Source organism: Cyprinus carpio, chromosome A14 (genome assembly GCF_018340385.1).
Source record: "Cyprinus carpio isolate SPL01 chromosome A14, ASM1834038v1, whole genome shotgun sequence".
NCBI classification, from domain to species: Eukaryota; Metazoa; Chordata; class Actinopteri; order Cypriniformes; family Cyprinidae; genus Cyprinus; species Cyprinus carpio.
The window spans coordinates 2020475-2308832 of NC_056585.1; the positions used below are offsets into that span (position 1 = coordinate 2020475).

General features: G+C 36.9%; 13 protein-coding genes across 18 annotated transcripts in view; 6 read left to right on the forward strand and 7 right to left on the reverse strand.

Moving 5' to 3' along the window:
- The window catches only part of LOC109102530 (MICOS complex subunit MIC60-like), an 11864-nt gene extending 217 nt beyond the window's left edge, over positions 1-11647 (reverse strand). The window contains exons 1-14 of the mRNA XM_042769694.1: positions 11451-11647; positions 10346-10419; positions 9971-10163; positions 9682-9829; positions 7633-7737; positions 6886-6993; positions 6619-6752; positions 5711-5814; positions 5036-5171; positions 4732-4861; positions 2997-3220; positions 1894-2019; positions 953-1082; positions 1-835 (exon numbers count right to left, since the gene is read on the reverse strand). The exon at positions 1-835 is cut by the window's left edge and continues 217 nt beyond it. Of these exons, the coding sequence (XP_042625628.1) occupies positions 228-835; positions 953-1082; positions 1894-2019; positions 2997-3220; positions 4732-4861; positions 5036-5171; positions 5711-5814; positions 6619-6752; positions 6886-6993; positions 7633-7737; positions 9682-9829; positions 9971-10163; positions 10346-10419; positions 11451-11492 (2262 nt within the window). The 5' untranslated portion in view covers positions 11493-11647 and the 3' untranslated portion in view covers positions 1-227. The remainder of the gene's footprint in view (positions 836-952; positions 1083-1893; positions 2020-2996; positions 3221-4731; positions 4862-5035; positions 5172-5710; positions 5815-6618; positions 6753-6885; positions 6994-7632; positions 7738-9681; positions 9830-9970; positions 10164-10345; positions 10420-11450) is intronic.
- Positions 11648-12332: 685 nt separating this feature from the next.
- LOC109102529 (E3 ubiquitin-protein ligase RNF103-like) lies at positions 12333-16004 on the reverse strand. The gene is made up of 4 exons (XM_042769696.1): positions 15378-16004; positions 15145-15287; positions 14742-14857; positions 12333-14602 (listed from the first exon to the last, which is right to left on the reverse strand). The coding sequence occupies exons 1-4, from the start codon at positions 15601-15603 to the stop codon at positions 13117-13119; spliced, it is 1971 nt and encodes a 656-aa protein (XP_042625630.1). The 5' UTR covers positions 15604-16004; the 3' UTR covers positions 12333-13116.
- Positions 16005-21182: 5178 nt separating this feature from the next.
- Positions 21183-27409, forward strand: LOC109102528 (max dimerization protein 3-like). Its single transcript, XM_042769697.1, has 6 exons — positions 21183-21413; positions 22085-22187; positions 23062-23091; positions 23451-23565; positions 24638-24803; positions 25995-27409. The coding sequence occupies exons 1-6, from the start codon at positions 21344-21346 to the stop codon at positions 26108-26110; spliced, it is 600 nt and encodes a 199-aa protein (XP_042625631.1). The 5' UTR covers positions 21183-21343; the 3' UTR covers positions 26111-27409.
- Positions 27410-27559: 150 nt separating this feature from the next.
- LOC109102527 (PRELI domain-containing protein 1, mitochondrial-like) lies at positions 27560-30921 on the reverse strand. Of its 2 annotated transcripts, XM_019115902.2 has the most exons (7): positions 30763-30886; positions 30607-30691; positions 29944-30065; positions 29597-29822; positions 28720-28833; positions 28399-28477; positions 27560-28296 (listed from the first exon to the last, which is right to left on the reverse strand). In XM_019115902.2, the coding sequence occupies exons 3-7, from the start codon at positions 30033-30035 to the stop codon at positions 28175-28177; spliced, it is 633 nt and encodes a 210-aa protein (XP_018971447.1). In that variant the 5' UTR covers positions 30036-30065; positions 30607-30691; positions 30763-30886; the 3' UTR covers positions 27560-28174. The 2 variants fall into 2 exon arrangements, with proteins under 2 accessions (XP_018971447.1, XP_018971445.1); XM_019115900.2 differs by lacking the exon at positions 30607-30691 and having other exon boundaries at positions 30763-30921.
- A 2212-nt stretch (positions 30922-33133) lies between these two features.
- LOC109103003 (neuropeptide Y receptor type 2-like) lies at positions 33134-41039 on the reverse strand. The gene is made up of 2 exons (XM_042770690.1): positions 40883-41039; positions 33134-36942 (listed from the first exon to the last, which is right to left on the reverse strand). The coding sequence occupies exons 1-2, from the start codon at positions 40950-40952 to the stop codon at positions 35801-35803; spliced, it is 1212 nt and encodes a 403-aa protein (XP_042626624.1). The 5' UTR covers positions 40953-41039; the 3' UTR covers positions 33134-35800.
- Positions 41040-43305: 2266 nt separating this feature from the next.
- Positions 43306-49217, forward strand: LOC109102526 (nuclear factor 7, ovary-like). 3 transcript variants are annotated; one of them, XM_019115899.2, is made up of 8 exons: positions 43306-43465; positions 43784-43849; positions 44276-44583; positions 46050-46145; positions 46231-46464; positions 46772-46791; positions 47070-47176; positions 48192-49217. In XM_019115899.2, the coding sequence occupies exons 3-8, from the start codon at positions 44311-44313 to the stop codon at positions 48752-48754; spliced, it is 1293 nt and encodes a 430-aa protein (XP_018971444.1). In that variant the 5' UTR covers positions 43306-43465; positions 43784-43849; positions 44276-44310; the 3' UTR covers positions 48755-49217. The 3 variants fall into 3 exon arrangements, with proteins under 3 accessions (XP_018971444.1, XP_018971443.1, XP_018971442.1); XM_019115898.2 differs by having other exon boundaries at positions 43307-43465; positions 43789-43849; XM_019115897.2 differs by lacking the exon at positions 43784-43849 and having other exon boundaries at positions 43309-43465.
- Positions 49218-57752: 8535 nt separating this feature from the next.
- Positions 57753-111605, forward strand: LOC109102888 (vascular endothelial growth factor receptor 3-like). 2 transcript variants are annotated; one of them, XM_042769698.1, is made up of 30 exons: positions 57753-58100; positions 73797-73893; positions 74959-75233; positions 80177-80304; positions 81113-81287; positions 84398-84540; positions 86153-86324; positions 86441-86558; positions 86881-87056; positions 87678-87843; positions 90159-90285; positions 90903-91011; positions 97275-97616; positions 98071-98217; positions 100445-100576; positions 102067-102173; positions 104144-104279; positions 105325-105429; positions 105566-105679; positions 106298-106386; positions 106495-106612; positions 107309-107409; positions 107723-107845; positions 108569-108680; positions 108888-108987; positions 109117-109222; positions 109408-109520; positions 110708-110828; positions 110920-111005; positions 111129-111605. In XM_042769698.1, exons 1-30 carry the CDS (start codon positions 58043-58045, stop codon positions 111349-111351), a joined length of 4119 nt encoding a protein of 1372 aa, XP_042625632.1. In that variant the 5' UTR covers positions 57753-58042; the 3' UTR covers positions 111352-111605. The 2 variants fall into 2 exon arrangements, with proteins under 2 accessions (XP_042625632.1, XP_042625633.1); XM_042769699.1 differs by lacking the exon at positions 100445-100576.
- Positions 111606-111928: 323 nt separating this feature from the next.
- LOC109102886 (endoplasmic reticulum-Golgi intermediate compartment protein 1-like) lies at positions 111929-130113 on the reverse strand. The gene is made up of 10 exons (XM_042769700.1): positions 129946-130113; positions 123320-123381; positions 121417-121489; positions 120672-120766; positions 118013-118137; positions 117690-117794; positions 117549-117609; positions 116177-116277; positions 113983-114105; positions 111929-113774 (listed from the first exon to the last, which is right to left on the reverse strand). Exons 1-10 carry the CDS (start codon positions 129963-129965, stop codon positions 113667-113669), a joined length of 873 nt encoding a protein of 290 aa, XP_042625634.1. The 5' UTR covers positions 129966-130113; the 3' UTR covers positions 111929-113666.
- Positions 130114-132810: 2697 nt separating this feature from the next.
- Positions 132811-136113, forward strand: LOC122147390 (dual specificity protein phosphatase 1-like). Its single transcript, XM_042769701.1, has 4 exons — positions 132811-133597; positions 133798-133946; positions 134051-134270; positions 134886-136113. Exons 1-4 carry the CDS (start codon positions 133201-133203, stop codon positions 135227-135229), a joined length of 1110 nt encoding a protein of 369 aa, XP_042625635.1. The 5' UTR covers positions 132811-133200; the 3' UTR covers positions 135230-136113.
- Positions 136114-145295: 9182 nt separating this feature from the next.
- On the forward strand, positions 145296-183929 carry LOC109075005 (E3 ubiquitin-protein ligase NEURL1B-like). Of its 2 annotated transcripts, none has more exons than XM_042769703.1 (5): positions 145296-145653; positions 172420-172986; positions 179887-180612; positions 181819-181941; positions 182515-183929. In XM_042769703.1, the coding sequence occupies exons 1-5, from the start codon at positions 145566-145568 to the stop codon at positions 182760-182762; spliced, it is 1752 nt and encodes a 583-aa protein (XP_042625637.1). In that variant the 5' UTR covers positions 145296-145565; the 3' UTR covers positions 182763-183929. The 2 variants fall into 2 exon arrangements, with proteins under 2 accessions (XP_042625637.1, XP_018946534.2); XM_019090989.2 differs by lacking the exon at positions 145296-145653 and adding an exon at positions 164168-164719.
- A 14418-nt stretch (positions 183930-198347) lies between these two features.
- On the reverse strand, positions 198348-199233 carry LOC122147391 (trypsin inhibitor ClTI-1-like). The gene is made up of 4 exons (XM_042769705.1): positions 199088-199233; positions 198850-198890; positions 198654-198763; positions 198348-198557 (listed from the first exon to the last, which is right to left on the reverse strand). The coding sequence occupies exons 1-4, from the start codon at positions 199122-199124 to the stop codon at positions 198512-198514; spliced, it is 234 nt and encodes a 77-aa protein (XP_042625639.1). The 5' UTR covers positions 199125-199233; the 3' UTR covers positions 198348-198511.
- A 220-nt stretch (positions 199234-199453) lies between these two features.
- On the forward strand, positions 199454-229469 carry uvssa (UV-stimulated scaffold protein A). Its single transcript, XM_042769704.1, has 14 exons — positions 199454-199796; positions 200020-200142; positions 200703-201033; positions 201656-201776; positions 203244-203570; positions 203658-203767; positions 205518-205646; positions 214402-214507; positions 218555-218756; positions 219321-219473; positions 220332-220515; positions 221337-221448; positions 228777-228966; positions 229146-229469. The coding sequence occupies exons 2-14, from the start codon at positions 200024-200026 to the stop codon at positions 229237-229239; spliced, it is 2178 nt and encodes a 725-aa protein (XP_042625638.1). The 5' UTR covers positions 199454-199796; positions 200020-200023; the 3' UTR covers positions 229240-229469.
- Positions 229470-229889: 420 nt separating this feature from the next.
- Positions 229890-235543, reverse strand: LOC109062817 (NK1 transcription factor-related protein 1-like). The gene is made up of 2 exons (XM_019079892.2): positions 234707-235543; positions 229890-232654 (listed from the first exon to the last, which is right to left on the reverse strand). The coding sequence occupies exons 1-2, from the start codon at positions 235113-235115 to the stop codon at positions 231939-231941; spliced, it is 1125 nt and encodes a 374-aa protein (XP_018935437.1). The 5' UTR covers positions 235116-235543; the 3' UTR covers positions 229890-231938.
- Positions 235544-288358: the final 52815 nt, after the last annotated feature.

Consider the following 288358-nt stretch of genomic DNA (forward strand, 5'->3'; position numbering starts at 1 on the left):
ATACACCGAGGAGTGCCACTGCCGAGTGTTTACTGCATACGAACTGGATGGTAGGCCACTTAAGAATTGTTTTAAGGGGAAAGACTTCCTGGAAAAGTGCTTTGGACAATTAAGAAATTTTTTTTGGCTAGCATACAACCTATTTATAAATTAAAGCAGAAGGTTCTGTTAATACCGGGCAAGCAACACTCCTCGTAATTTACATAATCTTGACAGAGTGGGTGTGGCTAAGGGGCCTGTGTGGTGCCCAACCCTACGGCATTAGCATATGCCGATAGCAGGCTAATCACCTGCTTTGTTTCTAAGGTGAGTCGGGCTTCTTTAATCCAGTCCTGTGCCACACGCTGTGACTCGCCACGAAGTTGGTTGACAAACTTAGCGGCTAGTTCCAGGTCGCCGCGCTCAATGCTGTAAGTGGCGTAGGCGAGCAGCTTGAACGTGTCGAGATCTTCAGGTGCTAGTTTAGCAGGAGGCGGTACTTGCTCACTTTCAAACAAAAGGATGGACTGCAGGTAGGACAGGAAGTACTGGTACAGGCTGTTGCGCGTCTCGTCAATAAGTGCCACGCGTCGTGCGAGCCGACGGATGTCGTAGAAACGTGCACGAAGGGACGCTTCGCTGTAGATTCCTCGGCTGAGAGACTCTTCGGGAATGGCGGTGGCCAACGCCTGAGCGAACTCGTTTTCTGCACAGCTCTCTTTAATGACACCCACAGCGCCCTCTAGAGGCTCAGTGGGGGAATCGGCACCTGCGGACTTGAGCGTGTAGTTCAGAGCCTCTACAGAAAGCCACAACTGGTGAGCCTTACGGGCCTCCTCCTCAGCAATCACGTGACCTTGGAGACAAGGCAAACATTTCATATTGAACAATCAAAGGTCAAATGGAAGATTCGAGCATGCCTCTGTTGAATGTGGTATCACTACTGGCAGAGTTTAAGTAGACTGAGACTTACTGTCTATGGCCTCTTCGATGCCCTTGAGACGGGCGTAAGCTGCGTTCATGTCCAAAGTGAAGGTGTCCAGCTGTTCTTGAGTTAGTCTGCGGTAATGAGTTTCTTGCTCCATCACCCTACTGTTTAGAATCTACAGAATTTCATCCATTTAGAAAGATTTTATCATTTCTTTTCGATCTTGACTACTTTAGTCGAAACAGACGGCACTAGTTAGGCAAGAAAGAGTGATAACACCAAAATTAATTATTTACACAGACACCAAAACCAAAATGAAAGTTAATTTAGCCAAAACTGAAAATGAAGTTCAATAATGAATTATCAAATGTAATAATCATACACTTAAAGTTCTTCATAAACATTTATCTTGCACCTAAGGCAGTTTTTATTATCAGCTTTTAATAATTGTTTGTTGTTGTAATCCAATTTGTTGTTGAAAAATAAATATTTAAATGGTGGCTGTAATACACTTGTTTCAATGACAGATTTATTCAATACATAAATTATTAATTAATTAAAAAGACAACAGGTTAAGTGAAAATAATATAAATAAAAGTAAATAATATGTAAAATAGTGCATATATTTAGCAAAATGTTAAGAAGCACTAAATGAAGTTTCGGTCAGTCAATAATTTCGGTCCTCCAAAACAGTTTTAGCTAAAACAGAAAAGATATTTCTGTTTCTAAAGATTTCAGTGCATTTTTTTAAAGATGCCACATGTTGTTTCTGTACCACAACCAGCACCAAACGAAACAAGTACTGTATACACAACATAAATATAAGGACTGTTTCAAATAAAGGCTCCCAACACCACCCTGACTGCCACTGATCAGTCAAACAGGTAAACCCCTCCCATTTTTGGAGTGAACGTGTCCTCTACTTGTTAAATTCTATCATAAATGCTATGTAGTGGTTAGTCGATGTAAACAGACAGTGTTGGTACCTCCTGGGCCTCCTCACGCAGCTCCTGTTCCTGGACCTTCAGCACGTCTCTCAGGTGATCTGTGTGTGCAGCAGCCTGACGACGCAGCTGTGTCCTCATCTCAGCCTCCATCACAAACAGCACATCCTTAATCAAACACACACACACACACACACACACAGATTATCAAAGACTAGCCCTGCCAACGTTTTCACTGATCCCAAAATAAATCCTAAAATTTTTAGGAAATGTATCCTTATATTTATTTATTTTTAGGATTACATTTATAAATATGTTGTCTTTAGAAAGCTAACAAAGTGATATTCTATTTAACTTATTATACAGAAAAAAAAAAATTATAGTAACTCCAAGAGCTTTAAATCTACAGTCACCGAACTCACACCAGACATTAAGACTGTTTTGTCTTTGGCTGCTAAATCTTTTCTAATTGATTAGAATTATGTTTTTTCTAACCCAGATGATCAAAACTTTGGGGGAAAAAAATCCCATATAATTACATTGAGAGAATTGTCAAATGACCCAAGAAAGACATGTAATCTATCTTTTACTCAAACAACTGCCAAGAAACCATCCTGAGGACCCTAGTAACACCATAGCAACTGGATTGCAACCTAACAACTGCTCCACTGTTTGGTTGATGGACTGTGTGATCTTAAAACCTTCAGGCTTTTAAACTTTATTTTAATTTTGAATTAATTAAAGTAGTACTAATCAAACTTTTAGGCTAGTCTTTCTCAGGCCAACATCAAAGTTTTTTTTTTTATCTACTGGTAAATTAAAATGTATAATTTATATTTATTTACATTTATAATTTTAAATGTCTAATTTTAAAATGATAATTTTATAAATGTCTTAATATACTTTTTTTTTTTTTACATACTCTTTCAAATATAATTTTAAGTGTTCTTCACCAATAAAATCTGCAATAATAGATGGAAATGATATGGTTATATAATTATACCTCCAAGGCGTAATTCATAATCACTATAAAATGATGGCATACAAAGACTAGAACTAAGTCATTCGTAAAATTGCATGAAAGTACAAATGCATGGTCTAAAAAAAAATTAAGCTTCAATAGGTCAAGTGAGTGAATCACACACCTTCTTCTCCTGCTCGAGTCTCATGTCCTCTCGGCTGTGCGCCAAGGCAGAAACCACGGCTCTCTCCAGCGCTTTCTGATCCTCCAGCTTCTGCTGCTCCAGAGCCACCTCAATGTGGAGCTGCTCCCTCACCCGCTGCTCCGCCAGCTCACGGTTCAGCTGGTCGATGCGCCGGTGGGCGTGAGCGATCAGAGAGTTCAGATCATCTGCGCTCAGCTTTCCCGCTGAGAAAGAGCACAGAGCAGCATTACAGAAAGAATGACAGGAGTAGAGACATCACTGTGATGCATGTAATGACTGCAGCAGTTAATTATTATTTCAATATATTTCAATAGATAGGACAAGTTGGTGGAACACCTGAATGACCTGGTCTTGAGAAAGTCCTATATAATTAGGTTTGTCTGACCCCGATATGCTTCTATTTTGTTTTTGCATTCAAAAATAGATTGATGGAGTACAACAAAATGAAATGGACGGGGGTGTTCAGAAGAATTTTTAACTTCACATGCCGGTATGACTTTTTTTTTTTTTAATAGATTTTGAAATTTGCTAGAAGTGTATTTATGCTATCTGCTATTTTTCATTTCACATAATATTTCATTATCTAATGCAATGGCATTTTATGTGTGATAAAATGACTTTAAGGTGTTCAAATTCTTCTTCAAGGCCACTGCTTTGATATAGTAAAACACATGGTTTATACAAAAGCGAACAGAAATGCAAATCTAAGGGAAAACAAGGTTGAAAAACACATCTTAACTCTGAAGAATAAATGGCCTTCTAGTTTTTTTGTACTACATTGAAATAAATTTGTAACCTAAATTAAGGGATGTCGATAAAAATTCTTCAGCACAATTAATTTCATAATTTTTTGTTGGTAATTAACACATTGATGTGTGCAGCATATTTTACTGAGGACTGTTTCCTGAACCTGGGAGAGTAGCCTACAATGCCGTCTGTGCACAAAGGCTGTTTCAATAAAGTGAGGCAGTTCCAACTTTGCAAGGACAGTCTGGCGCTTCTGACTCACAGCCTGTAAGTACGTTTTCATATTTAAAGAATTTGCAAGTTATGAAGCAAACACGAGTTTTAAGCAGTGTAGAGTAGCGCTTGTTGTTTGTCTTTTCTCTGATCACAAACGCAGACATGGTTTTATGTTTAATGTTTAATGGTTTTATGTTGCGATACGCAACGCTACATGTAAAAAGACAATATAAGTCATTTTAATCAGTAATTATCCCCACTGGATGCAACAAATGCCTCGTTTGTAATGGGTTTTATTGGTTTTGTCTCGTCACGCCCGGACATGGCTCCACAGTATGGGAGGGGCGTAACATTTCCGTCACATGCTTGAGGCATTCGGCCAATCACAACGCACTGGATAGCTGGCCAATCAAAAAAAACCTTTCTTATCACAACAAAAACATATTTAAAAACAAAAAATATTCAGAAAGGCAGGGCATAGAGGTGCAACAATAATGTACAGTATGTTGAAAATAATGTGTTTTTTGACTGCATAAACAGATTTCATTACACCAAATAAACAAAATAATGTTCTTTTTAGCAATGTCATATGACCCCTTTAACTATTCGTGTACATTAACTTTGACAGTGCTACTAAAAATAAGATTTTAACCAGTTCAATCTGACAAACACTCAAGGAGGAAAAAAAAACATGCAGTCTTGATACATGAGATCAATGATACATGAGTGACATGAGTGTGTGAGATCTTACAGAGCCCCTTCCAGTTGGCCTGGATCTCAGGCGTGATGTTGGCGAGCTCCTGCTGGAACTGAGCTTTGGCTTCATTCACCAGCTCACTGTACTGAGACACGATCTTCGCCTCTGTCTGTGCCGTCTGCACCTGCAGAAGAGACAGACAATACTCAGGTGTGACTTATAAACTCCAGATGGGACACGGTGATATGTTACCAAAGTCTCTGGGAGTATAAAGCTAAATGGATTACAGGCTCAATTCTCATTTATATGTACTGGGTTCCTCCAAAGAACATTAACATAGTCAGATTAAGATACTTGCCTTGGTTACTACTTTGTCCAGATCCACAATCATGCTGTGCAAGTTCTCCTCAGCGGCCAGGATTTGGGGTCTCGCTGTGTCAATCTTGGATTGTTTTGCACTGTTGATCACTTCACGCAGTTTTTCGAGCTCTCCTCTAAAACACGAACACACACAAAAAAATTAATATATTAAACATTTTTACAATCAGCATAATGAAGCACCTCTGTGTAGGGCTGAGTGTTTCAACAGTATATTCAATTTAACAGTAAAAATGGACAGTTAAAAAATGGGGGAAAAAATAAAGAAAAAACAGAAAACAGTTTGGAGTCAGTAAGATTTTTGTAAAAATTAAATTCATACTCTCAGTCAGCAAGCATGCATTAAATGGATCACATGTGACAGTGAAAACATTTATAATGTTACGAAAGATTTTTATCTCAAATAAATGATCTTAAATTGAATAAAAAATATGTATCATGGTTTACACAAAAATATACAGCAACAAAAATTGTTTTTAAAGTTGATTATATGAAGGAATGTTTCCTAGGCACCAATTCAGCACATTAAAATGACTTCTAAAGGAACATGTGACGAAGACTGGAGTAATGATGCTAAAAACTCAGCTTGCCTTACATTTTAAAATGTATTCAATTAGAAAACTGTTATTTAAGATCTGTCTGAAGCAGGTCTCACTTGGCTTTGAGCAGGGCTTCTTCAGCCTCTTCCATGGCTCTGGTCCTCTCACTCAAAGCCTCATTCAGTGCTTTCCACTGAGCGGACTTCTCATCTGGAGGAGTCTGAACACAAACACATGACAATGGCACTAGTAGCAGAAAATCTGCATACTTAAAGCTGTAATCTCAATTCAGTCATTTGCTATATAATGTTCAGGCACATGCTATTTTCCCAAATATCAGCATGATTGCAGATTGACTGCTTTTGCTCTTATTCACCAACTTAATAGCTCCAAACAAAGTGTGTGTGATGTATTCTATCACTTCAATATCAAAACATAACACAAACAATACAATATTCATATAATCAAAAATTTATATACTCAAAAAATTACATATGCTTTTTCACAGCATTTCATATTTCTATATTCAAAATTTTATATTCTCAAAAAATGACTTATGCGATTGTAATTGCAGTGGAAACTGATTTTGACAAATGTCAGGATGGATTTCATTGAGACTGATTTCATTTGACTGGTAACAGCCCTATAGTCTACCATGTTAAGTACTAAGTAAGATTTTCAACAGTATGTAACTATTTTTTATAAGTAATTACGAGAGAGGGTGCATTTTTTTTTCTTGAGCACTTGCCCCCCAAAGTGTCTGTGCATTGCCCTGATAATGTCAATATTAATGCAATATTTTTACAACAAAGGAAAATGTCAGAGGTCACCACGCCAATGCTAGAGTGTTCTTGGTGGTTGCCAGGTCATTGCTATGCCGTTGCTAAGGTGTTTTGAAAGCAGTACATTGCTACAGCAGTGCATCCCAAACCTGGAGCACATTTTGGATGCCTCACTTATCTAATAGACCTGATTTAACTAATCAGCATAGTGGGTGTTCAAGTGGTTATGTGTGTGTGTTCACCTGTGAGTCCATGGCATCCTTGAGTTTGTTTGTATGTGCAGCGATGGCTGTCAGCGCAGCCTCCTGAGCTCCGATGGCCTGTAGGGTGGTCTTAGCTGTGCTGCCCAGACTTTCCTCCAGTCCAGCAGTCAGAGCTGAGACACACACAAACACTCACTAAATATACATGTCTCTGACAGTGAGAGCCTAATTAGGATGAGGCAACCTGCAAACCTGTAGAGTAGTTCTATATTAACTGGTTCATGTGCAGATTGTGTGGTCACCCACCTGCCAAAGCATCCTGCTCAGCTTTATCCTGTTGAGCCAGTCGAGCGGTCACTTCCTCCACTGGCCTCTCCTTCAGCACAGGCTCATGATGATCCTTACATTCTTCACCTACATGTACACAAAACACACTGAGCTATTACAGCGCCACAGGAAATAATGTAATATTTTACACAAGTGGTGAGTTTGCACTCTGGACCAAAATAAACACCAGGTGATGTGAAACAACAGAAGACAATAAAAGGGGGCTTTGTAGTGCGCTGCCTTCGCTAGCTGCATGCACAATTTAAACAACATCATCTGTGAACAAACGATCAACTGATCAGGTCCTTCTTTTAATGAATCAGTTAAAAAATAAAAAAATGTAGTGTTTGACAGGCCAAACTGATTCACAGCCTGATATATTTGTTCATTTTCAGACGATGGTTCTAGACTAGCAATCTAGCATATTTGGCACAGATCATTACAAATGAGGATACACATTTGTTAGTTACTGGGAAAGAATAATGATTAGCAACACTGTTTTAGTAAAGAACTCAACAAACACACAACGAACAGAACATATTAGCATGGGTCACATGATAGAACTGTGCAGAAGGATGGAAAGGGATCCAGAAGTTGTGAAGTTTGAGAGCATGCAGAGAGGAGGAGACACTGATGCCAGCTGCACAACAACTGATGCAATCAAGACAAACAGGTTCTGGATCAGTTGTTAGAAGCAGAAGGCTGTGTGAATGATCCAGTGCTGACCTGCCGCCATATGGCCAGGTGGGCTTTCGTCACTTGTACCCGGCGCAGGCACAGATGGCACCTCGCCGAGAGCCGAAATAATATGAGCTGCCTCTGCTGAGGCTTCTGCAACAACAGTAGGACTCCATGAGAAATATAGATCACAGATCAGCAACGGTGCACGACTATATCAGCGATCGAATGTGACATCATTTACAGGACATTTACTAGTTTTGATCCTTTGATCATTTGCATATGTAGGTTGAGGATATGATTAGACAGTCAGCTGATGGGTGTGTATCTGCTTCAACAGTGAAATGGTGCATTCCGTGTCTGAATATTCCCTATTAAAAATTCCCTACTATATAGTGGGCGAAAAATGAATCAGCTGGTATGGGAACTGAGCAGTATGTCCGAATTAACAGTAAGTATAAAGTACCCAATGTCCTACTACTTAAAGCAAGATTTTGAAGTGTGCATCCAATGGACACTTGATCATCCCATCAGGCCACAGGGAGGAGTCATGAATGGCAGTGAATCAACATCACTGATGCTGGTAAGTCATATGACAATAACAGCTTGGCGGATGTACTGTAGTAAGTCCAGGTTTCATTCATATTACACAAATTCAAAATACACAGATGTACATATTTTTAAACTGTCTCACAGTTCATTCCGCTTGAAATGTAGTACCTGAAATGGATTAAGGAGGTAGCTCAGTTTTTCTTTGTGAAAATTTTTTCTTTGTTTTCTTTTATGAAAATGAGATTAACATTTAATACTATACAGATTAGAGCCGTCCAAAAAAAAAAAAAAAAAAAAAAAAAAAAAAATAGCATTTCGAATATTTATCGAATTTAAAATAAAAATCCACATTCGAATGCAATGTTCATTCAAAATATTGCAGAAAAAAAAAAAGAGAACAATCAATGAGGGGAAGATGTTGTTTACATCAAAACCGAAACCAAGCCGTTCACACAGAACGCATATTTATCACATTTTCTAGAGGCACATTTATCACCGTGGCACTCACGTGTTTAGAAAGCTATGTAAAATTAATGTAAGTTCAGCTTTTAAAAAACATGTCTCTAGACTTTATGATGGTTTTTCCCCATCCCACTGCATCTCAAGCTTTTTAAATGAAGAAAGTACTCTTTGTGATTGGTTTTCGGTCCTTTGTATTAAACTATACAAACATGCGTGATGCTGTTTTGTTTCTAATTGTTTAAAGAAAACTTTATTAATTATATAAGGTTTATAAACATTATTTGAAACATTATGCTCTTTTTTTCAAAGAAAGTCGTGTTATTTTATTATGCTTTGAAGAAACATGCACAATATTTTGCTTGATGCGCCCTATGAAATTATGCCTTTTAAATTTGAATATTGATGATATTTAAGTAAAAAAAATCGAATTTAGTTTTTCAGTCATTTTGACAGCCCCAATACAGATACAAAAACATTTTATTACAACATCTGAACCATTACTGCTAATAGTTCACCTCTATTATTGACATAATGCTACAATTTATTATAATCCTATATAACACTGTAACTATATCAGTGCATTAAAGAGAGTAAAATGTGCATTCTTAAGTTCCTGAGTGTGTTTTGTTTCATTCTGGTGTGAACAGGCCTTAATTCATGTAAAGTGGCCACACTACTTCCATGAAGGTCAACCAACTAAAACTTTCAGTTCCAATACACTGGCATCCGGACAAGTTTGGGATCATGTGTGTTCTTGGAAAAATGATAATTCTTGATTAAATGTCTCTGTCTTTGTGATAACACCAGTCTCTTAAACTGTTACCAACTCAATTTCTAGGAAGGTCTGTTGTCCATGTCCATTGTTTTTTTTATTTTAATGATCATGTATTTTATTCAGATCCGTAAAGGGGTTGAGGTGCGGTCACAATTTCTGTTGCTCTGCAAAATTTATTGCACTGACTTCTGTGTAATATTGACAACAGACAATTGATCTTTTTTTTTGCACATAAAATTTCGCTAATGTGTCCGAAACTGTGAAGCACATCTGAAAGCTGCTAGTGTCTGCATGCCAGTCTCACTCACCCTCGAGCGTCTGTGGTGCTGGTGCTTCCTCTACAGCAGGTGGAGCTTCCATAGGTGCTGGATCAGACTTCTTGGCTTTAGCCTTAGGCTGCTTGGACTCCTTAGATGCTTCAGACAATGAAGAGATTTGCAGGGGTTCGATCTTTCCCTATAAAAACAAAATCTTAAATTATTTGACATCACTGAAGACATAAATCAAAACAACAGAAGCACAGACAGCAGCATAGATGCATCTGGTCTAAGAATCAAAGGCAGACAAAGCAAAAGTGAAAGTGATTGTAACTCTTACTGGTTTCTTCTGTAAAGGGACGAGTGGAGGAGGGGGCGGCCCAAGCGCCATCTCAAACAGTTGATCTGAGTACGGAACGCTCTTCTCTACATTTGCCCGAAACTTCGGGTCCCATTTGGCATAAAGGATTGTACCGCCAAGACCACCACCAACTGTTAAAAGACTAGCAGCCACTATTTTCCCAGCAGTAGATCTGCAGTACAAAAAGATCTCATTTAAATTGCAGTCAAGTGTGATTTGACAATTGTCTCAAACATGTGTAATGCACAATGTGTTAAAATAATATAAAAACACCAAACTTTTTAAAATGAATACGTATGCAATATTACTGTAGCCCTGTGTGTTTAAGGTTAAATTCACAGTTTGATGTCGTACCCAGAGTCTCCAGCCGTGGTGTATTTGCGGCAGTGCTGCAATGAGTGGGCCTTCACTTTACCACACACACACTGCTGCAGAGAAACAAACAAATCATCATCTCACGTGCACTACAGCAAAATACATTGCATCATAAGCTACCTATTAAAAGCAATAGCTTTCGTTCACACTGACCACAACCACTGTCACATTAATTAATAACAAACAGCCATTCATTCCAGATGTAGATGCTGTTCGGTAAAAACAGGTTTACATTGTTGGTCTTTTTCTGACTTAAAAAAAAAGGTGTATTCTCAAAATAAGATTACTATCATTGTGGATCAAGCATACAGTAAAACACAGTAAACAACTATGAATTAATTAATGAATGGGTGCAACATTAGTTTATTTTTCTTTATCGACTATAATGAGAGGGTTTAAAGTTCAGCAGCTGTTATACATAGCATCGATTATTAATTAGACTAATTTGCACAGAAGACCACAGCAGACGTGTATTAGCAGCGGAAACTTTCTGAACTTTTCACCGGCAAGGTCACGTCCTTCCATTGGACAAAACCAATAAACAGTTTACGGTGTTTACAGGCTGTAGCTCTTTGAACAAAATGTGTCACGGGAACAAGAGTAAAATACTATTACATATGAATAAAGGTGAATACATGTAAAATGAAACGTTTTCAGACAGCTGATAGCTATGTTGGTTATCCGGGTAACAGAAAGTATGAATCATACACAGGCAGCCCGCCCATATTTACGCAGGTCTACAGACTGTATTTTTATTGGTGGAGGGAGGCGTCACTCCCTTAACCGTGAGATATCATTGGTTCGAAGGACCTGCCAATCACACTGTGACCGCCTCTTTCGACCCCACGTTACGTCGTTGAAGTACAGTAGCATTCTATCCTGGTGTACCACTTGAACTGCAAATTAACAAACCTCAACTTATGAAACTATCAGCTCATTAAGAAGATTAGTTTAACACGATCACCAGTTAACTTAACAAACACCACAGAGTCTATCATAATCCGTAATTGTACGATATGCGTAAGAAACACCGGGCCTCGCGCTGTGGGTCACTGAATGACCGTTCTAGCAGAATAAAACTCACCCGCGCTGCTGCATGTGCCCCTTTCCAACAAACGCGCAGCATGCTTGCCTCTTTTGATTATGAGTGTTGGATGTAAGATTACAAATATGCCACCGGTTTCAGCAAAACATTATGAAAGTGGTGAACCTCGCCAGCAGTTTCTCCCCAGCACACTGTAGATTAGCTCCAGCGCTGGTGCACGCACGCAGCAACGCACGCGCGGTAGGCACGCCCAACGTGACATACGTCACGAGTTCATAGAAAAGAAATATTCAGTTTTAAAATGATTTCATTCATTGATTTGGTCCTTCTACACTCTTATGCAATGATCCTTATTTTTCTATAAATAGTTTTTTTCTTTCAAATTACAGAATTGGCTCATTCATTGCTCAGGAACATACTAGTTACACAACTGAGCAAGCGATCTCTTTCAAAGAGTGTAAATTATTTTTATTTTGATGATAGTGGCAAATGTCACGTGAGATCGCTTTTCTCCCAATCACCCCAAAAATCAAAAGTAAAAATATATTTTGCATATATAAACATTTTTTTTTTCATCCCAAATAATCACATCTCTCCCAAATTATGCAAAATACTGTAGCCACATTCTCATTAATGTAATGTGAAAAAAATATATATGAAAAGCAAACCTCGTTTATACCTGAAATATGATATGGTCAATTATTATAAGATACATTAGGTGAAGGTGCAAGGAAGACTAGTTTGTTTTTTAGGCTAACTCATGTTTAAAACTTACCATTTTAGTTTAAAATGGTAGTAATTGGACAAAACTGAGGGGATCCAAGTGTGCCACTGGTGGAAAAAAAATGGACTTTATTGAATTGAATGCAATTACAGGTTTAAATTCCCAAATCACTTTTAAACTCTGACAAACAGCAAAAGTCAAGGGGGTAAATTCTTTATTAGTTTCAGTGGCAAAATGTTGTTCAAAAATAACCAAACTAACATACTCCAACAAGACAATACCCTAATCGCAGATGGAGCCATAAAGAATTGCATGTCAATGCCTAAGCCATTTTCAATTGTGCACAGGGCAGTTTTATTCAAGTTATGTAAAGCTATTCTTCTTTTCAAAGAAAATAAAAAATTATATATATATATATATTATATATATATATATATATATATATATATATATAAATAATGAAATGCCCAGATGGTCAATTCTTTATATAAATACATCTCCTCAAGTCTTTAATTCCCCAATGACTTAGTAGGGTAGCTCAATTTTAGAAAGATTATTCACATTTGGAGACAAACTGAAAACAAGATGTAATTCTCAAGTACAGGAACATATGGATTTCTCTTCTGTCTGATTGAAATGTATGATGAGTGCTACAACAGAAACTTTTCAACCATATGCATTGAATTTACCATTCAAAATTTTATAATTTGCATAATTTAGCTTTTAAAATATATTCTTTTTTATCTACGTACAAGGTATATGATTCAAATCAAGTTTTTTCCCTCAAAAAAAAAAAAAAGATTGAAAAAATATCGGGAAGTATGAATTTAATAATAACTGTGCAAGTTAAAACCACCAACAAAAACCCAGGAGCCGATGTTATGAATCTAAAGACTAAAGATGAACACATTAAGTCATTTGATTTTTTTTCTTTTTTTTAAATAAGTGCAGGAAGCAAGACATTAAGTAATCGCACCAGGACTATTCTGGTTCAGGCTGTTCAGTTGCATGTTGTCTTGTGGGTTTTTTCTTGTACGATGGCCACCGGCACACAGGGCAACAGTGCCGCCCACCAGCTAGCCAGACCACGATGCACTGCTGGTGAAAAACATGGCCACACGGTAAACCCATGACAACGCAATCAGTTTCAAAGTTCTCGAGACATACAACACACTCAGTGCAGTGGAGCATGCCACAAGGCCACTGCGACCAGTCAGTGTCCTGTTCCTCTCCACCAGACCACGACTCTTCTGACTTCGTTGCAGCCGAACACCTGTCATTATTGTGAAGAACTTCAGAACTGTAGTGATGCACTTCCTGGTCCCCGCTGGAGCCGCCATTTGGGTTCGTCATGTTTTTTTGTAGGTTGTCACGTTCCACTGGGTTGGGCCTCTCAGACTGTACAAGTCTGAACTTCCAGGTGGGCAGGTTCTTGATGTAGTCTATTGGAACAAGCGGGCGAAGCCAGAGGTCTGGGAATGCCAATCTTTGCAAAAGGAAATTGGGATCATCATCCCAGTCGGAATCAAAGTTCTGGAACGAGGCAATGGGATGTACTAAGTAGCTGGTGTACCAATCCCAGAGACTTGACAACCACTCTAGGTTGTTTGCGTTTTGGTCTTCGTTGCTACATCTTCTTTTCTTCTCAAAGTAGTCAATGAGAAGGCCATGGGCTAGATAAGTGCTGAGGAAGAGAGCTGGATGAGAAGAATAGAAGGTCCAGTCGGCCCGGACCCATGAGGCAATAGTAGTGGTGTCTGCATAACGCAGCAGTTTCAGGCTGTACTCATAAAAGTTATCCAGGTATGGAAGCTGAAGAAAGCCAAGGATGGGCAGCCAGGAAATGATGAGTAAGGAGTTATAAGTCCCTAGTGTACTGATTAAAACCACAAAGCGTTTTATGGTGGCTCCCTGCGTAATGAAAAGGTCCATCCAAGCCATTAGATTGACCATAACCAAGCTCAAAATGAACAAGTCATTGACTTCTGGTTGTACGGATCGAAGAAATGCATCCATGGCATGCAAAGAGATGAATTCCCCGGTGCTATTGCCGTATCTGTAGATGCCTTCTGGTGTTTTGAGGATGTATGAGGGCATTTGCTGCACCCCAATCTCCTCCAGACAGGTGGTGTTGTCCCAGTTGCGCACATCGATGAAGATAAACTCGATGCGCCCTGTGAATTTGATGCTGAGAGCTGAGAAAAACGCCGGGGGCTGAAGCAGTCTAGCAAACAAGAACATCTTTACCGGTTGCTTTTCCATCTGATACCAGTCATCCATTAATTGTTCAGAGAAACGTATGGTTTTGATGCGAGAGGCGACGTGCGCAGTCATCCACTTAAAAATGTGCTCTGTTTCGATGCGTCTGCCATTGTACTCCTTCAACATGACCTTCCCTTTGGATGCATTGGTCTGTGGGACAGACATGATGAGAGTGGACTTCATCCAGCCCCGTTTATGGCAATACCTGACAAGGGGGAATGAAAACAACATTTTTTTTTTTTCAGACAATGGAACATCTTCTATGATAAATACTATGCATTTATGTATTTAAATTCGTTTTCATATTTCTTTTGTGGCTTAAAATAAAAGAAAAAATGTCTTGCCTTGAGTCACTTGAACAGTTGAAAATGCCTGTTCGAATGCCAAACTGAGAAACTTTCTGTACCATTTTGCCCCAGTTGGCAGTGCTCAACAGTGGATTTCTATCTTGGGCTATTACCTAAGAAGAAGAAAATGTTTTTTTATAAACAATATACATTACATTCACTGAAATGAGTAGGTTGAGTAGGCTGTGATTTCAGTTTCTGTACCACCTCACAAACACTCATCTTAAAACGAAACTTCTGTAACTATTGTCACGCGACGATGTCATTCAAACAGCAACAATAAAATCATAGCAGCAATATTAAAGCTGCATGAACATTTAGAATTCAATTTCTTAACTGAACAGAATGTTGGTTTTGGATGATATGCGAGCAAATAAATAGATATAGGATTAACACTAACCTGAACTAACCAGATACCATCTTTAGTGTCTTCCACTAATTCATAAAAGTGCATTTCTCCACTGAAAGTGGTGCTGGAGTCAGATCCCACTTGCTCCTCCTCATTCTTGAGAGCAGAGTAGAGCTCCCCTTGCATCAGCTCACCCAAAAGCAAACATTGCATGATCATGATCAAATTGTTACACCAGTGTATACGTGTCAGTGAAGGTAAACAGCTTGGTTGGAGACAATTACCCGAGTTTTGCACCAGTTCCCTCACATCCCTCTTCTCTGCCAGGCCGGAGTATCCCAATCCACGACACTCCAGAATGGTTTTGAGTTTCCTGAAACTCAGTGTCACCGGGTCCACCAGCTGGGTGGCGAAAATTCCCGTTTCATACCAGACGATGGCTTCAAAAAAACGAGCCAGGATTAATAACATGGAAAAATACAGGAGCAAAAAGAAGAGTTTCCACCACATTTTCTCGCAGACGGAAGAGTTTTCCTTGTGATCTAGCCGATTTGCATTGAAAGTACAGTATTATGAGGCACTGGCGTTGTTTTTTACACGTCTCCAGCGAAACCGTCCAAGAAACTACTTCCTAAGCAGGTAAGAATCGTTTCCATCGTATTATATAATTATGTGGAGGCAGAGCGTCAAAGCAAGACCTTCAGCAGGCCAGTGTTTCGTCCCTCAATGCTGCGCTCAACAGCTGCTCCCGCGACCGAGCGAGCCGCTCTCTTCATTCAAAAACGTTTACCTCCAAATACTACAAACCCGGTATCTTCTTCGAGATTCTGGAGAATGGTAATGTCTCTGTGCGTGCGAGCAGTGTTTTCGGTAGGCTCTGACTGATGATCAGCTGGTGCACATAACAAACTGACGTCACACTGGAACTTCCGGTGCAAAAATGTGTAATAAAATAAAAAAGGCGCGTGTATAGGCCTCGTAAACTCTTTCACGTAAGATGTTTTCCGTGTTAATAGTAATATTATATATTTTATTAATATGTTAACTCAGATATTGTTTTAAATATTTGACTATTGTTATTGTCCATTTTGTAGCCTATTTAGTTTAGTTTAGTTTAAAGCTAAATATAGCTTTTATACATTCTACCTGCTTTATTTTGCTTTTACATGTTTTTAATTCGCATACTTTTGATTGCATTACTTTGGTATTGATATTTATTATTTTTATTTAACTGTGTATTTTGAACTATAAGTCATGAGAGACTTGAATATGTTACCTAAACTCAAGTGCACATGATAATCATATTATTATTATCATGGTGGATTTATTATTATTTGTCAACTGTTGTATTATTTTTTAATTGTTAATGAATCTGTATTTTAACAATTGAAGACTTAAATGCAGTACATCTGTTTTGTAAAGTTGTCGACCATCAAATTTATCACATCAGATTAATTAATTTTAATTCCACTATGAATTAAAAAAATCTGTAATCTGTATTCAATAAATTGTTATACTTATTAAAATACAATTGTTTCAAATATGTTTACATTCTGTACGTTTTATGCCCTTTTTTTTTTTTTTTTTTTTTTTTTTTTTTGTAATGTTTGAAAAAAAAAAAAAGTCACAAAATATAAGAACAAATATAATATGAAAAAATTTACCCATAAATAATAAAGCAATCATATATAAAAATAAAAAAAAAAAAAAAAGCGAAAACAAAAAATAAAAAAAACGCAAGTAAAAATATATTGCACAAATTTTTTTTATTAAAAGCAAACAATGGTCACGGATCAAAAAATAAGAAGCATAAATAAAAAATGTAATAATGCAATAAAAAAAAAAAAGCATTGCAAAGTCACTGTTATATGTGCCTGGCTGGCCTATACCTGATTGAAAAGTCTTGTCATGGTTATTACTGTTAGGAGAGGATAATATGAGTAAGAGTAATATATGCCATAATTGTTTAGTTCACTGTATTTTGCTCATAATTGTTAATTGTCTGTATCTTACTTTTTTGTCATGCATTGTTTTTTTAAACAGATTTGCAGCTTTGTCTTTTATGTACAGTATGTCATTGATAAGCTTGTTGATTTTGTAAGATTTATCACATTTTATGTTACTCTGAGATTATAAAATGAAAGAGTTAAGCAATTTCACATGAGCAAGAGTGTCGTTTTCCCGAATATCAGCACCATTGCAAATATTTATTGAACTGTAGTATAAAATCAATATAACAAGAAGTAAATTTTGAGTGAGTTTTAAACACAGTAATGTAACTATTTTCTCATTTTGCTCAATATCTACGAAGAGTCCAAACAAAGCCGCAGCAGAACAGTGTCCTCTATGAGCAACACACAGCAGCCTTTCCCACTGAATGAACTGGTTTCGATTTGAACAGATCATCAGTGAATCAGCCGTTTTAATAAATGATGTAATGACTCACTCACTCACTAACATTAATATGGTGGTGGCCGGGAGAGCTCAACGCACTGCAGATGAAAAAACACATGCAAATAGAAAAAACTCCTGAAAATTAAGAAAACATCTTCATCAATTCTCACAATACAACCAAATACAGAAACGTGCTTCAAATTTTCACAAACATACTCCACAGAGAGGTATACATTTTAATCCTAGGTCGCAAGAGCCCCCCAAATTTGCCCCATAGACATACTATGGTGAGGGCGGACCATGAAACGGCATCTAAGCTCACATCTATTTTTTTCCTACTATGGTAATTTACATAGGTATTTTGCATTGAACATAACTGTGCATCACAGTGTCATAGAGATATGGAGTTGGGCTCATTTTACTCAGCCAACCAATCATACTCTCAGGAACATTATGAACTGTCAGGCCATGCCCTAGCAACCATTCAGACCACCCTAGCAACTGATCCCACAGACTGCCATTATAAAAGCCCAGATGGATATCTTTAGATCACAGTGTCATAGATACATGGTGGTGGGCTCATTTGACTGCCATAAACAGCCAATCATGAATCACCATAGACACTTCCTAGCCATAACCTAGCAACCACTGTCAAGCACCCTAGCAACCCAAACCCACACAGACATATCTTCAAATCTGAATGTCATAGAGACATGGGGCTGGGCTCATTATAGTCAGGTAACCAATTAGACTATCAGGATCACCCATGCCCTAGCAACCATAAATAGAACACAAGCAAATCAACCCATAAAATACCAACATAAACACCCAGATGGATATCTTTACTCCACTCAATAAAAAACAATCACTAATTGGCTCATTTGACTCGGGGCAGCAGAAAGCCAATCATGAATCACTATAGACACTTCCTAGCCACACCCTAGCAACCACTGTCCATCACCCAGCAACCCAAACCCACACTGACATATCTTCAAATCTGAATGTCACAGAGACTTGGGGGTTGTTTTTTGTTACACCCATACTGGCAAACAGCCTTTAGAGTATCATCAATGGCAGCTGTCAAGACACTCCCTAGCAACCAAACACAGTAACCTAGCAACCATTTAGTAAGTCTTATATTTTTGCATCAGAAAATGGTATAGACATGGGAGTTGGTTCTTTTCACCCATGCTAGCAAACAGGAATTCCAACATGCTAGTCATGCTAGCAGTGAATAGCTACATGCTAACAGTGATTAGCTAAGTGCTAAATCAGGCTAAGAACTCTAAAACTACGCAGTAACGATCTGTGACAACTAGCAGCTGCATTGTAAACACCTCAGGTACCCTGGCAACCACCCTAGCAACCACCCCAAGTATCCTAGCAACATCATAGCAACACCCTAGCAATTATATATGCACCCTTATGTGCATCCTACCACCCCAATTATATATGCAGGGGTGCACATAAGTGGTCGGCGGGTCTGAGCGCGACCAAAATAAAAAATGCGCTATATAAATAAATTCTGACAGCGCATTTGTATACCAACATGGTTGACAGCTGTTAATAAACAATTACTATTTTAGATCGACAAACTGTACTATATAAGATTTATTTTCAAACTGAAAGCAAAAATCTAGGCTATCCCATGCATGGCATTTTCAAAGCACAATGCAAAACTGTAACATTCATTCACTGATGCTCTTTAATCAGCAGCAGCGCTAAATCCGGAAGCGCGTATACTTGCTTGCCGGCAACCTGCCAAAATAAAAGCCTGCTGATTTTTAAGTTTGAAAATAATGAAAACTCTTTTATTTATTTATGTTTAGATGCTTTTATCTAAAGCGACTAACAATTGGGCAATGCATAAACCGATTCTTCTTAAAGACCCAAACAAAGAAAGTAGTAGGACATATTAGCATTTTATTTTTAAATTTACTATAAAATAATTGTATTTGTATTTAATACTAGGCCTACCTTTTATTTTTAATAATATAATGACACATTATTATTTAGTTTATTATTTTATTAAAAAAACTAAATAAATAAAGTGCAATAATATTATAACTATTATTAATATTTTTTTTATAGTTATATTTAATGGATCACGCTATATGCAGTGTGAAGACCAAACCAAATATCCAGGTTCTCGTCGACTGATTGGTTAGAGGAGCTGTCAATCTAGAACTAGTGGACCAATGATGATGCTTAAAAGTGCTATATATATGATTGATGCCTTGAGGGTGAGTAAATCATGGGATCATTTTCTTTTTTGGGTGAACTATCCCTTTAACAACCAGGTACCAAGAAACAGTGTACATGCGAGTACTGTTTGAATGTTGAATTTACTTAAAGGTGCTGTATGTAGGATTGACACAGAGTGGCTGAACTAAGTATTGCAGTCCAAATTCAAAATATTGGAGAGGGTTTTTTTTTCACCCAGCCCTTCCTCCTCAGACTTGACACACACGTAGGTTGCCAGATTGATGACACAAACAGGAACGAGTGCACTTGACGATGAATGCAATGAAATACGTGGTGTTTTCCGCCAACTGGCAACCCGGAGTGCCGAAATACAATTGGGTAAACTGGCAGTGGGCGTGTTTCACAAACCAAAACAAACACCGACATTCCAGCCCAGAACGCACATTTTCAAAGAATAAATGACTGTAGCATTGTTTTTCAGATAAACAAGTATGTTATCTTAGCATGTTTCTTAATTATCTGCAAATATATCATGGTATTTTTATGCTTTAGTAGAGTCAAAATCTTACATACAGCACCTTTAAAATATACCAAGTAGCCAGGATACATCAGCTAACTAGCTAATTATTTAGCTGTCAAGGAGAAAATTAGCCAACTCAGCATTCGTTTTGAAACCTTTAACCTTTTTTAAGCCGTCTCCATCTCTCAAACGCATCTCCAATATTTATACATCTTTTATTATACCGTTGATCATGTTCTTTTTTGGATGGATGCCGAGATGGGTAGAGTGTTCGATCTCTGACTTCGTCTCTGACCCCTTTCATTTGGCAGATTCCATGACTAAAATGAAATAAGCTGTGTTATCCGCCAACTGGCAACCTGGGTGCTGAAATACAATTGGGTAAACTGGCAGTGGGCGGAGTTACACAGACCAAAACAAAAACAGACATTCAGGCCCAGAACACACATTTTCAAAGGAGAATAACTGACTGCAGCATTGTTTTTTTTAGATAAACAAGTATGTTAACTTAGCATGTTTCTTAAATATCTGCAAACATATTATGGTGTTTTTATGTATGCTTTAGTAGAGTAAGAACTTACATAGTGCACCTTTAAGCCCACCCTGATTTACTTACTTATTTTTAGGTTTTAATGCGTTATAAAATTTATGATTTAGGCTTATTATAATTTTTTTGTCCGTGACAATTGTTTCCTATTCTGAAAACTTTGCTTTCATTTTGAAATTTTGTGCAATATATTTTTACTTGCGTTTTTAAATTTTGGTTTCACGCTAATCATTTTTTTTTATCCGTGACTGCAATAACTCAATAAAAAAACATACACAAAACAAATTTCGTCCAGGGACAATCAATTTCAATAATTTGAATTCAATTTAGGGGATGGAAAAAAAACCCCTCAAATACTGTAAATTGTCCTCGTCTTTAATTTAAGCTCCCACCAATAGGTAAGCGCAAATACTAGTATAATGTGAGTTGTTTTGTGTCTGTTGAAGGGAGCGGTCGCGTGAGCGTGGAGGAGGGCGTGAGGCGTCTGACGCGTATGACGTGGCGAGCTGGATCAGCCGAAGTCTCTATACTTCAATAGATCAGTGTCGCTTTTGGCGCTTTCAAAATAACATTGTTTGTCAGAAATGGAGGTAAACACATGCAACATTCAAGTGCTTTTGCAGGCAGCTGAATATTTGGAGCGAAGGGAAAGAGGTATTAGACGCGTTATTTCTTTCACATTGTTTGCATTGAAACCGAAGCCGTTTCGGACAGTCTGCTGTTTGCGTGTATTTTGTACGCATTCATTAATGTTTGCACTAATTATTTTTTCATGTGGGGACTGGGTGTGTTTTCCGTTTTGCAGAGGTTTGTTTGTGTGTTTGTAGAGTGGTAAACATCGCTTTTATTGTTGATATTCTCGTGTTTGGCTTGGTGACCTACATTTCAGTTCTGTATTATACACAAAGGCGCGAAATCGTCACAGATTTGAAAATGTAGCAGCGCTGCCCGTTATTCTGCTACAGTTACAGCAGTTCAACAAAGACGTCACGTAATTACTGGATACATAGTTACAGTGGAAAGCAGTGCTTTCAAAATTGTCAAATCTTTCGATGGCGCCAAAACCAGAAAGCCGTCTCACATACAGCTGATTTGATGAGACGCTGCTGACATGTAGCAAATATTTTCTTGTATCTCATGGTAGAACCTTATTTAACTTTTTTTTTTTTTTAAGATTTATAATCAGGTACCAGTCAAATGTCCGAAGTTTCTGTAGATGTACAAAATAAACAACTAATATTTAGTCTGTTTAAACGATCGTACATGAAAGGAAGTAGGCTAGGCCGGGCTATTAATCACTCATCTGATGTATTATACATTTTCAGAGGCCGAGCACGGTTATGCCTCAGTGCTTCCATTCTACAGTAAAGGAGTTACAGATAAGAGAAAAAAGCAGAAATCAAAGAGTCCGTCGCCTGGGAGCAGCAGGTGAGTGCAAGGTGCACAGACAAATATGACGTCGTCGTCTTCTTTTGTCCATTAGTTTGTTATTGTACAACTCCGTTCATCTTTTAAAACAGTGATTAACAGATTCTTGATAATCAGAAAATATTTAATTTTATTCTACGATCCTTCGATTCTGCTGTTTTTTTATGCAAATGAAAGAAAGGCAGTTCGCTTCCATTTAGACTGCTTGAAGTGTTACTTCACCCCAAAATCATGATTTACTCACCCTCATGTTGTTCCCAACCCGTTTGAATTTATTTCTTCTCTGAAACACAAAAGGAGATATTTTGAAAATATAAGTCCAATTTTTTTTTTTTTTTGGAGCTCAACAATCTTTAAAATATTGTTTAAACAAGTTTAGAATGATACAGTTGGTAATAAATCATGGTAGAAATGTCAAAGCATTACAAATTTACAGTATTAAACAGGAAAATGTTTCAGTGATGCAAACAAAATTCAGTTCTGCTAAAAAAAAAAATGCACAATAGTAAACTGTAAATTTTTCAGTCAGTTAATTGTTGATTCAGTTCACTTTAATAACTCTAACATTCATCAATTATGGAATGAGTTCAGTTTTTTTTCTCTATAAAGCAGCTCTGGAGAAAACAGTGACGTCATCATCCAGCTCAGTTCAGTTCTCATCAGTAGTGTCTGTGCAGTCAAGTTGATAATATTGCCAAATATTAAGTGCTGAGTTGATTATATTAAGCACTTTTAACTGAAGGACAATCTAATCAGATGGTATTGCCTACAAAATGTGTGTCCACACAGATCAAATGCAAATAAATGACTAATATATTTAATATGAACAAATTAAATGTTATGGCTAAATAAAGCCATTTGTTCTTTGTTTCAGGTCTGTTCACAATGAGTTGGAGAAACACAGGTAACCAAGTCTTATTTTGCATTCTGTCCTTCAATTTAGCAATATTGCAATTGTGCTGTTGTTCTAAATAATAGTATGAACAGTTGCTATTGAGTAACTTCAATTTCAGACAGATTTTGCCAAATTAAAAAGCATCAAACTTTAAAATGCTATGCTCACATACTCTGGTCTGTAATGCATGAACACTGACAACATACAAATAGTGAAAAGACCCAGTGCAATTGGAATGCTGTTTAGCCAATCAAATTTGGGTTGTATAATACATTATATTACAAATTTAAGCTGAGGTGAATGAAATATGTCTTTGTGGTTTTGCATTTGTTTAAATGTAATGTGGCTGCATGTGTTTGTGGTTGTAGGAGAGCTCAGTTAAAACATTGTTTGGAGCAGCTGAAGCAGCAGGTTCCTCTTTCCTCAGATTCAGCTAGAAACACAACCCTCAGTCTGCTCAGACAAGCACAGCTGCACATCAAGGTGAGTCACCTTGAGCATACTACCAAAATATTAACAGTGATGATATACAGAAGTAAAAATAAAGAAATAGAGAGAAACCAAGCTGTAGAATAAAGACAACTATTTCAACATCTATCCAACAACTATATATTGTCTGGAAAGTATCAAAATAAATAAATAAACCATGAAAACATGACATTAGAGTCCATGTTCCATGCACATCTCATCAAGGCTCTTAGGTTTTGTCACCCTAAAAATGTTTAAACACATTTATTGCATAATTTGCATATTTTGCCCTTTGAATTTCTATGCATTTAGGCAAAAAAAAAGAAAGTTGAGAGATCAAACTTAATTTCCACATTTTAGTACGTAAATGATGATTGATAGTGAAATAAATGATAAATGTTAATATAATTTAGGGACTTTTAGTGGATCCGATTAAAAAGTGCATACAGTGGCCATTCGGGTGGAACATGAACGGCAGCTTTATGAAAATAATGATGAGCATAGGCAACAGACATAGTTAAATTAAACTCTTGTATTCACAACATGCATTCAATGCTCTTTTATTTTATTATTGTAAGTTAAAGTTACGTCTTTGGGATTTTGTTGGATTTGATTTACTCACTGAGTTACTCAGTGAGTTTGCTTCTATTTCTTAGCATCAAGCTTAAACCACATATAAAACATTATCTGTCTCATTTGTGGATGAATGGCTGTTAGATTTAATGTTTATTAAAAAGCAAAGAAAGTCGCTGTACTTATGAGTACTGTTGTTTCCCTTCATACACAGTGCTATAATTGCAGCCTTGCATGCAGTTCTTGAAGCACCCACAAGATGCCACCATTTATTTGTGGATCGCTATTCCAAGGCTGATGTCCAATTTTAGAAAAATTCTTAAATATTAACTAAATGACACAAATGTTGGAGTTATACCATGCAACAGAACATTTACTGTAAATGGTTTAGGGTTTTGGTCTGCCAGCAAAGAAAGGCGCTAACCTAATTAATCAATCAGAGAGATGTGAAGCAAGTCGTTCTGATCCTGGTGATTCAGAAGGTTTGAAGGTGGGTCTTCATGTGCGCTTGTAGAAGCTGCAGAAACAGGACGAGCGTGCAGAGCTGCTGAAGGATCGTCTGCGCTGGGAGCAGAGAGAACTGCGCACACGGCTGGAAAAACTGCAGGGCGGTTCAGAGAGGATGCGTAACGACAGCCTTGGCTCAGCTGTGTCCTCTGAGAGATCCGACTCTGAGAGAGGTGATCATCAGACAGCCAAGATGATAATATTCTTAACTAGCGTTAGAGTTTCTGTGAGCTTAGTATGAGCTTTCAAAGTAAAAATATATATATATATTTATATTATGGTATGGTATATAATTAGTTATTATGATCGGTAACTAACTTAGCAAAAATGTGCATCCTGAGATGCTTGTAAAATTTACTAAAAGAGTTCACATCACATGTATGGTGGACACTTGTTGCTGCTTTTCTTCTACTCCAACTCACCTATTTCTTTGATTTAATTAAATATTGAATTTACTTTAGAAATCTAAACGATAAATATTCAGATACCTGTTTTATGTCTGAGGTTTAATCAAGCCAAATCATTTTACCTTTATATTGATAGTAATGCATAATTTACTCAAAGTTATTAATTTGAAAACAGCAAATGGGCTTTATTTATTGAGAAGGATTTCTGTAGATTTAAAAAACAACCAAAAAAAAAAAAAAACAGTGGAGAACTCAACTAATATGGCTTGTTAAAGACCAATGCCAATTTTCAATGAGACTTTGAGGTTTAATCCTATAAAATTTCAAAAGCCTCTAAATTAACAATGTGATTAAAACATTGTTGAAAAACCTGTGGTACACAATCTATTACATGCCTTCTTTAATCTGATTGATCGGATTGAAATCTTGCTGATTTTCATAAAGTAAATGTAAGAATAATGTTTTATACAATTAGTAATATTTCAAGATGAACACTTACTGGACTGAAGTAATTTAAGTTTACATAATTATCCATATGACATTTTTCAGAAACTCGTGTTAAAATGAAAACGAGTATCAAATATAATATATCAGGCTATTGAGGAATGATTATTGTACATCTCTCAATCATCACTGTATAGCATTATATGCAAAAACTACAGAGCTTTGATCATAAAACTTAGCATTTAAATATCATCTCACTAAGACGGGAAATACAGAGTGACAACTGATATTTATATAAATCTTATTTACTTTTTTTTGGCCTTCTAAAGATAAGCAACTACACTAGGTTTACTGAAGATTCAATGGATTTTTTTTTTTTTTTTTTAATATTATGACTATCATTTGTCAGGCTTTATAGGGTTAATACAGAGTTTTTGTTCTCCAGCCTATTGTAATGGGTGGAAGAGTAAATAGTCATGTGAGTTGTTGATCATATTTGCTTGAAAATTGCAGAGGATGTTGAAATTGATGTGGAGAGCATGGTGTGGACTCTGGAGTCAGATGGACTGGGCTCATCACATGCTGGGGTGGACCATAGCTACTCTACCTCTGATTACAACTGGTCATGACCGTCCCAGATCTACAAACGACACAGAATGGTATTAAGTGGATGAGGGACTGAGGAAAAAATGTTTGATGGGCTTTACCATCGTCACCACAGAACGGCCTTATGTTGCTGCCATTCTGAAAACATCAGCTGCAAACAACGTCTAAGCATGACTGGAATTTATTTTGTGTAGTGTATTCTTTACACTAATGGCATTACGGTGCTCTAGTATGCTATACACTCGTGAGATTCAAGTGTAACAAGTTTGGTGATGCTTTATGTCCACAGAATGATTTAATTTTTTTTTTTGGTCTGGATTAGTTCCTGCATTGTACCTGCTAGTTGTTTTCTATCCAGCTAATGAGCTTAACTTTAGGGTCTGCCTGCAGTACACATTGGCTTGCACTTAAATGTTTAATATCCAGCTTATTTTGTTTCTGTTTTAAAAGTCGAGTTTTGATACATTGCACAAAGCATACGCATGAGCACTTGTGATGTCTCTTTAGATGTGTGGTATTCCTTTTAGGTTTGCTAATATGTGAAACTGCAGATCATGTCAATGCATCTTTTTTTCACGTTAAATATATATTTTTTTCTAATTGAAAAAACAAATCCTGGGGAGGCTAATTCAAAGGTTGTGATGCAATTCATAAGGAAAGATTTCTTTCCTTTACAGCCATGCATTTATTATTTGCTATTGGGTAAAGGTACAGTTGGGTTTGAAATGATTATCTGTATCATCTTGATGTTTTATTTACTTTCTACTGTTTTGATTTGGTCCTGTGCTTTGGTTCACTCCAGAGAAACAAAGCTGGTGCTATTCAAACACCCAACAACAAGCTATTATGTTGAGCCCTAAGAAGCCTGAAAAAAAAATATATATATATATATTTTTTTAGAGGATTTTCAGCAGTTTAATCCATCATCCCCTAAGAAGTGTTAGTCTGCTCATGTGAAATTTTTTTTTTTTTTATGCATACCTTTAAACTGCAATTCAGTATGTTTGTAGTAGTAACAAAATACATGGGCTGTATTTGCAAACTGTGCAGTATCTGCTTATATCAATCATTTATGCAAACTATTATGAACATGCCTTTGTTTTCCGCTGTTTGTACAGTAATTGTTAATGTATACAGCAAAATGTACATTGTATATACAGTTCTGAACACCAAATGCCTTATGAAATATTTGTATGTCATTGGACCAGGAACACCTTTGTATTTATGTCTCTCCTTGTATTCATATGTAGCATTTTATTATTTTTTACCAACACAAGCCTTTTGTACAAATAAATATTTTATGTATTTAATTTGACTTGTCACTATGATTTTATATACTGTATATTATTCATTTGAAATTGGGAACTTGATTGTCTATTACATTAGTCTGCAGTTCCACCTACAGGTACATATCAGACTCTGATATACCATTAAATCATAAACAGTGATTTAAGAAAATTAAATAAAAGAACTAGATAGTAAATATTTATTGGTAATACCTACTGATCACAAACAATTAAGAGCTATAAAACATTATGCAAGCTATCTTATCGTTTCATTAAACAAATGCGTTTCTTCTCAGACACTCAACATCTGACATGTTTTGACAACTTTCACACTTGTAATCAGACATTACCGTCCATCCGGTGCAATACTTCCTAGCATATGCTCTCACGCTGGCAATGACTGCTGGAACTGTGGACCCATCAATGCAAATAGAACTTCAATTTGAAGCAACTAATCACATTGCTAAACAAGGCAGATTACAGACCTCAGCAAGTGTGAATATGAAGATTCAGAGTTTGAAATACATCAGCAAAATCAGATAAATTAAATTAATTTAGCAATCAAAAAAATGCAAACATCTCATGTATAATCAGGAGCAGGTGGAGGATGTTGCTGTATTAAATTAAGTTGTCAGTCGAAGTGCACATGGGCTTTACTGACAGGCACGATCTGATCATCTCAGTTCCTGGCTTAATGCATCTCACATCCACATGTGTGCCCAGTGTGATGGAATGGCACGGCCCTTTTCAGAAGTGCTGGGAGAGTCCGGATACCGCGTCACCTCCAGGCGTGTGCGCTCATCATACATACTGCTTCTTTTGAGCTTGAGAGGCTAAATCTTTAGCCTTCTCTTTGGCAGCGAATGCGGTTTCACGTGCCTTCACAGTTGCGGTTTCTGCCAGCGTTCGTGTGGGCAGTTCACCTGTGCGGTAATGAGATCCAGCTTAGCCAACCATGCTTACAATCAAAATGAATTAAACCATTAAACTGCTACTGCATGCTTGAACTCTAGCTGGGATCTTACCTTGCATCTTGGCCAGGACATACTCAAAACCTTTCATGGTCTTTGTAACGTTGCTCTTAAACCGGGCAAGACCAAATTCCTGAAAATGGGATGGAAAGAGAAATTGAAAAACACAAGTGTTGTGGAAGTTCCAGTGAGGTAATTAAACTGCAGACTAAACAACTGTTAGCTATAAACACCATGCACCATGTCTTCTGCATCAAACCGAAGATCCAGGCTGTAGAATGTAACTCAAATGTATTTAAACAGTATTACTGTAATAAAACTTTCTTTGAGATCAACATAACCACATGTTGCTTAGACTTCCTTTCACCCGCTGACCTGAATAGCTCTAGAGAGGCCGTACAGGTTGGAGGAAATCCAGGCCTCTCTCTTGATCTCAGTCCAACTGTTGTTGTCGGGGTTCACTCTGTACACACAATGTTCTTCAAAACTCTACAGACAGAGAACACATAGTTAACCTCTTGTAGTTCATGTCTAGTCAGGCCAGTTGATAATTAATCATAGTCCAGGAAATCATACTAAATAAATATATTATGGAAGTAAAATGTGTTTTGTCATGCTGAATTGCAATAATTGGGGAAAAAAAAAAGAAAAAAAAAAGAAAAATTGAAATATTCACAGCTAAAATATACAACCATGTTGAATTTCAGACCCTAAAAATGCAAGCCCTGAAAATACAATGCATTCAAATGCAAGCACCGTTAATGCAATGCATTTTTGGTTTCAATTAGTGCAATCCACATGCTTTTTTTGCTTCAAATACATTTGTCATTTTACTTCCATACAATATTCACTGAGGTCCCAGCAGGTGAAATATTATTCATCTTTCATCTGCGATTTTCAGCATGCTGTGCTTTAGTTAAGAGGAAGAGAAGCATCTTTAAATTCATCCCATTTAAAGCACCTCTTTGGCCACTGTCACACTTCTTCTGATTTTGAGCATATCACCAAAAGCTATTTGCATCTTTAATTAAATAATCCATTCATTTTTTAATTATCCGTTAATTTTTTTTTTTTTAATCCACAACTTTCGGAGGACAAATTAAGTGCTTTTTGTCATTAAAATACTGTCAGATGAACGGTCCTAAATATATATAAATATATATATACTTCTTTTCTATTGATTTTGGGTTGTAATATCACTCAGACATGTTCTTGTCAGCTCTGTAAGACAGGAAGAGGGATGGCGGCCCACCATCACACGAGCGTGGCTGATGTTCCAGGTGAAAGTGGTCATGGTCCTGCCCTGAGGATCCACTACAGAGTCCTCAATGATGTAAGCCTTCTGTGCCATGTGAGCAGGCAGAAACTTCTCCGCCCAGCGAGGAGCTCTGCTTGTTTTGGTCAGGAGACGTCTGGACATCAGACAGTTGTCTGGAGTGACTTCCCGAAATATGATGTCTTCAGTTAAAACATGATTACTGAGGAATAATAATACAGAAATGATAAGAAATCAAATATACAGTGGTTATAAAACTAAAAATATAAGACAACAATAGGAAATCTCACGAAAAAAAAAATAGATATGTATGTTTGTAGTACCTGTAGGGGTTGGGGTATCTCTGCCAGAATGCCAAAAACACTTGGTCCCATGAGCTCTTCAGAAAGCCTGCACAGCTGAAATACTTCACCATTGTTCCCTCTCAACCTGACTGTGCTAAAAACTGCAACAAAGCACAAACACAGCAACTAGTTGATAACTGAAGAATACTAGCTAAACTAAATAATACCATTAAGACAGACATGAGGAAAGCCTTAATTATGATAAGATTTGAGATCAAGAGTTGTTTGAAATGAGTACGTGCCACTTTGGCCATGCAATGACAGACCAGACGCACGAGCTGCATTCCTACACGTGTCAGCTGACTTGGAATATTCTAGTGGTGCCCAAAATCTTTTGCTGGTTATTTTATACTTTGTACTTTATAGTCAGAAATGCTGTCTATGCAGGCAGCTCGTTTGATTTCCAGACTAGATTGTTAACAAAAGCCGTTTAGAAACCAGCTGAGTTGGTTTCGCGAAGATTCAGATAAGGATATCACTCAGTTGATACCATAACGACGGACAGATGGTGCCTAAAAATTCCAGACGGCCATAGAATTACAAGTTTTACGGCTAAAGTTACCTAAAAGATTATTAGAACATTTTATTATTAATATTAGAAGTAGTAGTGGTCACAAGTATTAAAGAAATGTAACCCCGCACCTTTACTTCAGCTGTGCACCGCTGGAGTAACGTTAGATGAGATGAAGCGCTGCTAGCTAGCGGCTAACGCATGACTTCTCTCTCTCTGAATGAATAAAACAATGAATGAATGAATGAACGGATTCTACATGAACATGAATGCGAATGAGGACTTACCAACGTAAACAGAAGATGGGGCGCTTAACGAAGTGATTTTTTCTCTACTCCTACATCTCGCGATCATCCGTCTGTCTAGTCTACATGATTGTACATGACTAAAAAAAGGAAGGTCATGGTCACTTACGACACTTCCGGAAGACCACGCGCTTAGACGGGGAGGTTTTGTAGTTTTGTCAAAACGTTACATATCTGTGGATTGGTCAATGTGACTTTAATTGTGGTAGGCAATAATTCGATTGGATTGACTACAATTTTCTTTTAAATGACGATAGTTCCATTTTTTGTTTTAAATATATTATTATAAAGCATTCGATACTGTAGGCCACATTTTTTTTTATTTGAAGTTCTTGATTTCTTTGGTTTTGGCAACAACTTTATCCGTGCAGTTCGAACATGATCTAATAATTGCAATAGCTCTGTTAAATTATCCTTTGGGACCACTCTTACCAATTGTTGGTACCCTTGGTAAATATGATCGAAAAGGCTGTGAAAATAAATTTGCAATTGTTAATACTATTGATCTTTTATTTTTAAAATGTACAAAAATCTAACCTTTTACTGAAGAATAAGAATTTAAAATAAGGGGAAATCTCATTATGAAATAAATGTTTTTCTCTAATGCACGTTGGCCATAATTAATGGTACCCTTTTATTCAATATTTTTTGCATCATCCTTTTGCTAAGATAACAGAGTCTTCACCTGTAAAACCTGATGAGATTGGAGAACACCTGACAAGAGATAAGAGACCATTTCTTCATCCAGAATGCCTCCAGACCCTTCAGATTTCCAGCTCCATGTTGGTGCTTCTTCTCTTCACTTCACCACACTCATTTCTGTTGGGTCAGATCAAGGGACTGGGACGGCCATGGCAGAAGCTTCATTTTGTGTATATTCAGAGTGTATATTCAGTGATCAAAATTAGAGAACAATTTATAATTTTTTTTTTCTGAAATATTGTTAATCCTCATCACTCAAAATTTAAAGGAACATCAGTTGTAGGTATACCAGTGTAGTGTTTTCATGTTTCATTTTCCCTGCTTATCCATTTATTTCTGTTCCATCTTCTGTCAGGGTGATTCATAAGGAGAATGTATGTATTTTTTTTTTCTTTCTTTTTTTGTTCAGTTAATGGTTTATTCTCTTGTTTAGCCTAAAGTTGTATTTACTTTTCCTAAAAAGATGTAATTTGTTATTTCATTTAGTATAGCTCATGCTGTTAGATACGAAATATTTTCTGCATAAAATAAATTCTAAATTCCTGAATTGGAAATTTTGCTTTGAAATACATAAAATAATATTACATACAAGAGAGAAAAACTTACTTAATGTTTGTGCTTTGTTTGTAAAATTATTATGCAATTTAACCTATGTTTTGTTACTTTGTTTAGATGATTACTTCAGATTCATTCTGGGAAAAAAAACAACCTTCTGCCCAATAGAGGGCAGAAATTGATTAGATTTGTTCCAAGCCTGACACAGGAATAGTTCCAATCCAATCCAATCCACTTTATTTATATAGCACAATTTAAACAAACAGCAAGGTTACCAAAGTGCTTTACAGAGATAAAAATATAAAACAAGAAACAAACAACATAAATAAAATAGCATCAACAGTAACAGCGACAACGAAGACCACAACAGCTCTTATGGTGAGTCAAAGGCCAGGCAATAAAAATATGTTTTTAAACTAGATTTAAAAGTGTGGAGGGTGGGCGCAACTTTAATATGCAGTGGTAAATCATTCCACAATTTGGGAGCAACTGCTGAAAAAGAGCGGTTGCCTCTGGTCTTCAGCCTGGTCCTGGGCACATTCAGCCGCAGCTGATCACCAGACCTCAGTGACCTTGACGGGGTGTAAATGTGCTGGAGCTCTGAAATGTACTGAGGTGCCAACCCATTTAGCGACTTAAAAACAAACATTAAAATATTAAAATGTATTCTAAAATATACAGGGAGCCAGTGGAGCGAGGCCAAAATAGGAGTAATGTGTTCATGTTTCCGGGTTCCTGTTAACAGACAAGCAGCTGCATTTTGGACTAGCTGTAGGCGTGAAAGGGAAATTTGGTTCACGCCAATGTAAAGTGCATTACAGTAATCCAAACGGGTCAAAATAAAAGCATGAATCACTTACTCAATAGTTCATTGCTGTTTTAAGAACAAATTTAGTCATTTAATTTACTCTTTGCTCTTCTGACGAAATAGCTTTTTAAACGCCCATCTTTCCAAGAAAACACTCAATCATTAAAAAAAAAAAGACTCCAGACAAGACTAAGACTAAGAACTGTTGTCTGGTGTCTGTTTTGTTCATCTTTGTGCAGATCATCATCTTTTGGCTTACTGAATGTAGAACAAGTGGTTTGTTCCACAGCTTATTATATTCTCTGAGGCTTCTTACCCCTTTTGCTCCTTGTGCAACACACAGTATAAAAAAGTGATTACAGCATGAAAAACACGGAGATGTACTGGAGATGAGTAATGCAGCAGCTGCAATGTGGATATATTGTTTTGTTTTCATAATCATTTCAGCAGACCATTTGAAATATTTTTTGTCATATCTTGTGTTGGTTTTGACTTCCACTAAAGATTTTAAGACTTGATAAGGCAATATAAACATATAAAATATATGTATATTATATATAAATATATAAAAACAATATGCAGATGTATAGTTTTATTTTCCTTTCGACCCCCTCCCTCCACTGCATTTTAATTTTCTCACACATCCTATCTTTTTTTTGTTCCTCTTACTGCCACCACAGCATAGATATGTAATATTCCAATAAATTAAACAGGAACATGATTCCATAGATTTTTAATTCTTTGCATAAAAAGTACATTATAACCTTCACACCTTATAGTATAAATACAACCAGTAGCATAAAGCAATTTATTTACTTGATGTATTGGCCCCATGCAAATTTACACAAAACAACACATGCCAGACATTTTCATTTTTGACAAATCACAAAATCAAATTCATCCAAGTCATACTTAATATTTAATATTTAAACTCGCAACCAAACTGTTAATATAACTGAATAACAAAGAGTTTAATGTTCAGATGGATAGTTCATTGATTGCATATCAATGCTTGGAGTGTTTTTCAAAAGGTTATATTCAAAATGCTATTATGCTAGTCATGCCATTTATGCAGTATATTAGTATGGGTGCATCTCAGTCAGCTCTCTAGTTCACTAGTTAAGGCACTGATCAGCGAGTCAGCCATTTAAAGTGTTGCCTCAATCGGGAAATCCTTCCAGTGCACTGACACGTTTGTTCCCTAAAAAGTTCCACGATGCACCATTAAAACCAGGGAGCATCAATGCTCACTATGCCCCCTTACCAGAAATGACATTACATTTCTGAAGTACGAAACAAAATGCACAAGCCAACTCAATATATATATAATGACACTCCACAGAACATTTGAAAAAGACTAAATCTTTGGTTATTGTTGTTGTTGTTGTATATTTCAGCATAAACACACATCACTAGACACATAGTGAACACATCTAGTTAACATTTATAATTAATAATTGCCTGAAATATTTTAAGGACATGAATGTTGTCCATTGACATTGAACATAGTCATGTCAAAACGAGTAATCATTGTCCCACTGTGTAATCTTCGGTGTAATCGGTGCCTGGATTCATATACACAGTATACTGATTCATGAGCTCAGGAGCTTGGGAACTGATTGAGACACACCCTATGCATCTTATGCAAATTTTCTGTATGATAGTGCATTAACACCCAGAACTACATCTGCCAAAATGTGCAAAATACAACAGAGCACACTGTGTGGATACTGTATCCCACAATGCAATGTATGAACATATTTTAAACCTTGATCAAGGTTGAGCTGGTTAGCTTTGGCACCAGATTTCTACAAAGCAATGGCAATTTAACATTTGCTGTGTACTCTGACAAAACCAACATATACATCGCTGATATATCACTAATATAACCAGTGCAAGATTCTCTTCTAAAGTGCTTTTAAACAGACTTTATGTAACAGCTCAAAATAGTCACTAGTGAAGGGTATGGGATTGTATGTGCACTTGTGGCATTATCCGGCAATCAAAGTTGTCATGAGATAATTTCATATGGCTCCAGAGTGATTAGTCACATGACATGGCAGATATTAAATCATGTACTGACAGTGGGTCCTCCGCCAAATGCCATAAAGATGTATGGGAATCCTAAACATAGCTCTCTCCAAATCCTAATAGTAATATAGATTGATAATCACATGCCATTTACAGCTTAGATAACTGGCTCAAAATTGTTTCCAGAGCTGAAAGCCTATCAGCAGCATCCAGGCTGTATCCTGACATTATCAATAAGAGTTTTGCACAAGCTTGGATGATGATAAATGGACACCCTTTTGCAGCATTACAAGTCATTACAACAATGTAGCCTACTACTGTTTGAATTTTTCATTGTTGCATAAAGCAAAATGACTACAACTAGTTGAACATTTATGGAGCAACCCATTTTGAGGGAAAATAAATAATGAAATTATTTTTGTTTAAACATCATACACACTTGGGGGGGTAAAAGGCTCACCAGCATGGGGCAAAAGACATCCAGTACTGATACAAATACTACTAATAATAATTTTGCATTTAACTAAGTTCATGCTTGTTCAAAACAATCATTTCAGAAAAGTTAGTAGTAATTTCTGTTTGTTTTGATGAATAAAATCTATTTTTGCTCAATAAATGTACTGTCAGTTTAATATATTCATTTTAAAAATATTTAAAAAAGGAAAGATTCTTGAAGGAGATCCTTAATATGGCTTTACAGCAGTATCAATAAATATTATAGTTTATTATATAATTGTTTCATTATAAACATGGTGATTACCCACCCATGTCAACAAAAGGAACAGTCAACCATCTATTTATTATCTTACCCAGATTATTATATTATTATTTCACACCAATGCGCCTTTAGCTTCATTGTCCCTTAACGTATGTACTGTGCATTAAGCAGGATCCTCCAGACAGAGGAAGACTCCATTTTCATGATTAGACAGCAGTTGCAGGCTGACCATCATTGTATCCATTCACAATCGTACCTCTCAAAGATCGAGTCCTTAAGGACCCATCAGGATAGATGGTGTCTGGTTTGTGTTCACAGCGGAAGAACATGAGAAAGCCATTCCTGTAATTCTGGTTCATCCAGCCATAGAGCAATGGGTTGACAAAAGTCGAGCACATCGCCACGATGTGAAACAAGGTGTAAATGAGTTTATATTCTTTGAACTTGAGAATCAAGTCGAGATCACTAGCCAGCTGAAACATGTGGAAGGGAAGCCAGCATACAGCGAAGATCACGACCACCAGCGCCAGCATCTTCGTGGTCTTCTTCCGGCGGCCGATGCCATCACTGCGGTTGGAAGGGCTGACGTGGTTCTTCAGTTTGATCCAGATGCACACGTAAGCATAGCTGATGATCGCCAGAGGGACCACATACTGCAGGAGAAGCATTGACAAACTGTAGATGATGGCGTCCCGATTGGTGCCATTGGGCCATTTCTCGGAGCAAACTGCGATCCGCAAGTCAATGTATGAGATTTCCTCGTGGCGATACTCTCGGAAAATAGCCAGCGGGCCAGCCAGTATGGCGGCGAACGCCCAGGTCAGGCTGATGATGATGAAGCTGGTGCACCTATTGAGGCGCTGGCCAAGATGGAAGACGATACATCTGTAGCGCTCTAGAGCAATGACCGTTAGGGTGAGAATGGACACGTGGACGCTGAGAGCTTGGCCGTAAGGCACCATATGACACATCACTGCTCCAAATTTCCATTCGTCCAGCAAAGTGTAAACCAGCGTGAAAGGCAAACACACTGTGTCCATCATCAGGTCAGCCAAGGCCAGGTTTGCAATGAAGTAGTTGGTGACCGTGCGCATGTTTCTGTACAGAATGATCATGTAAATGACCAGGGTGTTACCCACAAGTCCTAGCAGGATTATGAATGAATACGCTAAGATGAGAGATATTTGGACACTCAGGTGCTTGGTGATGTCATCCACAAAAGCTGGTTTGTAAGTGTTCATGCTGTTGTTTCCCAGGCTGGTCTCTTGACTTCCATCATAGAACATGTCCTCCGTTCCATTGGCTAGATCTGATTGGCCCATATTAACCAAGGACATACAACATGAACCTGTCAAATAAATGAGAACATTATTGTTTCTTACAGTACAAACAGTAGCTACCGCTAATTTATTCAAAAATATTCAAAAGATGCATGTCATGTATCCAATGATTTGAATGTACCTCTTCTATGAAGAACATGTTTTTGATTTCTGAATGACAATTGTAATATAATTACAATACCACAAATAAATGCATTAAATTTGGCTGAAGCCATGTGAAAATCATAGTAATTTCCATGCGCTAAGTGTAAATGATGTTAGAGTGCAAATAGTGTAAGATACTTATTATAAAACAGCAAGCAATAACAACATATTATTTAGTATATATTTAATACCACATCCAAATTTAATGCCTATTAAGGCATGTTAGTCATGCTATTTCCACTATTTTCTATATATAATAGAAAAAGAGAGAAGAATGGGATTGGAAATTCAAACTCCTGTTGCGTCAAAAGCTAAGTCAAGTATCCACAGCACTGCTCCTGTTGCCATATGTGTCTATATATATATATATATATATATATATATATATATATATATATATTATATATGTATATATATATATATATATATATATATATATATATATATTTTTTTTTTTTTTTTTTTTTATATATCTGGCTCAATCAGACAATGATGGGCAGCATTAGTCTAAATAACTTTTGCCAACATGGAGGACTAATTGCACTTAGTGTACACACTCTGATAAAATGTATGGATTTTGTAATAGCCATTCTTAAGCAACCTGTGTGAAGGTGATTTTTAGTCAATATATGAATAGAATATATCTTTTTTGTACCATTATATCTTATATTATTATATTTTGGTACATATATCCCAGCTGCTATTCTACTAATTTGAATTGAAAGAAAACTTAATGGAATTGAAACAAACAAACAAACAAATACACCAGTTCTTCTTGACATGTTCAGTGGTTCACATTTCATTGCACAAGTTGAATTATAAATGTACGCCAGAGATCTCATTCTCAGCATGGAAGCTTTTTAGATGACATCTGAATGATGTCTGCTTTTCTGTTTTGTATGCTCAGTTGGAGTAGAAGTGAGCGATGCATATGCTCTTGATGAGACATGCACACCTGATGAAATATGTTGCATCTACTGAAGAAGTTAAGTCATAATATATCATTACAGCACTGCAAGGCATATAACTGAGAGATAGATAATGACATCATTCGACTGAAAAATGGAATTGTATTTGTAATTTCAGCTGAGGTACACACATTTTACACCCTTTACACAAACACAGCCACCTTTGTTATTTTTTGTATGATGTTCAATTAAAAGTATTGAAAAACGACTAATATTATATTCATTTAATGCTTGGCTATCATTGTGATTTTGCTACCAGAATACTGAACCATATTTTATTACTAAAAGGATAACAAGGCCCTTTGTTGCTTATAAGAGATGGATAGAGATTAATTAAAATCCAATTTACAGGCTGCTCACAGCAAGAAAATGCAGAGCTTTATTTCTAAGAATGATTTGAGCTCATGAGCACATTTAGAAGTGCCTATATTGTCATTTAAGCTGATTATATGACAAACTGTATGGACAGCTTTTTGCTCAAGGGAAAAGGAAAATTGTCAATAAAGACTTTGGCATCTTAGGTTATTTAGAGATTGAAAACAAAAACACTGTTCTAATGTGGTCTTCCTTTCACCAGAGATGACACAGTTTTTGCAAGGTACTCAATCTTTCAGAGTGCATTGAATTAAAAAAAGCAAACTAGGTTGTAACATTGTTTATAGCTGATGGGTATATTTCTATTGTTCCTTACAAAAAGTATTGCCTCCATTTTTTACTGAGCCATCTAAAAGCAGCTAAGAGCTTTGAAGGTGTGCAAAAAAGGGTTTTAGCCATAAACATAAATGTCTTCTTCTTCTCGGCTTTATAATATAACCAATTTGGTACCAGGTTTTAACACTTAATCTAAACCTAAAAAGGCATTCACATCCTATTTTACAAAAACCAAAGTTGGGACTTTATCAATCATTAATTGACAGAATCATGAAAAGTGGGTGTTCCATATCTGAACTGAAACAACTGCAAAAATAAAGCCTAAACAGTTATTTGGCTATTGATTAATATTACAAAACATGCGCTGTGAACATGTAATAATCAATTTTTGATGAAAAAAAATTCTGATTTCATGTTGACTCCACGTGTGTCAAAAGACGACATTGTTAATTTACAGTAGGATGTGCTTTAGCATTTCTGTTCACGTCCTGCAGTACAATCTGCAGATATTATGAGTTTGTCCTCCAGAGACACATGCAAGACTCTGTTCATCAAAAGGTCATATCCCTTAAGACACAGGACCTTTCCTTTCAATGTTCATTCATTTGGACAAGTCATTGCAGAAATGACAGTCCATTCACTTGTTTCTCCTAGATCAAGACAAGAGATAGAAATGTTGTTATCTCTCTGTATTTATATAAACTATTTCCAGATGGCATTCTGTGTTTCATATTATACAAAGTGTAACATTAATGAATATCAAGCTGGAAAACTGCATTCTGAGATAAAAACGAATGGAAAAAACACTTCATGCCAGAATTGCCACTGCTTTTTTTTCACTGCTCTCTCGCTGCCTGTCTATGTGTGTATGTGTAAAGAGGAATCAACACAAATAAAAGGCTACATGGTCTGTTGATAGTCTCCCTCAAACGTCCCCCATGATTCAGCTGTACTGTCATTATGATGTTCTGCTGGGGATGCTTCTCCTCTACATCAAGAGCTCTTTGAAGCCCCATTAATGACGTGCTTACTCATCATGAGGACTGGTCTTAGTGTACCAGATACTCGTCCAACTGATGTAATCAAATGCTGTATGATTTTCTCTACATTATCTACATTACTACATGCAACTATAAAACAGCATTGGATGAACTGTACATAATGTAAATAATAAAAAATACACATAACAGTAATGCATAAGAAAGATACTCTGGGGTTTTGCAAACACATAATATCTCAATCAAGGCTTACAAAATTCAGAATTTAAAAACTGGCTCCCTTTCAGTTGAGTTGGAGTTTGAATTGAATTGGCCTCGTCCCACAGGATGTTGAATTTAAAATGACAGGAGATGGAATTCACTGAAGTGCAATGCAAAGAAATTCAACAATCACATACGGGAATTTCATTAAAGCTTTGGGACAAAACTAAGTAATCACTTCGTGCATTTTTAAGGAACGACGCCTATTCCCTGATATGTCAAAATACATACTGTGTTTCTCTAAACTACTGAAGCTGAGTATTGTCAAAACAGTTAACACGGCCATCAAAAACAAACAAACAAACAAACAAAAAAACAATAATGTCATGCTGCATCGCAATGTATATTTTATTTTTATTAGAAATAAATTTAATACAAAATGTTAAGTTAATATGAATATTTCACATGTTAAATATGTGAAATAAAACAATGTTTCATTAAATATGTAAAATGTGTAATATTTTATAAAAACTGACATCAGAATGTGAATTTATTTACATATACTGATGGATATATTTTGATCACCTATACGGTAAGTCTGAGAAATGAAATGTTGCTTAAATTGTATGTTAATTTTAATTTATTACACATAATAAAACATATAGAAGCTAATAGCCTATGTGGTTTTTATGCGGCAATTCATGCCTGGATATTAATAGCATAATATTGCTTGAAATATCACATATGTCGATGGTAATTCACACTGAACAATGGAATGTATTATTAAAAACTACACTTACAGCTGTTATATGATTTTCTTTTAATTTAATTTAATTTTCATTCTTAAAAGCAAATTCGAATTAATATTCTGATGTGAACAACCCTGATACAGACACCTGCCACGTGCCATATTTAATTGAAAATACACATTTCTCCATTCTGTTGAATAATACGGAACACTTAAAAACAGTGAACAATCCACTCACCGTATATGTCAGATATCACCCCTATAATAAACGGGATGATAGCGCAGCACGCGCTGGAAAGTTCGCGCATCCTTCACGCTTTTGTCCCTTCAGGATCAGCTTCATCCTCGGAAACAACACTGAAAACTAGCATACTAAGTGCATATCCAGACGTAGGCAAGTGAACTTTGTGTGCATGAGTGCTTCTGCATGAACGCATGCAGGCTGTAGGAGGAACTGCTCTAGTGGAGGGATCTGTCAGTGCAATGTGACGCTCTTCTGTAGCTTACTGATCAGATCAAATGATATATATTGTGATGTCTCAAATAAGATAGGCTATGCATTGAGACCTATGGTACATTGCTTGACAGTTGGATTGGATGTAATGCATGACTCTATTTCAGAAGTGAATGTCACCCAGTGAGCTTCTAATTAGGCTATAATGTCCTCCTGGCACTTTTAGAGACAAAGTGTTATATCATTCTGACTCGTGAATAACTGAAATCGTCAAACTGACAGCATATATTGCAGTAAGCCATGGCTTTGATTTACAGAATTTGGAACGTCACCAAAGCGTACACTCTTTGTTTCTAAGGGGAAAATCATGTGTAAAAGGCAAAAGCACTGTTTGTGAGTCTGTGTGGGTTCTGACCTGTGTACAGAGATCTCAGTCACACCTGAGATACCGAAAAAAAAAAAAAACATTGCACCCAGATGTGTTACAGCTGTTACAGTCATGTGCATTTACTGATGTGAAATGACATGGAAAGCCCAATAGCACAATGAGAAATGTTCTTTTATCAAACCTGCATCTGCTTTCTTAAAGGGATGTCTCTCCATATCTGTGTATGCTCTTCTGTGTCATCCACGCCACAAGGATACGCTGTTTTATTTCAAATCAAAGCTAAGTACATGTAGACACAGTGCATCCTTGTGGCGCAGATGATACAGAAGAGCATACACAGCATAGGGTGATATGGACAGACACAGAGGAGACCAATGACAAAGGAATTATTGAATAAAGTCGTTATTTTTGTTTTCTTCGCTTACAAAATGTGTTCCTGTTGCTTCATATAACCCAGATTGCACGTCTGATGGCAGATGGAATATTCTGAAGAAGACTTTAATACCTTTTATGGACCTTGACACTGCTATTTACTTGGCAGTCTATGGGACAGTCACAGGCCTCCAGGCTTTCATCCAAAATATCTTAAATTGTGTTCCGAAGACGAACAGAGCTTTTACGGGTTTGGAACGACATGGGGTAAGTGATTAATGACAAAATTTTCTTTTTGGGGTGGAGTATCCCTTTAAATGCATGTAACATGTAATCTTTTGCTACATCTTCAATTTATTCTTTATTCTATATATTATTCCAATGTATGAGAGAAGGTCTAGTTGTCACACTTTTTACATTAGTAAAAACAAAATCATGGTAAATACACTTATTTTTGAAAGTCACAGACCTTTCTAAAAATAATAAAATAATACTAAAAAAAATATAAGAAAACAGAACAAAGAACGAAAGAAAAAGATGTAACAACTAATGACAAAAATGTGAGAACTTGCCCCAATCTGATATTCATGAAAAATAATAATCCTGAGAACAAAGGTCAACTTTCAAATAAAGTAGCCTAGTCAGTGTGCCTATATTGTGTTCTTTTTTATGCAACAGCTTTTAGAAAAATATGGCAATTTTGAAATTTTAGGATACATGCATTGTTTTGTTTCGGAAGCACCGAATAGAACAACAACAACAACAAAGAATCACAATAACAACTTTATATTTTCTGCCTAAATACGTCAGTTACTACAGTAAAACTGTTGACTGTCGTCAAACAATAACCATGGGTTATTGAACATGGCTTCGTTTTCAAATGTGTGTCATGAATACAACTTGCCTTAGTACGATGCTTTGGAGTCTTAAAAGTACAATATGACATAGTATATGAATATGATAGAACCATATGAGTTCAGAAACATGATTCTGGTTTAGGGTTTTAGAAATAGATATTTGAAACCAAAAACAACTGCTTGAAAACAAGCTTTGGTGGACTTTTGACTCAAAACCCAGCTAGTTATTGACAGATCTTGTGACTTCTTCATGAGGCATCAGTCCATCTGGTCTCCTTGCTTGTCTATAAAAGTCTACATTGTGAAAATAATGTGATCTACAAAAAAATAAAAAAGAAAAAGAAAAAAGAAAAAAAAATTCTACATTTCATGCAAGGTATTAATACTTGAGTTGGCTATTATCTGTTCAAGACATAAGGGATTTCAGAATAAAGTTATTACTATTCTAAATTATTAGTATTATTACTATTAGGTGAATTAATGCACAAAACATGCAACTTTTTCCCCAACAGATGATATACTTTTCAGTGTTTGTATTTGTTTATCATGCTTTCTGTTTATTACTTGTTCCTGTTCCATCATGTGTTTAGAAGGAACGCATTGTGCTGATTCAGTCAAAATGAAAGTTTAAGTCAAGCAAACCGTTGTTCTTCACACACTGAAGAACTTAGTGTAACCTGGCAGGAATACAGAGTGAAAGAATTCCCCAGTCTCCGGCACTCGTAGGAAATCCAAACCGAAACAGAAAGGGTAAGTTATAGTGTGTATTTATTAAATAACAGGACATATGTTTAATCGATGCTTTTTTATTATTTTGTGCGTCACTCGTGTTGTTGTGTTTAGCCGTGTAGCTAACTCACAGCAGGCTAATGTTTACACTGCTCTTCGCGAGCGTAGCTACAAATTCTGACACTTTAACAGTAACATAGTGGTATATTTGTGCATTTGCTTTAATAAAATAGATAGATCTTATACAATGAAAAAGTTTACGTTTAGAGTAAATGTGGTTGTGAAAGGAGGCTAAAATTAGACGATTTGGCTAATAAATGCATTGTTTTGTTTCGGAAGCACAGAATAGAACAACAACAACAACAAAGAATCACAATAACAACTTTATATTTCCTGCCTAAATACGTAAGTTACTACAGTAAAACTGTTGACTGTCGTCAAACAATAACCATTTGCTATTGGACATGGCTTCGTTTTCAGATGTGTGTCATGAATAAGACTTGCCTTAGTACGATGCTTTGGTGTCTTAAAAGTACAATATGACATAGTTTATGAATATGATAGAACCATGGTGTATATATCAGAATTCACATGCTATTTAGGATCTGAACCCATCACTTTACCATATAGATCCCATTAGCAAAAATAAGAAATGAACTATGTTGACAAATTATGGTTACCATTGTACTTTTTAGTAATAGGCACCAGCATCTTATTTTTTTTATATGCAAACCGGTCTTAACTTTAGGCCACTTAAGATCATAGTACTGACTAGTATAAACGAGAGCAGGTGATCAATTTTCATTTTCGTTATTTCATGAACTGTGCCAGAAGTGGAAGTGAAACAGACAGTAAATCTGCTACATATGGCGACCAGCAAGAGCAAGATGAATCTCAGAGAAGATCTGACATGTGCCATCTGCTTTGAGCTCTTCAAAGACCCTGTGATGCTGGGCTGCATGCATCACTTCTGCAGGAGATGCATCGTGTCATACTGGAAGACGATTAGGGGTCCTGTTACCTGCCCTCAGTGCAGACAAGAGTTTCCCAACAAATGCTTCCAGACCAACTACTTAGTAGCTGGTCTTGTGGAGAAGGTCAGGGCCAGCTCCACATCCGCATCTGTCAAGTATCTGGAGGTGAGTTGTCTTTTAACAGTCAGGAAAAGGCAAATCTGTAGCTTAGCATCTTGTTTTAAACCAAGTATCTCACGAGCAGCAAGAGTCTTTCAGTTCCAAGTTGTTTATCTTGCCCTGCATCAGGAGAAGTAAAGAAGAGAACATATACGAGCAGTGTCAGCATTAAATGACAAGTTCTGTTTTTCATTAAATGTTTCTTGAAAATATCCTTCCTCCTTTTTCCCGTTATAAAGGTCTGTAAAGCCTCATGATTTTTCGTTTCAAAAATCACAAGCCTTAGTCATGTGACTAAAGAATTTCCAAAACACCATAAATGGATTTTGTATATTCTGAGACTGGTCCTCGTTTTATTTTCAAAGCCTTACTATAATTGTGTTTATTTGTAATATGCCATTTCATAATAAAGCATTTCAGACATTTTAAACTGAATGTTTTACACAGAAAATAGTGGAAATTTGACCTTTCTGTCCGGTCAAGATTCGATTAGTTCTTAGCGATTAGCTCTTTAGTGTAGAATATACTAATCGTTACAGTGATTATTAGGCTGTATATCAGTCATGTGCTAACTAACAATAAAGAAAAAAACATATTTTGAAAATGACGCTCACTGAGTTACAGGGAAAAAACATTCATACTCAGATATACTTTATAATACTTAAATATTAGGAAATAAGGGGAATTGTTATATCACAGCATCTTAAAAATAACCCTTGAATTAAAAGAAAACTACAGCTTTGCAACAAACACTTATTATTAAATACAAAAAAAAAACATTAATGTACAAGAAAACAAAACAACAAAAATATTCCTAAAGTGGTTTTTATGAAAAGTAAAATTCAGTTAAAAATATGATAGGTTGACCTGCTCATGTTTTGTTCACTTGATTTTGCTCCAACTTTATCTCACATAAACAAGTCTTGGTATCACTTATTACCTCATAATATTATACATGTATGATATGATTCAGTACTTCACAATGAATCATAATTGGATTATAATTGAAGTTGCAAAAAACAAACAGAAAAGACCAGGCATTTTAAACGGTTCACTTCAATGAACCATATAGAAGTGTTTCTGATTATTAGTTTTTGTTTTTCAGGCTACCCACTTATTTTTTAATTATACTTACTGCTCTACAGATAAAAGGTAAATTCTTGAACATTCAATTTTTAGATGCTCTAACAAGTTTTCCTCCTGTGGAAGGGCAGCCCCACCTCAACACCTTTTTATTCTGTTTTATTTAAAAAAAAAAAAAAAGTTTTTATTGTTGACACTGTTAATACTGGCTCTTGGAATTTGCATGAATCCAGTTAAAAAAAATTAAAGAAAAAGAAAAATGTGGTTTTGGAAATTACTGCCTATTTGTCAGAAAATGGACTGTGCTGATTAAAACTGAGTCAATCATGAAAATACTGTTTTGATTTTCTTTAATACTTTGTCTGTGTTTACCATTTGCTCTTTTCTAGAAGCAAATAAAGGACTGTCTAGAATCGCAGGTCTCCATGAAAGAGGCCTATGTCACTATGATCCGGGAAGACAAAGACAAGATGGAGAAAATCAAAGTGGGTCTGCCTTTAAAAGAGAAAGATCACAATGTGACACTTCCTGCAAAACAGAATCACACAACTCTCCCTTTCCTATCCTCAGAAAATGGGGGCTGAGCTGCAGGGGCGAGTGCACAGCGACTTCCAAGCTCTGCATCACTTCCTGCGGGTGGAGGAGGAAGCCATGTTGGAGCAGTTGAAGAGGGAGCAAGAGGAAATGCTGCAGAGGCTGGAGCGACATCTGGAGGCCCTACAGGTGGCCATCAGAGACATGGAGCAGAACATCAACATGCTACGACAGACTGCCAGCAGCACAGACCAATCTGTGCTCGTAGAGGTGATTATAATGACTGTTTGTATTGCTTCTGCTGCATATCCATTTGTCATATAACTAATATTTGGAATATTAATGTCATATTTACACAAGAACCTAAAGTGCTGGTTGTCAGAATGAGTTATTAGTGAAGTGTAGCTACAGCCAGAGCCTCATATATATTTCACACAACAGCAGACCTGAAGAAAAATCAATTCTAGAGTGATTTGAGCATGTGATGTTAATTATCAGTTTGCTTTTGCTGTGTCTCCTAGCTTCTGTGGTTGAGTCAGTGAAATAACCTGTTCTATTCCATTTCCTTCCTCCACAGCTTCCAGAATTGAATTCCAAGTGAGTAGCAATTAAAAAGCTATTCTTATTATTATTATTTACCACTCTAATAATGTTCCTTGTACGACTCTTTAACTGTAGTCTGTACCAGTAAAATTTCACAGTTCTTGGTACCAGTTTCGGTACCATAGTACAGACTACTGGAACTATTTAACTATTTTATTCCACTATTTGATAATAAAAAATGCTAAACTAAGTGTGTTAGTTATATATGATAAAAATGATAATTTGTACTTAATATCTTTATTATTAAAACCTTAACGTCTCCATGATTCCAGATCGCCTCTGCAAGAGCTGAATATCAACATGAATACTCTCAGAAGCAAACACATTGCTCCTCTTCAATACACTATGTGGCGAAAAATGTTTCAACATTTGAATCCCGGTAATTTGGCCGTTACACTTTGCCTTGATACTTCATCCACTACACACCATATATTTTATTAGGGGTCACTATATGATATTTAATATTTGTATTTGTAATATTTGTTTTAAAAAAAACCCAATATAGTCACTAAATAAAGTCAATATAGGAGGTATTGAAGTAGAGAAATAGCTCAAGGTATTCATTTTCCACTGTAACAGATGGTGTTATTGGCTATAGTGACAGTTCTCTGCCTGTATGTATAGCCCTCCTTGGGGCAGCAAAGGATTCGGTGATTTGTCGAATGGCACAGTGGGCTCATGTTAGACCATGATGCGGATGTCAGTTTTAGCAGACAAATTTTCGTTTACATAAAAATGTAGCGTTACACCCTTATCAGGAAATGGTGAAAAACTGCAGTCTTCTGTTCTACTGATTCATTGTATTTCACTTCCATGTGACCCTGTCCGTCAGAGTTTTAAAACTTCCACATCAGTATAAAAACACTGTAACTGTTGTGTTTCATACCGTCTAGAACATATCTTCACAACACACATATCTGTATACCAGTTCCACTGGTACATTTCATTAAAGTTGGATTTGAGGCTTTTAGTCAATATCTGTTAGCTTTAAAGACATATCACAAAAATGAAAGGTTATTGGCTATTAAAAAAGACATTCCATCTTCAGTTATTTCGTGCATAAAAACGTTGGAGTTCATCAAGTTGGGCATGATAACTTGTGACTTGTGGTTCAATGAAAAGGTGAAGAACCCCTACAGTCAATTCAATGAGTGAGTGGTCAGACAGATTTAAAACACAATAAATCAGTTCAAGACTGATTTGTGAGTTCTTTTGACCAGTTCATTAAAAAGATTGGGCTCTAAACTAAACTAAATTGCTGTCACACATTGATTTCTCACACAAACAGAATAATGTAGGCAGTCAAGAGCCATTGACAGATCTGACTATCATGGAAACAGCCTTCCATCGATTCTAGTCAATGTAGTTTGTGATAGTTTGTCTTTTATTCCCAGGCCCAGCACCACTGATATTTGATGAAGACACAGCTCATCCCAGTCTACAACTTTCCAGGAACAAAACCCAAGTCATTGAGAGTGACAAAATGACCAAGTACACGTGTGATGCCAAACGCTTCCTTCAGTGTGTCAACATTCTTGCAACAGAAGGCTTCCAGTCAGGCAGGCATTACTGGGAGGTGGATGTAAGTAACAATCCTAAATGGGACCTGGGTGTTGCTCTGGAATCAGTGAATCGTCAGGTCAGAGTCAAGCTGTGCCCTGAGAATGGGTACTGGACCCTCCGGCTGCGCAATGGCAGCCAGTACTCGGCCGGCACGCAGCCCTGGATACCACTGACTGTGATGACCCCACCTAGCAGGATTGGGGTTTTCCTGGATTTTGAGGAAAGGAAAGTGTCTTTCTATAATGCAGATAACATGGTGTTGCTGTGTTCCTTCTCCAATGGGCCAAGAGGAAAAGCGTTCCCCTTTTTCAGCACGTGCCTCAGTGAACGCGGTCAGAAAGCCCAAGCAATCCGCATCCTCCACTTCCCCTTTGAGTGTCCATCAGAGATGTAAAACAAAGCCTGTTGAGACTCTAGGAACTTGAACTATGTTCAAGAGTGTGCAGGCTATAATGAGCCCATGATTTTTAGAGGTTTTTGATATTTAACATTTGCCATCACTTTTGATGCATTAGAGCTGTGCAGCTCTCATGACGCTAATCAATTATGAGGTGAATTTATTTTGTTTATTTTTCATCAAACAGACCAAAGGGACCACATAAAATGTTTAATAGATTTTTGTACCAGATGTGATCACAGAGATCTGATTTTACAAGGATAATCAATGTTAATTTAGGACAGTAACGACATTGCCATGTTACCCTCAGCTAAACTTTTTTTAATGTGATTTTGAAAAAATTACAACAGCATTCTTTGTTATGTATATTGCACAATATTCTTATCTTCATTGCCTTTATAGATATGTAAAGTAATTGTAGATTTCACTTGGAAATTAATTAAAATACTTCTTTTCAGTGGGTTGTCTAGTTGTTTTCACATTCATCATTGAAAAACTGAGCTTGCCTCTAATTCCTGCAACATCAGTAGTCAGTGTTTTGTTTTCTCTGTAGTCAATAAATGTGATCGTGCATTGGTTCATTCTGTCCATCATTGTGTCAGGTCAGGAAGATGTTTAGTTTTGATTTATGTCTAGCTCTTCCTTCCTCTTAAATGGACAAAAACAAGCACCCTGTTCTGTTATATGTGTGATAATGTACTTTAAGATGAATGCATATGACTTACACAGCATATAAAATGTTTATAGCACAACACAGCATATGATTAATTACATCTCATATTTAAATTTAAAGGGTAAACAAAATGCTGTTTATAAAGTCCGACTTTCCAGGGGGAGTCCACCTGGCGTGGCATCCCGGATACTGAAGACAGCAAGGATGGGGCTGCCATTATCTGTCGGACCAGGCAAGTGAATCAACATCCTCTTTCCTCCTGTCTCCTGCAAGGGGTCACACAAACAGAATAAGAGTCCGGGTGCCCTCAAACTACATTATTGCCACCTTGGGACTGGGGTTTGGAAGTGTTTTGGCTGTTGGAAATAGGAGTCGATGCTCAGCCCTCCTCCACAGGGTCAGGTTGCCTTTAAACACACAGAACAGCCATGATTTAAACAGCCTATTAACATTCCAGTGTGTTTGACACAGGGCTGCCACTTCAGCCTTCATTTCTAAAGTTGGACATGTTTGTCCTAATGTTTTCATTGACATGCTGAAAATATGAGTGTATAATAAAAATAGCAAGTTAAATCTTTTCAACCAGGATAAATGTTGCAATATTTAACATACTAATGGCTTAGGTTCAAATACAGCCTCTATTTTCATAACATTATTATGGGTTACTGAAAGTTTAATTTTCATTGGTCCAGAAATGGTGTCTCACAAAAGAAGAAAAGTGCAAGGAAAACATTTGGCATTAAAATAATTAGTTTGAATTGAAGCTCTACAGTTCATCCAACTTGTTTTCTAAAACACTACGTCTGAACATAGAGCTCATAATTGTTGCAAAGTTTGCAAATGTACGCAAGCCATTAATTTTGTTGTATCTTGTTCTTGGCAGTGTTGTTAATTCCTGGTGGTGAGTGACATGGTCTCCTTTCCTTTTGATGAGCGGGAGAGCGGAGTAATGTGTTTCCTGACCCCAGGATGTGGAAGAAGAAATCATGGCATTTCAAGGTCTAATCCTTGAGCTGGACTCTAGAGAACACGGCAAAAGGAAGTGCTGGGCCTTTCATGCTGTGTACCGGAAAAGGTCAATAATAATAATAATAATAATAATAATAATAATAATAATAATAATAACAATATGACAGTATTTTTTATAATTCAGTTTGCAACTTTAAACTGTACAAACTACTACTAGTATACAATAATAATGGTGAGGCTTTCAGTTATTGCACTGCTACTGTTATTATATATAATGAATGTTTATTTATTTATTACAGTCTCAGGGTCACATACTTCCAAATGAACAGTCTTCCCTATTTATATAAACAGATAAAGATAGATAAAGTCAGTGGTTCAGTCAACTGGTTGTGCTTCAGCATACAGATTTTCATTGGACATCAAGTACCAATCCAACACTATACCAAACTTGTAACCTATATTTAATTTAGTCTGCATCATTATTTCATGTACTTTATATACGTCTTGTTCATTGTTTTTAAGCAGCCTGCTCAACATTAGCGTTTGTCTTATTTGTCTAGCTTCTACGCAGTGACAGATGGATTCATGCCAAAACACTGTAGAGTTTAATTGGACACCCAGATTTCAATGTCAATAACAAAGAGTTGAAAAGCATGTTGTTTTTGCTAACTTACTTCTTCCCTGCTGCCACTGAGACAATCATAACAGACCTGCCATCTATTTTTGGATTGCAACCCGCCAGCTAACAACCGCTGTTAAAACCAATGAGTCATAACTACTAATTGCAACACAATTCCAGTACAAATTAAGTCTTATTAATGTGCTATTTCACATTTTTTCCAATCTAAAGCATTTTACAACACTTAAACTGCAAGAACCATCCCTCTAGAGTCATGCATGGATGAATGTTCTGCTGATGGGATTATCAATAATGGAATACAACAGTTATAATATGACATTTTTCATATAAGTATAATTACTGGCATTAGACTTGACCAATTCAGCAAATCAAGACACCTAGCTGCCAGACATGAATGCTTTCATTTGATTATTTATTTTATGGCAAAAAATTTTTATGGTTAAAACTTCAGTCAGTTCATTAGCAAGTGGCGTAGTGTTTGTACACGTGCCAGGTAACAATATGACTTGAGAATCCCCCACCCCTTCATAACATTCATACTAATGAATGCTTCAAGAGCCAAATCAAACATGAAGCATGCCTGGGAAAACACACATGCACACAATGGCAAGCCATTTTAACATTTAATCTTTGCAACATACTAGTACCTATTTTTTAGATAGTAGAATCTATTCCATTAAGTACTAGTACTCATTCATTAGCTGATATTGCTTAATCTTTCCAGTGCCTTGACTTCTATGAGGATCTGTAATTCAGATATCAGCTGTTCAGTTTTCACAAGTATGTATTATTTCAGTTGTGATCAGTACGTATTTTTATATATTAGTAGTTATTCACTAGGACACTAGTACTTATTTTAGATACTAGTACCTATTATTAGATAGGTGTACCTATTGGACACACGTATCTATTAAATAGATACTAGTACTTATTAATTAGCTACTAATACTAATCTAATAAACACTAGTACACATTTATTAGGTACTAGAACTTATTCCAAATGTTACTAGTATGATTTGTTTTATATTATATTTTATATTTTATTTTAATTAAACTTTACAGTGGCCATTCTGACGAGTCATAATGATTAAAAAGACAAGTAAAAAGGGGGGGATCAGGTGTGACCTGTGCACTGCTAACAATTACAATAACAAAACAATTACAATGTTTAATAAATAATTTTGGTCACACTTTAGTCATTATTGCAGTAATTACCAGTCAGAAATTAATAGACAGAATCGAAAACAGAATAATTATTCATTCGGAGATATCTTCAACATCCTAAGGAACTAGTGAGAATGTATTTGGAGATATCTTCTTTCAAACAGATCATTACATAAACATCAGTTACTTTCAACTGTCCAAGATTCATGATTCAAGATTCAAGATTTTTACTTGTCACATACATGGTTATATGGAGAGCATATGACCAGCAGTGAAACATAAGTCAGGTCCTCTCCATGGACAGTGCAATTATTAAAGAATACAAACGCAAGAAAATTATATATAAATATGATATGGAAAAAATAGGATAAAATAAATAAAATAAAATAAAATGCTTATAAAATAAAATGTGCAGCACAGTATACTATAGACTTAATAATATATTAAGATGAGCAGGAATGTACAAGAGAAGAATGTGCAAACAGGTTGTACAGGGTATTTACATAGCAGCAATAGAGGTAGTAAAAAAAGTAAATAAATATAAAAAAATTATAGAAAATGCTGTGTGCTAGCGACAATGTCAGTATATTAAGTATCTTACTGATAATTAAGTGAAGTCATGTAGAAGTTAAGAGACTGAGTTTGAGTTTAGGAGCCTGACAGCCTGGGGGAAGAAGCTCCTCCTAAATCTCTCAGTTTTTCCCGTCAGGCTACGGAAGCGCTTACCAGATGGCAGTAAAATGAAAAGACATTTACCAGGGTGGTTAGAGTCCTTAATGATTTTAACAGCTCTGCTTTTGCAGCGTTTGAGGTAGATGTCCTGCAGCGAGGGGAGAACAGACCCTGAGATACGCTCAAATAAGCGCACAACTCTCTGCAGGGCTTTGCAGTCCTGACTGGAGCTGTTCCCATACCACACTGAGATACACTGAGTCAATACACTTTCTATGGCCCCTGAATAGAAAGTTTTCAGGATTGCTGGTGAGACCCTGAATTTCCTCAGCTGTCGCAGATGGTACAGTCTTTCCCTGGCTTTATTAACCTGAGTTTGGATGTGTGAAATCCAAGTCAGGTCCCCGGAGATGTTTACACCAAGGTACTTGAAGCTGCTCATCCTCTCCACAGGGGTTCCGCTGATCATAAGAGGAGTATAGGGCCACTGCTGTCTCTTCCTAAAGTCCAATCAGCTCTTTAGTTTCACTCACATTCATAGAGAGACAATTGTCCTGGCACCATGATGTGAGTTTCTCTACCTCATCCAAGTATGCGGCTTCATTATTGTTGGAAATGAGGCCCAGAACCACAGTATCATCAGCAAATTTGATAATAGATGTGGAGCTGTGGGAAGACACACAGTCATGTGTGTAGAGAGAGTAGAGCAGGGGAATCAGGACACAGCCCTCTGGGGCTCTTACGTTCAGGGTGATGGAGTTGGAGGTGAACTGGCCTACTTTCACCACTTGAGGTCTGCCAGTGAGGAAATCAAGAATCCAGTTGCAGAGTGAAGAATTCAGGCCGAGGTCCATGAGTTTGGAAGCTAGCTTGATGGGGACTATAGTATTGAAAGCTGGGCTATAGTCGATGAATAGCAGCCTTACATAGTTCCCATTGCTGCTGTCAATGTGCTTTAGGAAAGAGTGCAGGACGTGAGAGATGGCATGTTCAGTAGATCTGTTGGGGCAAACTGAAGAGGGTCCAAAGTATCAGGAGCAAATGTTGTTTTTATAAGTTTCTCAAAGACCTTCATGACTGTTGACGTGAGGGCAACTGGACGATAGTCATTCAGGCAAGAGGGGTTATTGTTCTTAGGCAAAGGGATGATGACAGATTTTTTAAAGGAGGTGGGAACCACCAAGGTAGCAAAGGACTCATTAAAAATAGAGGTAAACAAACCAGCGAGCTGATCAGCCCAGGACCTCAGAACATGGCCAGAAATCCCATCAGGACCTGCTGCTTTCCTGACGTTCACTCGCTTTAGAACCCTCCGAACCTCGTCCTCTGACACGACGATCACATGATTATCGCTGCTCTGACTGCTGCTTCCTGATGCGCTGATCGGCAGACTCGTCAGCCAGCGATGGGTCTGCTCTCACTTTGGATTTGTTTCCAAAGGCACAGATGGTTCTTAGTCCTTGCCACATGCGTCGGGAGTCATTTAGCTGGAAATGCGACTCTACGCGTTCCCTCTATCGGTGTTTGGCGGCTTTTACTGCCCATCGGAGATCATAGCACAATGTTTTGTACTCGCTCATGTTCCCAGACAAGAGACCAGCATTGTACGCAGCAGTGCGTTTGTTTACTGCAGCAGTGCATTTGTTTACTGCAGCACGGATTGTTCTGTCCACCCAAGGTTTCTGATTTGAGAAGGTCCTTATAGTTATTGTATCCGTGGCTTGTTCGGTTAGCGTGTTTGCAAAGCTTAATGCTACACCTGTGAACTCGCTGAAGTCAGATGAACTTGCCCGAAACATGTCCCAGTCTACATCATCAAGACTCACCTGTAGCATGGCTTCAGAGTGGGCGGACCAGCGCGTCACCACCCTTTACACCGGGGTTTCTTGAACGAGCCTTTGTTTATATTCCGGTGTGAGGAAAATGGCGGCATGGTCCGATTTGCCAGAAGCCGGTAGTGAGCAAGCTTTGTAGGCATTCTTAAACTGAGAGTAGCAATGATCCAGTGTATTCAGTCCTATGGTTGGACAGTATACATGTTGATAAAAGTTAGGCATAACCTGCCTGAGGTTGGCTTTGTTAAAATCCCCTGCTCTTTTAGAAGCAGCATCAGGATGTTTGTTAATGTAACTGCTGAGCACACCGTGAAGCTTAGACAAAGCCAAGCTTGTGTCTGCCTGTGGTGGAATGTAGACAGCAGTAACGATGATCGATGAAATCTCCCGGGGCAGATGGCAAATAATGGATAAATGTTCCAGATGTGGCGAGCAGGAGCACGACAGAGTGGAGATATTCCTGGGGTCACACCATTTCTTGTTGATCATGAAACACACTCCACCACCTTTGGATTTATCGGCCTCTACTGTCCTGTCCATCCGTAAAACAGAGAAGTTATCAGACGGCGTTACAGCAGTGTCTGGGACCGAGGTCATGAGCCGTGTTTCAGACAAACAAAGGATGTTACAGTCCCTAATGTCCCGTTGGAAACTTATCCTGGCTCTAAGATTGTCCATCTTATTCTCCAGAGATTGGACATTGGCAAGCAGAATGCTTGGCAGAGGAGGGCTGTGTGCTCTTTTTTCTTAGTCTATTGTGAATCCCAACATGTTTCCCACTGTGTTTCTTGATCCGTCGCCACAGTGGGTTATTCAAGTGGCCATTGTTCATCTTGGCGTTCCGGAGAATCTCAGATGGCCACAAAGGGTTGGAGGATAAAGTGTCCTGAAACAGGTTAAGGAAAGCGGTGTCTAATATCTAAAAGTGTTCCTTTGTCATAAGTGATTAGTGCAGACGATATGTGTGTAAAAAGAGAGAGAAAAAGAAAGTACAAAAATAAATAAAAATACAATCGAAGAGGAGCGACATGGACGACATCCAAACTCGTGGTGCCTTCTTGGATCCGAGTTCACATGGTACAATATATTGACAGTTTGTAAGTAACTGTATTTGTATGTTAGTTTATCTTGCTAGTTGGATAGCATGGAAACACAAGGAAAGATACATGGTTAATATGGTATTTATTTATGTTTATTTATTTATTAATTATTGTTATGTTTTTTTTGGACATGTCCTGTTTGATTATCGGCAGTTAAGTGGATCCAGAAACCAGTTCATGCACACCAGCCAAACAACCATAATAGCTATGACATCCACCACAGGAGACTGTCTTTTTGGAGGGTATTTGTAATTCCTTACAAAAAAAAAAAAAAAAATATATATATATATATATAAACAAACACAGAATCACAGAGTATATATATATATTTTTTTTTTTTTTTTTTTTTTTTTTTGCATCTGAGAATGCGAGGCATGTCAAAATAAAAGTCCTTCTCTCCATGACATAGCCCTACTCATAATATCTTTCAGCTATTACTCAATGTATTATTACAAAGTACTAGTACCTTAAGTTCAGGATATCTTTGGTCTAAAAAGTTACTAATAATTAAAAAATAAGTACTTGTTCAAATATTTCTTAAAGTGATACTCTACCCCAAAATGAAAATTTTGTCATTAATCACTTACCCCCATGTTGTTTCAAACCCATAAGAGCTTCGTTCATCTTCGGAACACAATTTAAGATATTTTGGATGAAAACCGGGAGGCCTGTGACTGTCCCATAGCCTGCCAAGTAAATAACAGTGTCAAGGTCCATAAAAGGTATGAAAGTCATCGTCAGAATGCTCCATCTGCCATCAGATGTGCAATCTGGGTTATATGAAGTGACGGGAACAATTTTTGTAAGCAGAGAAAACAAAAATAACAACTTTAAACAACAATTCCTTTGTCAACAGTCTCCTCTGTGTCTCTTCATATCACCGTATGCTGCATATGACAGTCACAGGCCACCCGATTTTCATTCCAAATACCTAATTTGTGTTCTGAAGACGAACGAAGCTCTTACGGGTTTGGAACGACATGGGGGTAAATGATTCATGACAAAATTTTCATTTTGGGGTCGAGTATCCCTTTTTACAAGTGAAGTAAAATTATATACTAGTCATTATTGAAATAATTACCATTATCTAATGAGTACTAGAATCTTTATTAAAAAAGTACTAGTTGGCCTACCTAAAGAATAAGCACAAGTAGCACATGAATAAGGACTATAGATACTAGTATCTAAAAATAGACTGTAGTGTCTAAAAATAAGCACTAGTGGTATGAAAATAGTACATTTTACAGATTAAATGTTAAAATGACTTGCCATATGCATACACAAATACTGACTGCATTTCTCACTTTCTGGAATTTTAGTCCATGCTGTAGGTCTGATTGCTGCCCGTCCCTGGTTATGTTTAACCACATGCCTGCTGCTTCATTTAGTAATTGTTTCAGATGGTACCTTACATTTCAAAAAAGCTGTAATGTTTTAAAAAGTCATTTAAAACAATCCAGGCGATGCATAATGACACTGTGTGATGCCTTGGGGAAAAGTGGAAATTATCTGAGTAGGTTTAAATAGTCAGATAGGATGTGAAGTCATGTTGGACAATGTCTCATTAATCATGATAATAACAGCTTTGTCATCATGGTCTGGATGTCTGACAAAGGTCTTTATATCACAACTGAGCATATAGGAGCAATTCACATTTGAGATGTTACCTATTCAGATCACTGCAGATATACTCATTAGACCAACCATTTATATTTAGACACCCTCAATAAATTGGTGTCACAAAAAACAAACAAACAAACAAAAACAACAACTGTATTTTAAGACTTAGCAGTGGCATTTATGCTGTCAGTGATATTAACACAAAACATATGTCTACTATAGAGACATATGTATGGATATATGTGCTGTGTGCAAATGCATTGTGCGTTTAAACTTTAAAGCACAGGCTCCAGACACTTTATGTGACACTTCAGACTGGGGGAGTAATAGTATTATCACTGAGAAGGACACGGGCGTTTGTGAACGAAAAGCAGCAGATGAGTGAGTCAGAGGAAAAGGAAATGATTGTAAATCCATTCAGAACTTCAGGATTCTCATTTCAACAGGAAAAGAGCGTTTCATTCCCGTCGTCCTGTGGCACATCCTCTTTCAGAGACGCTTCTTTGGGTTTCACCTGAATCTGAGGTGCTTCTGCTCGCTTTATTAAATTACACCAGAAAACACGCGGGTTTGCTAGAATATCTAAAACCCCGGAGGACTGGAAATCTGGAAATGAAGAGAGATTTTACGTTTTTCTGTCGGATTTGGATTGGGATTCCCTTCTTCTCAGGTGAGGACGCATTTTCGTAAACACTTCGAGCACTTTGAAATCTGTCGTTCTAATAGAACGCGGAAAAATTTGAACGCTCGCATTTATAAAAACACAGTGAATGAAGAACGTTCACATTATGATTAACGAAGCTGTCAAAACTGATAGCGCGCGAAAAGTTCCTTATAAAGTGACCGTTTAAATTTTGTCGCGTTCTAATCGGTGCAAACTGTCTGAAAGTTTTCAAACAAGTTTGTCTAGGTAGCTACTTCTTGTTAACGTATGTGCTCTTTCCTGATTATAGTTAAGTATCTTTATATTAATTTTGTACAAAACTCTTATTAATGACTATTATAAGCAAATAAAAATGTACACAATAATTTGCAAAAATCATGCATTGACGATTCATTCAATCAAATAGCCTGTGATTTTTTTATGGTTATGATATTTTCGTTGCTTTAGTGCAATCACATTGTTTCTTTCTGAATTGACCATAATTTGTAATTAGGCTTTGCATATTTCATTGCAATTTGAATGCAGTGCTTCACATAGCCTATTCACATGGACAATCGTTGCAATGTTTGCAGTTTTGATCAAATTTTTAATTGTCGAAAGTGTATGATGTATATCACTAGAGGGAGCCTTGTCTTTATTCTTGCCTGTTCAGTGGAGGTTGTTAATTGGTCTTGATGATATCCAGTTGCAATTCCAGTTTAAAGCTACACAGGCTGCAGTGTTGGTGGAAGACAACTTTAAAGGACCTTTAAAGGAGCCCTCAAATATGTTTTTTGAACTATTATTTTTGAGCAATGATTGCTTTCTTTCTTTTGTGCCTTTTTGCAGATACAAGATCATGTTTTTATTTTGACTTTAATCTTCATTGGCATTTCCTGGTTATCGATATCCTGCATATTATTATTTTTGCTGTGGTATTTCTTATGTACACAGTTTTATTCCAACAGAACACCTCTGAAACCAGACCCTGCAGTCAGGGGGTAAGGTATCAGCCAATCATAATAGTGAGCTGTTTGAGACAAAAAAAAAACTCGCTATTCTCTGCACAGGTCCCAAAAATCTTATTTCATGGTGGTGGTACAAAGAGAAGTTCACTTTGCTGTGAATCCCCAATAAAGGGATAAGCTGCCTCAGTGAGTGTAGGTGTCATATAGTGAGATCAGAAAGATGGTGAAACTATCAAATAGCAGCACCTCGGTTGAAGACTTTAGCAGAAGGATGAGCTTTCTCTACAGCTATAAGAACCTCACATTTAGATGTCTGCATTATCATTGCACAAATGAAAACCATACGGCAGTTTGGTGACCCTGTGTTTGACTGCTTTGTCATAACAAGAGCTGTGTCTGTGCTAAAATCCATACTGCTAAAATCTTTTTAAGCAGCATAGCTTTCAATGTAACCTGCATTTTCCTTTTTGTTGACTTCAAGAGCAAAACTGATGTAGCCTATTATCAATCTGCTACGTTTGAAGATTTGTCATTTGAATCAGGATGTATTTGTCACATGCAGGTTATGTAACAGCATGAGAAATTTGTTGGCCGCAACACTGACTTCAGGACAGTATCTGTAGTGTTTCATATAATGGAAACTAATTACTTGAGTCTAGAGATTCCACTTATTAAACTCCAAACATCTGTCAGCTCTCCAGAATGTTCATAATATGAAATGTGACTGAACAGCTCTTTAAATCTGTAATTGTAAAACCATATTTTAAAACTCTGAAGAGGATTTATTTTTAAACATTTTTATGTCAAGACTTTTAGCAATGTGTTTCACATTAGCTGTGCTAATTGCTAATTTTCTTTGTTTGTCAATAATCCATGTTTTCAAAATATTCAGATCTTCCTGGCTACAGGAGCAGTGAAATAAAAAAATATCACTTTTTAATCACTTTTGCTATTATTTAAAATATGTATTTTTCCTGTTTAGGAGCTGCAGAGATTATTTTCTCTTTTTCATTACTTTTTTTCATGCAGTCACTTCTGTTATATATCTGATAGACTTTCAGTCTGTTTCTTGGTTTGTGTTTAAAGGGCTTGTCATCAGGTTATATACTGTTTTCACTTTATATTGAGACCCTTCTTGAGGGGCCTCATTGGAGGAAAATCTGAAGCTTATTGGTTTAAGCACTGAGCTACCATATTTGGTGTGAGCTTCATGGCCTATGGCACTATTTCATGGTGCACTATGAGGTGTAACAAGTGTTAGGTTTCTCTGGTCAGCGATATGGCATGGTCTGCCATTGGAGGTCAGTGAGGGTTCATGGGAAAGAGGACTTCCAGCATTTCCTTGGCCTCCACTGACCGATTCCATATTCACATGCTTAATCTCTGATACCCATTTCTATGTCTGCCTCACTGCAACAGCAGATTTATAAATGTTGCAATTAGCTAATGGTCTGGCCCACATGGAATCTGTGACAACTCTAAAGATCTTGGCTCATTTTATTACCTCCGTAAAGCTGGCCCCCCACCCAACGCAAAACATCAGCAAAATAATCTCAATCATTTGTGCTCAGTTTGTGCTGATTTGTGCTGTTAAAATTTCCGTTTGTGCCGCTTTGGTTTTTTAGATATTAAAATAATTTTTATAGGTCATTCTGAGGTCACTCAGCCCCCCCACATACTCCAAATTCACCCCAAATAGACTTGTTTGTTTGTGCTGGATTGTGCCAGTAATATTTTCGTTTGTGCTGATTCAGTTTAAAAAAAATTAGACATTGAATTATAGGTGATGACGTCACTCAGCCTCCCACATACTCCAAACTCACCCCAAATAGACTCGTTTGTTTGTGCTTCGTTTGTGCTGGTTTGTGCCAGTAATATTTTCGTTTGTGCTGCTTTGGTTTTTAAAAAAATTAGACATTGAATTATAGGTGATGACGTCACTCAGCCCCCCACATACTCCAAATTCACCCGAAACAGGTTCAATCGTTTGTGCTTTGTTTGTGCTGGTTTGTGCCGGTAATATTTTTGTATGTGCTGCCTTGGATTTTTAGATATTAAAATAATATTTATAGGTCATTCTGAGGTCACTCAGCCCCCCACATGCTCCAAATTCACCCCAAATAGACTTGTTTGTTTGTGCTTCGTTTGTGCTGGTTTGTGCCAGTAATATTTTCATTTGTGCTGCTTCGGCTTTTAAAATATTAGGCATTGAATTATAGGTGATGACGTCACTCAGCCCCATGCTCCAAATTCACAAAAGTGGTCTTGTTTGTTTGTGCTGGTATGTGCCGCGTAAAAACATTTGTTTGTGCTGCACAAACAAATGTTTTTATGTGGCACAAATCAGCACAAACGAAGCACCTGTTTTGAACGAACGATTGAACCTGTTTGAACCTGTTTTGGGTGAATTTGGAAAATGTGGGGGACTGAGTGACGTCATCACCTATAATTCAATAGGCCTATCTAATATTTTAAAAACCCGAAGCAGCACAAACGAAAATATTACTGGCACAAACCAGCACAAACGAAGCACAAACAAACAAGACTTTATGGGGTGAATTTGAAGTATGTGGGGGGCTGAGTAACGTCATCACCTATAATTCAATGTCTAATATTTTAAAAACCGAAGCAACACAAACGAAGCACAAATGATTGAACCTGTTTTTGGTGAATTTGGAGTATGTGGGGGGCTGAGTGACGCCATCACCTATAATTCAATGTCTAATATTTTAAAAACCGAAGCACCACAAATGAAACTTTTACCGGCACAAACCAGCACAAACGAAGCACAAACAACCGAGTCTATTTGGGGTAAATTTGGAGTATGGGGGGGGGGGGGGGGGGGGGCTGAGTAACCTCAGAATGATCTATAAATATTATTTTAATATCTAAAAAACCAAAGCAGCACAAACAAATTTTTTTACAGCACAAATGGAGCACAAACGATTGAGACTATTTTGCTGACGTTTTGCGTGGGGTGGGGGGGCAACTTCACGGATGTCATTTACCTGTACTTTCAGCTGAGCTTTGATTCATTCCAAGGACTCCTACTGTTTAGGTATTGGTAGAAACAGCTCTTCTCATAGATCTAAATGGGGAAAATCATTTCTAAATGATAGCGATGACAGAAAACACGACGATGCAGTGGAAAGAAGACAGTGTCCTGTTGGCAGCCTCCATAGGTACAGGAAATACTAGTAAGGGATGAGAAAGCGACATGTAGGAAACCCACACAGATGTCTCCCCTCCCACAACATCCTGACCTCACCCCAAATCCCAGCCAGGAAATAGGAAGGCCACAAGTAGGCAGATAGACATGCATGAAAGGACATTGTCACATTTTAGGATCTCATCCTCTCCCGACGGGTGACAGTGGAATCAAAGCGTGTCCCTGGCCTTGGCTCTAGAGGACAGAGGAACTGCATCCAGCCTTTTCTCCTTTACTCATGTTTTAATGTGCATGCACATCCCCTCCAGGGTCTTGACCGACGTCCTCTATGGGGGGCAATGGGATGCTGACTCCTCAGTCCAGGGAGGAGGTCTGTTCCGTGGCCTAGCTGCCCTCCAGTTGTAGGCCGGACATATGGCTATTTCAGGTCCTCTGCCCCACTGTCTGACTGGGATGATGTGATCTGACCCCATTGAAAATAGATAGATAGATAGATAGATAGATAGATAGATAGATAGATAGATAGATAGATAGATAGATAGATAGATAGAAAAAAAATTATATTTCACTGTTATGTTTCACTAAAGGAAATTGTGAAATGAAAAGCCGAGCAGGAAAACAGGAAATTTACTGGATAGGACAAAAAATGCATTTGCCTATCAAAGGCTCCATGTTTCCGTCCTCAGAAAAAAGGGAAAATTCTTTTGCCACGAGTCCACCTTTGGAGGCTTTATTTCTCAATGTTATATGTCCCACAGTGAATAACATTCCAGCATGAATGCTCCAATGTGCCAAAATTACTGTTCTTTGCTCCTAAATGCATGGTTTATCTGTTTTCAACAGGCATACTAGCTCACATTCAGAGTTGCTTAACTGTCACTAATGGATGCACTGAGGTCTTACTTTACTTAGGAAACAGATTCTGCAAACCACATATCTATATCTAGAGTACAATTGTGCTTTTCAGTTGACAACAGTGAAATAGAAAAACAAAACCTATGTAATCTTGCATGTGACTCCATTAGATTTTCTGTGCTCAGATCTTCTCAGATGTAACAGCACTATTAGTGTAATTTCTATAATTATTTTTTTACATTTTCCTTTTGGCTTTGACATTCCAGTTAATCTTTATAACTGTAACATTTTTTTCTCTTATTATAAAACTGAATAAATTATGACAGAATTACAATTTTTTGGATGAACTATTAAATCTGATCAACCAACTAGTCAGTTTTAAGGAAGCCCTGTGCAATTACCAACATAGGCTCATTAGAAAAACAATAAACCACCAAACTTTTATTCCTTTTCACAAAAATTATGATTACAGGGGCAGATTATTGATTAAAGGTGGGGTATGTTTTTTTTTAAAAACGCTTTAGAAAATCGAGTCAGGCCGAGTACCAAAACAAACTTGTAGCCAATCCGCAGTAAGGGACGTGTTACTCATGATGGGGACGAGAGAGTGCTCAGTGCACAGGATGGACATTATCTGAGCCGAGAGACAACAGAAAGATGGAGATGGTGGATAAAAACAAAACAGGAAAACATCTGCGGAAAAAAAGATGTGTTACGGTAAGGCAAGAAGGAGGACCCGTGTAAATATCGGATAAGCTTTCCAGCGCTGGAGAGAACTCAAGGAGTGGGAAAGCCTGTGATCAGATGCCAAGGTTGTTTTGTTTCTTCTCGATGGTTGAGTAACTTTGGTTTTGCTTTGTTTCACAGAACTAATATATGCTGGCTTTTGCTTGAATATGCTTGTGTGTTATGTTCGCTTGTTTGTTCATCTGCAATCATATTGTTGCTCCCTTCAGCTATGATAAAGACACATTCATTTCCACACCCTATAAGCCTGAAGCGTCTAAACCTCCACTGTCTGACTTGAACAACCTACAACAGGTAAAGCTGTCAGCTGTGTGGATAGTGGCAGCATCATTAACAATTCTCGTTTATAATCATTACTAATATGGCTTCTTCTTAACAAGATCTTAGTCTATGCTGTGTTGTTAATGCATGATCTTTATTATATAAGAAGCACACTTGCCGTCCAGTAATCACAAAAAGCTTGGGGACTCGGGACCCCCAGTTGCCAATTACCTCATGGTTGGAGGACCCCCTGTCACCACCTCCAGCCTTCGAGACCCAGACTTCACCTCGGACCCGTCATCTCCTCCTTGGCTCATGGCTCCCTCATCTCCACCGTGGCCCATCATCCCACCAGCTCCTCTGGGCTCCCTCATCCCTCCGGCTCACCCTTGGTCAGTCGTCCACCTGCTCCTCCCTCCCTCCGGATCCACGTGGTCCTCTGTCGCTCTGGCTCCACCGCTCTCTTTTGGATCCCCATCTTTGCCTCGGCCCTGTGAGCCGTCTGCTTCACCTTGGCCCTCTGGAACTTTGGTGTCACCCTGGCTGTGCGCTCTCCATCTCAATCCTAGGCTCCTCTTCCACCGTCTCTGTCTCTGTCTGTCAGCCCCCTGGTATTGCCACGGCTACTGGCCACATAAGTAAATAATTATTCACAAAATATTGATTTGAGTTAAAATATTTGAATACAAAGCTTCCGTGAAGACAGCAGTTGCTAGCAAGCGGCAAGTTCAAACTAGATGGACATTTAAGGGATGCGGTGCAGTCATACCACTAATAACACAACATTTCACCACATAAATGATAAAGGCGACAAAAGATATTGATTTAAGACAAAAAGTATACAAAACAGTCATCACAAAATTGGCAGTAGCTGCATTTGTATGAAACGTGAGAGCAAGTCCGCGATACCAGGACGACATAATTAAATAATTGTACACATTATATATATTGAACTGAGTTTTAATATTTTATTAGTTAACCAAACGCAAAGTTTCCACCAAGAAAAACTGTTCCTAGAAAGAGTATATGCTGACTTCAGTTACCTGGATGAGCCTGTGTTATCAGCTTTTACCGGTTGTTATCGAGGGATAACATACCTTGGAACTGACCAGTCAGAAAAAAATGTATTCCATAGAGCCATGTAATAAGCTGGTTTTAACCAGTTTTTCAGTTAATAAATATTAATAAAAAAAATACATAGTTAGCTGCATTAATCAGTTTGACCACCCTGCTCATCCCAATCATCCCCATTAGCTCAGGGAATATCATAACTCTTAAGTTATATTAATACTAATACTATGCTCTCTTTTGGGGAAGTCGTGGCCTAGTGCCCAAAAACAATAATGTTGTTTCTACTCACTCTCTGGCCAACAACAACACTAATGATGTGCCCTTGAGCAAGGCACCGAACCCCCAACTGCTCCCCGGGCGCCGCAGCATAAATGGTACCCACTGCTCCAGGTGTGTGTTCACGGTGCCACACCATGTGTGTGTGTGTCACTGTGTCGTGTGTGCACTTTGGATAGGTTAAATGCAGAGCACGAATTCTGAGTATGGGTCACCATACTTGGCTGTATGTCATGTCACTTTCACTTTTTGTCACTTTTCAACTAGCTCAGAAAATAAGAACTATTACATCCTGATTTCCATGGTCCAAAATTCCATCTTGGTTGATATGATCAGGCCACTGTGAAGAATTTTGTGCAATTTTAATACAGGAATTTATTTTGCCTCTAGTTGTGTTTTTTACCCAACACCAAAAAAGAGCAATAAGAAGCTGTCTAAACACTGCACACATCCAGTATCTATTGCGGCATGCTTTAAATTACAAACAAGCAATACAGTATGTGCTCTCATCTGTCTCTGCCTCTGACTCTGCTTATGTATTACTCTAGTCATATATCATGCTGACAGATTAACAGTCAGTGCCCGAGACAACTGTTACAAACAGCATCCTTGTGAAAGAAATATATATCCATATGGAAAAGATCTGGCACACAGAACTCCCATCACCGTATCATGCCAATTTAGTAATGAATCTTTGGGTTATGCTGGATAATTTCAAAATGTTCCCCTAATATCTCTAAGCCCTAAGTAAGTCAGCTATCAGATACCTTCCAAGTGTCTCTGATTAGGCTCCTTCCTTGGTGCCATCCAGCTGTGTCTATGGGCTGTGTTTTGGCAGAAAATACACTTGCACAAGTCAAACATCCTTCAAATGTTTTTGCTAGAGTTAAACCCAAGGTCCACAGTACTGCTAGTTTGGATCTTTTTTTTTCTTCTTGTGTCATCATCACATCTGGGGAGAGTAAATGAGAAACGCTGTGGATGAGAAGTGACCACTCACACTGTGAGCTGCTTAATGTTTGTCATAAATCTTTTCAAGTCAGTGTGTAGGCAACTCAGTCTTTCTAGTTCAAAGTAAGTAGACCATGTGGCAATAGATCATATTTAAATCACAAGTAAGACAGAACTTGACATGTTTAACAAAATGCTTGCTTTTTCTGCATCATTTAGCTTTAATTCCTTTTATCAGTGAGGTTTAATAGGTGCATGCCAAGAAACATGATATAAATATATACTGGTCTATACAGTGGTGTGAAAAAGTGTTGGCCCCCTTCCTGATTTCTATTTTTTTGCATGTTTGTCACACTTTAATGTTTCAGATCTTCAAACAAATTAAAATATTAGTAAAAGATAACACACATGAACACAACATGCAGTTTTTAAATGAAGGTTTTTATTATTAAGGGAAAACAAAATCCAAAACTACATGGCCCTGTGTGAAAAAGTGTTTGCCCCCTAAACCTAATAACTGGTTAGGCCACCCTCAACAGAAACAACTGCAATCAAGCATTTGCGATAACTTGCAATGAGTCTGTTACAGCGCTGTGGAGGAATTTTGGTCCACTCATCTATGCAGAATTGTTGTAATTCAGCCACACTGGAGGGTTTTCGAGCATGAACTGCCTTTTTAAGGTCATGCCACAGCATCTCAATAGGATTCAGGTCAGGACTTTGACTAGGCCACTCCAAAGACTTCATTTTGTTTTTCTTCAGCCATTCAGAGGTGGACTTGCTGGTATGTTTTGAATCATTGTCCTGCTGCAGAACCCAAGTTCGCTTTTCAATAAGATATTGTTATAAGACTTTCTTTAAGGGGGTCATATAATGTTGCTAAAAAGAACATTATTTTGTGTATTTGGTGTAATTAAATGTGTTTATACAGTTTAAAGGATTAGTTCACTTTCAAATTAAAATTTCCTGATAATTTACTCACCCCCATGTCGTCCAAGAAATACAAGTTTATGTATTTCTTTCTTCAGTCAAAAGTTCTTGACAGTTCAGGTCTGGTGAGTTTGCTGGCCAGTCAAGCACACCAACACCATGGTCATTTAAGAACAAGTGGAAAATGTGCTGAATGTTTCATTTCATCCAAGTGAAGTAAGCAAGCAGTTAGACTGAATTTACAATCGTTTTAAATGCGGCATGCGTCGAGCCTCATCCATACTGCCAGATGCACTTGTGGAGATTTGCGGTGCAGGGCCGCGCGTGAATATAACCGAGCATTACGAAACAGGCTGAGTGAATGCGGCAAGTGTGAACGGCTCGTCTGTGACGCAGGATTCGCACTGCGTGGGGAAGAGAGGAGCGAGTGTGAGAAGCATTCAGAGACATAGGCTGTGTGTGCGGTCTTCTGAATTGTGAATAGCGAACATACAATAAGGGATGCTCTTGATGCATTGTGACAAATCACCTTCAAATTACATTTTCTGTCCATTTTAAGCCTAATCTAAACAAAATTTACATTAAGTTTAACTTTACTAACTATTGAGTTTTTTTTAATGGTGGGCATTTAGCAGTTGGCTAGAACAGTGCTGATTGGGGAGAACGGAGGTATGCTCACTCTATTGGTTAGTAAGACTGCCGCTCAAGGCTGGCAGTCATGCATATGCTCTGGAACAGTAATATTGCGTCCACATCGCAGGCTTTTGCGATTAGCAAATCGCAACGTCTCAAATTGCGATTTCGATTGGATTTCGATTAATCGCACAGCCCTACCAACACCTACGTCTGAAGCATCGACCTCCACAATGAAGGGTTTATCTGGGTTTGGGAGAATAAGAATAGGTGCAAAGGTAAAATGACTTTTGAGTTTGTTGAAGGCCAACTCTGCTTCAGGTCCCCAATAAAAGCTGGTTGTCTGCACAGTACTGAAATTCAGGATAAGAGCCGCCACAGTACTGAAGTTTTGCTAAAAATTAGCAAAGCCAAGGAAACGCTGTACCTCTTTTACCAACGAGGGGGAGGGCCAATCCACAACAGCTTGAACCTTTTGAGGGTCCATTTGTATCTGGCCAGGCTTGATGATGAACACATGAAACTCACATTTCTCAGGTTTAACAAAGATGGTTATCAAGAAGGCGTCTGAGAACTTCTGGGCAAAGCATGTAGTCTGACAGGTGGGACCCCATCTGAGGAATGCTCCACTGGACCAGTCAAAGTGTGGGTTATGCTGGAGGAGCAAGGGGTGACTGAGGATAACAGGGAACTCTGGAGACTGTATAAGGTGAAAGCACATTCTCTCCTGGTACTGATAAGTGAAGAGACAAAGGAGAGAGGTAAGGTGGGTTATTTTCCCTGGAGTTAATGGTCTTCCATCCAAGACAGTCACAATTAAGGGGCAGGAAGGGAATTAGCAGGGATCTGGAGACTTTTGGCAAGAGAAATATCCATGAAATTCCCGGCAGCGCCAGAATCAATCAGTGCCTGGAGTTGGTATTTTTGGTCACCCCAAATAAGTGTGATGAGAAGAAACAACCCAGAGTTGGAAGGTAAAGCTGTGCAACTCCAATAACAGGCCTTCCTTCCCGCAACAGTCTTGTTCTGATGGAGAAAGCCTAGTCCTACCCAATTGCTTGGGTTCCGAAGAATCTTGGTCACTGGTAGCATTTGAGCAAGAGCAGGACCGGCAGACAATGTGTAAACAGATTTGCAGTTCAGGCTCTCTCCCTCAGGTGATTATCCAGCCGGATTGCTTGATCCATAAGAGTCTTGAGATCACGAGTAGGTTCTCTGGTAGCCAGATCATCCTTTATTGCCTTTGACAGACCATTCAGGACATCAACATACCATGAGACCTTTGTCGTTCCAGCTGGTCCCTGCTGCTACTATTCAAAACTGTATGGCATATTCAGCCACACTGCCATTACTTTGTCGTAGGGTGAGAAGTCTCTTAGATGCTTGCCGGCCACTGAGAGGGTGGTCAAAGACTTGCTTGAACTCCTTTTCACACGTAGAATAACTTGAACAGAAGGGTGCCTTTGCCTTCCAGACCGCCGTTGCCCAAGAAAGAGCCTTTCCAGAAAGTAGGGTGATAACATATGCGATCCTGGCCCGATCAGAAGGGAAGGAAGATGGTTTTAATTCAAATGTGAGAGAGCATTGAGTCAGGAATCTATCACATGCACTGGGATCACCCAAGAAATGTTGCGGTGGAGATACGTGAGGTTCAGTCAGAGGAGAGAACACTTGAGAAACTTGAAGGGATACAGAGGCAGCAGTAGCTGAAGTAGAGGGCAGAAGTCATGAGATCAGACAACACCTGTGAGTGTTTAGCCATCAAAGTCTCCTGTTGAACTAGTGCTGTCTCATGGCGTTGGACTGTGGACTTATGCTGAGCAACTGTGGCAAGGAGTTCTTGAGAATTAGGTGTCTCTGGGTTTATAATGTGGCTTGGTTATTCTGTCAGAGCCTGGATTCGAACTTGGGTCTCTGGTGCAAGAGTCTTTATTTCCACCCCTGAGCCACAGAAGGTAGTTGAACCCGATATTCAGACGTGTTCTTAAACGGATAGTTTAAAAATGAAAATTTGATGTTTATCTGCTTACCCCTAGGTAACTTTGTTCCTTCAGTAGAACACAAAGAAAGATTTTTAACTCAAGCCGTTGCAGTCTGTCAGTCGTATAATGTAAGTGGATGGGAATAACGGCTTTGAGAGTAAAAAAAAAACACACAAACAAAACCAAATTAAACCCTGCGGCTCGTGACGATACATTGATGTGTAGAGACACAAAACGATTGGTCTGTGCAAGAAACTGAACAGTATTTATATAGTTTTTTTTACCTCTGATTCCAGTTCATCTTATCCAATTTTTGTTTAATTTGATTTCCTACCGTACTGGAGAGAAATGAAGAGGCACGTTGATCTGCCAGTCGCGGGTCTATCATGCCGAGATCTCTGCTCATGTGTTTGCATAATGATGCATTTAAAACAAGGGTGTCAAACTCAGTTTCTGGAGGGCCACAGCTCTGCACAGTTTAGATATAACCCTAATTAAACACATCTGATCCAGCTCATCTAATCTTTTAGGATAATTTGAAAACTGCATAGTATGTGTGTTGGAGCAGGGTTGGAACTAAACTCTGCAGGGCTGCGGCCCTCCAGAAAATGAGTTTGACACCCCTGATTTAAAAGTTAATGACCAAACATATCATTATAAAAGTTTGAAGTGTTGCTGCAGATAAAATATAATGTGGATTACATTAAATTAATATTTTTCATCAGGTTAATGGCCTCTCCACACTGAGCGCGAAAAAGCGAAACGAATATCGGATGCGTTGACGCGCTGGAATAAAACAATAAATTTCTATGGATGCTTCCACATAGGCCGCAAACATTTGTGCACAGAAAACGCAAATGTTTTTTTTTTTTTTTTTTTTTCACACCAGTCTGAACATCAAAACATTTGCTACTTCAGATACATTGAAGGAGAGAACTGACTTCTCACTCTTCCTTTCAAAACTAACCACAGTGGTTTGATAATATTCAAGTCAGGTGGTTGAGTTGCCAGGGCAGGTTCATCTTGGTGACTCAACTGTCCAGGTTTTATGATCATGAATTCTTCTTTTTCACATTTTAGCACTGGTGTCTGTGATTAAAGTTTTAGCATTTACAGCTCTTTCGTGGATGTTGGATTTGTGAATTTCTTTGTGGTCGGTTTTTGAGAAAACAAGGTCTTCAAGGTGAATATTGAGGTTTGCTGTTAATTTTTGCTGCAGTAGCCTAGTTCTGTGTTGTTTGGACACAATCCTTCTTGCTAACCGAGGGTCCCTTTCATTCACTTCAGTTTTTGCCCACAATACTTGTTTGCAGATTAAGTCTTGTCATGCTTTGTCTGAGCAGTCATAATTGTAAAAGCTGTTATTTTTAAAACACCAAACAACTGGGCTGTTAAGGTAACAGATGGTTCTGCTAAACAGGGTCCCATGATTTGTGCTTTTTGGATGAAAAATCTGTAAATGTTAGGAGAGTGTTGGTTCTAAAATGTACTAATTACTATTACTAAATTACTATTATGCCTGGGCAGGGCATAATACACATTATCTGTTTTCAAATAGTTCTCTCTACGTCAACTACAATATTAAAAAATCCTATTGGTCATGTAGTTAGAAGCCTCTAATTAAAGCTTGCAAAATAGCCAATGTTTTTTTTTTTCCTTCTGGCTGTTAGTCTGTCTTATTGCACTGGTAATTAAGACCAAAGCAGGTATAATGTGCACAAGTTTTCAGTTTTTTAGTAAAAAAAAAAAAAAAAAAACAGTAATAAATGTGAGCCCTCATATTTCACATTTAGCCGTAGACTGGTGATATCCAACAGTAAATCCTTAGAGCTAAATACTGCTGTAAAAAAACCACCAGGATGTTCATGTTCAACTGTAAACAGGTCATTGACTCGCCATCAAATATTTACAAAATTCTATTGTGGGCTTTTAAGGCAGGATGTGTCTGAAAAAGATGGATTGTTAATTTGTGCACATGAAATGCACTGCTCCAGAAATATTCCTGTTGTGATTGACATGTGTCCTTATGGACAGGCATGAAAAGCATTTTGCTCTGCTAAATGTCTGAAGAGAGAGAGAGGAGATGCCCCTTGAACTGCTCCTCTTTTACTATATGGGAATCTCTATTAATAAAGCTTCTCATGGGATGCTTTAGCTTATTTTCAGACCATCAGAAAAGTTGTTGGGTAAAAAGTATGTTGAATTCATTTAGTTTATTAAACTAAAATATTGCCCCCATTTATTATATGGAGAATATTAAACAATATGCAAAAACAAATAATGAAAATAATTAATATACAGTGTCATATATTGGTCTGATTGCATTGTTCTCATTTGTAAGTCGCTATGGATAAAAGCGTCTGCTAAATGATTAAGAGCTAAATAAATGAAATATATCAATATCTTGTTACAGTATTGTTTTAGGGAACTGTGGTAATTCAGCCTGTCTAAAATCTTGTCAGTAATTTAAAAATATCCTGCTTACTCAGAATGATATCACACACAGGAAAATAAATTAGAAACACAAAGTTCAACTCTGTATTCAGTTGTATAAATGGTTGTATTTTTCTCTGACAGGATATTGTGTACTCATTTCCACTGTATTTTCCTTCTATAAACTTGTCATATAAAGTAACACTTGTTGATGTGATTTGGAGTCATTTGGTGTTAATTAGATCCAGGTGCATCACATAACTCCTCTTGGCATATTCATAAGCCTTTGTCCTCTGAGAGCAACAGCAGACATTTATACCATCAGCACTCATAGACCAATTAACGTGTCCACAATGACCTTTCTGCCCCACTGTCAGCGAAACACAAACCAGATTAAGGGTCTTTTAATGTGCTCAAGGAACTTGTTAAAAAGTCCTGTAATAAATGAGGAAGCACATCTGTTGATGGTTGCCTGGGAAATCCAGTGAAACACATAATGATGTGAAAGTCAATCCCAGGTAATCAATCATACAAGCGGACTTAGGAAATTTTTGGACAGGGAGGCAGGGGAGGCAATGCCTCCTCAAAAACATTCAGATGAGAAAATAAGTAATAGTACAAAACAAAGCAAAAAAATTTCTTGATGTAAAATTAAAATTTCACTGACTATTTTTTAAGTATTGCTGCCTAAAGGTGTGGTCATACTTACTGCTGTGTTCAGTGATTTTACATGGGCAAAACCCAGCCATTTCAATAGCAATCCACATGATCAGGAATTCTTTATGAAGGTGAATGATTTCTCCACGCAAACTTTGCACCAGTTTCAAGTTGGTCAATGCAAATTCATCACACTGAAAGATGCTTGGTTTGAAAGATATTTCTGTGTGAGCTGTGTTCTTTACTCCTGACAATGGACCCCTTTTCCCTACAAAATTTTGTTAATGTTTGCCTTGAGTTCTCCCTGTGCTCATGAAATGTGGCATGAATTCCATATGCCTTCAAAGGAGTAGTTCACTTTCAAATGAAAATTTACTAACCCCCATGTCCTCCAAAATGTTCATGTCTTTTTTTCGTCAGTCGAAAAAAAATTAAGGTTTTTGACGAAAACATCCCAGGATTTTTGTCCATATAGTGGACTTCAACACTTAACAAACGGTTGAAGCTCCAAATTGCAGTTTCAGTGCAGCTTCAGAGGGCTTCAAAGTGAACAACTCCTTAAATAGAAAAATTGTGTAAACTTTAAATGGAACTGCACTGTAATTTATAATGGACTAAAAACCCTAAGAACAGACATGACCTCACTTCCTCCACATGGTGAAACAACATCCAGGGATCTGTCTGGAGTGATTAAAAGTGCCTGGAAGATAAAGGGAATTTGATTGTTTCTTGTGAATGTACTTATGGTAAATTATCTCGTGATGATGATGATGCTTTTCTCTTCCTGTAGGTCTGGTGACTGGGTTTTCTATGAGTCCACCCACCCTTGACAACACTAAGGACCAGCTTGTGATTAACGCTAACGACACATTGACCATTACATGCAGGTACTGTTAAATGATCTGTCAATGGGTATTTTAAATATTAAACTCTTTCTTGAATGTTTTAACATTTTCTGTCTTAAGCTACTTGAAACAGCATTTTTTTAATTATTATGCTTGCAGCTTATATTAAATATGTTGATAAAGATGTTCATTTTTTTTCTGGGGACACATTAAACACTGACTACCACTACCCTAATGCATCTAAGTTAAATTACTTTTTGGTGCCAAATGGAATAAGACACAGATTTGCTCATTATTGATTGAATAATCAGATAAGCTTGTCAGCTATTACAAAAACAAGGAAAATTGTGAATTTGGAAGTGATTGGATGGTTAAGTTTAAAAATACATGTGATATGAACATGTGGGGCGATCCAACATATTTAGCTCTAATCCCTTCAAAATTGGCAGGCATTTCTTGCCAAGAATTCCCAAAATAAATTGTTTTTCATTTCCGTTACAAACATATACCTTTGAGAGGAAAGCGTATTTTTGGGCCGCCGCACAGTGTGATCGATGACATTTAGAAATCACTGTAATTCATAACATTAATAAATAACACAACATCATAAACTTAATTACCAACACATCAGCCATAAAAATAATTTCCTTCAAACATTCAAACAAAAACTTTTTTGCAAACAGTTAAAGAAAACATTACTATTATTTTTTCTCAAACCCTAGAATTGAGGATTTAAACAACCACCTTCCTCTAACCTCCTCTAAGTATTACATTATGGCGTGCAAGCCATCCTGCTCCATTTGTGCTACAAACCTTAATGTCATATTGACAGAGGTGTGCTGTTACTTTTCTAAATATTTAGACTTATGAAAAATCTAGCTTTACACTGAAGGGGGGGCCTAGAAGAGGAGACTTAAACTATAATCAGTGATAGTCAGTCTTGTCTATAAGGTGAATTGTTGGGGTATAAACCACTTTTTTTCACTCAGAAATTACACCCTCAAGCTGTGGTTGTGTATTATGTGGTTGTGTACCATGGGGCAAAGTTTTGGTGAAAAATTTGGAATGACACTGACTTTAATGTGATTATCTGACCCAATTCACCAGGGGACAGCGTATTCTGGACTGGAGCTGGCCTGAAGTGTCTTTGAGTAAAGAGAAGTTTACTGATCACAAGGATCAGCAGTCACCCATTGACACCCTGGGACACAGAGCAGTCAGGGTGAAGGAGTGTCAAGGGGAGCCTGGGAAACCCTACTGCAAGACCTTAATACTGACCAACACCCAGGCCAATGACTCAGGATACTACCGCTGCTTCTACCAGGACATCAAAGCCATCTTCGATGGGACCACGGCAGTCAGCATGTTTGTCTTTGTGCGAGGTGAGGACTGTAAACAAACTAACTTCTTACTAGAATTAAAAATGAGCGTTCTTATTAAAATGCATTCTGGTTGTATCATTTAGTTTTGGTGAGCTGTGATATATATATATACAGGGATGCACAGGATGCAAATGGTGCACTGGTGTGCATGTGTGACCAAAATAAAAATTGTACTGGGTAAATAAGTTCAGACCGCTCATTTGCATACCGACACGGTTGACAACTGCTAATGCAAAATCACCATTTTAGATTGACTTACTGTAATACTGTGTAAGATTTCCATTTAAACTGAAAACATAAATCTAGGTTATGTGCTGCTGGTTTCAGAGCAGAATGTGAAATATTTGTGACATTTCATTCACTGATGAGCCTTACTTGGCAGCACTAAAATCGGCAGCACAGATACTTACTTGCCGGCAACTTGCCTAAACAAAAGCTTGCTGATTTTAGGTTCGAAAATGTTGAAAATTCATATAAAAATAAAAATGTAAAAATCTTTTAAATAAACAGCAGAAAATTTAAATATTATCATTTAATTTTTAAGTGCACCATAAAATAATTGTATTTTTAATACTAACTTTTTATTTCAAAACGTAATAGTATTATCACACTTTATTTATTATTTTGTTTATTATTTTAATAAAAAGTGCAATAATACTATTATTACTATTATTAATTGTTTTTTTAATAGTAATATTTAATGGGTCACACTATGTGCAGTGTGAGCACCAAACCAAATCTACAGGTGCTCTCATGAAAACCAGACTGAAAAACTTATGTGCATCCCTGTATATATAGCTGTAATATATAAAATCCTGCTTTGTATCAAATGAATGGGTTGTACTGTATTTTGATAGTCCACTTTAGACATTCTACTAACTACTAATAAAGTGTTTCCTCAGATTTTATAAGGTTTAAATTCAGTGTATAATTAATAAGGTCAATCCTCAAAATTAATACATCCCTTAAAATAATTTATAACACTCATTGTCATTAACAACATTAAAATTAAATATAGCCCAATCTTTAAAATAATATAAGTTAAAGGTCCCCTGAAATGCTTTGAAACACGCATTGTTATTATATGTGTTGACGTCATTTTAACTGAAACAGCAAGACAGGGTGGGACATATCAAGAAGCCCCGCCCCTTTTTTTTAAAAATAACCAATAGGGTTCGTTTACACCACAGCTTGGCCCAACCGTACAGAGCCGTTGAGCTCTGTAAAGCCGCATTTGATAGGGTATAACAGCCACAATCACATCCATATTGCTATAAAATATAGCATTCTGTGTAGAATTCAAATAAGTCTGATACATTTTGTTGTCTGCGCCAATGCACGCATGTGATCCGCTCCGTGCTATCATGCCTCTGGACCAGAGCAGAGTGTGTTTTCCTCAATGGAAAGCATATTTACACTGCCTGAACCCTATATAGTGCACTACGTGGCATTCACCATACCGAAAATACTAATTCTGTAAGCAAGTGAACGATTACAGCCGTGGCTTCAGCATCTATTTATAGTGTATGGGGCAGGCGTTTCGGATTCTAGAGAGCATTTGATTGGACAGAAGATTTGATGAGAAGATGAAGTGCGATGTGATGTCATGAAAATCCATGATCCATTTTAGCGGAAGTGAGAGACTGTAAGTTTTGAATGCTTGTATCTCCTAAATGCGAATTTTGTCATTGTTTTGGAACACATCAGCTTATTCATAACCTTAAGGCTAACATATTAATACTAAAAGCTAAAAAACTTAAATTTTGATTTCGTAGGGACTTTAAGTAAGTAATGCCAGTAGGAAGCTATGGAGACTCAAATGGTGCTTAAATGCTGTAGTTAGAATGAGCCTGCAGTTAATGTTAAAGTTAATGTTAATGTTAAAGACAAATGGACTGCAGTTCCTCCCTGTTCTTAAGCGTATTTGGGTCAATACATACTTGAGCTTTGAAAGTAGTTCAGTTTAGTTGAATATTAGTGTCTGGTCCCTTTTGTGGCATTTTCCTGAGGCAAACCAAATCACAAATCCCATTTTTATTTGACTCCCTTCAAAGAATGCTGTGCCAGGCTATCTTTGTCTAAAGTTTCTGTTTTCTTTGGGTAACAGACAAAGACATAAACATCTCATTCAAAACATCAGCCATCTTCAGAAGATCAGAGAAGATTATACATGACCATGCTTAGAACATGTTTGGTTTACCCTGAGACGGCCTGGGATTAGGAAAGGGCTTTTATACAGAATAAACTAAAGATAAGAATGCAATTAAGAAATTTACACAATGCCAAATCTGCTGATATCACCACTACAGAAAAAAAAGTACATTCACTGTTACCCTGCCAGTGTCCTCCTTAAATAAGAAAAAATATTTATTTTGAGTTTAATAGCTTGAGCACTTTATCACCTCAGTAATGTGGACACGAGTTTAGATTTAGTTTAATGTACTTTACATTCGGATGTCAAGCCTGGATTCATAAATAAATTGACCTTTTCAGCAAAAATATTTTATTCAACAGTCATGTCACATTTATCTGAGAAAGGGTTTTTGAATCCAGGCCTACAAACTTTATAAAACTGCCCATATTTTTAATCTAAATACTTAAGTGGACAGCACTGAAGCGCGGAAAAGAATAATTCAGCCACAATGGCAGGTTATGGTGAACAAAAGGACAAAAACAGGACATAAAAGTAGTCCCTACAATCCAGCGAATTTCACATTTATCCTGTGTTCAAATGCCAAAATAGTCTGCTGACACATCTGGACTGGCTGGAAAAGCGTGGTGATTGCTTTGTTTTGGATTAGTTGGGCATCAATGCCAAAACAGCATTGGTTCTCCTATAATAATCATTGAAGAACAAATGTTTGACTGTGCATCACAAAAGACTAGTGTATGGCTTCAGAAGACTTGGGACCTGATTTACTATCAGCTTGCGCCAGGTCAGCTACTGTCAGGACTTACTAAAGATGCATAGTGAAAAAAAATCACTGAAATGCGAAAGTTATTTTTCCTGCTGACCTTATTGCATATTTTCTATTTTTACTACTGTTTACTATTGTCCTCTTTTTAGAGCTGCTTTACAGCAGAATTGAATTTTGTTTGCATCGTTGACAGTATATTCCTGTTTAACACCGTAAGGCTGCTTTGACACAATCTGTATTGTATCTCACTATACAAATAAAGGTGACTTGACTTGACATATGCATTTGTAGGAGTTTCCCTTTCAGATGCTAAATTTATGGGCAGAGAGTATTTAAATGAATCACACAACATGATTTACTAAGGTTTGTTTGCACTACTCATTTTACTGGTATTTGTGCCATTATTTACCAGCCAAAAAAGCATGTCTTAACTCATTTGCGCCTGTGTTGTTAGTAGATGACACGCACCTTATTATCATCGGCTCTGCTTTTTTGTGCTGCTCTTAGTGGATTGCGATGTATTTGTAACCAATTTTTTTTGACCAGTTGGTCAAAGAGTCAGCTGACTCACTCACTCGTGTGAAATGCTGGGTGATTTCTCCTGACAAGATGCCAAAACAGTTTCCACAGATCTTACCAGGGGGTTGATCAGAGCCAGCTGAAATCACAGCTATAAATTACCAGTGAGCATAAAGCAGAATGGCAATTGGCTGCATATGGCTTCAGTTAAATACTTATAGTTCCCACTGCCTCTCAGATTTATTAGAGTTATAGCTACATGTCATGCCCTCCAGTGCCTCCCAGTCTCTTCGGAAAGCACCCTCAAAAAAGCAGTTCACCTCCTGAAGATGATTTATGGTGACACACTATAACTGTGAGGATTTGTATATTTTTCTTATTATGTCTGTGTATGCAGACCACCGAAGGGCAGAAACATAAACCTCAAGATACAAACCATTCGTTTGGACTCCGACAGCTTGGAGTGATTGCTTTAAGCCATGTGAGGAAAAATCACACTCTTTAGAATAATGGTGACTCTAGAGATGCAGGCATCACCAGGTGATGTTCAAATAAAGGCTTAGAAACAACGCTGTGACCTCCCACTGAAGTGAAAGCTGGAGAGGTTTGTTTTAGCTTCCAACACAAATAGATGCTGACCAAGACAAAAGACTGTTATTAAGTGGTTTAAAGAATGGTGCTACTGAGAAACTACTGATTCTTTATTAAAATCTGCACTTTTAGATATTTCAGGTGGTCCACAGACTAAATCTGGCTAAAACTGTGTATATTCAGGCAAAGAACTTGAGATGGAATGTTAACTCTTGGCTTTAAAGGAGTATTATGAGTTAAATACCTATTTTGAAAAATGTGTGTACAGTATAGGCTATATGTACAGTGGAAGTCTAGGAGGCAAGTGTAAAGTGTCACAAACAAATGTTTAATATATGCACAATATTTTGACAGTATGACCTTGATTTAGGATAATTTGGAGTATTACCATCTCCTCTATGCAAGTGTGTAAATGGAAACACCTCTAGCTTCACAAGCGCAGCTGGTGTCAGACCGCAATTCATAATGTGTTGCAACCTAAATAATGTAACACATGGTTTAATGGTACAAACATTTAAGGGAATCTCTGTCGGCCCCTTGAGTATGGACGTTTATCTTGTATTCGCATGCTTGTGTATGTATGACATGTGTTAGAATGTAGACCATAATTGGCCACTGAAATTATGATCTACCAATGTTACAGCTCAGATATCAAACATTTTTCCTAAATGATTCATTTAAATGCATTAAACACAAGATTCACATTTCTGCTTTTAAAATTTGTGTTAAATCTGTTGGAAGTGTCTTCTGTTATCTTTAAGGTATTATATCATCGTATCATCCAAAGGGACCTATTTGCAATAAGTTGTACTTCCTGTAATGTTGTTGGGCTTGGTTTAAGGTAACAAAGGGACAGGTTTTACTTAAGAAAAATGTAGACAACTAAATTAATGTCAGTTTCCTTCGAACACACAGACCCACAACATCCATTCATCAAGAGAAATGAGAACAACATGGAGGTAATCTTCGTAACGGGTTCTCAAACACACATTGAAGTGCCATGCCTGGTTTCAGATCCTGACCTGAAAGTCACTCTCTTCACGGTAGGTCCTCCAACACACTTCCAACAGCAGCTCACCTGATCTCTCTGTTTCTGCAAAATGGATTAGGGGACTTATTTGTTTTTGTATTATTTTAGAGATCAAACCCAGGATAATTAGTGTTACTGTTTATGCAGCATAAGTGTAACTTTAGCCCTTAGCTGACTCAAGTGACAAAGCTTCCCAAGCTCAAGGAAATGAAAACCGTAATTTAAATAAACACAGATTTTTTTCCCAGAATTTCAGCAACTTGGTTGTTTTCCAGTTAATCATAATTAATGCGCTGAGTTCACTGGGCAAAGTCTGTAGTGTTGAAATGGGGCAGAAAGATCAGATTTATACTTTGTTAAAATGAACTTACTGAGAGGTCTTTAAATGTGCTGTAACTGATTTCAGCCTTGTGCTAACTTCCACCATTTTGTTGGCATCAACCATACACCCTCTCCCTAACCAAAAATTCCGCACCCTAATCCTGCTCATTTATCCCTAAGGACAAGTAGTTAAATATGAAAAAATATTGACTGTTACCGTCTGGTCTCAAATATACATATACAATGCCCTGTTTCAATTTGCAGCTGGTATTATGTAAATAGTTAGCTATTTGAATAACACCACCTCCAGGCCATATATGCAGAGTCCTAGTCAGCAAGAGATGGGTGAGATGAGCAGTAACTCATTATCATTTAAAGAGACATGCACGACCATTGAGGAATTTTAACCAAAGTATACAGTTACAGACATTTCATGAAGACCCTAAAGAACTTCAGACTTTCAGATGATGTTTGAAATTAATGTATTGTTGTTCATACAGTTAGAGGAGCCTCCATTGCTTCTAGAAGGCAATGAGATCACCTGGAATAATAAAAGGGGCTGGTCAGTTCCCAGGCACATCTTTGAGAACATTTCCATCCTCTTCGGCTTCTTCTGCTCCACCTCAGTCCACAACAACGAGCACAGATCATCTGTATATTTAGTGCAGAACATAGGTAAGTATTCATTTGAATTGCTGCCCTTCATATCATAACTGTCTAACATTACGTTAGCATGAAATCAGAATTCTTTTTTCTTGACACACATTCCTGTTTTTGAGAATCATTCCTAAAAAGTTGTTTTAGTTGTTGTAATGCATTCTTTCTAAATCCTTGGGAATTTTTAACACAGTAATTTAATAGTTAACATGTTTAATGGTTATGGCTATGATAGCAAATAAAATGTCAGATGTTGTTAAGTTTTTTGCAAAATACATTGAAAAAAATGGGTAATATTGCCAAGAGGGATCATTTATATTTTAGATTTAAACCATTTGGCAGATACTTATGTGCAGAACGACATGAACAACAAACATCCATCCATCAAACAATCACATTCTATTTTCCATCTTTTGATTTTAAGGTTGTGGTTAGGGGCGGGAACAGCTTTCTCAACCAGCCTTGCCCGTTGCAGTAGGTTTGAGGCTGATTGGTTAATAGGAATGTTGTTCCAGGACCAGCAAAGTTTGTTTATCTAGAAACATGTTTTCCTTGGTTAAATGTCTCGTAGGTTATTGTGAAAATCGCTAAATTGATTGAAGTATAGTTTGATGATTTAATGAGTAAAATTATCTATGATGTAGACTTTACATTTCATATCATACTGAAAGCAAGATTTGTCCAGATTTTCTTTCCATATGCTGGTTCTGGAGTTGGCTGTGATCTTCTCCCATCCTGTTGAGGAAACTCGCAGAAATGCTTTATCATTGCACTGCTAAATGAGGTCATCATCCTTCTTTTTTAATCTAAAGTGAAGGTCATACAAAATCATTCGCCAAGATCAATAGCCTTTCTACTCAAGAGGGCAAAACGAAAACTTTGCTTCACTTGCAGTCGAGGCCAAAAATATTGGCCCCCTTGGTAAATATGATCAAAAAAAGCTGTGAAAATTCATCTGCATTGTTAATCCTTTTGGTCTTTTATTTAAAAAATTCACAAAAATGTATCCTTTCATTGGATAATAAGAATTTAAAATGGAGGGGAAATATCATTATGAAATGAATGTTTTTCTCAAAAACTCGTTGGTCACAATTATTGGCACCCCTATAAATTCTTATGAGTAAAATGTCTCTGAAGTATATTCCCATTCATATTCACAATTTTGAGCACTCCAGCATGATTATAAACATGAAATCATCCAGCTCTGGCTTCCTGTTTCACAGAAATATAAAGAGGAGGGAAAACAAAGCCCAAATTCCCATAATCATCCATCACAATGAGAAAAACCAAAGAATATATTTCTGATGTCCAGAAAAAGATAACTGAGCTTCACAAATTGGTGAAGCGGCTTTAAGAAAAGAGCTAGAGCAGTGAAAAATCCCATTTCCACCATCAGAGCAATAATTAAGAATTTCCAACCAACAGAAAATGTTACAAAACTGCCTGGAAGAGGACGTGTGTCTATATTGTCCTAATGTGCAGTGAGAAGGGGAGTTTGAGTAGCTAAAGACTCTCCAAGGGTCACAGCTGGAGAATTGAAGAAAATAGTTGAGTCTCTGGTTCAGAAAACCTTTAAAAAAATTGTCAAACAGAACCTATATCAACACATGTTGTTTGGGAGGGTTACGAGAAAAATTCTCCAAGCTCATTCAAAAACAAACTTAAGCATATTCAGTTATCAGCCATGACTGGAACTTCAAATGGGAATGGCTTCTATGATCAGATGAAACTAAAAAATGAGCTTTTTAGCAGCAAACACTCAAGATGGGTTTGGTGAACACAGAGAAAAAAAGTACCCAATGTGTACAATAAAATATACTGCTGTATTTTTGATGTTGTGGGCCTATATATCTGAACCCTACGGAAAATGAGAGGAGTGAACTGAAGAGGAGAAGCACCAACATGGAGCTGGGAATCTAAAGGGTCTGGAGTGATTCTGGATGAAGGAATGGTCTCTGATCTCTTGTCAGGTGTTCTCTAACCTCATCAGGCATTATGGGAGAAAATTTAGACATGTTAAAGTGGCAAATAAAGTCTTCAAAAAGTATTGAATAAAAGGGGGCTATTAATTGTGGCCAATGTGTATTAGAGAAAAACATTTATTTCATAATATTTCCCCCCATTTTAAATTCTTATTATCCAATGAAAGGATACATTTGTGTGAATTTTTTTTAAATGAAAGACCAAAAGGATTAAAAGTGTAGATGAATTTTCACAGACTTTTTTGATCATATTTACCAAGGGGGCCAATATTTTTGGCCTCGACTGTATGTGATGCTGTAGAGCCCACAGAGCATTACCATCCACACCGGCTGACCTCCTGAATAAATATGGCATTAGCATGTCTAATAAAATTCACCTAATGGCTTTGTTTGCTTCACTTGCTCTATTTGGGCCTGTTCAAACGTACAAATTACCAACAACTCACAAAGTCATAGTTGGGTTTATTGAGATTAATGAGGTTATTACTACTTACGCTGATCACACACACACACACACACACACACACACACACACACACACACACACACACACACACACACACACACACACAAACAGAAAGGGCCACAGTAAAGAATACCTTTTATTGAAACACGTCATTCAATGCCAGATCCTGTAATTTTACAATATTTTAACATTTGCTGAGAACACTTGTAAACTCAACACATAACACGGTCCGCATTGTTTGTGGTTCATACCTCAAATAATGTGGGTCAAATAATTTTTTAAAACAGTAAGACTGGCATTTTCACACAGAAGATTATAAAACTGGCCAAAATCAGTAACACTTTATTTCACAGTGTTCTCGTTACTACAGTAATAACAGTAAAGTACAATGCATAATTACAAGCAACTAACCCTGAACCAAACCCTGCTGTTAATTAATATTACTCAGTATTTATTTGTGTAATTACACTTCAACAAGGACATTGCTTACTCACTTAAGCGGTACTGTATATCAGTACATTAAAAAAAGCCCAGTGCATCTAACAACCACATAACAGCGCCCTGGCAACCACTCACAACACCCTAGTATCATTGAGGAGACAGCAATGCTACACATACTACATCCATGGATCCAATAACTTGAAAAGTGCTGACAAGTCCATGTTTGCAACACCCAACAGGACAGAAGTTTTATGAGTTCAAGCTGTTTCCTGAGGACTCGCCTGTGGAGCTGATGCAGGGGGAGGCTCTGGAGCTGAACTGCACAGCGCTGGTCGAGTTCAATACTGGTGTGGAATTCCAATGGGACTACCCAGGCCAGAAGGTAATTACCAGGCCACACTGCATATTTACAGTTATCAGAATAATCAACTCTTTCTGACTGAACTACAAAAAAGAACATGACTTGTCCAATTCAGAATAAATGGCCTTTATCTAATTAATTTGTGATGGTATTGGGCTGTGAACAAAAATGCAGCAGCTTTGGTGTGTTTGCTTTCTAAAGTAAAAAATCTCTGCTAATATAAGCAAACTGTCATATTCATCATTCTCCCACACTCATGTGCTTGTCTGTGGCCACTCATACATCTATCCAGTTATTATTTCCACTGTCTCAGTAGTCCAGGATTTCATTTCTGCATCAGCCTTAGATATGCATCTCTTGTGTACTGGAGTCATGCAATTCATGTTCAGGTCACATTTTGCCTAAAAAGTGTATTTTGCATAAAGAAATAAAGCGTATTTTTATTTTATTTTATGTATTTGTTTATTTATTTTTTTTTTTTGCATTATGTACAAGTACTTCTTTAGAACTGTATAAATCATGCATTTTTATGCATTAAAAATAAAATGTTAAATTGGCATAAATATTGGCACATTGCAAAAAATCTCAATGTTAGAAAAAATGGGCCTCTATTTCTTATATTTTATATATTCATATCTTATATTACATATATTTATAATATATTTCCGTAACACTATTAACTAATATTAACTAAGAGTTTTCCCTGAACAAACTCCTAATTTGCTGCTTATTAATAGTTAGTACAGTAGTTGTTAAGTTTAAGTATGGAGTGGATTCATGGGATAGTTCACCAAAAAAAGAAAATGTGATGTTTATCTGCTTTCCCCCAGGGCATCCAAGATGACTTTGTTTCTTCAGTAGAACACAAACCAAGATTTTTAGCTCAAACTGTTGCAGTCTATCAGTCTTATAATGTAAGTGGATGGGAATCATGGTTAAAAAATACAATAAAAAAATAAAATAAAATACATACACAAAACCAAATTAAACCCTGCAGCTCATGACGATACATTGATGTGTAAAGACACAAAACAATCGGTCTGTGCAAGAAACTGAACAGTATTTATATCATTTTTTTTTTTTTTTAACTCTGATTCATGCAGTGTCCGAACTGTTAGAAATCTTACTGTTAAAACTCATTAAACAGGGTGTAATTTAGTTTTGTTTGTGTATGTTTTTTTTTTTTCGTTTTATTGTATGTTTTAGCTGTGATTCCCATCCACTTACATTATATGACTGACAGACTGCAACTGTTTGAGCTAAAAATCTTGGTTTGTGTTCTACTTAAGAAACAAAGTCACCTACATCTTGGATGCCCTGGGGGTAAGCAGATAAACATCACATTTTCATTTTTGGGTGAACTAATAAGCAGCTAGTTAATAGTGAGAATTGGTCCTTAAAATAAAGTGCTATATTTCTTATATTTCGTTTAGACTTCACTGTGCCAGTATAACTCACAGTGATCTATAACTGTGGTATAGTCATTCTAGTGACCTTTCAAAATGAGGGAAAAGCTAGTTATAGGTGGTAGTATGTAGCATCTTAATTGGTGATGTCTCAAATACCAAGTGTACACAATAAGTACACAAAAGGCAGACCACTAATCAGATATTTTATGGCACTGTGCGGACAGGAGAACAGGCTGGCGAGTTTTCAATCTGTGCGTAACAGCCTGGACAAAGCCGCGGAAGCCTCTAGCATCCTCACAATCCGAAACGTTCATGTGGATGATAGCGGTTATTACACCTGCTCTGCCAGAAGTGTGGAGGCGAAACGAGAGCTTATTACTGTAGTCTTAGTTCATGGTAGGTAACAAAATAACTACACCTGTACTACTATAAATGGAAATATTATAATATATAGTTAAACACAAACCATAAATTACTGCTAATGTAACAGTTCTTCTTCCATAATTCCACAGAGAAACCTTTCATCAGGTTGGACTTCAGGAATGGATCAGTTATAGAGGCAAAAGAAGGACAGAAATCTGTCTGGCTGCCTGTGGAAGTGTCAGCGTACCCCTTACCAGAAACACAATGGTAAAAAGTCAAGCTACATGTCCAACATACATGAGCAACTTGTGAACCCTTTGTTTGCCATATAATCTGAATGTATTTTTTATATCAATGTAATCGGTCATCAAATTACATCATCTTGCTCCACTTCTGAAACAGCTTTGGCTGACCACCAGGCCCTCAAATAGAGACGTTTACCATCCAATAAATCCTTAAAGAATAAAATTTTTCTTCTTGATGAATGTCACATTATGGAAACAAAATGTCATGGACACGTTTCATCTTTAAAAATAGTTATGAATGTGCATATACTTATCCAAACACTATAACATCTATATGTGTGCAGGTATAAGAATGGCAAACTGATCACCAGACGGCCAGAGTTCAGCCGGTTTAGGGTCCAGCAGCATGGTCTGGAGATCAGGGAGGTGTGTAAGCAGGATGCTGGAGAATACACTGTGGTCCTGAAAAACACACGTGCAGCCCTGGAGAAAAGACTAAACTTTACTCTCATAGTCAATGGTAACTTTTTCAATGATGTTTATATGAAATATCTGCAGTTTTGTATTAGGTTGACCCATTATTAAATAGAAATCAGGGTTACTGTACCTTGGTGGTTAAAAATCTAAGCTGGAAACAGAAAGATTGTAGGTGCAGTATAATGATGATTCTTCAAGTGAATGAAGATGAAAATTAATGCATGAAAAACCTTCTTGTATATGCATTTTTCTTTTCCTGCACTATGGTGGAAGGTGGAAGCTAAAAAGCATGGACTAAAATTTTAAGACATCATGGCTGAGGTCGCTAAGTAGATACAGTACCGGTCAATGGTTTGGAATCATTAACATGATTCCACAGGTTTTAGAAAGAAGTCTCGTTGATACAAAATACAGTAAAAACTGTGATAATGCTAATTAATATTGCAATTTAAAATAACTTTTTTGTTCTGGTAGTTAGTAGTTGGTTCATGTTAGCTCAGGTTAGCTCAGGTAAATTTTGAAATTAACGTGAACTATGATTAATTAGTACGTTTTTATTGCTGGTTCATATTAACTAATTTAATTCACTAATGGTGACAAATGGAAACTTATTCTAAAGTCTTATAGTGATATTTGTCTTACATTTCTTGATTTGCATGGTTAGTTCCTCCTCAGATCCATGAGAAGGAGGCAGCAACACCTACTAACCCCTACAGGAGGAGCAGTCGCCAGACACTTACCTGCACCGCCACCGGGACCCCTCCAGCCACCATCACCTGGCAGTGGAGGCCGTGGAGCCCCTGCGGTCTCAACAGCACCCGCAGAACCCTGTAAGAAACCACTGGATCGACACGCCACATCTGACACATTTTCTGAATCATGCTAAAAACCAAGAATTCATGTCGTAGGGCTGAGAATTGTATTTATGCATTTAGCAGATGCTTTCATCCAAAGTGAATGTTGAGAGGTTAAGAGGTACTCCAAACATCTCAGGTCTCAGGATGTTGCCGCTCTGAAGGGATTTCGCTCCCAGTGTCAACACTGGATCAATGGGAGTATTAGTTGATCTGGCGAAGCTGTCGAAATCACTAGCGAATGTTAAACACCAGTGCTTGGGGTTCATGTTGAGTTCAGAGTGGATAGTCTTTGTCCCTTTTGGCAATGTGCCCACAGTCTCTTACTGGAGACGCTCTTTCCCGTGTTTTCAGGAGCCTTGTTTATTTTTCCTGCAGTAAAGTCGGAGTGTGCGGCGTGGTGGCAGCTTTTCTTCCTTGTTGACTGGAGATAAGGCAGCTGGGGAAGCTGGGGAGGTTAGGAGGGCATTAGGGATATTTATAGTGTTCAGCTTGGAGAGAGCACAGTGTGAAGGACAGAGGCCTGTCGTCTAAACAACAGGAAACACAGAGACAGATTCATTCAAGCATCCTCTGGCCCTGAAAGAGGACGCCTTGGATCTTCTCTGTGGTTTGAGTCGCTTCTAGAGTCTGGGGCAGAGGGATTGCACTATGGGCAACAACTGAATAATTCAGACAGGTCCAGAGAGAGCCGGAGGCGAACAGCAATTCCCATCTCACAGCTGAGGCCTAGAGTCCTTGATCACACTCTGACCAGCATTCAGAGTGCATTATATATTTATCAGCAGTTATTATTTCTTGATATCAGGCTGTGCGTTGTACTCTGAGGGTGTAGATATTAGCAACATTCCAAAACCAAGTGAGCCGCCTACCTAGACAGTTTTTAAAGCATTATATGGGTAATTCACAGCTGGCATGATGGGATTTTAATAAAAATTGGCTATGCAGTTGGCTATGCAATCTATGTCCTAAGCAGTTATTTATTTATTTTTTTTTTTTGGTGCTGCATGACTCATGCCAACTTTGCGTGTGTGGAAAGTTATCATGCTTGGTGTTAAATGTAGTTTCTCAAATTTACAGTACGTGCAAGTAACCATTCTAATTCTATGAAAATAGCAAAGTCCACATCACAACTATAACCTTAATGACACTAAGGAACTATATTGTTGGAATTGCTTACAAAATGATTTTCAAACATTAACAGGCAATTAAAATCAAAATATTGAACATTTAAGGCAGCAGAAGACAAAACTTCAGTGTGCACTTATAATGAATAGAACTTCTATCATCTATTGGTGTGAACAGTAATATAGATACAATATATTTTATCACTTATATAGTTAGCAGTGTATGTCCATAATGCATTGCTACTAGCTGAATGAATACAATCATAGAAGATTGCGAAGGGGTCAGGAGATATTATGAATATGCTGCTTTTTAAGATACCTTCTTAAGACAGCACTGTGAGTATCCTTGGCAGAAAAGGCAATCGAAGAATGCACTGCAACAAGCTCAGTGAAAAAAAATTTCCAAGATGGCAAGACAAGTCAAAAGATATGTTTTAAATATTGTAAACATGCTATATTTATTTTATTAAATTCCAATATATGTACCTTGGATACATATTTTTTGACTAAGTTCAGTACAGTGTATTCTGCAATTGCCTTCTTTTCAAAGGAGCACACGCAAATTGGGTAAAAATAATAATTTTTAATTAGATTAAATGTTTTTTTTTATATATATATTATACTTTATAAACAATATATTTATGACATCTCTTGCCAGTTTGGAAGTTTATTTTATTATTTCACTGCCTTATACTGTGTGTAAGGTTGGGAAAGGAGGGGAGGATGGATGATTCTAAGGGCCCTGGTCAGATTGGGAGCCCCCTGGAATGTGATTTCATTCAATACCATACCATGCTGTATGATGCCTTAAAATGCTTTCTAGGTAGACTGCTAACTATGTTTTGCAACAGACCCATTGTGTTAATTCTTTTAAATGGTTTTAAAGGCTAACGCTTGTGTGTGGCCTTCATTTGTCGTTCCTTACTTAGCTCTCATCACACACAGGAAGACAGACGCATCTAAAAGCTCTTCCTGGTGTGGGAACTGTCAATGTGTGCATCCTGCATCTGATATTCCCGCTCTCCCTCCCTTTTTCTCATTCCCACACAAACGTTAGAGAGTAATATTCTTAGAGTTTATAAATGCAATGACACTGATGTTTTGTCCACAGATATTTTGTAAACATGTTCAGTGGTATTCATAGTTGTGTTTATATTTTCACAGGGGTCGAAGGGGTCAACGAGACAAGATCCCCGTCTGTCAAAACTGGATAGGTTTGGATCCTGAAGACGCTGTCAATCCTATCGAGAGTATTGAAATTTTGACTGAGATGGTGGATGGGAAAGAAAAGGTTCGCTTCCTGTTTGAATTATTCTTATTTCCTGAAGGTTTCCCATGAATGTCCGAACCAAATTTATGTGCCCGCAACCTGAACCCTGAGTGTTTTATGTGCCACCAGATATCCGAAACTTGACATCTAGGGTGAGGGAGGTGGTGGTGGGGGGGGGTGGCAATGTGTTACAATTTCCACTTTCGAAATATTTAAACCCATCATCCAGTTCTTGCTTCCTGGATGGAGAGGGAATAAACACACATTAACACAGCACTCTCTTCCTGTTTTCTGTCACACCTGTGAGGTTATTTCCTGTGTGTGACCCTGGGAATAGGAGTGGCAGGGGAAAGAGAGACTAATACAGTATATAGCTTAAAGGGATAGTTCACCAAAAAGTAAAAATTCCGTCATTATTTATTTATTCTTACTGTATTTCATTCTGAACTTCTTTCTTCTGTTGAGCACAAAAAGAGATTGAACCCCACTGGATTATTTTTCAAAACATCTTCTTTTGTGTTCCACAGAAGGCAGTCTATACAGGTTTGTAACATCAGCGTAAAGAAATAACGACAGAATTACCTGTGATCCAAATGAAAACAAGTCAGTCTTTGAAATTATTTCTGTTGTTTCCACAGACTGTCAGCCATTTGGTTATTCAGAGCGCCAATGTGTCAGCTATGTACAAGTGCTCAGCAGAAAACAAAGTGGGAAGAGATGAACGATTGATCTATTTCTACGTGACCAGTGAGTTTCACCAACATTTTTGTGCCAAACAAAGATATGTGTATCTTCACTACACACAGCTTCCTGATGGACAAAATTAAATCCTGCCCTGCATTTTTTCTTGTTTAAGAAGCCGTCTCACTCGGATATATTTCACAATAGGGAAGAAAAGATGATCACAACTTCTGTTTCATGAAAATTTTAACCTTGAGTATTAACCATAAACTATAAAAAAAGGCTGTGTTATTTACAGTCAAAAAACAGCAGCTGTGGTTGGCAGAACTTTACTGTAAAGAAAATTTGGAAGCAATATTTTAACTTTTATAGGTTAATAAATAACAGTAAACAGTAATATATATATATATATATAATATATATATATATATATATATATATATATATATATATATATAATCTTATTATGAAATTAATGTTCTTTAGACTGTTTTTCTAATACACGCTGGCCACAATTAATGGCACCCTAAATCTGAGTCTTCTCCTATGATGCCTGGTGAGTTTGGAGAACACCTGACAAGAGATCAGAGACCACTCCTCAATACAGAATCTCCTCTTAAGTTTTCCATAGAGTTCAGGTCAGGGGAATAGAATTGCCATGGCAGAACATTTTGTTGAACCCATTTTTTGTTGATGTTTATTTTAGATCATTGTCTTAATGGTAGATCCAACCTTGGCCCATTATAGGATTTCCAGGATTTCTCAGGTTTAGATTTTTTATCTGTTGACTATTTTCTCCAATTCTCCAGTTGGAAATGGGAATTTTCATACAGCCACATTCTATTTTGTGAAGCTCAACAATCTTTTGCTACACATTAACAACTATATTCTTTGGTTTTACTTAGGGATGCAACAATACCAATACTGGTATCGGTATCGGGCCCGATACTGAGCTCCTGTACTCGTACTCATACTCATTTATGTTCAACCTAGGCATACACGACTTTCTGGCAAAGTGAATCTAGCAGCCTGGATGAAATGCGCTCGGCTGTACTACTTGTCTCTCTCATTCTGCACCAGTATAAATACATGCACGTGCTGCGCGTTTTGCTTGCTTGAGATTCTTTAAAATATCACAGCACTTTTCAGATAAAAAAAAGCACGTCTCAACTTAAAAAAAAAAAAACGACACTTCTATTTGTGAAAATATCACAGTTAGGAGATTTATAATGAGTGGTTCCCTGCATTGTTACAGCAAAGCGCGTGATTACAGCACTAAGCAGCTCTAATGCTATTAAATTAAAGATGATGAACCATAGAGCCAAAAAAAAAATGAACAAAGAAAGTAACAAAAACTTGTAAAATACATTTTATTTGGCATAATTAAGTGTGAAAATAAACGAAGGATGTAAAGTCAAACCAAAAAGACCAGATATAATTTCTGATCATTAAGGCTAAGGGTTGCCCGACTAAGTGTTGATAGTTGTTTAAATACTGTCATACTAATAGCTGTCTGAAATTTTTTTGTTTGATTGTAATCCATTACATTACCTTTCTATCAAAGTTATCTAACATTAACAAGCTAAATTTGTTCTGACACAGTTTAACTCTGAGTTCTTGTCATATTTTATTACCATCTTCTAAACTATAGAGAATAAACTGTGATAATGTGAGAAAGGATGAAGGTGTCTGAATAAATTTAGGTTTGACTGTATCTGTTTATTAAATGAAGTTAACCAGCTAACATTATGCATACTCTTTTGGTTTCTGTACCCCATATTTAAAAAAAATGTACAAATGCAATAAAAATATCGGTATCAGTGCTCGGTATCGACAAGTACCAAAAATAAAAGTATTAGTATCGGGCGAGTACTGGAAAAAGTGCTATCGATGCCTCCCTAGTTTTACTTACTGATGTATGATTAAGAGAATTTGGCCTTTGTGTTCCCTAGTATTTATAGTCCTATGAAACAGGAAGCCAAGGCTGGAGAATTTCATGTTCTTAAGCATGCTAAAAATTGTAAATCTGGATGAGTATATACTTCAGTATATTTTACTCATAATAATTTCTAGGGGTACCAATATTTGTGGCCAACGTGTCACATTTATTTCATTCCTTGTGACCACTAAAGCAAACCAACAATTGGCTGGATTTATGCCATTGGTTACAACGGTGCATGTAAATATTAAGGGTCCAGGCTGGGTGTAATAAATTAAGCCTTTCTTGCTTCTGTGACTCAAATGGTGGAGGGATGAAATCTTGACGTGTAACCAACTGGGTGATAGAGGAAGGCACATTCCGAGTATAGTCTAGTCGAAGGTGCAAGAAAACCAGTCCAGGGATAAACTCTACGTAGGAAGAGGCAACTGAAAGGGCCTGCAAATCATTTCCTCTCTTAAGCAATGTTAACACCAGTAACAGAACCATTTTCAGAGTCTGTACCAACACATGGTAGCCCTTCAGGTCTGGATATGTACTTTAAACCTAGAAGTTTAGCCCTCATCTCCAGGCAATTTATTGTAACATACATTTTTGTAAAAAAAAAAAAAAAAAAAAAAAAATTAAGCTCAGGAAGAATCTAAAAAGTTATTTTCCCCTAAACTCAATTTTTCTTCTTTTTTTTCACATTGTGGTTCTGGGCTTCCATACTTCTTTAACTGAGTATGCGATCTAATTCATCAGAGATGACAAATAAGAAACAGCATGGCAGGTGTTGATTCAAAAGTAGTGATGTTGCCACACACACACAGAGTTTAAAACTTTTACACGTTAGTTTTATTTTAAACACAATGCCGTAATCGAGATCTGGCAGCATTTTTCTACTTGGCCAAACAGTTGTCGGACAGCTTTTCTTGTGCATTAAAATCACCCATATGCCAACAAACCGATGAGACCAAAGAACAATAATCATAATACGTAGCGATACGTAGATGCATAGTGCCAAAGCTGCTGTGCATCCACTTAACAAGTTTTAACTGTAGCATTTTACAGTTATTTACAGTTAAAATTACCTAAAAAAAATCATTTTTACAGTCATGTCAAGTCAAGTCACCTTTATTTATATAGCACTTTAAACAAAACTGATTGTGTCAAAGTAACTGAACAACATTAATTAGGAAAACAGTGTGTCAGTAATGCAAGATGACAGTTAAAGGCTGTTCATCATTGAATTCAGTGATGTCATCATGCAGCTCAGTCCAGTTTAAATGGTATCTTTGCAATCATTTGCAATCAAGTCAGTGGTATCGCTGTAAATGATGTGTCCCCAACTAAGCAAGCCAGAGGTGATAGCGGCAAGGATTCAAAAATCCATCGGTGACAGAATGGAGAAAAAAACCTTGGGAGAAAACAGGCTCAGTCAGTGGGCCAGTTCTCCTCTGGCCAGATGAAAACAGCAGCTCAATTCCAGGCTGCAGCAAAGTCAGATTGTGCAGAGGACACAACAGGTTCCTGTGGTCTTGTCCCGGTGGTCGTCTGAGGGCTCATCTAGTTGTCCTGGTCTCCGCTGTCTTTCAGGGCTGTAGAGGTCCTTTCTAGGTGCTGATCCACCATCTGGGCTGGATACGTTCTGGATCCGGGTGACTGCAGTGACCATCTGACCTTGATACAGACTGGATCTGGTGGCTACGGTGACCTCGGAATAAGAGAGAAACAGACTAATATTAGTGTAGATGCCATTCTTATAACGATGTAGCAAGTACATCGGGTGTTATGGGAAGTGTTTCCGGTTTACCTAATTGATGCAGAAAAAAAATCAAATAAAAAGGATTTGGATATTAGAAGCGTATTAGTGTGTTGCGTGTAAACCAGGTTAAAGAGATGGGTCTTTAATCTAGATTTCAACTGCAAGAGTGTGTCTGCCTCACGAACAGTGTTAGGTAGGTTATTCCAGAGTTTAGGCGCTAAATAGAAGAAGGATCTGCGGCCCGCAGTTGATTTTGATATTCTAGGTATTATCAAGTTGCCAGAGATTTGAGAACGCAGCAGACATGGAGGAATATAATGTAACAAGAGCTCGTTCAAATACTGAGGTGCTAAACCATTCAGGGCTTTATAAGTAATAAGCAAGATTTTAAAATCACGGCAATGTTTAATAGGGAGCCAGTGCAGTGTTGACAGAACCGGGCTAATATGATCATACTTCCTGGTTCTAGTAAGAACTCTAGCTGCTGCATTTTGGACTAACTGGAGTTTGTTTACTGCAGCGTGCAGAACAACCACCCCATAAAGCATTACAATAATCTAACCTTGAGGTCATAAACGCATGGATTAACATTTCTGCATTTGACATTGAGAGCATAGGCCGTAATTTAGATATATTTTTGAGATGGAAAAATGCAGTTTTACAAATGCTAGAAACGAGAAATTTCTAATGAAAGATTGCTATCAAATAGCACACCTAGGTTCCTAACTGATGACGAAGAATTGACAGAGCAGCCATCGAGTCTTAGTCAGCGTTCTAGGTTTTTACATGCTGAGTTTTTAGGTCCTATAATTAACACCTCTGTTTTTTTCAGAATTTAGTAGTAAGAAATTACTCATCATCATGTTTTTTATATCGACTATGCATTCCGCTAGTTTTTCAAATAGGTATGTTTCGCCGGGCCGAAATATCCTAATGACAATGATGAATTAATAATAGTCAGAAGAGGATCTATGACTTCTGGAAGCACTTCTTTTAGGAGCTTAGATGATATAGGGTCTAACATACATGTTGTTGGTTTAGATGATTTAACAAGTTTATACAATTCTTCCTCTCCTATAGTAGAGAATGAGTGGAACTGTTCCTCAGGGGATCTATAGTGCACTGTCTGATGTGATACTATAGCCGGCGGCTGCATGGTTACAGTTTATCTCTAATAGTATCGATCTTAGAAGTAAAGTAGTTCATAAAGTCAGTTTAAAGACCGAGACATGAATACCTTAAAGGGGTCATATGATGTTGTATTTGGTGTAATGAAATGTGTTTATGCGGTTTAAGGTTAAAAAAAAAAACATTATTTTCCACATACTACAAATCACATCTCCCCCACTATGCCTCCCCTATCTGAAATGCGTTGATTTTTACAAAGCTCATCGTTCTGAAAAGTGAGGTGTGCTCTGATTTGCCAGCTATGCAGAGGCCGAATGCCTTAAGCGTGTGATGGAAATGTTACGCCCCTTACCATACTGTCATCCCGTGTCCCGGTCAGAACACCGGCATAACAAGACAAAAACATTAAAACCCATTATTAACAAGACATTTGTTGCATCCAGTGGGGATATAATTACGGATTATAATGACTTATACTGTCTTTTTACTCGTTGTGTTGCTGCGTAAACATAAAACCATGTCTGCATTTGTGATTGGAGAAACGGCAAACAACAAGTGCTTCTCTACACTGCTCAAAACTCGCGTTTGAATCATCAGTGGCAAATCCTTTAAATATGTAAACATACTTACAGACTGTGAGTCAGAACAGCCAGCACTGTAGTCTACTCTCCCAGGATCAGGAAACAGTCCTCTATAAAATGTGCTGCACACATCTGAATATTTGGGTTGAACTGTTCTGAAACAGTGTTGTAAGTACAACCTAACCACTGATTTCTAGTCGTGTCCTCTTTTGGAATACCAAACAAAGTATTTTCGCTTTCGCAACAAACACACAGTGTCTTCACAACATGGCAGCTGCGGAAGCAGCAACAATAAAGTTACGCCTTCTTTCTTTGCGTGAACATTTGTGCGGTGTTGAGCAAATCTTCCCACATTGTGACAGACATGTGGGGGCATGTTTGAACGAGACGTTTTAGGAGGGCGTGGACGAGTCTTAACTTTTATAAAGGATATCTCTTTGGGTTTGAGACTTTAGTCTTAGCAACTTTAGGGATCTTATCTATTCATGAATAGCTTGTTACACCCCAAAGAGAAAGGAAAACTTGAAATGGCATCATGTGGGCCAGCTGTGGCCTAATGGTTAGAGAATTGGACTTGTAACCAGAAGGTCGCAGGTTCAAGTCTCGGTGCTTGCAGGAGTTGTAGGTGGGTGGAGAGTGAATGAACAGTGCTCTCTTGCACCCTCAGTACTCATGGCTGAAGTGCCCTTGAGCAAGGCTCTCCGGGTGCTGGATATAGCTGCCCACTTGTCCGGGTGTGTTCACTTCTCACTACTGTGTGTGTGCACTTGGATGGGTTAAATGCAGAGCACCAATTCCGAGTAATGGGTTACCATACTTGGCAAATGTCACGACTTTCACTTTTTTCACTTTCATATGACCCCTCTAAGTTGTGTGGTTTATCTACGAGATGTGTGCCTTTTTTTCTTATTATTCATGTTCATTTTCTATTCAGCTATTCCTGAAGGTTTCGGGATAGAGATGGAGCCCTCGGAAGATCCGCTTGAGCACGACCTGGTACGGTTGAAGTGTAATGCAGATAATTACACCTATGAGAACCTGCGGTGGTACCGTTTGGACCCGCAAGCTGTTCCTCCAGAGCTGGACTGCAAGAGTCTGCACCAGTACGCCGGGTCTCTCGGTGGGGAGCTATCGTTTCAGACCGCCAGCAACAACTGGGTGCTGGAGCTCACCTTTACCAACATCCAGCTACAGGACGAGGGAAACTACGTGTGTGAGGTGCAGAACCGGCGCAGTGGAGAGAAACATTGCCACCGCAAGTACATCCCAGTCAAAGGTGAAGGTCATTCAGTGATCAATTTTCTAGACTGGCATTTTCTGTAAGTTAAGGGACCTACTTTCAAAACCTAGTCAGCGGTTTTGCTGTCAGCATGCTGTTTGCGACTTATATAAAAAGCTAACTTCTGAGGTAGCATCCTTAGAAGTAAGGATAGAAATAAGTATATTTACAATTTATGAAACAAGATATCTTTGGGATTCCTTAAAAAATATGGTCTCATTAGGTTTTGGAACAGAGGTTGAATCTGGATTTTGTATATTTTTAACTTTTCATTGTCCACTGATAAGCATGTCCGTACATTTTGAACCAGATACACCTCTCATGCAGGACTGTCAAAAATGGCCAGTATTTTTATAACGTGTCTATATGTCACAGTCACTACAAATGATTTAGCAATGAAGATCTAACCAAAACTAAAGGCCTCTTCTCTCTCTCCCTGTGTCCGTTCCAGCATTGGAGGCACCACGGTACCGTAACAACCCCACCAATCAGACGGTGAATGTGAGCGAGTCGCTGCAGATGGAGTGTGATGTCGAGGGCACACCCTCTCCTCAGCTATCCTGGTTTAAAGATAACCAACCCCTCCATCAGATATCAGGTTAGTCGTTCATGGCTGTCCTTCTCTACAGTTATTAGGGGTGCTGGACCCTTCGTCTTTAACTACTATGTCCTAAAATTTAAATCAATCATTTGATACAGTGTACTTACTGTGTACATACATGTTTTTACATTGGTCTATATTTAAAAAAAAAAAAAAAAAAAAACCTGCATGGATGTCTGTGATTAATATCTGTAATTACATCTATAATCACAGTGTTACGCTACCACTGCCACGTAACCTACTGATAAACCTATCCATATACCAGCCAGCAGCACATATACTATTGCTTATACATAACAATGAAATAGCAAAAAATTAATTCTCAAAGACTTTGAATTCATTTGTAAAGGCCAAAAAAACATAGACACATATATTGTGTTCTCTTTAAAATTGCCACAAGAAAAAACACAAAAAAAAAATATTAAAACAAAAAAATTCACACACATACAAACTAACTTATTTACACAAGTTTTTATTAAAAAATAGCATTTAACATCACCGAATCAAACTAAATATAATACATACCAACAGGCTCCTTTCATTAAATCAGGTATAAATAGCTGTTTCAGGTAATGATTTCAGCTTACCACTTTCTGCAGCGTAGAAAACATTTAGCATCACCCTACTATCCCAAACATGTTACAGCTGCATAGCGATGCACTAAACATTCAGAATTCCCTAGTTACCGCATATCAATGACCTGGCAACCATCCAGGACACCACTGCGGCAATGAGTTTAGTAATGGCAAACTCTCATATTTTCTAGAGAAAATATAAAAATCTAGTTTAATTTGAGGGAATTCCTACTTTTGAATTCGACTGGATATGTGAAGCAATAGGTATAGATTTAGGCATGAAGATATAGCATTGTCTGCTTTAAATTTACATTTAATTTTTCAGTTTGATTTCCTTTCCATTTATTTCCTCTCCATTTCTCTGCATGCTGTTTAGCCATCTTCAAATTAACATTTGAAACTTCTCCAAAACAATTCCATTACAGATTACATTACACTCACCACAGCAATTCCCTGTAGCTTAGCACATTTGAATAGGAACACCCTTGCTCATGGGCACATACTAACACACACGAAACTGAATTCTGGTACTCTTAAAAGCACTCCATTTATGCTAATGTATTGGAGATCTGTTGGATTGGAAGTTAGATGGGCCACTGGACTGCAGTATAATAGTATATTGTGAATAGCTGAAACAAAACAAAATAAACACCACAGCTCTGGGAATGTATGTGGGTTGCTAGTGGGCTGTAAGTGAATTCACATGCAGTGCATGTAGAGTGCTGTTTGTTGATAGGTGTCATGAAGGGGGATATTATATTGGAGTTCAAGAGCTATTAGCAGAAAGTCAATGTGTGACTGGACAATGTGTTAAATGTTTTTCTTATTTTTTTAATTTTTTGCTCAGCCATTTCAATTCATAGCAAAACCACAGACATTTTATAGATTTGTGAAATCCAATACAGTTCTGATTAAACTTTCAGCACTGTAGCTGCAGCAAGTATCTGATTATTATGTTATAGAAGGGAGGACAGGCTGCTTTTTCCTGCTAATTGCAGTTAGCGTGTCATAGAATGGAAACCTCCGGTTTCCTATAAATCCTTGCTTTAGGCCATACATCAGATACATTTCAGTTCCACATTCCAGTTTTTCTGCTGTTTTCAACTTTAGATTAGGGAACACATTCGCTGTTAGCTAAGTGTTTACCCTGAACAAACTCCTAATTGGCTGCTTATTAATAATTAGTAAGGTATTTGTTAAGTTTAGGTAGGTGTAGGATTAAGGGATCTAAAATATGGTCTTGCAGAATAAGGCAGCAATATGTGCTTTATAAGTACTAATAAACAGCCGATATGCTAGAAATATGCATGCTTATAAGCAACTAGTTAATAGTGAGAATTTTTCCTTAAAATAAAGTGTTACCAAAGTTTTTTATGGCATCAATGAAAAAAATAATAATAATAATAAAAAAAAAAAATATATATATATAGCTCACAGGGCTCAAAATTCACATTCTTTCTTATTTTCTGAAAATATTGATGAATGAAGAGTATCACTGGCTATATACCATGATGGATTCTTTTTCTTACAGTGCAGAAAACAGGAAAACATAAGTCAATAAAGCCATAACAAAAGAGGATGCTGTGCCATAAAGCCATGGCTGGCTGGCTGGCAGATTGTGTGTTTGACAGTTTTGTGGATGTGTTCAGGGATCCTCCTTCAGGACTCCAATCGGACTCTCAGCATTCAGCGAGTGCGAGAGGAAGACGCCGGTCTGTACACCTGCAGGGCCTGCAACCAGAGGGGCTGTGTTCAGTCCTCTGCCACTGTGTCAGTCATCGGTGAGAGCCTCTTGTTTGCGTCAGGTGGTGCTGTAGTGTTTAGTTCACTCTCCTTACTCCAGGATTGTGCTTTGCCCCTCGATTCATATTATTTAGTGGAACATATACAGTAGGTTCAAGCTTATACATACACAGACTAACACACACCATACACATTCACACACATTAGTTTTATATCATAGTGAGGGCTTCACCCACTGATGTCTATTCTTAAATATTCTTAATCTAATTTTAATTACTACACCCTTACTCCACCCTAACTAAAACTAAAAGTTTTGATTTGTGATTAAACTTATTTAGTTCCTTTATGAAGATGTGTTTGTTGCGAGGACCCCAAACCCTAACAGACATAGCTCCTTTCTAACCTTCATGCATCTGTTCTTTATCATTGTATACAAAATAAAATGTTATATGACAGCAAATATGTACATTTCCTTTAATAGTAGTATTTATATATATATATATATATATATATATATATATATATATATATATATATATATATATATATATAAAAATTTAAAGGGATACTCCACCCCAAGATTATTTTTTTTTCATTAATCACTTACCCCCATGTCGTTCTAAACCCTTAAAAGCTTTGTTCGTCTTCGGAACACAATTTAAGATATTTTGGATGAAAACTGGGAGGCTTGAGACTATCCCATAGACTGCCAAGTAAATAACAGTGTCAAGGTCCATAAAAGGTATGAAAGACATCGTCAGAATACTCGCCATCAGACATGCAATCTGGGTTAAATGAAGCGACGGGAACACTTTTTGTAAGCAAAGTAAACAAAAATAACGACGTTATTCAACAATTCCTTTGTCAACAGTCTCCTCTGTGTCTCTCCATATCACCCTATGCTGTGTATGCTCTTCTGTGTCATCCGCGCCACAAGGATGTGCTGTTTTCTTTTAAATCAAAGCTAAATACTCATAGAAACAGCGCATCCTTGTGGCGCGGATGATACAGAAGAACATACTCAGCATAGGGTGATATGGAGAGACACAGAGGAGACTGTTGACAAAGGAATTGTTGAAAAAAGTCATTATTTTTGTTTTCTTCGTGTACAAAAAGTATTCTCATTGCTTCATAACGTTACGGTGGAATCCCTGATGGCAGATGGACTATTCTGACGATGTCTTTCATACTTTCCCTGGACCTTGACACTGTTATTTACTATGGGACAGTCTATGGGACAGTCTCAAGCATACCAGTTTTCATCCAAAATATCTTAAATTGTGTTCCGAAGATGAACGAAGCCTTTACGGGTTTGGAACGACATGGGGGTAAGTGATTAATGACAAAATTTTAATTTTGCAGTGGAGTGACCTTTTAAGTACATGTAAGTACAAGTAATAAAATGTTGATTTTGCAAAACAGCCAAATTTACTACATGTTATTAGAATTAAATAAATTAAGAAGATGTGGACTTTCATACTCAGTTATAAAAATAAGCTTTAATAGAAAAATGTGTTTTGTCTGCCAGGTTCTGATGACAAGACCAATGTAGAAATAGTGATTCTCATCGGGACGGGAGTCATCGCCATCTTTTTCTGGGTCCTTCTCCTTGTTATCTTCTGCAACGTCAAGCGAGTCAGTACAATGTGTTTCACTTTACATACAATAATAACAGTTCAATACAATTCTATTCATGAACATAGTGATTCAAGGAACATTATTTAAATCTTCCCATGATGTTGGCATGGCTTGATATTACAATGACAATGACAATGACAATTTATTTATATAGCACAATTAATTACGTCGACCAATGTGCTTTCCATTAGGTCATTAAAAACAGAAAAACACACAACAAACAAACAGAAAAATTATAAAATCATACAAATATCCCATCAGCCATACACTGTATGCTTTTGAAAATAAAAATGTCTTTATATTAAGAGAAGAGGCTTGTCTGATGGACAGTGGCAAGGCATTCCAAAGCCTGGGGGCAGCAATACAGAAAGCACGATCTCCCCTGCACTTAAGCCTCGACTTAGGGGTAAACAATAGATCCTGGTTGGGAGACCGAAGGGATCTAGTGGGTTGATACTCAGTCAGTAACTCACTGAGATAAGGGGGGGCCAAACCATTCAGAGATTTATAAACGAGGAGCAAAATTTTAAAATCCACTCTAAAACAAACAGGCAACCAATGTAGTGAGCATAAAATAGGAGTAATATGCTCCCTCTTTTTGACCCCACACAAGAGTCGAGCCGCAACATTTTGAACAAGCTGCAAGCGGGATAAAGCTGTCTGGCTAATCCCGAAATAAAGTGAGTTACAGTAGTTCAGCCTAGATGAAATAAAAATGTGAATTACTTTTTCAAAATCAAAAAAAAAGAAAGGGCTTAGCTTTAGAAAGCAGACACAGCTGAAAACAGCAAGCTTTGACAACTGAATTTATTTGTCGGCCAAACTTTAAGCCATCATCAGAAATGAAACCAAGGTTTTTTACCCATGATTTCAAACACAGAGACATCCCTCCCAAATCCAGTTTTGGGGGAATTTGAAAATTCAGATGGACTAAAAACTATAATTTCAGTTTTCTTTTCATTGAAGATTAAAAAATTTAAGCAAAGCCAAGCCTTTACATCTGCCAAACATGTCATAAGAGACTCAAGACCCACAGAATTTCATTTGACAGGCAAATAAACCTGAGTGTCATCCACATAACAGTGAAATGACAAACTGTGTTTTCTAAAAATCGAGCCAAGAGGGAGCATATAGAGAGAAGAAAGCAAAGGAGTCAAAATAGAACCCTGAGGAACCCCAGAGGGCAAAAAAGCATTACTCGAGTAATATTCACCTCTCTTGACTGAAAAACTCCTATTTGCAAAATATGATTTAAATCAATCTAGAGCGACACCTCTTAAACCAACACAATGTTCTAAACACTCATTGAGAACAGCATGATCGACTGTTTCGAAAGCAGTCGTCAAATCTAAGAGCACAAGGACTGCAAAATCACCCGAATCACATGATATCAAAATATCATTAAGAACCTTCAAAAGTGCAGTCTTAGAAAGGCAGATTAGAAATGGGCCTAAAGTTTGTTAAAACTGATGAGTCCAGATTCTGTTTTTTAAGCAGTGGATAAACCACTGCATGCTTTAAACAGTCAGGCATAATGCCAGATTCTAAACTGTGATTAATGATGAACAAAAGATACGGAGCAGCGTCAATAAAAACTTGCTTAAATAAAAAAGGAGGAAGATTATCCAAAGACGAGCCCGAGGGCTTAAGATGCTCAACTATTTCCAGCAAATCTGGAAGTGAGACTAGTTTAAACTGACTAAAAAAAGTATTGGCGATGGAGGGATTAGATGGATTAAAAATATGTACTTACATCAACCGTGCCTTGCCTTCCAAACCATACTGGCACTTCAGTGTTGAACATGAGTAGTGGAGTCAGCAATTCTACAACATAATATTAGATTAGATTAGATTAGATTCAACTTTATTGTCATTATGTGGAGCACAGCCGCCTCTGCCTCGCTGTTTCTGCTTTCCTATAGGCTGCGGTGTCATCCATTAGTTATTGTTATGATGTTGTCCTGCAGGTGAACCAAGCAGATATCAAGACAGGCTATCTGTCAATCATCATGGACCCGGGGGAAGTGCCGCTCGAGGAACAGTGTGAATACCTACCCTACGACTCCAGCCAGTGGGAGATATCTCGAGACAGACTGCGCCTCGGTATTTTCACAGATTGTCCATTTTAAAAACTCTGATATAGGATTTAAATTAGTCCAAATGAAGAACATTCATGGCTTGGATCCCAGAAGTAAAGCATATTTCTGGTCTAGAGATTTTCAGTGGAATTTTAATTCAGCATTAGGCTTGACCTGTACTCAGGAATCTTTGTATGATGTGATAAAGGATGGTTCGTGAGGAAACTGCAGGGGGAGTAGATGAAAAGCTGATATTTGTTTAAAACAAATGTAAATTTAAAATATAGAACTGGGGCTGCTGAATTATTCAAAAACAAAACTGAAACAGCAATATATCTTATCAAGTCATGATTATCAAATCAGGCTATTAAGTAAAGATGTATATAGTCTGTGTCACTGTGCTTCAGAGCGGCTCAGTTCACAGTAAATGCTGCTTCTCATGAAATGCCATCTCTGCTGTGAGTTTAACATGCATTTGGGAATGCATTTTACATTTACATTTGCATAATTTCCAGCATTTTGGTGGACAGAAGTTTACAGCATTTCACCAAAATAAAAAGGTCAAGGATTTGAATGTTTGAAAGAATTTAAGACAAATATTTGAATTATCATTTTTAGTGTGTGTTGGCTCTTGTGAAGAGTGAACTCTGAATATCCTTGAAAGTAGCTATTTTTATTAGCAGCAGAGTCTTTTTTGTTTGTGTCTCGATGTCTCATCATGAGCAATACGTGACATTCAAGTAAATATTTCATGTTTAAGGGGTTCGGCTGACAAAAAAGTTTGGGAACCCCTGGACTAATACATCAGCTTTAGCACATGGATGTTATGCATAGCAGGAATATCACTGCATTTTCACTGTGTACAGTTGTTAACCAAGACATCACTTGTATATTATATTGCTTTCATTGGTTCAGTTACTTAGAAGTGGTCAGATTTATTCAGTCCTGTTTAATAATAATTTTGAAATGGCACACTATTCAAGTGTACTTTTTGGGACACATTCTAATCTTGCATGAAGGATAGTAAAACATTAGTTTTACTAACATTTATTCTTTGTTTATGTTTGCAGGAAAGGTGCTTGGGCATGGAGCTTTCGGGAAGGTGATCGAAGCTTCAATCTTTGAGCATGACAAAAAAACCTGTTCAAACACGGTGGCTGTCAAGATGTTGAAAGGTTCAGTCTTACCCATAAACTACAGTGAATACAGAAATGTCCATTTATATACATACTGTAGATCCATATACTTAACGGTGTGTGTGTGTGTGTGTGTGTTTGTGTGTGTGTGTTTGTGTGTGTGTGTGTATAACAGAGGGAGCCACAGCCAACGAACACAAAGCTCTGATGTCAGAACTGAAGATCCTCATTCATATTGGAAACCATCTCAATGTCGTCAATCTTCTTGGAGCATGTACCAAACCCAACGGTATGGATGTACCATTGTAAAACAGATACCTTTGTTTCTGGATGCTGATTGGTCAATACAGTGATCCAGTTTTGATAAAATACTAATTATAGAAATATTGCATCTTCAGCTACTGTGTATATCACTGCAGCATGCAGAGTTTACCTGTCAGGGACCATCTCCCAGTAGAATGATACTGCTTACAAAATGTACTTACTTTTTTATGTTGACTTGGCTAATATGGCAGTATTTTATGAAAAAAGCCATAGCCTTGCAAAATTACAGTTTAAGTGAGCGTGTGCCCAAGTATGGTGTCCCATACTCAGAATTTGTACTCTGCATTTAACCCATCCAAGTGCACACACACACAGAGCAGTTGGGGGTTCGGTGCCTTGCTCAAAGGTCTCACCTCAGTCGTGGTATTGAAGGTGGAGAGAGCACTGGATATTCACTCCCCCTCCCTACAAGCTTGGGACCTGAGACTCAAACCTGCGACCTTCGGGTTACAAGTCTGACTCTCTATCCATTAGGCCACATTTGATTGTATCCTTGTAACTCAGTATTGACATAAATCGGTTTGTCTGATGCATTCTTCTTACTTCTTTCTAAACATCTCTGTTTAACATCTCTGATTGTCAGGTCCTCTCATGGTTATAGTGGAATATTGTAAATATGGAAATCTCTCCAACTTTCTGCGTGCCAAAAGAGAGTTCTTCTTACCGTACAGGGTGAGAGAGACGAATAACATGATATACATAATTCCACCCTTTCACAACAGCACTACAACCAATAATAACTGATATGTAATCTGGTGTAACATGCACTTGTGTTTGCAGGATCGTTCTCCTAAAACCCAGAGTCAGGTGCGACGAATGATAGAAGCAGGTCAGGTCAGCCAGAATGAATGTCAGCCGTCCACCACTTCCAGCATCAACCCTCCGATGCAGTCTCGTGGTAAGAGCACTCAGAAGGTCAGAGAGCAGAATATATAAAGATCTGTAAAGATTATATATTAAATATAAACTGATACCTGATACACTTTTACCTGGTGGATACTAAAGCTGCCTTCATGTGCTATCAAAATTACTGTGAATAACATTTCAGGAAGCATTCATGTGCAAATACTGAGTAGGAAACTCATAATTATGAATGGGAAAGGATTATTTTGATACCCGAGTTTCTGAGTTGGAAGGAGCCATTCGTTTTCAACATGGCAGAAAAGAGTAGGCTAGTAAACTGTAGTTTATATTCTTTTTTGTTTCTTTTTTGTTTCAACAAAGCACTTGAACATAGTGAAATAAAGCTTTTCAAAACTTTAAATCAAAGGAGCCAACTGCTTCACAAAATGATGCACTGTTTGAAAGCACTTGAAATGCCACACAATGGTGACACCTGCTGGTGCAATGAAAACGCAGCCCAAACATGCACACAACATGCTATTACAAACCAGCTGCAAATGTTTTGTTGAAAGTTTAGTTTATTAAATGTAAATAATAAATCATCAAATACCATTAAATATGGAGTAACACCCAAGCAATTATCCACAACAAACATTTTTACTGAATGTTCTTCCTGACAATTTTCTGATTTAAATTCTTATATAATGCATTTAAGCTTTTCGGATATTTTGTTTTGTTTTTCTCTCCTAAGCTGCAGTGGATGATCTTTGGAAGACTCCACTCACAATAGAGGATTTGATATGCTACAGCTTTCAGGTTGCTCGAGGAATGGAGTTTCTGGGATCTCGTAAGGTACATTTCAAACATGTATTTAAGCTCATCTTCTCTGATGGATCACTAGTCACATTTAGCAGGTTGTAGAATATTAATAGTAGAACTTTAGATCTCTTCTAGAATAGTCCATGCTCATTAAATGGGGGACAGTTTTGCTAGATACAGATTTTTTCAAATTAGAACAAATGCCTAGAACATATGAAAAATAAAATCTTATAATAAATCAAAAATATAACTGATGACGAGAAAGTAGCAAATATTTTAGATCTGCTGATCTATTGTGAAATAAGGTATAGATATGGATATAGTAATCTTGATTGTGGTCTGACAGTGCATTCATCGCGACCTAGCGGCCCGCAACATCCTCCTGTCCGAGAACAACGTGGTGAAGATCTGTGACTTTGGTTTAGCACGGGACATCTACAAAGACCCTGACTACGTGCGCAAAGGCAATGTAAGAGAAACCCTTCAAATAAAAGCATGATCCAGACAGATCTCTAGTGTAGCAGTATAAATCTCATGAAAACTGTGAAGACAAAGTCCAGGTCAGGGTCATGAGTGTTTGATTTTTCACTGAAAAATTGTCTTGGTACTTGAAAAATACTTGAAAAAAGGATTTAAAAAAATAATGTGTTATTTAATTGTAAAGCATTTATATGTAATGGTAGTATTTGTAGTACAGCATTTAATGTAAAAAAATAAATTGATCATTTGGGGGGAAAGTTGCTTAATTGACATTAAAATAACTCTTTTATTATTATTTTGATCTTTACACAAAATATTACCTGGACATGCAAAATGTGACCCCACATGAGATTCAATATGAATGCATTTCAGTAAAGGCCATTGGTCAAAAATTACTTGTCTGGCCTTTGCGTCATGATATATACAAATATCAGCAATCAATGAAAATTGACAGAAATGGTGAGGCAACTTTGATTACATACTGAATATCATTTGAAAAAATACAGAAGCAAAAGATGAACATGTAACAATACTAGTAGTGTTACTGCATGACATAAACATAATGAAGCAGAAAGGGTAAATTTATGAGATTACTCTTGAGAGGCATTGATAAATGGTTGACCCACTTCAAATCATATCAGCTCCAGGATCATGATTAGAGTGTATTCTCTCACAGGCACTATTATAGGTCAGATGTTATCTGTCTTTGCAGGCTAGACTGCCGCTGAAGTGGATGGCTCCAGAGAGCATCTTTGATAAGGTTTACACCAGTCAGAGTGATGTATGGTCATTTGGAGTGCTGCTCTGGGAGATTTTCTCACTAGGTAAGAGTCTACCTGATACATGAGCACTAGCAACTCCTCAAACCCAACCTTTTCTGTTCTTTTCCGCTCATTATGATTGTTATTATTATTGGTCCTTATAATAAAGTGTTACCCTACAAATTAATTCTGTTCTGTTTAAATTTTCTTAAACTTGTATAGAGTCTTTGATCACAGACTTACAGGCTTGATTGTATCATGTCCCATTAGGAGCGTCTCCATACCCGGGACTCCAGATTGATGAAGACTTCTGCAAACGACTTAAAGACGGTACCAGGATGAGGGCACCAGACAACGCGTCCCCTGAAATGTGAGCATTTCAGCACAGCCTGATGACGGTGTCTGTGTGTGTTTGATCTACTTAAGGCTGCTATTCAGACTGATGACATCATACAGCGATGAAACTGAGCGCTCTGATGTGTGATACGTGTTCTGGTAGATATGGCATCATGCTGGCCTGCTGGCAGGGCGAGCCCAGGGAGAGACCCACATTTCCAGCTCTGGTGGAGATACTTGGAGATCTACTTCAGGAAAACAGTCTACCCGTGAGAAAAAAAAAAAAAAAAAACACCAACTTATTATGAGATTCTGTACATTCAGTAATAACATCTGCATGTTACACACTACCTTCTTTATATTTCAAGTCAGCTGGTTATAAAACTGATAAAATGGCTAATGTTGTATATTTTAATGATTATGTGAAATATATTGTTTTTTTTTTTTTTTTTAGGAAATCCCATTCAATGTGTCTCAGAGCTCAGAGGATGATGGCTTCTCACAGTCTTCCTCTAGACAACCATCACAAGAGGAGATCAGACTCGCCTGCAACACAATGTCCACTCGGTACATACACATTTTATATCAGTGTTGGGGGCCTTATATTGACTTAACCCTGTTCTTAACCCTGTAAAGCCTGACATATGAAATAAGTCAGAAAAATACCTCACACTCGAGGAAAAAAACCATCAATTTTATTTAGACATCCAAAAAACTAAAAATGTGCAATTTGGGGCACTTGTTGATATTCATGAAATTCTTGCTGATATTTATGAAATTCTGATTCTGAAAGCTTGTAATGTAAATCAATGATATCTTTATAGCTCTATAGCAGACTTCTACATAAAATGCATATAAATATCAGTTGTCACTCTTTATCTCCTATCTCCAAATAATATGTCTCAGTAAGATATTAAACACTCAGGTTAATTATCAAAGCACTGTAGTTTTTATTGTGGGGGAAAAAATCGCATTACTTTTTGTGTATCATTAACAGTGTTCATGAAAACTAAAAAAAAATGTTTACAACTTATACAAGCTAATCTGTTATTACTCAAGCATAAAAATGATATGTTGCATGCATAAAAGTGAGCTACCAACAACAGTTTAACATAAACAGTGAATTATCCAAAAGTGTATGCTGGATGATTTTTGTCATTTATGACTAGTCCCACAATGTTCTGGAATGTTGCAGAAAGCACTAGAATATTACAGAATGTTACAGAGACTTCTAGAATGTTCCCATCCTTGCAAAAGCAAAATATCTTAAAAAAGATGGGGAAAAAAACATGCAAATTTAGTACAAACTTGTCTGTACTATACCAAATCTATAATTTACCTGACCTAAATATTTACCAAAATATTGATGCCACGTGAAAATAAATAGTACAATAATAATAAGCACCACAATTATAAACACCAGAATTACAGAAGAACCGTAAAAAATTGAAGTGAAACAAATTTTTGTGACATTGCGTAATTAAGTCCAGTAAGTGTTTTTACTTGCTCAGTACAACCTATCAACGACAGAAGGCATGTAGTAGATTGTGTACAACAGATTTTTCAAGCAAAGTTTTGATCATGTTAATTAAGAGGCCTTAGAAGTTCATGTACATCAAATATGATGCGGTAGGTTTAATAGGGTTAAATAAATATTTGTAGTGTTTGCTAATGCTTGTAGTGTGTTGGATTAGGGATTTGAATCAGCCTATAACCCTTAGTATGAAAAATATCTTATGCTTCTCTCTGCCCAGATATTACAACTGTGTGCCTTTCACTGGGTGCATCATGGTCGGACCCTCTAACACGTGTCACTCACGAGTGAAGACATTTGAGGAACTTCCTCTGGAAATGACATCATACAAGACACATCATGTACGACTATGACCTCCAGTATATGTATAGTCTTTGTAAGCTAAAGGATGTTAACATGTATATTGTTTCATGCATTTTTGTGCCCCTATAGGACAGCCAGACAGACAGTGGGATGGTTCTGGCATCAGATGAGCTCGAGAGGTTTGAACACAAGCACAGAGGGGGCATGTTGAAAAGGTAGGTGAAACTGAAGATTATGCACACCATTTATCATTATAAAAATGACTATGGCTCACTTCATTTATAATTGATCAGCTTTCATACCCTGGAGTTGCATTAAGCATTGTGTAAACTCTGTAGTCCATCAGCGGGCCGCAGCACAGAACGCCTCATCAGTTCTCCGTCCATGAGCAGCGATGGCAGCAGCAACACATTGCGCCCAACCTTCTTCAGCCAACTCTCAGGCCAAACCTTCTACAACAACGAGTATGGCCAGCTGTCGGAGGAGGGCGTCAGCGACTTCTTCTCCTCGTCGGAGCAGGCTGTATATGAGGGAGCCTGCCTGGCAACCTCCAACCTGTAACAGCACTGATTGGCCAATCGTAACCAGGCCCCGCACCCTCACAACTAACTGAATTGAAGTCTAGCTTTGTAAAGTTCTCTTAGCAGCCACTGGGTGGCACCATTATGTCCATTTCAAACAACAACAACAAAAAAAGTATTTTATCGCCTTAGTTACATGTATCTTTATATAAAGAGTAAACTTCTTTTTATTTGTAAAAAAAAGGGAAAAGAACCAAGATGGAGAAAAAAAAATAAAGGACTATATCATCTTTTGACAGTTATTTTTTTTTGTGGCATTTTATGTTAAATATTTTTAAAACTGACAAATTTTACAATACTGCATAATATAATATTATTCAACTATATTGTTATATTTTAATAATAATTTTATGGAAACGTACTATATATTTTTATCAGTAGAAATTATTCTTAAAGACAATAAACTCAAAGTACTCATTTAACAACCTAATTAAGATCAAGTCTTGTGTTAAATGGCTCCATAATGTTTCTTTTGATTCTTTTTTAACATTATGGTACACCTTAAAAAAAAAAACAAATCTGAATTTGAGAAGACATACAAACACAAACAAACCACCGGCTGTTGCTGTGGTTTATTCTAAACATGGTAAACAAAGACAGAAAAAAGTGGCGTAGCCCAGAAGATGACATCCATGTGACCACATGATCGAGTAGGGCTAAATGAAAACTTCTGAAATGAGCACGGAAACTCAACCATCATGGTTTGTCTGATTAACGTTTGACAAAAAAACAATTAACTTTAAAGGTTCTAAAAGACCATGACATTTCCAAGTAGCTTGTGCAGCGAAGCTGAAATGTAGGTTGTGGTTTCTGTTCTCATTAAATGTAGTGAAAATACACTTCTGTTGTCATGTCAACTAGTGGCAACGACACATCACACATTTGACGCATAGCCTGTTTTCATGTGGAACAGTCCTGTGTAACCAGTACAACCAGATTTTTAGAACATGGTCAAAACACTGAAAGGAAATTATTCAGCCTCTTTACAGCAGTGTTGAGAGGTAACACTTGACAAGACGTAAATAACACGTTTCCAGCCTAATCTTCAAAACAATAAAAGGTCAACCAATAAACATTATGGACTGAGGAAATAAAAGTATCATTAAACCATAGAGAGTACCTTTACAGACATGGATATAAACAAAAAGCATTCCTTCGACAGTCTTTCAGGTAAAAAAGACGACATTCATAATTTCCCTTCAATCAAACAAACAAAGTAAAATACAGGTCTACAATCAGAATGCCACCGGAGTGCAAGATAACTAAAATATACCATGAAAAGACAATATGGGAATCCACATGACTTAATTAAACCTAAATAAAACCAGCATGCACTTCTTTAAAAACCTACAGGTTCATCGCATGAAATACATACAGGTGACAGCTCACCCCCAAATCAAAGAAATAAGAAAATCAATCCAATTTTAGGAACATTAAAATAATTTGGATTGTGACATTTTCATGATAATTAAATACATTTAACCACAAATTCTCATTACCATAATGCATTTGTACATTATTCTGACAATGATAATTCCCAGTAGTGTAATACAATACTGTAAAAATGCAGTAAAATAATTTAAATCTGCACATATTAAAAGCTACATGATATAATCCAATATACTAATACCAATATATAATTATTTGTATAGTGTAATGAGAATTGGGGGAAATGGGTTTAATTGTCATGCAAATAAATCACAATGTAAAAATTTTTTTCAAATCATTTTTTTTATTTATTAATTAAAAAAATTATAATAATTCATTGAATTTTGAGGTGCAATATGACCCCAGAACTCCAATAAGATATGCTCTTTGACAGGTTTCATGAGATAAACCCAAGCAGGACTTGGTAAACAGTTCAATTCCTATGAAGGTACATACTGAATTCAGTTATTATTTCTCTTGTGGAATTCTATTTAAACCAATCAAAGGGACACAATGCCTGGTATGTAACACTTACACATCTCAGTAACGTCTATTTGAATGAGGAAACACTGGCGTCCTACCAATGAGTGAGACAGGTTCCTTCCACATCAGTTCCACTATTAAAGTTTTGGGTGAATTAATATGGCATTGAAGTCAGAAACCACCTACATCCTCCAAATGAAATCCCTGTAATTCATTGTATTAAATGTTTAGAGATAAAAACCAGTCTATCCAAATGAGCACACCAAGAAATGAACTGGAGTGACAATGTTTTCCAGTTGTGGCTAGTGTGGGTCAGGTTGTACTGACAGGTGTGCAGAGGTTTAGCTGGCATAAATAAAAGACATGGTACGTAGATATGAATACTCATGACATTTTCCCAATCTGGATTTTCTTCCAGGCTTCAGAGGCTGTGAATATGCAGGAGTCAATGATGCCGGCCACTGTGAATGTCCCGCCGATGATAGCGCAAATCTGACAGAGACAAACTCAAAAAAAAAAAATATATATACAAATATATAAACACACATATATAAATAAACACACAAACACAAACAAACATAAATAAAAATAAAAATAAATATATACATATATATATATACATATATATATATATATATATATATATATATATTATTAGAGAGTTGGAGAGAGAGTGAGCTATAAACAGAGAGTGACTCACAGTAGTGATGAAGCGGTAGAAGGGCTGTCTCCTCTCTGTGTATTTCACTGTGATTGGACTCAGGTCATAGCGAAACCATATCGCTGGGATGATGCGTCCAGTATGGCTGTACGCCACATACTCCTATGGAAAAAAATGTAATATATAACTTTTGGTCACACTTTAGTTCGAGGACCAATTCTCACTATTAATTAACTGTTAATTAATATGAATAAACTCCTAATTTGCTGCTTATTAATATTTAGTAAGGTAGCTGTTAAGTTTAGGTATTGGGTAGGATTAATGGATCTAGAATATGGTCATGCAGAATAAGGCATTAATATGTGCTTTATAAGTACTAATAAACAGCCAGCATGCTAGTAATTGGCATGCTTATAAGCAACTAGATAACAGTGAGAACTGGTCCCTGAACTAAAGTGTTAAACTTTTTCCATTGTCATGTGTAGTCAAAGATAAACTCTTTGATGTTACAATAATATATATCATTGAATTAGTAAATCACACAGTAATTCACAACTGCACAGTACTGTGCATTAGTACACTGGACTGTCAGTGCTCTACACTCCAGTACTCTTTGAACTGAATACATGTGTTCTTCATATTCAAGAGGGGGCAATTCAGTTTCTTTATAGGGGAAATTATTTTTAACAATATGTAAAAAGGCCCTCAGGGTCACTCCCGTTCAGAGTGTAGGCGACAGTGTGACACACTGAAAAACTACATTTCCCATGATTCTACAGCAAAATCTCCACCAATCAGAGAACTCAAATGAGCAAACCACACCAAAAGAGCTTCACCCACTCCCATGAAGCACTGTAAATGATGTCTCCCTACGCTCTCAAACTATCTAAATATTTAAATATGCATATTTTGCAATAGATTGGTTTGATTATGCCTTGTTGCAGTGTATCAGGCTGAAGATCTTTCCCTCGCTAAAGTACACTATAATCTTGTGCCTTTTGTATTTTTGACCAATTTTCAAATATTTTTTTGCTTCAAATTAAAGATGGTAAAATTGTGATTCACCTTGTAGCTGGCTGGTTTGGTTTCATGGCTTATAACTATAAGATAGGCTTTTAAAAAATCCCTATAGAAAAAAAAATGAATGGGAAGAATACTTAGGTGACCAAGTCCTCTCAAAATGTAAGTACTGTTGCACTACGCAAAAACTGAAACCACTCCAATCATACACATTTTAGATTATGTATTTATATTTATATTTTCTTTTGTAGGCCTATTGTATAATGTAAGTAGCAGCACTGAAAAACATTAAAAGGTTCTAAAAAACAATTACACATCCAAAGGGCGAAATTGTGTATTATGAGGCTTTTGCTTGGACAATATAAATGCATGAAGGCCTGGGTTGGTTTTACTTCATATTACAATATAATTATTATCTAAAAATTTTTTTTTTTTTTTTTTTATTAAAAATAAGACATTATTATATTACTAACTGTAATTTATTATCTTTCTGCTATTCAACCATTTCATTATTTAAAGTATTATAACCTAATAAAAATACAAAAACGATAAAATGGATGTAAAACCCACACTAAACAATAAAAATTAGAAGTAGCCTAATTGAGTGAGGATAAAACACTGATATGTCTAGTCAAATCTCCAGTTCATAACAACCAATGAAAGCCATTTAAATGTAAAATGTAATTGGCCACAATTATGGCCTCATTGCAAAACAGTCTTTGGCCTAAAAGAAATACATATAATAAGAATAAATTTGACATGAATTTGAACACTGTTGACAATTACTCAAACAATTATAAGTATATGAATATCAAGTCAGTTACTGCTGAACATTCTTTTAGGTAATGACTTTGTTTTACATCTGATGTTTCCAAGAGCCTCGCAGGGTCAAAGGTTTGACACGAGACTCTTACTTTAAGTACTTTTTACACCCTCTGAATAAGAAAACCCTGACTACACATTAACTCACAGCACATGGCTCTCTGGTCACATACACACATAATGCCGCCAGCTGTCACTGCAAATGTCCCCTGAGGTGTCTTTAGAGTTGATAAATGGTGTATGGTACTTAATAATAGAGTGACATAATTCATTCAGCATCTGTGGTAAACACAGGCTGATTTAGAAGCCATCAGCAAATAGCATTCTTAAATTTAGACTTGCAATTTCAGACGAGCTTCTCAGTAACATGGATATGTGTGGCTCAGATTACCTTGTTTGCCACAGTGTACTGGTAGGAAAATCTCTGCTTCCCTCCCAGGTCCTCATAAACTGTAGGGACGATCTTCAGAATGTAATCGTGAGATGCTAAAGCTGAAGAAAAAGAAACACATGGCTTCATTTCTCCAGAAATTATATACAGATTCAGAGGAACAGACAGGATGGTAGCTTATTTCATTTGAGTGACTTTGTTCTTTCTCTTGTTACTGTGATCTATTTATGTGTAATACAATCTGTGACACGTGTTCAGTTGGACACTCATAAGCATTGCACTTTGAGTCGACAAATAGACAAGCGCAAGCAGTGTGTGCAGCAGTAATGCAGAAATCACAGTCTTGCTCATACTTAAAGGTTTGAACAAACTCCTACAGAAACTCAAAGTATTACATTTTGTTACATGTTACTTCTTTCGTACTAAGGACATGTACAGTATGTTTTGGTATTACAGTTAAGGTCTGTTCACACCAAGGATGGACTTCAACTATAAAGTTATAATCATGGTTCTAATTCTATGAAAATAGTAAAGTCAACACAGAGGAACAATACAGTTGGAATGACTTTCAGAGCAATTTTTTTCCAGCTGATGGATAATAAAAACATTACTAGCCAATTAGAATCCACTTGAGGTTGAGCATTCAGAGTCTCTCGACTCTAACCTTGCCTTGCCAGATTTATTGCCATTTATACAAAGTCATGAGGGTCTGCAGGGGTCCTCTATTTGATATAATTTCCTTTATGTTTCTTCTGCAAATTGATTGCACCTCATGACTTTCTTGGTTGCACCACATGACTTTTATTTGGTAGACAAAAATATTTCAAATATCACCAAGCAGAGAAGCAGTTCTTTTACAGTATTTTTCATAAACAATAATAATAAACAAGTATGGTAACACTTTACAACACTTTTTTATTTGTTAACATTAGTTAACTACATTAGTTAACAAAAACTAACAATGGAAATACTTCTAAAGCATTTCATATTATTAGGAAATGTCAAATCTCAACCTTTAAAATATCTGTATCTATTAATATTATTTAATGGACCTGGCCTAACATGAACTAACAATGAACAGCTGTATTTTTAGCCTTATATATTGCATATTTAATGTTACCAATTATTAATAAGTACTTTAATGAATGTATTGTGAGATGTTGTTGTGTGAATGTAATGCATTCTTAGTTATTGTTAATAAATGCATTAACTAACATAATTAAACAATGGGACCTTATTATAAAGTGTTACCATGATAACGAGGCTTCCTCGTTAGGATACCAGGGCAGTTGCATCACCCTGACATTTGCTTTGCTTATGTATGTTATATTTCTATAGAGTAAGCATCTAGAAAGCTCACAAAAAGACATACCATTGGACTGAAGTCTGTTGGCTCCACCTAATGCATTAAAAGCCCCCTGGACATGCTGCACCTGCAATTGAGTGATATGATTTCTACATGTTGCTTTTACATTGTCTATAATTCTTATTCACTGCATGTGGATGACTCAACCTGAAGCTTCTCCCCAAAGGCAAGTTTGTGGATGATGTGGGTCATATCAGGGCTCTGAGGCTGAGCAGTCGCACTATGTGTTGACACATGAAAGTTTCCTGGAACCTACAGAAAACAAACCAAGTCAACACCATTATCATACAGGCAAACACATCAGATGGTACATTTTCCATTCACTTGAGAGAAGGCCTTTCATTTGAAGACAATAATGGTTAGCCCTTCAGGTAACACATTAATGACACTCCTTATAGCTTCTGTTCCACAAGAAACATTTAGCACCAAACAAGTAGAAAAGAATGCAACTGACGTCAAGCATCTCTTACTTTATTAATACTGAACTCCCCTTCAAAGCGGCACCCGTGACCGTTGTTTAGAGGCACTTTCATTGAATTCTCTATGTGGCCCACTTCATGCCGCCCCATCTCATCCTGGATGTCCAAACCCACCACTATGTATATACAAATATATACACACAATAGAAAACAGAAAAATACAGAGTCAGAGCTTGAAAGACTTTCATTTACATTGTACAAAAGGACATAACAAAAAAAAAAAAAAAAAAAATTCATAAACCAGTAACAACTGGCCAAGTCATTTTTTGGTGAACTTTACAAATATCTTCATACATATGCAGCAAGTTCATGAGTTCAGTAGAATCATTGTGCACAACTGTTTATTTGACCTTTCACAGCTAAGAAATAAAAAACCTCAGTAACAGATCTTCTGACAGCCGTGTATGCTAACAGCATGTTGTCCTGTTGCCCAATGCTATTTTAAGACAACACTGACTCTTTACCCCCGGGATGACTATAATTACTATTCATGATCTCAAAACTACAAAAATAAAGGCTAGCCAGAAAATGAAAGGAAGAAGGATTCCATTAAATGCTTTCCAGTGTGTTTGACTATTTCCACTGAGCTAAACTACTGACGTTGCTCTGGTCTCTCATTACTGATTGGACAATTAAAGCCTTAAACCACATCATCATCTTTTTTTTTTTTTTTTGGAGATTAGATTCCAGTAAACTTTTAATAAACAAAATCTCCACTTATTAAAGAGCAAATGTGTGAATGGACACATTTAATGGCCTTTTTAAGTGCAATCTGATGTGTGCCCAGAATACTAAATGTCTTGCAACATTTTCTTAGCGCAAAAAGGAAAAAGCATCCACATTTTCCACAACGTGTCAAAAAGCCACGTTGCTTCTTCAAGGGAACAATGTGTATGCCTCCAAAAATTAAAATGAATTTAGCATGGTAAGAGTAACAACATGGAAAGAAAAAAAAAAAGGAAAAAAAAAAGGAAAAAAATAAAAAAAAAAAATAATAATAATAATAAAAATCATTTTCCGAGAATAACATGATATAACATGATATGACATGTTAAATGCCATGTATCAATTATCAGTTATTATGGACCAAATTTAAGTCTTATGATCCATTCATAACATGTGCTATTATTGCTTTTATCATTCTAGACATTTCATCTGGTATACAATAAAATAAGCAACAACAAAAAAATTGTTTTTTTTTTTTTTAATTTTAAAAAAGCCCATTGACTTGCATTGAAGTAATGACTCAAGTCATATTTGGAGGCCAGAACTTCAGATAGGCTTACTTCTGACTTCAGAAGGCCAGCATTAACCACCTAGCAACCAACCACAACACCTTAGAAACCACTCAAGAATACATTACGTGCATATAAATCCCCTTACAACCAGCCTAAACACCTTAGCATCATGGAGGCAACTTCTTATGGGAAATAGGCCTTTTCTTCAGAAAAGGTAAAACGACGTCTACTTGTACTTCCAATAGCTGTTTGAAAACAGTACATTAAATGAGGTCATAATTGAGATCACAGTGAGGCTTGTCTCCATGACTCATAACAAAATCAGAAAAACTTGGGTTTCAGTCAGAAGTGCCTCATTTAAAAGAAAATGCGTGTTCCATAATAGGCATAACCTCTATTTCTCACCCGTTAGAACTGCCCAAGATGTTGCTCTGAACATAGTTTGGGCTCTGTGTAATGTGTGTAAAACAGCCAGATGCACATGTCTTTGCAAACATTTGAGGATCTGCCCGAAAATGACATCAAGGTGACCACAATTCCTCTGAGGGTACTGACATTTATAAACACAATCTTTAAGACACTTTCCAAACAACATGATTTTTTTAATTTGGTCAAAAAACAGCAAAGGACATTGGTTATGCTTGGTAAAACTCATCACTGGACCTGACGTTCTATGAACCTAATAAGTGCTTGGTGATACATCTAAAAATCTAAAAAGAAAAAAAAATATATATGATTTTTTCCCCCCCAATTTATTGAGACAAAACAGTCTAATTCAACATATTTAATAGCTATTTACCTATTTATCTACCTAAAATACAGTAAAAATCTGCATATAATCAAACACTCTTCACTAAATAAACATGAGGAAGAATATTTAACCATTTTCAGTTAAATGTTTCCTCATTTTATCTCACTAGCAGAGTTATTTGACACATTGCCCAGTGCCACATCTAAATAACTAGTGATCAACTATTGTCAAAATATTCCAATTGTAACTTAACAGTTGATCACTAGTTAAATAGGGCATGTGACAATCATTTCCGCAAACATGACATATCAGGTATTATTTGGCAAATTGTTATGTAGAGCATTACCAAATATGAAACAGTATTTCCCCATATGCTTGCTCTCGTATGACTATTCATTTCCCGTTCTATTGACGGATAGATCTATCCTAATCCTTCTGTGAGAAAGCCCACACAATATCAGAGACTTTCAGTGATGGTAAACTATGTGGGAGGTCACCACTGTGCATTGGTTCTTATCACAATGTACATCAGGAGCACTGCTAAATGAATTAAGATCCCATACTAACAGTAATGTCACTACTAACACACATAGCATGCCAACAAAGGATGATGTGATACACAAGTGGTAAGAGTGTTTATGTATTTTATGTATATACTCACAATCACAGTGTAAGTTTGGCAAACTGATGTTTACACTCACATCTATCTTCCCCCCACTGTCCTTATCGGGGTCATCCACATACAGTTCATTTACTCTGTAAACACACACATACATTAAATATAGTACTGACAAGCATTAGCCATCTGTAAAGGTTATTATGCAAGCATGACCGTAAATAACAAAATTGCAGTGAGTGCAATTTTTGTTTCCTCACTTCCCCTGGTGAACATTTGAAAGCAGTTGACAAACAGGCACCAATGTCTAGGTCCTGTGTGAAACACCATCCACCAAAAAAACAACAACATTATTACATCATTCTCATAAAAAAATTAATCATCATTACTGATAAAAAAAGTACCTCAAATTACCATTTTCAACAAAACCGAAGCATTTTTACTAACTCTAAAAATGTCATATGGTCTAACCATTGCACTAAAATCAATGAACACTAATATAATTTTGGATTTAAAAACATTCTGACCTGAGGTTGAATTTATGATAACATCGTCAGATTTTAAACGAGTCTTTTTTGATAATAAACCCCACCAAAAAAATAAAAAATAAAAATAAATGTAAAAAAAAAAAAAAAAAATATATATATTTTTAATTCAGAAATTTTAAAAACATTCATCATAACATACTTGTATGCAAGTCTGTGTAAATTGTATTTATATATCTGGATCAAAAAAAAAATTCATTGAAATTTTTGACTGATGTCTTTATGGGAACAACATTCATACATACATTTCTGTAGCGATGAATCCCGTCAGTTCTGAGAGAAAGAGGAACAACATGAAGAAGCAGCAACATATTGAAACTGAGGGGATAAGAAAAGGTCAAGAAAACAATAGTGAGCTGTTTGTATAACAAAACTAGTTTTATTATGTGAAGATATTTTCAAAGTAACATTTTAAGTCAGTGTTTGCTGAAAGTAACTCATTTTCAGAAATGTTCTTAGTTGTTAGCAGTGATGTCATTTCTCAAAATTATGTCTGACCATAATAATAATTACAACATGTCAAGTACATATATAAGAGTCAAAGGGGCATTATACATAAGGGTGTTCAACAGGCAAATAAGTGTGCGTGGCTTTATTGCTCTGGTTAGTGTAATCGTTACTATGTTCAACATGTGACCAAATGAGTCAACTAGAAAGCTGGCTGCAGAAGCTAGTGCATATTTACATAGAGACAATCTCCAGTGATCCGTGGTCACGTGACTTTGTGGCTGACACGTCATACTCTGACTCTGGTTAGTTCCAGTTTACTCAAGCTAATGTTTAGCTAAAACACAAACAATAAGACTTGTCGCTATGACACATAGCTCACAGATTCAGGTTCAGGTCCCACTTTAATGAAGATAACACTGGGAAAGAATTATTAACACTTTGATGATATTATTATTACTTGAGTTGATTCAGTCAGACAGATGATGTTATCTTCTTTAAAAAAAGGATGGATTAAATCATACAAATGATGCTGTCTTCACTGATTTAGCTTATTGTCTTTTCCCCTTCCCTTTTATAAATATATCTTTTTGTCAACTCTATAGAAAGGCAGAAAAGTTGATTAAACGAAATGTTTCATTAACAGTACACAAAAGCTTTTAAAACACAGTCAATGAAAACCAGACAGATGCAGTTTATCATAGTATTTGCATTGATTTTTTCTTTCCAGTTTCTATATTGTTAACTACAAGGAAAAGCATCAAAAGTCCATAAAATCAAACAAATCCTGTAATCTTAGTAGATTTTCATTTTGAAAAGATCTTAAAGGATAGTTTACCTAAAAATGAAAGTTCTGTCATCATTTATTCACCCTCATGTTGTTCCAAACCTGTATGAGTTTCTTTCTTACTCTGAAAACAAAAAAGGATATTTGAAAGAATGTGGGTAACCAATCAAACATTCTTCAAAAAATAATATACAGTATACATAACAATAAATAAACTCATACCAATGGCTACTGTCAACTGTTTGGTTACCAACATTCTTCAAAATATATTCTTTTGAGTTCAAGAGAAGAAAGAAACTCATACAGGTTTGGAACAACTTGAGGGTGAGTAATTGATGACTGAATTTTCATTTTTGGGTGAACTATTCCTTTAACACAACTACCTTTCCTACAAAAAGCCACCAAACAAACTATAGATATTTACATTGGGTACTTGAGAACTTCATCACAGAACCGGTTAAGGAGCAAAATATTTAGGTTAAGTTTAGGGTTGGTCTACACAGGTTTCAGCAAACATGACTAAATGTTAAGTAATTCACTTGAGGCTAAAACAACAATGGACAGAGCCACAGGAATGAGTGTAGAAAGACATAGTCCTATGTATCATATCATCATGAGTCAAATGGCAGCACTTAGTGTTACAAACAGCCATCCTTCCGAATCACGAGGATACGATGAGCCATACTCAGTTAGGCAACTAAACTGACTCCGCAAATTGGTTGGGAAAAAAATACAATTGTGCATCCAGGGAGGAATGTTGATGTAAGCACGCAAAAAATGAAGCACACAAATAAAGCGGCAGAGTAGCAACAGGCTGAAAAAGCCAGTGCCAGATGAAGCAAGCTATTGGTTTACTGGATTGGATGAGGGTCTATGATGGCAAATTAATTAACTTTATAAACATTGGCACTCACTGAAAGCTCCAGTATACGTGGGCTGGGTAAGATCTTTGGGCACTTTCCTGTAGATATCGAACCTGGAAGGAAAAGAGAGAAGAATAAGGGAGAAAAAAGAAAGGTAAACATTGCAGATTCCTGGGAAGAGTTAATGTGAGAGCACATTGTGTTCCCAGCGTAGTGTAAGGCATTACAGAGGACTTTAGGAATGTCCATGAAACACCAGCCCAGACGCAACAGTCTAAAGCGACCCCCGCTTCTTGAGTTACACCTCTTCCTCTGCATTCCTGCTTTACAATCACAACCTTCTTAACCAACACATTTCTTCACACAGCAGTGTGGCTGGGGTCAGAGCAAAGGCTGTCAGCACTGCATAAACACACATCAATCACTGTGACCAGAGTGAATGTCAGGAAAGTCAAACAATAAACATTTCAAAACTACATACCTAAAAACTATTGGTTTAAAAAAGGCCCTTCAGGGTACACTATATGTCAAGATAGATAGACATTTTTTAAATCAGATACATTTACTTGCAGTGTGCCGTTTTGTTTTTCACTGTATTACTGCCACTTGACCCCCCCAACTTAAATTTAGTGAGGTTTAGCCTGAAACAAGTTTCTATCATTCTAATATGCTGATTTATTATTAGAATTATAAATGTTGGCAACAGTTGTGCTGCCAAATATTTTTTTGGAAACTGCAATACTTTTTGCAGGATTCTTTGATGAATAAAAAGTTAAAAAGCATAAAGAGCAGCATTTATTCAAAATATAAATCTGTTCTAACAATATAAATCTTTGCTATCACTTCTTAACAATTTAACACATCCTTGCTGAATAAAAGTTTGAATTTCTTTTTCTTTTACCGACCCCAAACTTTTGACCAGTAGTGTACAAACCAAACAAGTCAAAATAATTACAAAACATCTTATTTGTTTGTAAATAAGTAATAAATAAATAAATAAAATCAGACAATTATGTTAATTTTGGGGTGGGTGGTGACATTATTTTCATGTTAATTATACAACTTAACCAAAAAATATTTCATATTCCATATTTTTCTGTATTGAGGTAATGACTGACATTTGTTATTTTTATGAATATACTGATAACAACAAATATAACAAAGCATTTTAATAGTCATGAAATATGCATTTTTTATTATTTTTATTTGAGTGAAATACAGATTTATAATTCACCCAGATACTAGTCAAAAATAGGATTTTTTGCAGTTAAGCAAATTAAATGCACTTTATTGTGTGCAACTGCACAATACTTAATTCTTCAGGTAATATGCATTTCCCCTGTACTGCACTGAAAAACATCTGCATTTGCCGTCAAAAGTAGACCAAGCTCTTAGAATGCCTTAAAAACTAATGGCCCTCCTTTGAATAAAACACAGTAGAGAACAAGAACAATGAAGCAATACATGGTATATGCAATTCTATTAAATAACAAAGACAGTTACTGCACAACAAACTGTCAAAGTTATGTTTATTTATTAACAGAAAATAAACTACAATCCTCAGTTCGTTTAATGGGATAGTTCGGGAGAACTAAAAGAAGATATTTTGAAGATTGCTGGTAATCGAACAGGTGGTGGTTGCCATTGACTTCCATAGTATTTTTTTTCCTACTATGGAAGTCAGTGGCAACCACCAACTGTTTGATTACCAGCAATCTTCAAAATATCTTCTTTTATGTTTAACATAAGAAAGCAACGACATGAGGATGAGTAAATGATGACAGAATTTTCATTTTTGGGTGAACTATCCCTTTAAGACGACACCAAGAAAGAAGTAAATTCTCCACAAAGTTCATGCCTAATATTACACCCTTTAGGATTGTGTCCAATCCTTGACTTTTAAGGAGCAAAACTATCCAGCTCAGAGTCTTGTGCCCTTTTTCGGCTTTAAAACCTTCATGACTACATCAGCACTCTGGTCCAACCCTTTACGCCGCCTGCCCTCAAAAACACTTAAATCTGTGAACATTTCTTGCAGTGAAATGTCCCAAGCTGATGCAATGCTGGAGGGGGAGTAAGGCTGGCGTTTCTCTGCTATACCCCCTCCTCCAATGACAGGAACCACATAGTTCACCGTGTTCTGACAGAAGAGCTCACAGGATGTAGAAGGGAACCCCATTGTGTGAAAGAGGACATGCTGTTCCTAAACCACTGACATCTCTAGTTGATGTCTTCATTTACTGTGTAAGACCCGATTTGGTAAGTGAGACTGAAGAATATACAGTGGCCCCAAAGTTGATTTGATATTTTAGTGCCTAATGAAAAAAAAAAAAAAAAAAAAAAAAAAAAAAAAAAAACATGAAAAAAAATAAAATAAAAACGGTACTCGTATTCAGTGTTAAAATGCTTTATGGAGCCAACCATAATCATATAACTTTGTTATCAAACTGAAGAGCACTTTCATTAAAGGGGTCATGATATGACGTTGCTAAAAAGAACATATTTTTTGGAATTTCACTTTATAGAAACAGACACCGGCAACTGTAGGCTAATCTCACAGGAAACAGTCCTTGTCCTCTGAAAAATGTGCTGCACACATCTGAATATTTGGGTTGAACTGTTCCGGAACAGTGTGGTAAATACAACTTAACCACTGATTTCTAGTTGTGTCCTCTTTTGAAAGGCCAAACAAAGTATTTTCACTTTCACAACAAAACACATAGCGTCTCCACGACGTGGCGCCGGTGGCAACAGCGAGAATGAAGTTACGCCTTCTTTCTTTGCATGAGAATTTGGGCGGTGTTAAGCAAATCTTCCCACATGGTGCCGTAGACATGGGGGGGGCATGTTTAAATGAGGCGTTTTAGGTAGGCGTGGTTGACTCTTAACTTTTATAAAAGTTAACCAAGAGCTATTAACACTCCAAAGAGAAAGAAAAAATTTAAATCGCATCATATGACCCCTTTAACTGTAGTTTAATATAAATATGTCCGTATTCACTCATTCATTTAAAGGTGCTGTATAAGATTTTAACTCTACTAAAGCATAAAAATATCATAATATGTTTGCAGATATTTATGAAACCTGCTTAGTTAACATTCTTGTTTATCTGAAAAACAATGCTACAGTCATTTATTCTTTGAAATAGGGCTGGGCGATATATCTAACGATATAATCATGCGCATCTAGTCAGTAAAGCCGGTTCCCTGATTAGCGCTAAATCGCCATCACCTGCTTTCAAATGGAGCGGCATTTAATAGACAGAGCCGTAGATCACTGACAAGGTACCGCAATATCACGTTCATTATCGAAGGCGATACATCTGCGATAAGAACCCCGATATTGCGTAGCTTGTCAGTGATCTACGGCTCTGTCTATTAAATGCCGCTCCATTTGAAAGCAGGTGATGGCGATTTAGCGCTAATCAGGGAACCGGCTTTACTGACTAGATGCGCATGATTATATCGTTAGATATATCGCCCAGCCCTACTTTGAAAATGTGCGTTCCGGGCCGGAATGTTGGTATTTGTTTTGCTTTGTGAAACACGCCCACTGCCAGTTTAACCAATTGTATTTCGGCACCCCAGATTGCCAGTTGTAGGAAAACACAGCGTATTTTATTTCATTCATCGTCAAGTGCGCTCATTCCTGTTTGTGTCATCAATCTGGCAACCTGTGTGTGTGTCAAGTCTGAAGAGGGGGGGCCAGGTGAAAAAAACCCTCTCTAATATTTTGAATTTGAACTACAATACCTAGTTCAACCACTCGGTGTCAATCCTACATACAGCACCTTTAAAGGCACAATATTTAAGATTTTTTTTTTATTAAAATATCCAAAAACCACTAGAACAGTGTTATATATTTTGCTGACTTGTGTACTAACATTATCCAAAATGTTTTGAAGAATGTTTAAAAACCTGAGCAATAAGCAATTTTAACTAGTGACACGGACTGTGTCCAGAGTGTCATTGTGTCGCCTGCCAATGATCGCCTGGTTTTGTTTTGTAGAAAACATGGAAACACCAAAGACGTTTTAATATGTTATGCGTTTTATTAGACAGGTGACGACCGCACAGAGTAGTATTATAGCAGAACTCTCAAACGTATCTAGTATGATAAAACAGCGCTGCCTTTTTTTTTCCTTTTTCCCCACATACGCATGACTGGAAGCAGCGGAAGTGGTCGACTGTGGCATAATAAAAGCTCTATTGCTTTCGAGCCGTGTGTCGTGCTCGTTCAGCCGCCTCGTTTCGCTTCGACAGCTTTCAGCATCACCCTGCTTCATACTAGAATGTTAATACATCATTAGCTCATCCATGAACATGATTTCTGCCCGAGTCCTGTCAGATTCTATCGACTGTGGGAATGAAGACGACAACTCCCATGATTCCACACTCAGTCACGGCATCATCAAACTACGCCATTGTTTTTAATACACGCCCTCTAGTGGCAAAAACTTACATATTGTGCCTTTAAGCCTAATGAACAAATAACAATTCAAATACCATGCACTATCATGAACATAATTTCATGAATTTATACAAATTTACCACCGCAGAAAAAGAGTTACATTTTCTCATGAGATCAGGTTGGACTATTATGTTAATAGTCCCTTTACTGTCACTGTGCTCACAAAAATCCAAGTACTTGTTACGTGCAGAATTATAAAATTTGCAACATGTATTTTAGAATTATTGCAATTCTGTTCTATTGTGGTCAGTTTGTTCTACATGCACACACCAACGCTCGTTCACTGATCTCTGTGAGGTTCACACATGCACTCGCAGATATAATTATGTAATTATCAAATTTGTTGTTGTTTATCGATTATTATACATTTTATTGATTAGTTGTTGCATTTATACAAGCCAGTTGTATAACTGTAAAATCGGTTGACTGGAATGAACTGTGATATAATAGTGTGTTCTCAGGCAAACAGCACCATTCTCTGTGTGTTTTTAAAGAGGAAGTGATGTCTGGTATATAAAGAGCTAATGGTTTTATTTCAGGCCTCTTTGGCACTTTCATTGGGGAATCAGATTAGTCTACAGATGAGCTAAAAGGAAGCTTGATTGGAAACAAGGAAACAAGGTTGTGTTGTCGCCTTAGCAACCAACAATTAAGCATTATGACGCAAAAGCACAATGCCTGCAGCCCTATATTTGCACATTCTGTGTGTGACTTTCACTGTTTTACACAGTTAAAGCAAGTCAAAGACAAAAATGCTGGACGTTAAACACCTAAACAGATGGGGAGACATTTTTTAAACATTACCCTGACCAGAACAGCCTCAGAACTTTAAGTGCAAACAAAGACAGGAAATTTCCTGGCGCCTGTTACTACCGATATTTACAATAAAACATGAAAAATGCATCACCACTGATAATAGCAGCACAGATAAAAATAGGAAATGTTTGTTGATTAGAAAATCAGCATATTAGAATCATGTGACACTGAAGACTGAAGTAATGAATGATGCTGAAAATTCAGCTTTGATCACAGCAATAAATTACATTTTAATATGTTCATATAGAAAACAGTTCTTTTAAACTGTAATATTATTTCACAAAATTACTGTTTTTGAGCATAAGAATTTCTTTCAAAAAACCTATTCAACAAACTTTTAAAAAAGAAATCAATCTTCGGCAAATTAATCAATCATTGTTTGTCTTGATTTGTCCTCCATAATTGGCTATGCATTCCACATTGCATAACACAAAGTTTTTGTCATGGATAATAAAAATTAAATTAAAAATATAAGGAAAAGTCATAGTAAGCATTGTGTGAATTCTGATCTACAGACATGTTTTTCTGGATTCAGTGTGGATAATACCAGTCAGTGCCTAATGTGTCTCTGAAAATGTACAACTGTATTAAAATTATACAAGCATCCAACCTATTCAGTTTCAGATTCAATGTAAATTACTATTCTTTCAATGTCTATTCTTTCATAGACAATTCTTTGGTTTCCATATAGCAGCAGAACTCAATGTGTGATGCATATGATTGTCATTTGCACATGTTGTGGGTCCTATTTTGTATTTGCATAACCATGCGGTGTGACCAGTATGAGCAGGAATTTAGCACACAAAAGCAACTGTTCAAACATGTAGACGACTATGCAACATCAGTATTAAATGTTATGTCTTGTGCAAAACTGACATAATTCTTGACATAATAAACATCTTTTGATGTGTCTTTCGATCACTAATTTAGTATGCTACTAAATAAGGAGACATGCACCTAAATCAAGTGATAAATGCTGCATGCAGTTGCCAAAAGTCTACTGACAGCATCCTGCTCAGTTTTTCATATATATATATATATATATATATATATATATATATATATATATATAACTATATATATTTTGTAACTATATATATATTTAACAGAACATACATAGAATAAAAATGGTTGTAAAAGTGTTTTCACAATAAAAGGTGGGCATTCTATTGTAGTTTACGGAACTCCTAGTTGTTTTCAAACCTGGTGAGCTGCTTAGACAGCAGTTTAGTGCATGACAGACTTGTTCCGTACGTTCGTTAAAAATACTAGGTAGGCAGCTCACTAGGTTTTGAAACACTAATATTGTAACTATGATTAGTGGTGGACGTGTTTGATTCATGCACTAAAGAAAAAACCCCAGGACCAACTCGCTTCAAACTTCTACTCACCTCCGCACATCGAAAGTCATTGTGTCAGCACGAATAAACTCAAATCAAGCGTGTTTAAAGATAAACGACACAACTAGGGGAATACTCCAGATTTTTCCTTCAATCCTGCCGGCTGTTCAGACCGGATGTGACATCCGCTTAGGACGCTTTGCACAATCCTATTGGTCGGAGGGGAGCGAGAAGCGTGATTCTGTTTCCGGTTAATAAATAGGATGTGGCGTGCAAACTTAACGCGTTGCCTGTGGTGAGTCAGGTCCAAGTTCATTTAGCTGCTTTTGCTTCCGTTTATGTGGTGCAACAGTTTAAAGCTGTTTCTACAACAACTAAAACGTCAATGCTATGTTGTTCTTCCTGTATCATAATGAGAACCTATTGGAATTGTGCTTAACTTGAAATATTATCTTCATTTAATAATAATAGGTTTAGCCTTAGATAATTAGTCAGTTTACATTGCCATGTCAACATAAAACAAGTTATATTTATAATTGATGTCTAAAGTATATGAACCTACAGCATTGTTCTGTTACAACAGACTGTCTGTGAGCTGAAACTCAACATAAGTTGTGCCATACAATATGACAGTAATTCTAGAATCAACAGCAATGGCTCAAAAAGAAGAAATTACATATTTCAAAATTGGAACAGAGTAGCCTAACGACCACAGTCAGTATCAAGTAATGTAGGGTTATCCCAAAATTACACATGAAAGTGTTTCATTTAAGTAAAAGTAAATAGAATAAACACAAAAACACACAACAGGGTTCTCACATAATAAATATTTTTTCTAAATAAATAATATAAATAAATCAATAAATAATAAATAAACAAACAAAAAAAAAACACACAAAAAAAACACACAAGATATAACAAGATCCTTAGATATAACAGTTACTATGATAAAGTATATCTTTCTATTTTGTTAGACATTGTACATATTTACCCAACTATATAGTAGTTGCGGCTGAATGATGTGGTGCATGATGCAGTGTGTATCACTATGTCATATCTGGGTGCATTCTAGAAATTTCAGCTGTCACACAACAATACAGAATCTGCAGAAATTACTATAAATGATTTACAGAAAAGAGGCAAAGGGACATGCAAAGTATTTTCCCAGGCCTAACAAATGTTGCCCAGAAACATCTCTGTCCGTAAATGGTCTGTGATTACATTGGTATATTCTACTTGCTACACCAAGGAAATGCCTCATTTGTCATACTATTTCACTTCCCTTTCTAACAAACAGAACATGCAAGTGTGAGTAATCCCTTGAATATCTGTTTTAAATGATTATACATGGCTCACCTTAAGCCTGTTATTGAGATTTGATTTACAGAATTTGAAGTGCTCTATTTTTTTCCTCTTGTCTTTTTGTAGCAGAGAGCAGGCTGATTTTAAATGTCAATGTAAATTCTTTGAATGTGCTTTTATAATTTTTAGAGAGTAGATATAAATGTTTTACAAACAACTCTTTTTGTAAAGCATATATCAGAGAACATTTCCATATTTAAATGTTAGCATGAAGAATGCTGTGCCATTCTCATGCATGCAAACTAGTTTGTAACTCATGGATGCTGTACACAATGTTCTTCCTGGGGTATTACAGTCTCAACTTGTGGCTTGCACTTCTCTGCTGACTCATCTGTGTTTTTAATTGTAAAACTGTTTGCTTTTTCTGTCTGACAAATAATTTGTACAGAAATCCTCCACAAGTCCTCACTCAATAATCAGAAATGCACTGATGTCATGACTTATATGTAATTTTTCTTCTTGTAAAGTATTGTGGCTGTCACATTAAAACATTTTATGGAATTTTTTTGTGGAATATTATTTATGGAAAATGTCTAAACTGATCCACTGAACAAACACTGCACTTCAATTCCATAGCAGCACATTTTCCCCTCATTGTTTTTAGAGATTTGGTATATGGTAGCAGTTTAACCAGAACAAAAAGTCCCATTACAGAAGAAAAAAAAAAACTTTGCCAATTACATGTAATGGATGTACCTTGTAAAATATTCAATCTCTGAAAAACTAGTTGCCAAGTACACTGACTTTTTGGTCAAAACATGTTGATTATCTTAAAAATATAGATCTCCTAAACCATGGCCTCATATACCTGCTTGGTTTGTGTTTCAAGCTTATGGAAATTTACTAGACCTCAAGTTTCTATACAGTGATTAACTTTTATGGTTTCCCTTTGCTCTCCAGGCATTGCACATTATGTACTCCTGTACAATAAAAACAAAGTATAAACTTTTATGAGTACAATGACAGGTTCACTAATTATCCTGTTATTTATCTGAAGAGGAAAGTTTCTAAGAAATCACTTAAAATAATAATATAATGGGAATAATATATACGTTCATTCATGTTTGACATTTTGTATTTTAAAATTCCATTATTATATCTTAAACCATTTGGAACATATTTTAAAACTATTTTATATTTACATAAAAGATCCGAAAGTGTCAAACTTTATGCTCTGTTTGGAACTGACATGAGAGGGAACTACCAAATGTGTTAATCTGTCAAAATAGCAACATTATTGGCCAATGCTGACAATCTCTAAATGGCCAAACAACGACCTGGATGATAAAAGGGTCTAGATCAGGGGTGCCCAACCCTGCTCCTGGCGATCGACTGTCCTGCAAAGTTCAGCTCCAACCCTAATCAAACACACCTGAAGCAACTAATTAAGGTCTTCAGGCTCACTTAAAAAAATTAAGGCAGGTGTGTTTGATTAGGGTTGAAGCTAAACAATCCAGGACAGTCAATCAACACCACCAAACCAACCCACCCCTGGTCTAGATCGAAGATCAACTTCTGAGGAAACTTTGTCACTCAAGACCCCTAAACCAACAACAACAATACTAACACTCAAATTTAGTGACACCACTCGGACCAGATTATTATTATCTTGGTCTAGAGGTCGACTGGTTTAGGCAGGATCAGATAACACTGACGTACGTGCGAACTCACGCGGGCCGCGGGCCAAGAAAGGCGGAGCATTTGACGCCGTGCCTCTCAGTCTCAACGAAAGCAGGGGAGTTCAGATATATAACCGTCGCTTAGCGCCTTTCAGATCAGAACAAGAACGAGAAGAAACAAAGTAACTTAGCGAGTTTCCAATTTGAAACAAAATAATTCCAATTTCAGCACCGCTCAACGGACTATCTTTGAATCGAACTCTCGAACAAAGGACTTCAGAGAGAACTTTTCAAGCGCGCGGACTCGTATCGTTTATCTCGCTGTATGTATTTAGATCTGCCACTCTCTACTATGGTCATCATGGAAGTGCCCACCATCGACTCGGCCACGCTTCGTGATCTGCTGGAGGGAGATGAACCGGACTGTCTGGTTCTGGACTGTCGCTCGTTTTTCTCCTTCAGCTCGTCTCATATATCGGGCTCCTGTAATGTGCGCTTCAGTACTATAGTACGCCGGCGGGCCAGAGGGGGGCTGGGGCTGGAGCACATTGTACCCAACGAGGACACGAGGAACAGGCTTCTGTCCGGGGAATACCAGAGTGTTGTGTTCCTGGATGACCGCAGTCTGGAGATGGGAGAAGTGAAGAAAGACGGGACTTTAATGCTCGCCGTGAACGCTCTGTGTCGCAATCCATGTGAAGCAAGTGTATTCCTTCTTAAAGGTACGAAAATATTCTTCTTGAACTATATTTTGGCTATTTTATTATAATACCATTCCATATATAAGGTGTGAACTCGTGTACTGTGAATGTTTGTGTACTTAAAACAAAGTGCGACCAAATGTTTTCTTAAGCTGTTGTGGCAATTAGACGCTTGTAAATTACAATTTTGTTAAAAATAATATCTGTTTTACTGTTTTAAGGTGGATTCGAGACGTTTTCCTCTGAGTTTCCTGAAATGTGTAAAAAGCCAGTTCCCCCACAAGTCTTGAGTTTACCTCTGAGCTCTAGCAGCCATTCAGACCCTGCGGATTCCTCCTGTCACTCATGTACAACCCCTCTGCATGATCAGGTAACCTATACATTTTCTTTAAAAAAGCAGCTGTGCTGTAAATAAGACTAGTTTTGGATCATTACGAGTGAACTTGTCCACTAATTTTCTGTTTTATTCTTTAGGGTGTCCCTGTAGAAATCTTGCCGTTCCTATATTTAGGCAGTGCTTATCACGCCTCCAGAAAAGACATGCTGGACATGTTGGGAATAACAGCCCTCATTAACGTCTCTTCCAACTGCCCCAACCACTTTGAAGACCACTATCAGTACAAGAGTATTCCTGTTGAGGACAACCACAAAGCCAACATCAGTTCCTGGTTCAATGAAGCCATCGAATTTATCGGTGAGTATCATTTTTAGCTGATATTATTCAAACCCCTGTTACGAAATAGGGAACAGATGTCACCATATGAGGAGCTTTGGCAGCCAGGCAGACTCACAGCCCAACCCCCATTCATTTGAAGTCTGAATTCAATTTTTCAAAAGTTCCCTTCATTTCAACCAGCTGTACGGCCCAGACCTGACAGCCACTAAGGCTTACATCATCCTCTCATCCTGTTTAAAGAGGTGCCCCTTTTTCAAATAACACCAGGCTTTGACCTGATCTTTTCATGGGGCAACTGGCTCTGTCTGAATGCTTTGCATCCTTTGTTTAGCCTGAACAAAAGGTAGTGTCTCTAGTTCCCCGTTGCCCTCCTATCAGATCAGTGCACTTAGCAGGGATGCTGCAACCCCCCTGTTGTGTATTCAGGCCTGTCAGGGGGTGTTCCCCCTCTTACTCGAACCCCTGCCTAGTTTAACTTTTTCTTTAATGAGATGGCTTCCTTGATTAGCAAACCTGCAGAGTATAATTTGCAATTAAATGTGTGATTAAAGAAATTGTTGAAATTGCTTTTGGGTTCCTGATAAGGTTGTGCTGGTTAGTTGAGTTTTAACCAAAACACTCCTTTTTCCACAGATTCTGTACGGAATAAAGGTGGACGTGTCTTCGTTCACTGCCAAGCGGGTATTTCACGCTCTGCTACCATCTGTTTGGCTTATCTGATGCGCACCAACCGCGTCAAGCTTGAAGAGGCCTTTGAGTTTGTCAAACAGCGCCGCAGCATCATCTCACCCAACTTCAGCTTCATGGGGCAGCTTCTGCAATTCGAATCCCAAGTGCTTGCCTCCTCTACGTGTTCCTCAGAGGCAGGAAGCCCCGCCATTAGCAAAAGCAGCACAGTTTTCAATTTCCCCATCCACACAGTGGCCAGCCCTCTTTCCTTCCTGCAGAGTCCCATCACTACCTCGCCCTCCTGCTGAGACAGACTCTTTAAAGTGGTCCGATTTGTTGTCTCACCTCTTGACTGGGGCAAGTTTTATTTATATGAGGACTATGATCCCTGAGGTGATCTTACCAGTATTAAGGCTCAGGAACTTTTAGTTCCTGTTTTGCCACCAATATTCCATGATTGCTCATTATTTTGTGTGTAAGGGGATGGCTGATGAAGCCTAGCTCCCCCAGACGGTTTTAGCATTTTAACACTGTGGTCCATACTTGACTTAAAACCTTTGAAATTTGATGTGACAAACCAATTTGAAACACTCCATTTCACCTCCATGAGAAACTCTCCTTTTTTTTAATTGACTTTTTTTGCTTTTTTAATTTTTTGATGAGTCTATTGACTATTGATAATCAGGTTTTTGGTTATATCTTATCCCCATCTCTTAAAGGTTGCTCAGGGATTGTTTTCATTTTTTATGTTTATGGTGTTACTATTATTATGTTTTTGTTTTTTTTTTATCAGGAGAGTAGTCCTGGGAGATGGGCGTTGTTAGATGTGAAGGTGCTAATCGTAATGTGTACTGATACTTTTTTTTTTTTTTTTGAACAGTGAATGTAGTTCTGTGTAGGCTCTGCCTTAAGACAGTGGAAGTTCAAACAATGAGCCTGTCATGCCTTTTTAGAATGCAATCTGATCCATCAAGATGTTTGTTTGTCCGTAAACAAACACAGAATACCTCATGTGTCTGTGCTGTTGTCAGTCTGGTAAGAGTCCTCCAAAAAGCACTACTAACAGGAATGACTCTTGCAAGGCTGTTTTGATATATGTGACTATTTATTGATTAAATTAATATATTTCTTATGCTATATTTTTTCATATATTTGTGATACTTGTTGCTGACAAACTTTTTTCATACATGCAGTCTTATGTGCAGTAATTCTGTGGCAGTATTGTAAATTTAAGTTATATTACAGATATATAGATGTTTAATCTGCAATAATACTCAAGGCAGTAGTAACACTTCACAATAATGCTTCCAAGTGGGATGGTCCAAACATTTCAGTATTTAATAGCATATCATTGACATTTGAGGATCATCAATATCAATTTCAATACCACAGCAAATTTATTTCAAAAGTTAATTATTATAAAAAAAAAAAAAAAAAAAAAAAAACATTTTCCTGGAGCATGTGTGTTCTAGGTCATTTCAGTTTATATGAGCAAACCAAAAAACTCATGCACATACATATAGCACATACGTTCAGGCTTTCATAATATTTTTAAGTGACAAAGTTAAAAACCCTTGTTTTGGACTCCATTTACGTTTATACTTAGTGCTGTCCACTGATCATGCCAACCTGAGACAATGTTAAAATGACATAAAAACGTTGCTTTGCCATTGATATTTTAGAACAGATCCGATTGAGAAATAATTTAGACTTGAACATAAGATTTTGGTTTACACAGAATTACAAAAAAGTGTAATTGTAAAAGTTCATATTGATCATACAAACCATAATATACAGATGCATATGTAGTTTGTGAAACAATGCAGTGATATTCAAACAGTGACTGAAGTGTCCAAATACTTTTTTGGAGTCACTGCATGTTTCAATATGTAGACAGATGAGCACCTTCTGTTCTTAAAGAGGGGTCACTGGGCAAACAAATGCAGCAGACTTAATTATTTGAACTTGAATTCAGGCCTGTGTGAACGTTTCAAATATAGCTGGGAAAATATCTGAACAATCCCCTTTTCACCCTGACCATGACATGTTAGGGCATTCTGACCTGTGTTCGCGTGGGTATTGGAATCCTGCACTGGTAATGCTTTGTGGTCACAATGCATAGAATCAGTGTTTGCAATTGTTCCTGCACGGGGGTCTCAATGAGCTCATTTAAGGGCTGTCAGACTGCAGGAGGGGTGGTCAGAGGAGTATGGGCTTGGCTCAAGGCCTTGAGAGACCACAATAGGAGCAGCTGCAAGGCGTTTGGGAAAAGTGTGACGACTAATGCGCACTCAGTGTTCGGCCAAGCACAGGGTGTTCTGTGCCTCATCCTTTGTGTCATGTAAGATGGCAGCGTGGAGTGTTTTCACAAGCCTCAATCATGGTGGCTTTGTAATTAGCACAACATTGGCAGTGATATGGGCCTTGAATAAAAGGCAGTTTGGATTATAACGCGCCAGTGAATTTGGGTAAATAACATGTGCATGAACTTTTCTCAAAGATTTTAAATGAAAAAATATACATTTATAAGAGAAAGTGTATGTTTTAGGTACTAGAAGTGGTTCTTTTGTTTTCCACCATTCTTAATGCTTTTGAATATTTAATAAAATGTAATATTCTATGAGTCTGTTTCATGCTCTTGCATATAGAGTACACACACATATTTACTATAAGGGAAAATACAAAGACCCCAAATATTCAAACCGCTAATGAATAAAAAATATAAAAGCAATAAAGCAATTGCTCATTTTATGCAGTGTCCTAATTAATATAAGGCCATAAGACTGAATATACAAGTTGTTTAAACAGGTTATACAGTTTAGTAGCCTATCATTGATATACTATTATAGTTTTTAATTAATTTAATTAAAATGTATTTTTATATTTTGTTTTAATTTAAATGTGAAAGTTTTAATAATTGTGTCATGCTTTTTAAATAAGCCAGTATAGTTTTTATTATGTTCTTGTTTATTTAGTTTGCTCACACTTTATTTTAAGGTCCAGTTCTCGCTATTAACAAACAATTAACTATGACTTTTGCCTCAATAAACTCCTAATTTGCTTCCTATGATTAGTTAGTAAGGTAGTTGTTAAGTTTAGGTATTAGATAGGATTAGGGATGAAGAATATGGTCATGCAGAATATGTGCTTTATAAGTATTAAAGGGATATTACACCCCAAAATGACAATTTTGTCATTAATCACTTACCCCCATGTCGTTCCAAACCCGTAAAAGCTAGATTCACACTCGAAACACAACCTAAAATACTTATTAAAAAAACTGTAAGGCCTGTGACTGTCCCATAGACTGCACAGTAAATAGCAGTGTTAAGCTCCATAAAAGGAATGAAAGTCGTCGTCAGAATACTCCATCTACCATCAGACGTGCAATCTGGGTTATATGAAGCGACGGGAACACTTTTTGTAAGCGAAGAAAACAAAAATAACCACTTTATTCAACAATTCCTTTGTCAACGGTCTCCTCTGTGTCTTCTGTATCATCTGTGCCACAAGGATGTGCTGTTTCTATGTGTATTTAGCTTTGATTTGAAAGAAAACAGCTCATCCTTGTGGCACGGATGATACAGAAGAGCATACACAGGATACGGTGATATGGAGAGACACAGAGGAGACTGTTGACAAAGGAATTTTTGTATAAAGTCATTATTTTTGTTTTTTTCGCTTACAAAAAGTGTTCCCGTCGCTTCATATAACCCAGATTGCACGTCTGATGGCAGATGGAGTATTCTGACGACGACTTTAATATCTTTTATGCACCTTGACACTGCTATTTACTTGGCAGTCTATGGGACAGTCACAGGCCTCCCGGTTTTCATCCAAAATATCTTAAATTGTGTTCCGAAGACAAACAAAGCTTTTACGGGTTTGGAACGACATGGGGGTAAGTGATTAATGACAAAATTTTCATTTTAATAAACAACCAATATGTTAATAATAGGCAATATGTTAATGATATTAACCCTGCACTGCGGTACACTGCTCGGACTACATGTTTAAAAACAACTAAACAAAAGTCAAGTCACCTTTATTTATATAGAGCTTTATACAATGCAGATTGTGTCAAGGCAGCTTTACAGATACAAACAAATTTCAGTTCTGTCATAAAGCAGCTCTAAAATGAGGACAACAGTAAACAGTCAATTTTCCAGTTAAAGTCAGCTCATTGAGATTCAATGATGCCATCGTCCAGCTCAGTTCTGTTGCTAAATGTTGTTTACCAATGAAATCCAGCCGACTGCATCACAAGTCAGAATGTGGATTGGTATTGTTCAGAATATTCATCCAGCATCTTCTCCTTGATGATTGGGATTCATCATGCCAGCATTTGGTGAGGCTGATACAACAGAACTATAATTATAGTACATCACTTATAATATGGTCATATAGGGGACTGTTGCTAAATGTTGTTTACCAATGAAATCCAGACGATTTCAGTGGCATATGCTCTCTTCAGTGTCCAGACTGATCTTTTGTGCCTGTGAAGAAAGGGAGGCCTGCTTTTGTGGTTGTTCATTAGTCTTTGGGGGAAGGGGTAGAGAAGGCCACTTCCAAGCACCCATCACTGATACGTGGTCAAAATAAATCTTCTCTCATCAGCACAAACAAACAAACAAACAAACAAACAAACAAACAAACAAACAAACAAACACTTTCTGTTTGCTAATTACTCTTGCTCATGATTACTTATGGTTAGCTGGGGATCATAATATCAGAGAGACAATAGCAATAGCAATTGCCTGGCATCCACCCTAGCAGTTATATACTATACCCTAGCACGTATACTGTACCTAATATTTTCTTCAAAAAATGTAAAAAAAAAAAAAAAAAAAAAAAAAAAAAAAAAAAAAACTTAATTTGCAGACATTTTCAAATGAAAGTCTACATTTAAATAAACACATAATTAAATAGTCACTGTCTGTCTCTTTGCATAATGATAAATAGAGGGGTTTGTTGTCACAGTGGGTACAGTGGGTATTTAAACTGAACTAAGCTGGATGATGACATCACTGAATTCAATGATGAACTGCCTTTAACTGAAAAATTAGTGTTTACTATTGTCATTTTGCATTATTAACACACTATTTTCCTAATTAATTTTACACAATCTCTATTACAAAAACCACAATATAAAAAAAACTAAATAAACTAAACTTGACTTTAATAGAATATGATTTTACAGCACTGTCTAATGCTACTGAGTTTTGTGTCTGTTCCTTAAAGGTTGAGTATAAATCACAGATGGAATAAATGACGTGTTGTTTTCATTTTGTTTGTAGGTGATCTTTATCCAGCTCTGTCTAATGCTACTGTTAATCTTTCTCTGTGTGTCATAATAAAGCAGCTTGAGGAGCTGCTCTGATGTCATATCATAGCTCATAGGAGATGTGAGAATTAATTTTGGTATGGTAATACAATCAGTCTAAAATGAGTATATAGTGTGCAAGATCTTAAAACTGATCCTATGAAAAGACTTTAAAGCTTGAAAACAATATTAACAATGAAATTTAAATTCACATTTTAACAACATATATAACAATACAAAAGGTTAGAATTGTGTGCTACGTATGCTTGACAAGGACTGCTTACACAGTCCATGGTTTGAAATGAAATATTCTGACATTTGTGTACTATATTCTCAATGTCTATAGAAAGTAGGGGTCTTATGTTTTATTTGTTCCATATGTTTAGGAACATATTGCTGTAATATATAAAACTGAACAATTATTTTACATGCAGTTACAGTTACATTTACTTACAGTTATATTCTTCATGTCTCCTGAACTGGTTAAAATTAAACATCTGTAGGATACAGTTTTGGCTGAGGTCTATACATTTCTTGACAATCCAGACAGGGCATGACTGTTAAAGATGTATTGTATAAAAGCACCCTAAAGATCCAAAAACGATTCAAGAGCGCCATCTGGCGTTATTAAGTCAACTTACTTATATTTTTGGTTTGACCAAAGTAAAAATAATATAGAACTAAAAAAAAACTTAATTATATTAAAACCTAAAAACATATATTTTCCAGGATTTAACATATAGCCTAACTTCTTCCTTATACATTTTCCTTAGACATAAAATGTTGTTTCTACATCATATGTGGCAATTCATTAAAGGATTTAAACATTTTCTTTTACATAATTGTCAACTATTGTTTTAAAATGTACACTATTTTATTTAAATTTACATCATTTTATGGAAATCCATATAAATTGTCCTTAAAAACACTGTATGATTTAATGAGAACAAGTGGACAAAGTTTCAAACCAGAATTAATATATAACTAGAGTGTGCGAGTTTGCTGATGTCACGTGTGTAACAGAATTTTACCAATGTGAAAATCTAACAAGCTCTCATAGGTCCTCAGAGGAAAGACTGCTGTTGAATGCAAAAGGTCTTATATTTCATTTTCAGAGACATTTGAGACATCAGCCCATTCTTACCAGGGCAGGTCATTTAATCAAAATCATCTCGGGAGACTGCATGATGCAGCAGAAATTCCCCCAAAACCCTCGACAACTATGTAGGTGGTCTCATAAACTACACAGGCTATGTGTATTTTATTAATTGCTCTGTAATTGTTATTTGTTAAATTAGATCAGCTCATGCATTCGGTTTAAAATGAAATGCAAACTATTGTACAGAACCAATCCCTACATTTAAAATACATAATTCATTTAGATGCTTTTATCCAAAAGGACTTACAAATGAGGAATACAACAAGCTATTCACCTTAAAAACACTCACCAATGAATCGAATTTATGCCTGCTGAAAGCAACAACACTGGTGCTGTTTCTTCATTAGGGCGATGCACCACCAAAGTGTGAAAGGGAGGGATTTTTTTTAATCACGTTCAAACACAGTGTTACACTATCTGTCACTATCTGTCACTGTGGGGAAAGTTGTGGCCTAGTGGTTAGAGAGTTTGACTCCTAACCCTAAGGTTGTGGGTTCGAGTCTCGGGCCAGCAAAAACTGAACTGAGGTGCCCTTGAGCAAAGCACCTAACCCCCAACTGCTCCCCAGGCGCCGCAACATAAATGGCTGCCCACTAGTGTGTGTGTTCACTGCTGTGTGTGTGCACTTTGGATGGGTTAAATGCAGAGCATGAATTCTGAGTATGGGTCACCATACTTGGCTGTATGTCACGTCACCTCACCTTCTAGACTTTGTTCTGCCTCTGGATATATAGTCCAATCAGCGTCAAGTCATGTTATGTGGAGTACCGCCCCTTTATGAGCGATTTCACCTGTCCCAAATCATTTCATGTGCACTTGGTTCATAGACTTCCATACAAAGACATTTTTTTTCGAACTGCAATGAGTCCGTTATTATTAAGTGTTCAAATAAACAGACCGTGTATGTGCACTCTCTAATAGCTTTTTGCACGAGCACATTTCAGTATGGTCACATGTCTGACAAGTGTTTTAAAATGGTGACTCGCTAAAGAAGAATGTTTTTATAGGAGTTTGCTGCGGTCAGTGATGTTTATATGATCACTCTGACAGAGGAACTGTTCACTTGTCATGTCGAGCCGCCTTCAGATTGCCACATTCAACAAATTCAGAATGTTTCTATTTGCTTTTTTTAATTTGTGTTTTGGTCTGTTTTATTAATTCTGAATGGAAACTGTATACGGTCAGTTTTAAGTCAATTGGTATAGTGGTCTGTTGGCAGCTCCGTGTGGTTTTGTTTGGTATTGCAGCTTGACTTGTAGTCATAGAAAATGCTCTAAATCAGGGGTGTCAAACTCAAATCCTGGTGGGCGGGGCCCTGCAGAGTTTAGATAATTCATCCCTAATTTAACACACCTGATCCAACTAATCAAGTCCTTCTCAGGCTAATTTGAAAACTACATGGTATTTGTGTTTGAGCAGGGCTGGAACTAAACTCTGCAGGGCTCCGGCCCTCCAGGAATTGAGTAATATACCTCCTCTCTAAAACCAATGTGACTTTTTTTTCCCTCACAGTTTTTGCACTGTATACATACATTGTGACTTTGTGGTTTTAATTTATCTTGAAAAAAAAATCAAACTTAATCTTGAACTTAGTCAAGTCAGCTTCATTTTTTTAGCGCTTTATACAATACTGGTTGTGTCAAAGCAGCTTTACAAGGTCAAACGGGAAACTAGTTTATCAATGATGCAATAAGACAATAACAGAGTCATTTTTTCAGCTAAAGTCAGTTCATTGATGATTCAGTGATGTCATCATCCAGTTCAGCTCTCTTCCAATATTGTCTGTGCAATCAGTCAAGTGTCCCCAACAAAGCAAGCCAAAGGCGACAGTGGCAAGGAACCTAAACTCCATCGATGACAGAAATGGAGAAAAAACCTTGGGAGAAACCAGGCTCAGTTGGGTGGCCAGTTCTTCTCTGGCCAGATGAAACCAGCATGGCGTGGTTTAATGCCAGGCTGCAACACAGGTGCAGAGGGCTCGTCTGGCTCCCAGGGTCTTGTACTGATGGTCATAAATGACACTAAGCCCTCCAAAGGTATCTTCCACTTCCTCGCATCTAGACATGGTCTCCAATGACATTCAGGGCTGAAGAGGTTGTCTATAGGTGCTGATCCACCATCTGGTCTGGATACGGACTGGATCTGGGTGGCTACAGTGACCTCGGAATAAGAATAAAAGAGACTAATATTAGCATAGATTCCATTCTTCTTACAATGTAACAAGTACATTGGATGTTATGGTAAGTGTTCCCGGTTCCGGCTGACCTAATTAATGCAGCCTAACAATCCTTTAACGGATTTGAATTATAGAAATGTGATAGTGTATTATGTGTATGCCAGGTTAAAGAGATGGGTCTTTAATCTAGATATAAACTGACAGAGTCTGCCTCCCGAACAACACTAGGTGTACTGTTTCAGAGATTGGGCGCTAAATAGGAAAAGGATCTGCCACCCACAGTTGATTTTGATATTCTAGGTATTATCAAATGACCAGAGTTTTGAGATTGCAGAGGATGTGAAGGACTATAATGCGATATGAGCTCGCTCAAGTACTGAGGAGCTAAACAATTCAGGGTTTTATAAGTAATAAGCAAGATTTCAAAATGTATTCGTTGTTCAATAGGGAGCCAGTGCAGAGTTGACAGAACCGGGCTAATATGGCCGTACTTCCTGGTTCTAGTAAGAACTCTACCTGATGCATTTTGGACCAGCTAGAGTTTGTTTATTAAGCATGCAGAACAACCACCTAATATAGCATTACAATAATCTAACCTTGAGGTCATGAATGCATGAATTAACGTTTCTGGATTTGACATTGAGAGCACAGGTCGTAATTTAGATATATTTGTAAGATGGAAAAATGCAGTTTTACAAATGCTAGAAACATGGTTTTCAAAGAAAAGGTTGCTATCAAATAGCACACCTAGGTTCCTAACTGATGACGAGGAATTAACAGAGCAGCCATCAAGTGTTAGACAGTGTTTTAGGTTATTACATGCGGAGGATTTTGGTCCAACAATTAACACCTCTGTTTTTTTCAGAATTTAGCATAGGAAATTATTAGTCATCCAGTTTTTTATATAAGCTATGCATTCCGTTAGTTTTGCAAATTTGTATGTTTCATCAGGCCACGAAGAAATATAGAGCTGAGTATCATCAGCATAACAGTGAAAGCTAACACCATGTTTCCTGATGATATCTCCCAAAGTGTGAAAAGCAATGGTCCTAGTACTGAACCTTGTGGCACTCCATACTGTACTTGTGATCGATATGATATCTCGTCATTAACTGCTACAAATTGATGATGGTCAGATAAGTACGATTTGAAACATGACAATGTAGTTCCACTAATGTCAACATAATTTTGTAGTGTACTCAAAAGGATTTTCTGTTCGATAGTGCCAAACACAGCGCTAAGATCCAGTATCATTAATAGAGAAATACAACCACGGTCGGACGATAAGAGCAGGTCATTTGTAACTCTAATTAGAGCATCCACAACAATAATACACACTAAAAACCCACACCAGATACCCAGAGATACAACATCTCTCCAAAAAAAAAAATAACAGATCAGACACACACTTTCCTATCTAATTTTTTTTTTTTTTTTTTTTGACAGAAAAGGGAGATTTGAGATCGGTCTGTAATTAACTTATTCTATGATCATGTTGTGATTTTTATTCATTTTTTTTTTTTTTTTTTTTTTTTAAAATGAGACACTTAATAACATTCAACCACATGTTTTAACATTATAAATCCTAATATTTTCCCCTTTGTTATACTGGGATAAATCATACTGGGATTGGATGTATGCTAAAATTGTTGGATGTGGCGCCTTACCTAGAACATTTTTCACCAGCCGGACATTTCTACACATTCTACTGAAGCGTTGAGGCGCGCCAGCGGGGAGTGGCCGTGTTTGTCAGGAGCGTTGGGGCGTTCACACAAAGAGCCCGACACAGCGATTGGACAGCTCAAGAGAGATACAAACACACACGTGTTATTTGTTTTTAGCTTTCAAACTGAATTTAGGCGGGTTGTTCGGTTTTCCTTCGCAGTATCCAATGCAGAGTCTCGAGATCAGACAACTCTGTGACGGCTTTTTGGAATGATTCGGTTGCATTAGATTCAGTTAGAAGAAATATCACTAAGTGTTCTGATGGGGAATAACGGATCTTCCGCGGTGTTTTCCGCTCAAGGTACAATTCACAAGACAAGAGTTCAGTGGCAAAGCAGCAGTCTGCAAGGTGAGTGTCTGGCTTATTTGTGACTATAATAGTAATATAGTGTATAGGCCTGTAGTTAATGGTAAAGTATTTTAACAGGTAAAAATATCACAGTATTGGATACAAAATATCAAAAGCGAGTGGCATCTCAAATGCCGCTTGAGCTTCTCTGACTCTCGGAAATAACTTTTCTGAGACGTTTTAGTGGATGTATGACGTCAGAAACCAACAACGGTGGCCAACCCTGCTCCTGGCGACCTATAAACATGATCCACTAACGCAGGGGTAGGCAACGTCGGTCCTGCAGAGTTTAGCTCTAACCCTAATCAAACACACCTGAACAAGCCAATCAAGGTCTTCAGGATTGCTAAGGCTACAGACAAGTGAGGTTTTTTTTTTTCAGGGTTGGAGCTAAACTCTGCAGGACATCGGCAATCCAGGACCGACGTTGCCTACCACTGCACTAACGTGTCACAAATTTTAACAATATGGGCTGCATTTGAATATGCCTAATTCCCTCCTACATAGTAGGTGAAAGTGAGTCGTGTGTCCAAACTCACAGTATTCATAAAACAATAGGCAAAAAGTACCCGGACAAACTAAAACCACAACTCATACAATACAGAACTACTTTCATAAAACACAAATCAAAAATACTATAAACAAATATATAAAATCAACATAACAAATTCAAAATTGTTAGTCTGAATATGGGAGCAACAGCACTCTTGCCTGTGATATTACTTATATAATTGTTTATTAAAAATCTACAAAATCAGGGACTGCAAAAGTGGCCTTTGTTTCTACTGAAGAATTGTAACATTATTATTAATCTATAATCTTTTTCAAACTCTTTTAATTTGTAGAGTATAGTTTATAATACTGCCATTCTGTTATAATAGTTTATAATTGTTGAATTGCCATTTATTACATTTTTAGAAAATATCATGAGAAAGGACACTGTTCCAGAAAATTTCAGAGTCAGACAGGAAATGTAACTCCCACGATGAGAGAGGGGTGGCCACTGGTTTCTGAGCTATGCAGAGTTGGCAAGGTTGTGGCTTTCCCAGGACCTTGATGAGAAGAGTAGAGGGGGAACAATTATTTCAAGTACAGAAATGAGGACTCTGAAAAAAACATTTGGTCTGACTAACTAACATTATATAAAAGATACAATTAAATGTGAATTAAATCTTTCAATAAAAAGTTTCAAAAATTAGCCTAAGTATAAATTGTCTAATAAGAATTCGAGGAGCAAACTATTATACACAACCGTTAGAGGGCAGTTTGCACTTATTGGCATAATCTTACCAGCAGATGGCAGCTAATGTCTTACTGAATTATGAACTATTTATTTCTGTGGGATATACTGTAATGAGAACAATAATAACAAAATGTGCTATTTCTTTATATAATAGCAACATTTAACAATTTAAAATAAAACTAGACATTTTGTTCATTTTGAATGCTTATCTTTTTACGTCTTTTTAGTCATCTTCACTTAGTGACAACTAATGCAGTTTTATTGTAGCCTCTATTAAATACGTTCACGTTTTCTTAGTTTTCTCCAACTAGATATCATTTAAAGTGTTTTCCTGCTGACAAATACAGATGCAGGGCTCTACCGTGTGTGTTTTATTGTATGTTTCTCATTTGTTTAACTGAGTAATGACTCTTAGAACATATATACATTGTTAAAGGCTTGAAGTCATATGAGTAGTTTGTCTGCATTCCTTAATCCACTGAATCACAGGCCAGTCAGCTGCAAACTGCCAAAAAATATTGTATTGTAAAATAAAATGTCTAAAGAGTATCAGATTTATTGTATACCTTAGAGGGAGGAGATATATCTTAAGGGAGTATATATATTTGAATTCTTCAAATAAACAGATCAAACAAATCATCCAAGACATAGGCCAGCTATCCTTTAACGGCACTGGTTTGTAGCAGGTATTCTATAATAGTCAGGCAAACAGACAAAAAGTTTAGTGAGGATTAACACATCCTAGAGCAGGGGTCATGAAAGTGTCATACAGTGAGTGATAAGGACCAGACACTGGTTGTAGACAACACAAACATGCACATAAAGAGGAAACAGCGCAGTGACAGCTAGCAGCACATAATAATCTATATTTATAGTCTAAAAAGGTAAAGTTCCAAAGGGAAGTGCCTCTCTGCATGCACTACTTACCTTACAGAGATTTAACCCATTATGCTGGTCTTTTCAGCAGGGCCTGTTGACAGCTTGACAGCCTTTCATCTTTCATCAGTTTTGTTGGAGAAAATTGTGTTGCTGTTTCTCAGTGGGTGGACTCACATTCATACCTGTTGATGTAGTCTCCCTGTTTTACTCGCTGTGTTATTTAATTATCCATATTTTACTTACATGTGCTGTAATACATTGGGCTTGGCAGTATGATAGTACAAATTTATCAACTGGTAGAAATGGTGCTATTCCATTTAACTGCAACTGGAATGGACAGAGTGGAACGGATCAAAACAAGCCAGGATATGGAAGAAAGATATGGAGGATGCACAAGTGTTACAATATATATAAACAACATCTGTGATGGACTGGCCATCTGTCCAGTGTGTGTGTGTGTGTGTGTGTGTATATATATATATATATATATATATATATATAAAATTCATTTCACAGTCATTTCACCAGTTAAAGTTGGTGTTGGTGTTGAAATATCCTTCTGAACATAATATCTACGTGACTAGCATGACTTGGAAGCAAGGTTCTAAAATGTGGAAAACAGAATGCTGTATCTGAATAGATCCTTCCTCTGTCTGTTTTTTTTGTATTTGAAAAAAGTCCCCTTCACAATACTTTTGTGTAAGGGAGGAACACTTTAAGAGGGTGCCAAAATAAGCAGATTTAATCGCAAGAAAACAAGCAAGCTATCTTCAGACTTCCACTGCTGCACATGCTGCAGCTGTTTTAGCAGATCAGGTGATAGTGATGTGCCTTGGAAAATGCCAAAACAGTAACGCTGACATGCACTATCCTATTGTTGGTCACTACAGCTATTGTGTTCCCCTCTCCAGGAGGCTTGTTCCACTAACAGGTCTTATATTTGAATTGTAGTTGTCCTTTTCAAATCAAGTAGCAGGGCTCTAGACTAACTTTTTGCACTGGTTGCACTGGTGCGCCTACATTTTTTTCTTAGGTGCACCAGCACAAAAGTTATTTGCACCCAAATTTTTGACCACATCGTATTTAACACCGCAGTTTTACAAGTTCACTTTTTTTAATCTCTGTCCATATAGGCAATATTGACTTGTAAATGATTAACTAACAATCTGGTCAACATAAAGTTCTTTATTTGAAGCACAATTCTACAAGAAAGATAAGTTACTAAAAAATTGTTGGTGCTTAAAGTGCTTCACTGAGCTGAAATTTAAACTTAAAACATCTCAAGATAAATAATATAAAAAGAAAATCTAAATTAAGTGTTTTAAGGGCTTCAAACTGAACATCTCATGGCTCAATGTCTTATGGACTATCCTCCATTGCAGTCACATGCCCCTCGGATGGCCAGCTCCTGTAGTTTGGCCTTCTTGATCTTTGGCCTTGGCTAAACCAGCTGGCCACACTCCCTCTCACAGTCCCTAAACACTAAAAACTACTGTCTCAGGTATTAAAATAGTTCAGTTTTGTATGTAATAGCAAAGTGATTATATTTAATTTAGTTTTTTTATTAAGTTAATTTAGAAAAATGTTTGAAGCATTTTTTGTTTGGTAAATATAAGATTTAGTTTTGTTTTTTTTAAAGTAATGACCAAGCGGCCAGCGTTAAACAGTGAGCCTATGTTTGATCCATTTAGCCTTCTCAAATCATCACGACTCGCCTAAAATAAAATCTATAGATATAAAACAGTTCAAGCATATAACAATGTTTAAACGTTAGACCCAGATAAATGTGCGCTATATCCAATAGTTTGTGTGGAGACGCTTCAGGACATGGAGATGCCAGCATGATAATTTGCATTTTGTTCAGTAGATACACCGTCATTTTTGCTCATAAAGGTAAGAGTAGTACATCATTTGTAACTGCAAAGCGTCTTTTATTTGTGTGCACACACAATATCAACAAAACATTGAGCTTTTATAAAATAAAGAAAACAAACACAATGCGCTTTCTGCATCTCGTCTTTAACAGGAGTACAAAAATGAACAGAAACTCTGAAAACATGGCCCACAGACATGATAAATATATCTATAGAAAGCTTTAAATGATTACTTAACGAAATAAAACAAATCGAAAACAAAAACTCTTTCATTATAATCATAATCCGTAAAGATGCATTTCTTTCTAAAGGCACGTTTAATGAGATGGCGAGTCAGGATCAGCAACTTCATTCTTGCGACACAGACTCAGAAAACACTTAATTAGTAAATAATTTAAAATATCTCCTTACTATTTCCCCCTGTCACATTTATGGAAATTACTTTTGCCGGTGCTTTGCGGCAAGCTTGAGCCTATTGCGTGTATTTGAATGGAGAACTGTTCAACTGCACTGCTGCGGGACACTAAACACCGCAGTATCGTGTTGTTTCCACCAGCACGGCAATTTTTTTTCACTAATTGATGGAAGTCTAAAATATAAACGTAAGGAGAAGTCTAAAACGGGTGGGAGGCCCGGCCTGCATCTGAACTATGACGTGAAAATTATCTCGAGGGGCGTAAAAAAGTCAGGGCCCATCGGGCTCAGGCTGAAATGCAGGGCTCTAGTGTCTGTTGTTGAACCTCAGGGAGACTTTCATAGTCGCGGAGACTTTTTTTTCCCTCGTGGTCAAACCAAATTGGTCACACACTAAAGCCCTGAGTAGTATTGTGAATGGGCTCTATTTATCTATTTATAAAAATATATCTGCATAATAAAGATCAGATTAAAATAAAATAATCAATGGCATAGATTTCTGACTGATTTAACCAACTAAGGCTCATTGGAAAATCATACCAATGGTGGAATTTCAGCAAAATGGTATTGCGTTGCTTTTTGAATGTTTCGCAACACTTTCAAAATGTCAGTGAGCGGTGCTAAGAGCATGTTTAATTTTATACAAAACAAATAAATGTAAATCTGGCAATGTTTTATTACCAAGGTTGTTAAATGTATTGCGGCAGTTCAGAAATTAAATATCTAATGGGTCCTGAAACGTTATTGCTCCATCACATTTGAAAATAACAGGACTCATACACAAGTGGTCCGCATTGCAAGTTCAATGCTGTACCAGGTGAGCTACCAAGCACGTCAAAAAAGCCATACCTAAGGTGCTGATTATTTGATTCAAATGTCAAAATATATTAATATTAGTATCATGCACTATGGTGAAAGTATTTTGAGGTCATAACATAGCATTGTGCAAGGAACCACACATTTATCCGCACATTTATTAATCGATAATCATGCTCCTGTAATCATAATTTGTGTGAACAGGAATTAAGGTTATTGGTGTTTTGCTGCATCAAGTGTTCATTTCAGTTGGAAACTGGAAAACTGCCATGTTTGCTATAGTAATGAACACCACTTTTATTCACATCTAATGGACAGATAAACCAAAGGTATTCATTGACATTCAACTGAACAGTGGACATCCATTTCAGACATACCCTGAAAAAGCTTGAATGAAGTGCTGCACACATAAACTGTATAACTGTTTAACCTCCACTTAAGCTTGGTCTTGGTAAAGTGTTAATAATATAATGACATGTACATGTGTCTGACCATAAATAAAGCCACAATATGAACTTTGACACAATAATTAAAAAAAATAGTTCTACTGCATAATATATTTTTATTAATCAGAATAATGCAGCATCATGATAAACATAGTCTCACTAATAGCTTTGACTTTTAGCTATTATATACTTTCAAAGGACAAAAACATTAACTTAAAACTAATTGGCTTTACATAATCAAGTCAGCTGTCATTTTATTTTGCTGCAAGGCCCTGTGTGATCACACACTTGGCGCAGCCCTTGCTATATTAAATTCTGTGTAAGAGCTCCAGATTGATCAATATTGTTGCTGGGGGATCTCTTCAGTGACTGTTATATGAACTGAATTGGCCATCAGTAAAATTAGATTTCTCACAACACTTAAATTAATCACAAGATGGCAAGACTACCAGTTATATATCCCTCACGCCTGACACCCAAGGTCAACAAACAACATTCAAATGGGTGCTTTAGCCCAAAAATACCCTGCAGTGTCTCTTTCCCATGGAGAGAGGTGTGGCCCACCTCCCCTAAGGGCCCCTGTGCTCTGGTGACAGCTCCCAGGGTGTTGTTAACCTTGTGCAGGAGAGGTGACATGAGGCCCCACAGGCCAGTTAGGAGTTGCTTTAAAGGGTATTAAAATAGCATTCAAAGGACAGGACAGCTGTCTTATTTAGGGCTTCTGAAATAGATACTGTACGTCTATAACTAATGACATCACTGTGATATGAATGCCCTTGTTTATATAACATTAGATGTTTGTATCCTTGATAAGCTGATAAGCTGTTGTGACATGCATTAATGCAAAGAAATTTTTGAAAATGTCCATCTTTCTGACAGGGATGGTTTCTCTTTTAGCCATGCAGAGACAATTCATCACAACTAGTATTACTCATATCAAAAGTAAGAGATTTGTAAAAACCCCTAGCAGGGCTCCAAACTGCGACTAAAACAGTCGCATTTGCGACCATAAATATTAATTTGCGAGTGACGTTTTTGCTGAGGTCGCCACTGGCGACTACCCGCCGAAAGCTCCTCAGGATTTAACCGCTAAAAAAAGTTTTCTCAGGCGGATGATTTGCTGCATTCTAGCAGCGCCCCGTCTGTGATGAAACGAACTCGGGCCGAAGGTTAATACACACAACTACACCGAGTGTGGACCTGCCGCGTGTACAACAGCTTTCAGCCGAGATCGGCCCATAGAGAAAAAGCCGTCTGTCAGCCAGAAGTGTTTTGTAGAGTCGGCGCGGCTCTGGTCCATTATCTTCTCACCGATGCCGAGACTGAACCGACAGAGACGCATTTCAGCCAGAATCAGCCCGAGTGTTATTGCTATCTGGGTATATATTTACATGTTATGCCTTTTTTCCTAATTGATTTGCGATCAGATCTTTTGTTATGTTCACGTATTAAACAGACGATGCGCATCAAAATTTTAGTGGAAAAAGAGAGTTTCAAACACTCCTCGTCTCTGCCGCACATCAGTGCTGCCGCACACAGTCTGATAAACGCAGCTCCGCTGTGCAGCGAGAGAGAAATGACGGAGACGTAAGAAGGGAGAGTGCAGAAAATACAGCGTCTGTTTCGTGCACAACTTGAACAAACTAGACCAGGTAAAGCTGTCAGCTGTATGAATATTGGCAATATCGTTAACAATTCTCGTTTATAAGAATTACTAATATGGCTTCTTCTAAACAAGATCTTGGTCTGTGTTCTTTTAATGCGTGAACTTCATTATTTGAAGTGCAACTGCCGTCCAGTAATCGCAAAAAGCTCGATGCTTTGTAACTTTTTAATAAAAAGTACCAGCTTTAAAATTATTCCGAATTCATAACGAAATTCAAACAATACAGTTTTGGCGCTCCAGGCGCGGTCGCTTTAGCGCCTCAGTTCAAGGGCAAGTGAACCCATTTAATCTTTATCTTAAATAGTACATACTGTAGTGAACATGAATTAACATCAAAAGATAGGCTATTTTATAAGAGAGCCTACAGTACAACTTACTGAAATGTCTCAGTAGGAGGAGCCCAAGCTACACTCAGTGGCCAAGTGATGCTTATGCTCCATGATACTGGTACAGATTCTGTGTAATGAACAATTCTTTGTGACTGTATATTTCAAGCTGGAAAAAGACATTTAGTTCCCACTTTAAGTGAACCTTAGTTCCCAGGTCATCTACAAGATGGATTAAAATGCTGATAAAGTCAAGAAAAGATGAGACATAAACACATGACAGTATGATTGAAATGTTGAAATGTAAATAAATAAATAATAACAATCTTAAAATAAATAAAACACGTTTATTCTGTGGCACCTAAAAAAATTATTTGGCTCCTAAGTTTTTTTCTTATAGGAGCCAATGGCTCCTTACTCGATTTGTTTTGTTTGGAGCCCTGCCTAGGCATTAAAGTTTGGCACAAAACTGACCCTGCAGAATATTATAGAGATTAGGGGTTGGGACTTGGACCACCAAGGTACAACATAGCACCCTAGAAAACACCTGGCAACCCCTGTGACATGGAGAAGCATCACTCACATTTTTCTTCAGAAATATGGTTCAGTTAAATATTTTCAAGTAGTTTTGGTGATGTGTAATGTTGCTGATATGGTAACAAGTAGGGCTGCACGATGTGTCGTTTAAGCATCGATATCGCGATGTACGAATCCACGATAGTCACATCGCAGGATGTGTGATGTAGGCTGTCGTAGTTGATCCGTGATTCATTAACCGTACGGGCCAGCTGCGCCCCGGCCCTTGACGAATGTGATTCACGGATAAATTGCGCAGCTTAACCATCATAGAGTGAAAGTTTATCATTTGCATGTGTTTTTAAGTCCTGTCAGTTTAACAGGGCGCATATAAGAACGAGCAGAGAGAGAGAGCGAGTGAGAGAGAGAGAGAGAGAGAGAGAGAGAGCGCCCCGGCCGCGCGCGCTCAACTTCACCGTCTTCAAACAACACGAGCGCTGTCTTTCTCTCTCCCTCGCGCATATTAATCAAAACCAATTGACACGATGGTGTCGAAAAAAAATAAATAAAAAAACCTATCCAGTGATGAAATGTTTTCTGTGTTGTCAAATCTTGTGCGATATCCTAAACTGCCGAGATAATAACACAACACGTGGCGTACACGTCTGATTCGCGAACTAATGATTCCTTTGAACCGATTCAATTTAATGAATGGTTTAAACAACTGACCTGTCCAACACTGAACTCACGAGACGTCTGAATTGGTGTATTAAAAAAATCTGTAACACTTTACAATAATGTTCTATTTATTAAACTATTTAACTACATTATTTAACATTTACTATTACTAAACTGCACTTCTACAACATTGTTAATTTCAACATTTAGGCTATAGCCTTCATTGTTGAAATCAAAAGTATTTGTTAACATAATTAATGCACTGTGAAGTGACATTACCAAACAATGAACAGCTGTGTTTTTTAAACTAAGATAAACAAAGATTAATAAATATAGTAACAAAAGTATTGCTCGTGGTAAGTTCATGTTAGTTAATATGTTAACAATTCAAACCATATCCTAAAGTTACAAACAAATAATTTACTCAAATTTAAATAATACTCTGATGCTTAAATCATTTAAAATGAGAATGTAAGTGTGCTCACCCCATTTTTGTTTGTAAGAAAAAATTAGATTAGATTTCATATCGCAATATATATCGCAGAAAAATAAAATATCGCAATGTAATTTTTTCCCAATATCGTGCAGCCCTAGTAACAAGGTTTCCCTTAAACCAGCGGTATTACCTAGAAGATCAAATTCACCTCTCATTAATCTCAAATTCACATGGCTTCCATTAACTCTTACAATATGTAAACCCTATTTAGAACACATGGCTACACTCCATTGGTTTTCAAAAACTGAATTCTCTGGAATAACAGCATTGTGCCATATCAATAGAAGGGGGAATGACCAGTAGTAATTTGTGATCAAGAGGGATTAGACATTTGCTTGTAGTTAGGGGTGCACAATAAATATCGGCCGATAAATATCTCTTCAGTAAAGCTGGTTTTACACACAAATCCACGCTGATAATGAACTTGGATTTGCGCAGCTTGTCAGTTAACAACGGCTCTGTGTAGTAACAGCTGCTCTATGTGAAATCACGCACCTGATGGAATTTACCGCTGATTAGAGAACCAGCTTTACTGAAGAGATGTGCATTAATTATCAGCCGATAATTATCATGCACCCCTACTTGTAGCCCTTTGCATAAGTATAAGAAATGTATTACAACGTTCTAAATATGGAAATTCTTTAAAGAAATGAAAAATTGTTTGACCTCAAGATATCAGATGCACCAGTTTGGGCTTGTTGTTGTTGGTGTTTATGTCTCACTGAGAAAGCAAGTCAAATGGAAACATCCAAGGACATAGACATGCTGTGAAACCTCCTTCTTCATGTCAACAATGTATCCAAAATTTTTGCTTTGTAGGAATTTGATCAACAGAGTTTTTTCAAATTCTTTGTGAAAAGTCACTGCAGTGAAACATTTGTGTCTGGGATCCATATGCGCATACTAACTACCACATGCTGATTACTTGTACTCACGATATTGAAGTCACTGACAGCTGTCTCATGTAGCTCCCCATTAAAACAATACAGAGACCATGCATTACTGTGATTTGTACCACAAATACCCCATAGCCACTGTAAAATCACTGTAGCATATGACCTATTTGTTAATAAAAACTGGAATAAATTATTCCATTAATTATTATAGTTCATTATTTTAATTTAATGCCTGTTTACAGTTGCCAGGCAAAAAAGTAATTAAATGCAGAATTACATTGATGTGCCATCACAGGTGTGTGTGTATTGGCTATTTAGCAACAGCTTTAAATTTTGCTCATCCAGTCAGATTTCAGAGTCTGAAATAACCAGTTTATGTTGTTTATTAGGGATGTAATGATGCACCGAGCCGGTTGAACATCGATGCAAATATGTGACGATTCAAATCTGTTGAGATGTTAAACAAATCACAATACATTTTTGGGGTGGGTTTTTATATGAATGTTTCTCTGAGGGGAATTGACTGTCTTTAGAAAGACTAACTTGCTGCATCCTAATTCACATACTATCCGTCCTAAATAGTATTCTAAATTAGAATTGGTTTGTCCCAAATCGTAGTATGTTGAAATGAGTATGCCGGAGATTTCCGGATGGTTTACTGCTTTCCGGTAGAAATTCGAAGTGCAGATCCGTGCACACTCTAAATGCTCATTTATACTTTCGCCTGGCTCCGTTCCACGAACCTCCACAGACTCCACGCGCACAACCCCAAATTCTGGAGGCATTTATACTTAATGCGTTCGATGTTGTGATATTATTTGAAACGACAGGGGGCGCACAAGCGAAATCGTCACTGGAAGTAGCAGGAAAGAACAGAAAAGTAGAAGTGTGCCGGAATTACGTCAGATCATTCAGAATGCAGTGTTTTACGCCACAACATGTGTGAAATTTTAAATAATATGAAATAATAAGTAAGTCTTATTATTTCATTTTATTTTTGCAAGTCTTCACAAATTTAAATGATGCACTTTTGACGTGTTTGTGAAATAATTTCTCCCCAAGAGTTATTTGCCATCTGGCTGTCTTTTATGATCACGAAGTAGTATGTCCCAAAGCTTGCCCAATATTCTGTTACATACTAAAATGTATGCACTTTTTCTTCACAAAAAGAGTACTTAGGGCATAGTATAATTGGGACGCAGCAACTGTCTTTCATCTTGCCTCTGTATAATGCATATTAAAGCAGCATTTATAAGTGCTGTGCTGCTTTGTTTACAGCGGTAACCAAGGAAACGCTGTATAGCTGCTGTTCCATATAGCTGCTGTTCCATAAGCACCACCTGCTGTCAGAGAGTGAAACTGCGTCTCATTCAGTTTGTCTGCTGTCTTTGTTTCGTGCATTTGTTTTATGTAGTATAGTTTCACAAAACTAAAGTCAGAGTATTATGTTTTTGTTTTAACATAGCAAATTATACAATCTAATTTAGATTAAAAAACTGCTCATGCTGCATGTAAACAGCATCTTTGTTTGGATTGTGATGATGTTCAAATGCAGTGGTTGCCTCTAAATTGCCACAGGCAAAACCTTTATTTATTATGAAGAGTTTTTTTGTCTTATTTATTTGATTAGATTTGGGGTTCTTTTTCAAAATTTCAATTTCATTTTGTTATTTTACATATTTTTGTTTCACAAAAAATGTGCAGCATTTTGTCCAAGCAATAATAAAAGGACATCAACAAGTCTAATTTTGTTTAGAATAAATTGTGAGAGAATCATATCGTAAAATCAGTATCGTGAATAGTATCAAATCGTGAGTTGAGTGAATCGTTAGGCCTACATTCCTATTGGTTATGTAACAACTTAACCATCACCAGGTGGTCTGCTGCACTTAGACTGTTCTACCAGGATTGGGTCAGTTATAAGGTCCTCTACATGGAAAAAGACTACTTTAGGGCAGTCATTAAAATATTCCTTTGGTATTTGACCCCTGTTGACCTTAGGGGTTTGTCAGGCAGGTTGACCTCTGTTGTCAAGGTTCACACTATCTTGTGTCTGTTTATGTGTTACGGCACTTTAGAGAATATGACACTCAGCAACCTCCTACTGTTTGTCAAATGAACCTCTGATACTCTAGAAGCCTGTAAACTGAAATTTAAGTCCTCAAAGACTAAATTTTGGACATATTTGGGACAGTTTTTAACAGACTGAATGTGCAGGGTGGTTCAACAATGGATATCCATTGGATCTAACGTCCATTGCATCATGGTTTTCTGAGGTAAAAAGGTCAGTTGCTTATCTTTCTCAATTTGTACTAGCAATCACCATCCTTTTACTTTCCTCTTTTAAAATTTACATCTCAAATATTTAACAATGTATTGCTAATATTACATTGGTTTCTAAAAAAAAAATCGGCTAATATGAACAATATAATTGTTTGTAATTAAGGCATTACAACAGGCCAAATTTGCAATTAACATCCAGTTGCGTAATCTCATGAAGACCTTACAGTTTCTATCAAGATAATGCAATTTAGTCCTTCTGATTGTTACCAATTATTAACCCATTACCAATTAATTAATTATTTATTCATTCATTTATTTGGAAAACAAAGTGAACTATACGAAAGGGACTAAATGATTGAATGGTCTTGCTGTAGGCCTTTTCATAGCCTCTCTGATCAGTTTCCTCCTGGCTCTTTCATCCAGTTTGGAGCTACGTCCTGATCCAGGGAAGGTCTGTGTTGTACCAAATACCTTCCACTTCTTAATAATAGACTTCACTGTGCATCTAGGCATTGATAAAGCCTTTGAAAAAATTCTGTATCGATTTCCTGACTTGTGCCTGTCCACAACTTTGTACCGGAGATCTTTTGACAGTGCCTTACCACCCACAGTTGATTGGTTTATTAATTAATTAATTAATTTATTTATTTATTTTCTGACATGTTGGTGTTATATCTTTCAGCTGGATGTTATAGTTTGCACTGAGTGAATACAGCTGGATAAAACAAAAAGTCTTCATTTCAGGCTGCAAAGCAACAAAATGTGATTATTTTAAGGGGGTGATTATTTTCTATACCCGCTGTATATATGTGTGTATGTATACATACAATTTTATGAAGAATACTAAAAAAATTTTTTAATTAAAATTAAATAGAAAAATAAAATTCATTACACATTTTCAAAATTTATATAAAGTCTTGGGGCAGTTTTATTATAGGTTGGCATATAGAGTTCAGTGTTTGTATTCCCTTTGCAATTTGATGTACTGTACAATGAGGAATACAGAGTCATAATTGCAATATTTTAATCTTTGTATTGACAAAAGAACTGCAGCATTGCCGCATACAATTAAAATAGTGCAAAATGAAAATAGTACAAAGGATCATTGCATAAATTAAAAAAAAAGTTTCTTTGTCTCTCTTCAGACACGCTGGGTCTCTTTTGGCCAGTTTCTTTGTCTTACTCGCTGACTCTCTGGGTCTTATAAAACAAACCGAAGCAACACTCCATATTATATTGTATATAATACTTTATACAACAGTCCTTTTTGGTTCTCAAATCTGATTGGCTGGATAGCCTTTTCCAGCTGTGTCTTTTTCTAGTGATTGCAGCACTCCAGCCGTTTCACTATTTGTATCTCTCTGCCACAGTAAGCTAAATACAAAGTAGCTAATCTATTTATAAACAGACAAAGCAAATAAAACAGCTCTGTATCTCGTTTCACTCACATTAATTTCTGTATAGTTGGGGATGATTTACCTCAGCAGTTCATGGTTAGGTAATAAGATTGTTGACAATCATTACACACTGATTTAACTCACACTGATCAAACATTCTAAAGCCCTATAAAACCAACTGAACACTTGGGTCCAACACTTCAACTGATTAAACCCTTTCATGTTAAACATTTTTAAATATACTACAATATGTAGAACTTAATAAAAAATATTTTTTAACATTTATCCTGAAAAGGGCACTTTGCCTATAGCAACGTTTAGGTTTCATGGGGAAAACCCAACCCCACATAAAATTATAATTATTTTTATAACAAAAAAAAAAAAATCTTTGCTGTAATAATAACTTCAATCACATTTTGAAGTTTATGAACCAAAGAATGTTAGTGCATTATTAACATCTTTACTGTAGCTGCATAGATTTTAGTAGATTATTATTTCTGCATAGATTCATGTCTCGGTGTGGAGGTGAGTGGTGATTAACAAAAGACTAAGCTACCTGTGCCTCGAATTTACAGCTGATTATCCAAAAGGCAAATATAGTTGTCTTGCTAACATCCATGACTCATGAGCTACCATGTAATAAGTTAGCTAAAGTTTAGCTTAGGCAATATATCATGGGCATACAAGCTAACTTAGAATTGGAGAAATTACATTTAAAGTTGTTTATAATAATAGTATGCATGCTCTGGCAGAAGATGTGTCATAATAGCACAGCCAAGAGAAGAGAAGACAGTGGATGCATGATTTTTTCATAATTTATAAGTCATAGCTGTTGTGTTTCGCATATGCATTCAATGAAAGCATTAGGCCCACTTAGACAGTGGTTATGACTCATTTTGTCATTAGATCTGTGAGTTTGGCTTTGGACAAGATTCCCCTGCTGCTCAGACAACCACATGCAGTCATTCCAGTTGGCCATCTGCTTAGCATTTCAGTGTCTTTGAAACTTGATGGGAATTACAATACAGCTAATGTAACACTTCATAATCCAAGGACTAGTCACTCCGCCACATGGCAGCAATTTTGATGCCATATTACAAGTCTTACCACACAGTGTGACAGCATCTTCTCTCAAAGAACATAATGCTTTTACTCTGACAAAAAAGCTATGTTCTGGTGGTAGCTTTGGAACATGTGCAGTTTTCCTGCACATTTAAACGTATGCCTAATGCTGGTACAAATTTAGTCTTCTGCCAAAAAAAAAAAAAAAAACCTTTCCAGAATTGTCCCGTGGAGATTTTATTTCATGCATATACTTTTTGTCAAGTCACATTTCCCTGATTGCCATCCCTGACCATGCCAGTGGCTGCCAGCATGAAATCAGACTGACAAATTTGTGTTGGCTGTTCCCAGAGGAGAGGGGACACTGATATGAAAAAAAATATATATTATGCTTAAATTGTATTTGCACATCAAGATGTTTTTTCTTCTGCCTTTATATAATGCTGAGATATATATAAAAAAAATGGATCATGCCATGGTGGTTGATCTGGACTTTGGAGTGGTGGATGAGACCATGGACTGTGGAGCACTGGACTAAACCACGGGGAATCTAGTGATAGGATCTAGGGATCTGGTGGTCATGGTGGAGCCAGCTGAAATGGAGACCACCAGGGTAAAGCCACACCTCAGGCAGAGAATGTGGCACTGTGGCAAAGCAGAAGCCCACCAAGGCAGAGTGGGAAGCTGGTGGCACAGAAAGTTTGTGGACAGCCTACCTTGTCCTTTAGAGAAAAAACATTAAAGTTTACCAAGGTGCATAGTTCACAATAATCCTCAAAATATGCCTCCAGGGGACAATTCCTCTAGCATAAATGCAGAAGTGCAACTGCTGGGTTCATGGTCGGTTGTGTATTCTGCAAGGCCAGGCATACACTGTGAGATTTTTGTCAAATTTTGAGCCGAATTCTGAGTCAGGCCGAATTTCAGCTTCGTTGTGCGTCTTTTGACGTGAAGTGTACTGGGGGTAATGAGAGGTGATCACCCCATTGGCCAACTTGTGCTTTTTTTTTACTTTGTATAATTAAAAGGGATGATAAATAGTGATTAATAATAATAATGATTAATAGTCTCTTATTGGCTTGTTTCTGAGCCATCCATAGGGGCAGCTGTGGCCTAATGGTTAGAGAGTTGGACTTAGTTAGAGAGTTGGACTTGTAACCCGAAGGTCACAGGTTCGAGTCTCGGTGCTGGCAGGAGTTGTAGGTAGGGGAGGGAGTTAATGAACAGCGCTCTTTTCCACCCTCAATACCAATGGCTGAAGTGCCCTTGTTGCTCCCCGGGAGTTGGATATAGCTGCCCACTGCTCCGGCTGTGTGTTCACGGTGTGTTCACTTCTCAATGCTCTGTGTGTGCACTTGGATGGGTTAAATGCAGAGCACCAATTCTGAGTATGGGTTACCATACTTGGCAAATGTCACGACTTTCACTTTCATAGAAAAAAAAAAAAAAAAAACAAGCTCTGAAAATTTATAAAAGAAGACATACAGACTCTTAATATTTAACAGTAGATCAAAGGTCTTCAACCCCATTCAACCCTGCTTCTGGGGACCCACTACCTCTGATGATTTGTTTATTGCATTTGATAGATTATACTTTCAATAAAACATTTCCAATAAGTTTGTAAAAGTGGAAATTTTATGTGTTTGGTCTCTGTTTTTCTGCATTTACACCATTCTGACCAGCAAGCGTCACCAGTGTGTAGGTGTTTATTTTCTTCTATCATGAACATGAATGAAATAAAAATCAAAGGAACCACAAGATCATATGAGGGGAACTTCAAAGTAAAAGACCTGAACAAATACTAAAACAGATGTAACAGTATTTTTTAGGGGGGAAAACAGTTATGGTAATGGTAATGACAATCAACACTGAATAATAAGAATAACAAAAATAAATAAATTAGGTAGTGTTTTTCCAACATATTGCAAGAAATGTTAACAATCCTGACAATAATCTTAATTTATTATTTTTAATCTTACTCTTCCTACAAATTTGCAACAGGAGCTGATGGTATGCATCCCAATGCAAGATATCATTATATCCCAAACAAAGAGCTTTTATGCCTTTATTCATGTGATGTTTGTTTACAGTGCAAATAGTCTCCGCCTCAAACATTCTTCCTGTGTTAACCACAGTTATTGCTGCCTTTCCTTCTAGAACCATGACAAACGTTTGAAAAGAATTTCATTGTGCATTGGCCCTGCCTTAGCTTACATATACTGTGCATAACAGGAGGGTCACCATTTCTGTCTGGTACAGAGGAATAAACTGATATAAATGTATTAAACTGCACTTCACTAAAAATCTGCTACAGTTATTACAATATAATGGCTTTAATATGAAAGTATATTGCAAGATTGCTTTGTTATATGGGTAACATCTATAACCTTTTTTTCCTTCTTTCTTGGTAATAGCTGGCATTTCATGCATTAATAATCCCACTAATGTTTTTTGAAATCCACACTTACACTTTTTCTCCAAAATGGACTACGTCATAACAGTCCAGCCCAATCAACCATATAGGTAAAACTTTCTGGGTATTTTGAAATGATTTTATATGCATAAATTTGGAATGACCATGGGCCTCGTTACTGTCTGAATGGTCACACTAGGTGACATACTGTGTATAATACGAACATATTTGCTCCTGAGAAGATCTGGGGCAGATTTAATAGCCGTTGGCCTGTGGCCGGCAATCATGGGCTAGGTCTGTTTGGACAAGGCTCCTTAGAGACAGCTTCAGCTCACAAGACAGGAAGCAGCTTGCATGGATCCCAGCGGTCAAGGATGTGAGGAGATAGGATGGGGGTTGGGGTAGAGAGGGGATTTCCTCAAAAGGGGTTTATGTCATTTTCAAAAATACCCACAATTATTCTGTAGTAATGAAACATTTAGGTACTAATCTGTTTTTTTTTTCTTTTTTTATGTCTTTTAAGTGCTTTGATATCTGCCGGCCTGTTTGCTGTTCTATGTTGGAAAACGCAAAGTTTATATTACATTTGAATATCCATTTCTGGAGTAAAAGGTAATGATAAAAATAAAAAAAACTTTAAAATTTAATTGCTATGAGCCTGGTTATTTTAAAAAATAATGTTTTAATAATAACTGATATCTAGAAATATTCGATTTTTACCCTAGGGCTTTATATATATATATATTAATAAATTATATATATATATTATATATATTTATATATATATATATTAATAATATATTAATATTTCTTTGAATGAAATTAGCTTGATTATACAGATATTTGTTTAGTTCAAGTTAGTTATACAACACCACACTTATAAAAAAAAGTACCATGGCAATATTATGATTTTTGGACCTGCACAACTGTAGTACCATGTTAAATATCATGAAATATAATAAACACATCAGTACCAAGATATGTAACATTATTTTGTTGCGTTGTGTTGGGGTCTAAGCTATATAAGAGGAACGTCTTTTGCCCTTTGCCCTTGTGAGCGATGCACTGAAGGCGAATCAAGTGTGAATGTTCTCTTCAAGCTGGAAGAATCGACGTCGCGTCGCGTTGAAACACAGGACGCGTCTGCGATATGTGGCGTACACATGCGCCGTTGCGTCGCGTCGCGTCTCCCTGTTTTTATCAGGGTTATGCGCCACCAGCGTTGCGTTTTAAGACGCTTGTCAAGTTAATAATAGTTTAGCTTTTAAAACGTTTCTTGAGCTCCCCGAATTTTTTTCGCGAGCAAGAGTTAATGAATCGATGTGCGCGCTTACAGTGCAGCCAGTTTTGTTTATTATAATGATGGTCGCGTCCACTGTAGATGGGTTGTAGGATGATCAGACGTGGGGAGGGTTTGGCTGCCCAATGCGCCAATAGACGCCAATGGCTTGAAAAGCCGCTTCTGTGTGCATGATAGTATGAAGACGCTGCGACTCTCAGACGCGTAGAGATTTCACACAGCTGCGATTACGAAAATATTCCGTAGGTATATCTGATAATAAATGGACAGACCAGGAGTAGAAGCATTCGCGATCCACTTGTCACCAAGGGCAAGCAATTATTGGAAATAATGGGGAATACAACACCCAAACCACTGATAGGTAGGAGATGGCTTGGTTGACCGTTGGTTGATTTGTCTTGTGACAGAAATCAAAAGCATTTTGTATGATTCAATGTGGATAGATATGTTTAATATATTGGTTTCTTGTTCAAATATAACGCATGTACACTAGCTTCTGAACTATATTGGGATGACAGTGTGCGCTGAGAAGATGATGGGTGATGTTCAAGTTATTCAAAGACCCTGTAAATGTATCATTGCTTAAAGCTGTCTAATTCATTAAGCATAACATCACCCTTTATGTTTTAATATTATTTTTTGTGGATGTTGCGTAACGTTTCAAATTAAATTGTGAATATTTGGAAAGGTGGATTGTTTCTCCATGGCTACATGGTCATGAATGTTGTTCACCTTCTTGTTCAGATATTACTTATTTGTCTGTATTTAAATGTTCAACAAAGATGATGATTATATTCTCTACAGATGGTGACTTATTATCCCTTATTAAAGAGCCTTATTAAAGACACCACAAGAGTTGATGCTGATGATAAACTGTGCTATGAGAAAAGCTCTGTTTCTCTCTGCTGAATTCTAATTTGTTCTACACACCCCTCCGTCGCTCAAATTTAATGTACACAGAGTGTGCCTCCAGCATACCTTATCGACACACAGTTTCCATTTAAATCCTAGATTCATCCTAATAGATCAGTGAGTTCAAATAATTGCATTTAATGGGATCTAGATACCTAAAGTGAACTTTATCTAACTGTGGTATATGCTCAGTCAAAAGTCTAAGGGCACATTGACAATTTGGAAGCTATTTTTATCTTGGAAATAAACACAGTTTTAGACCATTTTAAAAACAGTTTTTTTTTTTTTTTAGGTAAATTGAATAAATATATCAGATTATAGTTCAGTAATCAAATAAGAAAATTAATGACATTCATCACATGCTGCATTGAAGCAAAAGATGGTTCCAACATTTGTGTTATTTTTTTTCTCTTTTTTTCGCTTGTTGTGCGGATAATATAATTTGTAATTGAAATGTATCAGAAAAAGAATTTTAAAAAAATTTAATGAGTGGTCCCTGCTATAGGGGATTTTTGACACTGAACATAAATAGGTTAAATTAGATATTTAATTGGTTGATTCTGCTCTATCAGTAAAGTTATCACACAGCACATGGCCAGCACATGTAAGCTAAGAGTGTGCATGTATACCAAAAGGTTAGGAATGACTCACGATGTGTTGCAGTGGCACTGCATGAGTTCTGCTGCTCATTGACCCCAAAAGAATATTCTTTGTTTTCATATTCACAAATAAAGCTCTATCTGGTATCCATTATTTCTCATTGTGTGCTCAGTCCCCGCCCTCTAGTAACTGGGTTTGCCTAGAGCAGTTGCTTTAACGCTGATACTGGAATGCTGAACAACTTTTGCGCCCCCACACCAATGAACTGTATGATGACAGTAAAATGGGTACATCTACTGATAAATGATTCACTTCTAGTCAAACATGAACTTGGGTTTTAAATAAGAATAAATGTATGGCTTGGCATGCCGTACAAAGCTGATTTTCAGTTTAACTCAGAAAGACAGCATGATTGGGTGTGTGGAACAATGCTGGATCAGGTCACAGTATATTTTTAGAACAGTCTGGAAACACATGAATGTATTCATCATGGTGTTTTCATCACTTTTTATTTATTTATTTATTTTTTGCATTTTGGCAATATTAGATGCTGTTGGCAAACTGGCTTAATCATATGGGCACTGGTACACATATATTAGACAATGAAAGACTTTGTATGTATGTATGTATATACAGTATATATACATACACACACACACACACACACACACACATCACACACACACACACACACACACACACACACACACATATATATATATATATATATAAAATATACATTTTTAATAGGATTTAGTCAATTCGATTGGCATCAAATACAATGTGATTTTCCAATAAGCAGTTCTCGAACAGATTTTCTTGTGCATGAAATCACACACCAACAAACCAATGAGAATACAGAACAATAATGACGATTAATTGCAAATAGAGTGTAGGCACCAAAGCTGCTGTAGATCCACTCACTCAAACCCCTACATAACTGGCACAGATTTGCAGAAAATGTCTCGGGTTACTTATGTAACCATGGTTCCCTGAGTAGGGAACGAGACACTGCGTCCTCTAGGGGTCGCTATGGGGAATGCCTCATCATGACCCATGTCTGAAGCATACATTGAAAAACACTAGCAAGACATTGGCCGCCGACAGCCCATGATGACACTACCGGTGCGTCTATAGTATAAATAGGCACTGGAAGAACCGGAAGAAGGGGAGTGGCACCCAAGATGAACGGGGCTTTTACCAGCTCAAGAAAGGGCACGAAGCAACTGCGTGAAGCCCTCACCATATAGGATTTTAAAAAAGAAGGCAGAGTACTAGCGTGCGAACTCACCACAATGTGGATTTTAGAAAGTGTGCAAAGACTTCACGTGCACACTTACCATAACATGGATTTTAGTATACCGTTCTAAGGGGCTCTCGTGGCACTCTGAAAGAGCAGCACATAGATGGAATGGTGCATCCCAAAACCAATATGTTCGAGGGTCACCAACTTGATCTAAGGTATAAATGCTGGAGTGGCTAGCAGTAAATATCTAGCTGAGGGGGCAAACACCCAACTCTTAACCGAGAGGGGAGCTCGACCTACCTGGGACAACAGAGAACTCCACTCTCACATGATAGGAGAACTCTGAATTCAACATGGAAATAGTGTGCTCTCAAGCACTGCTAATACTACCATGAGAACAGCCTACGGAGCGACAAATCCAACTTCTCAGAAGGGGAGAGAACTCGAGTGCTTGACAGGAAGCACCATGCTCACAATAACCCGGAGCAATGCTTGAAAGTGTGTTAATAGAGACACTCTCGTTGAGTGGAGCCCAAGGTACCGGGGTCTGACCAACTCAGAGAAAGGGAACGAAGCTAATATGCGTAACCCTTACCGCACAGGATTTCAGGAAGTGCACAGAGTCTTGTGTGCACACTTAATACTGGATTTAAGAGAGTGCGCAAAGTGCTCAGCATGCACACTTACCACTTATGTGGATTTTAGAAAGTGCGCACAGTGTTCAACGTGCGCACATACCACCATGTGGATTTTAGAAAGTACACAGAGCTTAGAGTGTGTACTTAAAGCTTCCCAAGCATTGGTTCACAGATACCCAGAGGTACTGAACTGAACGGGAGAGGCAAGCTCAAATACAACCCTCTAAGGCGAGGGGAGCACTGCCTGAGACAGCATTACATAAGAAAGTTCTCGGAAATGCCACCTATACTTCCCGCTTGATGCCTCAGCAAGAGGGGATATCCTGGTGACCAGGAAGCCACCCAGGGCAACCTAGCCGGACATCCTGGAAATTTTGCAGTGCCGTGCCAGGGGCTTCCGCAGAAGCCTATGAACTGGCCGCATGATCCAGGAAACATGAAGCCGGAACCAGGGCTATCATATCGGCTGGACACAATATCGACGAGTGAAGTAACACTGCAAGTCAAGCACCCGGTTTCTGAATTCAGCCAAGGGGGGTGCTCACAGAGGACCTACCTTAGAAAGGACAGAAACCCACAGGTCCCCGAAAAACACTGCAAAGAAATCCCACAGAAGGATTATACATACATAACCACCAGCACATTAATACATATATATATATATATGTTGGCATAACTAGTATGCTGGAATCTGTGGATGTGGGACGAGAATGGATTTAAATTTTTTCAGGCCGGAGTGCAGCATAATGTGGTTATATGAGAAGGACATGATGTAAACCATCTGTCAAAAAAAACTGCAGACAGACTCACACTATACATTTCCTAAAAAAGGGAACGTTTCAGCTTATTTATGTAACCATGGTTCCCTGAGTAGGAAACGAGACACTGGGTCCTCTAGCTTCCTGCCATGCTTCGGATGCAAACTTCAGACGAAGAAGTGAATGACGTGTTCTCCCGGTGCCTATTTATACTATAGTCTCACCGGTAGTGACGTCATGGGGTGTCACCGGCCAACGTGTTGTTGGTGTTTTTCAATGTATGCTTCAGACATGGGTCACGACGAGGCATTCCCCATAGTGACCCCTAGAGGACGCAGTTCGAAGTTCCCTTGAAAGGGAATTACTGTTTGGAAAAAAATTATTTAAGGACAGTTATGTATGTATTCCCAACATTTTATTATGCAAGTTTTATGTTTTATGTATCTGATCTTTGCTCTAGTTAACAGGTTAGGTTTAGTATAGGGCTCAGTGTAGGTAGTACACAATGAAACATTTATCTTTTAGTGTTAGTCACTGGACATTTCATTTACAAACTATCATGATAAATACAACAACCAACATAATACAGTGTTGCCAGATTCACATTCATCTGTTTTGGATAAAACTAAGCAAGGCTTTAGCACCACTCACAGACATTTCACTTTGAAAGTGTCATGAAATGTGCAAGAAGCAAAATATAATTTTGAGGAAATGTAGGAAGAGGCATGTTTTCCACTGAATGAATAATGAGGATTGGAAATATGGGATTTATTAATTTGAGGTATTATTTATGGAATTCAAATCATTACTTACACTACTTTTTTTATTTAAAATTATTTTTTATCTTGGTCTTCAAATTTTATGTCATGCCTGTGATGTATTGTTTGTATGTAACATTTATAGCATAGACAGTGCTATAGACACTTGTGTGTGTGCTAGGAGATAGGAGTCAAGGGAATGGACAGTGGCATTGTCATTAGCCACAGCTCTGATTGGATAGTGTAGGCCTATATTTGGAAGCCACGAAAAACATGTTCTGCTTCACAAGTGGCGTTTATGTCTCTCATCTCTCCTAAGCCTATACACAAATCAGTGGAGAGCTCTTTTAATCACAGCCAGTGAGAAGGTGACTGTTGTATTTTATGATCTGTTTATGGAAAACACTTCAAACCTGCCATTCTAGCCCATCCACAAACTGCAGTTCAATGCAGTTTATCGCGATGGAATGTAAAGTAGAAGGCATGACTCAATGGAAAGTAGTTATATACTTTATGTATTTTTATGTGTATTCTATGTCTCTGTCACACCCACAAAGGGTCGTTTCTGTCAAGAAACTGAAACATGTAATGTCTTTTTTCGCGACATCTTTTTTAACTTTTTGTGACACACCCTGACACAAATTCATTCCTATGGAAGTTGAGCTTAAACGCTTGTGCAGTGCATTATGGGATTGAAAGCGTTGAGAGTGGCTGAGAGCGTCGAAAAGGTTGGGCATTCGTCGACTTTATGCAAATAATGATCGAAAAACGCCGGGCGACAACCAATCGCTGTGAAAAGAAGATGATGAAATGCAAACAGGGTGTAAACATTGTTTTCAGATTAGTGCTTCGCCCTAAATTTGACATGCCCTGAAGCAGTGGTGTTGTAGAATTGCAAGCAGCACTGAGCGCAGATTTGATGCTGTAGTGGAAACGCACCGTAAAGCACTCCTTGTAGGCTATGTTTAATAACGCCATACTGCTTATTGTCATAAACATCCTTTATTGTTATACCATGAGCTGCATACAAGACACATACAGAAAATATATCGTCATAATCATATGTCTATTTGCTTTCATATTTCATGTGTAGAAAAATGTTACACTTGATTTTTTTTAACACGGAAGTCATAACACTTGGAAGAAAACGGACACTCCAGATCATATAATTCAGTGGAGAATTTAGAAATTATATTAAGTATGTGAGAATAAATCTATTCTCTCAGATACCAAAGATAACAAGAATTCGACATCATTTCTCTTCTCTCTCGGAATACTCGGAATTCTTCTGTGTTTGTTTACACTGGTTTAGGTTTTCAAAACAGCGCCACCACGCGTTCAGTGCGAAGATCCCTTAAGACTGCAGCAGCACTCACGACTTCATAAGTGGGAAATAGGAATAGCACGTGAAGGCAGCAGAGAAGCGCTCTCGCTCAGCACAGTGGAGTGCATCGTTTTGTTAACTTTGTGGTTTATTATTTTGAGTCGTTTGGGACGCGGTAACACACATGGCCCTCTCACAATATATTGCTTTACAGATCTATCACCTTTGCCGCTCAGAAATGTTCACGCAATCATGCTTCACGTATCAGAATTTCACGCTCCACTCACATTACATGCGTACCGCGACCGAGCCCAACTGAACAGCGCTTTGGCCCACCTCTTTCAACCAAGTCAGGGCCGGCTAAACGAACCGTGCCCGAGTGTGGCACGGAGCGATCACATTAGTCAAACAAACCAGGCTTTGGGGGTCAGATGCTGGGGCACGGATTGCCTAGTATGATGCACCCTTATTCTGCCGCATCCCACACAGACAAATCTCTACTCACCCATCAAGTGTTTTCCCGCACCGCACCCTGTTGCGTTGGGTCCCACGATAGTGCAGGTCTTTTCTCAGAAGGTTCCTGTTACAATGCTACGATCGAGGCTCTGGACTCTGAGCATAACTTGTTTTTCTATGACAAACTATAAAATATTTTCTATAAAAACATAATGCCCTGGCAGTGGCAAATAGGCTAACTTTGGTTTTATATTTAATTTGATTACATTAATGTTATAAATATGATTTTCAATAAATATTTTAACTGCTACTATGTAAAAGGAATACTGCTGTAAAAAAAGTACCTTATTTGTCCAAAGTGTTTGCAAACCAAATGTTATTGCACTTTTGTTCATATAGCAGTACTTTTAAATGAAAAAAAGTGCACAATACACTACTTTTAAATTCATTATTGAATTTTGTGCATAACAATGCGATTAATCGTGATAAAAAACCGTGCCAAATAATATATATATATATAAATATCATATATTATAATTATATATATAAAATGGATATATACATATATATATATCACCATGCAAAAAAAAAAATGGAATGGTTCTAAAATGATAAAAACTTCCTATTCTTTTGATTTTAATGTGAAATATAACCCAGACATATCTTTGAAAGATTCACCGAATGTCATTATTAGGTGCTTAATTTAAGTATTTGAGTTTGTACTTGTAAAATGCTATTTAAGACACATCCAGTTTTTGTTCTGCTTTGATTCAGCAGTATGTCCAGTGAATTATTAGAGTACTGTCAACATTGTCATCATCAATCTCCTTAGTGCTGCTGTTTATATGCCATTGTTTCCTGGAATAGTGCCCTTGAGAGATGCCTATAGACTATAGTGAAAACCAGTGCTCTTGGGCAGTACACTACAGGGGCTAAACAACTAAAGAATAAAGGCTATTCAATGGGATCCAAAAGTTTTATACCTCTAGTAAAAATGGTCTTATTTATTATTACATTGTCTTTTCAAATGATCATTTTGGTTATTTGAGTGTAAAAGTTAAATTGAAAAATGACTTTCAGAATCCTACAACTGTTTATTCCCAGTTTAAACAGAACTCCCCCCCCCCCCCCCCCCCCAGATTTTTCACTATAGTCTTTTAAAATCCCAGTGTATTTGGGATGTATGCATTTGGTAGATGTACAAAATGCTGATTTTTTTAGCCCTTTAATAAGAACTAATTTACAACCATAAGTTTTTTACTGACTGTACTAATTTACATACATAAATTATATTTATGTGTATTACATTACATGTATTCTGTGGCTTTTTACTTGTTTCTAATATGCTTTAATGCTTCCATTCCAACAGACTCCAGCCTACAGCATCGCCCAGTGGCCAGTCGGCAGTACTGTACTGTTTCCAACAGTGGAGTAGAGCGCCACACCTCTGCCCCTCCAGTCAGCATCGGGTCTCCCCGTTTTCACCCTCATGCCAAGGGCAAAAATATACGACTGGACACACAACTGCGCCGGGCCACCCGGAAGAACAGTTTCTGCAATGGCATCACCTTCAGCCAGCGTCCTGTGCGTTTGTATGAGAAGGTGCGGTTGCGCTTCTCAGGTGTCCACACAGGCTGGAGCGGAGCTCTACGCTTTGGTTTCACAAGCTTAGACCCTAGCAATCTTGTCTTAGCTGACATCCCCAAATATGCTTGCCCTGACCTGGTGACACGGCCAGGATACTGGGCCAAAGCCCTGCCTGAGAGGCTGGCCATGCGGGACAGTGTTCTGGCCTTCTGGGCTGACCGACATGGACGGGTCTTCTACAGCATCAATGATGGAGAGCCCATCCTCTTCCACTGTGGTCTAAGCGTTGGATGCCTGCTCTGGGCCATAATAGACATCTACGGAATCACACAAGAAGTTACATTGCTGGGTGGGTGCTCAGATAATCTAACTCACTTCTGAATATTCAGTCTTTCCTTAATAGTTTTGCAGAAAACATCAGCTGTAGTGGGAGCATTATAGCTTTCAGTGAGTTTGTTAACACACCAGTGGTTCTCAACTCTACCTAGTACCAAAAAATGTCCATAAAATCAAACATTGACATGCATTAATATTACCATGAAATACATAATCAGTATTGTATAAAGCACTATACAAATAAAGGTGACAAGGTGACATAGGCTGAACAATCTGCAAAATTATTAAAGATATACTGTATATATAAGACACGCAATAATTGACAGTGGCTAACTTTGTAGACCACTACATTTAAACTTTTGAAATGATAGAAATTTAGAAAGACGAAAAGAAAACATAACGGTCAAAATAATGAGAAAAGTCTAAAAGTGAGGGTTAGATTGTGCCAAATAACACTGTGTCCATCAGCAGCACCACTCCCCCCCCCCCCCCCGCTACAAGCATTTGTGCATGAAATCACTGCTGTGGGAAGGCCCCACAGATTTGTGGTATGCCACTGGTTTTCATAAACTTTTGCAGCTCTAAGTAGGTCAGAGAAGGGTCATCTGGGACATGTCACTCTGGCTGTGACACTTAAAGCTTGACTTCAAATGAAGCCAAATGTAGATTTCTACCCTGATAGTTCTAGACGAACGTCTAATAATAAAATATACTACATACTACTTATTTTATTGTCATACTACAAAAATAAAATAAGTACTGAAGACACAGTTTATGTAAGCACAGTGTGTGAATGTTACTACAGTTCTTCCTACCGTATTGGAGAGGAATGTTGATGATGTTGATCATGTTGATCTGCCAGTAGTGGGTCTTTCATGCAGGGATCTCAACTCATGTTTGGCTTTTTTCTTATGTTGCGTATCCTTATAATATTTTTCATCAGGTTAGATATTGATTGTTAATCAATCAAACCCCTTTCTCTAAACCTTTCCACTTAACCATCAGTCTTGTACATCTGCCAGGTTTGTAGTTTTTTTTTAACATTTCCATTTTTTATTCATGTTTGTGGTTCTTAACTGTATCCTCCTTAAAGCACAATGGGTTGCAATTAATCTCACACTTTTAACACAGAACAAGAGTTACAATATAGACACAAGTGTTACAAGCACATCTGTGGCAAAGTGTTGCTCAGTGTCAACTATGGTTTTAGAACTAGCATCAGCTAGTTAGAATAACTGCCATTTCAAGAGCGCATTTTACATATGATTAGATTGCAGCCCTACAACTTAGTTTGAACTACCTCTAGGAGGCCGCACAGACATACAAGGGCTGAATGTCAGAGGAATATCTCAAATGAGGTGCTAAGATTCAATTTCTCACCCAGACTGACAGCTCTGAAATGTGCAAGTCAAATGAGCCTGGACAGCCTCAGAATTAGAGGACTAAATACAAACCACATGTTCAGTATACTGGAGGTCAGTGTCTATCCAAGTATGTGTGCCAGGAGTACACTCGACTTTATGCATAAATACTAATGAGATCACCGATTTTATAACTAAACATTGTTTGTTTGTTTATAAAGATTCCCATTTGTGGACACTAAACATCCTAAGTCTGAGAATGGGAGTCAGTAAACTGAACCTGGTTCTTGAACCTGCTTATCATTCTTTCTTTCACGCTCCTTTTCTCCAGTGCTGGAGGACTTTGTTTACCTTCTGTCTGGGAAGATCATTGACCATGTTTGGTCAGGGCTGCTGTGTGTTCCTGGAGGATCCCTGCCTACCTGAAAAGCTAACCAGTCCCAGACCTATAGAGATGTTTTGCCTGTCTTGTCAATTTTGTTGGCTTACAAAGAGAGATTTATAGGCAGAAAGATTTATTGATGTGTGTACGGAAATCACCTGTTTAATTAAACATTACAATTTGTCTACGAACCATAGTGAACCATCTTTACCAGTGGTTCTCAAACTTTTTTTAAGTGATGGACCACCTTAACATTAGAATAAAAATCATGGCCCACCATACACCCCAAATCTGGGGTAAACTACATACTACCTCAAAATAATTACCTAAAGTTTTAAAATGTCTTAAAATTACCTTTAGTAATAATAAAAAAAATTTTATTGAGCTCTATATCTTAAATCATCCAGTCCATAATTTTGATTATTTCATTGTAACTGTTCACTGGCTGTGAAGTTGGACCCGTTTTTGTGTTGTGACCCGTACTGCAGCTTGAGTAAAGCAAAAGAAGTACATACTCAAATTAATGTTATTTTTTGTTTGAATTTTGAATTTAAATGTTTATGTTGATAATATTCTTTTTGTCTTTCAGCTGCTCATGTTAGCATGTTAGCAAATGGCAGAATAATCCACACTGCCATTTGGTTTTATGCCGGATGTTTATGCTGCTAATATAATTTATAATAAAAAAGAAGCAATTTGACTAGTTATCTGACTTTTGAATCTCACTATAAATCAATTTATATGCACTGCCATTCAAAAGTTTGGGATCAGTAAGATTTTTTAAATATTTTAAAGAAATCTTTTATGTTCATCAAGGCTGCTTTTATTTGATCAAAAAATACAGAAAAAGCAATAATACTGTGAAATATTGTTAAAATATAACATAATGGTTTTCTATTTTAATATACTTTAAAATATAATTTATTTCTGTGATGCAAAGCTGATTTTTCATTAGCCATTACTCCAGTCTTCAGTGTCACATTAACCCAACATATATATGTTTTCATTATAACTAACCAATTTAACACATAATAAATAATAAAATTATTATTTATCAAAGAATCCTAATAAATAACCTTTTATTTATCAAAGAATCCTAATAAAAAGTATCACAGGTTCCAAAATAATATTAATGTTAATAAATTCATTATTGAATTCATTATAAAATATTAATGGTTTTCAACGTAATAAATAACAAACCCGATTCCAAAAAAGTTGGGACACTGTACAAATTGTGAGTAAAAAAGGAATGGAATAATTTACAAATCTCATAAACTTATATTTTATTCACAATAGAATATAGATAACATATCAAATGTTGAAAGGGAGACATTTTGAAATGTCATGCCAAATATTGGCTCATTTTGGATTTCATGAGAGCTACACATTCCAAAAAAGTTGGGACAGGTAGCAATAAGAGGCCGGAAAAGTTAAAAGTACATATAAGGAACAGCTGGAGGACCAATTTGCAACTTATTAGGTCAATTGGCAACATGATCGGGTATAAAAACAGCCTCTCAGAGTGGCAGTGTCTCTCAGAAGTCAAGATGGGCAGAGGATCATCAAATTCCCCCAATGCTGCCAGCGGCGAAAAATAGTGGAGCAATATCAGAAAGGAGTTTCTCAGAGAAAAAATTGCAAAGAGTTTGAAGTTATCATCATCTACAGTGCATAATATCATCCAACGATTCAGAGAATCTGGAACAATCTGTGTGTGTAAGGGTCAAGGAAAGCGGAAAACCATACTGGATGCCCGTGATCTTCGGGCCCTTAGACGGCACTGCATCACATACAGGAATGCTACTGTAATGGAAATCACAACATGGGCTCAGGAATACTTCCAGAAAACATTGTCGGTGAACACAATCTACCGTGCCATTCACCGTTGCTGGCTAAAACTCTATAGGCCAAAAAAGAAGCCATATCTAAACATGATCCAGAAGCACAGGTGTTTTCTCTGGGCCAAGGCTCATTTAAAATGGACTGTGGCAAAGTGGAAAACTGTTCTGTGGTCAGACGAATCAAAATTTGAAGTTCTTTTTGTAAAACAGGGACACCATGTCATCCGGACTAAAGAGGACAAGGACAACTCAAGTTGTTATCAGCGCTCAGTTCAGAAGCCTGCATCTCTGATGTTATGGGGTTGCATGAGTGCGTGTGGCATGGGCACCTTACACATCTGGAAAGGCACCATCAATGCTGAAAGGTATATCCAAGTTCTAGAACAACATATGCTCCCATCCAGACGTCGTCTCTTTCAGGGAAGACCTTGCATTCTCCAACATGACAATTCCAGACCACATACTGCATCAATTACAACATCATGGCTGTGTAGAAGAAGGATCCGGGTACTAAAATGGCCAGCCTCCAGATCTTTCACCCATAGAAAACATTTTGCGCATCATTAAGAGGAAGATGCAACAAAGAAGACCTAAGACAGTTGAGCAACTAGAAGCCTATATTAGACAAGAATGGGACAACATTCCTATTCCTAAACTTGAGCAACTTGTCTCCTCAGTCCCCAGACGTTTGCAGACTGTTATAAAAAGAAGAGGGGATGCCACACAGTGGTAAACATGGCCTTGTCCCAACCTTTTTGAGATGTGTTGATGCCATGAAATTTAAAATCAACTTATTTTTCCCTTAAAATTATACATTTTCTCAGTTTAAACATTTTGATATGTCATCTATGTTGTATTCTGAATAAAATATTGAAATCTGAAACTTCCACATCATTGCATTCTGTTTTTATTCACAATTTGTACAGTGTCCCAACTTTTTTGGAATCGGGTTTGTATATAGAAAAAATATAATATGACAATAAATCAGCATATTAGAATGATTTCTGAAGGATCACAAGCTTGAGTAACACTGATGGAAATTCATCCATTACATAACAGGAATAAATTATATTTTCAAGTATATAAAAATAGAAAACCATTATTTTAAATTGAAATAATATTTTACAGTATTACTGCTATGGCAGTGTATATAAAACAAATATTTTTGCTGTTTAAAAAAAAAAAGTGATCTGTGTGACATATGACCTACACATTTTTGGCCACCAATCAGCTGCAGTGTGAATGGATTGAATTGGATGCACTGTTTATGACAAACAACAGACTATAGACCAGGAGTTGTTCATTTTCAAGAGTCACAAGGGGGTCACACTGAGTTCAGAATAGAGCCCTGCACAGGCCACAAATCTAGGCCCTAACCTGGCCCTTGTCCGACAACTTATCAGAATTCTCGGCCCGAGTCCGACTGGAGCCCATGTCTTTAATTTCACTCTCTCTCTCTCTGTTGCAGCCATTAAAATATTTCAGTTTTGTTTTTAATGGCAAAGTGATTATTTTTGGTTTCTTTATTAAGTTAATATAGAAATATGTTTGGAACATTTTTTTGTTTGTTAAATCCAAGCGGCCAGCGGCAGACAGTGAGTTGATCATATTTTTGATCAATTTAGCCTTCTCAAATCATCACGACTTGCCTAAAATAAAATCTATAGATATAAAACACTTCAAACATATCACAATGTTAGTTTAAACGTTAACCTAGATAAATGTGTGCTATTAGGTGCATATCGTTTGTGCAGAGCTGAAGCGCGCTTCACAGGACATTGAGGTGCCACCTCGAGCAAAAAATTTTTTGTAAAATAAAGAAAACAAATATTTGTGTGTGTGTGTGTGTATATATATATATATATATATATATATATATATATATATATATATATATATATATATATATATATAAACTCTTTCATTATGTAATCCGTAAAGATGCAATTCTCTCTAAAGGCGCATTCAATGAGGAGATGGCGAGTCACGATCGTCAACTTCATCTTTGTGATACTGATTCATAAAAGATTGTTAATAATAGATTATTAATAAATAATTCAAATATCTCCTTACAATTTCCCCCAGACACATTCATGGTAATTACTGTACGTTGCAGCAAGCTTTAGCCTATTGCCTGCACTTGAACATGGAATAGCCTAATCTACATATTGAAGGCTCATTATGATTTAGAATTTAAGTAATTAATCTCTGGTTGGAAGCAACCCTAGTTTTAATCCAGTACTCCTTTTTTCTATAGCCTAACTCTTCCAGCTGCGATGAAGGCACGCTCGCTGCTATTATAGCCGGGACAAAACACCGTGCGAGCCGGTCTTGACAGTCGCAGTAGCATGGTCTCATGTTGTTTCCAAATCATTTTCATCACCATAATTGATGGATGTCTAAAATATAAAAATAAGGAGAAGCCTAAAACAGGCCCGATGAACTATGACGTGAAAATAGGCCCAGCAGGGCTCTAGTTCAGAAACTCTGCAGATGCAGTATGGTCTGATCTGAGCTTATAGGCTACGTTGATACATTTCAGCTGGTGTCAATATACAGTGTGCGACCATCGGATTGAATGTGATGTATTCAAATCAAAACTATGAGTGCAATATGAGAAATATCTTCTTTTTTTTAATTATTCTAAACATCTGCTACCTCTGTAGAATAGTCAGAGGGCAGAAATAATTATTTACATTGGTTGCATCCAAATGTTGAATAAAGCTGCCTATGGAGGTAGGCAAACAGTAAAACAAGTCTGAATCCAATGATTGTGTGACATACTATCTACTGAGATACCTTCATGTGATCGATTTTTGAATATAGCTCAGATGTATCTTTCACTGTCTGATATCCGACAGTTGAGCTGAAAAATAAAATGGTGTAAAAAGTTGCGGTTGGTGTGAGTTTGTGTTTTTTAAAAACTTTTAATGTCATTTCTAGTGAGAAATTAGTATTGTAGTAATTACATATTTGCTTAGGTAATAGCAAAGAGTGCTCTTTTTTGTTGTAGACCATTCAATCTTTATGCTACCTCAGAAGTCTGATTAGAACACTAGCTTGTTCCCTCTAAAGGTAAAAGTTGGTCCTACTGGGAGCTATTCATTCATCATTCATTCGTCACACCCAGGTTATGAAGAGTAAATGCTCTTGCTGGAGGCAAAAACAACATGGCAGCTTCACAAACAAATTAAGTTCATTACAGCTGCTGTTATGGGGTAAATTGCAGATCCAGAGTAAAAAGGCATTGTTATTAGAGCAGAAGAAATTAAAGTGGTTTCGCTTGTTATTATTTAGAACGTCTCACTGGTCTTCCTTTCCTCTTGCAGAGAGCACGTTTGCTGAGAGTGTGGGCACGAGCTGTCTGAGTAGTGCTAGACTCAGTGCCTATCTTCCCCAGAGCAACCACGACTCGGCTAACTACAGCAACAACCAGCTAGAGAGCAGCCAGGCCGCAGCAGCTAAATTTGCCACATTAAATCTCAGCAACTACAACCAACTCATCCCCTGCTGCTCCACCTCTTCTGCACCCTCTTCTTCCACCTCCTTCAACATACAGAGGGCTGCCCGCGGGCTCTCCATGCCCCTTGATGCTGACCTGCATTTTCACCCAGTGCGAGGCCCTGACGTGGTTCTCTCAAATGATCATACAGTTGCATGTACCCACTTCCTGGACAGCAGCAGGACGTTGATGTTCAGTGACAGGCCTGTCCGGGTTGGCGAGACTCTGTACATGGAGGTGGGCCACCTAGGCTTACCTTACTTTGGGGCTCTTCTCTTTGGTATGACCTCTTGTGATCCAGGCACCCTCAATGCTGGAGAGCTGCCAGCTGACCCAGAGGTGCTTCTGGACCGTAAGGAGTATTGGGTGGTCTACAGGGGTTTTCCTGTGCCAGCAGCAGGCGATGTGCTCAGCTTTACTTTTCTGGCTAATGGGGAGGTGCATCATGGGGTCAACGGAGGGGCACGTGGTCGTCTTCTGTGTGTTGACTCCTCTCAGGTTCTGTGGGCCTTCTTCACACTGCACGGAGCTGTGAACCGGCTCAGAATATTAGGTAGGATTTAATAAATGTGATGATAAATGTCTGTGAATTGAGCAAATTGTTATTGCATGATATGTATAGATGTTCTTTACACAACCAGTAAAAAGAAAATCCATTTATTTTTCTAAACTATATATTATAATAGTGAAGTCATTAAAATTATGAATTAACACAAATGGAACTATGAAACTTATGTAGTGACCTAAATCACTCAAAACCAAATGCTTTTATATTCAAGCTGCTTCTTTCAGCAAGACAAAGAAGCTGGATTTCAGCTGTGCTCATATTGTTCATTCTCTTATTCAACTTTTTTTCTCTCTCTCTCAAAAACACATTCATGAGAAACAAATTCAGTGTCCAAACCTTTGACTGGGGCTATATATCTGATCATAGTAAATTACTTTTAGGAAGGTCATTTACATATTACATTTATGGGATTTTTCTATTTTTAGTGCAACTGTAGAATGACCCTGTTGTGCATATGTTAGCAACAGTGAGTTATAAAAAATAGATCACATTATGTTTTTCTCTTAAGGATCCTCGTTCCATAACTAATACATTCAAATAGGTCCTACAATCAACTTTATTTCATAAAAATAAAAATGAAACTTTTATTTTGTCAGTGTTCCAAAATAATTCCCCTTGAGTCCAGTTATGATTAAGAGCAGCATGGCATACTGAAATAAAATGCAATAATGAAACAGTTTTTACTGTTCCTCTTATTTTAATTCACATGATTATATCAAATGAACTCCTAGCATTACATGTGTGAAAATTAAAACCTACACCACTAGACAGTTGAAAAGTTTTGCACATATTAATGTATTAATATTCCTGTATCAAAATCAGAATGTGGTATTCCTGCCTGGAATGTAAAATTGAATATGCTGCCAACATTTATTTAAGTCATAAGGCACAAGAGGCCATGCTATGTTGTCAGTACAGGGAGTGGCCAAAAAAAAAAAAAAAAAAAAACATAGCTGATGTTATATTGTGCTTTTTAGCACAGCAGGAATGTTGTATTGACCAATCAGCATTCAGCATCCAAACTGTGTTAAATACAGCATAATGTACATGTGATATAGTTTATCTATACATTCTTTAATATTTTGTTGAAAATCTATTTTGTCATTGTTAGTTGAAGGTGATTTGTGTCAGTGATTGTTTTAATAAAGGCAGTTGTCCATTATAGTAAATGATGTTCTTTTTGTCCATAAGGAACTGTTCAGGCCAGCCCTCCCACCTCCCCTTCAGTGTCTCAGGTATCAACGCCTGATGACAGTGACTCTGATCTGGCTTTCACTGTCAACAAATCCTCATCAGCGTCTGAATCCTCTCTAGGTGAGTCTCAACAAGCTTATTCATCAGCTTGCATTCATGTCTGAACCGCTGCAAGAAACAAAACGCTAAAGCTAATATCATGAAATGACCGATTAAAGTCAGCCTAAAAAAACTTACAATTTGAGTGCCACGCCCACATCTCACTTTCATTAAACAACCAGTACACACAGAAACAAGTCCCACCCTACATGTTTTTTTTTTCAATAATCTGTTACACTTGATGGTGCTGTACATCACAACTCAGAAGGAAAAATCGGTCACTACTTCTGTTTCATTGCAACTTTAATAGAGCTGTAGAAGTTTCTTTTTAACTTCTAACATCCCATGCTAGGTTTCACAACATGTTTTGCAAGCAAATTTTGGCAACATCTACTCAGACATAGACATTGCATTCTGTAAAGTGTAATTAGTGGTATTTGCTAAAGCATTGCTGTTACTATTGCTCATACAGGGTTAAGGTCACTTAAAAATTGTTGTTTTAACATTCAGAAAAACTTTCTTGTACTCTATATGATTTAGACTTTTTTTTTCACTTAGGGAGATTTCTGATGTTGTTTCATGTGTTATTTTCAGTGACGGCTCCCAGCTCTCCTCTCAGTCCACCTGTCTCACTGAGTGTTTCCTCATCAGACGCAGCCCTGAGCAGCAAGAGCAGTGAGTGCACAGTGTGCTTCGATCAGGAGGTGGACACCGTCATCTATACGTGTGGACATATGTGTTTGTGTAATGACTGTGGACTGAGGCTCAAGAGACAGATCAATGCGTGCTGTCCGATCTGTCGGAGACCCATAAAGGACGTCATAAAAACCTACAGACCATAAAGGGACTAAAACATTTTCTGTCAAATGATTCAGTGCAAAACTTTGGTAGCTGTGGTTTAATATCTGGACTAAACTCATATTTAAGATCGTTTATGTAGCTTTGATCTGTGTAGCTTTAAGCTCTTGTCCATATTTCTCTCACCTCATATTTTAAAAACAGATCATCTGAAGCTGAAGATGATTCATGGTTTGAGAATTAATCTCAGTTTTGATCTGATATTTCTAGTGCCTTTAACATTGTTTATCGTTCCTCAAGCAGCACCTAATGAATTAGACAATCATATCTGAGATGTATTGCATGAGTATGAAGAAATAATTAAGAGGGACCTCAAGATGCGAAGGAAAACATTTTTTATTGTGTAAGTAAATAATACACAGGTCTATAAATATGTTTTTATGTTATTTTAAAGGAGTAAAAGCTATTGTTCGTCAGATTGCAAGTGAAGAAAGATTTGCATTATGACAGTTGAAGGGTTTGGAGATCTGTTGCACTTGTAACTAGAGGTAAACTCAGCACTAAAAACACATCTGTCCCTCTGATTGAAGTGATTTCAGATGTGGATCTTGAGGACTGCATTTTAAGTAAGAACAAAAATAATTTGTTTTTATAATAGAGTGATATGGTATTGTATTGTATTTCATGCCCCCCCAAGAAGATGGCTTCTGTTTCTTGGTTTGTTTGTTTGATTTGCAATTTATGACATGGAGAATCTGTCATTTTCTTCTTAGAAAATGTTTAAACAGATTAAACAGGTTTATTCTGTACAGTAATCTTTTTTCTTTCTGGACTGTACACAAAATGAATAGTGTTGCATAATTAATGTAGAAATTTCGATCAATCCCATTTTAAATGCAACTAAATGTTCAATCCAATGAGTATCACAGCTGTTCATCAGGGTGCATTATACTTAATAGTAGCATAAGAAGTGCCAGTGGTGATGATGAGAGAAATTATAACAAACTATTTACATAAAATCAAGTACTCATGTAGAGGATCATATACTACCATCCATTTATCATCACTGTTAGTCTTCTGTCAAATGTAACATGTAAAAATGGCAGTGACCAGACAAAATTATTTCCTTTGGTTGACACCATGATTTAAACTGGTTACAGTTGAATTTGAGTTTCATATTATTGTCAATAAAAACCAGCCACAGTTCTGAAGGTCATGCACCAATGTATTTGTTAATAGAAATAATGGATTTTGATTACATTTTGCATTTCCTACAATGGGAAACTGGAAATACTCTACAAAGGGAAATGGAGGCCCATTGTTCAGCTGAGTTGTTCACTAACCCTAACCAAAAGCACTTTAACAAGATAATTACTTGAGTTATTGCAAATTACAGACAGATGTGTTTAATTAGGTTTAAAACTAACACTCCAGCACTGGAGTTGAAGAGCCTCACCCACAGCTCTCTGATGCAGCTCAGATATCAAACACATTTGGATGAATTATTTTGAATTTATTCAGAAATTAATGTTCTGTGACAACTTGCATAATCTTTGTTGCCCTGTATTGGTAACACAGAAAGATTTAAATATTGGTTATCGACACCACATTACTCTTCATTTTCTCTAAAGTCAAAGTTTAAACATCTGTGACCTTTTCCTAACTGTATACTGAGGGTAATATGCTAAAATGTTTTGATTAATACTTTAGATGAATGATTCTCTTAAACATCTTTATGCATAAAACATTAATATTAAAGCCAAAGAAATAAATGAAAAACTAAAACATGGTCTCTGGTGCTAATCAAGTAGTAAGAGTAAATGATAATCAACTCACTTACACAAAGATACACAGCAAGAGATGAAAATATTCACATATACCTAGATCAGTCACATCACACAATTTAACTCACATTACACAGTTTCACAAGTTTGCATCTAATCCTTAAAATTGGTAACAGAAGTCAGATTGGTAAAGCTCGAAAAACATTTGGCTTGTTGTAAAAGTGAATATTGAAGATCTCAATAATATTTTCTTTTGACATAAACTGACAAAAACAAATGACTTTTTTAATTGCAAACTTGAAAAGACTTGAGTGAGCTTATTAGGTATTTTATACAGAAATCTGCAATCTCTGACATTCTCATCTGTCAGTACTTTCTTTCATACTGATTAGGAGCCATGATGGATAGAGACCAGTTATCAACTATATAACTATATATATATATATATATATATATATATATATATATATATATATATATATATATATATATATACATATATATATACATATATATATAGTGATAAAGTTGATAAAAGTACTATATATAGATATATATATATATATATATATATATATATATATATATATTTTATAATATATATATTTTTTTTTTATATCTATATATATATATATATATATATATATATATATATATATATATATATATATATATATTATTTTTTTTTTTTTTTTTTTTTTTTTAAAACACCCTGTGACTTAACCCTCAATCATCCTTCATAGAGCAGCCCTAAATGGGTCCTTCATGACAAATTTGGGCAAAAATGTCTCGGGTGTGATTCCTACCATTTTCTTTTATTTATTTTTTTATAAATGTCATAACACTATCTTCACTTAAGTAAAAACAATCAATTTATGCATTTCTTTTGTGATTTTTTTTTTTGTTTGTATTTTTGAATTTATTTACCTTTAAAAAGACAAAATTACTTTCCAGTAGGTTGAAACTGCCAAAACCACGAAATGTTTTATACTAATCTGATGAGATATGTTGGTATAAAAATAGCAATAACATGAAATATCAATGGCCACGAAATGACTGTAGAAGGCCTACTCGCAGACTGCATAGGCTGAAATCTAAACCAATGTTGTAACAAACTTAACCTCTTAAGTTTTAGATTTGATCACAAATTAAAATCGTAGAAAAAAAAAAAAAAAACATTTGTGTTGGGTGATACTATACAAAGATGCCAAAATATTCTTACTGACAAATCTGACCATGCTACAGTATAAGGAAAAGACAAACTAGGAGACAAAGTAATCCTTTATTTCTAAACAACAAAAACATTAAATTTCAATAACTCAAAAAAAGTAAAATGGTACAAAATTTTACCAAATAGGTAGGAATCAACAATAAACCTTGCAAGAAGCATGTTTCAGACATGTTTTGTTTGGAATCATCAACAAATCTTGGAGCTGGACTTTGACCTGACTTTGACAAAAAAAAAATTCAGTTATTTGCACATTCAGTTCTTTGTTTGTGTATGTGTGAGTGACTGTTTTTTATCTGACAAAATAAAAAAAATAAAAAAATCTGTTATAGGCTCATTCAACGCTTTGTTTATGGATGTGTGTGTGCCCCAAACTGAGATTTATGTGCATGTATGATCTGCATTTTGTTGGATTTATTGATTTTCATTGGACAAATAAATAAATTGCTCTTAATTAAAGTCTCATCCATTAATTTCCTATGGCTGCCCACTTTTGTCCACAAAGGACCAAATAAGGAGGGTTTTTTTCAAACACTTAACATTGATGAATCAAGTCCAACTTTTTTGTGCGTTCAGGTGGCAAACTTAGGAAAAGTAACCAAGTCTTTTACCGCTCAGATTAAGGAAACCATATAGGCATACACTGCCTGTACAAAAAAAAGACACACACACAATAATTTGTTGGACTGCCTTTAGCTTTGATTATGGCATGCATTCACTGTGGTATCATTTCGATAAGCTTCTGCAATGTCACAACATTTATTCCCGTCCAGAGTTGCATTAATTTTTCGTCAGGATCTTGTATTGATGATGGGAGAGTCGGACCGCTGCACAAACTCTTCTCCAGCACATCCCTAAGATTCTCATCGGGGTAAAGGTCTGACTCTGGACTCTGTGGTGGCCAATCCATGTATGAAAATGATGTTGCATGCTCACTGAACCACTCTTTCACAATTTGAGCCCGATGAATCCTGACATTCACATCTTAAAATACCCCTGTCACAACAGAAAAAAAAATTAATTGATGGAATAACCTGGTCATTCAGTATATTCAGGTAATCATCTGACCTCATTCTTTGGGTACATAACATAATCATCCATGCAGTAATTATCCAATGGGAGGATCTTAAATATTTGCTTAGTTAAATCCAGGTGGTGACTTTTTTTTTGGACGGGGAGTGTGTATATATATATATATATATATATATATATATATATATATATATATATATATATATATATATATATACAGGTCCTTCTGCACACCAACTGAAATATTTCAGGTCTTTTATATTCCATAATGTAATGATAAAAATTAAACTTTCATATATTTTAGATTCATTGCACACCAACTGAAATATTTCAGGTCTTTTATTGTTTTAATACTGATGATTTTGGCATACAGCTCATGAAAACCCAAAATTCCTATCTCAAAAAAATTAGCATATTTCATCCGACCAATAAAAGAAAAGTGTTTTTAATAAAAAAAAAAGTCAACCTTCAAATAATCATGTTCAGTTATGCACTCAATATTTGGTCGGGAATCCTTTTGCAGAAATGACTGCTTCAATGCGGCGTGGCATGGAGGCAATCAGCCTGTGGCACTGCTGAGGTGTTATGGAGGCCCAGGATGCGTTCGATAGCGGCCTTAAGCTCATCCAGAGTGTTGGGTCTTGCGTCTCTCAACTTTCTCTTCACAATATCCCACAGATTCTCTATGGGGTTCAGGTCAGGAGAGTTGGCAGGCCAATTGAGCACAGTAATACCATGGTCAGTAAACCATTTACCAGTGGTTTTGGCACTGTGAGCAGGTGCCAGGTCGTGCTGAAAAAACGAAATCTTCATCTCCATAAAGCTTTTCAGCAGATGGAAGCATGAAGTGCTCCAAAATCTCCTGATAGCTAGCTGCATTGACCCTGCCCTTGATAAAAACACAGTGGACCAACACCAGCAGCTGACATGGCACCCAGACCATCACTGACTGTGGGTACTTGACACTGGACTTCAGGCATTTTGGCATTTCCTTCTCCCCCGTCTTCCTCCAGACTCTGGCACCTTGATTTCCGAATGACATGCAAAATTTGCTTTCATCCGAAAAAAGTACTTTGGACCACTGAGCAACAGTCCAGTGCTGCTTCTCTGTAGCCCAGGTCAGGCGCTTCTGCTGCTGTTTCTGGTTCAAAAGCACACGCCTGTGCACGGTGGCTCTGGATGTTTCTACTCCAGACTCAGTCCACTGCTTCCGCAGGTCCCCCAAGGTCTGGAATCGGTCCTTCTCCACAATCTTCCTCAGGGTCCGGTCACCTCTTCTCGTTGTGCAGCGTTTTTTGCCACACTTTTTCCTTCCCACAGACTTCCCACTGAGGTGCCTTGATACAGCACTCTGGGAACAGCCTATTCGTTCAGAAATTTCTTTCTGTGTCTTACCCTCTCGCTTGAGGGTGTCAATGATGGCCTTCTGGACAGCAGTCAGGTCGGCAGTCTTACCCATGATTGCGGTTTTGAGTAATGAACCAGGCTGGGAGTTTTTAAAAGCCTCAGGAATCTTTTGCAGGTGTTTAGAGTTAATTAGTTGATTCAGATGATTAGGGTTAATAGCTCGTTTAGAGAACCTTTTCATGATATGCTAATTTTTTTGAGATAGGAATTTTGGGTTTTCATGAGCTGTATGCCAAAAATCATCAGTATTAAAACAATAAAAGACCTGAAATATTTCAGTTGGTGTGCAATGAATCTAAAATATTTGAAAGTTTAATTTTTATCATTACATTATGGAAAATAATGAACTTTTTCACAATATGCTAATTTTTTGAGAAGGACCTGTATAAAGGTCCCCAAGGCCTATGTAATGTCCCTATCACTATATCTTGTGAAGATATTTTACTGGGTCTTGGTCTTCATTACATCTATTTTCTTTTTTGCGCTAAAAGTTTTGAGTGGAATAAATCACATCAAAAAGCATCTAAAGCTCAAATTGGATCTGAAATTAAAGCATATGTAACTCCACACAGCTCCTGTACCAATCTATATGGTGGGGTTATGTTGTCATGGCCACAATATATATATTGTGGCCTTCACCAGTATGTGATGAAACTTAGGCTCAATTTTCATTAATAGATGTATAGATGAAGTTTCAATAATTTGTTATTATTAATAGGCTATGTTATAAATATATATATATATATATATATATATATATATATATTTAATCAAATCTTTTAAATCCATTCACTGAAATAGGCTTTATTTTATTTAATATTTGTATAAATTAAGGTTCCAAGCACCAAAGGGGCACCTATTGTGTTGGTTAAGCCTGTCAGCGAAAATCCAATTTTGCATATCCAGATATTAACCAGATGGGTTTTTGAAAGTCGGGACAGCAAAAAACAACAACAACAACAACATGAAATCGGATTTTTTCACATCTGATTCAAACCACATATTCACTTTTAACAAAACACAACTACAAACCAAAACTATACACATACTTCACACACACTCCACACAAAAACAAACTAAAAATATTATCTTGCATCACTTTTAATGCAACACAACAACAAACAACATCAAAACCGGTGACGGAAATGCCATACAATATTTTGTATTCAAATGAAGCTGAAGCGATCACAAGACCACGGGAACCAGACAAGTCCTCTTCACCTGTGTTGCAGCCTGGAATTAAACCAAGCCATACTGGTTTCGTCTGACCAGAAGAGAACTGCCCTCCCGACTGAGCCTGGTTTCTCCCAAGGTTTTTTTCTCCATATCTGTCACAAATGTTTTTGTTCCTTGCCTGATTGCACAGACACTATTGGAAGAGAGCTGAACTGCATGATGACATCACTGAATCATCAATGAACTGACTTTAGCTGGAAAATCACTCTGTTATTGTCTTCTTGGGTTATTAACAAACTATTTTCCAGTTTGACACTGTAAAGCTGCTTTGACACAACCAGTATTGTTGTATAGAGTGCTATACAAATAAAGGTGACTTGACTTGACTTGACTGTGACCATAGCACAGAAGAGACAGAGTGCCACAGAGGGGTTCTCAACTCGACAGACGAATCGACAGGGTACTTATTAGGAGATCTGCATCTGTTTTGAAAGCCTTGTCACAATCCAGAATATGTGGGTAGTTTGGACATCATCCCAGTGTGTTCATACTTTGTGTTGTCAGCTGAAGTGCCTGTCGAGCCAGTTCTACACAAGACTAGAACCAATATCACTACACTGGACATCATGTCTATCACTGAGGACAATGTAATGATGAAGAGCTCAACAAGTGAGGTTGAAATTACATTAGAAATTGAGACATTTATGCAGAACATTATCTGTAATTGATAAAAATAAAAAGTTTTTTTTTTTTCATTTTATCTTTGGTAAGGGTTATTATTGTTATTATGATTTGCTTTTCTTCAGTGTAGAAAAACGTGTAAGTTGGAGGAAGATCCAGTCAATTTTCCAGAGAACACAGAAGGCTATGAAACCACCCTTCCTCTGCAGTGGTGTAGACATAGTGGAGCCTTTTGTGCCTCTCACAGAGTCTATAAAAGGAAATGATCTGTTATTACCTCAAAAGAGCATTGAAGGTTATAAAGCACCTCTTCCCCTGATGCTTAAGGAAGAGAGCTGAGCCTTTTGTGCCTCCACTGGCTGATTCACCTACAGTGGGGGAAATATTTATTTGATCTTTGATCCCCTGCTGATTTTGTAAGTTTGCCCACTTACAAAGAAATTAAGGGTCTGTAATTTTTATGGTTTATTTTAACGGATAGAGACAGAATATCAACCAAAAAATCCAGAAAATCTGGTAAAACAAAAAAAAAACTGTACATTTTGACAGTATAAAACTACACAAACAAGAAAATATAAAGGTTAGAAATGATTTACATTCCAAGTGAGTGAAAATAAAGCTCATCAGTAATATTATTTGATCACAGAGTCATTCACCAACCAGCAAGAATTCAACAGAAGATGTAACATGAAGCCCAAATGTACATAACTGATAACAAAAAAACTATTAAAAAACAAAATTTTCAAATGTGGAGCGTCGCACACAGGGACTTCTGGGAATATCAGAGTTTCTACAGTTTTTGACTGTAAAATGTGCCTTCAAGTGGAACACAGATTAGTCCTGTCACTTTAAGAAGTTACTCCTAATGTCAGCTTGTTAGGTGTATAAGACACCTGTTCACACAATCTGTATCTTCCATTCCAACCTCTCCCACCACCATGGGCATAATCAAAGAGCTGTCAAAGGATGTCAGAGACAAGATTGTAGATCTGCACAAGGTTTGAATGGGCTACAAGACCATCAGCAAGAAGCTTGGTGAGAATGAGACACCTGTTGGTGCGATTATTCGGAAATGGAAGAAATACAAAATAACCATCAGTCAGCCTCGGTCTGGAGCTCCGTGTAAGATCTTGCCTCATGGGGTGAGAAATATCATGAGAAAGGTGAGGGATCAGCCCCAAACTACACAGGAGGAGCTTGTTAATAATCTTAAGGCAGTTGGGACCACAGTCACCAAGCAAAACATTGGTAACACACTACGCCACAATGGACTGAAATCCTGGAGCATCTGCAAGGTCCCCCTGCTCAAGAAGTAGGGTGACCATACGGGCCATTTTTACGGGACGCACCCTTGCCAGGATTTCGTTGCCTAAAATATCCAGGTTTTGGCTGTTTGCACTGTGCAGATCGATCGTTGTATGACATTATTTCACGAGAGCTATAGCGAGCAGAGCAGATGGCTCCTTATGCTTTTTAAATAGCTCTCATGGTATTTCGGAGTCATACAATGCAGCTTGGTGTGCAGCTTCAAATCGAACAAACATGTGCACGTATTTGCATCACTTTGATCATCCTCACCTTTTTACACACAAAGCGCCACGATTGGTCGATTATGTACAATACCTGCATGTTACTGATCAAATTACTTTGGAAGTTTGAGGCAATATAAAAATCATGGCCAGGACGTGTCCCATATAAATGGCACATATGGCCACCCTATCAAGACGTCACATGTACAGGCCCGTTTAAAGTTTGCCAAATAACCTATTAATGATTCAGAGAAGGCTTGGGAGAAAGTGCTGTGGTCAGATGAGACCAAAATTGAGCTCTTTGGCATTAACTTGACTCACCGTGTTTGGAGGGAGAGAAATGCTGACTATGAACCCAAGAACACCATCCCTACAGTCAAGCACGGAGGTGAAAACATTATGCTTTGGGGCTGTTTTTCTGCTAAGGGTACAGGACGACTTCACCGCAATGAACGGGGCCATGTACTGTAAAATCTTAGATGAGAACCTCCTTCCCTCAGCCAGAAAACTGAAGATGGGTCATGGATAAGTCTTCAAGGATTACAATAACCTAAAACATACCGCCAAGGCAACAAAAGAGTGGCTCAAGAAGAAGCACATTAATGTCATGAAATGGCTTAGCCAGACTCCAGACCTCAATCCTATAAAAAAAAATCTGTGGAGGGAGCTGAAACTTTGAGTTGCCAAATGACAGCTAAGAAACCTTTAGGTATTTAGAGAGAATCTGTAAATAGGAGCGGACCAAAATCACTCCTGAGATGTGTGCAAACCTGGTGACCAACTTCCAAAAACTTCTTACCTCTGTGCTTGCCAACAAGGGTTTCTGCACAAAGTACTAGGTCATGTTTGGCTTGGGGATCAAATACTTATTTCACTCACTGAAATGCAAATCAATTTCTTACCTTTATATAATGTTTTTTTTTCCTTGATTTTTTTTGGTTGGTATTCTGTCTCTATACATTAAAATAAACCTGCCATAAAATTACAGACCCTTCATTTCATTTCAAGTGGGCAAACTTACAAAATCAGCCGGGGGTCAAATAAATATTTCCTCCACTGTATGTCAGATCCCTTAGACTTAAAGCTAACCAGGCCTAATAGTAAATCTGCAAGTGGCGGTGATGCTAAGGACAGCAACCCATAATCCTCTACTTTATACAGCTGTAGTGGTTTGAGCACCCACAAAAATGTAAAAAAAAAAATAAAAAAAAAAAAATTTGGAATAAATAAAAAAATGATAATAAATGATATAAATATATCTCTTTTTCTAAAAAAGAGTTGTAGGTAACACTTTAGAATACTGTTTTGTCGTTAATGAATAACTACACAGGAACAAATAACTAATGCACTAATAACATTCTAATAACTACAATTAACTAACAAGAAACTATGATTAAAAATTTAGTAAGTAATAGCACTCAGTTGAAAGTGGTAGTCCACTATTAGCTAATCAGTAACTACTATTTTTCCCCATATATCCTGGAGAACTACTAAGAGCTACTTTAAAGGTTCATAATTAATTTGAATTATGCATAAAGTATAATTAATTCTAAAGTGAAGATCATGGTAACCCACTAGTAATGACTCAAGTATAATCAAATCCTTCTAAAGGTAATACTAATTATTTGGATCAGTATTCTAAAGTGAAGATCTCTGTAACTTTTAGAATGATGGCAGCGATCTTAGCCTCCACAGGACGAACCTGTCCCTGTTCCACCTCCTTACCTAAATAGGTGATGGTGGCTTGCCCAAATTCACATTTCACCAAATTAAGAGTTAACGATGCACCTGACAAACGCTCGAAGATGAGTTTTAATAAAGCAAGATGTTCTGCCCAATCAGAAGAATAAACAACTAAATCATCAAGGTAGGCATTACAATTTAGTAATGACTCAAGTGTTACCAAATCTAGCAAAAATAATTACTATCCAGAATCTTACAAAAACCTCAAAAGCTTACAATGATTTCAGTAATTACTAGAGAGTTATTGTGTTATTCGCTTTAGAATACTGATCCACGTAATTCCTTTAGAAGAATTGAGTAATACTTGAGTCATTAGTGGGTTACCATGACCTTCACTTTAGAATTAATTATGCATTATTCATTTTAATTATGAACCTGTTTACAGTAGTTCTTAGTGGTTCTTACGGAAAAAATAGTAGCTCCTGATTAACTATTAGTGAACTACCACATTAGATTAAGCACTATTACTTAGTAATTCATTAATCAGAATTTCTTGTTAGTTAGTAGAAGTTATTAGAGTGCTAATATTGTGTTACACATGTGTTCTTGTGTAGTTATTAATTAATGATGGAACAGTATTCTAAAGTGTTGTAAAACACAAGAGTTGTAAAACACTAGGTTTAATGTAAAGAATGGGAAATTCAATGAACTAGAAGAGGTCAGACCAGTCCGTGATGTATTTTCCTGATATACAACACAATCTAATGGCAATTCATAACTATTTTTTAAACAAAAATAAAAAAAGAATAAATACTATATATATTTATTAAACATAAATTAAAACAAATTAAAATCGAACTAATCGATCAAAGAGTTTCTTCCGTTCTGTCTTTGAATACCGTTATTGATAAGTTTGTTGTGCACTTAGGAACAGCTACAAGTTGGAGATATTGAACAACATATGTTGCAAAATGTGTTGCGTAAAAGAGAAAAACCTCTAGCTGATGTAAATTGAGTATGTCAAGAGTTTAAGTTTAAACGTACTTCCATGTTCACATTTAAATATTCATACTTTCTTGTTTTCTATTGTTCTGGTATGCACACTAACCAAAAAGTTAGTTACAACATCATTCTCCTCCTCCCACAAACATCCACACATACAGTAACTCAAGAGTTTAAGGGTGTAAAAGGTTTATGCTGCAAGATCTAATTTTGAGTTCTGGCTTTGGAAAATGATTTTGTGAGGTAAATATCTGTGTTTAAGAAACACTCCTAAATTGGTCAGCAGCTGTTCATTCTTTTTGGAATATACTGTGGTAAAGATAGCACAGACTATGAGCAAAACTCCTCTGAATGTTTCATCATGTTCCGTTCACACAGAGGTCAGTTATTTACAGGAGTGACAACTGCTTATTAATCAAGCATTCTGAGTAAGTGATAACTCACTTATTTGATTCCCATCACATTTACACCACACACCGTCTGAAATATCTCAGCAAGATACCTGGACGCTTAAAAATAGTTTAAAATACTGTTTCTGAAACATCTCTGCACATCAAGAGCAACAGAAACACTATCTGAGTTCTGATTGATAGGGTCCCTACGCAGTGTTCACTGAAGTTCACTTCACTTGACAAAAAGCATTCATTTGGAACAACCTGCAAAGTTGAGTTTTGCATGCTTAGGATTTTAAGGTTTATTAGATCATGCTTCCACAACAGAAATATCAGCCCTGGATGCCAGATCCTGTCAGAAAATATTCATTTTCTCTGGTAACAGAAAAACTAGTCAGCAAAGTTGTCTAATACCTAAAACCAATTTACAACAAGTCTTGTATCCTCAAAACTGTATTAATAGTTTCTACCAGCCAAGAAGTTGACTGAGCAAATCCAGTGAAGAGCAGAAGCAGGAGACAAAGTGATGATGAGTTTATTGAATAATCTTATTTGCGATGATTCAATGCTCAGACTTTGTCTGACAAACACAAATCCAGCAAGTAGTGTTATACCAAACTGCTTCACATCACCTTCCTATAAACCTTGAATTTCCATAAACATTCCCTCATATCTCTTACTCATGAACACAAATATCCCTTGAAACCACACATTATAAGAAATGATCACATTTGTGTAATATACATTATATATAATACATACATGTATAGAATCTTTACACAGCTGCTCGTTTAAAATACAGTGTAAATTCTGCATAAAAGGCAGATTGAATTATGCCTGCTCTGAACCACTTCCTACCTATGAGCAGCATTAACAGTCTATGTAAAGACTTCAAAAGCCCTTCTGTGCCATCTTTGTAGTCTAAATTGGGCATTATATGTGTATCTTATCTTATTTAACCATAACCATGATAGTTGCATTGTAATTGCTGTGTCTCATGCACTTTTTATCCATGAGCAACTGCATACAAACCACACCTGGGATTAATTGAAATCAGTAATAATGCCTGAGTACAGTGCGCAATTTCTGGTGGGTAAATTATAATTTTTTCACTTGTTCCCTGCATGGGGTGTCAAAAGAGCCCACATAATTTATGATATTTGCTCTCTGGATATGGTCCCTCCTTTAAATTAAATATGCTGCTTTTTACCATTTTCAACCTCCACAAGAAAAACAATACCACGTTTCTCTTTAACAAGCTTATGAAGTATCATTTATGTTTGTAGCACAAACAGTGACTTGCAATTTATTAGTATAGTGCTATAAAGTTGCAAGTTCTTGTCTTTCCAAGATTTGAAGGAGAAAACAGAACCAAACAGAACCGCTTCAGTTTGAAATATTTATGTATTAATCCATTAAAGATTCAGGCCATAATGATTGAGACATAAAGTTTGAAGACTAAAGGTCTGTCAAGCTTAATAATGCCATTCTTGTGCCACGCTTGCAGATGTTTTATTTAACATTGGCCTTCTTCCGGATTAAGATGTTTGTATTTGATGCCCTAAAATTACTGTATATCAGAGATTAAAGTCTGAAGGTCTGGAGACAGATCTTTAAGCAATCCATTTTTAAACCTATACTAAATGTATGCATATTTAAACTTGATTGCAGAATACAACATACATTCATTGCCATATGTTATTTCATTGGTTCCACACATGGGTGAGTAGTTCAGTGGGCAAATGTTAGAATAGTACTTGCAATTAGGCTTATAACAGAAAAGGGGGGGGGGGAGGGGGAGCTATTTGCACCTGGAGAGAAAAAAGATGGAACTAAAAACAGCAATTTTACAACCTTTTTTTTACTCACCACTCTTGCTCCATCAGATATGGCAACTGTTTGTGTCAGAAAGATAACAGTTTAACAGATTTAATGATGTGGCAAGAGGAATTCCTCTGTGCTACAAAAAACAAACGCTGACTTGTTTTGGCCATACAGTGAAATTCAATGTAGTCTAGTGTTGTTGGATGAAATCAGTACTTCAAAATTATTAAATGATAAATGATTATAAATAAATAAATGAAGAATAAATGAAAGAAAGTAAAACACAACACAAATGTATATGCTTGCACTCTTGAAGCAAAACATTGTTTGCATTTGATGATCCTTAGATCCTTCAGGGGGGTATTCCAGAAAGCAGGTTATGTGAGGTAAGTAAGTGGATAAACTCAGATTTTGGTTCCAAAAATGGAGGTAACTCTAAGGGTATTTAAGTAGCCATAGCAACTTACTTTCTGAACATAATCTGCTCTGGAGTAGGTTATGTTTCAGGGTTAGTTTACTTTAGAGCTATCAGCACATGTGACCATATAATATTATATATGATTACAATATAGTTATCAGACACTGTTATAACAAGGTAAAGTTTATGATATTCTAATATATATTATATTTTGTCATCTCGTACATTGTGGATCTGCATTTTCTATAATTTATTAATATAAAAATAAATTTTTTTTATTATATAATTAGCATCAAGCAAACAATATAATTATTATTCTCAGTGATTAAAAGATAAAATGAAAAAACAATTTTGAAAAATGATTGCACAACCATCAATTAGGTGATAATGTGCAGTAAGTATGCAAATAACCATAGAACAAAAGAAGAAAGAAGCAGCATGTCACACTTTTCTTAGCGTCAGTTTCCATCGTGACTCGTCAATTCGTCACTCTGTTTTGAGTATGTGTTAACCGTGAACATTTTCTGAGTTGACTGAACTTACTCCCGGACGCGTTTTTCGAACCAGCATACCCAAAGTCCCTTTTTTTCTATAGGCTTTGGCATACCTCAAGTAAGAAAGGTTTGGGTTAATCAACCGAAAGTTTAGGATATACATGATGGTAAATTAACCTTGCTTTCTGAAATACACCCCTGGTTTGATAAAATAATTTTGTAAATCAATACAAATTACTATACATTTGTGTAATATACATTGTATATAATACATTAATTTATAGAAATATTAATGTATTAATATTTTAATTAATATAAATTGCCATATTAGAAAGTTCTAAACTGAGTGATAAATATATATTGCAATGCTTATGAAAGCAAACGTAATTTGGATATATTAAGGTGTCTTTACACAGCTGCTCGTTTAACAGTGTAAATGCTGCATAAAAGGCAGATTAAATTATGCCTGCTGTGACCCACTTCAGCCCCAAAATATACAGTTGCAATTGCTGTATAAATACATTTATCCCATCTATGAGGGGTCTTAGTTTTTTTTTTTTTTAATTATTAGACTGAACTTCTTTTCTACATTGAATATTGACATAGCTACAATAAATCAGAATTCTGTTGCCAAAAAAGGTCACTTTTGACCCAGGACAGAAGTTCATTCAGTTCGAACACCAATCAATCACCCTACTCTCTAACACCATATTTCTCCAAAAGTAGACGCTAACCATGAACTATGTTCATATCAACCTGATAATGTTCCGTGTTTCTGTGGGTCAGTGGTAGAGCATTGGTAGCAGCGCAAAAGGTTGTGGGTTTCATTTCCAGGGAACACGTTACGTAAAAAATGTTAGCCTGAATGCACTGCAAGTGTGTAATATTATATATATATATATATCATAAATACACAGGATCTACACGAGTTGTAATGAATAGCACCCATTTATATTAAAGAAAGTACAGTACAAAGCAGTGACTTCTATATCAAGGTTTTACTAAAGGATTAAAAGGTTTTAAAAAGGTCACAACCCACATTTCTCAAGACAAGAACCAGTAAAAGAAAAAAAAAAAAAAAAAAACAGCATGTGGTTCCAGCCTTCATGTCACATATACAGAAAATAAATGAGTGGATTTGTCTCAGCAGTTTCCCTTCTTGGAGATGAATGTGTTGACTTTCTCCTCCCTATGACAATACAGTCAAACATTTTTTCAAAAGGACACCAATAAGAACATTATGAACATACAAATGGTAAAAATTAAACACTCGATTTAAACTTACATATTTAACAAGCACAGCATGCATTCATTGGAGTATGTGACTCCATCGGTACCACACACAGGGTTAAATTCCCGGGTACAAATGGGCAGGGAGTACTCAGAGCAATTTGGCTGCCAACAGAAGCACAGAAAATATATTAGATACATATATAATGGTTAAATAAAGCATCATGAATAGGTTTTAATCTTCAACGCACCTCTTTAGAGCGACCAGGGATAACAGCTCCTCTTGCCAAAACTGTGAAACACACACACAGCCAGAGAGAGAGAGAGAAATAACTCACCACATCATATAAAGTACCTGCTATGTAATATTTGTAGCTTGGACTTTAAATTAAGGAGTAAAAAAAACGTCGATTTTTTTTTTTTTTTTACTTTTTTACAAAACATGCTCAAACACCAGACTTTGATGTTCAAAATCAGTTAAAGACTTACCTGCAAAACAGACTGCCAGAACAACCGGTGCCAGCATGATTGTTTGTATAGAGCAATGTGCTAACTGTGAAGTCAATCACTCTCAGGTGTAGTTTGTCCTTTTATTACACTTTTGCTCCCACCCACAGCGGTTACAAATTTACAAAGTGCGTCACTCGAATTCTACAAAACCAAAGTCATTTCTTTAAATATTCAATAAGCTGTCCGACGCTCGGACAGTATGCCTCACTGATTGGCTGACAACCAGACGTGTGTAAGTGGGCGGTTGTCAGCTTGTCAAATAAGAATGTAAGAAGTCTTGACTAATGAATATTGATATTGTACGTAACAACGCTCACTAAGCAACGTCAGCACCGTCTAATTAATAATCATGAGAATTGTTGTTGCCGGAGATTCTCGGGTGTAACTGTATGATTCACACTCATATACAGTCGTACACTTAAAATAATTCCTATTAAATTATATTAACGATTAAGTTTCGGTTGTAGTTCAGTCGGTTTTCAGTGAAAGTTTACAAAAGAGAGCGACTCTTATTTTGAAAATGGTGGACTCTTCACGGTTGCTCACTCAGTATGTCTTTGTTTACAGCCCCTGCTCAATCGCACAAAAATGCTGAGATGAGTGACCTTCATTTCCAAACGGACACATAAATTTGATATAATACCAGTAATTAATAAAGCCAGTTTCATTACAGCAGGTGGAGGAAGCGGTACGTGTCATCCTTTAAAGCTTTCGGATAACTTGTTACAGTCGGTTCGCTAAAATGTGAAGCTCTCTGTCACTGGTAGAGCATATGACTCTGTATATCTGTGTTGAATAGCAGCTGCATTAAAAATAATTGTAAATAATGGCATATAGGAGTAACTGTTTCTCAATGGTGGTTGCGTTGGCCCATTCTTCCATACTTTCATTCTTTATTCATTCTGTTATAGGGTTATGTCAACGATGGACCAAACAATGCGTGATAAGCTCTCACAACTGGTTGAGGAGTTGACTACCTCTGGAGAACCACAGTTAAATCAAGACAAAATGAAGGAAGTGAAGAAAATATGCAAGTATGTTTATTAGGTTAAAAATACATGGACCAAACTGTGAGTCATGTTAATAAATTAGGACATTCTGGCAAAGATTTCATAGAAACAAGACGACACTGTTCAAGGACATCTATATTTGCTTAATGATTGTTTTTGCTCCATTGCGGCCACTGGATTAGTTAAAGGCCTTTACCCTAGAGCCCATTGAACTTTACCTTAAAGTTAACTTAGCCTGAACTTGAGCCAGTAACAATCTTTTGTTTGTACTGGCAGATGGTGAGACAACTGGGCCATTTTCACGGTGCAATTTTTCATAAAACATTGGTTAGTTAAATACAATTGGTCACCAAAGCTCATGCCACCTCTGCCCAAAGTGTGCTTATGATCTCATTATCTAGTCACAGAATGTGGTAAATGGCCTTACCCATTGTTGTCTAATCAGAGTCCATTTCATGATTTGCCAAGTCAGCATAAATTGCTTATGTGCCTGTGTGTTTGTTTTTGTGGCCTAAGAGCAGCACTGGACATATGACCTTATGTTCCTTGTTAAGTTGGAACTCTTCTTCCTTTTTTGACCATAGAGTTTCTACTGACTACGTTGATCATTTCTACCACTTGATTATGACCCAGCTGAACCAAGAGCATGCAGAGATCCGTCTCTCTGCCTTCCAAATGGTCAGTGAGATTTTCAACCGGTCGCATCACTTCAGAGATCTTCTCATCACAAACTTTCAGGAGTTCCTGGAACTTACAGTAGAAACAGACACTGAGCAACCACTGCCTCCACCCAAAGAGGTGGCGAGAAAACTAAAGACACTTGCCATTCAGACTGTGCAGTCATGGCATGCCACGTATGGAGAGGCCTATAAGAAACTGTCTCTGGGATATCACTTTCTAAAGCAGATTAAAAAGGTATTTATCTGGACGTGCCTGTTCTGTGATTATCAGTCATCCATCAGTCTGCACCCTGGAACACGTCACTTTTGTTATGTAATTATGTAAAGACTGTTTGGAAAGTATATTGTGTTCTAGCTAAATTTAGCTGTGTAATCAAAGGTGAATCAATCAAGCAATTTATAAAAAAACGTTTACTACCATTTATTTGTCTACTATTTTATTTGAATTGTGTTTCATTGTATTTTCCAATATTATGTGAAAATTGTTTATTATTTACATTTGGTTTTCATGCACTTGATGTTATGGGCGGCTTTATTTATGTTATTATAATTCATCATTATAATATTGAAATGTCTCCCTAAAGGGATAGTTCACTCAAAGATTTAAAATTCTGTCATCTTTTACTCACCCTCATGTTGTTCCAAATCTGCATGAATTTCTTTATCTGCTAAACACAAAAAGATTATATTTTGAAGAATAAGGGTAACCAAATAGTTGCTGGTCTCCACTGACTTCTGTAGTATGAAAAAAATACTATACAAGTCAATGGGGACCTGGAACTGTTTGGTTAACCACAGACAGATTATTAATTTTTGTGTAAACTATCCCTTCAGAAAATGCATTGTGTCTTTTTTAGGTAGATTTTCATGATGTTGAAGCAAGAACACTGGCTGAGAGAAAAAGACAAGAGGAGAAACAGAAGAGATTGGAACGAATTTACAAAGAGAAGCTTGAAAAGGCCAAACAGGAAATGGAGGGTAAACACCTTTATTTTCACAAACTGTAACTCCACTGAAAAAAAAACACACACAAAAATGTGTCTATAGATAATTACTTGTTATCTTTTGAACATGAAAATTAACAAAATAAATGAAAATATAAAAGTATCAGTATTATCAGTATTATCTACGCTAAATTAGTTATTTGATTATCCCTTGATATATTTACACACACATTTTTATTTTATATAAATGTAATTTTTAAAACGTTAAGGGCTAGCAATATGGCAAACAGGCCAATAATGCCACAGCACTCTTTACAATGCAAAGTAACATAACAATCATGGAGCCAAATGAGTGCAAGTGCACTATTGGCTTGTTTCCCGAAATTCTTTTACTGAATAATAAACAATAATTCCTTAAAGTGGAACTATTAATCTACAATAAAGGACTCAATATCTGACAATATCATCATAACATTGACACAACTGCATTGCCATGTTTATATTTCCACACATTCTTGAGAGCACATCTTCTGATTTCAGTGAGTAAACATTATCCATCCAATCTCAGTTTTTATATCTGAAGTCAGCCTACAGTATACAGCAGAATTTCTACACAGTATTTAGATCTTGGAATAACTGCTTATTGAAAGTGGGAGTGAGCTATGTTCCTCTTTAATTATAGTTCCCTATACTTCTTCTAAATTCTAGTATCGAACATCAGATCAGCTGACGTACAAGGCACCTACACATATTATAAACACCAATGTGTTCATTCCGGAAACACATCATCTGCAATTTTCATATTATAGTATGTGTTATACCACTTTTTGGAATTTAACCACTTTCAGCTAATAATCCTAGATATAATGGAGTATACAGTAGATATCTGTCTCAGCGATATCTGTATAGCCTGTGCAAACCGTCAGTAATCACTACTGACATCCACAGTAATCAGTACTTCACAAACATTATGTCCTGAAAACTTATCTTGTCTGACTGATACCTTCAAGAAATCATCTTTTAGTCATTGACGCCCTGTTTCCATACGCAGTTTGGCTACACCTACTGATTTGCAATCCCATCAGCAATCCAGCCATTTGTGTGTAGAAATCACTGGGTGCAACTAATTATAAATTGCTGTCATTAAAATGCACAAATAGAAGATACTTACACAATGTTCATGTAAAGCATACTTAAATGTGAAATTCCTTTATTGCTGTAAGGGTAAGTTTACAATAAAGTATTTTCAGTTTTTTACATCATGTTTAAGAATTCACAGCTTCACCAAGAACCAGCAAAAAAAAAAAAAAAACTGTAAATATCTAGAAAACACAAATAGCATTTAGCAATCTTGTTTAAAAAAAGAGTGACACATTCTTGTTCAAGTCTTATTGTTTAAAAATGTCATTAAGTGCCATTAAACCATAGTTAAATATAAGACAAAAAGTGTGTGCATCCATTTTTGTCCACGTTTAAATGCTTGTTTTGATCTCTTTCATAGAAACAACGACTGAGATTGAGGAAACCTTGACTGAGATGAACAACTGCATAAAACTGCTTGCATCCGATGACTTAAACCTGTTTAATGAGGAAGCAGCAATTTCCAAAACCTCTGTGGAAGCTGAGGACGTATCTGACCAACCCTGCTGCAGTAAAGACCTGAGCAATGAGCAGAACGGAAAGATGACAGAGAAGAAAAATGATGAAGGGCAAACAGACAAATATAGTAACGAGAGTGACACAGAGGAAGTTCCTGATGAGGACGCATTTCTCCGCAGCACTGGTTTAATGTCTTATAGATACCAGCTGGAGCTCAATGTGTCCACAGGTGTATCTAACTGATCGGGTTCACATCCATTTTCATCAATTTTTTTTTTTTTTTTTTGGTGAATAACCATTTAAATTATGTCTGCAGATTTAAAATTGAGGGAGACGGAAGAGAATGAGGCATTAGTAAACACTGTGAGGGATCTCCATAGACTCATCACAACCAGACACCTGCCTCTGGTGCAGTCCTGGATCCAGGTAAACCCTTTGACCTCTGAAAGGAATCATTCATTCCCAAATGAGAAACCTGTCATTAGTTATTCGAAAGGAGATGTTTAGCAGAATGTCCAAGCTGTTCTTTTTCACTAAACTTTTTCTATTCTTTTTTTTTTTTCATTTAATAACATTTAATAAAAAAAAAAATTGCCAAGTTAAAGGGATAGTTCACCTAAAACTGAAAATTACCCCATGATTTACTCACCCTCAAGCCCTTTCAAGTTCAAGCTGTGCTTTATTGTCATTCCACAACATGTGTGGACATTCAGTGGAATGAAATGTCATGCCTCACAGGACAACGGTGCTACATAAATACAGACATACAACAATGAAATAAAACAGTATAAGCCTATACACAACTAACCTACTGACAGATTTTGACTTTAAATATACTATATATATATAAATGTTTACCTATACATAAACTAAAAAAATACAAACTATACAAATGCTTCACATAATACTGTACATGTGCAAAGAGAAACATTGTAAGTCAAGCAGCTTGCTAGGGAACAGTTCAAGATGATTTGTAGTACATGAGCATGTAAACAAACACATATTACGGAGTCTTTTGTGGGATTATGTACACACAGCAGTGTGTGTGAAAAGTGTATAGTGCGCATAGAGGAGAGTGTGTTACTACAGGTGGTTTGTATAGGCCCACTCACCTGTGTGTAGCACACTTTGGATTGCACAAAAAAAAGAGAAAGTTTCAGACAGTTTTTCTGTGATGTGGTAAGGTTGGGGGATGGAGGAGGTGAGATGGTTCATGGTTCATGTGTAAGAAAAATGTCCAGGATGGAGGGGAGAGGGGCACCGATGATCTTTGCAGCTGTGTTCACTGTCCGCTGGAGGGTCTTGCGGTCTGCTGCACTTCAGTTCCCGTACCAGACAGTGATGCAGCTGGTCAGCACGCTCTCTATGGTGCTCCTGTAGAATGTGGTGAAGATGGGTGGAGGGAGACTTGCTCTTTTCAGCCGGTCAGAGAAAGTGTCGGCGTTGTTGTGCCTTCTTGGAGAGTGGCATGTTGTTGGTGGTCCAGGTGAGACCCTTTTGTGATGTGCACCCCCAGGAATTTAGTGCTGCTGACTCTCTCCACAGTCGAGCTGTTGATGGTCAGTGGGGGGCGGTCTGCGGAGTTTCTCCTGAAGTCCACAGGTTGTTATTGCCACACCATTTAGCCAGCTTTGTCACTTCCTCTCTGTAGTGCGTTTCCTCGCTGTTGCTGATGAGACCTACCATCGTGTCATCAGCGAACTTGAGTGAATGGTTGTAGAGAATTTGAAGCAAAATAAACTGAATCATAAAAAGTACTCCACGTGGCTCCGGGGGTTAATAAAGTCCTTCTGAAGTGAATCCATGCATTTGTGTAAGAAAAATATCCATATTTAAAACTTTATAAACTGTAATCGCTATCTTCCGCTAACTGTCATACTCATGTTCACGAAAGAGAGATGCTCCAGCAGATGATGTAGGATATAGGCATAGTGTAAGCTCCCATGAGAATATGCTAGTCTATGAGGGTGAGTAAATCATGAGGTAATTTTCATGTTTGGGTGAACTATCCCTTTAAGAAAGAGATGTTAAAATTATATCTAATTCCACTATTACAGAGTATGGAAAAGGGGAATGTGGGTTCAAATTGTGGCATATTGCACACTTGGATTTGTCTTTGATGCATCTGAATGTTGTTTATTTGAAAAAAGTTAATTTGCGATTTTTAATGTGTCAGGTTTTTACAAAGGTGGGTGTTGAGGAAGAACTGATGAGAAGAGCCACTGAGTTAAAGAAATCACTGGAGTACGCATTAAGAAAACACAACTTTCTTCAAATAGACTACAAAAACAGAGAAAGAAGAGTGGTGAGTTTGTTTTTTTAAACAGATATAGGCCTACACTTTTTTTGCTCTGGTTTTGAGGGTTAAGTGCATTAAACAGCAATAAGAGTACTACACTCTTGCATCCTATTGTTTTTATGTTATTTGGATGCTTCCTATATTTAAAGCATCTGTTATGTGGTGAAATAAACAATGTGCCTTGAGTTGAATGACAGCTGTTTTTATTTTTGACGTGCTGCACAGCTGTTCCACACGGTTTATTGTTCATCCATTTTAAAAGGATTTTACAATGGCAAATATCATGTGTGAATTTGTTTTGTGAATTCCATTTATTATATTTAAATTTTCACAGTTACATCAAAGCCAGAGCATAATGTTTCTGGTCCTTTTAAATTATCTTTTGCATTTAACAATATGTTTAAATAACGCTAATTATTATAAATATATAATATTAATAATTATAATATATGTATATATCAATGAACTCCCATTGATTGAACACATGGCTATTCGTATGTTTCACCATTGTTGAAATCATCCAGCTTACAACTGATTTCTCTGCATTGAGTCAGTTTTCTAAGATATAGTATACTGTATGCATACTTGTAGTAGGGTAGTGATCACAGTAATTGAGCAGTGCAAAATGCAAATTACAGTATATCTGGAATAACTTCAGTAATGCATTATCCCCAGAGGAGGGCGCTCTTTCCTCACACATTAGATACAGGAATTTTGTCAAATAGTGCACTGGAAAATGTTTGCTTGTCAAAAGATGTCAACGAGTAACACAAGACTAGGGTATTGAGAATATTTGTGTAGTGTGCACATTTTTAGATTACACTGTCTCTTATATGGTCACACTCTAAAGATGCACATTTTTGCATCTATACTGGGAGATATGCTATGGGGAGGCACGCTCATGTGCTAATGGAGATTTGCTCACTCTAGGGTGGAATGGGACACAGCTAGCAGTTAGGAGACACATCATTATGACACATGTTATCCATTTTTAACTGGGTGAAAAGAACAGACAGGGTAGAGAGAAAGGAGGGGTGTGACATTGACAAAGCACTTGACTGCACGCAGAGAGGTTTATCACTCTCAGTGACGATTTTCAATACAAAAAGTCAGTGCTTTGTGATAAAGCAACAACTAAAAGGCCTTTATCATAATTAGTTTTTCCTTTTCCCCCTAAAAGCATTCCATTACTTTATTCCCTGTGTCATTGCTATGACATGGGTGGAATTGCTTTCAGCTTAAACTCCTACTGATTGAGGAACAGAAAAAGGTGTAAAATTACTACTATTTATAATTTTTCTGTGTGCCTTTATCATATGATAATGAGTTTTAGATTTTAAAAAATGAAGATTTAAAAACTGAATGCAAAACCCCAATAGCTTGGAAACGCAAATATCGTATAAGGAAAAATAAATTACTAAAGTATACCTAGATACCAAAATATCAGTTATTTGTATAAATAGCACACCATATTTTATGTAAGATTCCACTTGAATTTGTGGCTTTGGTCTGAGGTTTCTTATACACAAAATATGTAACAGAACGACATTTATAGTGCCAGGAGAGAATATACATTATTTACTATGATAAGGCAACTTAATGGGCTGGCCTGAAGGAGCAATAATTGAGAGCAATCATATCTATTTAGTTTCTTTTTCTTTGTCAAACAAAATATACATATTGTTACCTAAATCTCATATACAGTGGTTTAAAGTAAATAACACTTTGTAATGTATGATTGTTGTTGTGATAAGTAAATTTTAATTTAATTAAAATAAATTTTCAGTGTACATTTACTAAGGGATTTGCTTTTTAAATAATTTGCACTAAGAAATTAATAGTAAATTTTAACAAATAATTTAAAAGAAATGTCAAGTAACACACTAAGTTTGAAATTTTGAAGTAGAAAGACTGAAGTAGTATTTTCTTAGTATCATATTTAAGTAATCTTTGTTTTAATTACAACATTTTTTATATAGTGTACCTATCCAGTTAATAAAGAAATAAACATGAAAGTATCAATAGGGTGAATTCGGATAAATTCAGGTCAGTTGTGAATTTGGGTAAATTGGGACACTTTTGCCATTGAGATGACTGGAAAAGAATGTCCCAGTTATCCTGAAATAACCCTGCGCTGTGTGTATGTATATGTGTGTAAGTGAGCTTTCAAATTGAGATATGACAGGAAACTTCACGCGTCTCTCTCTCTCCAGGCTGCCTAGAATGTGTTATCGTGACAAAGTGCATTTCATTCTGTTCTGCGGTCAGCTAGCCTGCTAGTCCATACACCTGAGTTATTGGTTTGCCGTAATAATTTGCAAGACCTTCCCCGTAAGAGAGGAGATTAGCATATAAATAGCAGATGCACAGAGGACCATCACAGCTGAGTACATTTAATTTTTGGTTTATAAGATTGAATGGGTTTTTAAATGCATGGCCATCAAACTTGGCCAAAGACAAATGAAGTGTAGGGCTCAGTTGTCCGAGGCTACCTCCTCAGCTCATTTTTTAAAAGGATAACAGACCTGCTTAAGGAGTGTGCCTGGCCGACGCTTCCCTGGGCACAAAGTAATTGAGATTGCTTACAGAGTTAATTAGACCGTACAAAATATATTGGAGGGCGTGAGGAGCACTGCTGGAATGTGTTTTTCCCCATAAGTGGGGGACATTTAACCGGAAACTCATTATCTTATCCTCTCAGGGTAGAGGCCAGGGGCCACTGCATGATCAATAGAGTTCACTGCGAATGTCTGCCAGTAGTCCACTCATGGGAGCACATCGTCTAAATATTCAACGTCATTCTCATATATCCACGTCTGCTGATGAGACAAATCAAGGACGTTAGAGGCCGTTGTTTTAGTATTACTGAGCTACTGTTACAGTTTGTATTAACATTTTAAATTAGCTTTTGTTTTTTATATTTTCCATTTTAATTTTATACACCGATTTAGTCATTTTGCAGACCTGCCAACCTGTATGCATTTTGCGTAGCGGCTACGCATTTTGACCTCAAAGTACTCTGGTACGATTTGTCACTCTAAACTACGCAAAAATCTAGTGACGCCTCTGTCCACGCGCTGCAGTCAAAACAAGCAACAGAAAAAGATGAAGAGTTCAACCAATCAGAGGTTTTTTTTGTTGTTGTTTGATTTGCTTTTAAACCATTTCTGCGTTTTATTTCTCTCCTAGTAGCCCATAGTTTATAGATTCAGTTCAAAGCGGCTCGCGTTCGCCCCGTTAGATGCTCTGACAGAAAGGCTGCGTGTGAGGCTGACAGAGACGCGCTGTATTTGAGATGTGCTGTTTTCCTTAATGCATAACTTACATTTCACAGGTATATTCTCCATCTGAAAATGTTAAAAATACATGGAAATATTTCTATTTTCCTGTCAGAAGTGCATGAGCTTCTGCTTTAGCGATTCTCCGCTTATCTCCACAGACTTCATTTAGAACTAGCTCGCCGAGCTGACAGAGCTCAATGAAATAGAAGCGCAATAACTGACTTAAATATAAATTTTCTGAAATATTTGTAGTTGGACAATAAATATGGCATATGTAGAATTTTAAACCTACAAGTATGTGTATTTGTATGATGGCACTAACTGTAAAGTGTAGTGGGGTAATCAAAATAGCCTTTTTACTCAATTAGTCTGTGCTTTTTAATATTTTAATTTTTAGTTTAGTAACTTTAACTTCTGCTTTAAAAATATTTTTTTGTTTTTAGATTGCAATGTTACAATGTTACAATATAATGTGATTTTAACCCTTTTTTTGCACATAATATATGCCTACATGCTTACATTCACTTTATTTGTTTAATCCAAATCCAAATACTGAGATATATAGGCTACCGTATACAGCAAATCAGCCAAAAAATACAGAGATATGAATTTTTGCGTTTATTTTATTTTTAAGTAACTTAAAAATAAAACTTTAAACTTTAACTTTTTACAGTATTCAATTTAGTTTTTGTTAACTGTAATAACCCTGGTTAGAGGGACATTTAGATTTCTAATAACTCTATAAAATTTTATATGGTTGATTATACATTTTTAGGCCTATTATAAACATTATTAAAAACATAGTATAAAATACAGTAGCACAAATTGAAGCATTTTTTATTAGATTATAATTACTAATACTCATTTATTAAAATATTCAGTTATTCAATGATGTTTAAGAGATTATTTTATTATTCTAATTTAATAAATTGCAATTAATTGCAGTATAAATTTAAATGTTTATACTAAATTATGTAACTTAGAATTTAATCTAATGTAAATATGCATTTAACATAAATATATAACTTATTAAAATGATTATTACCTAATAATTAATAATTTGACTCTTTTCAAATTATAGCTCAAGGTTTCAGTCATTAAGCCGATATTGTATTATGAACTATAAAAGAATCAGGTTCTCTACATAATTTGTATTATTTTCTGGAAACATTCCTGGGCTACTTTACATTGTCAGGAGTTTTGTTTTCTTTGAGACACCTGGAGGTGGGCTTAACATGTCAGCAACACCTGCGTCAGCAAAAAGCCTTCCTATGGAGACTAATTCTCAGTATCCACACACTCCAGTCGAAGAATTATAATACTGTCTTTACAAGTTGACAGTGCTGATTTTATCACAACAGAATTAAAGTGATTTAAACGTAACAGTTTTTGGTTTGCAATGTCTATTTGCACTTTAATCTATCAAGGTACTTACTGCATTTGATTAAATAAAGACAAGATGAATAAACAATCTGTTCTGCAGCTGGTGGCAACAAGGCATAAAAAAGTCTAGGTGAGATTGAAATGAGGTTTAAGTTTGTAATTAGTTGCCGATTGCAGAATGACTACTCAATGTTTCAATTTAAATAGAATGTTCCCTCCCTTTTTTAAAGTGGTGATGGATTTTTCTGTTCCTCTGTTTCCCAAGTGGACTTTGTCGGCTATTAGTGTTGTTTACATGTGTTAAATACTATAAAAATGTGTAAGTAACTAATTAAACTCAAGTATAGACCAGGAGCGAGGCAAGAAATGTTTAAGTGGGTGGGCAAACTTTAACTGCGTGTCAAATTGGCAACAGAAAATACAGCACAAAGGTTTAAAACAGAAAACAACAAAACTACCCATATACAACTCTGAAAAAACAAACAAAATGCCTATTTTCTGTCTAGTATAATGACAGTATAAACATTATTTGAATTATTGTTTGGAAAAATGTCTATAGTTGCCTATAACACATTACAATAAGCTTTTATTTGTAACATTAACATATACCAACAATATAGTTCTACACAATACTGCTAATGCATTGATTAACATTAATGTTAGTTTAACATTTGCTAATACATAATTCAAATTTAAAGTTGTATCTGTTAACATTAGTACCTGACCTAACACAAAATAACAATGAACAGTTGTATTTTTATTAACTAACGTTAAGAAAGATTAATAAATATTGTAACTAAATGTACTGCTCATTGTTTATACAAGTAAATGTTTAAATAATTTTAACTAAAGTAAGTTTATTGTAAAATATTACCTCAGTTTGAGACAACAGGGATTTGGGTTAAACACATCTCATAATCAAGTGTATCTGTCAGTTTGGGTTCAAAGGAGAGTAAACATTGAGGACCGTGCAAATACACAGTTGTTGTGGAGAACAGTGTCTAGCACAATATTTATGTGTTTCTCTCTGCAAAAGACCTATGTATTAAGCTGATCAAACACTGTACCTATGCTAATATGATGTTTCAGACACGCTTAGCTCCAAATTTTCTGATCTATAAACCCATCACCCGCAGGTGGTTAGGTTTCATTTGTAGACGGCCCGGATTCATTGCTAAGACTTAATTTCCAATATATACTTTTTTAAAAATTGACTGATTGATATTTGTTTCAGCATTTTCAAATTCAAAAATGCACTCCACAAATGCACGCATCTTACGATTATGTCCTTACGTCATAAACATAACATTGTGGGTGGAACTAACAGAAATAAATGAATTATCATTTTGACAAGCGTATGGTATGAACCAATAGGAAGAGGGAAAATTAAGAAACTGACTGCAATTGACCTTGAAAGCTTGCATTTACATTTAAAAAAAAAAAAATATATATAAGTATATAATAAATTATATTTATCGTTTCATAAATTTCATGTTTGGTAAATTACCAACTTAATTTGGTCGAGCCACAGTAGCTATTCAAAGTAGCTTTGCCACTGATACAGACAGTGGGTGAACTATGCAGTTTGTGTGTAGTAAAAAATCTGTGAACATACTGATCAACTTTAATCTGAAATGAAAAACAATCTTATACACTACTAGTGTTTTCAGGATATTAATAAAAAAAAGAATAGTGGTTTGGACAGTGAAAAGTAGATGTTACAAACTAGGTGTCTGGACTAGGAGTGTTGGACTAGGAAGACGTACAGCAAGTTACCACATTTTAATAAAGTATTAAGGTAAATAGGATCACTTTGATGTCATGTTGACATTAAAATATCAGTTTTTATGGTATTATAATTTTTAGGTGGAGGCTACAGGGGTTGAGTGTGAAGTGAAGGGATTATGTTTTTTCATAACCACAAAAAACACAGATATTTCTGTGTTCACCATAGAGGGCTTATTTCTGAACCAATGCCACCAGTGTTCATAATTGAGACCTCATGCAAAGACAGTTTATGCCTCAGTCTGGAATTGTCAACACAGTCTGCCTGCAATAATGAAAAAGAAAAAAAAAATGAACGAAAGCAAAGCAAGCTACAATCTTTAGTACTTTATATTAAGGTAATCATGGAGACAATTAGACAGAAAAAATGGAAAAGGCATGCTAGAGCTGTACACTTAACAATGCCCTCAAAAAGGAAGGGCACACAGATTATATATACCATTTAATACCAATGACCCCCATATTTAAAAACTGGCATTCTGTTATGCATTGTAGCGCACGGGCCGCTTAAGCACCTTTTGAGTAAATTAAAAGGCATAAATTCTGTTTAGCACTAATGCAGACGTCGTCTCCCCAGGCCTGCGAGTCTGAACACCCTCGGCTTTAAGGAGTGGGGCCCAGGAGGAGGGGAATAAAATAGCCTTGAGTTGCTTTTCACCTTTCATAAATTCCAGGCTGGGGATTTCTGTACCCAAAAAAAAAAAAAAAATCATTTGCAGCCCGGTGGTTCATTGCTATTCTGTTTAGATTGATGGTGGTCATTTACCCGGCAGTGGAAGTTAAGTGCTGCTGTCACTCCTGAAGAGCATAATTGGGAGGTTCCACAGGTCAGTGGCAGTGACAGTTTTCTCTTTTGATTAGTGTTAGAGTGATAACAAAACTTACAGCGCAAGTGATGGATGAGCAGGTGCAGATGGCAGCAGTAGATGCTTGGAGGGAGAGCAGAATAAAGCTCACCTGCCTCCTGAATCCATGAGCCAGTCACCATCTTCTTCAGCACTTAAAGACATTTACAATGTGATTATGCTTTTTAATTAGTTGTTGCTGAGCCATCATTTTTTACCATTTAACATACTTGGCATTAGTAACTATTAAACTTTGGCACTTAACTGCTCTGCATTATGGTACGGACATTGATGATACTTCAGACCTATTGTTGATCGATTGTGGGATTTTTGATACAAATACCAGTATCTAGAGAGTGTTGGGGCTGATGGTTGATGCAATACTGACATAAACATGTTACTTACAATTTAATTATATCCAATAATTAAATGTGTATGCACACTATTGCTTATTACACAAGGTAAATGTTCATTATCCTCCACCACATTTTCTTATTAATTATATAAATATATATAAAGTGGTGGTTGATACTTTCTCCAAACCTTGAGATTTATGAAAGCTTTTTAGCTTACCTTGACCATAGATACACTTAAGATCAGAGTAACCATAAATTTTCTTCTAGTCAAAGGTTTTTAAAGCCTGGATCTGGTTTGAATCACCTTTAAGGGTTTATCTAGTGCCTCGTGTTGAGTTGATCTCCTTACAGTGATTGCTTGATGTGAACACAGAACTTCAGAGTAAAAATCGTATCACCTTGTTCGTCCTGCTCTTTTGTAGAACATCCTGCACAAAGATGTAATCGGTAACAACTCAACCTCACCATATCTAGCCAAGACTAAAACACCCAATATTAAGTACGCGTCCATCAGCAGCTTTAGTTTGTTTTGGGTTGTCAGTAGTCTCATGTAGCCCTACTTTCTGAAACATTGCAGATAATTATTATTGTCTGAAATTATAATTGTCTCCTTTGCGTGCTGGCAAATGCTGGAAAAAGTCTGTTTAACAAAACAGCTGTTATTTCATGCAGTCACAGTTTGCTTGGACAATGTTCAGATAGACTACCACTAGAAAAAAATTGGATGTGGTCAACTGGAAATTCTATTAAGGCTTTGAATTAAAATGTTAAAATGTCCCACGTTACTGCAGAGTTTGCCGTTCATAGTGCTGTAAATCTCTGGAATATCCTGAGGCCACAGTGAATATCCCATCTGAGTGTTAATCAGCCAGGAGAGTATTGCAGACATCCATTGTAAACTGTCAGCAAACAAGCATTGTTTTGAGAATGACAAAAAATTGTTAATGTTTTGCAACAGTAGCTTTTATAGCATTTTCAAAGTAAAATGCAAATGTTTGAGTAAACCAAGAAAAATAGGCTAATTGTTACTTAATTCCCTCACATGTTACCATCTCTATCAGGTGTTAGTTATTATCATGGCTTTAAAGTGACTCTCTTTTTCCCGAGCTAGATGAGAGCTCCTGAGGATGGAGAAGATGACGACGATGATTTTGTAGACGTGCCAGAAAAAGAGGGCTATGAACCTCATATTCCTGAACATCTGCGCGCAGAGTATGGTGAGTTTGTTCAGGTGCAGATGTGAAGCCTAATGCAATAAGACAAACCTGTTCATCAGTAAAGGGACTAGCTCTCTCTATAGGATCTTGCATAATCCAAATAATCTCTCATAGGATATCGCCACACACTTATAGTGGCTGCTTCAAAGTAGATATGAGCTGAAAAGTCCTCTGGGGATTACTGTTTGTTTGTAGTTTTGGGCTTAAAGCAGCAGGATATTTAAATGTGGAATTAAGAGCACAGTGGTGAGATTAGTTAGAAACGGTTAGCTGTCGAAAAGCTTCAAAGCACAAAGGAAAGTTTGTTTTTAGAGTTAAGATGTAAAGCATGAAGCATCTGTGCTCAAAGCAATGTACAAGTTGTGGTAGTTGTGCTGTTTTTAGCTATGAGTTTTACTTTAAAAATAGGTATGCTGACAGTGAATTTAATTAGGAAAATCACAGATTCATATATTAATAAATATGTTCCATTATTATAAAGGTGAGTCTCATAAACGTTGACAGGTCACAATTTTCTACAAAATTGGGGGTGGGGGGGTTAGCAATGAGCAAAATGTACTGCAAAATATAGTGAGCAAAATAATATCACATTTACTGTAAAAACAGCTGCTCATTTAAAAACTCTGATATCTATTTGAAATGTAATAAATTGCTTTAAGCCTGGTTTAAATCAATTATAACCTTGGGCCACCAATAGAAATCTGTTTTGACAGCTGACTATTTGTACATGCAAAAGATTCTTGTCCATCTATTGACAAAAAGCCACAGGCAAAAGACAGAGGTCAAGCAATAGGTCAGACACAAGCCAAATAACACCGATTATATTTGACCTCAAATCCTGTCCAATTTGAAATTTACTGTCATGAAAATTATCGATTTCAGTGGCTAATGTGATTTATGCAGTTCTTGTAGAAACAGCATTCACTTTGGAAGTAGTTTAGTAATTTCCTGATTTTCCTGGTAATGTATGATGAGCTCAACGCCACACACAAATTATGAGATGCAATATGATTTCACCAGACTCTCCTGTTCGCTTTCTTCATTCATTTCCTTTTAGCATCTCTAAACAGGCACTAACTAAAAAATCATTAGGATATAATTTCTACAGCTTTACAGAGCCAAGCTGCTTTCTGCAGTAAAGTATGTAATGATCAGTGCACTGGCCATGGCAAATTAACAATGCAATGATGTTAATGAGTGCCCATTAGCTTAGAGTGGTAATTTACAATGCTCACCTCACAGGCCTCTGTGCGCTAAACTGTTCACCTAAAGAACCGTGTACTCATCTGAGACTGGATTATCCTGAATTTAATCATATATGATACAAATGGCAATACAAACTAGATTTTTAATATTTTGTTTTACTTTGTTACAGCAATATTTTGAGTTTTTTTATTTACTGCCAAAGTCAAAAGAGCCCATGCCCAAGTCTTTATGATCACTTAGAAAAGTAACAGTTCTCTTTAACAGTGCATACTATGAATTATCCTTCATATCTGTAGCACAACGAATGTAGGATGTGCTGAAGTTTAATACTTATGGTTGTTCTAGTCCTTAAGCCCCAAATATGAGCAATAGTGATATTGATGCTTACCTTAAACGTATAATCTTTTACCAAAGTAAATCAGATGTGAGACTGATTAGAGACATGTGTCATTTCTTTTCAATTGAAATACATGTGAAAAGATGTATAAAGGTTTTTTTATATTTTGGTGGCGGGGGGGTCTACTCTTCATGTGGAGGAATATAGAAAATGGAAATGGCATGAATTGCATTGAGAGTGCAACCATTCGCAGTATAATTTAAATAATCCAAAAACGGGACGCAGAAAAAAAAAATTCTGATTTACTGCCAAGTTAACTCCATCATTTCAAATTTATCAATCAGTGCAATTTAGCATCAGCAGTTTCATTTAATATTACATCAACCTGTCACAGGATTCTAGCTCATCTATGGCTTCCCTTTCTTTTGTCAAAATCACATCGGCTTCCTCATCCGGAGAGAAACACTTTAATTTGAAAAGCATTTTGTCTGTTCCACTCCTCCTTTCTCTCTCTCCATTCCTTTCACTACAGAGCTTTTATCTATCCTTTTATTCCATCGTTCCTGTCAAGACGTTATCTCTCTCAAAATTTACATTTTAATTACAAGGCCTGTTGAACTCAGGAAAATCAATAACGCCACCATTGGCAGCTCAACTCTATGTCTACTGCTGGGCCTCTCTATTTCCTCTTATTGATTTATCTCTTTAGCACCTGCAACTTTATTGCTTCAGACATAGCTACCATTTTGGTCAATTTGAACAGAAAAAGAAAGCTTTTGGTCGTATTTCATGATTTTGCACACCCGAATGCCGCTGTGATGCAGTAAGTCATTGAAAGGGAGTGAACCTGGATTAACTGTATACACCAGATGATTACAATCAGGATGGTAAGAATCTGGCCACATGTTCCTCATCCTGTCTTGAGACCATAATTTTATTTTATTTTTTTATATCACTAACCGATATTTAGGGTTAGTGATATGTGATATGTTAAAGTAATCAGCACAGCCTTGTAAATATTTGTGCTCAAGAAATAAGTGATCAGACTTGAATTTGCAGGAAATTAAACAAAATACCTCAATTATCAAAAATGTATCAAAATACAAATAAAGTATTTTATATTTTTTAAGTACAGGAAATACATGTAAAATTGACCATTCAGTGAGGTATTACTATATTAGACTAGTGTAGCTAGCTAGCTAACTTGCTAATAGTTAGACAAGTTTTCTACCTGGCTTCTGACTAGTTTTTATTTTCTCATTGCTGATGCACATTGCATTGGCTAGTGAAGAATGTCCTAGCTAACTTAATATTTTATAGATAATAAACTGATTTTTGGTCGTTGTTGTATCAAATCAACCAATTCAAATATAAAAATTAAGCAACAAGTAATATCAGTCAAGTAATGAATATAATTTTGTGCAAGAAAATTTAAATATAACTTTAACCTCTTACACTTAGGAGCATATTTTGTTCAACCTACACACATGCAGTGGACAAAATGTAAAATACTGGTGTCATTCTACAGAAATCTCCTCACTGTAACAACACCAGATTGCAATACTTCATAAATAACATTACATATATGTTTAAAATATTAAAAATAACAAAAAATGCACTTTTGTAACAGGTTACTACTGCTGTGTGAACAACTGATGTCTAGAGTTTTTTGATAGTGAGTTGAATATTAACGCTGTTGTTGAACTTAATATGGCTCTTCTAAGGACTTGAGGTGTGTGTAATCAACTCTAGAATCTCAACACCTCGAAACTGAAAAATACTTATTTTGGAATCAAGTCCCAGCCCTACTCCATATTCCCGTACAGAAATGCAGATAATTTGCTCACTGAATGCAAGAATAATGTATTTTCTCTCACATCCGCAGCTCACGTGCATGAAATTTGGGGTCTGATGGGCCTGAACTAGGAAATCTGCAACCAAATAAACAGATTGGTTGGAACAATGTATTTTACTGTTTTTGAAAATATACAAATACCAAACCATAATGTGTTTAATGTACTATTATATTTTGATTTTTTTTTTTCAAAGACTTAAAACAAAAATTGTACTTGAAATAGGCATGTCAGATAAATGTTTCTGAAAATACTGCCAATTATTTTGATTTTGCACTTTTGAAAACCATATTTGTCGATAAGAAATAAGAGCAGACTAGGCTTCTCATATACCCACATGGTTATTTGTCTGTGTATAGTGGTCAGGTGTCTCTTAATCATCAGACTTATGAGGAATTCACCGTACTTGTTTTTAATTTCATCTCGTTCTGGAAGCTAGAAAGCTTAAATGTGAGTCTTAGATCTTTGTGTCACTCCTAAGACCACCTTAAGCCCCTGCTTACTCCTGCTTAGAACCCCCTCAGTCCATTAGACTATAGTACAAGTGGATGTTGTGAGATCCATATTAATAAAGATTGAATGTTGTATTCTGAGTATTTGACTTTACATAACATCATGTTGTTTTTTCCTTGTTCCTCTTGTCTCTCATAGGACTTGATGAAACTCCCTCAACGTCAACCTCTGGGGTCAAAGCAAAGCCATCAAAACCTGTGGTCAAACATCCTGTTCCTCTTGTGTCCTCCAGTCTCTCTCGACTCAAGAGGAAGATGCTTGATGAAGAGCAGGACCCCACCTGTGCTGCTGCAACGCTGCGTGTGCTCAAACAGAGGCTTTATTCTGCTCCTTCCACAAGGTGATCTATACTTCCATGTCCTATTTTATCAGTTAACATGGACTGGTATACCGTAGGGCTGGAAAAAAAAAACTAAGAAATAGAATCCTAGCAGTGAAAAACTGAAATATTTGGAAATGCTTAAATGCTCAAAATGATTGAAATAACAGAATGTTTTCAAATATTTCAAATATAGTAAAATATGAGAAAACAAAGTAAATAAATTTCAGTTATTTTAAATGTAAATATACATAAAATTGCATTAAAAAGACTTATTGCCTGACCACTAATAAAAGTACTGTATACTACAATACTATCTTATATATTAGTCTTTCACAAAAACATTACATTTATGACAATAACCTTTGAACAAAAGTGCGCAAAAGTGCGCTACAATTACTGTAATAGAGTTAAATTTGTATCTGTTTTGTATTACAAAACAAACCGATGATATATATTTGTTTTCATATGGAAATATTCATAAAAAATATATTTTTTTATTGTATTTAAAATACAAAATAATACAAAAAAACTTTTATTGTTGTTTTTTATGATGGAGATTTAAGTATGTTCTGGTTGTTTTAGTATGTCTGGGAGCTCTACTGAGGTCGCAGTGAGCAGCAGTGACCAGGGGAGCATAATCAAAGACAAAGCCTCTGTTAAGGCCCCTGTCATTCCATTTGGTGTGGATCTTTACTACTGGGGAGAGGAGCAGCTCACCGCTGGCAAAATCATCAAGTACAGTCTCATTCATAAGAAACATTAGGAATGTTTTACATAATACCTTCATCAGTCATTCATTTGAAGTATGAATGGATTGTGTTATTTGTGATATAGCCAGTAGAGAGCACCATTGTTTATTCATTGACTTCAGATCAACTCCTATTCCTCAAAATTAAATGAAAACATTGATCTGGAGGTTTACCTTTTTGACATCCTAAAACAAGATATACTTGTACAATATAGTTTTCCTATGGTCATGGAAAACCTGGAAATTGTAATTTTGAAGGCCTGAAAATTCATGGAAATCTGTAAAATTACTGAGAAAATCATGAACATTTCTATACCTAAAAAACATTTTACTAGTTATGCTCGCCCCTAAAATATTTCACCTGCAAAAAATGCACTTTATGAAGGCAAATTCTTTATGATGATTTTTAACTAGGGCTGTCAAATGATTAATCACGATTAATCACATCCAAAATAAATGTTTTGTTTACATAATATATGTATGTGTACAGGGTATATTTATTATGTATATATAAATACACACACATAAATTATATATTTAGAAAATAATTAAAATTAAAAAAATATATATACATAATTCCTAAAAATATAAAATTATATATAAATATATTTAATATATAAACATAACATATTCTTCTTAAATATATACATGTATATGTGTGTATTTATAAATACATAATAAATATACACAGTATACACACATATATTATGTAAACAAAACTTTTATTTTGGATGTGATTAATCGTGATTAATCATTTGACAGCCCTATTTTTAACAAATTTGATTGTCAAAGATCACACATTTATAGAGTTCCTTTAATAAGACCCTGTCCTCACTGGTTTTTAGGAATGCATCACAGCACCAGTTCTGGGTGCCTCATGAGGTGGAGGAGGAAGTAGAAAATGAGGAACTGTCCGCAGAGATGAAGTCTAGATATATCACCTTTGCTGGGAAATTTAAACCTGTGGAGCACAAGTGTAAAGCACCAATGCCAAATGGATCTTTATGTGAACGTCAAGATAGAGTAAAGGTCAGTAAAGTAACAATGATGCCCTAAAAAACACACATAAGAGATGTAATACTGAACATTTTGGCCCATATTTAGCTGTGTTTGGTAGAATGGTAGAAACATATTCTTATTTCATGATGTAAATCAGTGGTCGCCAACCAACTGATCCCAACAGGTAGCCGGCATTGCATTTCACTATTCACGATGAAAATACAGAAAAAGAAAATATAGAAAAGAAAAAGTAGAAAAGAAAAGAAAATATAAATACCGAATTAGAGGTAAGGGGTTATATGAATGTATCACTAAAGGGAACTTCATAACAGTTTCAAATAGCAATGGCATTTTCTTCTCTTCTTACCTCTGTATTACCTCTACACACGCTGTATCCCTGCTGTTTCGCCACCAGCTGTCAGAGGATGAATTTACAGCTCATTCATTCATTCTGTTTTTTTTGTTTTGTTTTGTGTTTTATGCAGCATAAATTCACAAAGCTAAAGTCAAGGCCATTCTGTTTTTGCTTTAAATCCTGAAATTGTACAATCTACTTAAAAAAAAAAAATGCTCAATTCAACATGTGCAGCATCTTTGGTTGGATCATGATTAAAATGCAGTGGTTGCCTATTATTTAAAATGGCTACATATATATATATATATATATATATATATATATATATATATATATATATATATATATATATATATATATATATATATATATATAGTTTAAGGCCAGTTTGCAGAGGTCAGGGATCTTAGGCTTGAAAAGGTTGGTGACCTCTGATGTAAATAAATAGATATAAGCAAGACACTAATTGAATAAACTGCTGAATATGTAATTTCAGTGCCCCTTCCATGGACACATTATCCCTCGGGATGAGCTGGGCAGGCCTGTTAACCCAGAAGATGCACTGCGATTGGAGAAGGAAAAGAGGAAGCGTGAAGAGGAGCAGCCAGGTTAGATCATTCATGATTTCAGATTCAGACCAATTTCAGATTCTGAAAGTTGTTTATATGACCTCTAAATGTTGTTGTTGTCCAATTCACATATTTGTTTACATGTGCTTTATATGTATTCCAAACAAAACCAAATCACCATGTTCAGCAGCAGAGAAAGCCACCGCGATGATGTCAGTGGGGCCTTGATGACATATCTCTAAAGAAAGCTGACATTTAATTCAGAAGAGCTTTTTAGCAAATATTTAGTAAATATTCATTCTTCTCCTCTGATCACAAAAAAATATGTTTATTGTATGTAAGCATAACCATCCCATCATTGTGCATGTGGGCAAGGTATGTTTATATGTGATATCATAGAGAAAATTGTCAGATTCAAGTTTACATGCCTATTTTTTCCTCTTGATAAGATTATTGTGAGTCTTCATCACCCCATTCAATCCCAGTAGAAGTTTCATTCAGATTGATCTCAGTCAGATTGACTTTACATTGTCTTTTCAGTCCATCAGTCCATTACAAATTTATTATTTGGCTGCATGTAAACATGAATGGAAAAGAGCAGCATTAGAATTCTTCAAAATATTTAATGTTTTTGCAGGTGTAAGACTTCCATCTGTGGACACAAAATGAGTAAATTCTAACAAAATGTGCTGATCTACTACTTAAAATGTTTGCAAAACTCTTAAAGCATGTACTCTTGCTAAATTAATATCGCATACAAAACCTGAAAGCTTGATAATCTTCTTTCATGTTTTGTCAGCCTAGTGCTAAAGGCCCCAAGGCCTTTTACACTGTCAAAAGCCCTTTAGTTACCAGTATCCAGGCGAAATCCTAGACCTCCATTACCCACAGTTCCTTCCTTATAACACGCTGAGTGGTCAACAGCCCAATCAGGTGGCTGTGAGACTCCAGGAAGAGATGAACTGATGGAATCGCATCCAAGTCATCAATACTCAGATAATAGGACAGGCTGCATCTCACTCTGCCTCTCAGCTTTTCACTTTTCTCCTTCTCGCTTGGGTTTCTTTTCTTGTGGAGTCGGGTGCTAAAAGCCAATTAAGTAGTGTCTCCATCCTGTCACTGGAGCATCGGATGTGCTTTCTTTGCCCACAGTTTACTTGTTAACAAACAGTTATCTGAGGCAACTGACTTCGGGGGCCTGCTGACCACTGGCTTGTGAAATAGTATCTTTTGTAACTAAGTAAGCTATCGATCACCGTGACTCCATCATGCCCTCTCCCTGTCAACATGCTGGTTGTCAGGGTAACTACAGGGCACCCCACCTGTTGTCCTGCGCTGCTGGTGTGCTCATGATGTCCATCGGTTCCCTGACTGAACACTTGCTCCCCTGCTGCGCCATTGATTTCTGCTTCAGGCTTCAGTCTTCCCAATATATTTCAGTGCTAGAGGGTCAAATAAAGATGTAACATATGTGTTTTTAGTCATTTCTTGAAGATGGCTAAGGATTGAGTTGGGCAGGTCATTCCACCAGGAGGGAACAGTTAATGAAAAAGTCAGTGATAGTGATTTTGTGCCTCTTTGAGATGGCACAATAATGCATTGTTCACTTGCAGAATGCAAGCTTCTAGAGTGCACATAACTCTGAAGTAATGGATTTAGGTAAAGGGGTGCAGAGCCAGTGGTGGTTTTGTAGGAAAACATTAATGCCTTGAATTTTATACGAGCAGCTATTGGTAACCAGTGCAAATTGATGAACAGAGTAATCTTGCAGAGGCATTTTGGATTAATTGTAGAAGTTTGATAGAAGTGGCTGGAAGACCTGCCAAGAGAGCTTTGCAATAGTCCAGCCTGGATAGAACAAGAGCTTGAACAAGGAGTTGTGTTGCATGTTCTGAAAGAAAGGGCCTGATCTTCTTAATGTTGTATAAAGCAAATCTGAAATGAGAAATTCAGCTTATTATCAATCACAACAAGGTTTCTAACTGTTTTTGAAGGAGTTATGGTTGATGAGCCTCACTGGATGGTGAAATTTTGATAAAGTGATGGGTTTGTTGAAACCACAAGCAGTTCTGTCTTAGCCAGGTTGGATTGAAGGTGATGGTCCGTCATCCAACAAGAAATGTCTGTTAGAACAGCTGAGATGCTAGCAGTTATCGTCGGCTCATCAGGATAGTCAAGTCAAGTCAAGTCATCTTTATTTATATAGCGCTTTTAACAAAAAAGATTGCGTCAAAGCAACTGAACAACATTAATTAGGAAAACAGTGTCAATAATGCAAAATGACAGTTAAAGGCAGTTCATCATTGAATTGTCATCAGTGATGTCATCATGCAGCTCAGTTCAGTTTAAATGGTATCTGTGCAATAATTTGCAATCAAGTCAACGATATCGCTGTAAATGAAGTGTCCCCAACTAAGCAAGCCAGAGGAGACAGCGGCAAGGAACCAAAACTCCATCAGTGAGAGAATGGAGAAAAAAACCTTGGGAGAAACCAGGCTCAGTTGGGGGGCCAGTTCTCCTCTGAGCAGACGAAACCAGCAGTTCAATTCCAGGCTGCAGCAAAGTCAGACTGTGCAGAAAAATCATCTGTTTCCTGTGGTCTTGTCCCGGTGGTCGTCTGAGACAAGGTCTTTACAGGGGATCTGTCTCTGGGTCTCTGCTGTCTTTCAGGGCTGTAGAGGTCCTTTCTAGGTGCTAATCCACCATCTGGGCTGGATACATACTGGATCCGGGTGACTGCAGTGACCCTCTGACTTGGATACAGACTGGATCTGGTGGCTACGGACGGTGACCTCGGAATAAGAGAGAAACAGACTAATGAGCGTAGATGCCATTCTTCTAACGATGTAGCAAGTACATCGGGTGTTATGGGAAGTGTTCCCGGTTCCGCTTTACCTAATTAATGCAGCCTAAAAATCCTTTAAATTGTAAGCAAGAGCTCATTCAAATACTGAGGTGCTAAACCATTCAGGGCTTTATAAGTAATAAGCAAGATTTTAAAATCTATACGATGTTTGATAGGGAGCCAGTGCAGTGTTGACAGGACCGGGCTAATATGATCATACTTCCTGGTTCTAGTAAGAACTCTAGCTGCTGCATTTTGGACTAACTGGAGTTTGTTTACTAAGCGTGCAGAACAACCACCCAATAGAGCATTACAATAGTCTAACCTTGAGGTCATAAACGCATGGATTAACATTTCTGCATTTGACATTGAGAGCATAGGCCGTAATTTAGATATTTTTTTGAGATTGAAAAATGCAGTTTTACAAATGCTAGAAACGTGGGTATCTAAGGAAAGGTTGCTATCAAATAGCACACCTAGGTTCCTAACTGATGACGAAGAATTGACAGAGCAGCCATCAAGGCTTAGACAGCGTTCTAGGTCATTACAATCAGAGCTTTTAGGCCCTATAATTAACACCTCTGTTTTTTCAGAATTTAGCAGTAAGAAATTACTCGTCATCCAGTTTTTTATATCGACTATGCATTCTGTTAGTTTTTCAAATTGGTATGTTTCGCCAGGCCGCGAAGAAATATAGAGCTGAGTATCATCAGCATAACAGTGAAAGCTAACACCGTGTTTCCTGATGATATCTCCCAAGGGTAACATGTAAAGCGTGAAGAGTAAACGGCCCTAGTACTGAGCCTTGCGGTACTCCATACTGCACTTGTGAACGATATGATACCTCTTCATTCACTGCTATGAAATGATGGCGGTCATATAAGTACGATTTAAACCATGCTAATGCACTTCCATTAATGCCAACAAAGTGTTCTAGTCTATGCAAAAGAATAGTGTGGTCAATAGTGTCGAACGCAGTGGTAAGATCCAGTAGCACCAATAGAGAGATACAACCACAATCAGATTATAAGAGCAGGTAATTTGTAACTCTAAGGAGAGCAGTCTCAGTACTATGATACAGTCTACATCCTGACTGGAAATCCTCACATATGCCATTTTTCTCTAAGAAGGAATATAATTGTGAGGATACTACCCTTTTCTAGTATCTTTGAAAGAAAACGGAGATTCGAGATCGGTCTATAATTAACTAGTTCTTTGGGGTCAAGTTGTGTTTTTTTGATGAGAGGCTTAATAACAGCCAGTTTGAAGGATTTTGGGACATACCCTAATAACAATGAGGAATTAATAATACTCAGAAGAGGATCTATGACTTCTGGAAGCACCTCTTTTAGGAGCTTAGATGGAATAGGGTCTAACATACATGTTGTTGGTTTAGATGATTTAACAAGTTTATACAATTCTTCCTCTCCTATAGTAGAGAATGAGTGGAACAGTTCCTCAGGGGATCTATAGTGCACTGTCTGATATGATACTGTAGCTGATGGCTGCATGGTTACAATTTTATATCTAATAGTATCGACTTTAGAAGTAAAGTAGTTCATAAAGTTGAGTAGTTCATGAGAGGTAGAGTTGAGTGTCATCAGCATAGCAGTGATATGAAAAGCCATATTTCTGAATGACATAACTTAGTGATGCCATGTAGACAGAGAAGAGAAGTGGTCCAAGAACTGAGCCCTGAGGCACCCCAGTAGCTAGATGTTACGACTTGGACACCTCACTTCTCCAAGATACCTTGAAGGACCTATCTGGGAGGTAAGACAAAAAACCACTGGTGTGCGGTTCCTGAGATGCCATTTTCCAGAAGGGCTGACAGGAGAATCTGGTGGTTCACCATATCAAAGGCAGCGGACAGATCTAGCAAGATAAGTATAGAAGCCCCAAGACTGGCCGCTCTTGCCAGTCTTGGGGCTTCAACAACTGAGAGCAAGGCAGTCTTGGTCGAATGTCCACTTCTGAAGCCAGATTGTTTGCTGTCTAAGAGGTTGTTTAGGTATTATCGTTATAAGTCATTTGCAAGATTTTAAAATGAATACGATTTTTAATAGGGAGCCAGTGCAGAGTGGACAGAACCAGGCTAATATGGTCATACTTCCTCCCCATACATCTGCTGCATTTTGGACCAGCTGGAGTTTGCACACAGAGCAACCACTCAAAAAAGGATTACAATAATATAACTTTGAGGTCAAAAATACATGAATCAATGTTTCTGCATTTGACATTGATAGCATAGGTCGTAATTTAGATATATTTTTAAGATGGAAAAATGTGGTTTTACAAATGCTAGAAACATGACATTCAAAGGAAAAGTTGTTATAAAACAGTACTGATGATGAGGAATTGACAGCACAGCCATCAAGTGTTAGACACCATTCTAGATTATTATATGCAAAGGATTTTGGTCTGATAATTAACAACTGAATTTAGCAGTAAAAAATAACTAGTCATCCAGTTTTTTATATCAGCTATGCATTCTGTTAGTTTTGGGAATTGGGGTAGTATGTAAAGTGTGAAAAACAACTGTCCTAGTACTAAGCTTTGTGGTACTCCTTACTGTAGTTATGATTGATATGATACCTCTTCATTCACTGCTCCGAATTGATGATGGTCAGATAAGTATGATATAAATCATGCTAATATAATTTTCTAGCCTATTCAAAAGAATGTAGTGATCAATAACATCGAATGCAGCGCCAAGAGACAGTAGCCCCAAATAGAGAGATACAACCACAATCGGATAAGTGCAGTTCATTTGAGATTAAATACCTGAAAGTTAGTTATACTGTCAACATACCTTTGGTTAGAATAATTCCACATCCCATGTCAGTGGCAAATACTTTTGAAGGAATGTGTCGGCCAAGCAATTGTTTTTGGCTTTAGAGCCGTTGCCTGTTGTCTTTAAGGAATATACAAGGTTTAGAATAGCTTGACAGTATTTGTGTCATAATTCAGCATAACACAACACTTATTTTCCTCCTTTTATATTAGAAAAACAAAAATATGTTACAGTGAGACAATTACAATAGAATGGGGTCAATTTCATGACACTGAAACTCTACTCACACCCAAATCAAGCACACATGAACCAACTAATTAAGATCTCAGGGACACTTGATAATTAAAGACGTGTTTTGGAGCAGGGTTTGCACTGAGCTTTGCAGGACGGAAAATCTTCAGGAACAGGATTGGGCACCCCTGTGATAAAATGTCTGTAAAATTGACAAGAACAGCTTTGAAGCTGAAATAAATTTGTTTTAACAGAAAAATTAACGCAAAGGCCTTTATAAAATTGTAAGCTTCACATTTCTGCCTATCCATAACCCGAATTTTTGCCTTTTAGATGTCAGTTATTTCTGTAACTTAAATTATATTTAACCCAGAATAGTCTGGACTAGTGCAAATCTCTCAAAGTACAATATTACTGTGCACATCACAACCATCTTATCATAGCATTTTTGTGTTTAAATGTGTTTTCTATAGATAATCAAATAGGCTGACTGCAGCTGTTGCCTGTGATGCTCATTGTGCCTGACTTATGCAGATGCGAACTGTTGACAGAGTAGTCAGACCTGCTGCACATCTTAAATGCAGGGCCCCCTATCATCCTCGGAGCAAGAATGAAGCCCCTAAAGGCTTGACTTATGTGAGGACGGATTGTAGCACTCATGTAACGGGGGCCTTTCACCTCCATAAATCCTTATAGGGACGACCAACTCCTCCATATTCATTTAAAAGGCATTTGTTGCATTTATGCTTTTCACTACAGACTGATGAAGCGCAGAACTGCAATTAAACACTTTGGAGACTGTAAATAATTTAACAGCTACCATTTTATCATTTGAAGATATGCATGTATCTTCAGAAGGGGACATGCTTAATGAAATGTTGATGATTTTGAGTCCTGAGCTTGCACAAGAAATATTTATGAAGCATTTGTTCTTGGAGAAATCAGCAACTCTAAAGAGAGGAATTGTTACTACGGAATGTGACAAATTTAACAAATAAGCCTTCATTTTTCAGTTAAGCCTTTTTAAGGATGGAATCTTTTAAATTTCTTTTTTTTTTTCCTGCTGTCTCTTAATTGCTAATCTATCTATCTATCTATCTATCTATCTATCTATCTATCTATCTATCTATCTATCTACACTGTACAAAGTTTAGTAATATTATTTTTAAAGAAATTAATTTGTCTGAAGTGACAGTTAATGCCAGTAAAGACCTTAATGTTACAAAAAATATATTTCAAATAAATGCTCTTTTTTGATCTTTCTGTTCATTAAAGAGTTCTGAAAAAAAAAAACATGGTTTCCACAAATTTATTTTCTGTTTTCAACACTGAAAATAAGAAATGATTCTTGAGCATCAAACCAGTATATTAGAATGATTTCCAGTCCTGGTTTTATCAAACGTTTTCACCACTGTTGTTAAAAGCATAGTTTGAATTTGAAGAAATGTGTGTGGTGCATTGATGTTTATTCTGGCAACCTTTCTCCCACTGGTTCAGATTGGCGAGACCCAGAGCTCATGAGGGAGATTGAAGCCGCGACTGGAGAAGATCTGGGCTCCTCAAAGATATATGGGAAGGGAAAGAATGGCAACAAAGGAAAGTCAAAGAAAAAGTACCCAAACCTTACAGATTTGAAGCAAAATGCCAGTACATCTCGTTCAAGGCTAGAGAAGAAAGTCTTCAACAAGTAAGTTATAGTATATGTTCAAGATGAAATAGAAAATCACTTTATTGACCTGATATTTTTGGTTATATTTGGAGATAACTGAAGTCAAGTACATTTTTATTGAATATTGGTGTACAATATATTTCACAAGTGATGAGTAAATAAAGAATTTGAATCTAAACCACATTGTTTCATTGTAGGAGCTCCATGAGACGAGTTACAGAGGTCATGAACAAGATGGACAAGAGGAAACATGAGAAATTTTCAAATCAGTTTAACTATGCACTGAATTAAAGGATACAGGCCGCCACACCTCAGTTGTTTGGATTATTACACAGACAAAAAAGTGCATCATTATAAATTTTGTATTGTCATTTGTAATGCCTGAATTGTTTTAATAATTTATTTATTTTTTGTTTTCCATGGTATATAACTAATGTTAAAAGTAATTTCCCAACTTTTGTCTCTGCTACATTGTATTTATGTAATCTAGATTTTAAAATACAACAGTACTTTTAAAGAAATATGTCAGTGTATAGTAAGTCTTATTTGAATGTTTATATAGAGTACATTTCTATTCTGATTTTATAAGACATGACTTCATTAATTGAAGGGGTTTCTGTGTGAAGATTTAAAATACACCACAGCAACATTTATAGGCACAATTTTTTTTTTTTAACACTTCAAGACTTACATAAAATAGGCTTGCAGTTTACCTTAATCGATTAGGCCCACTGCAACATTAAGCACACATTTTTATTAATATAATTTGTGTAGCAATTATATTAAAAACAGCTTTTAATTACAACAAATGAAGAATGGCTTACATTTTTAAATGAGGCAAAGTTAACATGATACTGTTTATTACATATATATATATATTCTATATATATATATATATATATATATATATAGCATTGTTAATAAAACAAGGAAGCAATGCTTTTCAACCAACCTAAAGTTGTTACTTGGGAAAGTGATTTCTCTGTTACAGAATTAGTGTGAATTGACATTGGTCTAACTCGTGAGGTCTGACTCCAAAAAAATACTCCCTTTTATTTATGGATCCGCTTTGGATTCCTCACACTGGTAGTACGCTATGGCAGCAGCCATAGCATTTTTTGTTCTGCTTTGGAAATCAAACTTCAAAAACTCTTAAAGAAATCTACATAAATGTGTAACTAAATGATGATATACAAACGGACGGCTAATAATATTTTCATCGAACAAAAATAAGCATGTATTGAAAAAGATCGTCATGGTCTGTCTTTTCATGCGTGTGCAATATAACAACTATAATTTCCCCCTTACGAAAATATTTTATTCACTTGCAAAATTGGAGAAAAAAGACATTGTGATTTAAAAAAATATTTAAAGTATTTAATGCATTCTAACTGTAAAAATAAAAATAATACGTAATTAATATAATATTGTGAAAATGTGAAATGTAGCTTGTGCACCCATTTAACTGTATATTATATGTCTGGCCACGAAACAAGATCATATGCTGGCATGCAGGAAACGAATTTAGCAATTGGTTTAAAATATTTAACACAAACCCCCTTTTTTCCACAAAACAATCGCTAACATTATTTTCCCGTTGAATATCGAGTAAAAGAAACGTTTGCTTGTATAATATAGGTTTAATGTAATATTTTATGCCAGTCAAAGATTAAGCAAAATAACTACAAAGCATGCATTAATAACAATCGCACCAGCAAGGCTGAAAATCATGCGAATTTTAGCAGCATTACAAAAAATTGTCTTTAGATGCTGGACCCCTTACTATGACTTAATATTAATAATACTTAATGTATACGCAAATTTCAGAAACAAGTCCCGTCTTAAACATCACAGTCTCTACTTTCACTAGCAAACGGAAATATAATAAAATTTAAAAATCATTGAACGAACAAAAGTTTAAATTGCAGTCGAAATATTTTAAAAGCATATTTTTCAACTGCCTTCAGTAGTCCTCAGCTGACATTAACGTTATTGATATTTAAGCAACTATCAAATCAATAAGTCGATTTAAAAGGGAAATTAATTGTCTTATTTTAAATATTTAAAAATGTCAAATGATAGCATTTTCTAAATTATATATTAAATAAGTAATGTTCAAGTAAATTAAAGCAACAATAATCTATTTCAGCCTAAGTCATTACACACAAGGGTTTCAAAAGGGGGAAAGTTTTTACATAGGCTAGGTAAAAATGACGTGAAATGTAAAGTAAATGATTACCAATAGAATACCTGTTCGCGCTTCATTGCACGAAATTGACCACGATTAATTCCAGCTTTTCGTCAAAGAGAAAGCGGTTTCTCAGTTTATAAAATTCAACTTCGAATCAGGCATTAACACAGAGTGCAAGATCATGTAAAACTTGGTTTTAAATTTGGTTCACAAAGCCAGGCTTATGGCAACGAAATGTTTGACAACTGTTCTTTGTCATCCGTCATTTTATTTCAACCAATTAATTGTGAGACAAACAATTAAATAATAGCATAGTCTATGCAACGTCAAAATTAAATATTATGGCCCCCAGAAAAAGATAAATTAAAAAAAAAAAAAAAACTTCATTAGGCTTATGTTTACACGATTTAGTCCAATCTCATTCTTTGTTTCAGTTCATATCATTTAATTCCCTACTACATTTGCATTCGAAGTTAATGTCTAAACACATTTCATAATAACTGAATATATACAGTTTTACCGTGAGAAATATTCACATTTTATCAAAATGGAGCATATTGAAATTAAATCTAATTATTAGCATGTATTGCCGGATATGAGGAAAATGATTCCTAAACTTGATTCTGGACTTGACATAGTGCAGAATGGTTGCTACTTCTCAGTTTTTAAGACAAACCTATCAAATGTCTTTGCAAGTGTGTGACAGCATAGTGCTTCAAGTTAAAAATGTTCCTGTGCCGGATTTGAACGGACACTCTGTTTCTTCCGATCCAGGACAAGATCTCCTGAAGATGATTTCTTATAAGTGCGGCGCGTAAAATGTGGGAGCTCCGTAAGTCTGAGAGCCGAGCATGAAGGGTGACAGTACCGCGTGACCTGGCAGAAAGGGTAACTGAGTGGTGCAGACGAGTCCTCCTGGCGTGTGACCCGGATAGCTGGTGTGCATGGACAGATGGCCGCTCATAGGTGGAGATGGGCTCAGAGGACTCAGGCTGCCCAGTCCGTTGCTCGGTCCGTTCGGTCCTCCTCCGCTCCCGCTGGTCGGTGCGCTCGTGTCCGCTCCCGGGTTCTGTTTCTTCCACTTGGTCCGGCGGTTCTGAAACCAAATTTTCACCTGAGTCTCTGTCAAGCTTAAAGACAGTGCCAGGTTGAGGCGTTCGCACACGGACAGGTATCGCGTCGACTTAAATTTGTTCTCCAGAGCCACCAGCTGCTCATACGTGAACGCAGTCCGGGCCCTTCTGGGTTTGCCAGACTTTGAGTCTGAACCGGAGCGCTTACGTTTGGGTTTGACCGAGTGATTCTGTCCATTTGATGAGGACTGTTGAGTCTGCTGTCCATCTGGACTTTTATTTAGTGAGTCGTCGTCCTCATGTTGCCCAAACTCGGCGTCGTTGTTTCCATTCAGGGCGCTGCTCTCCTCACTGCACAGATCCTCCTGCAGCTCGCTGTCCGACTGATTCCCTCGGGTAAAATCAGTTTCACATTCATCTGACCGGAACACAAATCCGTCTTCTGTATAAACACAAAACACTGCCGTTAATAGTCAGCTTTACACCACCGTCTACAAATTACCTGGTGAACAGTTTAACACGCTGATACGAGTTCGGTAGCACCAACGGGGAGAAGAAAAGCATATTAGTAAGTTAAGTTTTTTCTTGCTCTATATATATATATATATATATATATACTATATATATATATATATATATATATATATATATATATATATATATATTTAATAAAACCCTTCTAATTGTAACATTTCTTGTAAAGTGATTTCGACTGGTAAGGTAGAAATTATTGTCTACTTTAATTGTCTGAAATAAAATATAGCACATGCCTAATTATGTTATAGCAGTTTGTTTAACCTACCAGTTTAAAGTTTAAACCCTTAAAAACGGAATGACAACATTTTTACACTTAAAATTAAACTGATATTTCTGTTCTAGTCGATTTTCCCCCCTCTTTATATAAAGTGGGGACAGAGTAGATAGCACTTCTTTTGGCGTGTCAATTCGTCTTGACATCTTAAATCACAGCACGGTCGTCTAATCGATAACTCTCAATTTACTCATCCATTTAAAGCGGCTGTTAAAAACAGCACAAACCTTATCAAATTATGGCAGCCTACAATTACTGTTTATTGAAAATTTGCTTTCGCGCGCTGCCTCCAATCAATCATAGAGGTTGACACATATTTGTCCTTGCAAATGCAGGCACAGAAGCCCGCGCTTTCTGATTTCACCATTTAGGTTCGAGACAAAGCACTAATATATCTAAAGAAGAAGAAGAAGAAAACAATTAAACCCATTCGATTATGTTTAATTTAACGCAACTTGCTGTGTAAAGACGCTGATAATGTGGAGAATTTGCTCTAGATTGGTCGATATCCTATTATAGAAGTGAGTATATCTCTTTCAGGCAGCTTGCAAACTCTTTCTCAACATTTAAATTATAGGACCAAAATGCGGATAATTACAAGATTAAAACCTATTATACTTATTAAAGGAGATATCGATCATGGGTCCCCCCCCCCCCCCAAAAAAAGTGTAGAAGTAGCTCGGACCATCAGTGCTCTGTACTATCAGTGACTATATCAAAAAATTGTTCTTAAATGTAAGACTTTATTTGAAGATTTGTTTTTATGTATTGACTTGACACACACACACACACACACACACACACACACACACACACACACACACACACACACACACACACACACACACACACACACACACACACACAATTAAAATGTCAAATACATTTTAAAATAACATTTTAAAATAAGTTTCTACCAGTCTCAAAAATAACTGTAAAAGTATTATCTATTAGAAGAATAATGAGAGATTATTATTCCAATAATCATTTCATCTCACTCCACAACCACTCAATAAAAAAAATACTTAACATGTCCATTTAAAAAAGGGTTTTAGTGATTTTTAAAAAACTGATACAATTCTTTCTGTAAATAAATTTTAATTTAAGTCCATCTTTATGGCTCTTCCGGGTGCAGAAGAGTGGTTTTAGGTCTAGTTTCATTTGTTAACAATAAAGAAATTATTTTGTTATAAAAGTTGTGTTTTCTTATAATAAACACCCTAAGCAACAAAACAGCTCTGAATATGGGGATTTCAAGGGATTTTCAAGGGATTTTGTCCTGCAATGATATGTTATACTCTATCGAAAACTATTTTGACGTAAATAATTATGAGACTACTTGGAATATTCGTACTTTTATTAATTTATTTGATACACCACAGTATCATTTTAAGCGAAAAGTGAAAAAAGTGAATTATAATCGTTAGGGTTAGGTGACCAATCACAGCAACTAAAAGCCTTTTTACGTCCTTATACATCCATGTACATTTTGCATTAAGATTTATAAACACACACACACACACGCACACACACACTTCCATTATATGATTTTAACTTGGGCTACAATGTTGATGTTGAAAAAATGCATGCCCATGTTATCTGTAAACTGTACTTTCACTCTGTCATGTTAAACATCATTTTGAACATACCCACAATGATAAGGTAAAAACAATGGTAACTTACTTAAAATCCCTGATGTTTTTTTACTCTCGTAGTCCTCTTGATAAGAGTTGTGGTCGATCGTGTGATTTGAGTCGTCGTTTCTGTTTTCCGCACCAAACGTGAAATCACAACCTGTCCTGTTAGGTGTTTGCCTCTTACTAGTAAATTTATTGGGGTCCAAAATGTCCAAAACCGAGAACGAGGTTGTCCTGTGGACGGTAGGAGGCGCGCCCGCGAGCGCGGGCTCGTGTCTCGGTGAGGTTTCTCGACTCTCCGCCGGTAAAGCGTCTCTCCCTCCGGCGCAGTTAAACATTGGCAATTCTCCGGCAGCGAGCCGCTTGTCTTCCATGCCGTCCTGCGGAGCGGCCACGATCACGCCGGCAGCGGCAGGTACGATGGATTCGCCAACCTGCACTTTATCCAGGTTCATAGCTCTCCAGAGGGCAGCACAGCTGTCTGACTTCTGTTTTCTTTCGCCGTTCTTTATTCAACAGGACACATACTGGTGAAAAGACATAACATAACTGCAGTCTGCTGCTTAAGATGAATCTGGTCAGAAGTTGATCCAGCCGGTCTCTGGATGGTGATGCTGATGTCCCCCTGCTCAGGTCCTTATTGGGTTTGAACCGTCCCCTCAGGGCACCCCGTCGTTTATGTCACACACACACGCACGTGCGCCCAGTTGGCTACCCTCCCCTTTACACAGCTCTGATCATCGCCAAAACTTAGACACAAGCCGAGGCTTATTTATGCATTCATATTCCACTGTGAGTGGTAATTGGCTACAAATTAATCCCATGCCTCTAATAGCCTATTATCTCCGTCTGAGTATGAGGAGAACCAGAGGAGAGTGAGCGATGATGTGGCCTCTGATATACACGGCTGTCAACTCACACCCAGCGTGAGATCACTGGACTGGAAACACACTAAAGAGGCTTATTTTTCCTTACTTTCTCCCTCCCATCGCCCGCACTGGGTGAAGGTTAAGATAATCGTTGTTTCCAGAGAAATTAATGAGAAAATGGGTCACTTGAAAGCAGTGATGTCTTGGAGTGGTTAGTATTGTCTTTTTTTTCCTTTTGTTTGGATCAGATGGGCAAGACGAACAAGTCAGTTATTTGCAATTATCGAAGGCAATGATCCTTTATAAGCAAGAAATTAAAAGTTGCACAAAATGGGTAAAATAATCAGCTGTAAGGATGAACATGATTATCCCATCAGACTGGACCCATGGGAGTCACGATTTAAGCCCCTGCAAAGAGGCTGCAGCATCATGGGCCATGACATTTAACTTTTAATCTGATCTATTGAGGGGCCAAATAATAGACATTATAATAGGCTTTCCCATGAGTGTTTTTCAATTTTGTAGCCTAAATTTGCAAATACTTCTGTACAGACTAGTATCCTAATTTTAACAAACTGATTAAATTATGTATTATGTAAATTATGTAAATTACACTTTACAGCACAAAACCTTGCATTTGCAACTTGATTATGCCCTAGTAGACTTCAGATATGTTTAACCATGAAAGCACAATTTGTCTATCCATGAAAACACATAATTGGCTGTTGAGTCAACCAGGCTGTTTTGCTAGCTGATTGGGGAATTGCTGTAATTAGGAAATTCTCCCAGTAGCAAACTGAATGATTTTGTCAATTTAATCATATTATGCACAATAATTTGCATGTTAATTGTCCTATTCACAGACCCCCAAGTCTGCACACATGAAACAGATCGAACCAGATTCCTTTTTTTTACAGCCTAGATCATGTGAGAAAATCATTGACAATAACATTCATTATTGACAATTTAATAACTACCCCTACTATCTGAAACCCCTACAACAGCGTCCCTAACCATTGTGCATGAGCACAAATCAGTTACATATTCCAGATCATTTGACCAGATAATAATGAAAAATTCACAGGTCTCTATTGTTTTAAATGCATGAAATAAAATCAAAAGCTAAAACTGACCAGAGAAGCTCGGGTAGATCAAAGATAATAAGGATACGAAATTCTGTTTTTCCCCCCAGCTCTAAATAACAGTCATTTTAAAATAATAAACAATAATAATAAAAGGTTTTTTTGTTGTTGTTGTTTTTTTCTGCTGGGACAGCACAACTTTGCAGTCAGTTTAAAAAATATTAAATATTGAGTTCTGGGAGAAAAGACAGCTTTAGTCAAAGCGTCAGAAGCAATCTAATGATTTTAAATGAGCACAGGGTAGTAAAAGCCTGACAATTTTCCATCACAACAGCAGATGATGGTTAAAACGACTAGAAATCAATATTCTGACCGGGTGTCTTCCACTGATAAGAGGTGCCAAGACAATGTTGACTATAAAATTTGACAGCTTGAGATATTACACTATTACTTATGCTATTTTAAATAATATATAATATTTGGGCTATAATTAATTAATTCTATGGATTAGATAATATCTTTGTCTGGGATAAGGTCAAGGGGGTCTATTAAGGCTGGTAATGAGAAAGGAGAGTTCCAATCTTAGCGCAGAGGGTTTGTGAACGACAAATATACAGTCGGCTGTTTAACACAGCGGAGGGAAAGAGAGAGGAGAGACAAGAGGAGAAATGAGGAGAGAATGAATAAATAACAACAGAGATTTAATACCTTCTTTTATAAATTGTGGCACATTCATGTTTAAGCAGAAGGAACCCCCCCCCCCCCCCCCAAAAAAAGAAGAAAAAAAATTACATTACAGCCATGATAATGAGTGCATAATCTCATTTTATAAGCACATTTCCAATGATCTTTTGATGTACTGTATTAGGTCTTATTGTGAAAAACCATATTAGTGTTAAAAAAAAAAACTGCTTTGGTGGGTGGTTTATGATTTTTACCACTTTTTTTCTCAAAACTTAATTAATAATTAACACAGGAGACATCTGCAAGTAGCAAGTAGCTGCTGCTATGCGATATGTTAAAACTGACCAGAGGGTGGCGCGCTTCTCTTTAATCTCACAATTTATAGTCAGAACGCATAGAAGACAATCTGGACACTCCACATGAATTACAATAGAATACATTTCTGTAATTACATAATAGCAGTATAAACCAAAGAAATCTATAAATCTGAAAGTTAAATTGAAAACTGTAGCATCTTACTCATCAAATTACTGGAATGATATTTTACCTGTAACAATAATTTTGCATATATTTGAAGGAACAAAATGATCAGACTAATTTATTATGTATTATGGCACAATTCACACCATTTCACATGCTAAGCATGGCTGCATTTTTTAATTTATCAAAAATACAGTAAAACGGTACTATTGTGAAATATTATTGCATTTTTTTAAATAACTGTTTTCTATTTGAATATATTTAAAAATGCAATTTATTTCTGTGATGGTTGAAATTTCAGCAGCCATTACTCAAGGCCTCAGTGTCACATGATCTTTCAGAAGTCATTCTGATATGCTGATTTGTCACTCAAGAAACATTTATTATTTATTTATTTATTATTATTATTATTATCAATGCTGAAAACAGTTGTGCTGCTTAATATTTATGTGGAAACCTTTATGCACTTTTTTTAAAGGATTCTTTTATTTATTTTTTATTTTTTTTGTAATACAGTACAAGTCTTTACCGTCAGTTTTGACCAATTTAGTGGCCATTAATATTTTATAATGACATTTTCGATGACAATTCTGACAGTTATGCAAGTTTTCCCCAGAATTCTCATTACCTTAATGTACACATAAAAAATAAGAATTTCTGTAATGCAGAACAAATTATGGAAACTGCTTAAATACGTACATTATGAAAAAACATTATACATTATTAATTTTTCATAACATTTTTACAGTGATAAGAATCATCATTGCGGATGAATAGAATTACAAAAAAAAAAGTAAAATGTTTGCAATTATAGTAATGGAAATTTGGGGAGTATTTGATTAATTGTGTCAAAAATAATGTCACAAAGCAAAAAGTCGCAATGTTTCTAAAATGTGCTTCATTATCATTAGGCAATGATATATTTATTTATATATTAATTATGGTTCATTCTTCTTCTTTTTTCTTTTTCTTTTTTAACCTATGGATGCATTATTATTTTCTATGAGGCCAAAAAAGGACACAACTAGCAAAAAATGTAAGGAACTATAAATAAAGAACACTTTGAAGCCATGAGAAAAACGTATGCTGGGGCAATCATTTCAGGTTAGAGGCCTCTGCTATTGTCACATTGAGGTTATAGTGCCTTAGTCAATAAGCAATACAACCGTTTGACTCACTGATAAACATTCGCTGGTGAGTGGGGCAAGGGGACATATTGATGACCATCTGAATTTTTCTTACCTTTGCAGGCTTCTTATTTCTCTACTTGGTGAGAGACTGTTTGGGGGATTTATGCAAGGGTGGTCTGGTATCTCCTGCTGCACTTGCAGATGGAGCTCTAAATTGTGCATCACAGCAGACAGGAGCTGTTTAAATGCATTGAAACTAGGAGTCCTATAAGCTAAATTAACACACAGAATACTGGCTGTAAATCCAGCACACGTATACTTACACCGAAGAGAGGTGAAAGAACAGCATTCTGGGGCTTCACTTGCTCAATTGGTCAATCAGTCAAAATTCATTTGATCACAAAGTTTCAGAGAGCAGAAACCCTTGTTTGACACAATGTAAAATCTTAAGAATTAGTCTTGATAAAACTAGTCTTATGGTGAACGTAGACAGTGATCTTTCAATAAAGCTGTAAACTTTATTTATGAGTACTGTATTAATGTAATATTTTGATGGTTAAGTCAGGCCTCTTCTCTGGATGGGACACGATTCTAGAAATATTTTGTATGTATAAAAACAAATGATTTGGAATACAACACACAACTGGACGCTTAAGGGGGCCCAGACTGCAAGCGACTGAGATTCAGGGTTATCTGTGGCAGGGTTGTGAATTATGAATGTACTCTCTAGAAGTACATTTGATTGCTCAGCCTGAATGTGTGATTTACACTTGCAAGATTTACACTAGCAACCTGTTAACAATTCTAACCTTAGTATCTAAGCAGTGCATTTCAAATAATCACTAGCGATAGCTACCACTCCATAAACACAGCAAACATACTACAAGAAATTTAGATCCTGAACGACACTATTTCTAGTTATTCTAACTTTATATATCGGTATCTGGACCAGTGTAATTTTATTATCATTAATTATTGTAAATTATAGGGTTTTTTAAAAATAGTTTTGTTAATATTTTGAATTAGATTTGTTTATATATATATAATTCAACTTGAAATAAATGGAAATGAGAAATGTTATAGCAGAATTTGTGAAAAATATATGTTATTTTATTTATTTATTTTGAAGTAATGAAAATATCTTATATGGTTATATGGATTTAGTTAATGATAATAACCCTGATCTGGGCAAACTGAGATTTCATCTGAAACTTCAGAGGAGACACACAAGATTACTGGGGTCTTTTCTCATGAAGAAAATGTGAAAAGCAGGAGAATTAAACAATAGTCATTTGTCACTTAGTCATTTAATTTCATTGGAAAAACAATTATTAGATATTATTTGTGACTTGATTTCCTTTGGCTGCTTTTACAAACAAGGCACATTAATAAATTAAACTTGAATTTATACTTATTTACTGTATATCCACTGTTCATGTATAGTTTACTGAAATTGTTAGCTGATATTTTACATTATATTACACACTAATGACATTAGTTAAACTGTGGCAGATTAACTGTTATATTTTCAGGCCATGTGTGGAGAGGTGAAACATTTACAAAATGTCTCTTTAAATAGGCAGATTATCATTATCTCCAATTCTGGTGATATCTAAAAGTAATCAAAGACAGAAAGATAGAGACAAAAAAAAAAAATTATCTCAATAATATAAAAACATAAAAACTGCAAAATAAAAAAAGAAAACAGACAACAAAAATAAGTTGTCTTCACAGCTTTGCTGGTTTCAAATAATTGGTTTCCTCTTTTATTGTCCCAGCCAGCTGCAACTACCATTAATCCCCTTTTATTCGGCTACAGTGTTACAACCTGTAAAGCACAGATTTACTGTTGTCAGCAAAATGACATTTGAAGTGCAGTTTACTTAAAAACTAGTGAAATAGATGTATAATGTACGGTGTAAGGAGAAACTAGTAAATAAAATGTGTGTTCAAGAATACAAAACTAATCAGTGGGTTCCTTGATGCTGTTCAACACATAATGAGAATGGGCTGTTAAAACCAGAGTATGGCAATTAATATTTTCAAATAGTCATTAGCATTGCACTATTGTAATCATTCACAAATGCTCTCCCTGTTCATGTCAAATTCAGTCAAGCCTCTGTATAGCTCTATCCATGACTTCACTAAATAAATACAAGATGTTTCTCTCTGGAGCAATTGTATAATACTCTGAACTCATGGGCTCTTAGTCAGTAAATAGTGGCTCCTATGGCTATCAACTCGTCGTCGCATCGTAGGTTCGCATAAGATACAAGGTTATTTTTGGTAATTGAGATCTGTCACATTTTTCCGCTTCTGCAAGCAATTTGTGGAAAGTTTTTCTTGCGTGATATCACCCACATGCCAACAAACCACAGAAAACACAGAACAAAAATGATGATTCATTAATAATGACGATTCACTAATAGAGCATAGGCACCAAAGCTGTTATCTTTGCAGCATCATCCTGCATGTAAAAATTTAAAAGTAAATCCACATTGTTCTTTAAGAGTGCATCCTAACCAATAATGCATTACAATGTCTCGGTACATTATATAATGCAGTATTCAATACATAGGCTACTGGGGAGGCTTCAAATAAAGTGTGCTCACTGTGTGACACTGGCTAACAGTACTAGACTAGATGATCTGCTGAAGATAAATATGCTGTTAAAGATACTGAACTAAACTGTTGACCACTAGCTCAATTAACCACAATAAAGCTGTAAATTAAAATTGTGTAAAATTTGCATTTGTATCATCATAATGCATTAAAGCCTGAATTCATTTGACTCTACTGGATAAGAGGAATGTTATGTGTTATTCATGTGACCCTGTCAAGCATTTGAGAAGGAAAAGTTAGTCAAAAAATGTTTTTATAGACACTTACATGCAGAATAAATCAACTTCAATAAAAAAAAAAAAGGACGGAACAGGGTAACAATTTTTAAAATGCTTTGAATCAAGTTGATTGCATGAAGTTTGCAATCAAAAATGCTTGCTAAAAATAAATAAAATAAAATATAATTTTAATTGTAACAAAAGCACTAAAATCCCAATATATCTGTGTTAATTACCGGAGGCTGGCAATTACTGGACTCATATATGGTTCTACTGCCCTGCACATATTTTCACAGCCATTGTAAATTAAGACAATGCTCACTGAGAGCCTAATTAACAATTAGCATAAACATAATTAGCAAGTGGTGACATTTCACTCGTTACATTGTTGAAATAATTTTTAGAAATTGCCCCTCAGAGAAATACTGTCACGTTTGCATAATGGCTGTACTTTGTCAAAGCAAGCAACTGCCATGGCTGTGTTCTCCCTGTCACCTTCTTACCAGGACACTTTATTTTAAGATGCCCAGCCCTGGCATTTAACTTACACCAAGGGGAAAATCCTTTCCACCTTACACTATAAATTGTAAAACTTACTATGGTCATAGCGTTCAAACCCCCGATCACAAAACTACTGGCATAAAAACACAGGTTATGTCATCATTTACTCACCCTGTTCCAAACCTGTAAGACGTTCTACCACGGAACACATAAGAGGACTGACAGATCTTCAGCGATGCTCTTTTTTTTTGTTGTTGCAATGACAGCTCATAGTGACCATCAAAAAAAGAAGAAAAAAAAATAATACATTAAAAATCACTATAAAAGTTTAAAGTGTAGACCTGTTTTTTTTATGAAGAGTTGCCATTTTCTGTTTGAAGATTATTGAGATATTTTCATTTTGTTTTCCACAGAAAATGTGGCATACCAATTTGGAATGACTTTTGGATGACTAATAATGAGTTGTCATTTTCAGGTGAACTCTTCTTGTATAAGTGTGATCAAAGAGACAAAAAATTCTTATTCTAGTCCCCCCCCCACACACACACCCCACTTCTTCTGCTTTGTCCTTTGCAAACACTGGCCATTACACTGAAAACATGGAAAGCTAAAAATATAAACATCTAAATGAACTGGTTTTAATCAAGCCAAAAATATTATTTATTACCGCTGAATAAACCTAAATGCATTAATTTATACTCACAAAACTATTTTTATGGGTTAAATAAGGTACAAATAGCTCTTTGAGGTCCCAATTACAGGTTGCCATTTTTATAGTGCAGAAATGTAATTTGATGCTTGAGGGCGTTAGGCAAATGATTTTTATGTTATCTGTTGTAGTCATCACGTATGGAGTCTCCTGCGTTTGAGGACAGACATGCAAATCTGTTGGGGGAAGTCTGTTCTCTTTTAACAGCAAGAGGAGATTAACTGACAATCAACATTCAAGCAGTGACAAAATCTGTATCTGCCAGAGGTAAACTGTTTGTCTTGGAGGTATAAGACACTTAGACAAGACAAATTTGCTTTAGGAAGACAAAGTACAATGCAAAAGTTCTCTAGTCTGAGAGGAAGCCTCATTGTCACACAAGATAAGTGAGTACAAGTGGATTAGAACTCTCAGGAATAGATCTGTTAGTCTTTCACAGCAGGATTTCATTCTGTCCATCTGATTCATTCTCCAACTGCAATTCGCTATGAAAAGAGAAACAGAGAGTTTGATAGCTGTTCGTGCTATAGCATAAGCCACCCATTTTTTTTTCAACAAAGTCCAAGTCTTTTCCCTAAAGTCAGCATGAAATGAAAAATTCACTTATTGTGAACTATTAATCTTTTCTTTTTTTTCCACAACTATATCTACAGTACACACTGCAGGAATAACTGAGAAAGCCACAAATGTGAAGTCTTGTGGCCGCATTACCATCAGTATTAATTTTCAGTAGTTAAATTATTGTCAGTTATTTCCAGTATATATACAATACAAATTTTGTAGGTACAAATAAACAATTTCCTTAACACATTCATATACATTTTAACCTGGATGAAAACACAGAACCCTAGAATCTGTATAAAAAGTTAAGCGTCAAACGTGGACAAAATAATGTTAATGCATAAGAATGCAGTGAGAGTTAAATATTGCTGAGTCTCATCTCTGTGTCTTATCTCATTCATTGAGACTTACTAAACTGCTCTTGCCATATTACATCTGTTTATCAAATATTACCTCAGCCTCAAATGAGAATCTCATGTGTTCAGAGAATCAATCACATACGTTATACAATCTATAACGTGTTGTGACACAACCTAGAACACCAGCAAGTTGATGGAAATGTTTCAGTGTGATCCGATATAGGCAGCAAACATGCTCCATGGGAGAATTTAACAGAGAAATTTCAGTTGCTGTAGATTTGGGAGAAAGAAATACCTTTTGGATGGCATGTTACAAAGAGCTATGAAGCCATTTGGTGGCAATAGTTGCTCCTGTAGATGGTCTGAAAGTGTTTGTGCAAGCAGAAAAACTCAGTCGCATCTTCAGACCACTGGCAAATTTCTAATTTCCGTTTGGTGGGCGAACTGTCTAATTGCTATTTAGCTTTACCAGTCAAGTAATTCGAGCCAATGTCTTAAAAGCAGCCACTTGTAGTTAAGCCTCCATGCCAAAGGGTCTGCTGAACAATAGTGACATCTCATCAGGGCCCCAGGCTCCTGGACAGGAGTGCGAATCAGGTCCCTCTCCTCTTGAATGGGCAAGCAATCTTCAGAAAATTAAGTCTGAAAAGCCAGGGAAGAGCTGTACGATTCATCACGACAGACTCTGTCAGGCAGAGGGCTATTAGAGGATCTGGCACTGCTCGGGTGCCATGTTGTCATCTGTGCAACAACTGCATCAGCGGACTGATGTGCATAGCAGGAACAGGAAGGACGGCTCGCGTTGAGCTTCATACAACCGATGATGTCTCATTTGTCAAGCAGGAAATCGTTTCACCAAAATCACTCAGTAGCGTTTCTGCTAACCGACGGCAAATGATCATCTAAAGACATTTGATAAAATGTGCTGTTCACAAAACCTGTGTAACCGATGAGTATGGCTCAAAACAGCAAAAGCTATTTTTTTTTGGAGAAGGACCATCATTTAGAAGACACAGTTCTACAGTAGCTAATGTGAAATGACTATCATCACATACAGAAATTAAAATTATATATATATATATATATATATAGATATATATATATATATAATATATATATATATATATATATATGTATATATATAATTATAGATATTGGCATGAAAATCTGAAATTTAAAAATGTACACTAGTTTGAAGACTTGCTTAAATAATTGTGGCATTCTTGTTAGTTTTCAACACATTTCTACATGTTTGATAAGCTGTTCTAAGGGTTTATTAAACAGCCAGTGTCAGGAAAAATTCTGTAAAACAATACTACGTTGCTTGTAGCACACTTCACAACAATGAGTGGTGCTAAAAATGAGTCAAGTCACCTTAATTTTCATACTGTAGTGCTTTATACAATACAGATAGTTTTAAAGCAGCTTAACCATAGTAAGACACTAGTGTCATTTTCAGCTTCATTCAGTTTATTCTTGGTTCAGTTCAGTTCAGTTCAATATGAAGTTATGGATGAATTCAGCTATAAAGCATCTCTACAGAAGACAATATTGTCAGCTCAATTCAATACAAGTTTTGTTCTCATCCGATATTGTCAGTGTCAAATCGATGATAATACTGAATATTAAGTGTCTTTTAGACCCCAGCTAAGCAAGCCAAAGACAACTGTGGAAAGAAACCCTTACTCCATCAGGTGACAGAAATCAAGGGAAAAAACCTTAGGAGAAACCAGGCTCAGTCAGGGGACCAGTTCTCCTTCTCCAAGGTATGATATTGCTTGGGATGCTTCACACTTGGCAAAAAAAGAAACTAAAATGGTTGGTTTACTGCCACTAGTGTTCATTTCAGCCGGAAACTGCAGTGAAATGCATGTGCAGGTTTGTTTTTGGAGTTTTGCTGAAATGTAGCCGGAGTCACAAACACAGGTTAAAGAGTAAGCTACAGCAAATCCTTGAATGATGGGTGATTCCCAGTCAAGGTCACCTAATCTTACCAAGGTAACTGGATGCTAATTATTGATAAAGCCATCTCACCTATCCCATGGTTGACTACCATGGATCAGCAAAAACATTCTAATTTTTAAGTCTTAATACATCAATTTAACGTGATGAAAACTCTATGCCATGGTGGAAGAACTGAATGAGAACTGCTTAACAATAAAAGAACCTTGGCTTAGCTGGCTGGGTTAAAGAGGCCCTGGGAGGAAGAACCTATTGATTTTAATTACACTGAACAGCCCTTGGGGACACAAGGACTTTGGCTGTTTATTTAGCCATTGCCTCTCACTGTGATTGTACAGGCTGAGATAAAATCAGTCTCCTAATTATTACCATAATAAGCTTGAGAAAGGCTCCAGGCCTTGTCTTTTCTATTTAAAGAGAAATCACTAGGAGGAAGATGAGGATAAAGACATCAACAAGCACTTAAAAAACAGTTTACTATCAAAAAAAAAAATAATAAAATAAAAATTAAAGCCAATAAAATTGGTTTGGTACCTTTACCAGACAGCAAAATTTTACAGTGTTTGGTGTTGTGCACACAAATGCTGGTGTAGACCACAGAGTTAATGGAAAAATTTTAAAGATGTAAAATTAGCAGCTGGAGACCCCATGTCATGGACGACTCTTGTGGAGTATATCAAGATTTCTGTGACCTGTGACTGGACAAGGTTTATTCCATGAAGGTTCAATTAGATCCAGATCTGATAATAGTCTGGACCAAGGTTAGATGGCAGCTGCGATTGTACTTTGGAGAAAGCTGAGCGAGATAAGTTGAATCTGGACAAAGCTAATGTTTGTCCTCCTAACTCGCAAAACCTGCAGAAACTGAATTTGTTTTTGATAGGGCTTCATAAATGGCTAGGAAGTCTTATTTAGAGGGTAAAAACAAAGACAGTAGTTCGGAGTTCAAAAGTCTGAGTCAATGCTGAATTTGAGTTTTTTTTTAATCAATTGTTTTTTTCATTTAAATCTGGAAATAAACAATGGTTTAGGGTTTTTTTTAAAAAAGTAAAATAATAATAAAAAAAAATATTCAGAAATTCAGCATTTTTTTTTTTTCTGGGTCACTATTCAAATTTAAGTTTGATTTAAAACAATATCATAAGGTTTTGCTTTTGTTAAATCTAAAGAGAGACAATAAAAACAAGACAATAAAAAACAAGAAGACAGCAAAAGAAAGTTTTAAGAAATCCTAAAATTCATGTAAATGTTTTAGTGGTCAAAGACTTTTGGACCCTGCCATAGTAAATACGACATACTGAAACAAGTTTTCCCAACAAATATATATTTTTTTATATTTTAACAAAAACTGTAACAATGAAGGTCTAGTGGCTTTTGGCTCTGCTGAAATTTCTGGCTCTAGTGTGGAACAGAATATTTCAGAATGCATATTGTAACCTTTAAATTCGGGATCGACAATAGCAGTCCCCTGACAGGCTGGAATGGCTGTCCCTGGGTTTTCCTCAGCCACCATGTCTAACAGAGTGAAATTGACCTGTATTAAGGTCCTCTCACTCTGGCTAAATTATTCGATCATAGTCCCTGACAGTTGTTTGGGTCAGTAATTGCTTGTTTATTGGAGGAGAGGGGAGGTGGTCAATGGTGGGCTGCGGGACAGGTATGGAGGGCTGGCAGACAGCTCCAAGTCCAGAGCTGGCCATAGGAGATAAGCAACTCAGCTGGGTTGGTGGCTCTATCTCACCGCTATAAGCCTGGTAATCTGCCGCTTTTTGCCATCGGCATCCTAACCTACCCCTAACATCCAGACAAACACTGGCCACAAATATTGTCTGTACACCTGAAATATACCCTGTATTATTTTCCACTTGTCCAGTTATTCCTAAATGTCAATTTCATGGAGGTCTGCTGGGAGATTATAATTACATGGGAGCAGACAGATGAAGCACCCATGTATTTTTCTGCCTATGAGCAAGGATAGTTAGATAATTTGGTGTTTTTAGACAAGGACACTTATACTGCATTCCATCCAAAGTGGAAATTGGGAAATTCATAATTAATATATTTTGGTCAGATATCGGACCACAAAAGCATTTGATGCTAAGAAAATAAGGTGCAAAGGAACTGTATTGCTAGCATGGTTTTCAACAGAAAATATTATTTAGACGTTTCCAAGTTGGAAGTTCCAATTTTTTGAGTCAAACCTGCTGAAAATACGCTTTATAAATTTCCATGCTGGTCTAGGATGGTTAAAGCTATATATTATTAGTGTAGTTTGCAATTCCCGGGGAGGATGAAAATTTCCCCCTTCAACTTAATGCTTTATTTTTGACTTGTCATATGCACGTCTTGCCAGTTTAAGTATTCAAATTATTTTAAACCAATCAAGCACAAGAAGATGTGAAAGAGAACGTCACGTTTACGTATTGTAATCCTTGTTCCCTGAAGGTTGGAACGGAGGCGTCACGTCGGTGACCGGCGAATTGGGAATCTCGTTAGGGAGACCAATTTACTTTGAGTGCTCTAAACAAGCCAGTGCACATTGGCATGCGATGATTGCATCCAGCTGCTGCTGATCACAGCGTGAGTATAAATAGGCAGCAGATGCACCGCCTACCCAGGTTTTCGCTGAGGAGCCGAGCTGGTGACCCGGCCATTCAGCAGTGGTACAGCAGCCATGGCGACGGCATATGACGTCTCTGTTCCCTCCTTCAGGAAACGAGGGTTACAATATGTAACCGAGACGTTCCCCTTCAGTTCAGCCGACGAATTGGTAATCCCTACCAAAGCGTCATGGATGCTGCCCCTTCCAGTGTCCTGGGCCCCTTTTTGGGGTAGGCTGGGGCTCGCAACAGAAAGGCCAGTCACTGTTGTCGTAGCACTACCCATTCAGTGAAATTTGATAACACTGGGAAAATACACCCGTTCCACTTGGAACAGGAACGTTGCAGAAGCCCCATCCTTCCCGAAAGAGGTTTCGGAAGCACTTAACCCTTTAAACAGCCATTTAGGTGCATATGGAAGATTTGATGTGATTTTAACCCTCTTGGAAATGGCAGAAGTCTGCCAGGAAAACACAGGCTCTTACATATGGGATCCACTTAGGTCTCTACATATGGAACCCAGCCCTCTACCGGTTCTCACAAATTCATAGAGTGAGGGCCTGGCACCGGATGTTCCGCCACAACTGGCTGCCGAAGGGTTGGAGGAGCTCAATAGGGTCAAGAGTACGGACACTCTGGACCGGTTATAGCAAGCCGACACTAACCGAGGCCTCTCAGTGCTTCTACCCGTTTGAGGTGAGAACACAGGAGGATACCACACAAAGGCTATAGAATCTAGAAAACGTGTTGGGGGTCGCCCAGGCCGCAGCTCTACAAATATCTGCCAGCGATGCACCACCAGCCAGTGCCCAGGAGGATGCAACACTTCTAGTAGAGTGAGCTCGCAACCTGAACACCCTGTGCCTGATAAGCCAGGGTGATGGCATCCACTGAAGGGAGTAGTAGGAACCTTGGGCACATAGCTGGGCTGGGACCTCAGGATTACCATGGAGTCAGCTGGCCCAAACTCTAGGTACGAATTGTCGACCAAAAATGCATGCAGGACCTCTACCCTCTTGATGGAAGCCAGTGCAAGCAGGATCAGAGTCTTCATTGATAGAAACTTCAGCTCAACTGCCTGCAAAGGCTCAAATGGCCCATTCCTTAAAGCACTAAACAAAAGACACAAGACCCAATAGAGTAAAGACGTGGACCATTTAGCATTCACCCCCCCCTAACCAAAACTAACCAAAAGACCATGCCATTACTCATGACCAAATTCCCTTCCACGGGGTCATGGTTGGCAGCAATCACAGCCATGTAGACTTTAAGGGTGGAGGGAGACAACCTTCACTCCAACCCCTGAAGCAAAAAGGACAGCAAGACTCTGATCTGGCATTTTCAGGGGTCTTCTTGGTGAGAAGAACACCACTCAGTTAACAGGTTCAACTTCAAGTTCACCTTTAAGCGTGTCTCGTAGACAGTGCTCTCGCTGAAGTGATGGTGTCAACTACCTCTTGGGGTAGGTCACCTAGAACCTCTGTGTCCCGTCCAGGTACCAGACATGAACTTTCCAGAGGTCTGGACACGGGTGCCACAGGGTGCCCCATCTCCTTCCTCAGAGGAATCTGCCAAGGATGGGCTGTCACGAGGAGCATCAGTTCCGAGAACCAGGTCCGAGTGGACCAATAAGGCACCATGAGCAGGGCCTGCTTCTCGTCCTCCCTAAACACATACATGCCAAGTGTTCCTTCGGTCAGGGAGTAAAACAACTGGCGGTGAGAAGTCTCTGGAGACGCAAACAGGTCTACCTGAGCGGCTCCGAAACATCTCGAAATCAGCTGAACCATTTGGGGATGGAGTCTCCATTCCCCGGGGAACGCAGCTCATGACAGCTCGTCGGCTGTCAGAAAGGCATTGGGATGGGGCCCTGTGAACCAGCACGAGCCACCCCGAGGAAACAATCATCCAGCCTCGAGGGTTCGGTGGAGGTTTCCACTTTGAGCCCAACCCTCTCGGCGGCCCAGGCAAGCATAGCCACCATTTCCGGATCTGCTGGCCGCCCAGAAGGCAGCAGCGCTGCTGGATCATCATCTCCAGAAAGGTCTGGCTCACCCTCCGATGCATCAATCAACATCCGATCATCGGGGGGAGCGCCGAAGGATGCAAGTGGTACCCAATGAGAGGGTCCAGCCTGTTCCCTGGGCAGCTACACTGGCAGCGAAGTGCTGGTGGAAGGAGGAGCCCTCTGAGGTAGGTTCCTCGGAGGGGAATTCCTCACCACCGTAAGACCAGTCCGGCTACTCCCAGAAGTTGCGCCCCCTGACAACCACCATGGGGAACCCTAGATCCAGCCAGAGGCACGAGCAACCTGCCCCTTTACAGGAACCGGAGCCTAGTCCACAACTACGTGACGGTCATTTTCCAGCAATGAGGGCATGACTTGTCCACAAACGCCGCCACAGCATGCCTCAGTTACCGGCGCCAGGTAATGACCGCAACCAGAAACACATGGGTGGAAAGACATCTTTAAAAAGACATGGATCGTTTAGTTTACAGTCAAAGTAGATTGGTCTCTCTAGTGAGATTCCCAATTCGTCGGTCACCGACGTGACGTTGAAGGTGACCGACTGAAAGGGAATTCAATTTGGTAATGTTTATTTGTCTTTATCTAACATTATTTATTAAAGTACAAGGATTTATGGGTAAGAATGGTAAACAATGAAAACCAGTAAGCATTTTGACAGGGCAAGTAAAAATCCCAACCCAAACAGCAACCATTTTAGGAACCAACATAAAAAATAAACAACATATGCTGTCTTTGCAGCAGGAGAATGAAACATAGTGACTGTGTATATTTTCTTGTTGTTTATTTTAATGCTGATATATCATACCAATAAGAGTCTCAGCACATTAGCAGCAGGTAGCTGCATGAGAGATCTCTAATCCCAAACAACCCGATGGTTGGCTACATTGACATATACACTCTTCATGTGTTTGCTGGAGCGTGAAGCAGGACAGCCCCATATGATCTCGCTGCTGGAGTTCTGAGCTCTTATGGTTCATTCAAAGCAAGGAATGCTTTGTGTTTTTCAAACCACTAAGCAACTGAAACAATATATGTGTGCTGGAACATCCACAACAAGAAAAGCCAAGAATCCCTCATGAACTTCCAAAGCACAAACATGCACCCACCCCATCATTTACAAACACTGCATTGTATGCAACACATGCAGATAGCATTGGCTTTTGCTTCCCTGACATCAATAACAGCAGATTATCAGTTTGGTTGTCTTGACGGCCTCACTGGGGTCGTTGTAAACAGCCAGCTCATGTCCACGTGTTCGTGGTTACCAGGAACCCCTCCTCTGTTACACTGCAATTTTAGGACCACCATGGCCAATTTATCTAAATCTCACCTCTCCTCAAACAGTTTTATCAAAACTGGCGGTCGGGCGGCTGGCATATGGAGGTGGCCTCAATCCTAAATGCAGCAGCGCAGATTTTAATTTTGGAAAGATTAATGTCCTTTCCCGTTCTAATGCTGCAGGTCTCAGTTATCTGCCTTGATGTCTATCAGCTAATTTCTACAGTTGTGTTGGAAATGACCTACATTTGTCTGCATTCAAGGGTGGAAAACACAAACCGCAACAAGATGCTTCAGGCCGAGTGGAGAAAAAAAAAGAATCTAGCCATTTTACCAAATTTCCTCTAAATTAGAAAGTGTCTGCCCCACTTGGACCATACACTTAAAAATCTGAGCAGGAACCTTTTTCATTACAGAGGCACACATCCCAAGGGGATCTGAGGAAAACAGGTATTCGCCACTGAGGAACACATAACAGAAAATAAATATATAGTGTATACTGCCTGACATATGAAATAACACTCCATTTTTTAAATAGAAGTAAAAAAAAAAAAAAAAAAAAAAACCTTTAGAGAAAATCTAAACAAACAAACATCTGTCCAAATACTATGATGACATTATTATACAGTAAGTTTTAAAATTGCCAGCATAACTAATATCGGAATTAAATATATTAATAATCATATATACATAAATATATATATATATATATATATATATATATATATATATATATATATATATATGTGTGTGTGTGTGTGTGTGTGTGTGTGTGTGTGTGTGTGTGTGTGTGTGTGTGTGTGTGTGTGTGACCCTGGACCACAAAACCGGTCTTAAGTAGCTGGGGTATATTTTTAACAATAGCCAGAAAAACATTGTATGGGTCAAAATTATCGATTTTTCTTTTATGCCAAAAATCATTAGGATATTAAGTAAAAATCATGTTCCATAAGACATTTTGTAAATTTCCTACCATAAATATATCATTGCTAAGAACTAATTTGGACAACTTCAACTTCGATTTTCTCAGTATTTAGATTTTTTTGCACCCTCAGATTCCAGATATTTACATAGTTGTATCTTGGCCAAATATTGTCTGATCCTAATAAACCATACATCAATGGAAAGCTTTTCAATTTCGAAAAATTGACACTTAAGACTGATTTTGTGGTCCAGGGACACACATATATATATATATATATATGTAGTCCTGAGATGTAGTGAGATGTATATGTAGTCCTGAGATGTGATATGCTCTGCTCCATCTAAAACTATGTTAAATAGCATTTTGCAAATTATTTTATAATTATTATGCATGCACGATAACCTCACAATAATCTGAGAGACTACACAAAATATTTGTACTTCTAAAAAATCATTTGCTATTTAAAAACAATTTTGAAAGCAAAAATGATGGGAAAAATTAAGGGAAAAAAATCCCCTTTAATTACCCATTTACAGTTCATCTAAAGGTTTCTAATTCCGTGAAAAATGATCAAAGCCTCTTAGTTTCCTAAAAGTTAACTTATGGTTTAAGTTCAAGCCTGGCTGAATCATACAGGTACACCGTATGCAATCTATTTTAATTATTATACACTGTTAGTTGCACAGTCAAGAGTAAAATTAAAATGGCAATCACAATTAGAAAATTGCAGAGTCAATTACAACACATTAGCCAGAGCTAGCAAATGGGGGAAAAAAAACGTTCACCCTTTCGTTTGGTTTTTATTAATTAAAAAAAGGCACTGGGCTCAAGCTATACCTGCATAAGTCGTGCTACAATTATTGCAAGTGCATTCGCTTCAGTGTTCAATTTAGCACAGCTGGAATATTGCTTGAGTGAATGACACAGCTGTTCACAACAGGAAAGGAACGCTCTCTCTGTAGACTGTTTCTCCCTGAGCACCTTGCTGTGTAAAGGTTAATAATATGTCTGTGATGTATAAGTGTTGGCATGCACTCTTGCTCCTTCTCTTTGTTTCTGAAAACTGCTTTATGTTCACTGCGCCCGCCTGGGTGCATTATGCTGACTGCAGACTGTACCCTGGAGAATAAGCGCCCCTGATTGTGATTGTTCTCTATTATCAAAGGATGGACTTTGCCGTTTCACTGTCTGAAATGAATTTGTAGTGGCGCAGTATTTTGTGATGGCGCTAGCATACAGCGTAGCGGGGAGGTGGGGGTCATTGGCATTCTTTTATCTGCCACATAATAAAATTACCACGCTTACACACCAGCCTCTGCATTCTAAGATATGTGTAATTCCCTAAACATGAAGAATTAATTACATATCTGCATTTAAAAGGATTTCTTTGCCACACCAGGAACTTAAAAAGCCTACCGCGAGCATGCCGCATTGATATTACCAACAAAAGAAGAGCCATGTAATAGCTTTTCTTTTTTTCAGAGACTGAAACTTTAATCTCACAGCAAATTTACTTGGATATGGCTGTAAAAGAGCATGCTTGGCTGCTTTCTTTTAGTTCAGCTTCTGAACTGGAAAGTGCAACATGAGAGAAATCTGATTCATGAGAGAAATCTGATTCTGTTTCTCAGGAGTGATGTGGTCAGTGGTCAGGAGGAGGACCTTGTGTCCTGTTGATGGCCCAAAATGACCTTTGTCTCTCAAGCTGAACAAACCCTGCTGCTGCCAGGCCCCCCAGAGATGCTTACAAACCAACAAAGAGACAATGTCACAATGCATATTAAGTTCATGAACTAAATAAAGACTGCAGCAGTTGCATCCAATCACATAACGTTGCTAAGTCAAGAATCACTACCATTGCTCATGTTTAGGGTTATGATTTGTATAATGATAGAATGTGGATATGTTTAGGTTATATACGGTAATATAGCAAGTAGCTCATACCTGTTGTGACATGTGCAGCTAGTACATGGAATTTGGCAGTTAGAAGGAGTTGACTAAGAAAACTGCAGTACAGAGTGAGTGTATGTTATGTTAAACCATTGTACAGTTGCTAGTAATAAATGAACAGAAACAGAGAACACCTGAATAGCCTCATCTATATCCGTCTTACAATTTGAATACATATATTGAATGTATATTAATAATTTGAATATATATAATCATATATTAAATCTTATATTTTACACACACACACACACACACACACACACTATATATATATATATATATAGCCTTCTTACATATCGGACATTGCAGTTTACTGCTCTGGCCAATTCTATGGTCCTCTTGCCTCCATGTAGTAGGACTATGTCATATTTACAGTCATTGCAACTCTGACCTTAATTGTCTGCTTCCTGTAAAGTGTTTTGTGCATTAATTATTTATGACTGTGCACATGTGCAATAATTGTTTATTGAACAAGCATGAAGAACATTTTTAAAACCGTTTTCAATAAAGTTCTGTAAAGCTTATATTTATATATATTGTTTCCATATACCACAAAGGAAATATAAGATTTTCAATTTTATTTTCATTACCTATTTTAATGCTCACATTTATGCACCTGGATTTCATTTCAGACATTTTCTTCTGTGGATTTCAAATTAGTTTTTTTTAGTTGTCTTTTAATTGTTTTTTGTTTAATTTGTTTTGTCCATACAAGGAAAGTCACTGGGGTCCAGTGTTGTTTTGGACCCCACAGACATTCAATGTATAGAAAAACATAGTTAGTGTTATAAAAACTTAGTGTTATACAGTGCATGTTGGGTGATTTAGTAAAGTGCATGTTAAATTACAGGACTTTAACAAAGCTTGGGGTAATAGACAAGTCTACCATTATCTATTCCGCAAAAGTAATAAATGACTCAGCCAAAGTGTCCTACAGTATATACCACCAAACCAAGATAAAAGCTCAGTGGAGGAAATAAACTTTAGCTTATGTTAAAAACATTATGATTTATGTATTGGTTATACAGCTATGTGCTGTTCGTATCTTTGTGTTTGTGCAAATGTTAATCTGTGTGTGTAAAGCAGTGATCTTCACACATTATGTAGCAGACAACATATTAGTGTTTTCAGTAAAAAAACAAAATGTATATTCACTTGCAGGTCCAGTATATTGTAATTATTGATAATAATTAGGATGATAACACATTTTTTTTTAAATATAAATATTATTAAATTGTTGTTTTCTGAGAATATCACACAGTTTTTTCCCCATTTAACACTATTTTTCATTTGTATAGAGAATAAATAATCCACCCATTGATTAATGAAAGTAAAACAAAAGCACTTTTTTAAAATAAAAAAAAAATATTTTTAGCTGAAAGAAAACTCTTGTGTTATTGCATTTAATTGTGAGTCGACAGAGAAAAACACAACATCAGAGAAAATCTATAGGCTAAAGGAGAACAGCAGAATCAGTCTTCAATAGATAGGCCCAAAAACCAGCCTGCTTATTGTGCTAATAAATTGACTTTAAAGAAGTAGCTTTCATAACAAACAAATTTTAGGGTCTTCATATCACATTAAGAATGAGTCCAGCTAAATCTCATCAAAGCAGTGGGTCCTGCTGCCAGGGGACTCAAGCTAATGGCTGGAAGCTAGAAGAGCTGCAGTCAATTGACCCGGGGGCAAATCACTTGACCCTGAGTCCTCCACGCTCGCTGTCATGTGAGAGACCTCTGAAATGGTGGCATGCACATGCATTACATTTATATAGACTCACACACACTGACCTGGTACGTGACAACACACAGCTAAAACCAAAATCTAAAAGCTATACATTAAAGTAATGGTGCCTGCAACATCAATACCCACAGTGTCTGCAGCGAGCATGCTGCTATCTGCTGTAGGTTTCCATGCAATAACTGCAGGCACAGGTCACAGGATGACACAGCCAGTGAAATTAATACCATGTAGCAGGTTTCATATTGAAGCGATATCACAATGTATTACATGGTATTATTAATATGGTATTGCAGGAGTCAAGCATCAGGATAAGATTATTACAACTCTGGCTGTTGTCTCAAGGGCCACAAGGGGCCAACAGAGCCCTTACTGAACTTAAGTTCTGTGTGCAGAACACAGTAGAACTGAACTTTGCCTTGGAGTTAGTGATTTGAACAAACCCCAATCCCACTTTATATTACGTGTCTGTAACTACTATGTAACATTTAAAAGAATCATTTGATAAAAAGTATTTACTGTGTACATAAGTTTTTACTTTGTACTTATATTTTGTGCTTACAACTGTAGTTAATATTACAATCTTTGAACCCACACTTAAATCTAACAATACTTAATAATCACCTAATTTCAGAAAAATAGCAGCGAAAGTGTTTATACAATACAATATACAATGAACACAATAAGCACATTGTACCAAACAATTTATTTATTTGTAATTAATTTATTTTTTGACGGCAACACATTGTAGTGATAGACACCTAAAATAAAGCATGATGCAAACCCCAACTAAAGTATTAAAATGTTCATAACACGTTCATAACCCACTCATAACAGATAATAACAGAATAGAATTAGAAATAGTCAGAAATTCTAATATTGTTTATAAATAAAACATGTGACCCATGCTACGGACATGAATGATATCTCAAACATGTGGCTTGTTAAAGAGAGGCGTGCTTTACTTAATTTTTTACAATTTACTTACTTTTCTATGTGACTGAAGCATTTTTGATTTTGGTAAAAATCATTAGTTAACATTTGTTAACTTCATTACTTAACATAAACTAAGAATGAAAAAATACTCCTAAAGCATTTATAAATCTTAGTTCAAATTATTTCAACATTTACTAATAAATTATTAAAATAAAAAAAATTAATATATGTATCTGCTAATATATTTAATGGACCCGAGTTAAAATGAACTGACAATGACAAAAAAATGAACTGCAAAAATCGTCATTTTATTTTAATGCATTAACTGATGTTAACTAATAGGACCTTTTTGTAAAGTGTTACCATGATTTTCATTTGTTGGGTGATAAGACCTCTCAATAAGACTTGCATTAACTGAGATCTGTGCCAAAGGTAATTCATGTTAAAAATACACTATGACCCATAAAGATAAACACTCAAAACTGTTTACAATTCCACATTACAGTGCCGTCTGCTGCCCTCTAGTGGAATATGTCAGTGTCAAAACACTTCATTCACCTGACTGAGGGTTACACTCTCAAGAATTTACTGACATGTGTTTACATGCTTTGGATATCATGGGCATTCAGTATTTTTTCAGATTTGGCAATTGACTGTTGATTAAATTTAAATATGTTGGCCAGAAAATTAGTATACATCTGCTGTGTAAAAACAATAAAGAATCTGAGAGTTATTAAAAATATCTGTTACCATGACCCGGAGGCAAACTGGCAAATCACATGTCATCATTTTACTGTAAGTAATAACAAACACAGAGCTCAGAGTGGCTATTTAAGTTATATAGGCTAACAGAGACACTCAAGATGTAGCTATTAATAGAAAACTAAACCTAAATGGTAAAACTATGGATTACAGATCTTTGGGCATGCTGCATGAGAGTGAGACTGTTTACTAACCATGTGATACATAATGTAAACAGGACTGGTAAGCCCTTTTCTGGCCAGCTCTTATCTGACTGACTGAATCAGTGTGCAATGGTTTTTATCAGCTGCCTGGAAAAACAAAAAAAAAAAAAAAAAAAAACGCCCGGACTATACAAAAACAATTTTGTAATAATGATCTGCAAAATCCAAATATAGTCATGACTAACATAATTATTATTATTATTATTATTTTTTATTATTATTTTTTTTTTTTAACAAAATCTGCTTTAAACTGTTGATAAGTATTATTATATGATCGGTAGTAAATGAAAAAAAAAAGAAAAAAAAATCTTGTTGCTCATTGTAAGGCCAGTACCAGCCTTTGTCATGCCTGGTAATCCTAGCAGTCGTTACCTTCGTAATCAGAGCTAATCATGCAATAATGATGCCTGCCTGGAACAGAAGGAATTCCTATCAATTAGGATGACACACCCGGACCCATGCTAAAATGTGAAGGGCCACACTACTCATTAAGTTGACTGCCATTATAGAGAGATTGACATATTCACACTCATCGCACTGGGATCTGTCTCACTGGGTTTCACTGGGCTGAAAAGTGACTTGCTGCTTAAAACAACATATCAGATGGAGAAAATGTTCTTAGAAAGGGGGTAGAATGCATTCTGCTCCTACAAAATTAAATATTTAATAAAATATGCATATTGCCCATATAGAAAATATGCACAGAAAATATATTGCATTAATTGTGCCAGAATACTACTGAAAATTATGTTGAGAAATAAAAGGCCACAACATACAGTAGGAGAGCTTTAATATGATTGTGGATAGCAGCTTAGATAATTTGTTCTTGGAAGAATTTTCTCATTTCTCGTTTCTGTTTGAGTATATTTTAAAATGTAATTTATTCCTGTAATGGCTAAGCTGAATTCAGTGTGACATAATCCTTCAGAATTCATTCTAATATGCTGAAGAAACATTTCTTATTATTAGCAATGTTGAAAACAATTATGGTGCTTAATGCTTAAATGGAAACCATAATACATTTTTTTCAGGATTCTTTGATGAATGGAAAGTTCAAAAGATCAGCCTTTATTTGAAATAGAAAATATTTGTAACATTATAAAGGTCTTTACTTTCACTTTTGATCAATGCATCCTTAAGGACACATGTGAAATTACTGGAAAAGCAGGAGACAGCAATCAAAATCTTCATTTAATCTCATATGTGAAACAATTGAGATTTTGGAGCGATATCATTTGTAACTTTACTTTCCTATTATCTTCAGGTTTGTGAAACACAAACACATACAAAAGTGCCAAAGAAGCAGCAAAAGCACACAAAGAGATACACAGCGTGGTCGTCTCCAGCATGTGCAATCCCTCACGCAGCCCCGGTCCAGTGCGACAGCTCTTTCGTGAATCACTGATCCCATGTGTTTCAGTGGCCCGGCACTGCTGCACCCCCTGCCAGTAGATACAGGCTATTTAAATGCTCCATTGGAGAGAGATTAAAGTTTATGCAAGGTCACTGGGGATGTGATAATTATAATCACAGGTTTTTGGCTCTGCAATGACAGCCATTTGTTATTTTCACTTGAGTAATTCCCGCAGCCCAAGGATGTTGACAAGCGTGCACTGATTTAGTGGCCTGCAGTCCCCTCTTCCCTATGGAGCCCCCCTACACACCGCCCACCCCTCTGCAACCAACCCAAGCTCAACCAGACCAAAGCCAGAGACTGACACTCCCTCTGGGACGGAGTCATCTTTCAGCCCCCCTGCCCCACGCTAGAGCAGTAAAGGGGTACAAAAGCTTCAGTGGAGTCTATGGGGTGGAAAGGCCTTTTGTAGGATACTAAATATAAAATCTGATATATAGATGTTATACATTTTTTGTTTATCGTCATACAGTGACTGTCATAATTTTAAACATAGTAACATAAACAGCACCATGACTTGCTCTTGTTTTAACAGACACATTAAATAATTTAATTTTCAATTTAACATACTTTATTGCTGTAGTTGGTTTTTGCAGCTGGAAAATGAATTTTGCCTATTAGGTAACTTTCTTCCGCCATATGCTGTTTTTTTCAACATATAGATATAGATTCACCTGGGAGATGATTAAAAATTAAAAATGTAATTGATGTAAAGACCAGAATGTCATTGAGACTTGAAGATTGACTTATTTGACTTGGACCAGTAAGTACCGTCCCAGCTTCTTGCTGGAAAACCCAAGCAACCATATACTCTAGCAATTTGCTGAAAACAACTCAGAACATCTTGGTAAATACACAGCAATGCATCCTAGCACCCTAAATAACATACTAACATATGCAGTACAGTCAGACCAAACAAACAAATTCTGCCAAATTAACATCTGCAAGGTCTATAACTTACTCTAAGCCTAATTGCAGAGCCACTGTAGCATATTTCCTAGTCAACAAATGGAGGACAACCTATTTGCCATCCAGCAGGAAAAAAAGCATGAGAGAGTCAAACATAAAAAAAAAACACACTCATTAAGCATTCCACTCCAATGCCCTTAATCCCAATTGGATTTGTGAGAAATCTGAAGGCAATGCAATTGTGCAATTTGCACACAAAGTGGTCTGAATTGATCTAAAATAAACTCTCAACTTTAAATGAGCAAAAAAGACTAGCAGATAATTACATCATTTAGGAAATTGATTGGCTAGGAGTCAATACACAAGCTTTCGGAAACTGAAGATAAATGGCAACAGTGTCTGCTTTAAGGAGCCATTGACGTTGACTAGGACCAAAAATAGATTAAATATTTCAAACAGGACAAGAAAGGTGAAGACTAAAATCTAAGCAGTTTTTTTTTGGGGGGGGGGGGGGGGGCATACAATGGAAGACAGAATTAGGGCCAACAAAAGATTTCATTAAGCCAAACAAGGCTTAACTACAAAATCAATATGTCATAATTAAAGCTAGAGCCATTCCTTTAGAGCAAAGAAAGAGAAGAGTTAAAAAGGACTTATTTGGCCTAAATGATGGTCAGGGTTATTAAGATCAGACGATAAAAGTATTTCCTGCACAAAAGACACTACTTAATACATACTATATTTTTTCTTTCCAGCTCCTTTGAGGCTGGGCCTTCCTTTCAGAGCATATCAAAGAAATTGCAGTGGCTATATCTGTGAGACCTGATCAAGCGAAGGATTAAAACAACCCCCTAATAATTAAAACAATATAGCAGGTAGATGATTTCAGCCATCAATTACACTTATATCCTGTTATGAGAGTGCAAATCTAAGCAAGGTTATGTTTTCTGATGCAAATGCGCAAAATTTGCTGCCATTATGTAAACATGTTGCTATGCTGTTAAGCCTCAAGTCTCTATGATATTCTGGTCTTTCTATTGCTCAAGCCCCTTCATTAATATATACCTCTATTCAAAATTTTAGGTCAGTAACATTTTTTAAATAGATCAAAATGTCAGTAAAAACATTTAAAATGGTGTTCTAGTGAACGTTATATTCATTAAAAAATCCTGAAAAAAATAAGTTTTTTACAAAAATATTAAGCAACACAACTGTTTTCAACAATGACAGTAAGAATTTTTTCTTCAGCAACAAATCAGCATATTAGAATGACTTCTAAAGGATCATGTGACACTGAAGACTGGAGTAATGCTGCTGGAAATTCAGTTTTTAACATGACAGGAATTAATTACATTTTAAAATATATTGTACTGCATTTTTGATCAAATAAATGCAGCTTTGGTGAGCATAAGAGATTTAAAAAATACAAGACAAACTTCCGAATGCTAGTTTATGTCTCGTTATGTAAATGATAGTTTATGATTTTTTGGTTTTATCCTCCACCAGGTGAAAAATCACAGACAAATAAAAACAGACCTCTCCTCAACAAGCCACATTATTTAAGGAATCATATTTCTGTGGCACAAACAGTGTAGGATGAATTACACTCTTTAATACTAAAGTTAGGGGGTTGTTCAATTCACTAACTCTAAACATGATCAAAAGGAATAGTGTTAGCAATAACTAGATTATCTTATTTCCATGTCAGATAGTTTGGATTTCATTTCAAATGCATTCTGGGTAATGTTATTGGCCTGGTATTCATATTGCTTAAGGCAGCACTGAGCAGATGTCCTCGATGGCATTACTTTTTAGCAGCTTTCAAAGGAACCCACGTCACTCCGAAGTCATTAGCCCCAAATGGTATTTCACAAGCATAATCCTGATCAGTCTCCATGATGACTGCTTTATAGGGCTCATCTGTGTAGAAAAAGGTTATAATTTGAGAGGATCCATGCAAGGTACGCTGCACTCAAGGGGGTTTAATTCATTACACTTGAATGGGAGTACAGAATACCTGCACACACATCTGACAAATGAACATTTGTTCTGCTTCATCTGAATTTTATGAATACAGCTCTACAATCCATCTGAAAGCCTTTGTTAGTCTCTTCCCAGTTCTCATCTTCTGGAATGTTCATTAATCTATATTTGTGGGAGTAGCAAGTTGTACAGTTTCTCCTCAAATGACCTGATTCACTCTGTCATTAAATATGTTTAGGGATGTTTGAAGGAGAAACGGCCAGAATGAGTATGAGTATGATTTTTTTCCTCTGGGTCTTATGTTTGACAAAGCTGTCATTCAAGTCTCTGTGAGGTCATGTGGAAAGCCCTTAGGCTATGAGAATGGTCAATATGCTAGTTCGTCTATACAATCAGTGTTTTATCTTTCCATTTCCATTAATTATCTGTTATCAATTAATAGACTTGTAAATCTAAAAAACCTGTAACAAAAATCAATTTTTAGTGTTATACCTAAAGCTACTGCGTGTGTATATATATATATATATATATATATATATATATATATATATATATATATATATATATATACTGCATATATATACTACTATTATATATATATATATATATATATATATATATATATATACAGTATATATATATATATATATATATATATATATATATATATATATAGATATATATATATATTTTTTTTTTTTTTTTTTTTAATTTAGAAGTATTTTAAACAGCATTTTATATTTTGTTTTGTAATTATTAAAAAAAGTAAACATATTTAAATAAGCGATCAGTCACGTCTGAAATGCACAATTTCCCTGCATGCATGTTAATTATAACCAACCATTCCAATAGAAAAAGCTTTTGTATTGTACCCAGTAACATTCAAAGCTTAATAGTTAATATTCAGTTTCTTGGTCTCTTAAATGTGCTCGAGTACATTTTTAAGCAATGAATATTGCTAGTAGGTGTATCTCTAATGAACACACAACTTAAGATTCAATTATGAAATTATATAAGTATTCAATGTAAAGTGGTGTATTAATCTGAAGTGGGTCAGGAAGAAGGGCTTTCATTAGCGCTGGTGCTCATGGCAGCTGAGACGACGCATTAGTGGGTATATCCCCATAAATAACAAACGAGCCCACACTACTGATAAGAGGAGCTGGTCGCTGGCTGCATGATGATAGTGGACCTCCACTGCATCTATATAATTTTCAGGGGTCAGATTTCTCTGCTGCCCACACTCCACAGAAATTCAGAAACTATTAGTACACCCCACCACCCTGTTGTTACTGCCACTGAGTTCCACTCGCTCCTCTTAAAGGGATAGTTCACCCAAAGATCCGGTCATCATTTATTCACCCTCAGGTTTCAAACCTGTATAAATGTCTTTTTCTGCTGAACACAAAAGAAAATATTTGAAAGAATATTGGTATACAGTAAACAGTTTCTGGTATAAATAAATTAATAATAATTTGTGAATGTCTTACAATGGAAAAATAATATAATAATATTTATAGGGGACTGGGGCTAGTTATCACACTTTACTGCAGTGAGTATTTTTATATAATATTGCTTATTATCATTCTAATTTATTTTATGACAAGCTAAGATGGCGCCATGGATGGCTGCCTTAGTATGGCACTCTCTGTACTGTTTTTGTTAGTTTAAAGGATGCATATTGCTCTGTTCAGGCTAAAGAGGATGCCTACAGGGTTGGGGACAGAATCTTGTATAGTCAGAGGAGCTACTCTAAAAAGCTGGAAAACCAGTTTTCAGCTAATGACCCTGCTTCAGTGTGGAAAGGTCTGAAAGACATTACAAACTACAAAGGCACCATCCCCCAGCACTGAGGCGAATCAACAACCTAAATGAGTTTTACTGTAGATTTGAAACTCCTGATCTCACACCCCACATCTGTTCTTACCATCTATCTACACAAACATTACCACCTCCATCAACTCCCCAACCGGGGACTTGTGTGAGGATCCTGTTAGTGTACTTCAGTTTGGGCTTAATCCTAACACTCCTCCAGACCAAACTAACCCAGCTCTCTGTTCTTAGCTCTATCTGTCGGTGGATCATCATCTGACAGATAGGCAACAGGTAGTGAGACTGGGGAAATTCATGTAAAGCAGCCAAACCATCAGCACTGGTGCCCCTTGGGGATGCATACTCTCCCCACTTCTCTTCTCTCTGTACACCAATGACTGCACCTCTTTTGACCCCTCTGTCAAGCTTCTCAAGTTTGCGGATGACACTGAAGTCATCTGCCTCATCCAGGACACTGACAAGTCTGCTTAAAGTCAAGATGTTGAGCAGCTAGCTGTCTGGTGCAGTCTTAACAACATGGATCTGAACAGGCTCAAAACTGTGGAGATGATTGTGGACTTCAGGAGAAAAACCCCTAGCACTCCCCCCACTCACTCATCTTGCATTATTGACAAACTATTTTCCTGTTTGACACTGTAAAGCTGTTTTGAAACAACCATTATTGTATAAAGCACTATACAAATAAAGGTGACTTGACTACCATGAACAGCACTGTGGTAGCAGTAGAGTCATTCAGGTTCCTGGGCACCACTATCTCTCAGGACTTGAAGTGGGACAATCACACTGACTCCATTGTTAAAAAGGCCTAACAAAGGTTGTAAATCCTTCACCAGATGAGGAAGTTCAACCTGCCACAGGAGCTTCTCACACAATTCTACTCAGCCATCACTGAGTCTGTCCTGTGATTTTGTAGATGTCTTTGGCTCAGCTACAAAATCAGTTATCAGAAGACTACAGAGGATGGTTCAGACTTCTGAAATGATTATTGGTGCTCCCCTGGCCACCCTGCCCAATAACTATATACATCCGGAATGAAGAAAATCACTCTGGATCCCTCACATCCAAGCCATCTCCTTTTTGAACTTTTGACATCTGGTCGGTGCTACCGAGCTCCGAACACCAGGACAGCCAGGCACAAGAAAAGTTTCTTCCCTCAGGCAATCTACCTCATGAACATTTAAATGCTCTCCCCATTGTGCAATAAAAATATGTGCAATACCACTTATATTTATTTGATACCATCCTACATCTTAGTCCATCCCTACATCTTATTCTATTCTATTGCACCTATAGAACACATTTACATAATTCTTTTGTCTATTTTTGTTTATTTATATATACACATATGTGTATTTTATTCATATATCTTTATTTTTTATTATCTGTGTGTTATTGTTGTCTCTGTGTACTGGAAGCTTCTTTCACCAAAACAAATTTCTTGTATGTGCAAAAATACTTGACAGCTCTTTCTGACTTCTGACTATTATTACTACTACAACTCAAGGCCGTAACCATGTCTTGAACATTGATTGAACATATAGTTGGTGCTCCCCCTCCCCAATGTTCTAGATTGCTTACTTACTGTCTGTCAAAATTGCCCCGTGACTTTTATTATTAAAATAGCTTCAATATTGAATCACTACATAATAATAATAATAATAATAATAATAATAATAATAATAATAATAATAATAATAATAATAATAATAATAATAATGCATATTATTTATATTGCACTTTTTTTTAAACCCAAAGCACTACAATAAATCACAAACACAAAAAGAATATAAATTCCAATAATTAATTAAAAATAATTATATTTCTCAGGAAGAGAAAGGTAAAAGAGCTGTTTTTGAAGTAAATTCACAGCTTCATTGTTTGTAGAGAGGGACATGCAGAGTAAATGCAAAAACTTTAATCTCTCATTCTCTCTCTCTCAAAATGGCCATATTTGAGGAAAAAAGTAGAGTAGTTTGGATCACTGGATATAGCTGTTGGTCATTTCTATGGTGAAACAGTTGACTAATATTAAATAATTTGTGACTTCCATCTTACCTCGCTCTCTTTCAATGTAAAAGCTGATGCTTCGCGCTGGAATTTGCGTTCTGCTTCTGTGAACAGTAAACTCCGCCTACTTTGATTTGATTGGCCATCTCAATTATTTTGACATTGATAAGCGCTGTTAGGCTGCTGAAGCAGACCTTTAAATCTTTTCGTCACCCTAAAAACAGAGCGCTGCGTTTCTAATTATTGGGGGGACTTGTCCCCCTCAATGTCTATGGTGGTTACGGCCCTATTTTTGTTTATTCATATGTACACATATGTGTATTTTATTCATATATCTTTATTTTTTTTTATCATCTTTGTGTTGTCTCTGTGTACTAGAAGCTTCTGTCACCAAAACAAATTCCTTGTATGTGCAAGAATACTTAACAACAAAGCTCTTTCTGATTTCTGACTATTATTACCATTACAACTATTACTACTGTTACTACTATTATTATTATTGATAAATATATATAAGTATTATATCCGCCAGTAGAAATCCCATATCAGTCAAAATGACAAACAAATTTGAGTGTAGACTTTTACGGTATGTGTATTTTATGTATAACTTTTTTCCTTATGTAGGAATATACACATTATAAACATTATATAAACATATACAATGTTAATATAAATTACATATAAACATGTTTATATAAACATTAAAATGTTTAGCAAGATGTTTATCGTGGCTTCAAATTTATTTTTTATTTCTATTTACAAAAGCTGTCTATGTGTAAAATGTTATTGTTTTAATCTTAATATACAAAAATCCACTGAACAAATATGACTTGTACACATTTACTGATAATATAAATAAAGATAATCTTTCATATTTATTGTCTGAAAATACCTTGCATTCATTTTTTTTTTAATTGCAACTTTCCCACAGTTGTTTTTCACATTGTTAGTGCACACATTAAATAAATTAGTGAGAAAAGTGTGCTCTTCAAGAGTTTATTTGTCCGCAGGGCCTAAAGTGGCCACAGTTGCAGAAACACCCTTAAATTATTTGCTATTTGCACATCTGAGCCCAAACATTCAGCTTAGCCATCATGCCAAAAGCTTTGATTTACAGGGCTTTTCTGAGGGAGCGAGTGAGAGAAGCTAATGTCATTATCTCACACCAAGATGGAGCTGGGATTAGCGGCCAATGTAAATGAGATATGAGAAGGGTCCAGCATTAGCAGCAGCCTTTCTTCAGCGGAATAGCTTCAGCAAATAGAGGGAGATAAGGAAATCCCTGTAATTACATGGAGACACATTGGTCAATTCAGCTCTGTAAGTACCTGAGCTCTGTAGCCTCTAAGTGGGAGGGGAAAAGGCTGAGTGGGAAGTGTTATCCTTGGCAATATTAAGTGATTCTGCAGGATCAATAGAAGTACACCGAGCCAAATGTAAAGATGAGCACTGGCCGTGCTGTCTCTTTGTGCCCCAGTATCGCTCCATCATTTTTTGGTAATATCATTTCTGAATTAAATTTTATGGCTCATTAATTTGTGGTGCGGACTGTCTATAATGGAATTTCAAATAGGCAAGCATCTTTGTGCTAAGTTTGGCATGGTTAAGACGTTATTTATTTCTAATTGTTGGAATATAAAATGGTAGCTTATCATTTTTGCTATTTTCATGCTACCATTTGATGCAAACATTGCTAGCAAATACTAGAGTTCAAATAGGAATCACGCTTCAGTGATCCACATCAAAAGGCTTGACCTAGATACTGCAGCCTCAATATTGTGTGAGTCATGACTACATGATTCTTTTCATATCCGTGCCAAAGAAAAGAAGCATTTTTGGACAAACAATGTAAAACGCTTTGGCTAAGCTTGTAGTAATACAGATAAAGTCTCACAGTTTTTGTGGCACAGTAAAAATGGCTGTTGTAGCGGCTGAACACCAAACAGCCCAAACTAAATCAGTTGTTACAGTGTAAAATAGCTTTGGCTTTACAGTTCCTCTGCACAGTGATTTTGGCTTTAGACGGCTCGCTCTGTAGCGGCATCACTGGATCGCACTGGTCAGTCATCCAGAAAGTGCACCCAGAAAGAGTCCTAAAGTTGCTTTCTCCTCAGAGATGACTTTGTGGACAAGAGAGCTGAGTGAATCCCTTAAGATTCATTTTCTTCAAAGTCCGTCTTATGGATTTAAAATTGAACCTATTCTACTGGCAAGATAACCTTTTCTAGATCCAGCCTGGCTCAACTGAGTGAAATGAATGGTTGTAAAGGAACTCTATTAGGTTAACAATTCGTGTTTAGCTCTGCAGCACAGGGTTTTGAATTAAGGGTGAGCGCAGCAATGATATTAAAAAAGAAATACCATATCATGCTGCAATATATATCTGAAGAAACAGTGATGGATAAGTATCAGGTACTGTATCACTTTAAAATGTTCTTTTATTTACTGTATGAAAAACTCTCTGGTAACACTTTACAAAAAGGTTCCATTTGTTAATATCAGTTAACTACATGAATTAACATGAACTAACAATGAAAAATACTTGTAGGGTATTTATTAATCTTAGATTATGTTAAATGTAACATTGAATGTAATATATTATGCAAATCAAAAGTGGTACCTGTTAATAATATTTAATGGGCCTGAGCTAAGATGAACAAACAATGGATCATTGTATTTTTTATTGTTAACTAACATTAATAAAGATTAATAAACACTGTGACTAATATATTGCACATTGTTAATTAATATTACTTAATCCATTAACTAACATTAACTAATGTAAACATTGTAAAGTGATACCAAATAATCATATGAATGGCAAGTATTGTAAGTGTCTATAGAAAAAAAAAATACATGCTTTGGTAAAAACTTTTTCTGGATATCTAGCTGCTAAGTATTTTATCTTAAAAGGTTTTTCACATTAAATGAGAAAGAAAGATACACCTTTGAGATTACCTATATGAATATTTAAGTTAGAGTATATACTGTATATATGACTACCATATGAAAAAAGATATTTAATATACTATTTAATTAAAAAAAAACACTTATTGAAAATACTTTATTTATTAAAAAATCTATAAACTAGCCTGTAATATATATTCAGCCCTCCACCCCCACCCCACTTTCCAATGGACGTTCAGGTCCTTGGTTGTCACAAGGTCACTGGGAAGGTTTTAATTGCTGTGGGCTGTTATGTGCTTTCATGGGCTTTGCCATGATAAATTACTCATTGGTTGAAAAGCAAGTCTATATAAACAAGCTTATCTCGTCTCCTCTGTAATGAAAAATGAGTTGTGAGTATCATTGTTAATCACAGTAATTGTTAATGTTAAGAGGCCTGGATTTCCAAGTCTCCTCATTATTGATCAAATTTCTTTTTACATTAAAAGTCTGCTGAATCCCTGACACATCCTACTTCCTAGTAATTCCTCTAATTAGTTATTTTTAGCACCCGTGCCTCTCATACCAGCCACAAGAGATAAAGCGAATTACTTGTCGGATGGCTCACTCTTCACAGTGTTGATGTGTTGTAGTTGTATGGGGCATGAATTTACCCCGACTATGGAATGAATGGAGGGTCTCACCTCTCACTCCTCACTAGATTACTACCTACAGTCCTGATATTGAGGATGGGACAATGGTAAAGGCTAATTAACATTAGCCATTTAATATCTGGAGATTACATAGTTCAGTTTTTTCATCAGAGCCTTGTGGTAGCCATTGTGAAGCTTGTGCTTAAGTTAATATAATAAAATATTTAAAATGTGCAAGCAATCTTAAGATTATCTTCACCAGGTTTTTGTGAGTGTGTGTGAGTGTGTATGTATGAAAAAAAGCTTTAGAGCATCAAAATGTTTACAGATATCTATTGATAAAATTTTGAGTGTCGACACACTTTTTTTCTCTTATGTAACTTTAGCTGATAAATTCTATAATGATACTTAAAATGTCACAAAAACTTGTTTGGAAACAGTTTTGTTGAGAAAAATGGTACTGAAGCTGTAGAATTATTATTATTATTTTTTTATATATATATTTTTTGACTATACTAAAGCATAAAAATACTATAATGCATTTGCAGATATTTAGGAAACATGCTAAATTCACATACTTGTTTCTCAGAAAAACAATGCGAAGAATGTGTTCTGTGTCGGAATGTCTGTTTTTTTTTTTTGGTCTGTGTGATTCTGCCCACTGCCAATTTACTCAATAATATTTCAACACTCAGAGTTGCCAGTTGGCGGAAAATATAGCATATTGCATCCATGGACACGAGCAAACGAACAGGGTCAGAGACTGCAGATTCTACCCGACCTTAAAAGCCTCGGCATCTACCTAAAAAGCTCTATGACCCATGACTTGTTCTTGTTGTATGTCCTCAATCTGACAACCTGCCTGAGCATCGAGTCCGAGGAGAAGGGAGAAACAATATTTTGAATTTGGACTGCACTACCCATTTCAGCCACTAGCTGTCAATATTACATATCGCACCTTTAACACAAATAAATGTGGTGTCACATGACAGATTACAAGCAGCTTCCGCAATCATAGTGTTGCTCCCGTTTAAGCACCAATTCTTTGTAATTATCAAAGATGTGTTAAATTATTATTATTAATATTATTAAACTGCAGTTTTATTCTAAATTTATTTAAAATGGTTTTGCTAGGTTCTTTAACCATTTTAAATATACAGACTGATGATTCTTTTACTAAATCTAACCCTAAACCTTCCACTTAATTTTACCACAACTTATTGTAGTTAAATGTTGAAAATTCACAGAAGACACAGCAGCATTTTATGTAAAGCATGCATTTTGAAAATGCGTTGTAAAAAGCAATACCAATTAAATAGCTCTGTTGGCATGATTTGACGAAAAAAAGACTTGCATGTTGCTCTTACAACATGAATGAATGGGAATTTTGACAGTAAATTTCCAAATTATCCAATTAAATTACGATTTCTTCAAGCATGCCAAGAACTACTTTGGTTGTGACTGATGGAAGTACCGCCCACCCAGCACCTTACAGGATGAAGAAAAAACAGTGTTCATTGGATCTGCGTGCAATGTAAGAAACAGGGCACAAATTTAATTGGTTCTGCATGTAACAAGAAACGTCACTGGGTCTATGAGTAATCAACGTAGCAGAATGTGTACTACTATATAGCGCGAGCTCAAATCAAAAATAAAGTTAATAGTATTTAGCATTTACAGTGAGAGTTGCAAGAGGAGCATAAATCAGGCAAATATTTCCTGACTTGCAGGAAAAAAATAAAATGATAAAGCTTTCGAGAACTGACGTCATGCTGTGTTGCATTACAGGTAACTGTTTTGTTTAGACGTCATATTAAGAGGATCACACTGCCTTTCTGCTAGTGAGTTAAAGGCAGTGTTTTGATTTTCTGTTGTGATTGTGAAAAATTTTGCCATTGTAGGTCACCATCAAGAACACATAGTATACAGACATAATATACAGACTGATGATCCTTTTACTAAATCTTCCCCTAATTTTACCACAACTTATTTTAACACACAAAATTACAAACGTACAAAAACAGAAAAACTAATACTTTAGTTTCGCCTTTTCTATGTGTAAAAACACTAAGGGAAGTGGATTGAGAAGGTGATGAGAATACACCGGATAGCAAATCTATTAATAATGTCACTGATTAAACCAACTTGCCATAATAACATTGTTGAGTGTTTTCGGAAGTTTTGTATTTTGTTTGTTTTAATAATTAATATTGCCTTTGCCAGTATAAAAGAACTTGAGTTATCATGCAATGCAATAAAATAGCTTTTCTTCCATGCAAAACGATACCATGAAGATTTGATTTTCAAGGTAAAAACAAAACAAAAAAGGTAAACAGGTATCTGTATTAATTTCGGATCATTAGCAGAAGGTGATCTAACTAAGATGGCGGCACCACCCCAACATTCTCTATAATGAAAAAAATATGTATTTTCAGAATATACTGCCATTTTCTTTTCACAAACAAAAATTCATCAAGCAATTTTGACTTCTGCTTATAGAGAGCATGCCAAATAAAAGGATGAACTCATGCTATAAATAGCTCCACATTGCAATCATCTTCTAATTTTTGAAACTAGTGTGTCGAATAGCCAAAGCCTGAGCCCACCGCTGACGGAGAGCCAGAAACCGACACGATGTTCACTCCTCACCACACCGTGAACAGAGACCTGACACTGCAAAATTAAGCGCCCGCCACCAGCATTTTCGTTTTGTCATTTTTGTCAGTTTTTTTTTTTGTTTCGTTTATCATGAATGACCCTGCCATCCTCGTCCTCCTGCTGGAGCAGCGGGATCGCTCTCTCGAGGACCACACAAAGGACTTTGTGTTCCTTGCCAACCTGACACACTATCCGGACAGCTGCCTCTGCTCGTTTTATCTAACTTGCCCTAAATCACCACGACCAATACCAACCCCCACCCTCCCCCTACTACCAAAAGCCCCTCGCCACCTTCATAGAGTGGGTGCTGGTATCCTGCAATGGATGACACAAGCCCCACTCCTGACCCAGAGCACTGCCCACCCTCTCCTTGCTGCGAGGAGCCAAAGCATCGCCATTGACTGCAACGGAGCTGAGTATAGATTCATATCCATAACTCACACACAATAACAGCAACGAAGATCAAGAAACATACATAGCCAGAGCCCGCCACATCAGACCAGGTGCGACAGCCAGCAACAGAGCTCGCCACAGTGGAGAGTGCTATGAACAGCAAGAGCATGGAGGGAAGCTCCACCCACTGCACCATGGCTGAGGATGAACAGCGCTCTATGGACTGTAATGGGGACATATATGCAGACATGCCCCCTCTTCTCTTACCATCATCTGAACTCTATGCCTTCCCTGAATCATCTATTTGCCCCCAATCCACCAATCCTGAAACGTCCATGGATGTCGTTCCCCTGTCTGCCGCACTCCCAGTATTGGGAGTCACGATATGGTGTGTGTGGGGGGCACACACCATCTCTGAACCCTCTACCTGTTTAAATTTCCCTCCCTCTCCTACCTCCTCCTGTCATCCCTGCTTCACAATTGCCACCGCTGTCTCCTGTCTGCCCATCTGCTCACTCTCAGCTCACCATCTGTGCGCAGGATTTGCCACGTGTCTGCCAATCTCCATCGACCCCATATCTCCAACACCCCTCAACTACAACTCCAACCCATGATACCCGGACTCCCCCCCGGCTAGCTCCCTCCTCTCCACCGTGGCTCGCCAGTCCACCAGGTCCGCCCGGCTCCCTCGTCCCTCCGGCTCTGTTCCTCGATGGACTCCTCCTGTTTCCTCCGGGTCCTCCCTCTGTCAGTCAACCATCCACCACTCTGTTGAACTCCACCTCATCCATCTGGCCACCTCCTAATGGTCGGAGTTACAAAGTTACAAGTCCTAAGTCCCCCTCCGTCCCATCCCCTTTTTTTCATGGCACAAGGTCGCAACCTGATTGTTTGTTGTGTAACAAATACAACATCTAATTTTTTCATGGCACAAGGTCGCAACCTGATTGTTTGTTGTGTTTCCATTCCATTGTTTTTATATTTAACAAATATGACATCTAATACACTTCATCTGTGATAAAGTAAGCAAACGTGCAAACACAGCAACACTACAGGAAACAGAATGTGTCCGACTAGATGCACCATTTTGAATTCCACCCCCAACTGCAAGCACCAAATATTGCTGATCATTTACATCCAGATGCAGCCGAAGTCAAACACACCTATTGTTAATTAATTATCTGACTAACGGTTAAAACAAGCCATGGGGTTTAGCACAGTTGGTGCTCTTATGTTACACAATGGCAACTAATTAACCTTTCCTCTGCAATTGGATTTGCTACAAGATCATCACCATGTTGATGAAATAATTAATATAAATTCCATCTCTCCATTCTGTTGACATTGTTAATTACTTGTCAGTAATCAGCCACTGTTGACTGCACTCCCTTGAACCGTTGGACAGGATGAATCGACTCCTGGGAAACTCCACCAGCTTGTATATGGTGCACTTTATGTGACAATGGCAAGGCACTCATAATTAATTATCTTCTTACCCAAGATTTGCTCCAGATCACAAACTTTCCCATCTAATGAGATGGCTTCTCCAATTATCCTGAGCGGGAAGCCAATGCCCACTTGTCAATAAATCAGGGAAAGCAATGGAACCTCATTGAGGCTAAATTTCAGAAATTATCCTATTTGCAGACATGCCAATAAGTCACATTACTGCGCTGAACACTCTTAGACACATTTTGCCATGTTTCCCCCTTTGTGATAATTGGTTTAAAAGGTTCAAGAGCAATTTTCAAGAGCAGAGGGAGGGGGTAATGACAGTTGGCTGGTCCAGACAGGCTAGATACTGATGAATGCTGGCAGATATGGGATTTTTCTGTTTTTATTTGGATTTCTGTATTTTCCAACTTGAGAAAATGGCCTGCCTGAATTGCACAAATCAAAGAAAAAAATGTTGGGGAGTTGGGCTATATTTAGACTGAAACTGCAAAATGGCCTTACACAATTACTAAACAAACTGGAAAATTAAATGTTTTAAAATACATTTGATTTGTTTTCCTGCATGCACATAAAATGGCATTGGTGAATATATCAAACAATGTTGCCAACCAGTTGCCCCGTAACTGTTTTATGAAATAGAACAGTTTTATGAAATAGCAAAAAAACTCCACCTCTGACATGACACTTGAACACGACACAAAACATCTCCAAGTTTTATAGAATCTTGGTTGCAGAAAAACTGAAAAGCATTTTAAGGCTTAATTTTTACTGAGATTCTAGACAGAATTTAGACATTTTCACAAACAAGTTACTTTGATGACACATTGTTATCCTGTCTCACTAGTCACATGACTCACAGACTGGAGAGGCATCAAAAGCATAAACCCTGGCCTTGTAATAATTCAAACCCAATGGAACCTTCAGAATAGGACTTAAGTTCCCATTTCATGATTTTAATTAAAGATAAGTTCCTCTTTGTCTAAGTCTATGCTTAGTTTACTAATCTGAATTCAATAGATCCATATGTTGCTGGTGAGAGGCTAATGTGCGAACAGGGAAAAATATTGAAACCCACTGCATGTAATTCGGTCCTGATCAATTCATATTGACCACATTAAACATGCAAATGCTTCTCAGGGCAAATTTACCATTCTTTTGTTTGGCCATGATTCAGGAAGTCTTAAAACACAGTCTCACATGCTGTCTTTTTGGATACACATGCTGACACTTATATTTTAAGATGACCAATAATCTCTATCCAGCTGTTAAACTGACTTGTCAGAAGAAGATTCACTGGTATAATATCCCAGGCATCCTGACTGACTGAAATGACTTATCAAGTAATGACAATGGCTCTTTTCCAAATTCTAGACAGATGCCTCAGTGCAAACTGCCAGTATAGTCAGCTCCCTTCAAAGACATCAACCCACCATCATGTTACCTACTGTACATTTTGTAACACTCTACATAGGCATTTAAATAACTCCACATTCCACACAAATAGCACTCTGAATGGGAGACAATTCATGACTGATTCCAATATAGTCTGACATAGTGTTGATGATCTTATGAGGAAAAAAACAGCCCACATACATGTGGCGACATTTCTGCAAAATTATATTGCATTGCTTCTTGCCCATTTCCTGGCATTAAAAATAAAATTTTAACGCCGCAAATGCAAGATGAAAACCCACCTGCTGAAGCAATAATGCCATTATAGTTTCCTACTACAAGTCTTTGAGCTCTTTTGTCACAAAGTGCTCCGTATCATGTGCAATGCTGTAGCAGGTGAACTACTGAGCAAGTTGTCTATGTCTGAAAATGTACACCTATGGAGCTGTTCATGAGATGCAAACATCAAAATGTATAGTTTACAAATCATCATACACTGTGGCGAAAGTGTTTTGAGGTTATAACATTTTATTGTTCAAGGAATTGTGCAAAAGTAATTATTTATTAATTGACAGTCTGTCCTTGTAATCATTACTTGTTTGAAAATAAATAAAAGTGATTGGAGTTTTACTGACACTAGTGTTTATTTCAGCAAAAAAAAAAAAAAAAAAAAAAAAAAAAAAAAAAAACTTTAAACCAAATTAACCAAATTAAACAAAATAACTGCAGAGAACTGTATGGAAAGGCATATTCTTGGAGTTTTCAAAAATGTAGGTAGGGCACATTTTTCCAATGAGTCTATATTGACAAAAACATTAAGTATAAAAATGCATAGCACACACAGATATTTGGAAAAATAGTTCATTTTCAATACTTTTCAGGATGTACAGGATGACCTAAGTATATTAATAATCAACACTTGTCTCGTTTGTCTGCCATGTTTGATTTATTTTCCATTTAGTTTGTTTGGTATTAGAGGTGTTCAGTCATATTTTGCTTTGAATGCATTTCTGTCTAAACCTGAAAGTAAAAGAACAAGTAGCAGAAAAGGATTGTTAATGATATAAACTCAAGGCCTTAGGCAGAAAGCAAAGAGAGGTTCCAAAAATCAATAAAAATGTTTCATCCATGTCGACTTCTTTATATTTTTCCAATTACGCATTTCCACACTGCTGCTCTGTAAACCTGTTTGTTAGAGCTCTAATAGATGAACACTCAGCACTGCCTGATCAGGAGTGACTGGAACAATCGCACTGTTTTACAAGGTAAGCGTTTTCAAATTGATTTGTTAAACAGCATTTTTAAAGACACTCCATACAGGCATTTTTGCACTGATGGAGCATGAGACTGAGATGGCCGTAATTACAGGCTGTATCTGTAAATAATTTAATAATGTGGCAACCCATTTTGACATCGGTAAGAGGCGGCAACACCCGCTGTTTCCCACTGAGATGTATCAAGGAAACTTCACATCTTTAATTCGAAAATTAGCACCTCCCTGGAAATGCGGTAGTGTGTATAACGCTAAAACCAAGTAATGGAAAGATAACGTAGTCCATCACTCTCCAAATGACTAATAATATACAGTACCAACCATGGAGAGTGCATTGTCTTATGTGAGTCACAAGCACTAGTCAAATCCCATTTAGTGACCTTAACTATTTGTTCTGGTTTTTAAAAATGGTCTCAGTGAAACTGAATCAAAATGCATGTAGTTGAGTTTATTAAAAGTCCTTTTTTAATAGTTCATGCATCTGCTTTTTTTCTGGATTGTGGAAATCGTAGGTGTAATTTTATCAAATGAAGGAACGTTGTATTAGCAGTAGTTACCCCTTTCCACAGTATGCATCAGTCACATCGATGTTTCAGAATATAAGATTGTACAACCTGCTACCTAATATAAAATATTAGTGTTACGTGTGCTTTAATGTTCTGTGAGCAGCTTGATATGATGCAAAAAGGTGTTATTCAGTCAAATATCATGGCCAAATCTAAATAAAGAGGTGTGCAGATAAATGAAGATCAAAAGGCATTAAATGAACCCAAAAACAACAGAAAAGATGATCACAAAGCAAACATGGTCAGCCTTTCCTTGGTCCTGGGAGGTAAGGCGTCCCTGTGTTTATGGGGGAAAAGGGATGGTTAAAGGATGAAATTGAACGGATTAGCATGAGCCGCTCTAGCTTTGATTGCCTCTGACTGAAAATATTTGAAAGCCACCAGGGGCCCCTCAGATGTTATGATATGGTCAATTCAAAGCTCTGTGTTTTGCTACAGGCTTCGGTTATAGAAATTGAATTGATATTTTGTAAACTTCATTTGCGGATAATATGATCTGACAGGGACAAATGCACAGGCGAATTGTTTTCAAACCGACTCCAAATGAAACTTATTATGAGGGTAAAAGTGTATTTCTTTGTCTTCCCTCTGCTCTCTCAGGCTCTCTCTTAGACCCTGAATATGTATCCATTGTCAGTGTAATTGAATTGATACTGTCATGTGTGGGGGCCAACAGATTCACACAGCAGGGCGGATGGGCCCAGTGATTGAATCGAAAACAGGGAGAAAAAATTTCCTTGGCCATGAGCCCGCTAGGTCACAGTGCCATCATAAGATAGACACACCTCACTGTTTTCTGATTACACCAACGGCCCCAATTGTCTTTCCAATAATCTGCCTCTCTGATATAATGCAGACTTTTCCAATTCCGCCGGCTCTGGCTAGACCTCAGATGTGTTACATATTAATTTCCTTCCCCGTAAAATTTGCTCAGCTTTACCTCAAATTCAGTTAGCTGGATTGATGAAAGTGGCAAAAGGATACGACGTTTACTGATTCTCCCTTTTCACCTTTGATTAGCTCCACTTGTGAATTATTCCTTTGCTGTCAGTCTGCTATTTAGAAGCTGGGTGGGCCGGTCTTGAAGCCATGGCCAGGAGAGAGAAAATAAGGTAGCTCACAATCTCCAAGTCAGTGGAGCTTTTGGAAAATTACAGACTTTACAGTGTGCTTGTCCCATAAAGTGGCCTCTAAAAATCTGAGAACACACTGAAAGTGTTCTGTTTTTTTAATTGTAAATAGACTGAATATTTTTGGACTTTTAATGTTGGAAATCATGCTGGATTACATGATCATCAGCATTTGTTAGCTTAAGTGCTGCTTTTAAAAGCAAAAGAGGGGCAAACCAAAAACATTCACCTATTTTTTTTAAAGGGGTCATATAATGCTTTTTTAAAGATACATTTTTTGTGTATTTGGTGTAACAGAATATGTTGACATGCTTTAATGTTCAAAAAACACAATATTTTTCAAATACTCTTTCAAATGTGTCATTTTCTACAAAGTCGCTCCTTCTGACAAGTGCAGTCTGCTCTGATTGGCCAACTGACCCAATGCATTGTGATTGGCCGAACACCGCTAGCACTCGTCGGAAATGTAACACCCCTTTCCATAACTGCAAGCTTCATCTTTCAAAATAAATGTAAAGACAGTTAATAATGTCCTTAGTTGTACCATCAGTTCAAGCCCGAAAGGACAACAAAGTCACGTGACAGACACAGTGATGAAGCTCCTATGTGTTTGCAGTACACAAGCCATGGACGGGTAAGACAGCTGACTCCACTGTGTTACCCTGTCGCTCTTTCTCTCTCTCTCTCTCTCTCACACACACACACACACACACACAAACACACAAACACACAAACACACACGCGCAAAACTCATTTGAACAGTAAATAGCAAATACTTAAACTAATAACAAAACATACTTCCAGTAGCTGATTCAGAAGTGCCAGATTGTCGTAGCAAAGTCAGAATTACAGTTCACGAAACGGTCATCCATAAAATGCGTTGCTGTTCTGTTGTAAGTAATTGTAAAGATTCCTAAATCCATCTACTTTCAGAAGGCCAAATAAAGTGCTTTTGCTTTTTTGTCAGGATACACACAGCATCTCCCTGACATGGCTGCTTCAACACTTACTGCGGTTACTGAAACCACACCTTCTTTCTTTGTGTGAAAATTTGGGCGGCATTACACAAATATTCACATAGTGATGTAGAGATGTGGGGGCGTGTTTGAATGAGCCATTTTAGGGGGGCATGGCAGAGTCTTAACTATTAAAAAGAATATCTTTTTGGATTTGAGACTTTAGTCTTACAGATCTTCTTCATGCACCAAGAGCTTATAACAATACAAAGAGAAAGGAAAATTTTAAATCGCATCATATGACCCCTTTAAGTTTTCATGCTAATTGTTATTCTGATAATAATGTGTTTACTAGTCATCACTGCTAGGTACAGTTGAAATGTGCCTTTAAAGAAACATTAATTATATAAATAACTACACTATACTGTACTATATTGTATTTGATCACAGTTTACACTGTGCTTTGCTGTTACTGAGCAATACCAAGTGCTGTAGTCTGACATACTACGTGCAGTTCAAAAAATAAAAAATAAAAATGTAATATAGCCACATTGGGAAATAGGATCCAAGCAAGTGTCGATCAATGCACAAAATCGAATGACATCTCTTTAGGGAACGCAGCATGTATCCATGGCAACGCTCAGCTGCTTAGTGACAATTAACGATCATCCGGGTGATTCCCTCATACACGCCTTTTGTTTTCGTTTTCGTTGGTCGAAAAGGTATTTATACTTTTATATTTGTAGACATTATAGCTACCGTAACCACTGTGTATCTCCTAATGCTTACATTTTATGAAAAGTTTACCTTTTTAAAGGTTTGCTGAAGTTTTCCTGTATGCTGCTGACGTTAGGCTAACATTTTCGAAGCTAACATTAGCATGTAAAGCTGAAATGATTAAATGTAAATAATATTGACAGATACTGAACTTAAATATTGAATTTCCATATGGTAAAAATACGCCTATATGCGGCAAAAAGGCCTATGTCTGCTAAATTTCGGAACGCTTGGTCTAAATCCAAACTGTCTTTACAAATCTTTTTTCAATGGATAAACGATAGTCCTAGACACATAAAATCATAACACTACTGAATGTGTTAATTTTGTTGTTTTAGGTTAGAAGACAATGTGAAGAATTGACAACCAACACAGCTGACAACCAGAGACGCACACACACCCATCCACTAATCCACGCGTACACACGAAAAGAGTTCTGCAACCTTACAACTGTTCAATTAAAATAAACGTATTTTGCTTCATACAACGTGTCTGTTGTCTTTGATTAGCCTAAAAGTAAAATAAAATGACATTCAGAGGATTTAAAGCGAAAGTCCCCTAAATATCCCGAATGGCTACTGCAGGTCCTGTGAACGTCCCCGTGAATGTCTGGAGGACGTCTTCGCGATCGTCCGCTCGACGTCAAGGGGAACCTACATGCTGACGTCCAGAGGACGTTCGCAGAGGCCATTTAGGTGACGTCCTGGGGACCTTTTTTGTTAGCTCGGTGGGCGCTCAACCAGGTACTGGCGCTGGAGTATTTACATGTGGTGTTATCATAAGAGAACTGTTCATTTTAAATATTGCGGTTATCGCAAATACCGGTATATCACGACACCCCTAAATATATATATATATATATTAGGGCTGGGCGATATATCTAACGATATGATCATGCGCATCTAGTCAGTAAATCTGGTTCCGTAATTACCGCTAAATCGCCATCACCTGCTTTCAAATGGAGCGGCATTTAATAGACAGACCCGTAGATCACTGACAAGCAACGCAATATCACGGTAATCACGGAACCAGATTTACCTAAATACTACTTTTATTTATATAAAACATTATTTATTGAATAATAAATATGTATATGTATATATATATATATATATATATATATATATATATATATATATATATATATATATATATATATATATATATATATATATATATACACATTATGGAAGGATGTACACACGGGTCGGGCCATGCTAAATTACGTAATTCTTTTTAGAACATTATTATTATTATTATTATTATTCAAAAAATTAATGTGTTAAACTGACAGCCCTAGTCCAAAGCACTTGCCATTGTAAAACACACAGGAAGTGGAAATGCCTGAACTCCGGTAAAACACATGCTCTTGAGCTTTTAGCAGTCATTCTTTAGCTTCTTTTGTTAGTGAGTAAACATTAGACTAATTGCCTATCTCATGTTAAATTATTTTTATGGACATTTAGAGGGCATGTAATTTCCATGGTAATAAACATTGACTTCTATCTCCAAGACATGACTTGAATCCACTCTATAAAATTCATCAGCAATGGCAAGCTGCCAACTTTCCCTGATCTTGGTGAGCAGTTTGTCATAAAATGCTAATTGCTTATTGACCCTATATGGAGATAAGAAGGCAGGGTACACAGCCGGCATAAAGCTGCAAATATCACGGATCATTTGAAGACATGATGGGCTGAAAAGACAGCTTGAAAGTGCAGGATTTTGCTTGTAGCTCAATTTAACATTTCTATCAAATCAAAGGATCACTTAAATCTTTAGGTTAGGATGCCACAAATATATTATTTTGTGTTCCACATAAAGTCAGTCATACAGGTTTGTAAATAAGGGTGAACTAACCCTTTAATGTTTTCATAAAGTTAAAGGAATATTATGGGTTAAAAACCATTTTAACTCAAGCAATAGCATTCGTGGCATACTTTTATATACAAACCCGATTCCAAAAAAGTTGGGACACTGTACAAATTGTGAGTAAAAAAGGAATGGAATAATTTACAAATCTCATAAACTTATATTTTATTCACAATAGAATATAGATAACATATCAAATGTTGAAAGTGAGACATTTTGAAATGTCATGCCAAATATTGGCTCATTTTGGATTTCATGAGAGCTACACATTCCAAAAAAGTTGGGACAGGTAGCAATAAGAGGCTGGAAAAGTTAAATGTACATATAAGGAACAGCTGGAGGACCAATTTGCAACTTATTAGGTCAATTGGCAACATGGGTATAAAAAAGAGAGTGGCAGTCTCTCTCAGAAGTCAAGATGGGCAAAGGATCACCAATTCCCCCCCAAAAATAGTGGAGCAATATCAGAAAGGAGTTTCTCAGAAAAATTGCAAAGGCTTTGAAGTTATGATCCTCTACAGTGCATAATATCATCCAAAGATTCAGAGAATCTGGAACAATAAGGGTGTGTAAGGGGCAAGGCCGGAAAACCATACTGGATGCCCATGATCTTCGGGCCCTTAGACGGCACTGTATCACATACAGGAATGATACTGTAATGGAAATCACAACATGGGCTCAGAAATACTTCCAGAAAACATTGTCGGTGAACACAATCCACCATGCCATTCGCTGTTGCCGACTAAAACACTATAGGTCAAAAAAGAAGCCCTATCTAAACATGATCCAGAAGCGCAGGCATCTTCTCTGGGCCAAGGCTCATTTAAAATGGACTGTGGCAAAGTGGAAAACTGTTCTGTGGTAAGATGAATCAAAATTTGAAGTTCTTTTTGGAAAACTGGGACGCCATGTCATCCAGACTAAAGAGGACAAGGACAACCCAAGTTGTTATCAGTGCTCAGTTCAGAAACCTGCATATCTGATGGTATGGGGTTGAATGAGTGCGTGTGGCATGGGCAGCTTACTCATCTGGAAAGGCACCATCAATGCTGAAAGGTATATCCAAGTTCTAGAACAACATATGCTCCCATCCAGACGTCGTCTCTTTCAGGGAAGACCTTGCATTTTCCAACATGACAATGCCAGACCACATACTGCATCAATTACAACATTATGGCTGCGTAGAAGAAGGATCCGAGTACTAAAACATTTGGCGCATCATAAAGAGGAAGATGCAACAAAGAAGATCTAAGACAGTTGAGCAACTAGAAGCCTGTATTAGTCAAGAATGGGACAACATCCCTATTCCTAAACTTGAGCAACTTGTCTCCTCAGTCCCCAGACGTTTGCAGACTGTTATAAAAAGAAGAGGGGATGCCACACAGTGGTAAACATGGCCTTGTCCCAACCTTTTTGATGCCATGAAATTTAAAATCAACTTATTTTTCCCTTAAAATGATACATTTTCTCAGTTTAAACATTTGATATGTCATCTATGTTGTATTCTGAATAAAATATTGAAATTTGAAACTTCCACATCATTGCATTCTGTTTTTATTCACAATTTGTACAGTGTCCCAAGAAAAAGTTGTAGCAGAGAAACTTACCCTTTTTGTAGAGAAACATGAGTTTATTTGATAAATTCCAGTCTGGTTTTCGTAAAAAACATTCCACAGAAACAGCGTTACTTAAAGTTTCAAATGATATTATGATGTCAGCTGACTCGAAAGAATATACAGTGTTGGTTATATTGGACCTCTCATCGGCTTTTGATCCTATTGATCATAGTATTATGATAAATAGACTTCGTGATCTGGTTGGTATGTCTGGATCAGTTTTAAAATGGTTTTCATCCTACCTGTCTAGTAGAAGTTTTCGTGTTTATGTGAATCAGATTATGTCTGAAACTGCAGAGTTGTCGTGTGGGGTACCTCAGGGTTCTGTCTTGGGACCTATTATTATTGGGAACCTCAGGGTTCCTCTTGGTCAGATAATTAGTCAGTTTAGCGACATATCGTATCATCTGTATGCGGATGATATCCAACTGTATTGCTCCTTTAAGGAAACTGAGTTCTTCAATTGTCTTTCTTAATAGTATCAAACAGTGGTTATGTGAGAACTTTTTGTTTCTGAATTCTGACAAAACAGAAACACTAATTATCGCCCCTGAAAGTAAAATCCCAAAGATAATACAACATATTGGTGACTTGGGCTCATCTGTCCAACCGAGCCTCTGGAGCTTAGGTATTGTTTTTGAGTCAGCTATGTCCTTGGAGCTCCACTCTAAACAATTAGTTAGAGACTGTTTCTTTCAACTGAGGAACATTTCCAAATTAAGATAATTTGTGACTAAGGGTGAGTTGGAGATGATCATTCATGCGTTCATCTCCTCTCGTTAGACTACTGTAACTGTCTTTTTACCTTTATCGTCTCCAGGCTGTTCAGAACTCTGCTGCAAGGCTTTTAATTCAAATTAAGAAAAGAGAACACATCACACCGGTTTTAGAAGCACTTCACTGGTTACCAGTCCAGTATAGAATTTTTTTTTAAAATCCTGGTTCTTACTTTTAGAGCCTTGCATGGCCAAGCCCCTACCTTCATCACTGACTTGATACAGCTTCATACTCCTACCCGGAGTCTCAGGTCATTAGATCAGAGGCTATTAGTTGTTCCCCGCACTTATTTTAAAACTAGAGGGGACCAGTCATTCCAGGCAGTCGCTCCTAGGCTGTGGAATGCTTTGCCTCTTTTTCTGCATTGTGCGAACTCAGTTGAATTTTTTAAAAAACAACTTAAGACTTTGCTCTTCAAGCAGGATTTTGGTTAGTCGAGGTTTTTTTTTTATGGTTCTTTGTTATGTTTGTGTTTTGAATTTTTGTTGAATGTATTTAAATTGTTATTGTATTACATTTTATTGTGAAGCACTTTGTGATTTCTATCTGTGAAAAGTGCTATATACATATTTTTTTTTTTACTTATGCACAATATTATAGTAACAATAAAATCATGTATTCAAAAAGAAAAAAAATGTGTGTTTTTTTTTTTACGGGGGGGCGCTATGAAGCCAGTGAGGCAGGTCCCTCTACAATTGCAGTATCAAATCAAAAGATGTCATAAAACAAATTTCTATTTTAACTTTCATGAGCTTTTAGCCATGGTATGCCCCTCACAACAGTTTGGGAATTTTTTTAAATTGTACATTCCATCTTACATGGCTGAGTTCCTGTTGAGTGGAGTCAGTTAAGTAGATGAAGCAGATGTAAACAGTAGTGCAAACTGTAGAACTCAGGTGATGAGGCAATAGTCCAAATAGCCAAAACATAAAAAGGAAACTGGAGCAAAAACATGAACAAAAGAAATTACTAGACAAGAATTAGAGTGACCATTGGAAACATTTCACTGGACAAGATGATCTGACAAACACTCAAAACAAACACAGGGTATACAGTAAATAAGCAAGGTAACAAGCAATAGGTGTGGCTAATATTTCATGAGTGCTGCTACTAGGCAATTGTGCCATGACAAGTGTGCCCCTTGGTGCACCCAGGTTGATTGACCCAGCTTTAAAGAAACTCATCAAAAAGAGAGCAATATATAGCAATACCCAACATCTCTCTTCCTGACCGTAACCTTCCCAGTCCACCAAGTACTGGTACCCACATGCCCTCCACCTTTAATCCAGGTTATGTATAACTGAATAGGCAGGCTCCTCATGTACTTGGTGGGGGGTATGGACCATAGAATCAATCTCCCAAGACACCACAGCCAGCACCATCCCTGCAGGGACATTGGTGTCCAGGACGATATGAGACTGACCGGGAAAAAAAGACAACCAACTGGGCCTGCTCAAGTACTCAAGGTTCTTGTGGTTGGTCCAAACATTGAAAGGTAACCCGGCCTGCTTTTAGAAAGAACTGTGTTGAAATTGTAATTTTTCCTCTCTTTCTGTTGTTTTGTTTTTGAAACTTGACTGGAGCCACCTTTCCCCACTTTAGGAGTTAAGAGTGAACTCAAGCAGAGAGAGACAGCAAATTACATACTTTAGAGCTAGAGGGCGAGTCACTGCATAGAAGACATGTCCCTTTACCATGGTCTAGGATCCCCTCTTCCCCTTCTAGTGTACAAACTGACACTTCCCCATGCGTGGAACTTTCCAAATGTCAGTCCTCCTTGTGAGACTCACTCAAACTCTGATGTGACAAAACATATTCAATTTGTGCCACCATTCAAAGAGGTAAAAGTGAATTATTTGTGGCATTTGAGTGTGTAGCTCAAATGGTTAGGGTTCAAATAGTAAGTTCAGACGTTACCACTTGGCAAGTTACTTGAGTTTATTGAAACACAATTTATCTTTGGCGGTATGGCTCCTTATAGGGCAGGGATAGGCAACTCTGGTCCTGGAGGGCCACTATCCTGCAGAGTTTAGCTTCAGCCCTCATAAAAACTCACCTGCCTGTATCTATCTTGTAATCCTGAAAACACTGGTTGCCTTGTTCAGGTGTGTTTAATTAGGGTTGGAGCTAAACTCTGCAGGACAGTGGCCCTCCAGGACCGAAGTTGCCTATCCCTGTTATAGGGGTTCTTGCTCCAAAATTAATTGACATACAAGAGCTTTAACAGCAATCCCCTGGAACCATCAGCTTGGAAATACATCGACAATTAAGACACTTAATAATGTCTTTAAAAGCGAACAATGGTAATCATGTAGATGTGGCAGTGGGACGTCTATACTGCAGCTTGGTTATGAGGATGAGTGACTCTCAGCAGTGAGATCCATGCCAGCCGGGACATGAAAGCCTTAGTGATCTGAAACAAAAGAAGACGACAGCCAGAAGGTGCACAGTAATATGCTCATGATTATAATGGGGAGGGAGGGAGGGTTGCGAGCAGTTTGAGCATACTTACCGAGCAGTAATGCCACATATACAGGTCCTTCTCAAAAAATTAGCATATTGTGAAAAAGTTCATTATTTTCCATAATGTAATGATAAAAATTAAACTTTCATATATTTTAGATTCATTGCACACCAACTGAAATATCTCAGGTCTTTTATTGTTTTAATACTGATGATTTTGGCATACAGCTCATGAAAACCCAAAATTCCTATCTCAAAAAATTAGCATATTTCATCCGACCAATAAAAGAAAAGTGTTTTTAATACAAAAAAAGTCAACCTTCAAATAATTATGTTCAGTTATGCACTCAATATTTGGTCGGGAATCCTTTTGCAGAAATGACTGCTTCAATGCGGCGTGGCATGGAGGCAATCAGCCTGTGGCACTGCTGAGGTGTTATGGAGGCCCAGGATGCTTCGATAGCGGCCTTAAGCTCATCCAGAGTGTTGGGTCTTGCGTCTCTCAACTTTCTCTTCACAATATCCCACAGATTCTCTATGGGGTTCAGGTCAGGAGAGTTGGCAGGCCAATTGAGCACAGAAATACCATGGTCAGTAAACCATTTACCAGTGGTTTTGGCACTGTGAGGAGGTGTCAGGTCGTGCTGAAAAACGAAATCTTCATCTCCATAAAGCTTTTCAGCAGATGGAAGCATGAAGTGCTCCAAAATCTCCTGATAGCTAGCTGCATTGACCCTGCCCTTGATAAAACACAGTGGACCAACACCAGCAGCTGACATGGCACCCCAGACCATCACTGACTGTGGGTACTTGACACTGGACTTCAGGCATTTTGGCATTTCCTTCTCCCCAGTCTTCCTCCAGACTCTGGCACCTTGATTTCCGAATGACATGCAAAATTTGCCTTCATCCGAAAAAAGTACTTTGGACCACTGAGCAACAGTCCAGTGCTGCTTCTCTGTAGCCCAGGTCAGGCGCTTCTGCCGCTGTTTCTGGTTCAAAAGCACACGCCTGTGCACGGTGGCTCTGGATGTTTCTACTCCAGACTCAGTCCACTGCTTCCGCAGGTCCCCCAAGGTCTGGAA

Coding starts and splice junctions, on each gene's coding strand:
- LOC109102529 (XM_042769696.1), bottom strand. CDS start 15,603: ATGTGGTGGAAACTCTTCTTTTTGCTCCTGTATTTTTCCATGTTATTA. Junction 14,858..15,144: donor ATGGTATCTGGTTAGTTCAG/GTTAGTGTTAAT, acceptor TCTTCTTCTTAG/GTAATAGCCCAAGATAGAAA. Junction 14,603..14,741: donor AACTGTTCAAGTGACTCAAG/GCAAGACATTTT, acceptor CCCCCTTGTCAG/GTATTGCCATAAACGGGGCT.
- LOC109102528 (XM_042769697.1), top strand. CDS start 21,344: ATGGAGGTAAACACATGCAACATTCAAGTGCTTTTGCAGGCAGCTGAA. Junction 23,092..23,450: donor AATGAGTTGGAGAAACACAG/GTAACCAAGTCT, acceptor TTGTGGTTGTAG/GAGAGCTCAGTTAAAACATT. Junction 24,804..25,994: donor GAGATCCGACTCTGAGAGAG/GTGATCATCAGA, acceptor TGAAAATTGCAG/AGGATGTTGAAATTGATGTG.
- LOC109102527 (XM_019115900.2), bottom strand. CDS start 30,035: ATGGTGAAGTATTTCAGCTGTGCAGGCTTTCTGAAGAGCTCATGGGAC. Junction 28,834..29,596: donor TCAGCCACGCTCGTGTGATG/GTGGGCCGCCAT, acceptor CTCTGTCTGTAG/AGTTTTGAAGAACATTGTGT. Junction 28,478..28,719: donor GCCTCTCTAGAGCTATTCAG/GTCAGCGGGTGA, acceptor TCCCATTTTCAG/GAATTTGGTCTTGCCCGGTT.
- LOC109103003 (XM_042770690.1), bottom strand. CDS start 40,952: ATGCGCGAACTTTCCAGCGCGTGCTGCGCTATCATCCCGTTTATTATA. Junction 36,943..40,882: donor GGTGATATCTGACATATACG/GTGAGTGGATTG, acceptor TTTATTTGACAG/GTTCATGTTGTATGTCCTTG.
- LOC109102526 (XM_019115899.2), top strand. CDS start 44,311: ATGGCGACCAGCAAGAGCAAGATGAATCTCAGAGAAGATCTGACATGT. Junction 44,584..46,049: donor CATCTGTCAAGTATCTGGAG/GTGAGTTGTCTT, acceptor GCTCTTTTCTAG/AAGCAAATAAAGGACTGTCT. Junction 46,792..47,069: donor CTTCCAGAATTGAATTCCAA/GTGAGTAGCAAT, acceptor CCATGATTCCAG/ATCGCCTCTGCAAGAGCTGA.
- LOC109102888 (XM_042769698.1), top strand. CDS start 58,043: ATGAAGAGAGATTTTACGTTTTTCTGTCGGATTTGGATTGGGATTCCC. Junction 102,174..104,143: donor TCTTCTGCAACGTCAAGCGA/GTCAGTACAATG, acceptor GTTGTCCTGCAG/GTGAACCAAGCAGATATCAA. Junction 104,280..105,324: donor TCGAGACAGACTGCGCCTCG/GTATTTTCACAG, acceptor TTATGTTTGCAG/GAAAGGTGCTTGGGCATGGA.
- LOC109102886 (XM_042769700.1), bottom strand. CDS start 129,965: ATGACTTTCGATGTGCGGAG. Junction 121,490..123,319: donor CACGTATACTGGAGCTTTCA/GTGAGTGCCAAT, acceptor TTATCCCCTCAG/TTTCAATATGTTGCTGCTTC. Junction 120,767..121,416: donor GGATTCATCGCTACAGAAAT/GTATGTATGAAT, acceptor GTGTGTTTACAG/AGTAAATGAACTGTATGTGG.
- LOC122147390 (XM_042769701.1), top strand. CDS start 133,201: ATGTATTTAGATCTGCCACTCTCTACTATGGTCATCATGGAAGTGCCC. Junction 133,598..133,797: donor AAGTGTATTCCTTCTTAAAG/GTACGAAAATAT, acceptor TACTGTTTTAAG/GTGGATTCGAGACGTTTTCC. Junction 133,947..134,050: donor CAACCCCTCTGCATGATCAG/GTAACCTATACA, acceptor TTTATTCTTTAG/GGTGTCCCTGTAGAAATCTT.
- LOC109075005 (XM_042769703.1), top strand. CDS start 145,566: ATGGGGAATAACGGATCTTCCGCGGTGTTTTCCGCTCAAGGTACAATT. Junction 145,654..172,419: donor GCAAAGCAGCAGTCTGCAAG/GTGAGTGTCTGG, acceptor CCATTCCAACAG/ACTCCAGCCTACAGCATCGC. Junction 172,987..179,886: donor ACAAGAAGTTACATTGCTGG/GTGGGTGCTCAG, acceptor TTCCTCTTGCAG/AGAGCACGTTTGCTGAGAGT.
- LOC122147391 (XM_042769705.1), bottom strand. CDS start 199,124: ATGCTGGCACCGGTTGTTCTGGCAGTCTGTTTTGCAG. Junction 198,891..199,087: donor TCTGGCAGTCTGTTTTGCAG/GTAAGTCTTTAA, acceptor TGTGTTTCACAG/TTTTGGCAAGAGGAGCTGTT. Junction 198,764..198,849: donor TCCCTGGTCGCTCTAAAGAG/GTGCGTTGAAGA, acceptor TTCTGTTGGCAG/CCAAATTGCTCTGAGTACTC.
- uvssa (XM_042769704.1), top strand. CDS start 200,024: ATGTCAACGATGGACCAAACAATGCGTGATAAGCTCTCACAACTGGTT. Junction 203,768..205,517: donor TGGTGCAGTCCTGGATCCAG/GTAAACCCTTTG, acceptor TTAATGTGTCAG/GTTTTTACAAAGGTGGGTGT. Junction 214,508..218,554: donor ACATCTGCGCGCAGAGTATG/GTGAGTTTGTTC, acceptor TGTCTCTCATAG/GACTTGATGAAACTCCCTCA.
- LOC109062817 (XM_019079892.2), bottom strand. CDS start 235,115: ATGAACCTGGATAAAGTGCAGGTTGGCGAATCCATCGTACCTGCCGCT. Junction 232,655..234,706: donor AAAAACATCAGGGATTTTAA/GTAAGTTACCAT, acceptor GTGTTTATACAG/AAGACGGATTTGTGTTCCGG.